The 288,358-nt window shown below is 39.2% G+C and overlaps 1 protein-coding gene and 1 pseudogene across 4 annotated transcripts; both read right to left on the minus strand.

Moving 5' to 3' along the window:
* Nucleotides 1-36,840: 36,840 nt before the first annotated feature.
* On the minus strand, nt 36,841-160,285 carry LOC149174998 (uncharacterized). 4 transcript variants are annotated; one of them, XM_089419480.1, is made up of 11 exons: nt 159,975-160,281; nt 159,427-159,865; nt 105,324-105,416; nt 105,077-105,178; nt 104,358-104,623; nt 103,200-103,331; nt 102,950-103,072; nt 90,712-90,864; nt 38,926-39,179; nt 38,585-38,738; nt 36,841-37,514 (listed from the first exon to the last, which is right to left on the minus strand). In XM_089419480.1, exons 2-11 carry the CDS (start codon nt 159,629-159,631, stop codon nt 37,296-37,298), a joined length of 1,701 nt encoding a protein of 566 aa, XP_089275606.1. In that variant the 5' UTR covers nt 159,632-159,865; nt 159,975-160,281; the 3' UTR covers nt 36,841-37,295. The 4 variants fall into 4 exon arrangements, with proteins under 4 accessions (XP_089275606.1, XP_089275604.1, XP_089275607.1 ...); XM_089419478.1 differs by having other exon boundaries at nt 36,841-37,517; XM_089419481.1 differs by lacking the exon at nt 90,712-90,864 and having other exon boundaries at nt 36,841-37,517; nt 159,975-160,285.
* An 85,881-nt stretch (nt 160,286-246,166) lies between these two features.
* On the minus strand, nt 246,167-279,751 carry LOC149174999 (aspartate aminotransferase, chloroplastic-like; annotated as a pseudogene).
* Nucleotides 279,752-288,358: the final 8,607 nt, after the last annotated feature.

The following is a 288,358-nucleotide window of genomic DNA, read 5'->3' on the forward strand; positions in this document are numbered from 1 at the left end:
TATGCCTTTTAATTTGTTAATATTCAACAGTTTTAACCCTCTTTTCCTTTATACGCAAATTTGATACAAAGCTACAAAACAATTATGACCTTCTTTTGATAAGTTTTTGTTCCTCGGGAATGGTTTTTGTTGTCGGCAGGGTGCCATGTCTCAAGAAGGTTTTTACTTTTGGCAGGTAAATTTTATTAATTACTTTTAGGGAAAATCCCTCAACATTTTTCTTGCAGTTGTTTTCTTATACTTTAGTTGATTTTCTTTGAATTAGGGATTCTAAGGTTTAAACCCTAACGTTCCTCGGTTTTATATAATCGTTGGTCAATCTTGGAATTATTCATTTTCCACACCTATGTTTATAAATACTCTATAAAATCCACTTTCCCTTATGTGGGAATTTTCTTAGCGTATACTTCAGAGTTTTCATCCTATTCAAGTTTGTTATTTGGGTAACCCATTACCATATTTTTAATGGGTTTAACATTTGTTACAAGTATAAATTACAGGTTTTTAGAATGAGGTTTTTTCTTAGGTATAACCCCTTTTATATTAAAAAAAAGAAAGTATTCTCTTGATATTCTGTTTAACAATAATTTCATTGGACAAACCTTTGGCTTACATCCAATTTGTTTGATAATTCACATGTATACTAAACCTAGTCAAATCATTTACAATTTTTTTCGTTTACTCTGGAGATTGTTCAATTTAATTAATGAGTTTGGCATCCTCCCTACAGGTCAGATGCTCTTTGAACCTCTTGTTCATTCTTATGCATGTTGTTGACTCTCTCTTGTTGAAGATAGACACCCCAGATCTATGCTTTAACTTCCAATATGGAAAATTGTTCATATTATTACCCTAAGGGGCATTTATTTTTTGTTTAAGGATATAGTGCCCTAAGTGTATTATTAAAGAGGATTAAGTTTGAAATCCTTCAGTCCAAAATTTTTGTTCTATGTAATTTACGATATGGGTCTTTTCGGCCTTACTTATAAACTACAATTTGTAAACTCATACTTTTTTGTTTAGATAATTCAAAAGAAATTATTATATAACTCGAGCTTCAGGTTCTTCTTGGTTATTTTGTATGTTACGAGCATTTATTATAGTAATATTTCCATGTTTGTATTCTTTAATAGAATTTGTAGAATAATGATTATAAAATTTCTAAATCATTGTTGGGTTTTTCTTCCATTTTTATTCCAAATTAAGTAGTGGACTACTACTAATCCACTTTTGTTCATTTACGTTCACTTAACAATTTTTATTTGAGGTTCCTTATAGAGAATTATGTCATTCTCTCAAGAATTATTTAAATAAAATATTTTTTGTCCATTTCTCTTATAACTAAAAATAGGTTTAACTTAGAACTATGGCTCAAATTCTATTCCTTTTTTTTTAATTTGTCATGTCAATTATGACCTTACCATTCAGTTCCATTGATTCAAAGTTTGCAGTACTTACTTTTACTATATTTATACACAAGAACAAACACTTCCATTATACGCCATATGTTTTTTTTAAATTGTTACTAAAAATATACCATTCACCATTTACTCAAATACTAGATTCTTGTTTATTTAAAGTATCTACTTAATACAGAGCTTTCCAAAGGCATTACATAGTCAACCATTTACCTATTCTACTTCATATGTTTGCACTGTCATGTTCACCATTCTATACATGTATACACACAAAATACTTATATCATTTTGAATGCTAGCTTAATATAATTTCTATTCTAGTTTTCTTTCTCTTTCATTCTCATGCACATTTCAAAGAACTTTGTAAAAATGTATGACTATAGTGCTACATAGAATTTCAACCATAAAAATCATAGTATGTAACAACTATTCTAAGAATATGAGTTAGTGTATTGACTTGTAAATATTTTCTGGAAATTAATGTTGGAGTTGTATTGCTCCACCCAAACTTGGCTCTTTCTCCTGAAAGGGTCCCCCGAAGCTCCAGTGGATTGCAAGCCAACTTATCCTTATGTTCTTTCTTTCTATCACTATACCTCTTACCTAATTTCGAAAATTCTTGAGTCTCATTCCAGTATAAGACAAGAAAATACCATTTTCCAATATTATGTTGGTAGTTTCTAATTACCTCCTCCTTATCCACTAGGTGGTAGGTAGTTACTCGGCTCATTAATGAGCTCCACTCTCCCAAACCTTCTATTGTCATTGCTGCAAGACCCTCCAAAATTTTTCCTACATTCAAATTTTGGAGGCTCCCATCGATCGTGTGAACTGTCTTTTTTGAGTCATTAAATTTGTTTCATGCTTGTTCTCTAAGTTTCTCTAAGTTTTCAAGTTCCTTTCTAAACAAATCCAAAGTGTCATCTTTTGTTAGGGGAAGTGTCGTCCTTTGTGAAAGGTATTTTTGGCACACCTTTAAGAGGTAGATCCAACACATTCTCTTACATTAGTGCATTCTATCTATCATAGGGTCATGCGTTGGACACATTCCTAGGGGATTGCACACTTTCTCTTTGCAGTCGACACTTGTGTCGTAAAGTGTTGTATCTTAAGTGTCACACTTGGAGGTAAGCGTTACTTTCTTGTCGTTTCAATGAATACGTATTGATTTTGGGTACTATGTATCTTCTCATCATGTGGTTGATCATATATGTTTGTGTGATCATGTTAAAGACTTTTTATATGCTTTTACTCTTACCCTTTTGTTTCATTGATCTGACACTTAGTCAATTTTGGAGTTTTCTTTGTCCTCGTAACCTGCACAATCAATGATCAACTTGTATCCTCCATCAATTGTGTAATGTGCATTCCTAAGCCACAGTGATGAAGTTCTTATCTCCTGGAACTGCGCACTGCACAATTCCAAAGGACAACCTCCTTCAACTGTTCATTGAGCAGCTTCATAGCTCAATCACTTAGCCTTGTTGATTACACTTGCCCAATGTGAAATTCTAATTAGCCCTTCCTTACCTTGTGAAATTCACACTTCTAGCGAACAGTGGGTCATTTCTGGACCCTTGTAGAATCCAACTATGTGATGCCCATAGCCTCCTCCTCAGTTGTTGCGTACTATGCAATCACAGTGCCCAACATGCCTCCTTGCCTCCTAAACTTTCCCAATGTGCAATCCTTGACTTACTTCTACCTTGACATTGCTCGCTATGTATTCATAGTGCCCAGTACCTCACTCATTTCCTCCTGATCCTTCACACTACACCCAAGAAGGCCTCTTTCCTCAACCCTTGCATAGTATCCCATCACAGTTAACATGTTGCATGATAAACAAGGTAGACTAGGTGATTTCGGGACTGATATTGCCTTGTCATGAATGAGCTTCATTACAGGTACTATCAACCTAAAATTGTAGTTAACATTTGAAGGGATCATCGAGGATAGGTTGCAAGAAAACACTTGTGGAGACAAAGCACAAAGATATCATCATACAAAGAGATAAAGGAACTCTGAACTACGAAAGATAGATGACAACTCAAGAAGACTTGAAAGACTTTGATACTATAACCTAACCCTTTGAAGGGTAAGATGAATTACAAGAAAGACCTATCATGAAGATTTGAAGACATAGTAGCAAAGAGAAGAACTTGGCATTGATACACTACAATGAAGTCTTATGTCACAGTCAACAAATTATGGCTTCTCAAAGTGTCACCACAAAAGTCCTATGTTGTCCATGTATTTTGTGTTATGCTCTTGACTTGCGAGAAGATGCCAGAATACCAAATATACGAAGAAACACAACCCAGAACATAGAACAAAATGAGAAATAACAGTATGTGTTTTATTATTTAGAGATGAAAGCAATGTTCGCTTGCCTCTTTGAGGAGGCAACCTCCAATAAAGCAGGGCTCAATTACAAAATAAGATACGACACTCCTCAATTGGGAGTCTCTATCCTTTATATAGGTTTCATACATGCAATACCATGGGTCATTACCATGGTTCTCTTAATTCCATCTATCTAATACCATGGCCCATTTGCAACTAACTGTGGTCCCTTTCTTTAAATGCGGTTCAACCACTTACAATTATTAATACGGGCTTTATTGACTCTTTAACTAACTATAACTATGACTCGACCCTATTACATAAATAAGGGGGTTAGGGTTGGACCCTAACGTTTTTCCACAACTGTGGAATGTAAGTTTGTATTTCCAAAAATGAGAAAATGTGAAATGTGTGGAAGCCCAAGGGTCACACATTGAATGTGGAAAGTCACTAGAAAGTCCTAAAGTCATATAGAAGCTCAAAATTCACATGGAAGCTCAAGATCCATGAGGGAGGTCAAGAGTCATATGGGAGGTGAAAGGTCACCTCATTTGTTATAAATACACCCTCATAGCTCAAGCAAGGACTTTTCACGTTAGCTTCTCAAGCTAGGAATAGGAGAGATCATTCTTTTGAGGAACAAGTGGTGACTTAACATTCCATTATTGGAGCTACTAATATATCATTATACTGGTGTATCTTGGAAATTTCACTTAATGATTTGAAGCTTTCAGATCCGACCCACTTTCATGTATATATAGTGAATGTTGTAAGACTATTATTTCATTATTTTCAGTGTATTTTTGTGTTTCTACATACTAATGAAAATGAACTATTTCTTTGGCTTTAGTATGCATATTTCAATTGTGCATCTCTTGCTTTCATGATCATTGTTTCTTTGTGAACTATTTCACAAGATAATTAATGATTCTTTTAGACATATGTGTGTGTCTTTATTAGGATAGTACTATTACTTTTCTTCTAATGACTCACTTTTTCTTTCCCTTTCGTGAAAGAACCTTTATACACATTGCATTTGAGTACTTCACAAGGCTAACTTACTTGCTCATCTCGAAAGTATATGTGTACCTTCTTATGTTGTTTACGACAACCAAGAAAAATCATAAAGATTATGGTAGTTGGGCCTATTTCCTGGATGGGGATCCTATTCCAAACGGTGTGAGGTGTAGTTGGGACTTCATATCGGGGAGACCTCCTATATGTTGGCAGTTTCTAGCAATGTCAACACCTCCTAAGATAGTGTCCCATCTTACTGGGAGATTTATTGATCAATAAATTTTCATAATCTAATAATCTAGTCCTCATATTAGATTCCTAGGTCTTATATCATCAAGGGTAATTAAATTCAACCATTAACATGCAACCCATAGTTTCTCTTTAGCCATTTGCAACCTCAAAATTATTTTTCAGATTTTTATTAATAACTTAACAAAACATATTTACATAAGGTAACTATCAATAACACAATACTAATGAAGTAGTCCCAATTAAGTCTTAAAGTTATAACATCTAGCACACTTGACATATACAATATTCACAAATAAATACTAAGTCAGGGGATATCACATAGAGAGGTTGATGTATTTTACTCCCCTTACTATTTGTAGTCTTAGAAGATTGTCTCTTTGTCTTTCATGCTCTAATTTATTTCTAAGGAAGTCTGCCATAAGAATGTAGAGTAAGGGAGATAAAGGGTAGCCTTCATGCAACCATATTGAATCTCTGAAGAACCATGTGGATCTCAGATATCATTTTGGGATTCAACTGCGTTAAGTAAGTCATTCACGTATGACCATTTCCATGAGAGGTAGTCGTAACTGACTAATTTCTCATGATTTTTGAATAGTTCACTTAGCACTCATTGCATCGGGTGATGCTCACAAGGGTGAAGAAGTGGGATTGAAACTAGTGAAATGAATCACATAGCATCAATCATCACTTCCGGGGCTTGCACCCGGTAACCAGGACTTCCCAGGAGGTCACCCATCCCAGAACTCCTCTGGCTCAAGCGCGCTTGACTGTGGAGTTTTCCCCACAATCAAGCCCACTTAGCTTGCTACCCCATTTGCAAAACCTTAGCAAGTATTGTGCCTCATGAACCATTCAAGTAGAGATCCCTTGACTCTTTTTGAATTGAAGAGTAATGGGGGTTTACGCAGTGCATTATATTAGATATCATTTTGGGATTCAACTACGTTAAGTAAGTCATTCACATGGATCTCGCACTGAATTAAGAAGTGATCCAAGGGTTGTTGATACAGGAAGAGACCTAAGTAATGAATTAAGCCAAAACCTCTATAGGACCTTAAATAAGAAGTTGTGTCTAACTCGATCAAAGGCATTGGCTATCCAACTTGGTGATCATATTTTTTTCTCCTTTGGAATGGATGGAATGGATGGAATGGATTGTTTCATTGACTAAAATGATATTATCAATGATATGGTGTTGTCCCACAAAGTCCATTCGATTGTAAGAAATAGTATTTGGAAGAAGGTGTTTAATTTGATTAGTGACATTTTTTGACAAAATTTTGTAAGAAATCTTGCATAGAGAGATGGATTTAAAATGCACAAATGAAGATAGGTTTACCTCTTTTAGAATAGTGTTATAAAATAAGTTGATGCCAACACTATCCAAGATGATTTATGAACTTACTGGACCATTTGTATTAGATCATATTTGATCATGGGCCAACATTTACTATAAAAATGGATTTTCAATATATCTAGTCCCGGATCCTTATTTGATTCAAAAGATTTAAGGATTGTCCTAATTTACACTTTTGCAATGGGAAGCATGAGACATTCATTCTCAAATTTGTTGATAAGGGTTGGGATATGTTCCAACATCATGTATACATCCTCAATATTATTATTATTTTCCTTAATGTATAGGTCACATAAGTGTCGAAATGCTACTTCTTTGATGATGTCATAAGTATTGAGTTCATTTCCCTATGATGTTGTGATTTCACTAATGGTGTTTCACCAAAGACACATTCTAGCTTGCTTGTGAAAAAATTGGGCGTTTTTGTCCCCTACTCAAAGCTAGAGGCTTCTTGACTTTAGATGCCACTTTTCTTATTCAACCATTAAAATTATCTGAAAGCAATAAAAAGATTCATTTTCCTCAATCAACAGGGCGGCCATGACACGACCCTATTTTATTTGACTTTGAACGCTTTCCAAACAATATTTGAGATTGTCAATCTCCATATCTGAAGATTGAAATTTTTCCTTTTCCCATGTTTTTAAGGTAATATTTGATTTTCTAATTATCTTTTCTCAAATATCCATTGGTGACCCCACAATCCAACAAGTCTAGGCTTTATATACCACCTCAAAAAAGGATGGATCATGGATCCAAAATAGTTTGAAACAAAATGGAAGTGGTCTATAAACTTCCTAGTCACATAGGAGAATATAAATGGGGTGCTATTCAGATATTCTTCGAGCCAAAATGTGTGAGGAGAGGGACATAAAGTCCTCAAGGAGAGAGTTAAGAAGAAGAAATTGGATAATATGCATTACTATGTGTCCCAATATCTTCCTTCCATTTATCCATATGAATATAACTTTGGCAAGGTGAATGCCAATCATATAAAACATGGATTTAGGTCCTCCGTTTATTCTCCAAAGGGGTCATAAACCAATTTACTTCATTTTGCCTCTCAAGGATGAAGAATAGTGTTTAAATTCCTAGTGAAGGAAATACTTGAGCAAAAATTATGTCAAAGCATAGAGAGAGTTTTGACATTCTACTTTCTCCTTGTATTGGCAATGGACATATACACATTAATTATATTGAATTTTTTCCCAGAATTAATGTGGGTTAGACTGATCGCCAAAAAGTGAGGTAAATACCACATCTGGGAGAGGCTAAAGAGAGATGAGTTCCAAAGGGTTCACAATATTGATGAGCACCCATAACAACTGAGTGTTTTTCTTGAGCTATTTCACCATATGTTATTGTACTTTTGAATGGATTCCCAGTCCTCCAATTTAGAGTACTTGAGAAATGGGATTTTGGGATTTTTGCATTTGGTCAGATAATGAACTAAAAATAATTTTTTGAAGCTATCCAATCCCCAACAATCTACAAGATAAAATTCACTATTTACTTGGGTTCTTTGTGTTTCCTCCCTTGGAAGAAAAAAATATGCCTTGATTTTATTTAAACTAGAAATTTTGTTGTGTATACCCCTAAGTGTAGGCTAGTAGATCCTTATCCATGGCTATTTATTCTTCTCTTTTTTCCTAATTTGATTTATGACCCTATTACATGTCTATTTGGGCACATCAGTCCCGACGATCAAATTAGTACAATTAGGGCTCATCAAACCCTAATTCAGTTGCAACATGCACTAGAAAAGTCATCAAATTGAATGATTTCATCCATGAACGTTTCCTAGCTTGAAACCCTACTAAAATGCCTCCTTAGGACACCAATGCAGCCTTGGTCAGGGGCAACTGTACTGCAGAGGAGGTAGGCCCATTAAGACCTGCACTGGAGTGCACTTAGGCCCACTTTGACCTGCGTTGGGCGAGAATGAGCGAAATTGACATAGGATTATGGGAAAATTCCTTGATTCTAGAGAATCCTAGAAGGATGCGCAACTCTTATCCCATCCTATGAGCTCGACTTTGGATAGGCTATGGATCAATTAACCCTCTATCCTCTCATCCCTTTCTCCATCGAAACTGACTCCAATTGTCGAAAACCATTCAATGCCCAATTTATGACAAAACCACTTGGATTTCCCTATAAATTGACCACTCATCATAGTGATCAAAGGGGATTGGAATTTGAATATTGTAGTGAAATATTGTTGGTTTGAGACTTGAAATCATTGTCAAGTAATGTTATGCTGCTGGATTGATGTTTTGTTGGTGTGATGAGGGTTTTCACTAAGTTGGATGAGTGACATGGGATCGAACCGCATTGGGTGTAACTTCTCCTTCTATCAATCAATAAAGTTGCTTGTTCCTTTTCCCATATTATTGTTTATATATATGATGAATGTATGTTAAAATGTTGTCCATTCCATTTGTTTATAGTAGATAGATCATATTCTTTGATTGTTGTTGTCTTCTGTTTCTGTTGACAGGTATCAATTAAGAGAATTCAGTTCGAGCAAAAGCGACAAGAGAAATTCAAAGGAGATCAAAGGAAGCGAAAGATCACAAGTAGGTTATTTCATCTCATCTATCTATTGTAGGAAAAGGTTAAATAAATTTATTTCTATTGTTCTAAGTGTAACCACCCACTTAGGGAAGATGTACTTATCCGTAGGTATAAATTCCATATAACAGACCCACCTTTCTATTTAGATTATTAACTACAAATTCCCTTTTTTTTCCTAGTTTAAATGTTCATCTATAAAAGTAGGGTCCTATAAAGAAGGTTAAATGGATGAATATAGAACTTTGCTAGGGGAGAGTAATACCTCATCTCCTAGATTTGGCTATGGAATAGGATTATAGGAAAAAGGGATACACATATACTATATGGGAGGTCTAATCCAGGTGGATATTGGTGGCCACCCGCCAATTCCACTTGGACCCCCACCATTGTTTCTTTCAATTTTTCAGTTTCCTTAATTGTAGCATAGTTTACTATTTTTAGCAGTTTCTCGGGTCTAGAACTTTCGGAGCCATTTTGAGGCCCTAAACGACGTTTTTTTAAGAAAACTGGGAGCAACATGGGTCCATGAATTGATGTTGCTCATCCCAAAGTTGTAGTCCTCAGATAGATATTTTTAATGAGGTATTTTTCCCGCTAAATAGATATCGTATGCCAAAGTTATGACCCCAGGAATTTGATGTACCAATTTACCCAAACGGAGCCCATAGTTTGGCGCTTCATCTCCTAGGGTTATGCTTTTGGATGTTTAGGGTTTTCCATTTTTTCTCAACAATAAATAGGCCTTCGAGCCTCATTATAAGATAGTTCAAGGCATGTCGTTGCCACATCTCTCCTCATAGATAAGCTACCATCATCCGAGCTAGTTTATTTCCATTTCTGTTTGTAAGCATATTTCAGTATTTTACATTAATGAAATAAAATATTATTTATGTTGCATCTCTCTATTTATGGTTATCTCTATAATTTGTTGCGTGATTCAAGTGGATTTTAGTGGTCACCCGCCTATCCCACTTGGACCCCCACAACTGTCTCTTTCAGTTTTTCAGTTTCCTTATTTGTAGCACAATTTACTATTTTTGGAAGTTTTTTGGGTCCTGAACTTCCGGAGTCGTTTTGAGGCCCTAAACGACGTTTTTTGGGAAAACTGGGAGCAACATGGATTTCTAGACCAATGTTTCTCATCCCAAAGTTGTAGTCCTCAGATAGATCTTTCTAACAAGGTATTGTGCGTGTCAAACGGAGATCGTATGACAAAGTTACGACCCCAAGAAGTTGATGTACCAATTTACCGAAAACGGGGCCCATAGTTTGGTGCTTCATCTCCTAGGGTTAGGGTTTTGGATGTTTATGGTTTTCCATTATTTCTAAACAATAAATAGGCCTTCGAGCCTCATTGTAAGAGTTCAAAATCATGTAGCTGCCACATCTCTCCTCGGAGATAAGCTACCATCGCCCAAGCTAGTTTATTTCCATTTCTGTTTGTAAGCATATTTCAATGTTTTCCTTCAATGAAATGAAGTATTATTGAAACTGCATCTTTGTATTCATGGTTATATATGTAATTTGTTGTGTTCCTATTTAAATTTGGATCAATGGTATCAGAGCGGTCTGCTCTTTCTTTGTTTTTCTTTGCATGTCCCCAACAAGGTTGGGATATAAGGAGTTAGGGCTTGAGCTGGTCGAACCGATGCAAGACCAGCCTCGCAAATCCCGACGGCCTCCCATGGCGGATGAAAATAAAGATGAGGAGGCTGAAGAACCTATCAAAATCTTGCTCGAAGAAGCCCTCGAGCAACAAAGGAACGCGATGATGGAAAACATTGCCCAGATTCTTCAGCGGCTACCCAGGGGCGACGCATCTACTTCCAACAGCTACTCTTGAAATGCCACACCCTTTAAGGTACAAGTTAACTTTTAAATCACCATATTCGAGGGTCAGATAGACGCAGATCCTGTAGATAAATGGTTAAATATGCTAGATGGTTATTTTTTTGTTCATGATTTTTCTAGTTCGGAAAAGATCACTTTTTCACTTCTCAAAGCAGCCCCCCATGCCAAGGACTGGTGGGAAACCTACTGCAAGTAGGAAGATGAAAGTACAGGCTCACTATTTTCAGCCGCACCCACTTGGAATTTATTCTGGGATGCCATCAAGGAGCAGTACTACCCTGTCAAGAGCTATGAGGACAAATACATAAAGTGGACCACGTTGTGGCAGGGAAGGGACCAAGATGTGTCGGAGTTCACAAATATTTTTCATACCCTTCGCACAAAGTTGGGTATCAAGGATTCTTAGCTGCATTTGGTACTCAAATACCGCAGATGCCTACATAGATACATCTAGGTCGAGACATCTCATCGCTCAGCACGGCATACCGATATGTTGTCAAGATCGAGCAGAAGTTTAAATAAAAGAAGTGATACTTTGGATCTGTGAATCTGAAGAACAAAGGACAAAGCCAAGGCGAGATGACCCAAGACAACCCGTCGAAGCCGCAAGAAAAGAACAACACCACGAAGTCAAAAAAGGACACAGGAAAGTGGTGTGAGTTCCATAAGATCTCCACTTATAACACAAGTGATTCTCAGACCAAGCAGTCGTTGGTGGCCGAGTTGAAGACTTCTAAATCAGATGCGTGTTCCAACCCTGAGTCAGAACCCGACAAGGGGAAGGAAAAAGGAAAGCAAATCATTGATTTGGAGCCCAGCACCACTGTTGCCACCACCAAGGTCCATAATATTGAGCTCGAAGATATAGAAGAGGGGGAGCGTCTTTTCCACTCACAAATGTGGGTGAAGGGTTCGCCACTGCAACTCATTGTCGACAGTGGAAGCCAAAAGCACCTCATTTCAATAGAGGTCGTGAAGTGGCTAGGACTACCAACCATACCACACCCGCAACCGTACAGCATCGGGTTGCTTACCAAGGATGAGATCTTTGAGTCCACCAGTAATGCCGCCTTCCCTACAGCATCAGGCCCTTCATAAATGAGGTATTGTGTGATGTTGCACCACTTGATGTTTGTGATGTCTTATTATGCCAACCATACTTATGGAAGCGACATGTTGTGTATGAGTCAAGGCTTCACGTTGTTATTATTTCTTTGTGTAAAACATTATACAGGATACCAGAGGTAGCCCCACCTACCACCACTTCTTTGATCTCTACCAAGAAAGGTAGTAAGATCATCTCCCAGACTACGAAATTTATTTTTTGTCTAGTGCGCCCTCAAAGTAAGGGGAAGATCATAGCCACATCCATGACCCCAGCAAAGGGTTCGTCCACGCAGCAGCAGCAGATATATATGGTCATGAAAGAATATAGGAACATCTTCTCCTCACTCACAGGGGTACCGATGCACTGTCAGGTTAAGCATTCATTCGATCTGGCTCCTAGAGCACCTCTACCAAATGGGTCGATATATCACCGCTCCATTCTAGAAAATGCCAAGTACAAGCAGCGACATGATCAACATTGGGTGCCACACAAGTTTCATGTGGGCGACAAAGTCTGGTTTCATCTGCAGAAAGAATGCCTTACAAGAGCCCATCAGAAGCTCAGACCACTCCGATATGGTCCTTACACCATCACCAAGGTTGTGGGAAACAATGATTTGGAGCACAAAATTCCCCCATTCCTTCGCTTGCACTGAGTGTTCAATGTGGACCGCCCCCGACCATTCTTCCCGCCATTACTGGCCACACCAAAGGTTGCAGAACAGCTCGGGGACCAAGTTCAACAGAAGTTTCCTCATCTCATGGAGGAACTCAATGCAATGGGGACCATTGCTTCCTAAGGGGGGAGGAATGTTCCAGGTGGATTTTGGTGGCCACCTGCCTATCCCACTTGGACCCCCACAGCTGTCTCTTTCAGTTTTTCAGTTTCCTTATTTGTAGCACAATTTACTATTTTTGGCAGTTTTCGGGTCCTAAACTTCCGGAGTCGTTTTGAGGTCCTAAACAACATATTTTGGGAAAACTGGGAGCAACATGGGTCCATGAACTGATATTTCTCATCCCAAAGTTGCATTCCTTGGATAGATCTTTCTAACGAGGTATTGTGTGCGTCAAACGGAGATCGTATGCCAAAGTTATGACCCCGGGAAGTTGATGTACCAATTTACCCAAAACGGGGCCCATAGTTTGGCGCTTCATCTCCTAGGGTTAGGGTTTTGGATGTTTAGGTTTTTCCATTTTTTCTCAACAATAAATAGGCCTTCGAGCCTCATTGTAAGAGTTCAGAGGCATGTAGCCGCCACATCTCTCCTCAGAGATAAGCTACCAGCACCCGAGCTAGTTTATTTCCATTTCTGTTTGTAAGCATATTTCAGTATTTTACATTAATGAAATGAAGTATTATTGATGTTGCATCTCTGTATTTATGGTTAAATCTGTAATTTGTTGCGTTCCTATTTAAATCCAAATCATTGTGTTCCTATTTAAATCTGGATTAGTGATATCAGAGGGGTCTGCTCTTTCTCTGTTTTTCTTTGCATGTCCCCAACGAGGTTGGGATAGAAGGAGTTAGGGCTTGAACTGGTCGAACCTTTGCAAGACCAGCCCCGCAAATCCCAATGGCCTCCCATGGCGAAGGAAAAGAAATATGAAGGGGTGGGAGATCATATCAAAATCTTGCTCGAAGAGGCCCTCGAGCGACAAAGGAACACGATGATGGAAAATTTTGCCCAAATCCTTCAACTACTGCCCAGGGGTGACACATATACTTCCAGCAGCTACTCTGGAAGCGCCACACTCTTCAAGGTACAAGTTAACTTTGACATTCCCATATTTGAGGGTCAAATAGATGCAGACGTTGTAGATAAATGGTTAAATCTGCTAGAAGGGTATTTTTCTGTTCATAATTTTTCCGGCTGGGAAAAGATTACTTTTGCTCTTCTCAAGGCCGCCACCCATAACAAGGACTAGTGGGAAACCTACTGCGAGCAAAAGGACAAAAGTGCAGCCTAATTTTTCTCAGTCACACCCACTTGAAATATTACCCTGTCAGAAGTTATGAGGATAAATACATAAAGTGGACCATGCTGCAACAAGGAAGGGACCTGTTAGAGTCGGTCTTGTTGCCCTCCATCAGCGATCAAAGCTCTTTGCATTTGCATATGTAGGTGTCTCATCAGTGTTAATTTTTGCATCCCATTAGGCATGCCATAACCCTGATGGAGGAGTTGGTGTGTTTATACCCCTCTTGGCATTGCTGGTTCAGGTCATTTCAGTCATTAGGCTCTCTCAAAGCTTGTCTTGTTTTGTCATAAGGTCAAATTCCTAGGTCTAGGGTTTTGGTCAAGATGGAATACAAGGCCATGTCTCTGAAGGTCAAATGGTGCCCAGCAAACCAGAGGGATGATTTTAAAAAAGTGTTTCTTCACAAATTTCAATATTGTACAGTTAATTTTCACCTTGGATTTAAAAACTCTGTTTTTAAAGCCAAGGTCATTTTAAATTTTTGTAAAAAGTGATGAAATTTCAAAAGTGTTCAGCGGACAAAATGCAACCCTGGTCCCCTTGCCTAGATCCCTCAGATGATCTACCTGCAAAAAGAATCAAGTCAAAGCACTAAATGAGTCAATTTTAGGACAAAGGAAGCCAAAAAGTCAGTTTTGTAAAGTGTCAATGAGAAACTTTAGAAAGTGGGTTTGAGCATGAATTTTTTTCAAATGGAGTTTATAAAAACCCAATCTCCCTCCTTTTACTATCATTATGCATCCAAGGCATTAACAAGTGCGAGTGAGCAAGTATCCAAGAGCTTTGGGCGAAATCTGGTCGAATTCGGGCTCAAGACAGGCGCGCGACCCGTCAAGCCAGGCGCGCGACCCGTCAGGTGCACGCGACCCGTCAACAAGCATCTAGCAGTATTGTTTTGTAACGGGCGCAACCCGTCAAGCGCGCACGACCCGTCAACGTTTCCCCTGCAAACTCAATTCAAAATCGCTCAAACTCCCTCCAAATCTTCAAGTTGTTTGAGGTAGGCCCTCTACACTTCAATTTGGTTGTTGGTTATGATTGAAGGCCCTCATGCTTGTGTTTAAGAATCAAATTGTGCAAGTGGAAGAGGCTTCATATGACTGCAATATTAATGGTTAAAATGTGCTAGGGTTTGTGTTGTTTCAAGGTTTTTCCCTTTGTAATTGTTTCCCTCCTTCCCCTTTCCACTCACATTTGTATTTTCCCATACTATTTTATAAATAAAATGCAAACCCTCCCTTCTCCCTAATCACTAAAAATGCAATAAAAATGCAAACCCTACCCCTCTCCCAAAGCATCAAAAACTCAAACCCTAATCTTGCTGCACCATATGCATGTGTAAACACAAGAATTTGTTGGTGAATATGTAAAGAGTTTTGTAAATATGTTTCCCTATCTTCCCCTGTTAGTGCATGTATTCATATTCCCATATGTTCACTTTCTATACATGTATTCCCATATGCAGTGATTTTTGCAAATGATTTCCCAATATTCCTGATTATAAACTGCAATAATTGTTTGCAATGTTTTCCTTAAATTCCCTGTTATATTCATATATTCCCAATTCCTTGTAAAAAGGTCCCTCCCCTAACATTTCCCTCATGTCCTTGTCCCCTTGAAACAGCATAGAAATCAGCATTTGATAAAGCAGAAGCAGCAGTACATTTTGTCCACTTTGCTCTTTTAAACATGTCAGAAACCGAAACCTATGAGCAAAGTGATGACCAGTCATCAGCTTCAGAGATTGAGGTACAGAGGAGGCCTCATAAGGGTGGTAAGGGTGGACATCATAAGAGAGAGGAGCCCACTTCTTTAGCAGAGTTACAGGCCTGTCCTATGGCAGTCACATGTTTTCAGTATATGTCTTGTTATGAGTTCTGTGAGAGGATCTCTCGGATTCAACACCACAGAGAGTTGGCCCGCCTTTTTGTTTTACACTTGCATGATGGACATGTCAACCTTGCAGGGGTGGACTTTACATTGACACCCGAGGTGATCTCACATGCCACAGGGATACCTAATGTTGGGGAGGTGTGGAACAAGCGCAAGGTGCTAGATTATGTTCATTTTGAGCCTTTTGTCCGGCCACCATTCATGAGACATTTGGCAGGTGTGTTTCCGTTCAGGTTTCTCAGGAGCGAGTATGCTCCCATGATGAGGCTCATCATGCACTATTTTACCTGTGAGGGCAGATTTTCACAGGTGTATTCATATCATATTCGCCTCATGATGCACTTCACCCGAGTGAGGATGATGAACATCCCGGTTTTCTTCTATCAGAACATTCAGAGGATGGTGCCCATGTTGCAGAGGAAGAGCCCGGCACAGCAGTACAGGAGCCTTTATCATTATGGTTTGATTCAGCTTGTAGTATTGCATCAGTTGACTCAGCAGGGTATCTCATGGGAGGAGTTCATCTCTCGGGAGTTTTTCACAGCACCACCCTCGCCACATCCCGAGGTTGTTCACGAGGAGGGAGGACCATCTCAGCAGCATGACATCCCTGTCACTAGACATGTCAGCTCCTCACCTCTGGTCACCTATCAGAAAGGCCCGAGGGCCTTATTTGCAGCAGCTAGGCGAGTACTATCTCCACAGCAGGTGGAAGGGGTCTCGCCTTCATCATCAGCTCAGCGAGTGTTATCTCCACATCAGGTGGAAGGGGCCTCGCTCTCTTCAGCAGCACAGGCAGCACAGAGGGGCAAGTAGCCCAAGATTGATGAGGGGCCATCAGGAGTTCCAGATATTGAGCTTGTTGATCTTGAGGCCTTTTCTCCGAGCCAAGAGGCAAAGGAGGTCATTCAGCATCTCAAAGCTGAAAATGATGCCTTACAGAGGATATTAGAGGGTGCACAATGGACCATTACATACCTGGAGCAGCGCAACAAACAGTTGGAGGAGGAGAAGGCACTTGATGAGCTATGGAGGATTCGTAGTGACCGAATCTTGAACCGAAGAAGACCCGGTGACCCATTGCCCACTGACCGAGAGTCCATGCTCATCCAGGTCAATGCACACTTGGAGAGGTTGTTGGCTAAGGCCAACCAAGAGAAGAGATTGCTAAGGAACATGAAGAACCATTACTGGGCAAGAATGCATGTGTGCAAGGCAAAGATGAAAATGTTTCAAAGGCGGTTGACCGAGGCACTAAAAAGGAGAAAGAGGCCAAATCCCCTCCGTATCTTGGCTGAGGCTTCACTCAAGGATCAAGGCACTAAATAGCCCAGCCACAGCACAAATCCCAAGAAATTTTGAGAATTTTGGGTGAATTTTGGCATTTTTTGGCAATTTGCAGGTTTTTCCCATTAACGGGTCTCACCCCCCGCGCGACCCTACATCAGGGCAACTCCTTTTGACCAAAACTCAGTATTTCCAGATTTTTCATGCAAAGTTACATATGCTCATGGATGGACTTGAGATTTGGTGAAGTTTTAGGCCTCCAGAAAGTCAAAATACATGCAAAAATTGACTTTCTGCCACTTTTTTGAATTGCAGAAAACAGTCTTGGGAGATTTGAGTTTTGACAGGGAAAATGAACTCCAAATTCAGAAATTCCAGTTGGGTTGGAAAGTAGACTCACAGACCTTTCCAACAAGCCCACTTTTGCTCAATTTGGCCACCTGCAAGTGCCCCAAACATGGCTCCAAAGGCGCGCGACCTGTCAGGCAGTTTTGTCCAGAAATGCACTGTACAGCCCAGAAAACGCAGATTTGACTCAGTTTGACTTTTTGGGATGAAATGTGATTCTCTTTGATGTAATTATTGTACTTTTTAGACACTTTTACTCTTATGTAACACTTCTAGAACATTCATTCATGAAAAGGGTAAATATTAAGTGAATGAATTGGTTTCCAAGTTTATAGAGGCAAGTTGTTTTGACTGCCTAATTTGTAGTGCTTAGTTTAGAAGTGGTTGAAACAACTCCTAGGATAGTGAGCTCGACCCATGGAGGCAGGGAAAGAGGTTAGATCATCTAGATTATGTACTTTCTTGCTCATTTTCATGGTTGGACTCTTGAGGGAGAAGCTATCATTGTATTATTCACTGTATCTCTGCAATTTTTGGCTAAGGAAGACCAGGGTTTTGCAGTCCTCTTTGGGATTCTTGTGGACTCATGTGTTGATGGTGTGTTTCTCAATGTTCTTGTAAGCTTGTTATGTGATTCATTTCCTTTCTTTTACTTCTGCACATTAAACAAATGAAGTGTTAAAGTAAGAATTCATGCTTGCCATGCTCTGCTTTTAAGTTTGTTTAATTTCAATGTTTTCTTCTGTCTAAAGAGAATTCAAAGTGATTGTTTGCTCTCTTTAGCTCCTCATCTTTCATTCCTGACCATTCATTTCAGTTAAAGGCATCAACGCTGTCTCCTACCTCGCCCCAAGGAACCCCCTGCAGAAACTGTGTCCAATCCCCGCACCCAAAATTGCCATCCCCTCAATTTGCCACCAAAAACCCCAAAAAACCAAAACCAAACTCTTTGATCAGTTTACTAGCCTAATATCAGTGTTACCTTATTGGTCATCTCATCTATTGAAGATTTTACGAGATAGACCGGAGAGAGCCTTCTCCTGCCCCGTAGGGCTAGCTACGAGGCTAAATGGTTTGATGTTGCCTTGAGGTTTACCTTTCTCAGCCTGAGGTGAAATTTCAAGCGCTAACAGGACCAAGATGTGCTGGAGTTTACCAATATTTTTCATACCCTTCGCACAAAGTTGGGTATCAAAGTTTCTGAGCTGCATTTGGTACTCAAATACCGCAGCTCCCTACACAGGTACATCCAAGACGAGATGGATTTCTTGGACATCTCCTCTCTTAGCACGGCATACCGATACGTTGTTAAGATCGAGCAGAAGTTTAAACAGAAGAAGCGAGACTTTGGATCTGCAAATCTGAAGCAAGGGAAAGGCACCCCCAAACCGTTGAACAAAGGACAAAGCCAAGGCGGGGTGGCCCAGGACAACCTACCAAAGCCGCAAGCAAAGAACAACACCGCGAAACCGAAGAAGGACATGGGAAAGTGGTGTGAGTTCCATAAGAGCTCCACTCACAACACAAGTGAGTGTCGGGCCAAACAGTCACTGGTGGCCACACTAAAGTCTTTGGAATCAGATGCATGTTCCGACTATGAGTTAGAACCCGATAAGGGGAATAACAAAGGGAAGCATATTATCGATGCGTAGCCCAATGCCACCGTTGCCACCATAGAGATCCAGAAGGATGCACCCAAAGATCCAGAGGAGGAGGAGTGCCTCTTCCACTCCCAGAAGTGGGTAAAGGGCTCCCCGCTACAGTTCATTGTCGTCAGCGGGAGCCAAAAGAACCTCATTTTAGAAGAGGTCGTGAAGCGGCTCGGCTTACCGACCACAACAAATCCACGACTGTACACCATTAGGTGGCTTCATCAAGGACAGGATCTTCATGTGAACGAGTAGTGTCACCTTCGATACAACATCAAGCCCTTCACAGATGAGGTATTGTGTGATGTTGCTCCCTTTGATGTTTGTGATGTATTACTAGGCCAACCATACTTGTGGAAGTGACATGTTGTGTATGATTCAAGGCCTCGTGCTATTATTGTTACTTTGGGAAATAAGTTGTACGGGATACCGGAGGTAGCACCGCCTACCGCCATCTATTTGGTTACTACAAAACAATGCAGTAAGCTCATTTCCAAAACTGGGAAATTTGTTTTACTAATGATGCGCCCTCAAGGAAAGAAGAAGACAGTGGCCACGACCTCCAAACAAGGCCCCTCCGCACGACAACTACAAATGGACAAGGTTGTAGAGGAGTACGAGGATATATTCATCTCCCCCACAGGGGTTCCTCTGCACTGTCAGGTCAAGCACTCCATCGACCTGACCCCAGGTGCGTCGTTGCCCAATGGAGCAATCTATCGGCGCTTCATTCTGGAGAACGATGAAATCAAGAGACAGATTCAGGAGCTGTTGCAGAAAGGTCACATCCGACCAAGTTCATCGCCCTGTGGGAGCCCGATCATGTTGGTACAGAATAAGGATGGGACTTGGAGACTCTGTATTGACTATCGGGCATTGAACAAGATCACTGTCCGGAATAGGTACCCGATCCCATGGATTGATGACCTTCTGGAACAACCGAAGGGGGCAAAATATTTTAGCAAGATCGATTTGAAGTCAGGATATCACCAGGGACCAATCGAACCCTTTGATGTGTGGAAGACTGCCTTCAAAGCCAAAGAGGGCCTTTTTGAATGGTTGGTTATGTCTTTCGAGTTGACGAATGCTCCTGAAATCTTCATGAGGCTAATGGATGACATCTTGCAACCATTCACCAACTCATTTGTACTAGTATACTTGGATGACATCCTGATCTTCAGCCAGAGTTGGGAAGATCACCTCCACCACATCCAACAGATTCTGCAAACACTGTGGCAACACAAGTTATGTGCCAATTTGGAGAAATGCACTTTTGGCATGACCTGAGTTCAGTATCTGGGATACATTATTGATGAACGGGGGGTTGCATGTGGATCCATCCATGATCCAAGTCATTCAGGATTGGTCATCTCCAACCACTCTGACAGAGCTCCGAAGCTTTCTAGGTCTTGCCAACTTCTACCGCAGGTTCGTGTTGGGATTTTCTCATATCACTTGGCCCTTGAGTCAAGTCACCAAGGGAGGAGCGAAAGCAAAATTCTTTTCATCTGAATCTCAACAGAAGGAATTCACAGAGTTGAAACATCGCCTCTACTTGGCACCAATGCTCACATTACCAAACTTGAAACAACCATTTTAGATCAAGACATATGCCTCTAACTATGCTATTGGGGTAGTCCTTACTCAACACGGGCATCCAGTGGCATATCACAATGAGACACTTTCAAACACAGTCTGGAAGTATCCCACTTATCACAAAGAGATGTATTCCATTGTGTAGGTCTACCGACAATGGAAGCATTACATTTTGGAGAAGGAAACAGTCATCCACACAGACCACCGACCCCTGCAGTTCATACAGACCCAAGGGAAGTTGCAGAATGATCACCATAAAAAGTGGTCCACATACCTGCAATAGTTCCATTTGAATATCAAGTATAAGAAGGGCAACGCTAATAATGTTGCAGATTGCCTCAGTCGACCACCGATCATGGCGTTAACCACCGTGCTCAACTATTGTGGGCACGAGACTTATGATTGGCCACTTCTCTACAAAAGAGACCCAGAATTTAGCCACAAATACCAGACATTCTTGGAGGGTCAGCATGTTCCATATTTTCACCTCTAGGATGCCCTATTATGCCACCTGGGTCACGTTTGTGTTCCTTCAAGCGAGTATGCCAAGATGATTTGGGAAGCACACTATAGTTGGGCTGTTGGGCATTTCAACATCGAGAAAATGGTGGCAATACTGCAAGAGTATTTCTATTTGCCAAATCTTTGACAGGATGTCAGGAAGTACATCAGATCCTGCACTGCCTGCGTCATTTCCAAACCGACCATCAAGAAACAAGGCCTCTATACTTCACTGCCTACCCCTAGTCGACCTTGGGAATCCATATCCATGGATTACATGTCGGGTCTTCCTTCTAATAAGCATGGAAACCATTGTATTTTTGTGGTCGTCAATAGGTTCTCGAAGATGGCCATTATGGCGGCCTGCAAGAAGAATATCATAGTAGAAGCCACTGCTAAACTCTTCTTTGAACGAGTGTGGGTACACTTTGGGATCCCACAGTCTATCATCTCAGATTGGGATAGCAGGTTCCTCAGTACATTCTGGTCCAGGCTCTGGTCGATGTTGGACACCAAACTCACTAAGTCCACAGCCTTCCATCCCCAAACTAATGTCCAAACAGAGGTTTTCAACAGGATGATCGTACACATTATGCACATGTACAACTCAAAGCATCCACACACATGGGATGAGAGCCTCCCCTATGTTCAGCATAGCTATAAACGGGCTCTCCACAGCTCGACTGGCCACAGTCCTTTTCAGGTGTGCTTGGGATTCTAGCCACTATGTCCCATTGATGTGGCCATGCCATTTGCAACTACTCAGGCAGATTCGACTCATGTCCAGTCCAAAATAGATAAGGCAAACCGCTTCATTAAGAACATCCAACATATCCCCCAGCAGGTCCACGACATTCTAGAGAAATCAAATGCCAAGTACAAGCAACAACATGATCAACATCGGGTGCCACACAAGTTTCAGGTGGGCGACAAAGTTTGGTTGCATTTGCAAAAGGAACGCCTTACCGGAGCCTATCGGAAACTCAGACCACTCCAATATGGTCCTTACACCATTACCAAGGCTGTGGGAGACAATGCATTTGAGCTCAACATTCCCCCATTCCTTGGCCTGCACCCAGTATTCAATGTGTACCGCCTTCGGTTATACTTTCCACCATTACTAGACACATCTGACATTGCAAAACAGCTCACACCAACAGAGTTAAATCCAAATTGCATGGAACAAGTTGCAACTAATCAGATCATGGACACACAGATCAAGCACACTCACCAGCAGAAGATCCAACTATATCGAGTTGTCAAAGCAGGCCAACTCCTCCATCAAGGCAAGTGGCTCACCAAGTACCAATTTCAACAGAAGTTTTCTCATCTCGTGGAGGAACTCAACGCAATGGGGACCATTGCTTCCTAACGGGGGAGGAATGATCCAGGTGGATATTGGTGGCCACCCACCAATTCCACTTGGACCCCCACCATTGTTTCTTTCAATTTTTCAGTTTCCTTAATTGTAGCACAGTTTACTGTTTTTAGCAGTTTTTTGGGTCCTGAACTTCCGAAGCCGTTTTGAGGCCCTAAACGATGTTTTATGGGAAACCTGGGAGCAACATGGCCCCATGGATCGATGATGCTCATCCCAAAGTTGTAGTCATCTGATAGATCTTTCTAATGAGGTATTGTGTGCGTCAAAAGGAGATGGTATGCCAAAATTACGACCTCGGGAAGTTGATGTATCAATTTACCCATAGTTTGGCGCTTCATCTCCTAGGGTTAGTTTTTTTGGATGTTTAGGGTTTTCCATTGTTTCTCAACAATAAATAGGTCTTCGAGCCTCATTGTAAGACAGTTCAAAGGCATGTAGCCGCCACATCTCTCTTGAGAGATAAGCTACCATCGCCCAAGCTAGTTTATTTCCATTTCTGTTTGTAAGCATATTTCAGTATTTTACATTAATGAAATGAAGTATTATTTATGATGCATCTCTGTATTTATGGTTATCTATGTAATTTGTTGTGTTCCTGTTTAAATCCGGATCAAGGTCATTTCGAGTGAATTTTCCCCCTCCATGATATTAATATCTAAGGTCATGGTGGGTGCAAGGCTCCCAAATTTAAATGAAGAATAATTTCAAACCAATTTGCAAAGGGTGATTTTTTGTCATGTTTATTGCTAGAATGGGATGGGGAACTCTATGTGGGCTTAGATCCATAGGGATCTTGACGTGAGGGATCAAATGTGATATGGGAGGGGCATTGAGGCACTTCATGATGGGGGATTGTTTTATTATGCTTGGAATATTGCCACTAGTCATCTAGTTCTATTGTTATCTGCGTGGAAGTTCATTTAGGGTAGTTTTTGGCAAAGTGGACATACTCCTAGAAAACTTTGCATTTGAAAAGGATATGTTCATCATCCATAGGTTATATGAAGGTCCAGGTATCAAGGATGAGCTAAACTACCTTTTTCAAGCCCTTATGTAAATCTACCTCAACATGTGTATGTGTGTGTGTGTGTGTGAAAAAGCAAAGAGATCATATTGTGGGTTAGATACATCAAAGCATTTCCCCAATGAGTTCCTTATGCTTTTGATTGTTTCTTCATTCTAGTAGTGTAGAGAAAGGTGTGAGAGCTTCATCCACACATATATGTAGAAGGGATGTCATTTTCAAAATTGTAATTAGGAGTCCAATGATTAAAATATATACTTTAATATCCATAGGGAATAATCTAACTATTGGATGTCTTGGATTTTTTAGCCACTATACGAGGATAAGTTTTTGGTGTGAATGTTATTTTTCATTATTTAAAATATTTTCTTGAATGTTTACTTATTCTTATCATAAAATCTCAAAGTCAAAACATTACAAGTATAATTAATGAATAGTTCTCAAAATTGAGCTTCATTTGCAAACACAACTTAAAATTATCTACAATATCATATAATCCATGTTCATCATCTTCTAGAGCTTCATTATTGTGTTCTTCCATAGTATTTTGTGCTTTAGTTTTGTCATTTTTCTCTTTTGATGGATCTTTGATGTTTGCAAATCTCCTAAAGTATCCCTTTCCAATCATTCCATATGATGGTGGTTGAGGTTCTTTTCCCTTTTTTGCGACATATGATTCATTAAAATCTTATTTCCCAAACCAAATTCTTGCATTGCATGAGAAAGAAAATAAATAACATTAATTCTTTGTTGAATAAAATTGTATTGTAGTGAGTCTTTTTCAATGGCTATGCAAATTATTCCTTTTTGTAGGCAACTTGCTAGTGTTGTACCTAATCATCAAGTACAAAAGAAATATTTAGGTAAATTAGTATAACACATAAAAATTAAAAAAGGAAATATTGAAATTCAATTTTTTTATAATAACACTTACCTGACCCTGAGATAAAATCTAAAACTCAATCTCCTTCATTTGAAAATAAATTTATAAGATAGTTAATTAATGCCTGTTTTCTATAAATGTTAACTAACTCTCCTTTTGCACCTTTATGCTCATATGTTAGTTTTCTTACAACAACATCATGAACGAGTACTTGGTTTTGACTTTCCATCTAATAGATTCATAAGAAAAGGCTTACATCTATCATATTTTATCCAAGATTCACATGAATGAACTCACAATCACTTATAATTGGTTGATCTCCGCCAACCAATAAGATTTGACTTTTCCTTGTAATATGAAATAGTAAAAATTTAATTAACTTGTACATTAATAAAAAAATTAACATTAATCAAACATACAATTTCAATGTTTTTTGGTCTATCAAGCTCAAAATGGTGATAAGCTCATTATCACATTTAGTCTATCAAAACATTCCTCTAGACAATTGTGCAAGTAGTTAAGAATTTGATATCATGTTACGAAATTCTATCTTCCAACAGGTTCATTTCCAAGAGTGTTGTAAAAAAAAATGATTGGGTGAAGTGGCAATTGTTACTATGATTTATAGGATGGCTCACTCAGCAATGGAAATGGTTGCAGAGAATGTCTTTGTTGTAGGTGAATTATACTTGAAAGATCCAGGCTGATTTTTGGGCCATATAAAATTAAAGGAACATGACAACAACATAAAAATATTACTGGAAATAATGTGCAGGTCAAGACAAAAAGAGGCAACATAAAAAAGACTCCAATGTTAGTCCAGATGGTTCACTGAACAAATCAAATCAGTTTATAAGATGATGCTAGAGAAAATATCTCATATTTCAAGGAGAAAATATGAGAAAATATCTCATATTTCAAGGAGAAAAATGAGCAGATTAAGGATTATTTCTAAGAATTCACAGAGCATCTTAAAAAAAAAAATAGGATTCAGGGATTTAGATGGTAGACCTTTGACGGTCTTAAAGGCTCAAGTTGCAACATATTTGTCTTAAAAAACAATTTGACTTACTTCAACACTAATATAAGGAGGTTTTATGCAAACATCGAACTTCAGTTTAATGAATACAGGTTTTATAAAATTGCAAAAAAAAGGTAATTACCAAACAAATGTCATTTTGAAGAATGCAGAGACAATTTTTTTTTGTGTTTGCAAGTGAATCTTGGTCAAAATATTTTTCAATAGATTAAAGATTGAAGATGGAAAAGGTTTTTGTAAATTATATCTTCAACATATGACAAAATTTATTTTTCAAAATTAGACCAAGGATGAACTGATGGATACAGGTAGTGATATAAACCCTAAAGGGAAGAGAACAAATTTACGAGGCAGAGTCTTCAACAACTTCAAATTTCTCAGTAGGAGAATCAACATCTGGAAGATAAAGGATCACATTCCAAATTTTAGGTAAACATTATAGTCAACAGGTGGCAAAGTTGACCAATATTAAATAGACGTGAACAGATTTTCAAGAACAACTTCAAACAACTCGAAATTTCAAGGAGAAAAGTCAGCAGTCAAAGAATCCATTTCCAGAATTGGAGGCAAAGAAATTTCCAGCAGTTCCAAGTTTTTTGCAACAAAGTAGAGATATTATTTATTTTAGTTTCTTATTTAGGATTTTATTCCTAAAAGTTTGTAACTTTTTTCAGATTGATGCTTTCCTATATATTGTTTGATTTTCATTGTAAAAAGGGTTGCCTTTTGAGGCCAAAACCCTGACATTTTTTGTAAATACTTCTATTGCAAAAATTTTAATCAAGGGCTTTTGGCTTCAGTTTTATGAAAAAACTTGTTAACATGTTTGTTCTTTGAGTATTACATATTTTTTCTGCATATTTTTAAGGTTGTATAGGACACTAGGCAAGGATAGGTTGAGTATCATCTTCCCTGACATCCTATCACAATGTTATGATCTTTACTAAGTAGATCATGGTGACAATGTGTCACTATTGATTCCTCTAAATCAATAATTTGTTTTTTCTATACAAATTCTTAAATGTACTATTGTTTGTTGTTGAGATCCTTCTAAACGGCTATGCTCTTGATTAGATGATTAGATATTCAAGGGGTATTTAATCATTTAATTTTTCCTCCTTTCCTTCATCAAACCCTTTCAAGCTATGTTTTTCTTCCATAGCTAAATGTTGGCACTTTGATAAGGTCTCTGCAAAAGAGGGCTTTGTTTGTGAGTAGGGATTTGTGACTCATCAACAACCACATATACAACAATCCTAGATCTTGTCGTTGTGCTTAATAGGTTGTTTTCCGGCGACAGTGAACAACATTAAAAAGCCTCGTAATACTTGAGGGAGCCCCCTCTAGTTCGAGGGACAGCTTGAACCTAAATATTGGTCGAATTGGTTTCTCAGCACAATTTCATGACCAAGAACTTCCTTCAAGAAATAGATACAACATTTGGCACCATTGTCGTGGAGCGAAGTAACGAAGATATTTATCCCCGGAGAACGATAGTTGACTAGTTCTATGCCTTTCTAGTGAACAAGGATTAGACATATGATATTGGTTGCATTGCTTTCACCTGGTGGCTCCACTTTGTTTATATGGTGATTCTACTGTGTTACTATTTCCACTGCTTTGAGATGTCATCTACATTCATTGTTGGGCTTACTCAAAGTATTGTAATGGCAGCATTGAGAAACCTATTTTTCTTCCTCATGGAAATGGTCAATAGTTTCAGATGTATAAAAAGTACACACTCTTCAAAATTCATTTGTAAGTATCAGTTTCCTATGGAGTTTGATTTTTATATTTTAAATATGTTTCAAATTTTCAGTGGGTGGCAAGGTGGTTTATCACTTAATCCAGTGCTCACATGGTTGCACTGGAAGCATGACTACACTTGATAGTGTACAATTTCAGCTCAAATAAGTAGTGGTGTGTGAATATATATGTTTGTTTTCAGAGCATTTGGTGTGCAGTTTATGGATTGTTTCTGCATCTGCAGTTGTTTCAGTTTGGTTTTCAAATTTAATGTGCATATTTCATTTTGTAACAGTGGTAATTTTCATAATTCAGTTTGTTGTGTGGGGCTTTATTTTTTTAAATCCAATAAGTTGCAGGAGTTGGAAAGGAGAAAATTTATCGTTGTTGACCGATTGACTCCATGTCCCAATGGATTAGGCACTTATGTTCTTATTTTCATTTACAATAATTGGTTTTTTGTTGTATGGATTGATGATGAACATAAATGATTTCATATCACAAGAAGTTACAGCTTCATTTCTTCAATGGCAGAGACTTTGGAATCGAACTTTGGGGTTAGTGATCTCAAAATATTTTCAACTGTAGTATCCTTTATTTCGTCACCAATATTTTTCATTGAATTAATAATCTCATCTGCTCTAAGGAAAAGGCCTTCAATGATTTCATCATCATTATTTCCGCTATGTTAGGTTCTTATAAGGATCATATTTTTATTCCTTTGAGGTATGTTACAGCAATCACTCTCGCTTCAGTCGAAGACTATTTATAGGTAGTGTTTTGAACGTGTGTTCGGCCTTGAAGAAAGTAGAATCTCAGCTCTCTTGTAGCAAGATTTCATCTCGGTTGAAGGCTTGTCTGAGGCAGCATTTGAAGTTACATTCGAGATGATTTTCCTTTGATAATTCTCGGTTGTTTGTAGTTTGTTATCGGTCCAATTAAAGAGGCGAAATGTTGTTCTCATCAGGACATCAAATGTGTTGCTAAAGGAGCTCAAATAAGCCCAAGTTGACTTCACGTCAAAGGTCTGCTTAAGCCCTATTACCTGGACCAAATTCTAAGAATGCTCAAGAATTGTTTCTAGCACTGATCTAGATCCACGAAAAGGAGAGTATTAAGGATTGAGTAAAGACCTCCTTAAATGAAATTTCAAGAGCATTTTTGTTGATCAGAGGCACATCATTGGCAACAAGAAAAACGGCAGAAAAGTAGCTTCTCAAAGGACATATCAATGGCAGAAGAAGGTAACTTCAAGGCAAAACAGTTGTTAGGTATAACTTGCCGTTAAAATCCGAAAGTTATTTTACAGGGAGGTGTGAATTGATGGGTCTTAGAGTAGTTCATTGTGGTTCTGATCATTGGTGCTTAAGATGATATTTGAATGTTTCATATTGTTGGAATACATTATATGACAGGAGCAAAGGACATAACTCAACTCTGATGTTGATAATGAGTGATCCTAATGCTTGAACATTTTGTTGCTAACGAAGAAGAATGTGTTGAGGGACAAAACTCCTGTAAAAAATTGTTGTTGCATAGATTAGAGGTTTGATGAACGCGTGATGAGGATCTTATTGCCTTTGTATATCTTTGTTTATAATGTATGTCAAGTTAGTGTATTGATGTATGTGTGAAGGCATTATTATGGCCAGAGGCTTTTAAGACAGTGTATACAAAAGTCGAATGCATGACTACTTTTGTAGCCACTCAAATATTATATATTGATTTTCAGGGTTTATTGTATATGTTAAGAAATGCTAGTTGGTCTTAGGGGTTGAATATAATATGCATCAATGTTATGGTGCAGTGACAGTGCCAGAATATGTCAATTTATTGGAATATACCTTGTTTTTTCTTATTGCTTTGTTAGGGGTTTTAGCACGAGGTATTGTTGAGTGAAGTGGAGAGCACAAATTTATTGGGGTTGAAAGTCCACATGTTGAGAAGACGCAGAGAAGAGTTTCTACGGTTATATGTTGATGCCATGAGTAAGATGATCCTTTTGTTATAGTTTTGTTGCTACATTGATATTGCTAGGGTTTAAGGCATGAGACTTGCATATAGTATTGTTTATGGGACAACACATAGCGAAATGTTCGTAAAACATTGGTATTTCTAGCTTCAGGGGAAGTCTTGAGAATTTTTTATAGTAGCAGTGATCAAAGCAGTGATTGTATTGTACAATGATCAAGTGATCGTTAGTGATCAATATTATTATTTTTCTTCTATCTTAAGGGTGGAAAGGTAGTGTAAGGCGAAGATGGGAGTCCCTTTTAGGATAGATACTGAGAACACTTTAAAGCGATAGGGTGGTAGTGTAGCGGCTACAACCACCCTCCAAAATTTTGCCTATGCTTCAATTTTGGAGCCTTCCTTCCTATCCATAAGAGCTTACCTTGTGTTGTCCTTAAGTATTCATGTTTTGACTAAGACTTATATTTTTCATTTGTGCTTGTGTTTACTCATTTTACACTTAATTGATCTATCTAACTCACAAGCTAATCCCCCGACTTGGTCTTACAGGAGTTTCGGGCTTGCCTCCAGAAACTACGCAATCCTTGAGGGCAAGCAGCCTTGATGATTGGAATTGCACATTTCAAATTAGCAGTCATCCTTGAGCTCAGAAATTGCACATTCATGGAAGGTATCCCATCATTGAGCCTAGAAATTGTGTAATCCCTCACTGGGCTCAGAAACTGCGCAGTGCACTGAGCCAAAAAGTTTCCCAATCTCCTAGAATTGTGTAATATTTCCCGGCAGTGTGCATGGAAAATTTCAACGGAAAAGAAAAAAAGAAAAAAATCTAAAAAGTGAAAAAGCATCCCTAAAAAATAGGGATCCATTATTAGTATCCTGAAGGAAGCATACTCATTATTTTTAGAAACTTCTGCCAAGTGTCACTTTTTCCTTGATTTTAGGCATGCGTGTTATAAACCCTAATTCGCTCAAATCTATTTAATAGATGCCTCTAGAGCTCATTTTCACATTCGATCTTGGAGATAGAGCATTCTTGAGGAGATCAAGCAACCTTCGGTGCGGTCATCGTCGCTTTTCCGAGTGAGTTTCATTTTTATCGTCTTTTGCCGCTTTTTCTGTCGTTTCGCTTGTGTGAGTGTTGTTTTGGTTATTTATCTTCATGGTTGCTGAAGTTTCAACTTAATTTAGCTTGTAGAAGTGTTGTTCTAAGTTGTATTTTCCTTTCACAAGTGTCACATCAGTTTTCTTCTTTTTGCACCGATGGTCGTTGTTGCAGGGACTCTCCTCACATACTTTATTTTCCTTCTACTTGTTGAGTTTATGCACTTGGTTCACATTGATTGTATTCATACTCAAGAGTTTAAACAAACTTGAAGTAGAGATTGGTCAATACAAGGAAGAGGTCTCCTCCCTTAGATCTCAACAAGAAAAAGCAGGCAAACAAGCACAAGGAGTTGAGAAGGTGATAGAAGCCTTGGCACTCATAGAAGGACAAGTCGATGAAGCAAAAAAGGAAATAAACAAAATGACATGCCAACTAGAAGAAAAGGGCAATGACATCACCAAATTAAGATCAGAAATCACCTCACTTAAGGCCCAATCATGTGAAGCAACCAAGACGAAGGAATAAATGGAGATCAATCTATCAAAGAAGGATGAAGAATGCAAGAAAATGAAAGAAGAAATTGATATCCTTAAAAAGGAAGTTGATCATCTGAACAAGAGCCTAAAGAGCTCTCAAATCCTAGATGACATCCTAAGTCATCAAAGATCTCATCTTTATAAATCAAGTCTTGGCTATGTAGGTGAATCCTGAAGCAAGAATGATAATGCTTCAAACAACAAGGACGAGAGGAAGCCAGAAAGAAATGTTGATGCTCCCAATTCCAGCAAAGGCAAGGAGAAGAGTCAAGACAACTATGGAAGAAATCCTACTCCAAGGAGACTTGTAGATGGTGTTAAGAATACAAAAGGCAATGAATAGCATCAAAGAATCCCAAGGCAAAAAGACTTTAGAAATACATCAAGGAAATCTTCATCTCCCAGGTACCAAAGTATATTTCTTGGTTATTGCTATTCTTGTACAAATTTTGGGCACATGGAAAAAGATTGTAGGTCATATCACAAAGACAAATATAATGGTCCCCATCAATCTCCTAGAAGCAATTTTGCAAGAAGAAGTCATGATTACTCATTCATAAACAAGATAGAGTGCTTCAATTGCCATAACATTGGACATATGGCATGTGATTGTAACTTGAATTGGGTTCCTACACAACCTAGAATCATGACAACTGAGCTAGAAAAGAATGTTACACAAATATGGCGAAAGAAGCAAATTGGATCCGAAAATCTCTTGGACACTCTTACCAACAACACATGTTGTTGATTTGATGAAGATATCAAGATGTGATATCTCAAGTTTTGATGGTGAAATTCTGCGAAAAAAGGAGACCATGCATATTGTTAGGGGGAGCTTGTGATTCTTGAATATTCTTGGGAAGCTATCCGTGAAGAGCCCTATGAAACCCTTAATGAGTCACACATGGATAATCATCTCTTGATAGATCATCTATTGGGAGTAACTCCATTGAAGAACATGATCCCTTACTCATCTGATGACTATTGTTGAGAATCTCTTCCATTTGATCACTAAGCAAGTAATCTTTCTTGAGGTAGAGGAGTTCATGCAGATAGGAAGAGTTGGTTCATCACATGAAGAAATGTAAACACGTCTATCATGGACCACATTGCCAGAAGGAAGAGTACCATGATAGGGGGAGTAACATACCTATGAAGAACTATTATTCATGAAGAAAAGAAGTAGCTTGACAGGGGGAGTACTTAGGCACCCCGTTTACCATTGATGTTAAAGGTGAGAGAATGTTGGAAGGGCAAGAATATTGTCATCAATGACAAAGGGGGAGATTGTTAATCAAGGTTGTCATTGATGTCAATATGGCATTGACTGAGATGTCAATATTCTTGAGATGCCTGGTTCCAGACGATGATACCATGACTCTTGGTGGTTGGGTTACTAGGATAACATCAATGAAGATGTCAGGTCACAAAGAAGTCAAACCACTAAGGAAGGAAGCCCTAAGAAGTACTTGAATTAACTATGATGTTGCCAAGTGCTACTCATGTGCCTTGATTGACGATCTAGATCCTAAGTGCCAATATACAACCTCGTGATGTGAAGGATTATACTTGATGAAGCCATACTTTTGATGATGTCATACGCTTGAATGACCACACTTAATAATGGTACTTAATGAAGGTTGGAAGATTAAATGATGACATGGAAGATCTCATTTGATGGTTGGAAGACTATCTTACTATCTTGGAACTTTCCTAATGATGAAGTTGCCTATGTCATATCACTGCAATACATGATGAAACTATGACATATCAAGATGACATGGATGAAGCATATCATGATGACATTATGACCCTATAACAATGAAGAACCCAAATGGCCTTACTCTCCATGAAGCCATTCTGTCCTACCTCCAATTCTGCACTAATTGATGACCAGTCATTAAAAATTGTTTTTTCACTACCTTAGAGCCAACCTCTCAATATGATACATCTACAATCTTTTAGAGCATAATTTTGTCTTTCCAATGAGCTCTTACTTGGCCCGAAACTCCAAATAGTTTGGGAGATATAAATTTTTTAAGTTAAGGATATTATTCTGGACATTGAGCCAACCTATTCTCAATGACACAAGTCACCCTCCAAACAAGGACGTGTCTTTTCATTTTGTTGTGCGAAAATCACTATATATAAGGATTTCATACCTCATTTTAACCATCCAATTTTGGTGAAGAAAACTCAGAACTCGGATCTGAAGCAGAAGGACGAAGTTTGAAGAAAGTTATACTGATATTTTCGGCCTTGGTCACAATTATACTTTAGCAAATTTTTGTGGCACTTTGATACAAGTTTTCTGTGTTGTTTTGTGACACCTTAGAAACAGGTCATCTCAAGATAGTCTTCAAAGAAACAGAACTCAGACGTGATATCATATTCAGTCCTGTAGTGGCACTCATTTGTGGATTTGTGGAGGAATAAGGAGCTTGGACCTAGTGCTTCAGAATTCAGACCAGATTACAGGTGTCTCAGAGTTGTCACTATTTTTCAGATCTTTTGTGGTCCTATTGCAGACCTTGTAAAGATTATTGGTAGACCTGTTCTGGAGCTATATTTAAATATGTTCTAGTCCAACGTACTAGCCTGTAAAGAATTGTTTTGGTATAAATTCAAAGAACAGACTTATTTTGTGTTTTGATCTGTTACAAGCTCCAGTACTATTTGATGATATTCAGACCTTGGAAAGATCTCAGTCCAGTTCATTCTTATTGCAGATCTTGGGGCAGTACAAAATCATAATCTCAACTTCTTGCTAGAACTCAATCATTGATCTTGAGAAGATATTTTGAGAAGTGTCGACATCAAGCTGATCGTTGACACTCCTTGAAGAGTCTCTTTGAAGTCTTTAAAGCAAACCCCTGAAGCAATATTGTTCTAGAAGAGTGAAGACTTGATTGAAGAGTTTTTGAAGACCCCTTTAGAGCATTATTGAAGACCACTTGAAGTCCAGTGTGCATAATTATGAAAGACATATTTGGAGTGTGCATAATTATGAAAGACATATTTGGAGCAGCCTTGTAAAAATATCTTAAGCAACTTTTGAAGACCTCTTGAAGCTAATCCTGAAGACTAATTGAATTTGTTGAAGCTTTGTGAAGACATATCTTGGGGCTAACATTTTGAAGGCACCCTTGGAGATCGTGATGCATTGCTGAAGTCATCATGAGCTGACCTTGGAAATTTTTTGAGTACGATGAAGAGCAGCAGTGACACCTTTTAAGAGATCAAAGTTGTCATTGATGAGCTAAGTGGTTTGGAGATCAAGGGCATTGTTGAAGCTGAAGATTGACAGGGCTCATTGAAGAAGACATTGGGAACCGTGAAGTATAACCAAATATATCTTAATGAAGTAAAGCAAAGGTTGGGGCCCAAGAGGTTGGAGCCCTAGAGGATCAGAGTCCTCAAGAAACCAAGTCGGAGCCTAAACCAGATATAGGGTTGGAGCCCTCCAGGTTGGTGCCTCAAAATTGACAAGGTTGGAGCCTTGGAAGTCGAAGTCAGTGCTTCGCAAATACAAGTTGGAGCCTAGGAGATTGAAGATTAGTGTCTTCATCTAGGGTTGGAGCCCTACATATATTGCATTTGATTTGTTGAAGAAATTAATAAAAGCATTTATTCTTATTATTCATTTTGTGTTCTAAATATAAGTGATCTAACTGGTAAAAGTAACAATTGAAAAGGAATATTGATTCACCCCTGCTCTCACTATTTCCAATAGACACGACTATTTATGTAACCACTCGAATGTTTATGTTGATTGTCATGGTTTATTGTATATGTTAAGCAGTGCTAGTTGGTCTTAGGGGCTAGATGTAATATGAATTGTTGTTATGGTGTAATGACAATCCCAGAGTATGTCAGTTTATTAGAAAAGACCTTGTTTTGTATTGTTGCGTTGCTAGGGTTTTTAGCATGAGGTAATGTTGAGTGAGGTGGAGAGCACAGATTTGTTGGGGTTAAAAGTCCACATCTTGAGTAGACGCAGAGCAAACCTACTAGGGTTATATGCTAATGCCATTAGGGTTTGCAGAGAGTTTATTTATGTCATGAGTAAGATGAGCCTTGTATGTGCTACATTGATGTTGCTAGGGTTTTAGGCATGAGACTTGCATATAGTCTTGTTGATAAGACAACACATAGTGCAGTGTTCGTACAATATTGGTATTGCTAGCTTCAGGGGTAGTGTTGAGAAGTCTTAATAGCCACAATGATCAGAGAAGTGATAATATTGTATAGTCATCAAGGGTTGGGCAGTGATCACTCTTATTATTTATCTTGTATCATAAGGGTCGTGGGGTGGTGAAGGCGGAGATTGGATTTTTCTTCAAGTTGGATCCTCAGAACACTTCGAGGCGACAGGGTGGTGCTAGGGCAAGGTGGAGCCCGTGCAAAGTGTTGAAGCATCCTTCTAATTGGAGTTGGTAAATCAGGGCATTGGAGCGCCCTTCCAGCTAAAGCTAATAAATCAAGGTGTTCGAGCGTCCTTTCAGTTGGAGTTGATAAATCAGAAGGTTGGAGCCTCCTTCCAGTTGTTGTTGAAGAAGCTCGGAAGTTAGAGCTTCCTATTGATGTAATCTTTAAGACCTATATTAAAAGCATTCAGTGGTGTCTCTCCCAGGAGGGTTTCCACCTAAAAAATATTGTGTATTGTCTTGATGTTATGCATTTTTTAATGTTGTTGCTTATTTATGTTTTGATCTAATGCTAATGAAAATTAATGCTCTGTGAAGTTTAAATTAACTAATTGAAGTGAAACATTGACTCGCCCCTCTCAGTGTTTCCAACAATAGTTAATCAAGGGAAAAGTAAGCAAGTGTAGGACCAATCAACTATAAAACAGCTCCAAAGAGAACAAAATCTAATCAACTTAGAACTGAAGTTGTAAATCTGACATGTTTTTGATGTTTTATAAAGAGGTTTTACTTCAAGGAACTTAGGTTAAGATTTACACAAATTGTTTCTTCATGAAGTTAAATGCCCTCCATTCCCCTTTTTTTACCAAGGTAGACAATTACAATAGAAATTTTTTAATGAATTACTTTGAATATATATATATATATATATATATAAACAATTGGGTGTTATATTGATAAAAGACTGCAAAAAAATATGGTAGATAAGTATATTTGTTAAAAGTAATGTTATTAATATTTCTTCATATTAAGTATTGAAAAAATGACACATCTTCCACTGAAAGTAGAAATTCCATATTAATATTGAAGGAATTACACATTTCCCTCATACTCAAAGTAAAAAGCAATTATAATGAATAAGAAAGTCTATATAAAGGTAGAGCTGATATAAAATTATATTACTTCAAGTGAACATTGAAATATTTTATTTATAATTGACATTGAAATATTTTGTGTTATTAAAAATTTTGTTATAAATACATGTCAACTACATAGTGAGGACAGAACAAATTACACATATCCCTCTTACTGAGTTGTAAAAACTGCCTTTCAAGACAATGATTAGAAACCTTAAAGCTATGAATCCTTGATATAACACTTCAACTACGATAGCTCAAAACTCGTATAATAGATTTTCTTATCATATCGAATTTCGAAATGTTCTGGTCATGACTTCTATGATTGTTGCATAACTCGTTACATCAATATTTATATTATTATTTATATTATTGTATATTAAGTTTTCTTGTTTTACTTTTTCTCAGCTCTATTTTATTAATGGCTACATATTTCATATTTATATACATGTGGCATGCAGCCCAAGGAACCTGATTTTCAAAAATCACTTCCCCACACCCACACCCACAAACGTTGAAACCTTGCTGGAACAATTTTACACAGGCAATACACACAAGTCAAATGATAGAACAATTTCAACCATAAGAAAACGAGTAAGAGAGACAAAAACCTGAACTTTGCAATATAGTGGAAGCATAATTTTAGAATTAAAAAATAACAGAACGGAGAAACTGGACCCAGCTGTGCTCAAGTGGCAACATTAGAAAAAACCAATGCCAATGCAAAATAGTTGAAATGGTCTACACTCACTTCAACTCCTAATTATTATGGAGGTGGAACCATTTTGTGAAAAGCCTTTTGATGTGAATCATCTGCTTTTACCACGCCTGACAAGTTCAGATTCAGAAGACATTAAGGATAAGGCCACCCCCATGATATGATGAAATGCATCCCCATTCACGTTACAACTCCAAAGGTTATGCTATTCACAGGATGAAATTTATCTTCGCTGCTTAAAAATTCTATACAGATGATAACACAAATAGCTAATGATACAAACAATCTGCTTATTCTTTTGCTTTAATCTTTTAAACCTTCGCATTATTTCTTGGGAAGAAATAAAGCCTTCTGTATGCCCTCATAAAGGATACAGTCACCATACAATACAGAAGAAGTCTTTGTTTTACAATCTGCAAATTATGCTCCAAGCCATAATTCATATACCTGGCCAGTGTTCTCCCTGTCAACTTGTTTCAAAGCTTCAAAACTCCTTCGGTTTCCAAGGAATTCACTCCTCTTTACTGGGACATAACCAAGATCTAATGCTTCGTTGCTGGCATATAGAAGTCTAAGGCGATCTGCGTGCTTTGAATCTGTATGAATTGCTACTTCTATTTCATCTGGTGACAAGTTTTCCTGCTAAAATTCAACCCAATATCATCAAAAGATTTATCATGGTAATCTCCCCCTACAGGGAAAACAAATCGCAAAGAACACTTCAAAAATACAGCAATATTACAAAGGAAACCTCAACTAGAAAGGTGAAATAGGAAATCAAGAATAACCTGAAAATAAACATCCCATGAAGGCAGGTATTGTCCCAAACAAGAACTAGGTACAAAGTGAGATAGAAAGATAGAAGGAACATAAAGAGGAATGGGAGAGCAGGAAAAGTAGGGAGATCGAACAGCACTTCCTACACCATTGTGAGGTATTTAGTCACGTAAGGAAGGGAACATCACTAGAAATGAGCAGCTGGGAAGCAGCATTCCAGGAGAATCATGTAGATGATAGGACAAAGAGACTAGCAAGGATGACACACAACAGGGACAAGTTGATGAGAGCCAACCCAATTGAAATAGATGACCCACCTTTAAGGGTTAAACTCATATTAGTAACACAACGCATCCTTGTATAGGCCATAATTAATGGAAACTAGAATAATATGAAAAGTCTAAAAGATGCAAACCTGAGGAAGCCACTGAAGCTTTGCTTTGATTTGAGTAGGCTATAAATTAGGATAAATTATAAACACATCAGCATACACAGCACAAAGCAAGGCCTCAAGGGTCATGAAATCCTCATCATCAACGTCAAGCAACAAAATTTCAAGTTCAAAAGTATGCCTGCTGAGGAAGGCATGCTCCACAATTCAAACAATATGTGCCGCGAAATCGATGCTGAAGTTAATGAAGTCAATATGTTGAATATTATAATAAAAAACAAAGAATTAATTAGGATTGAATTCCTTCACTGGGAATATTGCTCTAGTTACGTCATGTCAAGTCAGCTGAATAAAATGAAGATGATAAACATCATCAATCGATGTATGGTGTCAACTGGCTAGTTTTATGGAAATCAACTGTAGTTGGCCAATCTCATGGTGTCCAATACACATTCATTTCATATGTAGTTTATCATGTCAGCATATAAGAAAACATGCTTGTTCTATAGATACGCACATCAATATAGATAACTTTACAGACCTGGTAAAAAGAGTAGATATGGTCTAAAATCTGCAAACGTGTGAAGCCTTTCTCACTGAAGAAAGTCCTCGCTGATGGACCCATCTCTCCAAATCGGTCAATTGGAAATAATATTGTCAAAAATGCACCCTTGTAAATTACCTCTCGTTTCTCACTGCAACAAAGGATATTTTCAGCAGGCATCAGTTACACAAATAGTTTTGCAAAACCAAATGCTTAAACTACACAAACAAACAGCTTTGGAGAAGAATTGTCATAATTAGATCCCTTGAGTAAGGCCAAAGTGAGTATTGGAGAAGATAAAGCATATCATATAATCAAAACATATTTTTAAACCTCACCTCTCTCTCATTGGTTGAGTTAAAACTGCATCCTCTGAAATGCCACTAAGGGCTTCAGAATGTCTTCCATCATCACGTGCATCAAAGAACATGGAAGCCCGTCCATTTGCATCCATGTCTGATCCATTTTCTAGAAGTGTGTTCCCCAAACTATCCATATAAACAGAAGCAGTAGATGTTGGCTCAGATATTGACCAACATATGGAATCCAACAGGCTGCTTGGAGTTAAGGGCCGTGGTATTGTTCGACAAGGCTACAATACAACAAAAACACAAAGCCAATGAAATCCTCTTTTTGCCTATAAGAAAAACGATGCTACTGAAAAAAAGAGTTATGCAGCTTCAAAGAAAAAAAAATTACAATACTTATAAGAAGAAAATACATAAAAAGGAAATGAATATTATAGAAAAGGTCACCCAAAGTTGTACTAATTATTATAATTTGTCAAGAGCATTACAATGAAACAGTAAAGCGTTGTGTTAGAAAGCATGATCCAAAGTACTGATAAGACTGAGAGGTTTAAGACAGCAAAGCTATCAAACAGCATATCTATAGTAACACTTATTCCAATGCAAGTCATAGTCCAAATTTTGGATAACATGGAAATGCACAAGGCATATGATCATACTAATAAGTTGACATTACATTTTAATATGGTTTATGAAAACACGTTTCCTTTTATAAAAAAGAACAAGTCTAAGAATTTTAGGAGGTATTTATAACCATAACTAATATGTTTCTTTACCATCAAGTATTCAAGAAATTACACCTTAAGCAAGTCAAAGCTTGAACTACATAAGACCCATATTAACGATAATCAAAAGGCTGGAATCGCTGGCTTGATTGCAACCCATAATAATGTCATCCACATAATGTTCCCCAAACTTCACTACACAATGCATAGTTTTGATCACAGAATTTTATCAGGCCTGTATACAAAATGGATCAGGACATATACAATTAAAAAGTTATTTGAAAGATAGGTGGTTCAAAATTGGAAGTGACAAGGCAGACATGTGGAATGAGTTGTGGGGTGGCAGCAGGTTTCCCATTAGTGGATGAGCTAGCTGAACTAATGAATGTTTTTATTTCTGGAGTCCCACTATGTCAACATTCCAAATATAAAAGTAGAAAAAGCGCTAACTGGAAATAATAAATTATTTGATTGCAAACTGTTCATTGCATAAGGAAAGCTGCCACCAACTCTGAACCAGTTCTATATCTCTATTATAGGGAAGCCAAACAAAGGAACCTATAGAATGGAGACCATCTGTGGAGTGTGCAGGGTTATATGGGGCACCAAATTACTAAAATTGCTACTTAACGACTTGTGTTGAGAATCAAGATCACTAGAGATAAACAGGGATCAAATGGAACCAACCAGCAAACCCTAAATCAGCATAAACCATAAATACATAAAGAGGAGAAGATGGACACTTGAGCAATAGAAACACAAGATGTAGGTGCCCATAGGCTCAAGAATTAATCACTAATAAATGAATGTGTTATACAAATGAGGGATGGGTTGTGTATTTATACACAACTTATGAGGTGGGGAGCCTCCCCCCCATAAAGGGGTTATTGATCCATATAAATACTAGATCCGCCATAACCACCCACAATATAATAAAATAGTGTTGAATAGGTCAGCTGTTAAACCATAACCTAGTATTACAATAATGAGAGCTCTTAGCCATAACAAGTAACCACAAAAGAAGATTGCACACCACCATTTCAACATCCCCCTTAATCTGAGCATAGGGTCATGGAGAACAACAATGAAGTACAAATGAAGGAGTGGGCATGGTCAACTCAATAGAAAGACAGTTACAGCTGAAATATAGAAGATAATGGATTTGTAATAACCCTACTCAATCTCTCCTTTGGCCTCTTGAGAAACGTTCTTCTACCCTTCTCCTTCATGTCTACCTCCAATAACAGCCAACCAATATCTACACAATGTTATTGTTGCCACAAAATCTAGCAAGCCTTGTAGAGGGAAACCCTACAAGGTATAAACTAGACCTATAAGCAACAATGGGGTAGTGGCCCACTGTCACCACAGCCAAAACCCCCTGCTCTTTATAAACTTTCATCGATGAGAAGACTCCCAGTAGGAAAGAAATCACTTATAATAGGTATTCTAGGGTTAGAGTATTAAATGATCTCGCTAGGAGGTCTTCAAGAAAGACACAATTTTGTTTCAAGGCTTCACAAGGAAACAATTCATGCATTGATTTGACAAGTGTTGGAGTAACTCAAGGTCAAGGCAAGGAGAAAAGGTTTCTTACAATGTATGTTAATTAAGCCAAGACTCATGAAACCTTCAAGAAGTCCTTAAGTTGAGGGAAGAAAAAATAGGGTTTCCCTCTTAAGGCAAACACCTATGGCAAGAGAATTTATGGATGAAATTCAAGTGGATGCCCAACAAAATGATAATTTTTGTGGCAAACCTATCCTCTTGATGTTTAGGTTGTCCAACCACCAAAATACCTCTTCCCTAGAATTTCTCCCTAAGCACTAGTACTTTACCCTAGCCTTGAAAGGACCAAAAAATTTAAAGCAAAGAAAAATGATTAAAGAGATGACCACCAAACAACTTGACCAGTGCCTTGCCCCTGGGGAAAATGGAGTGAATGATGATTTAGGATAGACATACTTGTTCCTAAGGAGATCGAAATTTGATGCCCTTGCAAGAAAATTTCAAGCATTTACCCACTCAATGGAAAAATGGATTTTTATGGGAGAGCTTCAATGAGTTCACCACTAGGACTATTCAATACATGTTATACATGAGTAATGCATGCAATATTCATCTAGATAGCAACATTAATTAATTTTCAATAAATTAGGGCACAATTTTGCATGACCTAGAATCAATAATTCCATATATTAGACATAGAATAATATATCTTCAACAAATTGGGGCACTTACAAGACAACATGCAAGAATTCCTTTCATTATACCAAAGAGTAGCTCCAAAAAATATCCAAGACTAACTCCAAATATCAAAATGCACCCATGGATTCTAGTTCATCCACAAGGGAGAAGTGAGTTCCTCTATGATACCGAAATTCCAAGTGTGATGATGATGAGAGATCAAATGACGTCTCTCCAATATATATGTGTTCTAACATAACCTATTTTAGCCTACAGGCCCTTCTAGTAATAAAATAAAAGGCATAGGTCACAAGTTGACCTAGTAGCTTTTACAAATTTAACTTTATCTCCATAAATGGTAGCCGAAATGTTGACGTCATGCTTGTGTGGGTTGATAGGAAGTTGACGGTCTGGCCTTTTGGTGCCATGACAAGGGCCTCTAAAATCAAGATCTAGTAGGGGTTGGCCCCTGTATCTCAGTGCAAATCATCTTGTGGCCCCCAAATGTGGGTTTGGGGCACAAAACTGGGTCTCATGGGTCTCCAAGTGATAAAATCTCTATCTCTGCTCCAATGTTGAGGGCACTGAAGATGGTGCTAGCCCTCCCATGTCTCAAGGCATGAGACAAACCTCATCTAGGCCCTGGATCAACTGCCACATCCTATATATATATGCTAAGTCGACCGGTGGCAAATTGGTCCAAGTGCATCATCCCATGAATAATATAGGGCAAAGTGCAGAAGCTGTGGGTGTTGAAGGTGCCCATGGCTATGATTGATGCTCTACAATTATTTGAAGTCCCATGGCTCTCAACCAATGTTGCATGAAGTGGGGACGTTTTTTGGAAGCGGGGACGCGGAAGCATCATTTTCCAAAAATCTAGGAAGCGAAGCGTATGCTATATATATATATATATATATATATATATATATATATATATATATATATATATATATATATATATATATATATATATTTGCATTTATACTCAAAACAAACATCCCAAACAGGCGGAAGCGTCCAAAACAAGCGGAAGCGTCCAAAACAGGTGGAAGCGTCCGGGAAGCGTCCAAAACAAGTGGAAGCATCCAGGAAGCGTCCAAAACAGGCGGAAGCGCGCTTCCGAACTTTGGAAGCGTGCTTCCGGGGACGCTTCCTGGACGCATCCGCACGGGACGCGCTTCGGGCCTTGGAACCGGGGGGGGATGCTTCCTGCAACATTGCTCTCAACGCATTCACCTATTGGTGTCAATATGTCCCTCTCGAGGACATGGACCCCATTTAAGTTGTTAAAACCCATAGATAAAACCATCTGCCAATCACATATAATATCCGGTGTTGCGACTTTCATCATTAGGTAAATTAATCATTATTGCGTTTAAGTGAACCAAGCTTGAAAGAAATGGGCATAATAACACTTCATATGTGGCTTCTCTTCCCAAATTGGGGCCTTAGTCTCATAATGGTGTTACCTCGCTAGGTAGGAGTGGTTAATAGACGACCTTATTAGGTGTTCCCATCCCCCAAAAGAGAAGTGACATGTCCTTAGTCCACCCTTTAATTGATAGGTGCCATGTGAATAATAATGGAACGAAGGGGGAAAGAACTCGATGGCCAAGTGCCATGATTAAAGGGACCAACTATGTTGGAATAGCTCATCCTGGGTGTATAGATTTGAGGAGGGAGCAATCGTGGATGCATGAGTTAACTCGGCCTCTGTTTTTCCACCCCTCTATATTGCCTTCTACTTTTTCTTGAATTTTTCTTCTATTACTGCTCGTAGCTCGAGGAATGAGAGCTTGCTTTGTATGATGTATAGTAGTTATTACCCCTTTTAGGATAGGGCAGTTCATCGCATGAAAGAGTTCCTTGTCTTTTGTGAGATACGGCAACAATGACCTAGGAACAGGGTGATGGCCATATGATAGAGGTAGAGCTCATGCTTGGATTTTGCCCACGTGCTAATTTGTAATCTTGACCATCTTTTACATTTTGATTCTTCTTTTGCTATTCTTGTGGCCATCATATGTTCTTTTCTTTTTCTTTTAGCTGCATCAACCTCCTGGGGTGCATTTCCAAGCGCTACCCAAGGTATGAGAATGTTTGAGTGCCAAATCCCAATGAACCAATGGTCAGTTGACCCAAGGAAGGGAGGTAGAATAGGGGCTCATAATGTAAGATGGAAAGTGGTAAGTATGGAATAAGGATATATGGAGCTACGCTATCTCAATCATGGCTTCCCAAGCAGTGCCCCTTCCTAAACCCATAGGCCATTTGAGGAGGTCCCACTGGACTAGGATAGAAAATTAACCCCCCATTTAAGGTGAGGGAACAAAACTATAGTCAAGACCCTTCTTTCTTCCATGCCCAAATACAAACAAGCATAAGCACTTGATTGCATAATGAATAAAGTACCTTTTGATCAGAAGCCCACCTTCCAACACATGCTCTTGACAAATGGGCAAGGAAGTGTTACCACAAAATCTAGCAGGCCCTAGTGAGGGAAAGCCCATAGGAAAAAGAGCTAGACTAAGTGCTAACAATGGGGCAATGACCCACTGTCACCACAACCAAGGTCCCCTGCTATTTACGGACTTTCAACAATGGGAGGATTCCCATTGGGAAAATAATCACGTTTGATAGATATTTTAGGGTTTAAGGTGCAAGGCCATGGATTAGGACCTCTCAAGGAAAGCTCAAGATTATGATACAATGCTTCAAAAGGTACTTTTCTCCCTTTAAGAGACCTAGAGATGAATTGCACAAGACCTAGGATTTTGTGAATAATCGTGGATGGTGGCACTCCCGAGATCAAGGCAACAAGGAGAAAGGGCTTCTTATGATATACTTCACCAAGTACTAAGTGGATACAACCCTCAAAGAAGTCCCCAAGTTGAGGAAAAGCTAGCTAGGGTTTCCCTCTTAGGGCTATAGCTAGGGCTTGAAATTTTATGGATGAAAACTAAGTGGATGCCCACCAAACATGGAGGTCTTGTAGCCAAGACACAAGACTCGATGTTTAGGCTCTCAATTTCCCACAAAACCACTCCTTAAGAATTTCGCTCTAAGCCCTAGTTGGTCGTCCTACATTAAGAGCACTGAATTTTCAGAGAGAGAAATTATGGGGAAGAAAAAGGTTTGACTATCAAGGACTTGGACTAGTGCCTTGTCCTTTGGGCATATGGAATCTTAGGATGTTCAAGATAAACTAAATCGTCTCTAAGGAGGCTCAAAAATGATGCCCTAGGTACCAAGTTTGAGCATTTACCCACTTTATAGAGTTCAAGGAGAGTTCAAAGATTTTCCTCCACTAGGATCATTCATTACACGCCATACACTGAATAACACATGCAATACTCTACTCGAAAGCCTTTCAAAATTAATTTTTAATAATTAAGGCACAATTAGCACATTCTAGAGATAGCAATTCCATACATTAAACAAATTCAAGAGAAAAATTCCAACAAAATTAAGTACTTACAAGATGACATGCAATATATCCATCCAAAACTCAGGAAGTAGCTCCAAAGAAGAAGTGTGAATTAGTTCCATACATTGAAATGCATCCACAAGAGTCTCCAATAGTCAAAGAAACAAGTGTGAAACCACCTCTAGAGATCGAATCCAAGTGTGCTTATAATGAGAAGCTCAAATGAGCTCTCATCTATCTATACATGATCTATCAAGTCTAATTTAGCCTAGAAGCCCCTTATTAGTTGTCAAATAGAGGGAAAACTAATTGTGGTTAGAAGCCAACCATATAGCCAATGAAAAATCATAAAGATAAACCCACAAGAGGGCCAAAATGTTGACGTCATCACTACGTGGGCCTCTTGGAGGCATGTGTTGAGCTCTCTCTGTGCCAGAATGAGTTGAGAGGGCTCCAAAAATGATCTACTAGGATTTGGCCACTAAACATGCATGCAAATCATCAAGTGGACCCTAGTTTTGTGTTTGGCGCACAAAATGGGTTTCATGGGTCTCCTAGAGGAAGAATAGCCTATATCTACTACAACATTGAGGGCTTAGAGGATGGTGCTAACCCTCCCAAGTCTCAATAGCGAGACAAACCTCATCTAGGCCTTAGCTCAGCTGCCAAAACCCGTATATACTGCTAAGCTAGCTAAGGGCATGCTGGTCCAAGTGCGTCATCTTGTGAATAATATGAAGCAAAGTGCAGATTGTTGTGGTGTTGTAGGTGCCCATGGAGTGAAGTAATGATGCTCTGCAAGTATAGGAGTCCCACATCTCTCAGCGCTTCACTTGGAGGGTGTCATATGCTCCTCTAGTAGACTTGGGCCCTAATTAAGTTGCCCAGACCATGATGAAACCACCTGCAAGTCACATATAATGTCCAATGCTGCATACTCACCATTAGGTACAATAATTCATTAGTGCATCTAAGTGAATCAAGCTTGTTAATCAAGGGCACATTGAAACTTCATATGGGGCTTCTCTTCCTAATTTAGGGCTTTAATCTCGTAATAGTGTTACCTCCCTAGGTAGGAGTGGTTAATAAACAACCCTATTAGGTGTAGGTGGCATATGAATGATGATGAAATGGATGGGGAAACAGGGATCTCAAGGTCAAATGCCATGGGTACAAGGATAACAATGATGAGGGATGTCCACATATTGGGTATATACGTAGGAGGGAGCAATTGTGGATACATGAATTACCCCAGCCTTTATTTTTCCACCCCTCATTATTTTCCTTTTGCCTTTTTTTTCTTTGTATTACTGCTCGAGGTTTCAGGAAATGAGAGCATGTTGTGAATGATGTAAAGCAGTTATTACCCCCTTAAGGTGGGGCAGTTCATTGCCCACCAAGGGTTGGGACATACATGGGTTCCTTAATGATGTGGGGGCACTCATGGGCCCTAGGAACCAGGGTGATGACCATGATAAAGGGTAGAGCTCATGTTTGGGTTTTGCCTACGTGCTATATTTAATGTCCCAGACGTCTTTTGCATTTTTATAATATTCTTTTTCTTTTGTTCCGTGCTTGTGGCCATGATGTGCTTTTAACTTTCTTTTCGCTGCATCAACCTTCGAGGCAACATATCTAGGCTCAACCCAGATTTGTGGACAAGGGGAGGAGAGTGTGCCAGTGCCTTGTGGACCCAGTGGTCATGTGGACCCAAACAAGGAAGATGATGAAATAGAGCTTGTAATGTGTGGAGAGGAGTGAAAAATGTGAAACAGGAAAACGGGACCACACTACCAAAATCGAGGTTTCCCAAGTAGTGCCCTTCCTAAAGCCATAGGCCAATATGGGAGATGCCACGATACTAGGATTGAGGATTAAACCCCCATTTAAGGTGAGGGAACAAAACCATGGTCAAATTCTTCCTCCTTCCAAGTTACCCACCAATCCATGCCCAAAGTGACCAATGAAAAACAAGCATAGGCACCTGATTGCACAATGAAAAACATATCTTTTGGGTTGGATTTCCCACCTTCTAACATGTGTTCTCGACAGATGGGTGAGGAAGCATACAATTGATGCAGGGAGCGGAGATAAAGTGGCACATCACATTGGCTATGAGGTAGCTCCCAAGGGTTGCTGGCTGCCCGCTGAAGAAGATGACTAGGAAGGAAGCTCTCCTAGGGGTCCCCACTTTATGGTGGGTAATAGGAAGCATATAATTGATGCATATGGCCGAGATATAAACGGCACATCATATCGGCTATAAAGTGGCTCTCAAGGGTTGTTGGCTGCCGGCTGGAAGAGATGTATAGGAGAAATGTCTCTCCTAGGGAACACCCACTTTTGGTGGATAACAGTTACTAATGTTTCATGGTCAGTTGGAAGACCACTGGCCTCCAACTCTCAACATAACCTCAAACCATTGTATCTTTTATAGGTATTTACAGTCCCAACTAGCACATGATCCCTTGGAGGTTGTTGGGCATGTTCCCCAACTTTTAAGTTTTAACTACCATTTATTAGTTCCACAGCTTCCTCCAACTCAATGTCAATCTCCTTTGTTTTAACTGCCATTTATTAGTTCCACAGCTTCCTCCAACTCATTGTCAATCTCCTTTCAATGGTCTCTCCATATTACATAGGGTTCTGTAGCAATGCTTCTACAACACTGTTCCACGGCAACAGTTCTATAGCAGCATTTTGCATGTTCTGCAACTACACTTATGCAGCAATGTTCCATAGCAACAGTTCCATAACAGCATTTTGTAAGTTTGCCAGCAACCTAGGACTTCTTCAACCTCACCTAGCCATTTCCTTTTATTTTCTCAATGATCCATTCAACAGTTCTACAGCAGCATTTTGTATGTTCTGCAACAACACTTATGCAGCAATGTTCCATAGCAACAGTTTTACAACAGCAATTTGTATGTTTTGCAGTAACCTAAGATGTCTTCAACCTCACCTAGCCACTTCCCTTTATTTTGTCAATGATCCATCCAGATTACTCACATATACCACTAAGCTAATTTCCCTCTTCTTCTCTTATAGACGAAGAAGAGTAATACGTAATTACTAGTGCATTAAACTTAACCATGTCAACCTCAATAAGTGCACCCCCATTATAAGAGAGGGTAATTCCCTTCATTAACGCACCCCACTAGTGCTCATTGATGAAAGGAATCACTCTTCCACTAATTCAGCTAACCAAAAGGACATAACAAACATCATAGATGCACTAAGTCAGTGAAGTAATGTGTGCAGCACCAAGTGTAACCACCATCACTAAAGCACTCTACCATTTTAGCATTAAAGCATCCACCTAGGAAAGTGCACCCATCATGGAAAAGATAACTCCAATGAGATAGAAATGGTCAAGAGGGTTCATAAAACAAGCTACCCTCACGAAAATCACCCTCACAAGTGCAGCCTCTCTCTCCAATTCTGGTATCTTTGTTGTTGCTTGCCCAGGCATAAGGGAGAAGACTTTAGAGAAACCAGGTAAAGTTTAACACCGTTCAGATTGGTCAAGATGATAGATCCCAAGCATTACAAGGTCCCTCATGTTGAAAATATAACTAGTGTCGGTCTTCATAATGTAATAAAGATGTAACTTTTATCATTGACATATTTATTATATTCATTATAATTATTTTATTTTTAGTCAAAGCATGTTCTTCATGATTATAGAGTCAAAAGAATCAACGAGAATTTATTATGAGTCAAAAACATGTATTTAAGTCATGTCCCATTTGGACTTTTGTACGAAAAAGAAAAAGAATTTTTATTTTGAGCCAAAGTGTCAACACAAGACCAAGTCGGCCTATGTGGCAGCTATTTGACCCTCCTGGACAGCTATATATACAAGTCAACTTGACCTCTTGGAGACACACATTCACACATCACATCATCCATCGATTTTTGTGCCTAATCGAGAAGAAAGAGAGCCGAAGTCAAAGGAGAGATAAAATTTGGGTTTTCTATCTTGTTTTCTACTCACATGCAAAGATTTTGTGGCATCTCTCCGAAAGTTACAAAGCCTAGCTTTTAACCATCATACCGAATCTTAGCAATATCTCTATTATGTATTTACCTTGACCCAAATATATCTCTCCGAGTTTTTGCCAGACTTCCAAACCTAAGTAATAGTGCATAAGTCCCAGATCTTTCATTTCGAATTCATCTGCCAGTATCTTCTTGCATTCTTGTATTATGCACTCCACACCTGTAATAAACAAAACATCCACATATAGAAGTATAATAATTGGTTCATTGTTCACCACCTTTGTAGATATTTGGATCTGCAAAACTTTTGACAAACCCAGTTCTTAAGAGATATGCATCCATCCTTGCATACCATGTCCTAGAAATTTACTTCAAGCCGTATAGGGCTTTCTTGAGTCTACAAACATGTGTATCTTTGCTATTTATTTTGAAACCTTCCGGTTGTTCAATGTATACTTCTTCATCAATGGTTCCATTTAGAAATGTTGTTTTGACATCCATTTGATGAATATTCCATCCCATAGTAGCAGCTAGCGAAACCAAAGATCTTATAGTAGTATACCTGGTAGTAGGAGCAAAGGTTTCTTCATAGTCTATGCCTTCCTTTTGTGAGAAACCCCTTGCAATGAATCTAGCTTTATATTTGTCTATGCTTCCATCAATAGCATGTTTGATTTTGTAAATCCATTTTGAAGTGACAACCGATTTGTCACTTGGTCTAGGAACAATTTCCCAAAGCCCATTCTCCAAGATGGATTGATATCCTTCTTGCATTGCCTTCTTCCATTCTTCTTGATGAGCAGCTTCTTCAAATATAGTCGTTTCAACTTCTATCAATTTTGTCATATGTGTTGCATATCCTGAATATCTCTTTGGTCTTTTGCTTTCTCTAAAAGTTCCTTTAGTAGCTCCATGTCCTTAGGCATCTTCAAGAGTAGCTTTTAATCAATTTGGTCTCTTTCTTCTTTCGGATATGATCACGGGTTGAATCGGCTCACTTGGTCCTTCTTCTTCTTCTTCTTGGTTTGTAGTTGTCTTATCATGATGCTCTTTTTCTTCAAATAGTGGAATATCTTCGTCATCAGAATCAATTGAAATGTCTTTGAATCTTCTGTAGGCATGATTCTCATCGAATATAACATCCCTGATTACTTCAATTTGTCTTCCTTCCTTGATGTAGATTCTATATGCTTTTGAAGAAAGATTGTAGCCAACAAAGATCCCCTTAATGTTTGTGGAATCTAGTTTCTTCCGCTTGTCCTATGGAACATGGATGTATGCGGGACACCCAAAGATTCTAAGATGGTCTACACATGCCTTCTTCCCTATGAATGCTTTTTTAGGTGTTATATTCTCAAGGATTCTATGAGGACTTCTATTTTGTATATATATTGTTGTCATTGCTACTTCTCCCAATAGAAACTTTGGTAGATCTTGATCAAATATCATAGTTCATATACATTCTTCAATTGTTCTATTTTTCCTTTCTGCAAATCCATTCTGTTGATTATAGGGAACAATGAGCTCCCTCTTAATACCTGCTTCTTTATAATATGCAATTAGTTCTTCTCAAGTGTATTCCCCACCATTGTCGGATCTCAAAGTCTTTATCTTTCTTTCAGTCAAGGTCTCCGCTTCAGATCTAAATTCTTTAAACTTTTCAAATACCTTGTCCTTTGCCTTGAGAAGGTAGAGCCATGTATTTCTAGAGCAATCATCAATGAAGGCCACATAATAAAGATGGCCTCCAAGAGATTTGTTAGACATAGGCCCACACACATCGGAATGAACGAGGTAATGAATGAGGTCTAATATTTCCTTAGATCTTGTATCACTGCTCATAAAAGGCTTCCTTGTATTCTTTCCTAAAGCACATCCCTTACATACTCCTTCACGATCTTCCTTGATGTTAGGGATGCCATTTACCATTTGATTGAGAGAGGGAATTATTTTGTAATGTATATGACCATATCGATGCCATGGTTCGATAGGATTGATCTCCATGTGAACTAGGGCTTGAGGAGATGGTGTTATAACTCTATATAGTCTTCCTTCACGAACTCCAATAACTTTTGCTTTTTCAATGCTTGAATCCTTTCCCCAAACCAAAACTTTACCATCTACAAAGGCAACCCTATCTCCTTTATCTTCTAAACAAGAAATTGAAAGTAAATTCTTTTTCAAACCTAGAACATAGAGTATATTGTTGAGGTGTAGCTTTGCTCCATTTTCCAGCTTCAATGATGTAGATCCAAGGCCCTTGACTACATAATTGTTGTTGTCTCCTAGCTCCATTGCATGAGATGATTGTTCCTTTGATAGAGTATGAAGTTGTCCACTTTCTCCTGTCATATGTCTTGATGCTCCACTATCAATGATCCATGCATTGTCATCATCAAGAGTACCTGTAAGTACAACCAAGAACCCTTCGCTTTTGACTTTCTTAGATAAGTTGTAGATGATCCTTCCAATCCAACTTCCTGCGATTCTTACAATATTGAATCCCATCTTCAAATAGTTTGCCATAAAGGGAGTAACCTTTTCTTTCAAGCCAACAAAGTGATCTCCAACCTTCTTCAGCCTTAGCTCTGATACCATGTTGAGAAATCAATGCTAGTAGGATTTAGGGTTTGATTCCTCTTTCTTGATAATTACTTGTAAATTATGTTGCCTTCTTTTGCTTCTTATTTAGTTTATCTATCATCAAGCAATTACCAAATTATATGTGAGTGAAGATCACAAGAACAAGAGACATAAGATGTAGGTGCACAGCCAGGGCAAAACCCCTATAAGGGGAAAACCCAATCAAGAACTCTTCCTTCAGCAAATCCAAATCAAGATGAGACACTTCCAGACTTCTAGATCTAAACAAAGACCGCCTCTACCACCACGTCAGCCCTTCCTCCTTGTAGATGTCCTTTTCTTGTCCTTCCAAGTGTCAATGCTTCAAGGTGTAGCTTCAGTTCAGAATTTCGGCCCCAATAGTAGATTTTTTGTCCCCCAGCTTCAAAACTTCGACCCTGCAATAGAAACAAAATTTCAGCCCCAGCTTCAGTGTAGTATCTTCACACGTGTGAGAGAAAGGTGGCCCAAAAACTCAATTTTCTTCTTCCCATCCTCTCCTTCTCCAGCAAATTTGCACTCTTTTGTAACTATTACTTCTTAGAGATCAAACTTGTTGATGATGCTCTCCAAATGAAGTCGAGTTGCTCAACATATAGGCTTCTTGTGAGGTCGAATTGCCCTAATCTAGGCCAACTTGTTGAGGGCAGGGCTGACTTGGTGTGGAGGTGACAAATTATCTTTTTGACTCAAAAATAATTCCTTTTACATGAGACAAAAGCCCAAGAAGGGTCTAATAATAATGACAATGACTCAAGACAAAACCTAGAAGCCCTCAATGGGGGCTTTGACCTAGAAAACATTGACCCAAGCATGAAACCCATCCTTTAATAAGTCATTTTCTTTAATAATAATTTTTCTTTTGCCAAGTACAAATATGAAGACCGAAGCTAGTTACATTCTTGACTTGGATCTTTGTGGCAATTTTTTGGTCTTGGCCTTGTTGAAAATTTAAGGAGGGTACCAAGGAAGTGTTTCCTACGGTCATTGGTCTCTAGGCCTAGGAAGACACTTTAATAACTTTTGTGGTGGACTTGAAGTGTTATAATTAAGTCACCAGGAGAAATGTACTTTTGATGTATTATGTATTTTGTACTTTATTATTAAAATGATTTGTGTTATAAAATCACTTCATGAGTTAAAAGCACATGTCATATTTTTTTAAAATTAAAGTGCCTTTATGTTTTAAAGTTCACTTTATGAGAGAAAAGTGACTAAGGAGAAAAGACATTATAAAGTACTAGGAAGTCACTTAAAGACGAGACCAATGTATGCGGGGTCCAAATCTTGGGAATTAATCTTAGCCCTCCAATCTAAGATCTCAAGATTAAATCTCGGCCCTCTATTCATAGGGTTTTCCCTCAAGCAAACAAAGGGGAAAAGAGACCATCATTTTGCCTATTATCTCATGAGAGTTATTGAGAAGAAAGAGCGAAAGGGAGGAAGGAGACTGAGACATTGCTAGAATAAGGGAAAAAGACATAACAAGCAGGGATTCCAGCTCGAGTTCCTACAGTTGCGTGGCAAAGAATCCAAGCTTTTCGGGCCAGTTTTTCAGGGCAATGCACAGTTGCATGACAGAGGAAGAAAGTGTTGGTTACTAGGCTAAGTAACCAGCGGCTTTTTCTTTTTAGTGAGATACACCAGCACAATATTGTTATGAATTTCACTCTGAGCCAGCGCAAGTTTTGGGATTTTGTTGATTTTTTTAGGCATTATGAGCAGACTGTGTGACCCGACTTTCTGGGAGGAGTTCACTTCTGTTTTGGTCAGAGATTGATGAAGATGTCAGGGTTCAGTTGTGTTACCACTCAAACTAGCAGGGGTCCTAGCAAGGGATCCTATAGAGCAACTACTAGGTCAAGGGCGACAATGGACCAATAGCCCACTGCCACCTCAGTTAAAGCTCCCTGCTCTTTACGGACTTTCACCGATGGGAGGGGACCTAGTATAAAGGGGAATCACTAGATGAAGGGAAAAATGAGAGGGCAAGGAGTGATTCCTAATGCGTATTCATAAGAGAGACTCAATTATATGGTTTTCTTGCTCGGGAAGCAAGGTGATATGCTCTCTAGGAAGGGCTAAGAGGATTCTCAAGGCTAGGGTTTGAGAATATATAGTGCAAAAATGATTCCTAGGCCTAGAAATCCTTATGGAGAATTGGCCTTTGTGTGATCTTTGTGGAATTGGCATCAATAGGTTGTGGGACCACCCAAAATTAGGTCAAGTGTTTGGAGTGGATCACCCAATGAGTGGCTTGACCTAACTAGTGAGGAGAAGAGGACCAAAAGGACAATTTTTCTTTGAGATTTGAATTCAATGATCCTAATGAGGACACTAGCCAAGGGAAACCTAGGGCAAGAAATGGTCTTTGAGCTAGGGCTTGCTATATCTCGAGATCCCACCATCAGAATTGCTTCAAATTTGGAGGGCCTCTAGAGCAAACCTTAGTGCAATTGTGGACCAAAAATTGAAGTGCTTGGATGGCTAGATTTTGAGATAATTGATGTCCTAGGTGCCCTATGTAGGTTAGGCCTAGAAAAATAGGGAGGTGAAAAGAATAATCGTTGAAAATGATCACCAATGGAGGATTAGTGCCTTGTCCTTTGGGAGAGATGGAATCAAGGAGAATTTATGGTTTGGGAAGAATTCACCCAATCAAGGAGGCCTTCAACAACTTCGCATGCCATTGATAGCATGAGAACAGTTGCTGCAAAAAAGTTATACTTCGGTTTGCAATATACATGGCCCATGACATGATGCAACGCTATAAAGAACAAAATTTATCTCGAGATCCCACCATCGGAATTGCTTCAAATTTGGAGGGCCACTAGAGCAAACCTCAATGCAATTGTGAACCAAAAATTGAAGTGTTTGGATGGCTAGATTGTGAGATAATTGATGCCCTAGGTGCCCTTTGTAGGTTAGGCCTAGAAAAATAGGGAGGTGAAAAGAATAATCATTGAAAATGATCACCAATGGAGGATTAGTGCCTTGTCCTTTGGGAGAGATGGAATCAAGGAGAATATATGGTTTGGGAAGAATTCACCCAATCAAGGAGGCCTTCAACAACTTCGCATGCCATTTATAGCATGAGAACAGCTGCTGCAAAGAAATTATACTTCGATTTGCAATAAAAGATGACTTATCGAGATGTATTTAACATAAATTATCACTAGGAACATTCACCCATTTATACATGGCCCATGACATGATGCAACGCTATAAAGAGCAAAATTTTCCACAATTTCATATAGAGCAGTGGTAAATTTCAGACTTGTAAATCCCAACAACATTCATGTGACAAAAGTAAATGACAAGAATAAGCATTAAAAGAGTACTTACATGTATAAAAGAGTATATCCAATCATCAAATTATGCCAATAATGAAGCTCCAAGACGAGAGATATCCAAACATCAAAATTCATCCATAATATCGAAGCTCGTCCTCCAAAAGGGATAGTGAAAATTTCACAAGAGTAAATAACTCAATCCAAGTGATAATGATCAAAATGAATCATCTCAATTCTATTTATACACTCTCTAATGAATTTGATTTAGCTAAATTGGCTTAATTGAACCCCTAAAATAAAATAATGTGCATAATAACAATATTTTTGGTGACGATCCCACCAAATAGCTCCATAATAGGAATAATTAGCCTATTAAGAGGGCAGAATGATCAATATAATGAGTCGTTGGGCCTCTGAGAAGGCCTAATGAAGTCCAAGGGGTGCCATGATGTGAAAATGGACTCCAAACATAGTGGACAAGGGGTTGGCCCCTTGTTTTCCAAGCAAGAACCTGTGGTGCTCCCAACTGGGTGTGGGGGCATAAGGAAATCCTCATGGGTATCCAAGTGAGTCGAAAATGCCTATAGACCATTTGTAAGAGCTAGGATGATGATGTCAACCCTCCCTCTGCAGCAGGAAACATCTTCGAGATCCTGGAACATCTGCCAAGTGTATGGTGCAAGTGAGGACTCGACTGGGCATAGTGAACCAGGTGCATCATCCTCATCCAAAAGGTGGAACACGAGCAATCAATTAGTGGTGTCGGGGATCCATGAAGTACTGTCTGCTATGGTGGAGGCCCACAGCTCTCAACACTCACCCTACAAGTGTCAATGTGGCCCTCTGGAGGGCCAAGACCCCGTATAGGGAGACCAAGCCCCAAATGGAAACCCACCTACAATCCTGCATAAAATCCAATGTGTCCCCTTTCCCTCCAATACAACAAATCATTAGAGTAATCAAGTAAAAGAGCTTACAAGTCATGGGATCAATAGGGCACTTCATGGTGGCATGCCCTTCCATAGTGGTCTTTGGCATGTACAAGTGTCTCCAAGCTCAATAAGGGGTTAATCAAGGACCCTATTAGGTGGTTTCAACCTTTAAAGGGGGTGACATGTCCATGGTACATTCCTCAAGTGGCAGGTGCAGATGATATAGTAATGGAATGGAGTGGTGATGAGGGGAAACATTCGGACCACATGTCATGGAACAAGGGTAGCTATAATAGGGTAAGCCCACACTGGGTATATGAGTGTAAGAGGGAGCAAATCGTGGTACATGAGTTACCCCGACCCTTGTTTTTCATCCCTTCTTCATATGTCTTTTTGCCTTTGATGGATTTTTCTTCATAACTGCTCCGGGCCCTAGGAGATGAGAGCATGATGTGTAATATATAGCAGTGGATACCCCCTTAAGGTGAGGCAGTTCATCGCCCACCAAGGGTTGGGACAATCATGGGTTCCATAATGATGGAGGGGACTCATCTAGGGCCCATAGGAGCCAGGATGATGGCCATGGATAAGGGGTAGAGCTCATGTTTGGCTTTTGCCCACGTGCTAAATTTGTATGTCCCAGCCATCTTTTGCACTTTGTAGTACATTTCCTGTTGAGAGTGGCCAAATTATGCTTTTTCTTTTCTTTTTAGCTGCATCAACCTTCCAGGCATCGTTCCAAGCCCGACCCAAAGTGTGGACAAGGGGAGGGGGAGGCTAACCTTATGTGGACCCAGTGGACACATGTGGACCCGGATGGGGAAAGAGATGAATGGGGCCAAAATGAGTGGAAAGGGATTAATGTAGGTGGTATCAGAAATAGAATCACGCAACCAAAATCGGGATTTTCCATGTAGTGCCATCCGTAAAGCTAATGGTCAGTAAAGGAGATCCCACGGGACTAGGATACAAAGGTAACCACGAAATCAGGGAGAGACAAGAATACAGACCTAACCCACTCTTTCCGCCAAATCCCCTCAACAATCCATGCCTAAAAGTGCCCATGAAAAGTAAACAAAATTACTCAACCAAACCAATGAAAAATCATACCATTGGGGTCGAGAGGCCCACCTTCAAACATACATTCATAACATATGGGCCAGGGACCACATGGATGGCTCAGGTGGTGGAGAAAATGGCACATCGAGCTATCTAGAGGCTGCAAGGGGTTGTTGCCTATTGGTTGAGGACCATCTAGGGGGAAAATATTCTCCTATATACACTACCCACAGGTAACAAGCTGCATATATTTTGAGAATATCAGTCATATTTTTTATTGTGTGAAGACTCTTACCCACAACAACCTGACTGTGACATCATATAAAACAAAGGAGAGATAAGTACTTTGCTTTGTTGTGTAATTAATTCACTTATATGCAATAAAAGCCTTCCTCAAACTGGTTTTCCTCAAGAGGCTATGGGGTTTTTCCAAGGTCGTTTTGATCAAAAATCATAGTGTTGAAGTGTGTGTATGCTTGAAAATCTTCCTAGTATCAGTTGTGTAAAGTCTTTCAGTAGATGCACTCTTTATTGTTTCAAGTGAATGCATGAAAAATTATGTTAGTCTACCAAAACATGTGGGTTGGGTTTCATAAACATATGCAATACTTGTAGACTGGGTAAGGGTGCAGATCATTCACATTTTTCTACATGGTATCAGATACAGGTAGCTCAGAACTAAGATTTTATCACAGCTGATAAAAAGGCCAGCAAGCTTAAACTTCTAATAACAGTGAACAAAATTTATAGACCTTGCCAGAATCCCAAAGACTTCAGTAGTTGAGAGGGAGGAAGGTTCCTAGTTCACAGAGTTGCTCCATTTTGTTGGTTGTGAAGGTCATGGCAACAGGGTTGAGGGTAGAGGACAGATTGACAGGGGCTGATAATTTTGGCCCTTGGAAGGAGAGAATGGCACTTTTGTTTGAGGAGTTGGAGGTATGGGACATTGTGGAGAGTCTTGTACAACCTCCTACATATCTTGTTCAGTTGAGTGAGTTCAACAAGAAGAATGTAAAAGCAAAGAGGATCATCCTTGACGCCATCAAAGATCATATATTCCCTCATGTGATAGGAATGAAGTTTGCCCATGAGATGTGGGAGTCTCTTGTCACATTACACCAAAGTTCTAACGAGAACAAGAAGATGATGTTGAGGCAAAAGCTAAGAAACACCAAGATGACCAAGAGTAACAGTGTGACCTCATACCTCACCAGGATCACACAGGTGAAGGATGAGTTGGTTGTCGTGGGAGAGGTTATCCCAAAGGGCTAGTTGGTTAGGATTGCCTTAGATGGGTTCACCGAGAAATCAAATGGATTCATACATGGCATTTGTGCCAGAGAGTACTTTCTAGACTAGAGGAGGGTGTGGAATCATTTCATCCAGGAGGAGTGCCAAGGCCGGCGACAAGAGTGGTGGGGGAGTTGAGGAGAATGTTGCTCTTGCGGCGAAGGGCAAGAAGAAGAAGGCCATGAAGGGGTCTTCTAGTGGAGAAAACCAGGAGAAGGGGAGGTAGAAAGAAATGTTATCAGAACTGAATCAGTGATCAAACCGAAAAACCTTGTGCAAAACATCGTTGAACCAAAAAACATCGAGCAACAGGCTCTAAAAGGCCTTTATAGTCCAAAACAACATGATAGTATGATACTACAGTCTACAATACTACAACTATAGCCTATAAGTGCTAATTGTCAATGTCATCATCAGAATCATCACCTTGATCATCCTCCTCATCCTTATTTGAAGAATGAGTACCATCCAAGTCTGCGATCATTGCCTATACTAGGATCTTTATCATGATTCATCAATATAGCCCTCTAAGCATTAAAATAAGATTGAAAAAGCGTACGCATGTCAAGTCAAGATTTTGTTTTAGTGATGGGTACATTTTTCGTAGAGTCATGATAGAGGAGTTCGACAACCATTGCCACTAACATCAAAGTACATAGAGGGATTGGTGTTCTTTATTAAATACTAGTTCCTTACCCTCGTACATGACAAAATCCAATGGAAATGTTGCAATCCCCGCAATCCTGATATCCTGAAAAATTGTTAAGTCTGCTGGATTTTGAGTGAAATCTAAAATTCTACTTTCTCCGTATGAAATCCAATGAGGTTGGAACCACTCTCAAACATCTTGAGTCATTTCATGGTAATGTTAAAAATTTAAGTAAAATGATGGAAATGAAAGATTAAGGAGAATGTCACTTTTACTTTAAGAATTTAACATTACCATGAAATGCATAGCAATAATAGGACCATAGGCTTGAATATTAGGTTGGCCTAGGGGAGAATTAGAAGTGGGCCAACCAATTGAAAAAATCAAAAAATCAAAAAAGGCAATTTTTTTGACGTTGACCTGGGAAGGGACAAATAGAACAAAACCAGTCCTGAATTGGTCAGTTCGATACCAAACCAACCAATTCCAGTTCGAACTGGTCTTGGGCCAAAAACGGTCGGACCGGCCAGTTCACTGGTTCCGGTTTGGTTCTAATAACATTGGTAGAAGGTGAAGGAGAAGGATATGAGCAAAGTGAAATACTTTGCTTGTGAGAAGATGGGTCACTATGTTGTTCAGTGTCCCAATAAGTAGAATAAGAAGAAACAGGGAGTTGCAGCTTCAACAGAGGTGGACGAGTTCACCTCCAAATTTGACACTAAGTTTGCCTTGGTGGTGAGTTTAGCTACTCATGTTACATCTTCCCGTGCATGGTTCATTGACAGTGGGGCATCCTGCCATATGACTGGTGTGAGGGAGCACTGTTCGAGTCTCCCAAAGAAGGACATTGACTTAGAGGTTGCACTTGGAGATAACTCCGAGGTCAAAGCAACAAGACTGGGAACAGTATCATTTCATAGGGAATCTTTACCTCGGTGACAGATGTTCTTTATGTTCTAGGGATGAAGAAGAGCTTGATATCAGTCTTTAGCCTGGAGGACAAGGGTTATGAGGTGTTGTTCCAAAAGGGACAAGTGTTGATATATCCCAGGGGATCTAGTGTTGAGCATGCTAGACCTATTGGAGCCCGGAGTGGGAGGCTATACAGGTTTATGTTTCAGCCTATTAGAGCCTTGGTGGCACAAACCAACAGTAGTGAGTTGTGTGAGCTATGGCACAGGAGGATGGCCCACTTGCACCATGGAGCTTTCAGGATGCTGAGGGAGATGGTTACAAGATTACTGGAGTTCAGCACTGATCATCATGATGTGTGCAGGGGGTGTGCTTTGGGAAAGTACACCAAGACACCTTTCCCAAGCAGTGATCGTCGAGTTGCGGTATTCTTGACCTCACCAGGATCACACAGGTATCCAAGGATGAGGTCTTCAAGAGGTTGAGATCAAATAATGGGGGTGAGTATACCTCCATGGAGATGAAGGAGTTTTGTAAGAGTGTGGGCATCAAGAGGGAGTACATTGTGCCTTATAACACCCAACAAAATCGGGTGGCAGATAGGAAGAATAGGGCCATAGTAGGATCATCTAGGGCTATGTTGTATGACCAGAGATTACCTTTCTTCTTATGGGTCGAGGTATGTAACATTGCAGTGTATTTGCATAACAAGAGCCCACACAGAGTCTTGGGAAGCAAGACTCCCAAGAAGGTGTTCACCGAAAAGAAGCCAAAGGTTGGGCACATCAAAATCCTTAGGTGCCTTACATATTCACACGTCCCTGAGGAGAAGAGGACAAGGTTGGAACCCACTGCAGAGAAGGGTATCGTAGTGGGTTACAGTGAGACTAGCAGGGACTATCGTATATACATTCTTGCACAAAGGAAGGTTGTCCAAAGGCAGGATGTGAGATTTGAGGAGGAGAGGGCCTTAAGGAGGTCTCAAGAGGTTGATAAGGTAGAGTAGCAAGCTCCTCAACAAGGGGCCACACAACAAGTTTCAGGAGCATCAAGTGGTACACCAAGATTAGGAGGGTCATCTACTTTTATAGTGACAAGGTCTCAGACTCCAGTATCACCTGATGTAAGATCGTCAGTTGCAGGATCTCTATTGATCATAGCAGATCCTTCCTCGTCGGGAGGTGAGGTCGCAGTTGAGGCTTCTTCAAAACCAACAAAGGAGGCTACTACAGGGAAGAGGAAGCCAAGATGGCTTCGTGAGACCCTGAAGGAGGCTCGAGAGGCTGTGGGGAAACTCAAGTGGTCAATGAGGGAGAGAAGACCACTAGAGAGGTTGGGTGGCTTTGTGGCAAATGTTGTAGAGACAAAGCCAGCTAGTTTTGAGGAGGCCGCCAGTCAGGAGATCTAGGGAGATGCCATGGTGGAGTATGCCTCCATCATGAAGAATGATGTCTGGGAGGTAGTGTCACGACTTGAGGGAAAGTCAGTGGTGACTTCTAGGTGGCTCTACAAGATCAAACATGCTGCAAATGGCAGTGTGGAGAAGTTCAAAGCTCGTTTTGTGGCGTGGGGGTTCTCACAGGTAGAGGGAGTTGACTATGAGGAGACCTTCGCACCAGTTGCTCATTATACTTTCATTAGAGCAATCATATCTATAACAACTGAGATGGGTTGGAGGATTCACCAAAGGGATGTGAAGACCGCCTTTCTCAATGGCATTATATAGGAGGAGGTGTACATTGAACAACCACACAGCTTTGAGGTGCATGGGAGCAAGTCTCATGTGTGCAAGCTTAAAAAAGCCTTGTATGGACTGAAGCAGGCGTCGAGGGCATGGGACGAGAGGATAGATGCCTACTTGCAAGTTGCAGCAGATGGGTTTCCAAAAGAGTGATGTTGATCTGAACCTCTATTTTATTATGGTTGGTGACGATCCACTCATTCTAGGTTTGTATGTGGATGATTTGTTTATTACAGGAGAGGATAGACTCGTCCAACACTGCAAGAGAGATCTTGCTTCAAAGTTTGATATGACCAATATGGGGTTGATGCATTACTTTCTAGGGTTGGAGGTTTGGCAGGAGGATGGGCATATCTTCATTGGCTAGGGCAGGTATGCAGGTGATATCTTGAGGAGATTTTGTATGGAGGGTTGCAGGCCTATGGCTACTCCTATGATCACCAACTAGAAGAAGTTGCATGCTTCAGATTCTGAGTTGGTGAACCCCACCTTGTATTGTCATATAATCGGTTCTTTAATTTCTCTGGTCAACACTAGACCAGATATTTGTTTCCCAGTCAAAAGATTGAGTCAGTTTATGACAGAGCCCAGGAGAGTGCATTGGGTGGCTGCAAAACATGTGTTGAGGTACCTACAGGGCACAATGGATTATGGTCTAGACTATGTCAGGGGAGATGGAGTCAAATTGATTGGTTGCACAGACTCTGATTGGGCTGGCAATGCCAGTGACCAAAAGAGTACTTTTGAGTGTTGTTTCTCGTTGGGCTCAACAATTGTGTCTTGGTTCAGCATGAAACAAAAGTCATTGGCATTGAGCAACGCAGAAGCAGAATATATGGCAGCTAGCCAAGCAGGTTGCGAGGCATTGTGAGTTCACAAGATGCTATTGCTTTATTTGGTCAGAGGCTAACACTAACTACAATATATTGTGATAATCAAAGTTGTATCAAACTCTGAGAATCCAGTATTTCATGACTGGTCAAAGCATATTGAGATCAAATACCACTTCATCAGAGACTTGGTTCAGAGGGAAGCAATGAGACCAAGTCATTGCCAAAGGGCAAGCATGTATTCTTCAAAGACAGCATGGGAGTGGTGAGAAACAACTTCCTCAGTAAGAGGGAGTGTTGAAAAATTAAGGAGGGTACCAAGGAAGTGTTTCCTATGGTCTTTGGTCTCTAGGCCTAGGAAGACACTTTAATAACTTTTGTGGTGGACTTGAGGTGTTATAATTAAGTCATGAGGGGAAATGTACTTTTAATGTATTATGTATCTTGTACTTTATTATTAAAGTGATCTGTGTTATAAAATCACTTTATGAGGAAAAAGTACATGTGACATTTTTTAAAATTAAAGTGACACTATGTTTTATAGTTCACTTTATGAGAGAAAAGTGACCAAGGAGAAAAGACATTATAAAGCACTAGGAAGTCACTTAAAGATGGGGCCAATGTACGAGGGGTCCAAATCTTGGGAATTAATCTTAGCCCTCCAATCTAAGATCTCAAGATAAAATCTCAGCCCTCTATTCGTAGGGTTTTCCCTCAAGCAAACAAACTGGAAAAGAGACCATCATTTTGCCTATTATCTCAAGAGAGTTATTGAGAAGAGAGAGCAAAAGGGAGGAAGGAGACTGAGACATTGCAGAGAATAAAAGAAGAAGACGCAACAAGCAGCCATTCCAGCTCGAGTTCCAACTTCCTACAACTGCATGGCACAGAACCCAAGTTTTTCGGGCCAGTTTTTCAGGTCATCACACAGCTGCTTCACAGAAGAAGAAAGTGCTGGTTACTAGGCTAAGTAACCAGCCTTTTTTTATTTAGTGAGATACACCAGCACAATACTGTTCCAAATTTCACTCAGAGCTAGCGCAAGTTTCGGGATTCTGCTGTTTTTTTAGGCATTCTGAGCAGACTGTGTGACCCGCCTTTCTGGGAGGAGTTCAGTTCTGTTTTGGTCAGAGTTTGATGAAGATGTCAGGCTTCAGCTATTTTGAGGTAAAAATATCAGTCATATCTTTTACTGTGTGAAGACTCTAAGGTACAGCAACCTGACTGTGACATCATATAAAACAAAGGAGAGATAAGTATTTTCCTCCTTGTATAATTAATTCACTTATACATAATAAAAGCCTTCCTCAAACTGGTTTTCCCCAAGGGGCTGTGGGGTTTTTCCAGGGTCATTTTGACCAAAAATCACAATGTTGAAGTGTGTGTATGCTTGAAAATTTTCCTAGTATCAGTTGTATAAAGTCTTTTAGTAGATGGACTCTTTATTGTTTCAAGTGAATGCATGAAAAACTTATGTTAGTCTACCAAAACATGTGGGTTGGGTTTCATAAAGATATGCAATACTTGTAAACTGGGTAAGGGTGCAGATCATTCACATTTTTCTACAGGTCTTGGGTCTTGGATATCTCATTTTGATCTGATTCTATGAGAAGGATTCTTGGGTTTTCCAGTTCCCCCTAGTGGGGTTTTGCGCTGGCAAGGAACCTAATTTCTGGTGTTCTTTGTCTCTTTGTGATCTTCATGTTTTGCACATTTGTATAATTACTTGCAGAAGAAGATAATATAAGTAATAAGAAGCCAACAAACTGTTCAGAAATATATTAGGGCGGTAACTAAGGTTTTTCATTGATTTCTCTTATTATGACATTATCTTGTGACATTTAATTATTGGTTCTTCTTCCTAATTATCTTGTTCTTATCACCAAGACTGATACCAAAACAAAAGAGGACACAAGATGTAGGCGCGCAGCTAGGACAAAACCCCTAGGTATGGGAAAACCCAGTCAAGAACTCTTCATTCAGTAGATTCAAAATAAGTTGAGATGACCAAGACCCTCATAACCTAGACCAAAGACTTCTTCCATCCATCAAGTCAACCTTGTTACATCATGCTTCAGTTCTGAGTCCTGTATTCAGTATTTCGTTCTTCAGTCCTGTACTCGACACTTTGTTCCTGCAAAAATATGATATCACAGTCCTGCAACACTTGACAGGCTTCAGTGCTATGCTTCAGTCCTGCGATTATGTCATGCTTCAGTCCTGTAATGGTATCAAACTTCAATCCTGTAATAGTGTCATAATTCAGTCCTACAATGGTCCTGTAACAATGTCATGCTTCGGTCCTGTAGTGGTCCTGTAATAGTGTCATACTTCGGTCCTGTAGTGGTCATGTAATAGTGTCATACTCCAGTCCTGTAGTGGTCCAGTAAGAGTGTCATACTCTGGTTCTGAAGTGGTCCAGTAAGAGTGGCATACTTCTGTTCTGAAGTAGCTTAATGTCTCGGCCTGCAATCATATAATACTTCAACCTGCTAAATAATCTGAAATTTGAATTATCCTTCTTTGCTATTTCTGTAATCTACCCAAACTTCATTCTTCTTCTCTCTGTTGAGCCAAGTTTACATGTGTATTTATAGTTGTTTCCGACTGTAAAATGAGCCGACATGAGTAATTTGTGAAGCCGACTTGTAGAAGATTAGTTTGGAGGCCTTGCATGGTGACTTGAAGGAGGAGGCTTTTGACATGACAAAAAAGATTTTGTCTTTGACTTAAACAAAAATCCTAAAAGCCTACAATGCAGGCTTGACCTATGACTATTGACCCAAGCATGAAATCCATGCTTTAATAAGTCAAATTAATAATAATAAAGATTTATTTTGACAAATATATTACATTATGACTCAAGTACAATTATGAAGACCGACACTAGTTACATTCTTCAACACTCCCTCTTAACTAGGGAGGTATTCATAATTACATATAGATACAAGTGCATGGAAGATCTCAAAATAACATGAACTACGAAGAGTTTTGGCACACTCAGTGCCTCAGACTAGAAACCTGACTAGGGTATTCTATCCGGGTGAGACTAAGATGGACTCAAGCTTTCAACCACTCTAGGTACCATCAGGCTTACTTGATAACCATCAATCCAGGGATCTAGGTGCATATTCAAGGTAGGAGCTCCATGACCAACGCCACCCCCCTTCTTTGGGATCAGATGATCATCATGGTCGGCCAAATGTTCTCCCAAGCATCCGCCATTAGATGATTCAACTTTCCTAAACTAGATATATCCATTTGTTCAAGCATGCTTCTTCTTGTGGAGAGATTTACCTATACAAACACAACCCCAAACAGTGATAAAACTTTAAATATATATACAAGTAAATACAAACCTCCGAGGTCCTCAAATGCATCTTATTGGAAGCTTTTTCTTTCATTTTTTTCAGCAGCACCAAATACAATCTCAGTATTTTGCAATTCCATCTGTAATACTTTCATTTAATCTTTGGTTTCATTCTATCTTCAAGGTATCTATATGCCCTCCCTCTCAATTGGGGAGATGTATTCATCTTCTATCCAGGCTCCCTCTTCACTTGGAGAGATTTAACAACTTCCTTCTGTAAAGTTTTGTAGATGTTCTATGCTAAGAGCAATTTCACTTTTCTCACAGCAATCATACAAGTAGATAAGCAAAATGCAGATAGAACATATAAGCAGATCTTACAGAAGACAAATCAGAAACAAGAAAAATGTATGTGTTTGTTTCGGCGGTCAACAGGATGCTTCAACCAGCAAAGTCTCCTTTGGTCAGCCAGCCCAGCATGTGTCACAACAACCCTCCAACCAGTAGATGAGTCAACCCAAGTCAGTTCTACAAAAGTCAACGCTGTCCTGAAAAGTCAACGCAGGGGCAGCAAGCTAAAAGTCAACGCAGCAGCAAAACGGTCAACCCTTTGACCTCGATTTTTGTGCCAGGTAGTATGGCCTTCAAAAATCGAACCTCCCACAAGTTTTCAGCTTGTTTGGATCAAGCGTTGACCAAAGTCAACGCTGGTCAAACTTCTGCGAAACCCTAGCAGCAGAAAAATCCTCTTCGTCCTTCCCACGTGTGGCTGAAATTCGTCCTCCAGGTAGCTCGTACTTTTAGGATGAGAGAGGAAGATGTGAGTTGTTTTTGTGTTCTAATTCTCTCCAACTTTTCCTGTATATATATATCCATCAATGAGGGTGTGTGACACATCTGTTGGGCATGTGAGCCTACATTACAAAACTGGCTGACCTTTGCACATATAATTTATTAAGAATAATAAATTCAAAATATAAGTTCTGCTCATCGGATTAAGACTATTTTTATATGGATTTTACACCTCTCAGAAAGAGGAATCCAACAAAAATATTAGCCTCTTAATCTGAGCATCAGAACATGGAGTTTGGACCTAGTTGTCCAAATTTAACACTCCCTCTCAACTAGGGAGAACTCCATCTATTAGTGCAATTAACATCGTGAGTCATCCCGCCGAAACTTGCTTTGCTGGCTTCTTTATTTCAGAACAGAAGTGGGTCAGTCACAAAGACATCATTCCCCGACTGACATAATCAGTCCAGAGGTCCCAGACCTCACAAATCTTGATCCCAGATCAAGTGGTTGGACCATGCCATCCTAGATAGAGAGTACGGCAATCTCTGATGCGTCCATCAGTCTTTGCTAATAGTCTCTAGCTTTTCCACACCTCATTGGCCAAATGAGAGGTACTTCCCATGAGCCCTGAACTCAATGGGTAGGATGCATACGGGGCACAGATTAAATGAGTGGCGAACCAGCTCAATAATCACAAGGGTGGGGCAGAAGCATTATGAGTGCTTATAGCTCCGAGAAGCTATCCCCAAAGCCCCCCAGAGCTCCCAGAGCTCATTGTCCAATAGGACCCACATCATAGGGTCTTTCCACGACACCAAGACTCTCACGGAAGGTTAGGAACTTGACCTTCCCCAGGGGCTTAGTGAGAATATCCGCGACCTGCTCATCAATTCCTATATGATCGAGCCTTACGGCGCCTCGCTGTACCATATCCCGGATAAAGTGGTACCTGATATCAATATGCTTGGATCGGTCGTGGAACACAGGATTCTCGGTCATACGAATCCCACTCTGATTATCACAGAGTATTACAGTGGTATCTAGCACATGTTGGAACAGCTCACTAAAGAGCTTCCTCAACCAAACTGCTTCACAACAGGCCATACTAGCAGCAATGTATTCGGCCTCCGCGGTGCTCAAAGCCACCGACTTCTGCTTCCTGCTCATCCATGAGATCGAAGCAGAGCCAAGATTGAAACAGCATCCAGATGTGCTCTTACGATCCACCACACTGCCAGCCCAATCGGCATCAGTATATCCCCGGAGTATCACACTCCCGGCAGTGTATCTCAGCCCATGGTTTATCGTGCCCCGAAGATATCTCAAAAGATTCTTGGCACCAACCCAGTGAAAATGATGAGGCTCAACCATCTGTTGACTCAAAGTATTCACTGCAAAACATATGTCCGGACGGGTGTTCACTAAGAACATCAAAGCTCCTATGAGTTGACGATACTCAGTAGGATTGGCCAAGATAGGCCCTGCAGCGCTGCCACTCAACTTCTTAAAGTTGAGTTCCATTGGTGTCGACACGGACTTACAGTCCACCATCCGAAATCTTTCCAGAAGCTTCACAATATACTTTCCTTGAGAAAGGAAAATCTCTCCAGGTCTCTGCCAGACCTCCAGGCCTAGGAAATAGTGCATCAATCCTAGGTCTTTCATCTCGAACTCAGCAGCAAGCTCCCTCTTACATTGATGAATGAGAGGGTCATCACCTGTCAGGAAGAGGTCGTCCACATACAGCACTAGAATGAGAGGCTTTCCTTCCTCAACCTTAAAGTAAAGGTTTGGATCAGCATTGCTTCGAGTGAAGCCCAGCTTCATCAAGTAACTATCCATCCTCTCATACCAAGCTCTGGGTGCTTGCTTTAACCCATAGAGGGCTTTCTTCAACCTGCAGACATAAGTGTCTCGATCTTGAACTTCAAATCCCGGAGGTTGTTCTACATACACCTCTTCCTTTATTGCACCATGCAGAAAAGCAGTCTTGACATCCATCTGATGAAGACTCCATCCTTGCGTAGCAGCAAGGGCTATGATGGATCGGATGGTGGTATATCGAGCCACAGGTGCAAATATATCGTCATAGTCAATTCCTTCCTTTTGAGAGAAGCCACGGGCAACAAATCTTGCCTTAAACTTTTCAGCACTCCCATCAGATCCATGTTTAATCTTGTAGAGCCATTTAGCGGTGACAACAGATTTGTCCTTCGGTCTCGGGACCACATCCCAGACATCATTCTTCATAATAGCCTCATATTCTTCATGCATAGCATCCTTCCAGACTTGATGCTTGATGGCTTCTTCAAAAGATCCAGGTTCAGATTGTATAATAGTACTCATGGCAGCTAGATACCCTTGGTATCTACACGGCTTCTTGCTTTCTCGGAATGTTCCCCTTGGGGCAGCATGACCCTCAGCATCTTCGAGGGTGTCCCTGAGCCATGATGGCCTCTTTCCTAGAGAAGGGGAAGGATCAATAGGGTCCATTGGCTCTTCAACATCAGGCATAGTCTCATCCTGGGGTTCTTCCAGATTTCCAGGTCTTTCTTCATGGTTTTCTTCAGATCTAGGAAGATCTACTACTTTCTTCAGGGAAGCATCTTCGTCAAAAGTGACATCATGGCTTATCTCTACTTCCCTTTGACCAAGTACATAGACTCTATATGCCTTAGAAGTCTCACTGTAGCCCACAAACATTCCTTTCTTCCCAGTAGCGTCCAACTTACTTCTCTTTTCTTTCGGCACATGAAAATAGACAGGACATCCAAAAATTCTAAAATGTGAGACATCAGGTTTCTTACCAGAGAAAACCTCTTCGGGAGTTTTGGAGTCCAAAGCAGAATGAGGGCATCGGTTTTGAATGTACACAGCAGTATTTGCAGCTTCTCCCCACAGAAACTTTGGAAGACCCTGGTCACATAGCATGGCACGGGCAGCTTCCACAATAGTCCTATTCTTGCGTTCAGCAACACCATTCTGCTCAGGAGTATATGCAGTGGTAGTCTCCCTCTTAATGCCAACTTCTCTGCAAAAGTCTTTGAACTCATTTGACTCATATTCAGTGCCATTGTCAGTCCTCAAAATCTTGATCTTCTTTCCGGTCATATTTTCCACCAAGGCTTTTGAAGGTACGGAACCACATGAAAGCCTCATCCTTCTTCTTCAAGAAGTATATCCAGGTTTTGCGAGAGAAGTCATCAGTAAATGTCATATAGTAAGAACATCCCCCCAGGGATGTTACAGGCAACATACCGGAAAGATCAGAATGGACCAGTTGCAATATCTCAGATGTCTTTGTGACACTTGAGGGGAAAGGTCCTCTTGTATGTTTTCCTTCAGCACAGCCCTTACATACACCTTTATGATTATTTCCAAAATCAGGCATCCCTGTCACCACCTTCCTTGCTTCGGGAAGAGCCTTGTAATGAAGGTGTCCAAATCTTCGGTGCCATAGTTCGGTTTGACGGATAGTATCACAAGTCATAGCTCCCAACGGACTCCCTCCAACCTGGTAGAGTGTACCAACTCTAAAACCAATTGAGATAGCTTCCTTGAAGCTCTTCTTCCACATGAGTACCTTTCCATCAGAGAAAGTTACATTGAATCCTTTGTCTTCCATGGCAGATACAGACACAAGGTTCTTCTTCAATTTGGGTACATAGAGTACATCTTGTAGATGGAGGACTTGTCCTTGAGACAAGTGGAGGGTCACAGTCCCGGTCCCTTTCACAGGATAAGTGGCATTATCCCCAAGGGTAATTTCTAGATTAGTATCCCTTTCAACCATGTCAGAAAGTGCTTCCTTGAATCCGGTGATGTGTCTTGAGGCACCACTATCGATTAGCCAGACATCCATAGTGTCGGGCGGAGATGCAGCTGAGAGAGCAGATATTAGAATATACTCATTTCTTTTATCAACAACATTAGACTCCTCATACCTGGTATTTCTGGTCCTTTTAGAAGGTGGATGGTTTTCTTCAAAGTGAGCCTTCCTCTTTCCTTTGGATTTGTCATTTCTTTGATTCCCATTCCTTCGGTTGTTGTTGTTGTCGTCACTATCAGGAGAATTCTTCTGGAAGGGGCATTCTCTAGCATAGTGTCCAGTCCTATGGCAGGTGAAACATTTACCCTTCTTCTTTTGAGTCTTAGTCCTTCCTTTGTCCTTGGAACCACCAGAGTTCTTCTTTCGGGAATGAGCAACATAGGCAGCATTTCTTTCATTATCAAATTCCTTCATCCTTGTTTCTTCTTGCATACATCTAGACAGAAGCTCATCAAAGTTAGGGATGGTATTATTGTTGAGAATGGTTGTTGTGAATACTTGCCATTCATATGGAAGTCCTCCAAGTGCGGTGAGAACCATCTCACGATCAGCTATTGTCTCCCCAATAGCTAGCAGATTGTTCCTGGTTTCGGTCAACTTCATAAAGAAAGTTTGAATAGACTCGTCTCGGCCCTTCTTCATATTCTTCAACTTGTTCTTGAGGAATAGCACTTGGTTCACATTGTTTACTCGGAACATAAGTATCAGTTTGTCATACATCTCCTTGGATGTGCCTAGTTCAGATATGTAGGCAACCAGACTCTTATTTATGGATTCCCTGATCAGCAGTTTTGCTGTGATTTCTCCCTTCTTATACTTGTGTTTAACAGCAGCAGAGGCATTTGATGGAGGTTCTTGAATCTTCCCTGTCACATGATCTAGGAGATCATGATCTTCTAATTTGAGATCTAATAACATCTTCCAGGCATGGAAGTCATCACTTCCAGTCAGCTTGTCATTCTCCCTGAATTCAAGCTTAGAGGAATCCATTTCCTTCGATGATGATTGCTATAGATAGAGTTTGTCTTCACCTCAGCTCTGATACCATGTAAAGTTTTGTAGATGTTCTATGCTAAGAGCAATTTCACTTTTCTCACAGCAATCATACAAGTAGATAAGCAAAATGCAGATAGAACATATAAGCAGATCTTACAGAAGACAAATCAGAAACAAGAAAAATGTATGTGTTTGTTTCGGCGGTCAACAGGATGCTTCAACCAGCAAAGTCTCCTTTGGTCAGCCAGCCCAGCATGTGTCACAACAACCCTCCAACCAGTAGATGAGTCAACCCAAGTCAGTTCTACAAAAGTCAACGCTGTCCTGAAAAGTCAACGCAGGGGCAGCAAGCTAAAAGTCAACGCAGCAGCAAAACAGTCAACCCTTTGACCTCGATTTTTGTGCCAGGTAGTATGGCCTTCAAAAATCGAACCTCCCACAAGTTTTCAGCTTGTTTGGATCAAGCGTTGACCAAAGTCAACGCTGGTCAAACTTCTGCGAAACCCTAGCAGCAGAAAAATCCTCTTCGTCCTTCCCACGTGTGGCTGAAATTCGTCCTCCAGGTAGCTCGTACTTTTAGGATGAGAGAGGAAGATGTGAGTTGTTTTTGTGTTCTAATTCTCTCCAACTTTTCCTATATATATATATATCCATCAATGAGGGTGTGTGACACATCTGTTGGGCATGTGAGCCTACATTACAAAACTGGCTGACCTTTGCACATATAATTTATTAAGAATAATAAATTCAAAATATAAGTTCTGCTCATCGGATTAAGACTATTTTTATATGGATTTTACACCTCTCAGAAAGAGGAATCCAACAAAAATATTAGCCTCTTAATCTGAGCATCAGAACATGGAGTTTGGACCTAGTTGTCCAAATTTAACACCTTCTTTATAACAAAGGAGACACATAAGACTTTCAATGCCTCATAGCATCAAGGTAATCTTAATCATCATCATTCTTAAAGCTTCTTTCATCGTGCTCAGCATTATGAACTTTGAACATGTTCAATCTCTTAAAGATCGTGTACCTGTAAAATGTTAATAGCAAGCACATCCAAATATATATATATATATAGAAGCATGAAGTTAACTATACTGAAAATCATATCATTATAATGGAAGCATTGAATCATTCAAACTTTCAACATCAAACACTTAAACCTAGATAGGTTCATAAGAGACACATACTAGATTTCAACCTCTTGCTAGGGTTTTGTTATAAACCCTAGACTACATCAGCAACTTTAGTCAAGATATTAGTCTCATTATGCCTCAATATAACTTTCAGAGATATATGACAGACTCTACTATGATTTATTGTAAATCCTAGATTCTATTTTCAAGTTTTAGATATCAGTAAATAATAAATCTACCATACATCTAATGTTTCAATTCTACTAGGGTTTGTTCAAAACCCTATATTTTATCATCAAAGCTAAATTCATATCAACAATTGAAAACAATATCATTATCTCCTAGAACATCAATTTCTACTAGGGCTTAGTTACAAACCAAACATGAGTATTATTAATAAGATTAGCATACTAGCATATATCTAGGATAACATAATCATATATTAGCACACAACTATATCTACTACGTAAGCCCAGGACACAAACATTAATACATTAGAGTTAGATATACAACCATTTTTCTTTCAGGCTAGGGTTTTGATCGGGGAAATGAATATTCACCTACAGTTTCATTCCTAGGAACTTACTATGACTATTACAATGGATTTGCTTATAAACCCTAAATTATCAAACCCTAAAGGACTAGGGTTTCCATAACAATACCAAATCCCTAAACATCAAAAAGGAATGGGATTTCCAGACTTCATCAACAACCCTAAGTAGACTAAGCTTTCATAAATATACCCTTAGGTTAGGGTTTTACGGTGAACCTTTTTAGGGTTCCACAAGAATGATAATATAATGAGGGTAGCTTCAATTTGATGATTAATCACCCTAGACATAACAATGTTAGTAATGTAAAGTAAATTTTAAAAGAGAATGAACATACATTTTTCTATGAAGAGATCCTTGCAACAAAACTTCTAATCTAAGGCATACCTTGAGTTACTCTTTTGGTAAGTTTCCTTAATGAAAGAGCTCCTCCTTAAATATGATCGCATTTTTATTTGATTTACCAAGTTCCTGCAATATTTCTTGACAAGTACAGCCAAAATATACAAGTACAATAGTGTGATGATTATCTAGAATCTAAAGAGGGTTTCTAGAGTTTTGAGCTACAAAATCTGGACACCTTTAATTTTACTATTGCCAAGAATCATCATATATGGATTATTCCTAAACAATTGAGAAAACAAGTGAGAGAGAGATTTACATATATACTATTCTAGATATTAACAATCTTTAATGAGGATTTGTTATTCCTAGAGATACACTAGCAGTTAACTCTAGAAACAAACCTCAAAACTTACATACCTTTTCATAGAGCTTCTTGCCTCTTCTTGTAAGTTGTATACACATTAGTTAGATGACTAAAGCATGAAGAGCAGCGACAATACTTGAATTTTAATGAAGACTTTGAGTTGATTCCTAAAATATTGGATGCCATTTTCTTGACAGCAGTAGATGCTTCCTAGAGTTGCTTCTTCCAATGATATTGATTCCATAACAAGATGCAATATGCTATTACTTCCTTGCTACGGATATTCTCGGCTTTTAAATTATACGAGATGGTGAATTTTATTATTGACTGTATATAGGTGATGACTGAACATACGTCTTCAGTTCCTTTTATGGAGGCTCTATAACAGGTCTTAAAATAGACCATTAATACTTCTAAACCATTCGGCTTATGTTCCTTTCTTGCTAGCTATCTAGTCCTCAAATAATACTTTATTGAAGATAGACTTTGGACTTCTGAGGTTACAGATTTTCATATTTCTGGAGAGATTTCAGATCATGATATTTATGTCTAGGATTTCGATTCTTTCTTCAAGGGATTCGGTCTTGATATGGCTATTATTCTTGCCTCTTGACTCTACAAAGTGATGCTTCTTTCTTTCTTAAATCTTTCACTCACTTTGCTCAGGTCGGTGGACCTAACCACAAAGATATTGAGTAGTGAATAAGCCCAGAGTTCATAATTTCTTCCCTCTAGGAGCTCAATTCTAGGTGAATGTCTTCCTTACTATTTTTAAGTTCATGTGTCCTTTTTGCCCTTACACAAGTGAACCTCGCTCTGATACCATGTTGAGAAATTCGTTAGGGAAGTAACTAAGGTTTTTCATTGATTTCTCTTATTATGTAATTATCTTGTGACATTTAATTATTAGTTCTTCCTAATTATCTTGTTCGTATCATCAAGACTAATGCCAAAACAAAAGAGGACACAAGATGTAGGCACGCAGCTAGGGAAAAACCTAAGTTGTCGAAAACGGCTACCTTCAACCCCAAAAACGTCGGATCACATTTTAGATCCAGATCCTCGTACAAAATGCTAGAAAAACGGATCAAAAACGTATTTGTGGCATTTTTTTCGGAAATGGGGTGTATGAATTTCAGACGTTTTTCCGGCGTTTTTGTTGAAACACGGCATGTTTCCAGTAAACGTCAAAACATTTTGTGATTTAGTGATCTGTATTCGCCAAAAATAAAATGTACCTGATATCTGCCCGCCAAGAACGGTTCTTTAATTTTGTTTTCATATTTGACAGAACCTAACCTAAAAGGTCCAATACCTTTTGTGACTTGTCCGCCGCTGACCAGAGTGAAAGCTTTTCACTAGAGTGAGTGCCTCAGTGAGTCGTTGACTAGAGTGATTGCTTTTAAGTTTTCACTAGAGTGACTATGAGCCGCCAACTGTGCAGAGTGAGTCGTTGACAAATCCCGACTGTGTACATTATAGAGTAAGCCTCATGTCCTCACTTCACATCCATGGTTTCGTTTCCAGCGTTTGATTACACTCGTGATTATACCAAATGTTTAGTATGAATACATTGAAAGTTACAAGTTTCGAAATGACATCGAGTTAAAGTGCACAAATAAACAATATGTGCCACACGATAAATAAATAAGAGAAAAATATTGAAAAATCCCAATAGTGATGGCATGATAGGAAATGTCATTAAACTTTTAAAGCTTCTATTCAAGTCATAGTCATATGCAATCCACTAAGAGGGAGTTACAGTACATAGCATACAATGATGTTTCCTACACTTGTAATAATAACTCAATACTAGATAGATAATGGAGGGTATAGACAGAGACAACACTACCATTCATCCAACTATTTATACCCGGTTGTCCTTGCGATTATTAATTTAGTTCATGTCCAGACCTGAGATGTGCAATTGTGCTATTCTTGTAACTAGAAAATTCACACTTTTGAGGAAGTGAAGTAGGCATAGCGAGCTCTGTTCATGAGACTTTAATGACTGTTGAAGGCTCTTTTTACGCATGAGGTTGACACCTATAGGGAATGTCCAGATCACTATTAAATGTGACAATGATTACACATCCTATTCATGGTGAAGACGAGCATAGCAGATAGGATTTACGAAAGTTATTTTTGAAAATGGGGGTTGCAATTATGAAAGTAGAATTGCAACTGGCTCACTCACCATGTAAACCAAGTATCCCCTGTCATAGGATATAATGACCAGCAACAAATTTGAAAATTTCTCGAGATTACATTTCCAATCACTAGTTTTAATAATGATTATTCTTTTTTAAGGCTTGTAAGTTTGTAACTTGTTTTGAAATACATATTTGTCAATTTTATTTTGCAGTTTCATTTACATCATCATTATCATTCATGGCAACTTCAAAGTCAGTCATTTGTGAGGCAGAGGAAGTGGAACATGAAATTGAATCTGCCCCTAAAGTTGATCCAAAGTCACCACTTTGGAAATATGTAACTATTGTTGAGAAGATCCAAGGAGGGGGATCATTGGCATGGGTTTGCAGTGAGTGTAAAAAGGAGTATAAGGGATCATACACACGCGTTAAAGCACATTTACTTGGGTTAAAAGGCAATCGGATTCGAATATGAAGTGGCCCACCTAAAGAGAATGGGACAGATGGAAACAGTTTAAGCAAAGCAAAACTTGCAAAATACCAGAAAGAACAAGACGAGGCAGATGCTAACGCAAATGAAGCAAATCCTGCCTCTCAATTAAAACACCCAAGAAGGTTGGGAGCATCTTCATCAAAGCCTCCACTTCATTCTCATGGAATTGTTGGTTCAAAGCGATCTAATTTGGGACCACTTGAAAGAAGTTTTAATAATGATGCTCAAGAGACAGCAATTGCAGCTATAGGTCAAGGGTTCAAGATGTGAAAATTTCTTAATCTGACACATCAGAAACGCCTACTGCATTTTCTGGTTTACTATCTCCTACTTCTTCTTTGCATTAACAAGTTATTTAAATGTGTAAACATCAAAGTAAACACAAATGCAACCTTCACAAATATACAGATCAACAACTGAAATAAACTGATACAACACAAGGGACACCATTATTTTTGGACAATCGTCCCTGGAAAAACCCAATGTGGAAAAACCGGTGCAGCATATATGAGGGTTTTATTATTAAGCAGATTTTGAATACAACTAGGGTGCCAGAAATGGCTCGCCCTTCAGAGAATATCCTTGGCAGCAATACCTCTATCCGGAGACAAATATTTCAGTTGATCAGCAACCGGATGAACAATCCCACAGTGACTCTGGATGTTCCTTGCGCTGGATAGCGAAAGTTGCTCCACACACTCCTTTGGAACTGCGTCCCTCTCTTCGAAACAGCGTCACCCTCTCTGGCTCAATGTCAGCTAATCATCTCTCAGTCTGTCCCACTGAATCACCTTAGCGCAGCCCCAGAAGCTCTTTTTGTCCTCTGCATCAGCCTTTATGGTTTCTGTGTCAACCTTTATGGCCTCTGTGTCAGCTTCTTTGGCCCTCTGCATCCTCTGCGCTGGCCTCCTTAGCATCTGCGTCAACCCTTGTTGCCTCTGCGTCAGCCCTCCTAAGCTCTGCGCTGCCTATTCCGGCACTCTGTTGCCTCTCTGATATGTATTCTTCAGCCTTGGATCGAAATCCTCTTGCTGAACTACCCCTCGTTGCAACTGATCACTAACTCGATTTCCTCAACAAACCTCACCCCAGAATATCGAATTCTTGATCTCCCTTGGTGTATCTCCAACTGACCCTCAAGCGTCCCCTTATACTTTTCCTGTTAACGATTCAACGACCGAGATTAAGTCCCTAATCAATGGCTAAGCTTAGATCTAGCTTGATCCTCGTTATTTAAAACTTTCTCACCCATTTTATATTAATCTACATTAATATTTTAATTTTCCTAAGTTTAGACTTAGGAACTCCATTAAAAATATTAATTATTTTAATATCTCTTCATCCAGGTCGAATTTCTCCAAAAGATTTCTAGGTCTTGGAGATCTTATGTGCCTTAGCCTCTCCACCAATTTTCAGGGCTAGAGCATATCCGATGCTACCAAAAATCAACACTCCCTCTTAGCAAGGAATGTGCTCTGGTAATGCTTCACCATAGAAACATCACATTGATCTTCCACATCGGTACCTGTGTTGATGTTTGGCTTGCTGCCTCAGGTCCCTTGCACTGCTACTTCTTGTACTGCTACTCATGACACTGCCACTGCCACTGCTACATCTGTACTGCAGCTCCCTCTCAACATGCTGCATCATGCTGCCCATAACACTGCCACTGCTAACTGCTGCATTGCAACTCAGTTACCGAGAAGTAAGTAACTGACTTTACCTAACCACTAACATCCCAGTCAGTCTGGAAGGCTCGTGACACTGAAGCTACCTCAGTTGCTATCCTCAACTGCTATCCTGTGCTCCCTCTATTGCCACTGCGTTGTTGCAAACACCTATGTGCCTCTTGCACTATTGCAACCTCTGTTGCACTGCTACAGACTTCTGTACTCTAGCCCTGCCTTGCTGCTCCACCACCACTTTGCTCCACCTGACACATGTCATCATGCTACTATAGTTAAGGGCTCTCGTATCCGTATGTGATCCAAGAGTTTGGGCACCTCAAGGATCTTGCCCCACTTCTATAGCCCTCTCCACTACAACTCTATGTCTCCCCACCTCTTCTCTAGAGGTGCATGAGCACTCATGGCACAATCATCATCAGTCTCGACATCCTTCTCCGCCTTTGCTAGAGTTGCCTTTGAATCGGAAGCTTCTCCCTTGCCTCTCTTCTTGGGGCACTGAGATGCATAATGTCCCAGCTCCCCATAGTTGAAGCACTTGACTTTGGAGATGTCCTTCTTCTTCCTCTTCCCTTGTTGTTCCGTAGATGCTAGAGTTGCATCCTCCTCCTCTCTTTCTTGACTCGAACTCCCTTACCACTACTCCCCGCCTTGGTCAACCTCCTGATCTCTTCCTGTCGAAGAGCTGCCCACATCTCTTCCCAACTAGGGAGAGTCGCTCTGCCCAAAATGCTTTGGACAAATGTCTCCCAATCCTTAGAGACTGCATTCAGAACAGCCCTGACCATAAACTCTGGATCTGGTGTAGACCCCACGGAAGTAAGTTGGTCACAAATTCCTTGCAATCTGAGGAGGAAGTGATCTATCTCCTCTCCTTTTCGGCATCTGATATGACCTCAGCTGATTTTCCAATAACATCTTCCGCTGCACGGAAGAGCCCTGGTATAAGGTGGTTAGCGCCTCCCATATCTCCCTTCTTGTGTTCTTCTCAGCAATATGTCGTATGACATTATCTTTGACCCCGTCTAGGATCATGCAATTTGCCTTTGCCTCGGCCTCCTCATACTTCTCATTAGCATTCAAGTCAATTGGGACAGCTACGGTTTCAAAGCATAGTCCTTGATGCGATGTTTATCCAGGATTGCCAGGATCCTGGCCTTCCAGATGACAAAATTGGAAGCCCCGTCCAATCTAGCATGATCCCTCAATCTGTTCATTGCCATCTCTGCTCCTCTTCTAGACTCCCTCTAAGTCTCGACTTCCCTCCTGGAAATCGACTAACTGTCGAATCACTCCTCTCCAATCCCCCTTTGCTACTGCAACTCGGATCTAGATTTCTTGGCTAGAAATCTGTTGAGGTAGTGCTTCCCTCTACCTTGGTTTTGTCTCCTTAGACATTGTTCTGCACAAACAGAAACAGCGTCCCACCAACTCCTCAAATCACAATTTGCACAGCTCCCTTAGCCTCGGCAACTGAAGAATCTGAGCCCTTATGGCTCTGCGCAATCACAGTGAGAGCTAGATCAACGCCTCTTGGCCTCAACGTCAATCCTTCCTGACTGAGAAAGATGACCGGGCACTGATCTGCCCATCATCTGCCTCTGCACTGGCTCTCCTTCTGGCTCATAATGTTGACGCGGGCTCTGCGTGAGCCTTTGCGTCACCCTCTTTGCTCTGCATCTCTAGCTATGGAATAGCGCTGTCTCTCGGGACAGCTGCTTCTTGTTGAAGTTTCTAAGTTTACTTAGTTAGAAACCCTCCATGCACTTTATCTAATTTATTCCTACCTACTTGTTATTTTCCTTAACAAGTTATTTACAATGTAAACACTGAAAATAAACACTAGTACATGCTCAACATATTACAGATCAGCAACTAAAAAAAACAGAAACAAACACACCATATGACACCATTATTTTTGGACTAATGTCCCCGAAAAAACCCAATGTGGGAAGACTGGTGCAATTATCTGAGGGTTTTCTTATTAAGCAATATCAAAGTACAATCTGGGTGCCGAAACTCGCCTACCCAACAGAGAATTTCCTTGGCAGTAATACCTCAGTTTCTGACAAATCTCCTGGATGACACCTTGGATAATCCTTCTGGCAATTACTCAGCACAAATCAGCCCCACAAACCCCAGCGTCAGCCTCTCTCTGGACTGCGTCAGCCCCTCTTTGTCCCACGCTAGCCCTGCGTCACCACGGATGGGTCTATGTAAGCCCTAGATGCCCTGCATCAGCCCTCTGGCCCTCTGCGTCAACAACACTGGCCTCTCTGAGGCTCTGCGTAGCTCCCAGTTGCCTCTGCGTGAGCCCCGACTGGCTCTACGTCACTCTCCTTGGCTACTACGCTGCACTCCCGGCACTATCTCTACCTCTCTGTCTCTTTGTACTCAAATGCCCTTCAGCTGCATCTTCCGATCACTAATTCTATCTCTCTTAGCAAACCCCGCTCTAGAGAATAGAATGATTGATCACGCTGGTGTATTCTCCAAGTGACCCTCAAGCCTCCTCTTATACCTTTCTTATTGACATATCAACGGCCGAGATTAAGTCCCTAATCAACAACTAAAATTAGATATGGCTTGATCCATGTCTTTTGGACCATTCTAACACAGTTTCATACTAATACACATTAATATTTTATTTTCCCTAAGTTTAGACTTAGGGACTCCATTAAAAATATTAATTATTTTAATATCTCCTGAACTGTTTAGAATCTGCCCAAACCCTTTCTAGGTATTGGAAATCTCATGCGCCCCAACCTCTCCACCAAATTTCATGGCTAGAGCACATCTGATGCTACCCCAAATCAACACTCCCTCTTAGCGAGGGCTTGCTCTAGCAATACTCCTCACTGAGTATTACTCTGATCATTCGCCATCGATACCTATGCTGATGCTAGGCCTTCCTGCGCAACATCCTCTGCACTGTTGCATCCTGTACTACTTTCCATGGGTTCTGCCACTGCCGCTGCTGCATCTGTACAACAGCTCCCTCTGCATCCATGTAGTTGTTGGTCCTTTCTCCCAGCACTACATCCGCACTGCACCTCCTCTCATCATGCAACATCGTGTTGCCCACTGTTGCACTACAACTCAATTACTGAGAAGTAAGTAACTGATCTCCCAATCTGACCTCCTTGTTGGGCTAGAGACACTCACTGATGTTGAAGCTCCCTCTGTCGCTGACAAGTGCTCCCTCTCTGACCTCTGCATTGCTGCAACAACTCCCTACATCTCGCACCGTTGCACACCTCTCTGTGCCATCCTGCATTGGTGCAACACTCTCGTGCCTCTTGCACTGCTGCAGCCTGCTAGCCTCGCGCTGTCTCGGGACTCCTGCACTGTAACTCTCTCTACTGCTACATCTGCATCCATCTCTACTCAACTCAGCCAATCCTACTACTCTTCGGGGCTCCCGTAGCAAGGTCTAATCCAAGAGGTTGGGTACCTCGAGGATCCTGCCCCTCATCGCCTGTAGTCCGCCTAACTACAGCTCGATGTCTCCCCACTTCCGCTCAAGTGGTGCGTGTGCACTCATGGCACAGTCATCGCCTGTCAAAACTTCCTTCTTTGCACGTGCTAGCGCTGCCTTAGTCTCGGAAGACTCTCCCTTACTCTTTTCCTCAGACACTAGGTTGCATAATGACCCAGCTCCCCACAGTGGAAGCACTTGATCTTGGAGAGATCTTTCTTCTTCTGCTTCTCCTGCATTCCCTCAGACGCTAGGCCACGTCTTCCTCCTCCTACTTGACTTTGATCCCCTTGTTGCTGCTACCCGTCTTCGACTTTCATCTGATCTCTTCCTGGCGAAGAGTTGTCCACATCTTGTCCCACCGTGGAAGTGTCCCTCTGCCCAGTATACTCTGGACAAATACTTCCCATTCTTCTGAGGCAGCATTCAGGGTTGCCCTCACCATCAGCTCCTGATCCGGTGTCGCCTCTATAGCAATCAACTGATCTCGGATCTCATTCAGTCCTCCAAGGAAGGTGTCAATCGGTTCTCCCTTCTTCATCTGATACGACCTCAACTGATTCTCAAGTAGCATTCTTCTCTGCACAGAAGTATGCTGGTATAGCTTCTTGAGCGCCTCCCACATCTCAAATGTCATTTCCTTCTCGGATATGTGTGGTACTACATGATCTTTGACCCCGTCAAGGATAATGCTCTTGGCCCTCACCATCGCATCCTCGTACTTGTCATTATCATTGGGGTCGACTAGGATAGCTATTACCTTCAAGGCGAAGTTCTTGACACGATTCCTGTCAAGTATGAATAAGATTATAGCCTTCCAGACTACAAAGTTCAACGCCCTATCCAGTCTATCCTAGTCTCTTACTCCGTGTAGTGCCATGATGCTCCTCTACTTCCCTCATGGAAGTTCCCTGTTTGACTCCTCTGAGTCTCTACTTCCCGTCTGGAAGTTCTCTTATGGACTCCCTCTGAGTCCTGATTTCCCTTCTGGAAATCCTTCTGTTGCTGTCGAGATGCCCCCTACTCTGATCGTCTTGTGCAACCACACCATTGATCCGAGTTCCTCGGCTAGAAACCCTTGGTAGCAACTCCTCTGGCCTTGCTCTGTCAGGTACTATTCCAACTACAGTACCTCACCAGCTCCACTTCGCAATATTCCCGCAACATTCTAAACCCCAGTAACCTGAAGATGAGAGCTCCTAGGCTCTGCGCAATCCCAGCAACAACAACCCGGCCTGCTCAGCCCACTGAGTCAGACCTCCCAGCTATTGTGTGGCTTTGCGTGAGGCTTCTTTTGCCTTCCTTAGCCTATGTGCTGCCTCTTCCCGGCTCACACTTGATGACGCAGGCACTGCGTCACCCTTCCTTGTTGCTGCTTTGCTAAAAACAGCTTCTGTCACCTCAGGGACAGTTGTTTTCTGCTGCTATTGCTCTGCTCGGCTAATGTCCTTTAGTCTTCCTGTGATCTACAATCACGCTCTCATACCATGTTGAAGTTTCTAAGTTTACTTAGAAACCCTCCATGCACTTTATCTGATTTATTCCTACCTACTTGTTATTTTCCTTAAGTTATTTACAATGTAAATACTGAAAATAAACACTAGTGCATGCTCAACATATTACAGATCAGCAACTGAAAGAAACAGAAACAAACACACCATATGACACCATTATTTTTGGACTAATGTCCCCGGAAAAACCCAATGTGGGAAAACCGGTGCAGTTATTTGAGGGTTTTTTTATTAAGCAATATCAGAGTACAATCTGGGTGCCGAAACTGGCCTAGCCAACAGAGGATTTCCTTGGCAGTAATACCTCTCGGTTTCTGACAAATCTCCTGGCTGAAACCCTGGATAATCTTTCCGGCAGTTACTCAACACAAATCTACCCCAAAAACCCCAGCGTCAGCCTCTCTCTGGACTGCGTCAGCCCCTCTCTGTCCCACACTGGCCCTACATCACCATGGATGGGTCTGCGTCAGCCCTGGATGCCCTGCGTCAGTCCTCTGGCCCTCTGCGTCAGCAACACTGGCCTCTTTGAGACTCTGGGAAGCTCTCGGTTGCCTCTACGTGGCCCTACGTGAGCCCTCGCTGGCTCTGCATCACTCTCCTTGTCTACTGCACTGCGCTCCCGGCACTATCTCTGCCTCTCTGTCTCTCTATACTCAAATGCCCCTCAGCTGCATCTCTCGATCACTAATTCTATCTCTTAGCAAACCCCGCTCTAGAGAATAGAATGACTGATCACTCTAGTGTATTCTCCAGGTGACCCTCAAGCCTCCTCTTATACTTTTCCTGTTGACATATCAACGGCCGAGATTAAGTCCCTAATCAACGGTTAAGATTAGATTTGGCTTGATCCATGTCTTTTGGACCATTCTAACACAGTTTCATATTAATACACATTAATATTTTATTTTCCCTAAGTTTAGACTTAGGGACTCCATTAAAAATATTAATTATTTTAATATCTCTTGAACTGTTTAGAATCTGCCCAAACCCTTTCCGGGTATTGGAGATCTCATGTGCCCCAACCTCTCCACCAAATTGCGTGGCTAGAGCACATCCAATGCTACCCCAAATCAACACTTCTCTGCTGCAAACTCTCAAATTTCTTCTGCTGGTGTCTTTAGTCCTTCTTGATCTGCAATCACTCTGATACCATGTGAAAAATTTTGAATCTAACACATCAAAAACCCCTACTGCATTTTCTAGTTTACTATCTCCTACTTGTTCTTTGCATTAACAAGTTATTTAAATGCATAAATATCGAAGTAAACACAAATGCAACCTTCACAAATATACAGATCAATAATTGAAATAAATTGAGACAACACAAGGGACACCATTATTTTTGGACAATCGTCCCCGGAAAAACCCAATGCGGGAAAACCGGTGCAGCGTATATGAGGGTTTTATTATTAAGTAGATTTTGAATACAGCTAGGGTGCCAGAAATGGCTCACCCTTCAGAGAATATCCTTGGAGGCAATACCTCTATCTGGAGACAAATATTCTGGTTGATCAGCAACCGGATGAACAATCCCACAGTGAATCTGATTGTTCCTTGTGTTGGACAGCGAACGCTACTCCACACACCCCTCTAGAACTGTACCACTCTCTTCGGAACTACGTCACCCTCTCTGGCTCAGCGTCAGCCAATCATCTCTCAGTCTGTCCCACTGAATCACCTCAGCGCAGCCCCAGAAGCTCTTTGTGTCCTCTGCGTCAACCTCTATGGCCTCTGTGTCAGCTTCTTTGGCCCTCTACATCCTCTGCGCTGGCCTCCTTAGCCTCTGCGTCAACCCTTGTTGCCTTTGCGTTTGCCCTCCTAGGCTTTGCAATGACTCTTCCGGCACTCTATCGCCTCTCTGATATGTATTCTTCAGCCTTGGATCGAAATCCTCTTATTGAACTATCCCTCGCTGAAACTGATCACTAACTCGATTTCCTCAGCAAACCTCACCCGAGAAAATCGAATTCTTGATCTCTCTTGGTGTATCTCCAACTGACCCTCAAGCCTCCTCTTATAGTTTTTTTGTTGACGATTCAACAACCGAGATTAAATCCCTAATCAATGGCTAAGATTAGATCTGGCTTGATCCTGGTTATTTATAACTTTCTCAGCTATTTTATATTAATATACATTAATATTTTAATTTTTCTAAGTTTAGACTTAAGAACCCCATTAAAAATATTAATTATTTTAATATCTCTTCATCTGAGTGGAATTTCCCCAAACGATTTCTGGGTCATGGAGATCTTATGTGCCTTAGCCTCTCCACCAATTTTCATGGCTAGAGCGCATACAATGCTACCAAAAATCAACACAAGAGCCTTGGATATGAGAAAGTCCGCACCACAATGTTGATTGAGTGCTGAAAAGTTAGATTTGGAGACTAAATTAAGCCCCATTTGAATTCATGGCACATTTCAGGGGTGTCCATCATTTCTGATGGATGGAAAGTTCAAAGGAATAGGCCTTTGATCAATGTGATTGCTCAGAGCCCAAAGGGGGCAATGTTTTTTAAGGCAATGGATTGTGAAGGGCAAATGAAAGATTCTCAATTCATTGCTGACATCTTGATTGAAGTAATTGAATTGGTGGGGCTAGAAAATGTTGTCCAGGGAATAACTGACAATGCAACGATGTGTAGAGAAATAGGCCTACTTATTGAAGGCAAATCAACACATCTTTTGGACCCCTTGTGTTGTACATTCATTGAACCTCATGTTGAGCAAGATGGGGAAGCAAATTGAGTGGATTCGAGTTATTTTTGAAAAAACAAAAGAAATTCAAGCATTCATCACAACCACAACATGTCCCAAGGCATCTACAGGGAATTTGCGAAGTTGGAGCTCCTTAAGGTACCTAAACTTTAAAGTTTATTTCATAAATTCTAATTTCTATGACTCTAAATTCAAATATGTAAATTGGATTCTCAAATGTCATGATTCGTGAATCATAATAGTTATTCAATCAAATTATGATTTTTAATTTATTGAAACATTGGCAATTTGGCACCTGCAGGTTGTCGAGACTCGATTTGCTTCTCACATCATAGTCTTAACAAGGCTTATGCAAGTGAAAGATGCATTACAATCAATGGTATACAGTTCTCTTTGGAACCAATGGAGGCAATCCCAATCTAATAGGGCATAAGCAGTGAAAAATTTGGTTGTCAATGATGAATGGTGGGATAAGGTGGAGTACCTCTTGGCATTTATTAGGCCAATTGTGGATTTGCTCCGTATGTTTGATACAGATATGCCTAATTTGGGAGAAGTGTATGAGGGCATTGATTCCATGATAGAGAAGATAAGGGTGGTTATAAATGCCAATGAGAATGACCCGGATGAATTCTTTTACAGAGAAGTAAAAGATATATTAATCAAAAGGTGGAACAAGATGACCACCCCATTGCACCTTTTGGCCTATGTAGTGAATCCAAAATATTATGCTGCAGAGTTGCTAAGTGATCCAAAAAGAACCTTACCAAACAAAGGACCGAAAGTCTCACAACGATTTAAAAAGGATTTTAGAAAGCTTTTTGTAGATCCTGAAATTGGGCTTCGGATCCATGCAAAGTTTGCTCATTTTGTGGAATCAGAGGGTTGGGGTTCTGATATTGATTGTATGAGAGACAAGAGAGCAATGAGTCCAATTGAATGGTGGAACTACTATGGTGGGGAACTTCCACATATCGAAAATTTGGCTATCAAGATCTTGTCACAGGTTGCTAGTTCCTCTTTAGTGGAAAGGAACTGCAGTACATATGGCTTCATCCATTCGGTGAAGCGAAACAGATTGAGCTCTAAGAAGGCTGAAGAACTAGTGTATGTTCATTCAAACTTTCGTCTTCTGTCACACAAGAGAGACGAATACAAATTTGGGGACACCAAATTATGGGATGTGGAACCAGAGTTGCCTGACTTGGATATGACATTGAATGTCAGGTCTCATATGACTTTGTTTGATGCGGAGTCACCAATAGGTGGATCTTCAAGTGGACATGGCAGCAATGTTCCCACTTCTGGAGAGGATGTGGAACTTCTTAGTGACAGAAATGAAGACATATTTGATGATATGTAAATGTAATTTATGATGGTATTTTAACTTTTGAACAACCATATGATTTATGAATAATGATACTACACTGCCAGTCATAGTTCATTTTGTACTTTGTACTATGTAGTATGCATTATTAATTTTGGTGATGATGTTGTAACTTGTCATGTTGATGATTGAAATTTGAAACAGAAACTTGATGATATGTTGAATCATGAATGTTATAATAATCATTAATGATGATGACAATGTTTATGCTAAATTGATGATGATGATAGATGATAATTGATTATGTATTTTTAGATATAATCTAGATTCTAAAAGATGAATGGTAATATGAAATTCTTATTTTGTATATATAAGTGTGTGCGTGTGTGTCATTTCCTAACGTATCGTATCCAGATTTTTTGAAAATTTGTCGTATCCATTTCAGTGCAACTTAGGGCAAAACCCCTAGGTAGGGGAAAACCCAGTCAAGAACTCTTCCTTCAGTAGATTCAAAATAAGTTGAGATAACCAAGACCCTTATAACCTAGACCAAAGACTTCTTCCATCCATCAAGTCAACCTTGTTACATCATGCTTCAGTTCTGAGTCTTGTATTCAGTGTTTCGTTCTTCAGTCCTGTACTCAACACTTTGTTCCTGCAAAAATATGATATCATAGTCCTGCAACACTTGACAGGCTTCAGTGCTATGCTTCAGTCCTGCAATTATGTCATGCTTCGGTCCTGTAATGGTATCATACTTCAGTCCTGTAATAGTGTCATAATCCGGTCCTGTAATAGTCCTGTGACAGTGTCATACTTCAGTCCTGTAGAGGTCCTGTAATAGTGTCATACTTCGGTCCTGTAGTGGTCCAGTAAGAGTGTCATACTTCGGTCCTGAAGTGATCTAGTAAGAGTGTCATACTTCCGTTCTGAAGTAGCTTAATGTCTCGGCCTCCAACCATATCATACTTCAACCTCCTAAATAATCTGAATTATCCTTCTTCGCTATTTCTGTAATCTACCCGAACTTCATTCTTCTCTCTGTTGAGCCAAGTTTACATGTGTATTTAATAATTTATAGTTGTTTCCAGCTGTAAAATGAGCTGACATGAGTAATTTGTGAAGCCGACTCGTAGAAAATTAGTTTGGAGGCCGACTTGCAAGTTGACTTGATGGAGGAGCCTTTTGACATGACAAAATAGATTTTAACTTTGACTTAAACAAAAATCCTAAAAGCCTACAATTGTGGCTTGACCTATGACTATTGACCCAAGCATGAAATAGATGCTTTAATAAGTCAAATTAATAATAATAAAGATTTATTTTGACAAATATATTACATTATGACTCAAGCACAATTATGAAGACCGATACCAGTTACATTCTTCAACATAAACATTCACAAGTAATTATCAAGATAAGAGAAATCAATCATTATTTTTTAGCACTTGGTTTCTCAACACCTCAAACTGCCAACAAAGAAATCCAGACACTGTCTGTCAAGCCATCAATGCAAAAGTCTTCACATCACATCATTAATAATGTCACAAATCTGAAAAGGACCTTTAATGCCTCTGGAATTGTTGACACACTAAAACTTGCCAACGGGCATCCCCATCCACTTCCCATATCCCCATTTGCTGGCAAGGGCCAGCCCTTGGACTTTACCTCAAGAAGGTCCAAACCCTCTTAAACTCAAGGTAAGGTACATATGTCCCATGCCACCAAAAAGGTCCCCTTTGTCCCTCCCTATTTGCCCAAAGAAATCTCCAAATAAGACACTCAAGAGCTTTGAACACTAACTGAAAGGAAAGAGACATGAGCAGTAATATAAATATCCTGAAATTAAAACTATGTTCTCAAATGTTTTTTTCAAGTGGCAAGTCAAGATAGAGTAAGCAAGAAGCTTCTATTCAAATTTTCCTTGATCCACCTGCATTGATCTATGATAGAAACCCATACACAAAGGGGATGCCCAGATACCAAATGATCATCTCATGTTTGACGCAAATAACAAATTTAAGAGGTATGTCGTCCTGTGGTGCAGTGATGAAGACATTCCATCACCATGATAATCACTCAAGTTCAAGCCCTGTCTAGCATAGAGGTATGATCATGTGTATCAGCTAACTGAGTTTGATAACCCATGCTAAAGTGATCTTTATGGCGATAAAGCCAAGTTGGTATTCATAGCTCCCCATGGATCAAAAAAAACATTATCAACAAAAACAAGTTTGCAAAGTACAAAAGGAATTATTAAATGGAACACATGGAATATATAAAAACATGGAAGACTTATATTTTCCATGAAAACATACTATTACCAAACAGCCTGTGGGAATCAAGCACTCACAAAATTCAACAACTAAAAACCTCAGAAAATAACCGTCTTTTGTAACAAATTGACATTGTATCAGGTAAGGAACAATAATTAAGTCTACTTGTCATATTATAATAATTATTATTAATAATGCAAATATATAAAAACCAAAGATTATATTTAAAATTTATCACCATGAAGAAAGTGAAATTAGAAGATCAGTCTCAGAAAAAGCTTCTCTTTGGGAGCAAATGCTAATTGGGACCTGCAAATAAACAGAACCAAATGGAATTTTTAAGGAGTCGCACGCATATTTAAACAACAATAGAATTAAAGAGAGGATATCTAATAATGGGATGAAATTCTATAGAAGAGAAATAGTAAAAATCTCAGAAAATAATTCTCTGCTAATAAATTGATATGGTCTCAAGCACGAAGCAATGATTAAGTTTACTTGTCAAATTATAATACCTAATATTCATAATGGAAATACACAAAAACCAAAGCTTATATTTAAAATTTAACACCATGAAGAAGGGGCAATAAAAAGATGTGGCCAGAGATCTATACAAAGTTTCTTTCTTTCGACCTCAGATACTAGGAGTATCCCTCGCTCCTACATCCCCCCAGGATCATAGAGCCTGACCCATCGCTGATTCCAGCAGACTTCAACAGCAAGTCAGTGCCCAGTTTGTCTCCCTCACCAGTAGTCATCAGACTCAAGAGCCCTCGACATCCTTAGCTCCATTGCCAGATCTTCCTGTCTCACCCATTCTTTCTTGGCAGATTATTGATTATTTTGTATTGTGCTATGATCTTTTATATGCATGTCGCAGCAGTACTAGCGCTTGTTTCTTCTTTTCTCTATATTATTTTCTCTAGGAGCTACACTTACACTCCCACATTATATTGTACTCTTCTTCAGTCCCATTGGCTTACTTTTGTGAGCATTTGTTGGACATTAACAAAATTATCTTGTTTGTTGGAACAAATGCTATTTGGAGCTTGCAAATAAACAGAACTAAATAGCATGCATACTTCAATAATAATATAATTAACGAGATAATATATAACAACGGGATGAATTTCTATAGAAGATATGTAACAAGACAAATACAAAGCACTTACTTGAAATTGAGGTCCACGTCTTCTTCTAACACAAGTTTTAGCTTCATTCATCTTTTGTTCTCTTTCTTCAATCTCTTTTTGTATACTTTTTTCATCATATGCTCCATCTATTGCCAAGGTATTACCACTGCCGCGTCCATGCCTATTTGTACTCTGAATTTTTCATACAGGACGAGAGATAAACTGCATTACTGAAAAAAATCTAATCAAGGAATTCAAATCATTTAAGCATAACAAACAAAACTCAGCATGACCTAATGGTTGGTAACCCGGTCAGGACAAGTCTCGGAAATATCAACCATATACAATTTAAACTTAAATGAAATCTTATTCAGTTTACTGTACCTGGATTCCAAATAATCGGCACCAAGCCTTAGTTTGGTTACAACATTAGTTAATTAGTTACATTTTAGTTGATATAACAACTTACCTTATCAAATTTTGTTGACAACTAATCCTTGGGATTGGGTGAATATGTGTAAAATAATGTAAATAGAAAATAAGTCGAGTTGCAATATGAAGAGAGACTGGGAGATGAAGCCCAAGAGTCTCTCCCTCCATGTATATATCTATGATCAGCCCCAACGCAAAATCACAATTCATTTTGAGGGGTTACATCCTGGCCTAACATGGTCTTAGAGCACAGGTCCCATTTTAGACGTGTAACTCTTGTCATTGGTTTCCATTATTCTGCTAGTTTTCTGCCCCTCTCCTTTGACAGAAACTTTGTCCTTCATTTCCTGCCATGCATAACCGTGGTGTCCCAAATCTTTGTGTGAAGTTGTGAAGGATTGAACGTCGGTGCGGTGAGCATGGAGCAGAGGCAGGATTGAACACTGGTGCTATGACTGGTATGTCTTCGACTAGTATTATGTGACTTGTAACGCATTGTTGCATTACTGTGTGCCATATTGTAGTGCATTGTTGTTACTGTGCACTTCGATTTCTACTTGGCCCCTCCACCTTCTGGCCCATCCACTGTCATATATACCACTGACAGTCATACCTCCCACTGCCACTGTATACCACCGTTTTCTTATATAATGTTGGCCTAACACTCCGTTGTTACGTTATTTGACTGTTGGCCTCTCCATTGCATAATACATATAACGTTGGGGTAAACATCGGGCTTGTATTGCCCCCATCCATGGCACCAAAACCGCCTGACTCCCAGTTACCAACCCACCATACCCAGTGTGGATGTGTTGCATCCCATATACCACTATACCCATACCATATACCACCCACCTGACTCCGTCCTGTGGCATCCCATAGCTTAGCATATACCACCCACCCAACTTCTTCCTGCAATACCACTATACCACTATACCACGCTCCATCCTGCGGCATCCCATTAACAGTTATACCCATACATTTAATCCTTGGCATTGTGTTTGTCCTCCGTATATTATTACGTAAATGGCAATTGGTATTACATTGGGGAATTACGTTAATACCTCCCCCACATATAACTCTCCTTCCAGTTTTTAATACCCGAATCCACTGCGCACTATGTTGCCAGACCTGAACCCGCCTCCTCATATCACATTGGCCCGTCATATGATATTAAGTTGAATATAACATAACACTTGCTCCGTTGAATAACATTATTGTACCACCGTTATTTGAACAAGGTCTGCTCTTAATACATCTATCCCCCACCGTGGATCTCGGACCCATTACGTGTATAACACCACCCCACCGTGATACCTCCCCACATACCCCCTCCTCCATATACCACCTCCCTCATACATAACCTTCCCCATATAACCCCTCCCTCAATAATACCTTTGTTTTAATATATCAAAGTGCATTTTTTACACACATTACCACCAAAAGTGCAATTTTTTACAATATATTGGTAGCAAAGTACATTTGTTTACACAGTACAGACATTTAAAATGCATTCATTGATATCTATTGTTGGAGTAGTTCTCTCAAGAAAAGAGAACTATCCTAAATGGTCACGGAAGATAAAACACACTCACATTCAATGAGTTGTGGAAAGGAATTTGTGTAGGAGAAGGAGATAATGAACCTGCAAAACGCATCTCAGATAAGGAGATTGCCATTTGGGAAAACAAGAACAGCAAGGCCTATGACTTGATTGTAGCATCTGCAAATAAAGAGGTGAGTCACCATATTTCACCATTTCCAAATGCTTTTGAAGCCTTACAGAAGTTGAAGGAACTCTATGACTCACACTCTTAACTTGAAGTTGTCCAATCAATGATTAAATTGTTCAGTCTTGAAATGAAAAATGAAGACCCTCTTGCTTTAGCATCAAAAGTAAGATCTATTATGCATGATATCAAAACCATTGGTGTTCAAATAGACATTCCTCTCATAGATTATGTCAAGGCATTATATCCCACTTATTCAAATTATCTTGAGTCATTGCAAGCAAGTGGAAACCTCAAGGAGATTACCTTTGACTCCCTTGAGAAGAAGTTTGCTGAGAGAGAGAAGGCTTTTGGGAAAAAAACAGCTCCTCGGTCTTCTGAAGAAGTTGTGTGTCTTGTACATAAAGAGAAGAATTGTGCACAAGATTCTTCTAGAGGAAGAGGTGGCTGAAGAGGTAAAGGAAGAAGGAATTTTAGAGGCAAGGGGGCAGACAGTTCCAAGGAGAAAATTTTGATCTTCATTGCATAAGTTGCAATAGAGATGTACATGATGCATCCACATGAAAGTTGCCTTGGGACAAAATTCAGAAGGAAAGAAATGAAGCCAAAGGTAAAACCAATGACAAAGGGAAAGGTAAAGCACCTGAATCCGCTCACTATGTTGTGCCACATTGTAATATTGTAGTAACTAAAGAATTGTTTAATGCTTCACTTACTTCTTGGAAAAACAATTGGTTGCTTGATTCAAGAGCAACTTGCCACATGACTTTTAGAAGAGATTTTTTCGAATAATTTACGGACAAAGTTGATGGAGCAGTATACTTTGCAGGCAAATCAAAACTCAAGCGATCAGGGCTTGGCACAATCAAGCTCAAACTGCCTAGTCTTCCAGACTTTCTTCTGCATGATGTTTTATATCTCCCAGAGCTGAGGAGAAACTTGTTGTCTTTGGTCCACATCCACCAGCAAGGACACTCTATTCATATGTTTGATGGCAAAGTTGAGGTCAAAAAAGCATCAGATCGCTCACTTGTCATGACGAGGATAGAAGAAGAAAGACTTCTGAAGTTGCAAGGTACCTCTGCTCGTGCATAGAACTTCTCATCTATGTCACATGGTTCGAGTTCGACAACGATTAAGTTCGATTCGAATTCGAATTTTCCGATCAAGTTCGAATGAGGTTCGGCATTAGGTTCGACTATACATATTTTTCAATATATATATATATATATGACAAAATAATAGAAAATTCAAAACCAGATGGCTTGCAACATTACATAGATATCAACCACAGGCCAAATTGACACACAAGGTATGACAAAAACACTATCAGCAATATTATTACAGAAGTGAGGGAAGATGCTATTGCATAAACCCAGGAGCAAACATAGGATATGCCACTGTAGTAGGTGAAAGTGCTGCCCACAAAAGGATGAAAGGTGACCCTTTATTGCTGCCCAGAAAAGGTAGAGTAACTTGTCTAATGACTCACTAACTGGTAGAATGCTGTCATAATAATTGCAGATCAGCTCTGTCAGCTGGTTGCCATATTTCTGCCAAATCCGACAGGATGCCAATGCCTAAAATAGGTAAGTGAAGGGTGAATATAACTCTGGAGGAATGCACCCTCCACTCTAGTCAAGCATAAAGCATTTAACTGTCATCATGAAGGCATGAAGACTACATGAAAACTTGAAAGAAATTACTGCTAGACTGCTATCATACTGACACCCTCCAGGCTGCCACAACCTGTTAAAATCAACACCTCAAATAGATTTTCAAATCAGGTGTCAGATTGTCATATAATTTTGTTAAGATACTGCCCAAAATAGGATTAGAAACTACCAGAAGCTATGCCTTTCTGACTGCTACACGACTGTACCCTAGTGCTATCATAAACGCTGACATACTTATGAAATCCATTTTTAGAATAGGCTGTAGCCATCCGTTTTCAGAATAGGTTGTAGCCTGTAACAACCCTAAAACAAACCTTGTTCCCAAGTCAACTCCAACCACATGATTCAGACTCATCCCATCAACCAATGGTATCCCAAGACACGTGTAAAAGGAAAAACTACATTTTAACAAATATTAACCCGGACCTAACGGTGGACTTACAAGTTACATAATACATTTTAGCACTGATCTAAAAACATATGGAACACAAATCAGAATGTTGTGAACATATAATTAACTGTGTGCAAAGATAATCACGTGCCTAATAAAAAAAACCAGCGAACCCTAAATCGAACCTTAACAAATTCGTTTAAATTCGCGTTCAGGTTCGTTGAAGTTCGTTCAGGTTCGTTGTAGTTCGTTCAGGTTCGAGTTCTTTCAGGTTCGAATTTCAGGTTCGGCGAACCTGAACGAATTTCAAATTTTTTTCAGGTTCGCTGAATTTCGAACCTGAACCTTCAGGTTCGCCGAACCCTGTGACATAGCTTCTCATACAGTTCTCATTATGACGAAGGTACATTTCCATCAAGTCTTTTATGGCATGCTAGATTTGGACACTTGAATTATGACAGCCATCGTATGTTGAAGAAAAGTGGTGTTATTGGTTTGCCTACAATTCCTAGGAAACTTAAGCAATGTGATGCTTGTATCTTAGGATTCATGATTCACATTCCAGAGCACATAAAAAACTCAAACTTATTCATTCAGATTTATGTGGCCCAATGCTTGTTCCTTCTGCAAATGGAAATAAATATATGATGACATTTATTGATGACTACACCAAAATGTGTTGGATTTATTCATTGAAGAACAAATCTGATGTTTTTCAAACATCCAAGAACTTTCATCCATGGATTGAAAATGATGCACAATCTCATATTGGCTTTATTCGCAATGATAATGGAAAAGAATACACTTCAAATGAATTTGAAAACTATCTTGGCGAACATGGGATCAAACATCAAACAACTGTGCCTTATAATCCCCAACAAAAAGGAGTAGCTGAAAGAATGAACAGGACAATCTTAAATATGGTACGTTCCATGATGTTTTTCAAGAATGTAAAATTGATGTTTTGCACTGATGTAGTTCTATGTGTTGTGTATGTAAAGAATAGGTGTCAATCTAATGCTATTAGAAACAAGCCTTCTTATGAAATGGGGTATGGCCGCATTCCTTCGATAAAGTATCTCAGAGCCTTTGGTTCCACCTGTTATGCCTTGATACCTAAGGAACAAAGAAACAAACTTGGTGCAAGGAGTCGTAAGTGTATCTTCTTAGGGTATTCAAATACCTCCAAAGCATATTGTCTCTATGATGAAGTTAATAAGAAGTTTGTAGTGTCTAAAGATGTGATCTTTCTTTAATCTTCCAGGGTTGACAATGTTGTTGAGCGACAGCTTGATCGCTTGGATAGATTTGGACATGCCAAGTCTTTTCAAGAATTTGATAATGAGATTCCACATCTTGAAGGGGTGGTATTTATACTGGATCAATATGTGGAATCTTCTTCTAAAGCACTAACTCCCCCACATGAAGCTCCAGCTATCGATGACACTTTGCATGATGTGATTAACAGAATTTGGAGACTCAATCTCGATTTAGCCCCAACTCAATCAACTGAGCAACTTGGGCCATCTCAAAAAGGTCCTCCAAAATGGTTGACAAAGACACTTGAAAGTGTTCATCCTGATGAGGTTGGAAAGACAGGAACAAGAAATTCAACCAGGAAAAATGGAGGTGATGTAGACGATTCTGATTCACCTGTTGATATGGATGTTTCTTATGATTGTGAACTGAATTTGTCTTCATATTTTGAACCAACTTCCTTCAAAGAAGCCGCTTCTCATGATGAATGGAAAGAAGCAATGCAAAAAGAGTATGATGCCTTGATAAAGAATGGCACTTGGAAGTTGGTTGATCCTCCATTGGGAACCAAACCAATAGGCTGCAAGTGGGTCTACAAGAACAAGTATAAAGTTGATGGCTCACTTGAAAAGCACAAAGCCAGACTTGCAGCAAAAGGTTTTGCACAGAAGGAAGGGGTCGACTATGAGGAGACTTTTGCCCCCACAGCAAAATGGGCTACCATCCGGACACTCTTTGCCTTGGCAACTCAGAATGATTGGAAAGTCCATCAAATGGATGTAAAAACTGCTTTCTTGAATGGAGATCTGAAAGAGAATGTTTTTATGTCCCAACCAAAAGGATTTGTTGTTAAGGTTCAAGAACATAAAGTATGCAAGCTTGTAAAATCCTTGTATGGCCTCAAGCAAGCACCGTGAGCCTGGTATGAGAAGTTAACTGAGCATCTTTTGAAACTCAACTTCAAACATTATGATCTTGATGATGCAACTTTGTTTGTCAAAAAAGTTGGCAAAACAATTGTATATCTTGTGGTGTATGTAGATGATCTTTTGATGATAGGGAACAATGAGAACTATTTTGCATCCATAAAGGAGGAGTTGAGGAAAGGTTTTGAAATGACAGACTTGGGGTATGTTCACTACTATCTTGGTATTGAAGTAACTCTAACATCTGAAGTTTATATTCCTCTCTCAGAAGAAGTACATCAGAGATTTGAGGATGCAACAAAATATAGACAGCTTGTAGGAAGTCTCAACTACCTGACTACTACTAGACTAGACATTTCATTTGTTGTTGGAATCCTCTCCAGGTTTATGCAAAAGCCTTGTGAGGGACATTGGTCTATTGCAAAAAGAGTTCTAAAGTACTTGAAGGGAACTCAATACTTTGGACTTAAGTATACACAGGTGGGCAACTTCAGCTTGATTGGATACTCTGATTCAGACTTTGATGGAGATAAAGAAACAGGGGTATCTACTTCAGGTTATGCTATGAGTCTTGGATCAAGAGTTGTCTCCTAGAGGTCACGCAAACAATCAGTTCCAGCAGATTCCACAACAGAGGCAAAATATGTGGCAGCGGCAAAAGCAACAAAGGAAATTGTGTGGCTCAGGAAAATTGAGGAAGATTGCAAGTGAAACAAGTACATTCAACTCCACTCATGATTGACAACACTTTTGCAATAAAGTTGGCCAAGAACCCAAAGTTCCATGATCGAAAAAAGCACATCAATACAAAATACCATCTTATTTGACATCACATTGAGGCCAAGACAATCCATCTACGCCATTGTTCCACAACTGAGCAGATTACAGACATCTTCACCAAAGCACTTGGAAGAGAAAAGTTCGAAAGATTCAGAATGATGCTTGGACTCACCAACGTCCCTTCAAATTAAGGGGAGGGGATGTTGACACTTGTTCCTTGGGATTGGGTGAATATGTGTAAAATAATGAAAATAGAAAATAAAGAGAGTTGGAATATGAAGAGACACTAGGAGGTGAAGCCCAAGAGTCTCTCCCTCTATGTATATATCTATAATCAGCCCCAATGCAAAATCACAATTCATTTTGAGAAGTTACCTCCTGGCCTAACAAATTTTATACTTTGTATAAAAACATGCACCTGCATTTTACAGATTTTATTGAACGGCCTTTATAAATATAGTATACAATATAATACACCTCTAATATGCTTCACATGAATGGCAGAAATAAGTGCATGGAAAAACAATGCCATGAGGTTTTTATCAAAACATACAAAACAAGTGTAATATGCAATGTTGCCGCTTAGTACCTGCCCTTATGCAAAATAGATTAAATAGATATATTTTTAAATATATAAATAGATTCAAAATTAAAGTATTTTAAAAAAAATTGATTATGTAAATTATATAATTTCAATACATTTTTATTTAATGTTAAACAAAACTTTAAATAATATATTAAAAAATAAAATGAAACAAAACTTAATAACAATATATTAAAAAACAAAACATAAAAAATTTAAACTATATCTAAATTATAAACTTAAACCTCTGTTACACCGGAACCGCTCCCAAGAGGTGGGAAACCAGTTCCAATAGTTCCCGCACTTCCGGGAGCTTTGGAACTGTACGGGAACATTACCTTTTCAACGGGAGCTGCAATGGGTGCTGGGGAAAGTTCCAGGAGCTTTGAGGACTGTTTTTTTGGAGTTATGGCGTTCCCTCGGGTTGGGGAATACAAATCCTATGGAGAAATATGTTAAACTGCCCACAAAACATGAGCCTATGTTGAAACCTTCGCAGGAAGAAAGGCCAAAGACATCTTTAACACCAATATCCTTAATTGAGAAACTGGAGCAATCTCTTGATGGGTTAAGGAAGCGTGTGGCACCTTGACGTAAGGGCGATATCTGGGATGTCATGCTCATGAGTATTTCTTTTGTTGTTTATGTATATATATCGTAGAAGATTGTGTGTGCATATTGTATGTGGCAGTCAATGCTTAAACATTAGAGTTGCTTTGATTTTTCTCTTAAAAATAACTAGAGAAACATATGTAGAACTGTTCCTTTGTATTTTTAAGCCAGATTGTTTCAAAGACTGATCATGTGTCAGAGCACTGATAATGAACTTGACATTTTATATATATAAAAGGGAGAGACTCAGGGAGAGAGACACCCAGAGAATATATTTATATATATAACAGATTATATATTTATTATTTATATATTTAAATTGATTTTAATATTTGAATATTTTGATACAATATTAATTTTGATTTTTATATAAATTATATAATTAACAAAATATTTTTTATTTTTTTATTTTTTATTAGCCGTTTCCTGTAAATTTTAGGGAAACCTCTAGCCGTTCCCGACACCCGTACCCAAGTTCCCAACGTTCCCACATTCCAGAAACTCATGCAACATAGACTTCAACTAATATAAACGCATCTGACCTCAAAACCAAGATTAAAAAGATTTAAAGATAAACCTTTGGCTCCATCCTCAAAGCACAATCAAAACTTAAACAACACCAAAAGCAATTACTTGGGTAATTTATTGAGGTTGAACCTGAAGCTCAATGGTACTGGACAGTAGTACATCATTTTAATAAGAATTGCACCAATAAATCACAACTACTTCAGCACCCAATCCAGGATCTTGCAGAACCATTGTAACTTGTACCAATAGATCTCCAGCAATATGCACATCCAATAAATCACAACTACTTCAGCGCCCAATCCAGGATCTTGCAGAACCATTGTAACTTGTACCAATAGATCTCCAGCAATATGCACATCGCAGATCACCATGCCCGTAATTTTGCTCACTGCCTCCAAGAGTGATATTTATTCTATCCGTAAATCTCAATCAATGCTGTACTGCTATATATTTGTTGTCAAATTATAAGATTTTCTAAAAGATTTGGTAAACGAAACTTGTATTTTATTGAACATTGACGCATTGAAACATAGTAGTCATATTGTAAGAGATTTTTAAAAAATTTAGTACAAGAGGTATATTTTTTTCCTTACATACGAGTTATTTATTTATTTGTTTTTTCTTTTCTAAATTTGGTGAACGATACTCATATTTCATTAAATGCTCTAGTATATAAACACCGGTTGCTGTCAAACTGTAGGTTGTGTTAAAAGATTTGGTGAGCGAGAATCTGAATATGCAATATATTGACTCTGAGATCGGTGTTTAACTGCAATTATATCATCACTCTGAGATCGGTTTATATCATCACTGTCCAAACTGGCCCTCAGTGAATCGCAGTACCATTTTCTGTCCAAATTAGTTGTTAGTTGTTTAGTTAATTGCAGCACCAATTTATTTTATAGTGCATAAATGTTTGAAAGAAAGTTCATAGTTTCTTCTTCTGTGAGTCTGTCAAAATATGTTGTAATATAATTTATTTGGTAGCAAGTAATGGAATTATTTTATGCCTCATTATTAATAAACTTTAAAATAAAAGTTTACCAATTATTAATCATATATTTTTAAAATACAAAAATTATTTGAAAAAAATATAGAGATTCATTTAAAAATTTATCTGATAATTTAACTTAATATTTTTATAATATCAATTTATTAATTTATTCTATAAACTATATTATATTAGAGTAATTGACTATATTACAATGAGTGACTTGGTGGTCATAACCTTCGTATAAAAAAAATTGTACATGCCACTCAATATCTATAAGACTATACATAATATATAAAATAGTCTTACCACTATAATGGAGGATTCATATCAAAACTTTTAATGTAACGATTGACAATTGATTTGAAAAATGACAGCAGTAGCACTCACTCATAAAACTTTTAATTTTATTTTCCACAACATCTTTACTATAGGTGCAATTTAATAATCTCTGACACATTTATTTCCTAAGTTTGTACATCACTCGAAAAAGTTTCAAAAGACTTTGACATAAAGTATCATAAATATATTGGAAATGAGTTGGGCCGAAAAGGTAGTGACAGATTCTTACACGGTGGTTGTCCCATTAATTTAATAAATGATCGACGCTTCTCTGGATTGCGATTGTAATGTGTAATTACATACATACACTGCGATTGTAATGTGTAATTACATACACTGTGTGGCCATAGGACTAGGGGTAATAATTCAACTACTTTCAAGTTTCTTAAATTATGCAACTAATTCATTAAATTAAGGTGGGCAGCTATCCACATAGCACAACTACTTGCTTAAATTATGGTGGGCAGCTATCCACATGGCATTGTGTTGTGCAAAAAGACTAATAACAACCATTATTATGCACTTGGTGAACAGAAACTTTTTTTAGATTTTTTTTTAATATAATTTTTATATCTCAAAATTCAATTTAAAACCACATAAAGTTAGTCATCAACCAATTAGAAAAAAAAAAATTAAAAAAAAAAAAATTAGTTTTCAAAATATTCAGTTTAATATTTAATTTTTTCAAAACTTTAATAAACTTCACAAAATCTGTTTAAAAATTTCAAAATTAATTGAATGTCAGCTTTTTAACCAAAATCAAAAACAATATATCCTGCCTTTGGCAGGTATAATAAGCAGAATTAAATTTCATAAGTAGCATTAATTTTTTACAAGACATGAGAATCTAAAGGCTATACTAATAGTTTCAAACCCAAACTCGGACTATGAATCAGTAGAGGGTCAACTCAACTCTGACTTGGACTCAGATTGACTCAGACTGATCTGATTTCAATGACTTGGTCCACAAAAAAAATATATAAAATAGTTAAATTTTAATGAAAATACGTTATTCTAAGGATTCCAAACCATACAAAATATACAGTCTGCTCACGTATATACCATGTAAGGTGAATATATCAAAATGGCACTGAATGCAATACATATCAGCGACAAAATACATAACCAATGAGGCTGTAAATGGGGTCTACAGTCCAAAAAACATGCTACAAGCTACCGACCTACTACATAATAGTACAAATCATTTATCAGCATGATCAATCATCAAACTCAAGACGATTGCCAAACCAGCTCCAAGCTCAAGCCCCACAACTGCTGTTCAAGATTTCAACACTGCTCCAAAACTCCAAATGCTCACAAATGCTCAATGAGAGAAGTGTGAGGCAAATAGGAGTGAAGGCCGCACAGGGGATTCCTAGATCTACTCAGCCGAGTAGGGCTGGTTTGGTACCAAACTGGTCAAGTCATGGTTTGACTCAGCCGAGTAGGGCTGGTTTAGTACCGAACTGGTCAAGTCACGCTTTGACTCGGATGGTTTGGTGCCAAACTGGCCCACCAAACTGATTTGAAGGCCAAGTCGGTTCGACCAGCAACCAACTCAGAATGATTTTCAAAACTATGATACTACTATAATTATAATTTTAAGCATAAAACAAGGCCAAAACTAAAGCTTCCCAAATTGCATGGAGTTCAGATATTGTTACAAGGTTATATGAACCAAGGCATGCCCATCAATTTATTGCAAACTAGGCTTCCCAAAAAGCTTTTAGGCACTTACTTTCATGACTGGGGAGTTCTAATTATGTGATCACCACAGCTCTATTTTCATACTCCCAATAGTTTTGGACGTTGGTAATCAACATATTGTACAATAATTTGGCAGGTGGTTTTAAAAACCATGGGTCAATTTTATATCTAATAGAATTTTGAATTTTTATTTTATTTGTCACCAACAAAAAAAACACACAGTAGTCACAAAGAAAACATTTGCATTGTGGATGTGCACACAGCCATACATTCAAGTCACAAGCATACAGCCACATAAATAAGCAATGTGTTAAAGATTAACCTTTATCAAATGCTTGCTTTGAGAATCATCCAACGTGATGGCAATTTGTCTAGCCAGGTCTGCAGAAAAATGAACAAGTCGCTGCATGAATCTCTCCCTTGTTGTCTTCAATACCCACAACGGCTGATGATTCATTTAACATACAATCGGATCAGTTTACTAAATAGGATTGAAACCCAAGTTTACAATAAAATCACTGAATATGGCTGTCACAAAAGTTCCCCAACCAAAGGAGTGCAATACCACTTACCGTTACTAAATTCGTCGCATACCCTATATATTTTTGAACTGATGCTCCCTCACATACAACATGTGTTGCACTGCAGCCAATGAACCAATGATCCACACAGGTTGCACCTTCTCTCCTTGCGGCCTCAACTACCTAAGCAAGCATAAAACATGAGTGCTCAAGAATGGCCCTGTATGCAAAGGCAGTAGCATGCCAAAAATAGATCTTCTGAGTGAAAATTGTATGAATACAAATAGACAAGGCAGATTGATTTCCTGAGGGTTGCTATGAACTTCAGAAAAATAAAACGGAAAAGGAGAAAGGAGCAGAATACAACAAGAGAAAAGAAAGAAAATACTAAATGAGAGATGGGTAAAGATGATTCCATCAGGTCTGTTAAAAAAAATGATTCGATCATGAATAAATCCCTTCATAAGTCTTGATATAGTTCTGCAGTAATCCTCCATTAGATGGTCTGGGGACACTTCATTAAGTTCTCTGAATCCTTTCATACGGGGAATCTAGTTTGAGATGCCTTAGGGCAAAGAGAATTCTTTGTCTGCTTGGCATTTGTGCAGCAAATAGACCATCAAGTTAACAGTATAATATTTCAACCCAGACAGTGAAAATATTTAGACCAGCTTGGCAGTGTCATAGAGCAAGTACACTGAGAAGCTATAGCTAAAAAGCACAACACAATGTTTTCAAGGAAGTACAAGCTTAATACTAGGTATTACTATATAGTAAAACAACTAAGATAAATTTAAAATAAGCATTCCAAAAAGAAAGTGCAAAATAACTGGCTACATGTAGCTATGAATCATTCAATATGTCATATATACTTTATGAATTCATTGTCCAGTGGACATTTTAGATGACAGTTGGTATCACTACACCAGAGGAAGAGAACACAATAATAAGCCACACTAGATGAACTGCTTCACACCAAAAGAAAAGGGACAGAAGACATAGATGTAATATGGTCGACAATCATTAAGTGATAATATTCATGTTTTGTCAATGCATGCATAGTGAATCACAAATATGAATATGGGAAAGAAACAATTTTATTAAAGCAACGGGATGTAACCAAAAACTCAGGCCAGGACAAATATCTATCTTAACATATTTTAAGGCAACTACAAGAAGCACAAGCATATGCATGTTTTGTGAATTTACCTTTTTATGCAATTCACTTGACACATCCGTGTCAATGTTCAAGCAATGACCGGAGAGTATAGATCCTGCAGTTTTAGAGACTTCTTTACCAACAGATTGAGAGTGAGATTGCAAAGATATGCTTAGTGACTTGTTATCCTCACGGCTGATAGGAGGCAAATAAGAGTATTCAGCATTGGTTATTGCAACAAGTTGAGAAAATTCTTCTAGAGGCAATCCAGGATGTACAACGCTATTCACACTATAAACTGATTCATCCAACCTTGCTGCAAAAAAGAATGCAAAAAGAAAAATTCAACCATTGACGAGCAAATGTCTCATAGTAATATCACTTTTCTTTGTCAAGAACGTTTCTTACTTACCTACTTCAGCTAGAATCTCCATTTTTATGAAAGGATTTAGTAGCAAAGACCATTGTATTAAGCATAAACTGAGTTCAACAATATAAACTTTATTTTCAACTTAAATTGGAAGTTGGAACTATTAAATAATGCTTTTCCAACCAAATATAAGCCCGTGATGGGAAAAAATGACAGAAGCAGAACATCATGTTCACATACTTTCTTCTTGATATTATGAACTAACACTATGAAGAAGGCAAATGGGATAACATGTTCAAAGCCTAACAAATTATGTAGATTATCTTCCGGATCCATCCCATTCAGTTTGCCAGAAATACTGACTATAAAATCCTAAGGCATAAGAAGAGAAGTACGCACCATTGAGTCTCACACAACTTACAAACCAAGCCAAAGTGACAACAAAAAGGCCCCGTCTCAACCCATGCTTCAAAGCATGCTCAAATTTACGCCCAGCAAAGCTGTTAAATGTGTTAAAGTGCCATACTAAAGGACTTTGGAACAGTTCATTTCAGAATATTCAGGAGAGATTTTGAAAAATAAAAATTAAATTTGACTGATCTAATTTAATTATTTATAGATTAACTTTAACCAAAAGAAGAGGATATCTGAACCACAAGATGTGTACACTGAGGATGCAGATCAGGGCTATATTGGCCCCCCATCCTCTCTGTAGCCGCCTGTACCTGTTTCCGTGCCTCTGCAACATATCAAATACAACAATATGAATCTGCAAGATTATGGTATGGCATAACTTGCCAGTATCTGGAATATATAGTGCAAAAACACAGGCACGTGTGCCAAAGAGGGGTGGTTGAAAATCTTTATAGCAGAAATCTAGTTAGCCCACACATGTACCATGACTATGGTAATAGACTAAAAAATTTAAACATACAATTCTTTGAAGCCAGTCATGCCAACAACATTTTCTCAACAACACTCATGCAGCTGCTTAAAAAGATAATTTAGTTAATCCAGAAAGATTAAATGTTATCTTAGAACCAGCTAATTGCTGACTTTGTAAAATACCATTGAAACAAAAGGATGGCCAAAAAACAAACCACTTCAGTCTCATGTATATTTTGTTAGCCTAAGTTTTGTCACAGAATTATATTCTGTGTCTATTTGCCACGTAATTGATGTTCTAAATGCTCAAATGTTGTAAGTACTATGATTTTTATGAAGGAGACTTAAAGTTAAGAGGCCATCATAAAGTCTTCAGTAGGAAGTCCCAGTTCATTGGTGATGGATAGTTTTTTCCCCAAGCATTGTTCGCATACAACCTCGATGTAGATAAGAGGCTTTCTTTTTCCAATAGAGTTATAATGTCAAGTGGATGCACTATTGAGTGTTGTAATTCCTGGCCCCATTCTGTTGAACACTCATGGAGAAAAACTTTTGTGTTGAAGAAAATAATAGTGCTGTTATTTGTGTTATTATAGAAATTGCAATTTCTGCCCTCTTATATGTTTAAATCATGTGTACACACACGCACACACTCTATTTACTCCTCCTTCATTGCCATTACGCAAAACTCATAACAACCTTTGGAAATCGACATTCAACATATTTGGAATTTTATTTTTTTGTATACCACAAAATAATTACTGATAAACATCAGAGCTTCAACGAACACTGCATTGGCAACCTTAAAAGCCAGTGCCCATAGGACCAGATCTAATAACCTAAACTTATGCATTTAATATGACACTAACAATAAATAACTTTAGCTCAAAAAAAAATTATACCTTCACTTCTGCCTAGATCTAGACTCTAGATAACTGACAGAAATAATCTTGAGAAGGGGCAAGCTCCACAAAGACAGACACGAAGTGCTTTTGAATGTCAAGCATTACTGGCACCTAAATTATAGCATAGCTTTGAACGGTCTTAACCAATAAAATACATCTCAGGAGATATTTCACTTTTGAACTACCCGAACTAAGTTGAAAAACATCTAGGTGACATAATTTATATAAAATTCACCTCCCTGCTCCTTTGGCAATGCCAACAAAATCATAATCAGTGTTAGTTCTTACAATTATTTCTTAATCTGATTTTTGTCTGATGATTCTGACTGGCTGTGACAATCTTGAATGTTAGACTGTCTCTTCCTGTCTTCATCACTATTTGTGTTTAGGCATGTTCATGTTCAAGTTCATCATTCTTCACTCTTTCACAACTGCGTTCAGCACATCATTTTCTTTTCTGTTTGCTAATTTTGTTTTTCTTCAAGATTTAGCCTGCTCTTAACTCTGCTTCTTGATCAAAGGCTGCTATCATGGCATGCACGTCCCTTGCCTCATAGGGCAGAGGATATCCTTTACTGTTTGCATAGATCAACATTCATGTATGTTGTTTGTAGAGTTAATAATATGGAATGTAGCCAGTGTGACATGTGCAGAAATTTCAAGAAACTGACTTTTATAGCACATTTCAGAAATTTCACCTCAACCTTGAGGTTTATATTTCCTAAGAACTTCCAGTCTTAGAAATGGACATAGTTTTAAAAACCAGAACCGGGTTTTGAACCGGCCGCCTATCTAACCAGGATTCGAACCGGAACCGGATCAAACTGAATTCAATATACCAGAATTGGAAACTTATTTTTAATATTACAAACCATGATCCCAAACCATTAGAGAGAAAATATGGAAAGTCTTCTCAGGGTGCATATATCAAAACGGCACTGAGTGCAATACATGTCAATGATATCATCAAAAAAATACATAACCAATGAGGCTCTAAATGGCCTCTAGAGTCCAAAAACAATGCTACAACTCAAGCTACTAGGCCACTAGCCTACTACAAATCACTGATCAACATGATCACTCATCAAACTCATCACCACTACTACACATGAGATCATCACCAGAAGCTACATAAACATCATTTGGTTCAGAGTCTGAGGACTCCTCGAACTCCACTCCAGCCTCCGTAGTAGTACTGGTAGTAGCATGAGCAACAACACTGGGCCTAGCAGAACTAGAAGCACATGTTCGCTGAGCTACACGTCTATTGCTTCCCTCACCATAAGTCATGCTTGATCTTGGTGGTTTGCTTCCTTTAGCTCTTGGTTCAACTACCAAATCTGCTTTGGGATCAACACCCCCTAAATCCATGGCATCAATGTCAAAATCAGGATCAAACTCAGTTGGTTGAGTCTCCTCCAACCATTCTGAAGTTGGATGAATATCATCCAACACAATGGGCTATGTATCTGGTCTTTTGTTCATCAACTGGTTGCGCCTTAGTCAAAGGTCGTACTGCACGAAGACAAGTTCATATAATTGTTTTTGTTCCAAACAATTCCTCTTCTTCTTGTGAATCTGTTCAAAAACAAACCTATTGCGCTCACACCCAGAAGCACTACAAGTTTGGTTGAGAACACTAACTGCAAACTTTTGCAATTGATGACATTGGCTGCCAAATGACTCCCACTAATGTGCTACAAGGACAAAGATTAGAGTTCATTGTTCAACAATTTAGATGGTAAGTTTGAACAATTTACATATTACAGCTTGAATTTTAAACAGTTGAAATTAGAACCAAAAAAAATGGAATTGCTTAGTTTGTTGATCCATGGCTCTTGCAATCTTTCCCAGATTTTTGCCAAAGTTGTCTGTGGCCCTAGAGAAAGTAGTGAGTTTTCGATGTATTTCCAACTGCTGCGACTCTTCAAGTACCATGCGCTTCAAACACTCCTACAACCCATCTCTGACCTCCCCAGTCTGACCTTCTCCTAGCTTAGATTTATTATGATACTTTGGGTTCCAGAAATACCTAGTTGCATGTATAGGACGATGAAGTTGATTGTTCCATCTGTTATCAATGATCTCCTAAATACGCCCATATTTACCTACTATATCCTTGTAAGTTGCCCGTATCCACTCCTTTGCCTCATTCATAGCCTCAAAGATGTAGCCCATGGCCAATTTTTCCCCATCCACCAAACTGTAACACCTTAACAAGGGACTCACCAATTTTCACAAGCTCTCTTGCATTTTTCCAAAAATGTTGCCAAAAATTTTCTTTTTGGAGTCCTTTCCAACTACTATGCAAGCCCCCTATTGGAAAATGTAACTATGTTCGGTCTTCAATAATGTACTTTGAGTCATTATGTAATGTACTTGTCAAAAGAATAAAGAAAAGAAATTTTATTATTATTATTGTGACTTATTAAAGCATGGGTTTCATGCTTGGGTCACCGTGTTTTAGGTCAAAGTCCCCATTGGGGACTTCTAGGATTTATTCTAAGTCTATAGAGTTATTGTATATTTAAAGAGACCCTTCTTGGGCTTTTGAATCATGTAAAAAGGTTAAGTATTGAGTCAAATATGAATTATGTAACCTCCACACCATGTCGGCCTAAGGACCCTATTCGACCCCACAAGAAGCCTATAAAAGGAAGCACATCGAATTCATTTGGAGCATCATTCTCTCATCAAGTTTGAATTCTCTTGTAGCTAGGGAGAAGTGCGAAAATCTCATGTTGCTAAGCAGAAGTGCGAAGTTCTCTTGTAGCTGGGAAAAGCTCTGAAATCTGTTGCAGGAAGCCGAAGTGAATGCAAGTTTGGGGAAGTCTAAGAATAAAGGAAAAATTGAAATTTTGGTGCCTCTCTCTCTCTGTTTCGTGTTCTGGATTGGGAGAACGAAGTCTCCTAAGTTTCGCTATTGCCAGAAACTGCCAGTTGCCATAAGTTGTTGCCCTAGTCGAAGTTACTGGAAAGAGGTCGAAATTCTGGGAGGCTGACTTGGTGTGGAGGGAAGGTGTTGTCTTGGTCTAGGGTGAAGAGTCTCAAAGAATAATATTGAAAGGAAGAATTATCTTGACTGGGTTTTCCCCTCGAGGGGGGTTTTGTCCTGGCATGTGCCTACATCTTGTGTCTATTGTTTTATGTGTTGTTGCTTTTGGTAATTGCTTGATGAACTAAAGAAAGAAGATATAAAGAATCGTAATAATAAGAAACATCACAAGTAATTATCAAGATCAAGAAAATCTTTACTGCCTTTCTAATTTTCTAACATCCCCGACCATGACGCATTCCAATCATCACTCACTGGAAAACATTTTCTACAAGTTTTTTTGTTGGGAAGTGAGAGATTGTAATGTGAGAAAGTGAGTTGCAAATCTCATGATGGTAGGTCTAACAAGCTCCTTGCCCGCAGTGTTTTTCCTCATTAGGCTCAATATCCATGAGTGGTTGTAGTTATATTTTGTGATACACGTGGCATGCTCTACAGTGTTCCTATGTCCTCAAGCATGACTTCTATGTAATGTGCAACATATGGGGTCCAAAATATGGTCCTTATTGGACTTTAGCATCTTTCTAGCAAGAACATAGTTTAAGGCATTATCTGTGATGACTTGTCCAACATTTTGCTCCCCCACTATTGTAACTGTTGGAAATGCTGAGAGGGAGGTGAACCAGTGTTTCACTTCAATTAGTTAATTTTAATCTTCAAAGCATTAAATATCATTAGCATCATATCACATGAACAATTAATAACACCATTCAACAATGCACAACATCAAAGACAGTACACAAGAGATTTTTAGGTGGAAACCCTTCCAGGAGAAAAACCACTAAATGCCTTTTAATATAGGTCTTAAAAGATTACATCAACGGGAAGCTCCAACTTCCAAAGTTCTCCAACAACAACTAGAAGGAGGCTCCAGCCTCCTAATTTATCAACTTCAACACCCTGATTCACCAACTCCAATCCCCTAGTTTTATCAGCTCCAACTGAAAGGATGCTCCAACTCCCTGATTTACCAGCTCCAACCCCCTGGCCTTATCAGCTTCAACTGAAAGGATGCTCCAACACCCTGCAAGCTCTAACTTGCCCTAGCACCACCCTTGTTGATTTTCTTAGTGCAATAGAGACGAGCACAGTATTTCTGAAAAAATGATAATTACTTTTGATGTTGATCGTCCTTTAAGTTATTTCAATATATCATTCAGTAATTATACTTCAAAAATTCAACCATACAAGAACAGTAGAATAGTAGAGATCACAATGCACAAAAAGGAGAGAATATTTACCCTAGGAAAACCCACCAATGGGAAAATCCATCAATCGTTTTCAATAGAGGAATTCTTTTGTTCAACAAGAGACACGCCTAGACCTATGGTCAAACCTGGTCAACCCCTCCAAGTCAAGCCTCCCAATCTAATGCAGAATTTCAACCCCCTGCAAATCGTGCGAACCTCCTATGACTCACGTGCACTTCCTGTTACTCATGCACACTTCCTATTACATATGTGCACTTCACGTTCATTGCGTGGACTTCCTGTTACACATGCACACTTTATGTTCCCCGCACAGAATTCCCATTACATATGTGCATTTCCTATTCCTCACGTGGAAGCTAGAAGAGAGAGAGAAGAGATGAATTTGTGCTTTTTCGTCCTCCTTGTCCTTCGTTTGCTTGCCCGAAATATTCTTATGAGATGAGATGCAAATTTTCCCTTATAGAGGAGGTCGAGTTGCCTTATATAGTGTCTTGTTGAGTTGAATGTGTGTCCTTTGCCTTGGGTCGACTTGAGTTGGAAGGGAGCCAACTTGACAACTTTTGGAGTCAAAAATTATAATTTCAAACTTCCAATTTTATTCTTTTAAAAGTCACAATGGAACTTTGACTCAAAATAAATTTTCTTTTGACTCTAGCATTTAAAATATGCTTTGCAATAATTAATACAATTACATCAAGTGGCCAAATATACATTATGAAGACCGACCATAGTTAAAAATTCAACACTCCCTCTTAACTAGGGAGGTATTCATAATTATTGTCATAGATGTTCTCAAGTTGACAAATTTCTCTAAAGAAAATGGTTATATCAAATCATCATCAGCATCATCATCTATACCTTTAGCATCCACTAGTGGCCATATCTGAGGAGGTACCAAACCCATGGCATTGTCATCAGCATGTCAGGACTCGCTCTTCCAAAGTGATCGGTCCTCAAATCCCAAGGCCTCTCCCTAGGCCAAAATGTTGAGAACCTCAACTAGCAAGCACTCACTCACCCTTCACTATGAGCACTCTAGGCCAAGACCTCACTCAACCCCTTCTTGGTTGGTGATTGGGTCTAGATGTTGAAAGACCTCACTACACCCTCCCTGGTGTGTGATCAGGTCTAAATGTTGAAAGACCTCACTACACCCTCCTTGATGTGTGATCGGGTCCAAGACCTCATTACACCCTTCTTGGTGTGTGATCAGGTCCAAATACTGACAACCTCACTACACCCTTTCCTGGTCTGTGATCGAGTCTCCTCCGAGAGGCACTCACTCAACCCTACCTGATGAGCACTCTAGGCCTCTCAGGAGAATGTCCATCCATGTTGCAAATATGTTAGCACTCCCTCTCAACAAAAGGGGTAATCTCCACAAGCCCCAACTTGTCTCTGAAGTACACAAACTTCTCTCTGGGCAATGGCTTCGTCAAAATATTAGTTATCTACTCATTAGTGGAGATGTACTCGAGCCTTATTGCTCTCCTCTACACCATGTCACATATATAGTGGTACTTAATCTCAATATGCTTTAACCTATCATGGAACATGGGATTCTTTGAAAGCGTCACACAGCTTTGATTATCACAGTGTATCATCGTAGGTTCCAACTCTTGGTCAAACAATCTTGAAAAAAACTTCTGAAGCCACATTGCTTTTGTGCATGCTTCATTTGCTACAATATATTTTGCTTCTGAAGTACTGAGTGCAACCGACCTTTGCTTCCAACTCATCCAAGATATCATAGCGAAGCCCAAGCTAAAGCATACCCTCAAGGTACTCTTCCTGTCATCGGCACTTCCAGCGCAATCCACATTTGTATATCCCTAAATTTGTACATCCTTGTTTGCAACATATTTCAAGCCATAGTTCATAGTACCACGTAGATATCTCAGAATGTGCTTTGCTGCAATCCAATGCTCATGCCTCGGTTCAACCTAGAACTGGCTCAAGGTGTTCACAGCAAAGCAGATATTCAGCTTGGTGTTAACCAAATACATCAACAAGCCAATCAATCGTCAGCACGTCAATGGATCTACCAAACTAGATTCAGAGCCTTTTAACTTCTTCAAGTTCGACATCATGGGAGTAGCCATGGATTTACAATCCATCATACCAAACTTTTGAAGGATCTCAATAACATACTTTCCTTGACCAAGGAAGACTTTGCCAGGTTTCTACCATACCTCTAGTCCTAAGTAGTAATGCATCAACCCAAGATCCTTCATATCAAATTCAAAAGCCAATTGCTTCTTGCATTGAATAATAAGAGGCTCAGCATGTCAGTTTTTGGTAGCATCGAAGAGGTATTCTAGTCTCTATGGTGTCTAAGAGGCTCGGGAACACAAGATCTCCAAAACCCATAATAGGTTTCACAAGAGAAGCCTTAGAAACAGCTCAATTAGATTAATTGACCAATTATTAAAATTTCCCTAAGTCTAATTGGTTAATTAAATTAGATTAATTGAGGGAAACCGATTTTGCTCTAGAGACTTCCGAAAACGTGAGTTGATGGAGTCAAGATGATCTAAGCCATCGATTAAGAGGTGACCATGGTCGTTGGTTACTCAACAAAAGATTATAAGAGCAAGTCAATGGGGTTTGAAGAACACATCGAAAACATTTAAGTAATTCGACTACCCAATTGCAATGATTCAGCAAGGGCGCAGTTGAAGCTAGGGAGACATCGAGCAGCAGGGTTTAAACAGAGATTTGAGAGGAAATTTTCCAGAGAAAATTTCTACAGTGATTTCCAATTTCCAGAAGCATGAAGGAGGTTAATTTATCTACAGAAGAGGAGGCAATATTTAGCTAGTGCGAGTAGCCAATTTGAAAGTGTGAGTGGCAGACAGGAACTCGTTTCAGAGTACCAGTGTTAGATCTATCACCCGAAGGCAGAGCGAGTGGGCCAAGCAAAGTATTGGAGGCAGATTTACTTGCAAGGATGAATTCCTAGAGGTTGTGTGAATTTCCCAAAACAGACAAAGTGCATTTCTGACAGGCAGAGCGCATTTCTAACAGGTAGAGCGCATTTCTGACACGCAATGCGAGTATCCAAAGGGAGTGTGAGTTTGCTAGAGGAGGCTAGATCGAGTTGCAGAGGAGACATTGAGTCTCCAGTTTATTTTTGATAGTGGAGATTAGTATTTGTCAGAGTTTTTCCAATGAGGCAAGCAGAATAATTGTACTCCTAAATTGTTGAAGATTAATAATAATAAAACCCTCATATGTTGCACTAGTTTTCCCTTCGAGGTTTTACAGGGACAATTGTCCAAAAGTAACAGTGTCAAAATTATCGTGTGCATGCATTATTTTCTTAGTTCCAGTATTTTATTTTCCGCAGCATTTTTATTTATGAAGAAGTACAATGTGAGTTATTCGATATTTGTCATTAATAATTAGCAAAAGACAAATAAACTACATAAATAGGAGAATAATTTCCAGTTGTTGCAGTTCGTGGAAATTTCACATAAAACCTATCAAAAACAAATCATCAGCATAAAGTAATAGGATCACAGGTCCATTCTTCACAACCTTATAATAAAGGTTTAGATTAGCATCTCTTTTGGTTAATCCCAATCTCATCAAATTGTTGTCAATACGAGCATACCAAACTCTTGGAGCTTGTTGAAGTCCATACAAGGCCTTCTTTAACCTGCAAAATGAGATTCCCTTGAGGGTCACTTGAGAATACGCCAGAGTGATCATCCATTCTATTCTCTAGAGCGGGGTTTGCTAAGAGAGATAGAATTAGTGATCGGGAGATGCAGCTAAGGGGCATACAGAGAGACAGAGAGGCAGAGATAGTGCTGGGAGAGCAGCAGAGAAGCGAGAGAGAGTGACGCAAGAACAGCCAGTGCTCAAGCAGGGCCACGCAAAGGCGGCTAAGTGTTGTGCAGAGCACCAGAGAGGCCAGCATAGCTGACGCAGAGGCTCAGAGAGCTGACGCAGGGCCTCTTGGGGCTGACGCAAGCCAAGATAGGCTGGCGAAGGGCTAGCGCCGGGCTAGGAGAGGCTGACGCAGTCCAGATTGGGTAGACGCTGGGGTTTCTAAGCAGTTTTCTGTTGAGGAGCTACCGGAAGGATTATCCGGGGTTTCAGCCAGGAGATTTGTCAGAAACCAAGAGGTATTACTACCAAGGAAATTCTCTGTTGGGTAGGCCAGTTTCGGCAACCAGACTCAGATAGTTGCACCGATTTTCCCACATTGGGTTTTTCCAGGGACATTGGTCCAAAAATAATGGTGTCATATGGTGTGTTTGTTTTTGTTTCTTTTTAGTTGCTGATCTGTAATATGTTGAGCATGCACTAGTGTTTATTTTCAGTATCTACATTGTAAATAACTTGTTAAGGAAAATAACAAGTAGGTAGGAATAAATCAGATAAAGTGCATGGAGGGTTTCCAACTAAGTAAACTTAGAAACTTCAACATGGTATCAGAGCGTGATTGTACATCACAGGAGGACTAAGAGACATCAGCCAAGCAGAGCAATAGCAACAGAAAACAGTTGTTCCGAGGTGACAGAAGCTGTATCTAACAGCGCAGAAGCCAAGGAGTGTGATTCAGAGCCACCCAAGGCTCACGCAAAGGCAACCAAGAGCTGCGCAGAGCCTCAAAGAGGCCAGCGTTGCTGACGCAAAGGGCCATAGGGTTGACGCAGGGCCTCCCAAGGTTGACACAGGGCCATCCGGGGTGACGCAGGGCCAGCATAAGACAGTTGACGCAGTCCACAGATAGGCAGTTGCTGGGGTTTAGAAGGTTGTAGGAATATTGTAGAGTAGAGTTGGTGAGGTACTGTAGTCAAAACAGTACCTGACAGAGCAAGGCTAGAGGAGTTTCTACCAAGGGTTTCCAGCCGAGGAACCCGGATCAGTGGTGTTGTTGCACAAGACGATCAGAGTAGGGGGCATCTCGACAAGCGGTAGAAGGATTTCTAGGAGAGAAATCAGGACTCAAAGGGAGTCCAGAAGAGAACTTCCAGATGGGAAGTAGAGACTCAGAGGAGTCGAACAGAGAAATGCTAGGAGGGAAGTAGAGGAGCATCATGGCACTACACGAAGTAAGATACCAAGATAGACTGGACGGAGCATCGAACTTCGCAGTTTGGAAGGCCAGAATCTTATCCGTACTTGACAGGAATCGTGTCAAGAACTTCGCCTTGAAGGAATCGTGTCAAGTACGAGGAGACGATGGCGAGGGCCAAGAGCATTATCCTTGACGGGGTCAAGGATCATGTAGTACCACACATAGCCGAGAAGGAAACGGCATTTGAGATGTGGGAGGCTCTCAAGAAGCTGCACCAGAATACTTCTATGCAGAGAAGAATGCTGCTTGAGAATCAGATGAGGTCGTATCAGATGAAGAAGGGACAATCGATTGACACCTTCCTCAGAGGACTGAATGAGATCCGAGATCAGTTGACTGCTATAGGGGCAACACCGGATCAGGAGCTAATGGTGAGGACAGCCCTGAATGCTGTCTCAAAAGACTGGGAAGTATTTGTCCAGAGTATACTGGGCAGAGGGACACTTCCACCTTGGGACGAGATGTGGGTAGCTCTTCGCCAGGAAGAGATCAGACAACAGTCGAAGACGGGTAGCAACAGCAAGGGGATCAAAGTCAAGCAGGAGGAGGAAGATGTGGCCCTAGCATCTGAGGGAAAGCAGGAAAAGCGGAAGAAGAAAGATCTCTCCAAGATCAAGTGCTTCCACTGTGGGGAGCTGGGTCATTATGCGACCCAGTGTCCAAGGAAGAAGAGTAAGGGAGAGTCTTCTGAGACTAAGGCAGCGCCAGCACGGGCAGAGAAGGAAGTTTTGACAAATGATGACTGTGCCATGAGTGCACACGCACCACTTGAGCGGAAGTGGGGAGACATCGAGCTATAGTCAGGCGGACTACAGGCGATGAGGAGTAGGATCCTTGTGGTACCCAGCCTCTTGGATAAGACCTTGCTACAGGAGCCCCGACGAGGAGTAGACTGGCTGGGTGGGTAGAGACAGACGCAGATGGAGCGGCAGAGAGAGCTACAGTGCAGGAGTCTCGAGACAACGCAAGGTTAGCAAGCTATGGCAGTGCGAAAGGCACAAGAGTGTTGCACCAGTGTAGGATGGCACAGAGAGGTGTGCAACGGTGCGAGAGGCAGGGAGTTGTTGCAGTAGCGTAGAGGTCAGAGAGGGAGCACTTATCAGCGGCAGAGGGAACTTCAGCATCAGTGGGTGTCTCTAGCCCAACAGGGAGGTCAGATGGGGGATCAGTTACTTACTTCTCAGTAACTGAGTTACAGTGCAGCAGTGAGCAGCACGATGCAGCATGATGAGAGGAGGTGCAGTGCGGATGCAGTGCTGGGAGAAAGGACCAGAAGCAGCATGGATGCAGAGGGAGTTGTCGTATAGATGCAGCAGTGGCAGTGGCAGAACCATGGGCAGCAGTACAAGAGGCAGAAGTGCAGAAGATGTTGGGCAGGAAGGCCTAACATCAGCACAGGTACCGATGCCGGATGATCAGAGTAATACTCAGTGAGGAGTATTGCTAGAGCACAGTCCTCGCTAAGAGGGAGTGTTGATTTGGGGTAGCATCGAATGTGCACTAGCTACGAAATTTTGGGCAGATTCTAAACAGGTCAGGAGATATTAAAATAATTAATATTTTTAATGGAGTCCCTAAGTCTAAACTTAGGGAAAATAAAATATTAATGTGTATTAATATGAATCTGTGTTAGAATGGTCCAAAAGACATGGATCAAGCCAGATCTAATCTTAACCGTTGATTAGGGACTTAATCTCGGTCGTTGAGATGTCAACAGGAAAAGTATAAGAGGAGGCTTGAGGGTCACTTGGAGAATACACCAGAGTGATCAGTCATTCTATTCTCTAGAGTGGGGTTTGCTAAGAGAGATAGAATTAGTGATTGGGAGATGCAGCTGAGGGGCATTGAGTACAGAGAGACAGAGAGGCAAAGATAGTGTCGGGAGAGCAGCAGAGCAACCAGAGAGAGTGACGCAGGAGCAGCTAGTGCTCACGAAGGGCCACGCAAAGGCAGCTAAGTGCTACGCAGAGCACCAAAGAGGCCACCGTAGCTGACGCAGAGGCTCAGAGAGCTGACGCAAGGCCTCCTGGGGCTAACGCAGGCCAAGATAGGCTGACGCAGGGCCAGCGTCGGGCTAGGAGAGGCTGACATAGTCCAGATTGGGAAGACACTGGGGTTTCTGAGCAGTTTTGTGCTGAACAACTGCTGGAAGGATTATCTGGGGTTTCAGCTAGGAGATTTGTCAGAAACCAAGAGGTATTACTGCCAAGGAAATTCTCTGTTGGGTAGGCCAGTTTCAGCACTCAAATTGTACTCTGATATTGCTTAATAAAAAGCCCTCAGATAGCTGCACCGGTTTTCCCACATTAGGTTTTTCCGAGGACATTGATCCAAAAATAATGGTGTCATATGGTGTGTTTGGTTCTGTTTCTTATTAGTTGTTGATCTATAATATGTTGAGCATGCACTAGTGTTTATTTTCAGTATTTACATTGTAAATAACTTGTTAAGGAAAATAACAAATAGGTAGGAATAAATCAGATAAAGTGCATGGAGGGTTTCTAACTAAGTAAACTTAGAAACTTCAACATCCCTTTCCTCGATCTATTTTTATCACCCCTCTGGTGTGCCTTTTACTTCAATGATATTTCTTTTCTTGCATATCTTGGGTGACCAACTTGCTTAATGCCTTTTTGACATCCCTTAAAGATATAGCAATTTACCACTAATCAAGGTTAGGACATTCATAAGTTCCTTTAATTTAGAGAGAGCATGAAATGCTTAGGATTTTGGTGGGGGCTAATGAGGGGGTAGAGCTTAGGCTAGGATTTTTCCCACGTGCTTATTATTAGTCCCAGCCATCTTTGGCATTTTTCATTTTCTTATGGCTTCATATGTTTATATCTTTCTTTCTGCTGCATCAACCACTTAGGGCAGAGTTTCAGGGCCCTAACTCAAAGATGAGAATAAAGGGTGCCAGCGCCAGTGACAAATGACCATCAACCCAAAGGATGGAAATGGGTATCAAGGACGAATGGAAAGTGACAAGTATGGATTACCTTGGGCACACTATATCAATTAGTGCCTCCTATTTGTGCCCCTCCTGAACAGTGGAAAGAAAGGCCTCAAGGGAGGTCACACTAGACTAGGGGCAAAGGATAATGTCCCAAGTAAAGCATGGGAACAAGGCTACAATCAAAAGCTGCCAATCATCCAACTTAACATGTGATCCATATTAGTATGCCCTTAACGTTAAATGAAAGCACATGATTAAAAAAAAGGTTGGTGTACCGTCTCATTGATGACCCACCTTCCTTCAAGAATATGTTAGATGGGAGAGAGCATTGACTGGAGCATAAGTGGAGAGCTCTAGAGTAAAGCTATTTGTGGGTCATCATAGGGTTGCGGGCTAGCTCGCTCATCAAAGGGAGAAAAAATTTCTCCTGTGGGTAACAGTGTTCATCATTGTTTGTATGGTTTCATATAGAACTAGTTGATTCACTACAATAATGGTTAGTTAGGACATGGAACCAACCTTTATCAATTCAGAGCAATCAATTATACCAATTCAGCCCCAAAACTAGTTGGACGATGGGCCAATCGATTTTGCAAGAGTCAGCCTCTTTCTGAAAACATTTATATATGCTAACAAGATTTGAAACATTACATTGGGAAAAATGAGTTTGAGATATTGTTGATCATAAAGCTCTAATTTCTTTGCCACCCAAAGGAGAGATATGGGATCCAACTTCCAAACTACCAACAAGACATGCCCTTGAGGATTTTTTACTAAAATTAACATGTAGGGGAATGAAAAAGAATTGGTAGTACAACAAGCTATCAAGGCCATGGCAAGCATACAACGTCATGATCGCATCGATCTAATATCACTTCGTGGAGAGATAAAAGAACAACAAAAACAAGGCACTTGGTCTCAAGCCATAACACAGTGATTGGAAGGAAAGTAAATTCAATGCTTTGAAATCGAAGCTCTTTTACAAGCTGCAAGAGAATACTTTAGCAAATTAATTATGTAAATAGAAAGTTAATTATGTCAATACACACACAAGGCAAATGAATAAAGAAAAAAGAGATCAACCAATAAGTTTGTCATTACCAAAACAAAAAGTGTTTCCATGATTTTGTTTTACATCATCAAAGACCAGAAAATGATGTTATCAAATCATGATAGTTAGCAAGCATCTTACACAAATAGGAAATTCTTCGTTGAGGAACTATTCTCCACACTTAAAATGGAAGCATTAGAGAGCAAATGGTTAAAGCATAGTGTTCCACGAGGACAAATACCCTCGCTTATCACACTTCAGGGACTTGGGAGCACCTAGGGAAACATTTCCCCATGCCCCCCTTTTGGAAAGCACACAATGAAATATTCCTCCAATGTGTGGAGCCAATTTTCCATAAAGGGCTTCTAAGCATCCCCCCTAATTTTTTCCTATAACACTTAAAATTAAAAAGGCATTAAGCCTTCTAAAGCCTAAAAAATAACTCTATCTCACATTTCAAATGCAAAGTTCAAACTTCGTCCAGTGGATGGAACTAGAGGACCAATCAATGGGAATGACTCCTTGATGCTCGTTTTATTTTTAATGTTCATTGTCCAATGTTAATTTTCAGTTTTAACTTTTGAATCTTGATTCTAAATACTAATGACCTCAAATCAAGTGTTTGACTTGGCACTCTATTATTTTTGAGTAATTCAAACTATTATTTCTGACTTCAATATCTACTATTTTGCTTAGTACTATTTATATTCTAGAATGATGAATGTTGATTCTCAATCAAGTATAGTATTTCATCTATGAATGAATGTATTTCATTTCTGAATCTGAATCTAAAACTTGTTTTTATCATTTACAAATTTAAATTTAGTATTTACATTGCAAATTAGTGAATTTGAATGGGATGAATGGTTATTGTTGGGACTTTATCATTTTTATAAAATTAGACACAAGGCCCCTTATGCTAGGGACCTCAACATCCCCACTTTACCCATGGATTTCCATAAAACTTGATGGTGTCTCTTCACATCCCCCATGTGTGTTTTGGATTTCCATAAAACTTGATGGTGTCTCTTCACATCCCCCATGTGTGTTTCCTTGCTCCTGCGTCCCAAAAACTTGGTGGAACATTGTTAAAGCATTAGTGTGGAGCATGCCTACTCATTAATCAAATTAATGTGATCATCCAACACAAACCTATGAAGTATAGTCATCCCATATATAGAGAAAGTTCTATAGCCAGCTCAAACCTTTCACAGAGTGCCCTCTACAATGAATATATGTGTAGCCAAGTCCGTAGCCTTAGCATGTGAAGGATGCCACCTAAAAAATCCCAAAGGGGACACATTTCACATCTGGATTTAAGTCTCCACACTCTCGAAGATGTCCATCCATGAATCAAATAGATGAACACCACCACACAAATGAGCTCCAAAGCACCCAATGTCTCATAACACTCTCGATGGGACATCTCGAAGAACTTCATGAGGTTCCGATAAGTGACCCCCAAAACATTATTAATGAACAAAAAGGAAAAAAGGGTAACACATACTTACCTAACCCATAAATAATCCCACCCATAAATGAAAAAGGAACCTTTTGTGCAAAGTGCACTTTCTAGCAAGGGTGATTTTACTTTTCATGAGCAAAGACTTTCAATCAAGGTTTTTCTGTTACGAGCCTAATTACATATACAAATATGCAATTAATAATATCCATGGTTATGTTTACTATTAAGGATACAACCCTTCTCATTACATGTATATATGTAGTTGTTATTCCATAAAGATTGCATTGTATTTTGCCTTGTCTTATTCAGTATATCGATATTTATTATACAATCTTTAGTGTGTGTTATCAAGTGGTGTGATAAGGAATAACAATATAATATCATTGTTGGTAAATTCCAAATGGACTACAGATAAGACAAAATCATAAACATAAGCCATGAAGCCTTATTTGAGAGGTCCTTGACCATGGATGTGTTTCATTAAGCCAATGATACATACCATGTACAATGTACTATACAAATTAACAAACATGATTCTCTTATTTTCCACTCTCTCTTGCTTTTTTTTATTTCACACAAAATTTCTCTTCATGTGCATTTTCCGCATCTATTGGTATTGGAGTTAATTGTCAATTATACCTTTTCCTCCTTTATGACTCAATTCAGACTATTTTTCTCATTGCAAACCCTATAGTTGTAGGAGGCACAATTCTTCTCAATGGAAATTCCTATATGATTGTTCTCTAGATAGAAACAATTCAAAATTATCTCAATGTCTTGGAAGCAACATATCTTCTAAAATGATGAGAACTTAAAATGTTTTTCTCATCCCCCTGACTTTCCCTATATTGCACAGATCCATCAAAAAGATTGATAGTTATCCCTTCCTAGGCTCTATTTAATAAATTCAATGAAATACTAGTGATCTTATCTGTCATATTCTTAATAAATCATCTCATCTCATATTTTCAATAATTCATTATCTCATATTCTTAATAAATCAAATAGGCCCCTAGGGTGACATATAGTACTTAATATTGGACTACCTCAAAATTTAGCAAGTCTTGGGAGAGGACTCACTAGACAAGAGCCAAACCAAGGGACAACACTATGAGGTGGTAGCCCACTATCACCACATCTCACCACCTCCTGCTCTTTAATGGACTTTCACCACAAGGGTGGCTTCATTGTAGGTCACCTAATAGATATTCAAAGTTTAAGGCTTAAAGGTGACAAGCATAGGCCTAGGAATGACACTCGGTTTAAGGACAAGGCTTAAATCAACAAATACAAGGCAAAACCAATGTTTTAAAACTCCGACTCCGACTCCGACTAGGTATCGACTCGGCCGGCTCGATTTCAATGACTCGGTCGTGCTAAAAAATACATTAAATATTTATTTTTTATAAAAAACACATAATTTTAAAGATTTTCATTCATGTTTCCAAACACACAGCATTAGAATATAGATAGAAGACAACATATGATCAAAGTAGGCTCATGAATATATCCATTATATCAAAATGGCACCCAGTGCACTGTCCAATACATACACGATGATGATATAGAGATCAAAACAAAAACACATAACCAAGGAGGCTATAAATGGCCTCTACAACAAAAGTCTGTGACCAGTACTACTGGCTACTGCTAGAGTTGCCAACATCATCTGGCTCAGTGTTACTTGGGAGCGGGAGCGAAAGTGGGGAGCGAGAGCAAAAACGGGAGCGGGAGCGACATTTTCAAAAGCTCTTGGTTTGGGAGCGAATCCCAGAGGAGTTCGACAACCAATGTCACTAACATCAAGGTACATAGAGGGATTGGTGCTCTTGATTAAATACGAGTTCCATACCTTAATACATGACAAAATTCAATGGAAACATTGCAATCCTCCAATCCTGAAATCCTGAAAAACTGATAAGTCTGCTGGATTTTGAATGAAATCTAAAATTCTACTTTCTCCATATGAAATCCAATGAGGTCGGAACCACTCTCAAACATCCTAAGTCATTTCATGGTAATGTTAAAAATTTAAGTAAAAGGATGAAAATGAAGATTAAGGAGAATGTCACTTTTACTTTAAGAATTTAACATTACCATGAAATTTGAATAGCATATCAATACTAGGAGAGGGGAATGGACCCCAAATAGCATTTAACTAATTTAGAAAACACCTTGGAGTCCAAACCAATCAGCAAACACTTCAAAATTTCATTAAAAAAATGACAAATCGTTGTTTTGATGGGGTTACGGGCCGCAGGTTATGACTCGGCCGAGTCAATACGGAAACGGCCGAGTTGGTCGATTCATTCAATGACTCGGCCGAGTTAGCCATGACTCAGCCTCCCGAACCGTTTCCTCCACCGAGTCACAATTCTGGGCATTGAAACGGATCAACTCAGCCGTTTCCGTTTCGAATCGGCCAAATTTTAAAACTATGCCGCAAAACGTGCCCTCCAAAAAGCCTATCTAGGGCGCATGTGACCTAGGGTGAGTATGTAAGGAGAAAGGCTTACCAAGGTACACAAGGCTAAGAAAAGGCTTGATAAGATCAATATAATCAAGAATTAGAGCAACAAGCCTTCAATAAGCCCCAAGTTGAAGCCTAGGGTTAGGTTAGGGTTTACCCTAAGAAAAATTAACTAGGGCTTGTGACGTCGACCCTAAAATGGATTATTTTACTATGGAAAAGAGTTGATTATGAAGCAATGAGGCACAAACCACATGTATAACACTTCTACAAGCCAACACACCCAACTAGTTTAATTCGGCCCTAGCCCTAACTCAACAACTTGTCTTGAAGAGCTGAAAATTAAAGAAGACGAAGAAAAATTAAGTTTTTAAAAAGGTTTTTATGGTGTGATCACCTATGTGGGAAGGTCAGTGCTTGATCCTTGGGTGATGGAGTCTAAAGGAAGACCTATTAATGGAAACATCAAACCCTAGTATGTATCAAGGGCAAGAAAAACCCTAGTTTTTAAAACCCTAGCACTATTTTATGAGGGGATAAAGTCATTGAAGAAAGCTTAACATGAAGATTCATTCAAGGGATTGTTACGCGTTCTTTTAGGGTAATGCATACAATACTTTGCCAAGATTTCATACAAAAATATTCAACAAACTAGCACATAGAACCCTAACAATAACCATTCCATGCAATAGCCATAATAAGATATTCAAGAACATAGAATACTTACAAGAAATGCATTAACCAATCATTTATTATCCCAAAATGATGCCTCTAGAACAAGAGGATGTCTCCAAAAGCAAAATCTCCATAAAAGATCACATCTCCACAAGTATACAAGACTATTTCAGCTAGGTCAAAATCCTTCAAAGACGCTCAATTGGTCCACGAGTGATGATCTAAATTGAAAGTGAGGTGACATCTATTTATATGAGGTCTACCTCAATAATTTCTAACTAATGAAGCCCCTAAAACAAGTTTGGCATAAGATAACCTTGAGTTACAAGCCAAACCAGTAGCTAAGTGACAAAATGAGCCATTTTGAGCCATAATTTCCCACACGTGTGGGCCATAGCCTCAAGAAACATTGACGTTGTGCCCTTTTAAGGCTCTGAATGCCATGTCATGGTGTGATGAGGTGTGAAAAAGTGTCATAATGCCATGTTCATCCAAAATTTGAGGAATATCCCTCAAATCCTCCTCTAGGGTCCCAAATCCAGCTAGGGTGTCTTCATACCATCTCCATGGGTCTCCAACTATCAAAACAGGGCCTTCTCTCTAAAGCGTTAGGGCTTCTCCAAGTGCAACAAACCCTCCATAGTCTCTGAATGGAAGACCATCCTCATCTAGGCTCTGAATCAAGTCTTTCCCATCAGGTTGTGTGTTAGGTCCCTATAATACTAGTGATTCCCCCATTACTATTGCCATTGTATCCCTTATTGTTATTATTGTGCCCCATAGAATCTCACTATTGTTATTTTTGTGCCTTTATAATATTATTGTTAGGTTGGTTTGGTTATATTGTGACCCCTTAGACTCTTATATATAAAAAGGAGGTTTTGTCATTTGTATCATCCAAGAATTGTTTATTTGTGTAATGTAAAGGAGGTTGCCCCCTCGAAGAGGTTGAATTCTAAGGCATTGATCTATCTTTTCTATCTTTTTGTGAGCTGGTTTCATAACATTTGGTATCAGAGGTTTGGATTCTAGGATTCGCTGCTCCAAATAGGTCATCATGGAATTTTCGCTATAACTTTTTTTTGCGACGTTTCAGAAGCGAAAAAAATAAACCCATTTGAGACAAAATCTTGTTAAACCTCGGGTCTGAATTTCATATCTTGTCTCGCTATATTTTCAGAGATATGATCTGAGGAAGTTAGGGTTTTTGCAAGCTCCAAAATTTCATCTAAAACAAGTCATCGTGGAATGTTCGCTATAACGCTTTCTCTATGAAGTTTCAGAAGCTAAAAAAAACCCATTTGAGAAGAAATCGGTCTGAACCTCGGCTCCGAATTTCAAATCCTGTCTCGCTATATTTTCGGAGATATAATCTGAGGAAGTTAGGGTTTTTGCAGACCCCCAAATTACATTCCAAACAGGTCACCTTGGGAAAATCGTCATAACTCTCTCTGAGCATCAGATTGAATTTTCGTAAGAAGTTGCAAAAAGAGGACGAAGTGTAGTTTTTTTGGTATCATTTTCAGAACCTAAGGTTGAAACAGTGACCCGCGGCACGTCGTACAAGTTCGGTCGACTGAACAAGTTAAAAATCAGGTCATCGTGGGAGATTTGGCATAACTCTTCATTAGAGAATCCAATCTTGATTAGATTTGCGGAGTTAGAAATATTACTCAGAGGGTTACCGCAGGAAGAAATTTCAAACCTTGGAGATCCAAAATTACTGAAATACATCAGATTCAATATCAAGCTCCTACAAAGTGAAAAAAAAAAAGGTGTGTAGTTTTTTTTTAAATTTTTGCATAAGCTTGGTTTGAAAAATTAGTTTGAAGGAATTCAGAGGGCATAGTGAAGCATTATTATCGGTAATTTATGCCCCGCAGAAAGAAAATGGAAACACCTAGTAAGCAACCTGAAAGCTCTAGCATGAATCATGAAGAAGAGGAAGAAATGCAACATGATATATCAAAATTAGGAGACCAAGTGCAACAATTGTCACTCGCACAAAAAGTAACATAATCTAAGATGGATGGTTTAAAGAAAGACGTAAAAGCTAAGCTGTATAGCGTGGAAGCTAAGATGGATGGTTTAAAGAAAGGTGTGGAAGCTAAGATGGATGGTTTAAAAAAAGGCATAGAAGCTAAGATGAATGACGTGGAAGCTAAGATGGACAGCGTGGAAGCTAAGATGGACGATTTGAAGACAAGCATGGAAGATTTGAAGACAGATTTGAAGATAGATTTGACAAAGTTTCTACAAGAAATGCTTACTAATAGCAAAAGGGTAGTAAAGGAAACTCATGATGAGAACAAAATAAATGTTAATCATGATTTCATAGACTCTAACGTTGGATCAAAGAACCACCATGCTCTAAAGATCGATATGAGGAAGTTTGATGGCAAGGATCCCGGAACATGGATACTACAGATGGAGCAATTTTTCGATCTCCATAATGTGCAAAACACACAAAAGGTACGCATTGCAACTTTATATTTGGAACCAAATCAGTTTGTATGGTGTCGATGGTTTTGCTCTCGTAAACAAATTGCCACTTGGGCTATTTTTATGAATGAAATGATAGCACATTATGAGGATACAAAAAGCAACATTTTTTTTAGCCAATTGATAAATCTCAAACAAATGGGTTCAATGATGGAGTACATTGAGGACTTCCAAAAATTGAATATAAGGGTACAAGAAATTCCAAAGGAGCATAGGATTGATGTGTTTATAGGGACTTTAAAAGATATCATCCAACATGACGTTTGCGTTTGAGAACCAGATTCATTAGAGAAGATATTCAGGTTGGCAAGAAAAATGGAAAGCAAAATTATGGCAACAAAGAAGCCTACCACTCACAATCATAAAGATGGGAGTGTTATTGCCCCTAGCCATCCATGACCTACAAGGTTGACACCACAACAATTGGAAGAAAAAAGAGAAAAAGGGATTTGTTAGAGTTGTGATAGCAAATACATTAAAGGTCATAAGTGTGCTGAGAAGAAATTATTTTACATAGATTGTGAAGAGGAGGAAGAAAAGGAACAAGAAACATCAAAAGAAGAGGATATACACCAGGAACAAACCCTAGAAAAAGAAGAAATGAATCCGACCATATCTTGTAATGCATTCGCTGGAATTACCACTCCTCAAACTATCAAGATAGAAGGGCATATCAAGAAGAAAAAGGTAATAGTGTTGATTGATTCTGGAAGTACCCATAATTTTATTCATTGTAAGATAGCCAAGGAATTGAATTGCTTCCTATATCCAGCACCAGAGTGTCAAGTGATGGTTGCAAGTGGAGGAACCATAAATTGCTCAAGAAAGTGCCATAATATCAAGCTTTCCATTCTAATGGGTGGTGTTAATGTTGTACTAGGATTCCAATGGCTACAATCCTTGGGTACAATAGCTTTCAATTTTCAAGAACTTTTCATGAAATTCTCTGCAGAAGAAAAGGAAGTTGAATTAAGGGGTAACGCAGGGAAACCGGGAAAGATAATCAACTCTAACAGAATGATAAAGCTTCTAAAGAAAGAACAACGAGGCATAATTGCACAATTATGTTCACTAGAGGTTCCCACATCGAAATCATCCATTTCTCCAGATCTCCAAAAAGTCTTGGACAATCATTCCAAGGTATTTGAGACTCTCAAAGGCCTCCCACCTATTCGTGATCATGATCATGCTATCAATTTGATTCCAGGAAGTGTTCCTCCAAACATCAGGCCTTAGAGATATCCCTATGTCCAAAAGAGTGAAATTGAATGTATGGTTGCATAAATGCTAGAGGTTGGTATAATTCAACCTCGTCCAAGTTATTTCTCTGCTCCAGTAGTATTGGTTCACAAGGAGGATGGATCATGGCGCATGTGTCCAGATTATAGGGAGCTCAACAAGCTCAGTATTATAAATAATTTTCCCATTCCTGTCATTGATGAATTATTGGATGAATTGCATGGATCAATTTACTTCACCAAGTTGGATCTTCATTCAAGTTATCATCAAATCAGAATGAAGACTTAATACATTCCAAAAACAGCATTTAGAACTCATGAGGGTGATTATGAATTTTTTGTCATGCCTTTTGGCCTTACTAATGCACCTTCTACATTTCAAGGTTTGATGAATTTTATTTTCAAACCCTTCCTTAGAAAATTTGTGTTAGTATTTTTGATGATATACTAATCTACAGCAAGTCTTGGAAGGATCATGTCCAGCATGTTAAGCACGTGCTCAAACTATTGGAGGAGAAACAATTATATGCAAAAATCTCCAAATGTTTATTTGGAGTACAAAAGGTGGAATATCTGGGTCATATCGTATCTCATGAAGGTGTTAAGGTCAGTGTTGCACACATCGCGATAAAATCGCGATAAAATCGTAAAATCGCGATTTTTTAATTTTGCCGATTCAAAGCGCGATTTTTATCGAAAAAATCGCCCCTTTTTTTTATAGCGATTTTTATCGAAAAAATCGTGATTTTTTGAAAAAATCGGGAAAAAATCGGAAAAATCGGGAAAAAATCGGAAAAATCGGGAAAAAAATCGGAAAAAAGCGGGAAAAAATCGTTTGGCACAAAAATATTCATTTTTTTTCAATTTTTTTTCAATTTGTGCCAAACGATTTTTTCCCGCTTTTTTCCGATTTTTTCCCGATTTTAACGATTTTTTCCGCTTTTTTCCCGGCGCCGATTAAATCCCGATCGCGATGTGTGCAACACTGGTTAAGGTAGACCCTAGCAAAATTAAAACCATTAAGGAATGGAAAATCCCCACATCCATAAAGCATCTATGAGGATTTCTCAGGTTGACAGGGTATTATCGCAAGTTTGTTAAGAATTATGGGAGAATAGCAGCACCTCTAACAACATTATTGAAGAAAGATGTATTCTCATGGACTCCAGAAGCAACAAAGGCCTTTGAACATCTTAAAGAGGCAATGTACTAAGCACCAGCCTTAGCTACACCGGACTTCACAAAAACCTTTATTGTGGAATGTGATGCCTCAGGAAATGGAATTGGTGCTATTTTAATGCAAGAAGAAAGACCCATTGCTTTCGAAAGTCGTCCAATCAAAGGAAAGTATTCACACAAAGCTATTTATGCGAAGGAAATGCTAGCAATACTACATGCACTTAAGAAATGGCAACCCTACCTAATGGGAAGACACTTCAAGGTAAAAACAAATCATGATAGTCTTAAATACTTTTTAGAACAAAGATTATTTTCAAAAGAGCAGCAAAAATGGGTCACAAAGATGTTGGGCTATGACTTTGAAATCATCTACAAAAAAGGGAAGCAAAATGTTGTGGTAGATGCACTCTCAAGAAAGGATGAGGATGTGGAAGCATTTCTTTGCACCATTTCTATTATCCAACCAGATTGGATAAACGAGCAAGGGATGGATGGAAGAATGACAAGGAAGTGTGGGCACTCATTCAAAAGATACAACAAGATCCCAGTACATCTGATACATTTAGCTGGAAAAATGATTCGTTATGGTACAAGGATCGGTTATACCTATGTAAGAATTCCCAACTCAAACAAAAGATTCTTAGGGAATTTCACACCTCTCCCTTAGGAGGGCACTCAAGATTTCTAAAAACCTACCACAGGGTTAAGAAGGATTTTTTTTGGGATGGCCTTAAATCAGATATTCAAAAGTTTGTGGCGGAATGTTTGGTTTGCCAACAAAACAAAGTTGAAATAATTAAGACCCCATGACTATTACAACCTTTATCAATTCCAAGCCAACACTAGGAGCAAGTTTCAATGGATTTTATCACAGGTTTACCCAAGTCCGAAGGAAAGAGTGTTATCATGGTGGTAGTTGACAGACTTACCAAGTATGCACACTTTTGTGCATTATCTCATCCATTTAAAGCGAATACAGTTTCTACTGCATTTATGGAAACAATTCAAAAGCTACATGGAAACCCAAAGATTATTGTAAACGACAGAGATCCCATTTTCACTAGAAATTTTTGGACAAAATTATTCTCTTGTCTTTGTACTCAGTTAGCTCATAGCTCATCTTATCATCCTCAATATGATGGGCAAACTGAGATAGTAAACAAATGTTTGGAAGGATATCTTCGTTGCTTTGTATCTGATAAACAGACACAATGGGTCAAATGGTTGCCTCAGGCTGAATGGTGGTATAACACTTCCTTCCATACTGCAACAAAAATGACCGCATTTATGGCACTTTATGGATATCATCAACCATCCATCACATCATATTTAAGAGAAAATTCAAAGGTTCAAACAGTGGAAGATCACATCGAGCATCAGCAACAAGTTCTCCAACTCTTAAAGGATAACCTCACCTTGGCGCAAATAGAATGAAACAGCAGGCAGATCAACATCGCAACGAAAGAAGTTTTGATGTAGGTGATTGGGTATTCTTGCGGCTACAACCATATAAACAAATGTCCCTCAAGCAAGCTAAGAAGGATAATAAATTATCACCAAAGTGTTATGGTTCGTACAACGTGTTGCAAAAGATAGATACTATGGCATACAAATTGGAGTTGCCTACAGCTTCCCGAGTGCACCCATTTTTCCATGTTTCAAGCTTAAAGAAGGTTATAGGTGACAAGATTCCAGTTCAAACAATATTGCCAAAACTTGATGAAGAAGGAAAAATCATATTGGAACCTGAAGCAGTCAAAGAAACAAGAACTCGACAACTACGAAATCGATCAATTTCAGAGTATCTCATCAAGTGGAAGAACTTACCCGTTGAAGATTCCACATGGGAGGATGAGAATTTTATATAGAAGCATCCAGAACTACTCAAGCGTTGAGGACAACACTTTTTTGAAGGAGAGGGGCATGTTAGGTCCCTATAATACTAGTGATTCCCCCATTACTATTGTCATTGTATCCCTTATTGTTATTATTGTGCCCCATAGAATCCCACTATTGTTATTTTTGTGTCTTTATATTATTATTGTTAGGTCGGCTTGGTTATATTGTGACCCCTTAGACTCCTATATATAGAAAGGAGGTTTTTCCATTTGTATCATCCAAGAATTGTTCATTTGTGTAATGTAAAGGAGGTTGCCCCCTCGAAGAGGCTGAATTCTAAGGCGTTGATCTATCTTTTCTATCTTTTTGTGAGCTGGTTTCGTAACATTGTGTCAAGGCCAACCTAGGGGCATGTTGGGTCCAGTGTTGCCATCATCAATAATCCTCCTATGTTGGATCAAAGTAGGACCAACATCCTGGGTCCTGAGGGTGCTCTGAGACATGTGACATCAGTTCAAGTCATCATGAGGCCCAACTCTCTCAATGTTGAATCTGTTAAGCCATCTATCTCTCTCAAAAGGCCTGGCTACCTGTGGAGTGGATGCCCTCAAGGCCATTCATCCAAAACTAAGATCACATGAGCATCCAAGTGGACCAAACTTGAATGTTAAGCACATAATAATACTTCAAACAAGGATCACCTTTTGATATCTAACTATAGTAAGTCCCGTAAAGGTGTTCCCTACCTTGATAGATGTGGCTAATGGTCACCTCTATTAGGTGCTTCCAATCCTCAAGGGAGATGGCATTTCCAAGGTCAATCCCTCAATCAATAGGTGTTAGTGCAAATATATGATAATGGAGGGGAAAGACATTGTGGCCAAGTGCAATGGTCAAAGGGACCAACTGATGGGGATGTCCACATCTTGAGTGTATGAATGTAAGGAAAGAGCAATCATGGAGGCATGAGTTAACTTGCTCGGCCTGCGTTTTCCAACCCTCTAGTGCACCTTTTACTTTTTCTTGATAACACTTTGTATTATCATGCATAGCTCAAGAGTTAGAGCTTGCTCTTTATGATGTAGCATTTTATATTACCCCTTAAGATGAAGCAGTTTATTGTTCATCACTGTTAGGACATGCAAGGGTTCCTTTTGATGTAAAGGAGCATCATGTACTCAAGAACCGAGCGATGGCTAATGAGGAGGGTAGAGCGATTTTGCCCCCGTGCTAACTTATGTCCCGACCATCTTTTGCATTTTGATTTTCTTCATCTTTTGTTGTGGTCATGATATGTTTTTCCATTCTTTTAGCTACATCAACCTCCAAGGCAACGTTTTATGGCCCTACTGAAGGAGTGTGGACATGGAGGTGTCAAATCTCAAAGAACCAATGACAAGTTGGACACGAAAAATGGATGTGGTATATGGGGTTTGTAATGTAGCATGGAAAGTGTCAAGTATGGTGTAGGGGATAATGAACATGTTATCTCAATTTGAGTTTCCCAAGTAGTGCTCCTCCTAGAACCCTCAAGAGAGGTCCCACTGGACTAGGGCTAGATATTAACCCCCTAGTAAGGTGAGAGAACAGATTTACAGTCAAGATCGATCAATCTTCCATATCACCCCTTTATCCATACTAAATGCCCAAAACAAGCAAGTATAAGCACTCGATTGCAAAATCATCAAAGTACCTTTTGAATAGCTACCCACCTTCATCCAAGTGGTGATATCGAATGGGGCAAGGCATATGGCTAGTGCAGATGTCGGAGGCACATGGCATATCAAATAGTGGCTATCAGGGGCTATTGGTTGGTTAGTTAACAAGTTGGCTATCAAATGTAGTAGAAAAGTTCTCTCTTGTGGAGTTACCCATTTTGGTGGGTAACATTTGGCTCCAACTTGAGGACATGAACTCACCGTAGAGCGCATGATCCATATGATCGGACAAGGAGTTCACGAAAATTCCAACAATCCCTGGGCTCGTAGACTTGTTACCGACACATCGAAGTCAACTTGTTTAGGAGCATGTGCATTAGGTGTTGGTTATCACCCTGGTATATATAAAGATAAAAATCCATACTGAAAATAAATCTATCTAAATGCAATCTAATCTAAAATGAAACAAAACAACATGAAAATGCAAGATTTAGAATGCTCACACAATATGTAGTGCAACTAACTATCATGCATAGTTAAATTAGTTTCCATCAAATAAAGTAAGGTGGATCCCTCTTACCGATGAGGGTAAGAGTTCACCATCAAGTATAGCAATGTAAAAGTATCCAACCCCTACTTTATCGTGGATCCTAATTGGGAGTATGTCCTTATCTACCAAAACAAGATCACCTACTTCATATTCTCTTTTTGGGTTTTTGACCCATTGCCTATTGGCAATCCTTTGTTTCTTGTTGGCGCCTTTGAGGTTACAAATATTGTGAAAAGGATTTGCCTCTTTCAACTTTGGAGGCCCGTTAGACTGATTTTGTCCTACACCCTTATGATGATTGCTAACCCCTAGCTTTTAAATAGGCTTGTGGAATGGGAAAGGCTCAATATCTTCTACATGATCAGGCATTTCCAGTTCCCTATACAAGACAAATGGTATTCTATCAAAGGTGGAAACGGTGGCACAGCACAAGTCCATTTGTAATTGTCCTCGAAATGAGCCATACCATTTTCTTGACAATAACATTCCCCAAGCATCGGGCACATCAATGCCTACAATATCCATTAGCACAGATATATCATTATTGGTTGCTAGAGATACCTTAGCATCTTTTATAAGGCCATGTATAGGTAAAGATTTTGATTCAAAGCCACATACATTTTTATAGGGCTTGGTAATATCCATTTCTAATTGTTGTGTGACTCTCAAAGGCATTACATTTGCAAAGGCACCAAAATCAAGCATACAATTATGCAAAATGAGATTATTTATCACTAAAGACAACAGAAATGGCTCATGTCCTCCATTCTTTTTATCAATATACATGTTTGTAAAATGATTAGAGGATCCTCGGGCTCTTCTTCAAAGTTGAAAGCCTTCCTAAATTGCCCTCTTTGGGGCCCTAGTTTAGCTCTCTCCAAAAGAGGAACTTGTACATTTACTTTGGCCAAAACATTTGTCAAATCAACATCCAAAGCAACATCAGAGTTTTGAGGTTTTGGCTTGGGCACATTTTCAATTTGTACATGAGCTTTGCCCTTCTTTTGGGAAGTAATTTCAGAACTTGAACTTGCTTGGCCTTGGTTAGCATTTCTTCTAGAGTATTGCAATCCCTTAAACCTTCCATTGCTTTCCAGCCATGATATATTCATCTTGATCATGTGTATCATCAGCATGGATTTGATTGAGCTCTAGATGGAAGTAAGAGTCACAAAACAAGATACTAAAGGGGGCACCATCATTGTCATCATTGACGACAATGAGGTGCTAGGGGACTTCCTCTTCCTCCACTTGATTGTATGGACACTCTTCCTGCGTATAATAATCATCACAAGGTCAGCACCAAGGAGACTTCTCATGTCCCACCAAGTTGGTCGAGGCAAGGGTATTTGGAACATTTTGTTGAGTAGCATGGTCTCCTTCATGTGCTTTCTTCTTGAGAGGTCTTCCCTTATTAAATTGTGGCTTAGGAGGGAATTTTTGGCGAGGTCACCTTTCTCTTTCCAACATAGCCAATTTGTTCATCATTGCCATTTGTCCTTGCATCAGTTCGTTAGTAACTTCATCAAACTTTTGGGCAAATGCTTGCAAGGCAAGATCCACCTAAGCATTAGGCTTAGCAATCCTTGTTGCATTCATTTTTTGCTCAATTTCAGCAGCCAAAGCTTTGGCTTCATCCAAGGATTGAGGCTTCTTATCTCTAAGGGCATATGTCATATGCCCAATGAAAGCTCGCACATATTGATCAAGAATAGTATCATCGGTTGGCTTATACCGATCAAGGAGTTCCTTGAGTAAATTTTCAAAACGTTGAGTAAATTCCTTAACAATTTCATTCTTAGTCATTTTGGCTTCAAGGAATTTTCAAGGAGAATGACACCCTCCTTGACTAAGGCCCATATTTTGTTGAAGGCTTGGTGAAAGGTATCCCAATTTATGATGCTACCTTGGGATAAACTAAGATACCAATCCCTAGCGCTTCCTTCCAGAGTCAAGACAAAAAGCATCATGACAACATCCCCGTCCATGATTAATTTAGCACTCACTGCCCAATAAAACTCACGCATGTGCTTTTCTGCAGTGATGGCATTTGTGCCATTGAACTTAGGCAGCCATTCGTAATACTTCTCAAGTAAGGGATGCAAAGCATCAAGGAATTTGATAACATCCAATGACCTAAATGTAGCTATAAGCCATGGCTTTTCCATGGTGTTAGGGTTGGTATTTTCTACAAATAGACTTCTAACCATGGGAGTCTTTGAGATCACAGGGGATGTAGCCACATTGATAGTCTTTTGGGTAGTCTTCTTCTTTCTTGGAGCTATGGTATTGTCAGAACTTAGAAGAACTAAAAAGGATTTTAATAGGATTCTTATCAGGAGTTGCTAGAAGAAAAGCTATTTTGTCTTCTTAAATATTCTCTTCAAAGGGAATGAAGCTTCATCTTGAAATATCAAAGGGTTGACTCAAATCTTGCCCAGCAACAGAACCTAAAGATGTTGCCTGAAAATCTAGTAGATCTTGTGAGAGGACTCACTAGACAGAAGCAAGACTAAGGGACAACACTATGAGGTGGTAGCCCATTGTCACCACAGCTCACCACCTCTTGGTCTTTAGTGGACTTTCACCACAAGGGAGGCTTCCCTATGTAGGTCACGTAATAAATATTCAAAGTATAAGGCTTAAAGGTGACAAGGACAAACCTAGGAATGACACTTGGTTTAAGGACAAGGCTCAAACCAACAAATACAAGGCAAAGTTTGCCCTCCAAAAGGCCTATCTGGGGCACATGTGACCTGGGGTTTAATGAGTAGTCAAGGAGAAAGGCCTACCAAGGTACATAAGGCCTAGAAAAGGCTTGATAAGATAGATATGATCAATAACTAGAGCAACAAGCCTTTAGTAAGCCCCAAGTTGAAGCCTAGGGTTAGGTTAGGTTTACCCTAGGGCAAAATTACCTAGGGCTTGTGATGTTAAACCTAAAATGGAATATTTCACTGTGGAAAAGAGTTGATTTTGAGGAAATAAAGCACAAACCACTCAAAGAACCCTTACACAAGCCAACGCACTCCTCCTACTTGAATTCGACCTTAGCCCTAGCCTAACTACTTGCCTTGAAAGGTCGAAAATTAAAGAAGAGGGAGAAGAATTGAGTTTTTAAAAAGGATTTTATGGTGTGATCACCTATGTGGGAAGGTCAATGCTTAATCATTGGGTGATGGAGTCTAAAGGAAGACCTACTAATGGAAACATCAAACCCTAGTATGGAGTAAAGGCAATAAAAAACCTAGTTTTCAAAACCCTAGCTATAATTTTATGTGGGGATAAAGTCATTGAAGAGAGTTTAACATGAAGTTTCATTCAAGGGATTGTTGCACGTTCTTTTTAGATAATGCATACAATACTTTGCCAAGATTTCATAGAAAAATATTCAACAAAACTAGCACATAGAAACCCTAACAATAACCATTCCATGCAATAGCCATAAAAATATATTCAACAATATAAAATACTTACAAGAAATGCATGAACCAATCCTTTATTATCCCAAAATGATGTCTCCACAATAAGAGAATGTCTCCAAAAGCAAAATCTCCACAAAAGATCACATCTCCACAAGTATACAAGACTATTTCAGCTAGGTCAAAATCTTTCAAAGAGGTCGAATTGATCCACAAGTGATGATCTAAAATGAAAGTGAGGTGACCTCCATTTATATGAGGTCTACCTCAATAATTTCTAACTAATGAATCCCCTAAAATAAGTTTGACATAATATAACCTTGGGTTACAAGCCAACCCACTAGCTAAGTGACAAAATGAGCCATTTTAAGCCATAATTGCCCACACGTGTGAGTCGCAGCCTCAAGAAATACTGATTTTGTGCACTTTTAAGGCTCTGAATGCCATTTCGTGGTGTGATGAGGTGTGAAAAAGTGTCACAGTGCCATGTTCATCCAAAATTTGAGGAATATCCCTCAAATCCACTTCAAATCCTCCTCTGGGGTCCCAAATCTAGTTGGGTTGTCTCCATGTCATCGCCATGGATCTCCAACCGTTAAAACAGGGCCTCCTTTCCCCAGCATTAGGGCTTCTCCAAGTGCAACAATCCCTCCCTAGTCTCTTAATGGGAAGCCATCCTCATCTGGGCTCTTAATCAAATCCTGCCCATCGCGTTGTGTCAAAGCCAACCTGGGGGCATGTTAAGTCCAATGGTACCATCATTACGAATGCTCTTATGCTGGGTGAAAGTAGACCAATGTCATGGGTCTTAAGGGTGCTCTAGGATATGTAACATATGTTCAAGTCATCAAGGGTCCCAACTCTCTCAATGCTACATTTGTTAAGCCATCTATCTCTCTGAAAAGGCCTGGGTACCTGTGGATTGGGTGCCCTCAAGGCCTAAGCTGTTGTGGACCACCTGACGAAACCAACATGAACTCAAGTGAAAGCAACCATCCATCAGAGACTAAGATCGTATGAGCATCTAAGTGGACCAAACATAAATGTTAAAGGGCATATTAATACTTCAAAAAAGGATCACCTTCTGACATCTAACTAAACCAAGTCCCATAAAGGTGTTTCCTACCTTGATAGAGGTGGCGAATGGTCAACCCTATTAGGTGCTTCCAACTCTCAAGGGGATGTGGCATTTCCAAGGTCAACCCCTCAATCAATAGGTGTTAATGCAAATATATGGTAATGGAGGTGAAAAAGCTTCATGGCCAAGTGCCATGGTCAAAAGAACCAACTAATGACTTGCCCTACATGGCTTGCTTTTTCCACTCCTCTAGTGCACCTTTTACTTTTTCTTGATAATGATTTGTATTACGGTGCATATCTTGAGCGTTAGAGCTTGCTCTTCATGATGTAACATTTTATATTACCCCTTAAAATGAAGCAGTTTATCGTTCATTAGGGTCGGGACATGAAAAGATTCTTTTTAGTGTACAAGATCACCATGTGCTCAGGACTCAGGTGATGGCTAATGAGGAGGGTATAGCTCATGCTAGTCTTTTGCCCATGTGCTAACTTAGGTTCCGACCATCTTTTGCATTTTGATTTTCTTCTTTTTCTTTTGTTGTGGTTATGATATGCTTTTCCATTCTTTTAGCTACATCAATCTCCAGGGCAATGTCTTTCGGTCCTACTTAATGAGCGTGGACATAAGAGTGTGAAATCCCAAAGAACCAATGACAAGTTGGACCCGAAGAATGGATGTTGTATATGCGGTTTGTAATGTGGCATGGAAAGTGTCAAGTATGGGATAGAGGAAAGTGTCAAGCATGAAAACGCCTTTATAAAGTTTTCAGGTATAAATGTTTCATAACCATATCATAATTCCAATCCTGTAAACATAAATTAGAATACAATATGAACCTTCTTTAATAAGATAAGAAACAATTATCACAAATAATAATTGATCCCTATAATTAACATTAAGAAGCAAAGAAAAATTCATAGCCCTGAAATATCGATGTAAAAATTGCTTGGGTCATTCTTCTTTCACCCTTGTGACCTGTTGACCTTCGCTATCCCTTTCAATGACCCTCAACACCCAGTGTAAATGGTCTTTGAACACTGCATGGGTGGTTGGTAATGTTGTATTTAAACATTAACTCAATGTTGCCCCTTATCTTTTGAGTGGAAATACTTTGCATAAGTTAATGGCAACCTTTCCCTTCAAAACCCTTGTATATTCATCTTAACATTTCTACGTAACCATTTGCACACCTTGCATGTGCTTTGGTGTGGTCAGCGTTGCAACATAGCCTTACTCGCAATGTTACCACACCTGTGCACGTGGAGTTTCAACACATTACAATATGTTTTCCAGCACATTGTAACCTTTGCAAATTATGCAATCATGCACATTACACATTGTATGAGCCCTTTGATATGCTTCTTCATCATAGTCTTGTATTATTTTATAACGCACTTAATTTTGGGTTCAACACTTGTGTGTTTTCTACTCCAATGTATGCATTGGACCCTGTGCAAAGGTCATACCCTTTACATGTCGATTGAGTAATCCTTCATGTGTGCACTAAATACTAGACATATATTAACATACCCTTTAGACTTTGCAATGCCAAGGTATAACCTTTCATGGCATCACTTTGATATATCCTTCATCACTTTCTTAATATAATCTCTTTGTAAATGATGCACCTCTACTTTACCACTATATTTAGTAGATTGATTTCAATGCGTTATTTAATACATTTCCCAATAAAACTTGTATTACGTTACATGATATAGTCTTACATCACATGGTGTCTACTTCTAGTTTAAGGATAGTTTGATCACATATTTTATATAATGTGGTTTCAATAATTGACATTCCAAGAAAAACCTTTAGAAATCCTAGAGTGATACTAGGTGTAGTGAATAATATTGGCCACTTATTCCTTTTAATTCACACTCCGACACATTCTTTCACCTTAACTTAATAGAGTTCCATATGTATCTTGTACAAATGAAAAGGTTATAAGTTGTGAACTTTGGCTAGAATATCCCTTGCTAAAGAGAAATTACTAATGCTTCTGCCAATATTTCTCGAATCTCTAAAGGCCATATGACACACCCTCCACAAAATAGTCCTATAGAAGAATCCACATATTATTAATTATCAAACCTTATAAGCTTTTCAATATTCTTTACAGGGAACACATAATTAAACATGCATATAGGGGATAAATCATATAAGTGTCAAGTATGGGATAGAGGATAATGAACATGTTATCTCAATCTAGGTTTTCCAAGTAGTGCCCCTCCTATGGCTATAACCCTAAGGCCTCAAGGAAGGTCCCACTAGACTAGGGCTAAATATTAAACCCCCTGGTAAAGTGAGAGAACAGATTTACAGTCAAGATCAGTCAATCTTCCAAATCACCCCTTTATCCATACTAAATGCCCAAAACAAACAAGTATAAGCACCTAATTGCAAAATGATCAAAGTACCTTTTGAATAGCAGCCCAACTTCATCCAAGTGGTAAGGCCAGATGGAGAGAGGCATATGGCTAGTGCAAATGGCGAAATCACGTGGCATATCATATAGTTGGTTGTCACGAGCTCCTGGATGATTGGCTATCCAGCTAGTTGTCAAATGTAGGAGAAAAATTCTCTCCTATGGGGTTACCCATTTTGGTGGGTAATAGTAACAACACCAAAATACAAATCACATCGAAAATGAGAGAAGAATACCCTAAATTGTGTAATTTCTATAACATGATATGCTATAACAGACATTCTATGCAATCAAAGCTCTCTTCCAATAATCAAAACCAAATAAATTAATGTCTCAAGTGATACAGCAAGCTGCGGATCTATCCTGAGTTGTTAAATTTGGCAACTAGGGCCAAACTCCACCTTGGACAGCTCATATGATGGAGATGATATTTTTGTTGGATTCCTCTTTCTGAGAGGTGTAGGATTGATCTAAAGATTGTCTCATCCTGACATGTATAAATGGAATTATGAATTTATTTCTTCTATGGACAAATTGTCAAGGTCGGCCAACAATCTAATGTAGGCTCAAAAGCCCAAAAGTCACGTCTCCTCAACCTCAACGTTGCATATAAATAGAAGGAGCATCTACCTCATTTGGACATTCATTCATCTCACACACATCTCTCTCTCTCTCCTCATCTGATTGGGTCGTAGGAATTTCAAGCAGCCTTCTCCTCCACATGTGCGAAAGTTTGACTAGGGTTTTTTGATTTTTGTGTTGACCAAGTTGCAGTCATCTTTGACCAGTGTTGACCAGGTAGTGTTTGACTTTGTTTGACTGCGATTTTTGTGGGAATATATCTGTTTAGGCAAGCTGCATATTTGGGCACAGAAACCAAGATTTTTTGTGTTGTTTGACCAGTGTTGACTGCAACAAGTTTGACCGCAGGTTTGACTGTGCATTGACAAAGTTTGACTGATTTCTTCATAACTGTTTGGCGCTGATTTGGACTGTTTTTGGAGGTCGAATTGACTAGGTTTGACCAAGCTGATTTGGAGGAATAATTTTGCTAATTTGACCAACATTGACTTTCTGGTTAGGGCATCCTGTTGACTGCAGTTTGACTAGACAGATTTGACTGTATTTGGGCAAGTGAATTTTGTATATTGTACTCTCTCTCTGTTGAACTTTTGAAGAATAATAAGATTTGATCAAAGGGTTTTCCCCGCATTAGGGTTTTTCCCTAGCATCCGCCAAATATTGTGTCCTCTTGTCTTCTGTTTATTACTTATGTTCTATCTACATTTACTATCATGTTAATGTGATTGCTAATTTGGAAATTGATATTGGGCTAATAAGAAAAATTGAAGTAAATTTCTCTAAAGCATGATAGAACATACCATTGTTATCTAAAATTAACATGGTATCATTGAGATTTGTTAGACAAGGACAAGATTCAATGGCCTTGGCATCTTACTTCAAACCTGACGACAAGCTCAATGATAAGTTTGATTATCATGCATGGAAGATGTCTCTTGATTTGACTTTGGAAGAGCATGATGTTATGGACTATGTATAGGGAAAGATTACTGTACCTCCTTCAAATGCATCGGCTGCCACTAAGACAAACTACAAGAAAGGTGAAGTCAAAGTTAAGAAGATCATCAAGGATTCTATTAATAAACATTTGGTTGCATACATCTCTTATTTGAACACATCAAAGGAAATGTATGACAGGTTGGTTGGCATGTTCAAAGTTAGCAATGCAAACCAAGTCCTCTTTCTCAAAAACAAGTTGAAGGACATAACGAAGGGAAGAGGTGAAGATATCCAATCCTACTTCATGAGGATTATCAAGATCAAAAATGATCTTCTTTCAATTGGAGAAGTTATTGTTGACAGGAGCTCACTCCCATTGCCCTTGGAGGTCTCCCTCGTGAATGGCATGTGTTCAACACTATTATCCTCAACAATGATAGGATTCCATGTTTTGATGAATTGTTGACTAAATGTACTCAAGAAGAGACAATGATGATGGAGAGAGACATGCCTTCAAATAGGAATGATCCTACTACATTCTCCGCTCACGCTAAAAAGAAGAACAATGCAGGTTCAAAGAAGCAATGTCAAGGAAGATTGGGATTCAAAGATGGAAGAAAGGGAAGATGCTTCAGTTGTAAGTTGTAACAGGTTTGGCCACTATGCTAAGGAGTGTCCCAATAGAAGGGATACACCTCGGGATGATGACAACAACAACCACAACAATTTTAGGGGCAACAACAATCAAAGGAATGGCAGATTCAACAACAAAGGAAAAAGGAATGCTCCCGCTACTCAACATGGAAATGGTCGACATCCCAAAAGATCAAGAAACTCCAGGTATGATGAATCTAATGTTGTAGATAACAAACAAAAAGAATTTTATCTTATATCTGCCATCTCTACTACACCTCTCCTCCAGATACCTTGGGAAATTGGTTGATTAATACTGGTGCCTCAAGCCACTTCACTGGGTATAAGGATTCTCTTTCAAATCTGATAGAAAAAGATACAAATTTGGAAATCATTCTTGGAGACAATGACATCTCCCGTGAAAGGAGTTGAGAATGTTACTATTCAATTGAATCAAGGTAACACCATTCATCTACAAGAAGTACTATATGTACCCGATTTAAAGAAGAACCTGATATCTATATTGGTAATGGAAGACAAAGGATTCAAGGTGGCATTCATCGATGGAAAGGTACGTGTTTGGAAAAGAAATTTCAAAGAAGCATTTACTCTTGGATTCAGGGTTGATATCCTATATCAAGTTGGAGGAAGCCCATTAGGAGCTATGTCTTGCGACACATCTCTTCAATGTAAATTATGGCACCAGAGGTTTGCTCATCTACATTATAAGGCTCTACCCGATACAAGGAAGATGGTGACAAGTATGCCCGAATTTAAAGTAGAACATGAAGGTGTTTGTTAGGGATGTACCGAAGGAAAACATATAAGAGGAAAATTCCCCTAGAGTGTTAGCAAGACTACCTATATTTTGCAATTGGTTCATTCTGATCTATCTGGTATGTTGCCTGTGACATCTTTGGGAGGATATTTATATTATGATATCTTTGAGGATAACTTCTCTCGCAAAACTTGGATTTATTTCTTCAAAAAGAAAGACAAAGTGTTCACATGGTTTCGTTCTTTCAAAGCCTTGGTAAAAAATCAAATACGGAAGAAGATCAAAATATTGAGGATCGATAATGGAACCGAATATGAATCAAATGAGTTCAATGACTATTGTAGAGAAGCTGGCATTAAGAGGGAGACTACTACCGCATATACTCCTGAGCAAAATGGTGTTGCTGAAAGGAAGAATCGTTCTATTATAGAAGCCACTCATGCCATGCTTCATGATCAAAGCCTTCCGAAGTTCCTCTGGGCAGAAGCTGCCAACACCGTTGTATATGCTCAAAATAGATGCCCTCATCAAGCATTGGACTCCAAAACTCTCGAAAAAGTTTTCACCCGTAAGAAACCTGATGTTTCTCACGTTATAATTTTTGGTAGCTTTGTGTATTTTCATGCGCTGAAAGAAAAGAGAAGCAAATTGGATGCATCTGGGAAGAAAGGAATATTTGTGGGCTACAATGAAACTTCTAAGGCATATAGAATCTATGTGCCTGGTCAAAGAGAAGTGGAGATAAGTCATGATGTCACCTTCGATGAAGATGTTTCCCTTGGGAAGATTAGTAACCTTCCTATTCCAAGGAAGGACAAAGAAGCAGATACAAGAAAGCAAGGAGAACCACAAGATGAGCCGATGCCTGATGTTGAAGGACTAATGGATCTCATTGATCCACCTCCTCATGAGCCCTCCTCCTCAAAAAGGAGACCCTCATGGCTTAGGGAAACTCTCGAAGATGCCAAGAGACATATTGCACCAAGGGGGACATTTCGTAAAAGTAAGAAACCAAATAGGTACCAAGGGTACTTAGCTGCCATGAGCACCATTGTTCAAACTGAGCCTTGCACATTCGAAGAAGTTGTGAAGCACCAAGTTTGGAAGGATGCTATGAACGAAGAGTATGAGTCGATTATGAAGAATGATGTCTGGGATGTGGTCCCTAGACCCAAGGACAAATCCGTTGTCACCTCGAAATGGCTCTACAAGATCAAGCATGGAGCTAATGGAAGTGTTGAAAAGTTCAAGGCCAAGTTTGTTGCTCGAGGCTTCTCTCAAAAGGAAGGTGTGGACTATGATGAGATATTTGCACCAGTTGCCCGATATACCACCATCTGTTCGATTATAGCCCTTGCTACCTCGCAAGGATGGAACCTACACCAAATGGATGTCAAAACCGCCTTCTTGCATGGTTCAATTAAGGAGGAAGTCTACATAGAACAACCAGAGGGGTTCGAAGTTCAAGATCATAAGTCAAATGTATGCAGGTTGAAGAAAGCCCTCTATGGGTTGAAGCAAGCTCCCCAGGCTTGGTATGAGAGGATCGATAGCTATCTGATGAAGCTAGGATTTACAAGAAGTGAAGTTGATCTGAACCTTTACTTTAAGGTTGAGAATGATATACCTCTCATCTGGTACTTTATGTGGACAATCTCTTTCTGACAGGTGCAGACCCTCTCATTCATCAATGTAAGAGGGAGTTGGCTTCTGAGTTCGAGATGGACCTGGGACTAATGCATTATTTTCTACGGTTGGAGGTCTGGCAAAAGTCAGGTGATATTTTCCGTTCCCAAGGAAAATACATTGTGAAGCTACTTGAAAGATTTGGGATGGTGGATTGTAAGTTCGTGACTACTTCAATGGAACTGAACTTCAAGAAGTTACGCGGAAGGAAAGCTGGGCTCGATTTAGGAAATCCTTTTGAGTATCGTCAACTCGTGGGGGCCCTGATGTTCTTGGTGAACTCCCATCCGGACATATGCTTTGCAGTGAATACATTGAATCAATTTATGGTCGAGCCTCATCACATACATTGGATTGGTGCCAAGAATCTTCTGAGATTTCTTTGGGGCACAATCACCTATGGACTGAGATACACTATCGAGAATGTGAGGCTCCCATGGTTATTCTGATGTTGACTGGGTTGGCAGTATGGTGGATCGTAAGAGCACATTGATATGTTGCTTCTCACTAGGTTTTGCTTCGATATCCTGGATGAGTAGGAAGCAAAAATCAATTGCTTTGAGCACCGTCGAGGACGAATATATTGTTGCTAGTATGGCCTCCTGTGAAGCTGTTTGGTTGAAGAAGCTCTTTAGTGAGTTGTTTGGACATGTGTTGGATCAATGTTTTAAGACTCCGACTCCGACTCCGACTCGGCCGAGGATCGACTCCGACTCCGACTCCGAAACGGTAATGACTCGGCCGGCTCAATTTCAGTGACTCGGTCGTTGTAAAAAATACATTAAATATTTATTTTTTTTATAAAAAAACATAATTTTAAAGATTTTAAACATAATTTTAAAGATTTTCATTCATTTTTCCAAACACATAGCATTATAATATAGATGGAAGACAACATATGATCAAAGTAGGCTCATGAACCAATCCATTATATCAAAATGGTACCCAATGGCAATACATAATCAACTGTCATACATGATCAAAGACTCAAAACAAAAAACACATAACCAAGGAGGCTAGAAATGGACTCTACAACAAAAGTAAACTGTGACGGTGACCAGACTCCAGTACTAGTACTACAGTACTACTAGGCCACTGGCTAGTAGCTATTGTCAGAGGAGCCAAGATCACGTCGATCAATCTCTGGATCATCATCATCAAAGTCAGACAGGGGGCCCCATGGATCCTCCTCATCATCATCATCCCCAACTGCAACTGTAGAAGTGGTACCACTAGCAGGCTGTGCAACTGCAGCAGATGCAAGCTGAGATAGAGTAGATATGTGGCTGCGCTTCTGTCGTGGCTGAGCAGAGGAAGCACCTACAACTGGAGTCCCTGCTGGCTGTGAGACTGAGGCTGGTGGATTGGGATCTGCGTTCAACTGAATAGGCTGAAGTTGAACAGCATGTTCAAGTTCAACTGATGTCTCCAGATCTAAATCTAAATCAAGATCCTCATCAGGATCAAACTCTGCTGGACAACTCTCCACTACCCAATCTGATGTTAGATCAATGGGATCTGAATCCGGTCTTTTGTTCAGCAAATGGTTTCGTCTGAGCCAGAGGTTGTATTGGACAAAAACTAGATCATTTAACCGTTTTTGACCCAAACGGTTTCTCTTCTTTGTGTGAATCCTCTCAAAGACAACCCAATTGCGCTCACACCCAGATGCACTGCAAGTTTGACTCAAAATACGAATTGCAAACCTTTGCAATTCAAGACAATGGCCACCAAAGGCCTCCCACCATTGTGCTGCAAAAAACATAGGAGTGTAATGAGTTAGCTCAACAAAATTACAAATTATATCTAACTTTCAAATTATAAACGATTTAACAAACTTTAAAAAAAAGTAAAACTATTAAGAATTTGAAAATTGAAATTTTTGTTTACCTGGCTCATCTGCTTCTCTTGCAATCTTTGCTAGGTTCTTCCCAAAGGTACCTGCTGCATTGCTGAAGACATTGGCCTGTCGGTGTATCTCCAGCTGATCAGACTCCAATGGGATCATGCGTTCAATGCAATCAACCAGTCCATCTCTGACCTCCCCCGTCAAAGCTCCTGACTCCTTAGCTTTATAATGATACCGTGGGTTCAAAAAATACCCAGTTGCATGTATAGGGCGATGGAGTTGATTGTTCCATCTTTCATCAATGATTGCCCAAATGGGCCCATACTTTGCCACTCTATCCTTGTATACCGTCTTTATTTGCTCCTTTGCTTGATCCATAGCCTCATAAATGAAGCCCATAGCCAACCTTTCACCATCCACCAACCGCAACACCTTAACTAGTGGCTCAGCAAGCTTCACAATCTCTGCTGCCTTTCTCCAAAAAGTTTCTTCATGGACTTTCCTTTTCAATTCTTTGCCTTCCGGTTTGTTAGACCAATTGCTTTGATTCCATTCATCACTGGAAAACATCTTTTGCAAGTTTCTATGTTGGGAAAGCATAGATTGCAATGTCAAAAAATGTGTAACAAATCTAGTGATGGCAGGCCTAATAATATCCTTGCCCCCAGTGTGTTTCCTCATGAGGCTCAAAACCAATGTATGATTGTAGATAAATTTTGTTATGCTTTTGGCATGATCTATAGTGTTTTTGACCCAATCTAGTTTTCCAATATCCTCAAGCATGAGGTCTATGCAATGTGCAGCGCATGGGGTCCAAAAGATGGTCTTGTGTTTTTCCTCTAACAGTTTACCAGCAAGAACATAGTTAGAGGCATTATCTATGATGATTTGAACAACATTAGCCACCCCCACCTCCTCAACAACCTGATCCAATAGCTGAAACAACAAGTGGCCATCTTTTATCTTATTAGATGCATCAACTGATTTTAAAAACATGGTTCCCTGTGGGCAGAAGACAAGAAAGTTTATGATGATACGGTTTCTTTGATCAGTCCATCCATCTGACATGATGGTACACCCTATTCTTGCCCATGAGTCCCTGAACTCTTGCAAATACTCATTAATGGATTGAATTTATTTCTGCAAACGAAACCCCCTTAGCTCATGCATAGTAGGGCCTTTGAAGCCTTTTCCAGCAGCATGTATGCATCAAACATAGGCTCATAATATGGTGAACGAGCAGCATTAAAGGGGATATCAGCATCATACCACCATCTAGCTATGTAATCACAAGCAGTCTCCCTCAATTCTTTCTTCCAATGGTCATCTAAAGTGGGCTGCATTTGAGTTTTACTAACTTCATGACCATGTGCATCTGATGGAGAGGAGGGAGTGAAATAACTTTTGATAGTCACATCACCCTTTTTCAAATTCATTCTACCCTTTCCCTTATCTTGAACAGAAGCAAAAGAGGGAGGAACATATCGGAAAGGGTTGGATGCCTCAGTTTGAGGGATAGAGGAAGAACCCTCAAAATCATAGTGGGGGTTGGTAGCCATCATTTTTTGTATCTCCCTCTTCCTCCCAATTTCAGCCTGTATGTCTTTTTGCCTAGCCTTATCTTCTTTAAATTTCTCAAAGCTGGCCAACAAATTCTTTCTAATCTCCCCAATTTCTGGTGAGGTACATGGGGTAATTTGGCCTCTAATCCCTGCCAAGTGTTGTTTCAGCCTATTAATGCCCCCAGGACCTTCCTTAATTTTCCTATGGCAAAATTTGCATTGCATTTGACTATCAACCATTTCAACATATGCCCAAGCAAGATCTCTTGCTCTAGGTGCCATTTTTTGACTAGGAAATGAAAGCAAACAATCTGAAAATGACAAAAAAAAAAAAACATTGATTCAATGTTCATTTATTTGACAAAAAACACTCTCTAAGCTTTCTAGATATGCACCTAAAATTTACTAAGCAAAAACAGATTTATAGAGGTGAAAAAAAATACCTCCAGGCACAAACTGCCTCCTCAAGCTTGCTCCAAGAATCAGCTCCTCAATGCTGCTCCAAATGGCTGCCCAAGAAGCTCCTCACTCCAGCTACAATGCTCCTCCAAGACTCCTCACTGCTGCTCCAAAACAAGCTCAAGAACTGCTCACTAACTCTCAAAGAAGACTCTCACTCAAATGCATAAGATTGCTGTGAGTGAATGAGAGCACTTGGGTGTGTTAAATAGGGTTTGGGGGGGGGGAATGGACCCCAAAAATCATTTAGCAAATTCATATACCTATTTGGAGTCCAAACCAACCCAAAAACCATTTAAAAATCCATTAAACTTTTAAAAAATCGCTGTAATACGCGTTGCTGGGGCGGTTTCTTGTGACTCGGCCGACTCATATCGGAAACGGCCGAGTTGGCCGAGTCATGGCTGACTCGGCCTCCCGGTCCGTTTCAAAGGCCGTTTCAATATTTTGGTTGCTGGCTCGGATCAACCTGGCCGTTTCGGTTTCGAAACGGCCGTTTCTTAAAACAGAGTGTTGGATACCAACGTGATCTTCTGCGACAACCAAAGTGGGATTTGTCTTTCTGAGAATTCCATGTTTCATGACCGCTCCAAGCATATTGATATTAGGTACCACTTTATCCGGGATATGGTACAACAGGGAGCAATAAGGCTCTGTCACGTTGGGACTAATGATTAGGTCGCATGTTGAAGTTTCTAAGTTTACTTAGTTTAGAGACCCTTCATGCACTTTTTCTGATTTATTCCTACCTACTTGTTATTTTTCTTTAACAAGTTATTTACAAAGTAAATACTGAAAATAAACACCAGTGCATGCTCAACATATTACAGATCAGCGACTAAAAGAAACAAGAACAAACACACCACATGACACCATTATTTTTGGACCAATTCCCCGGAAAAACCCAATGCCAGAAAACCGGTGCATCTATCTAAGGGTTTTCTTATTAAGCAATATCATAGTACAATCTGGGTGCCGAAACTAGCCTACCCAACAGAGAATTTCCTTAGCAGCTATACCTCACAGTTTGAGAGAAATCTCCAGGCTGAAACCCCGAAAAATCCTTCCGGCAGTTCCTTCGCACAAAACTGCTTCTGCAACCCCGGCGTCTGCCTAATCTGGACTGCGTCAGCCCCTCTCTGTCCCACGCTGGCCCTGCGTCAACCTTAGGAGTCCCTGCGTCAACTCTAGGAGCCTCTGCGTTGGCCCCTCTAGTGCTCTGCGCAGCACTTGGTTGCCTCTGCGTGGCCCTGCGTGAGCCCTTGCTAGCTCTGTGTCACCCTCCTTGGCTGCTGCGCTGCTCTCCCGGCACAATCTCTGCCTTCTTTGTTTCTCTATACTCAATGCCCCTCAACTGCTCTCCCAATCACTGATTCTATCTCTCTTAGCAAACCCCACTCTAGAGAATAGAATGACTGATCATCTGGTGTATCCTCCAAGTGACACTCAAGCCTCCTCTTATACTTTTCCTGTTGACATCTCAACGGCCGAGATTAAGTCCCTAATCAACAGCTAAGATTAGATCTCGCTTGATCCATGTCTTTTGGACCATTCTAACACAGATTCATATTAATACACATTAATATTTTATTTTCCCTAAGTTTAGACTTAAGGACTCCATTAAAAATATTAATTATTTTAATATCTCCTAATCTGTTTAGAATCTGCCCAAACCCTTTCTGGGTATTAGAGATCTCATGTGCCCCAACCTCTCCACCAAATTTCGTGGCTGGAGCACATCCGATGCTACCCCAAATAAACATCGCAGATATTCTTACAAAGCCCCCGAGGAAGATCAAATTCTTAACCTTCCATGAACGACTTGGAGTCATGGAGAGACCCTCTTATGAGGGTCCCGTTTGAGTTGGATATTGAGCTCTGGGAGCTCCGGGGGGCTTGGGGTACTTCTTGGAGCGATGAGAGACCATAGGGTGAGTGGTTCACCTTCCCCTAGTGGTGCGTTGTGTACAGGGTGAGTGGTTTACCTTTCCCTATGATACCCCATGATGGTTGAGATATGCATAGGGCGAGTGGTTCACCTTCTCCTATGGCATATGAGCAAGATGAGTGGTTCGCCTTCTCTAGCCGATACATCCTACCCATGCAGTCTGGGACTCATGGGAAGTACCTCTCATCTGGCGAATGAGTTGGGAAATGAGGATAGGGACCATAGTACTACCAATGGATGCATTGTATACTATCGTACTCTCTATGCTAGGATGTTTGATATTGATCTGGGATCAATGGAGACAGACTTCGAGTCAGTGGAGAGTGCTATGATACACTCTTGATCATTTCTTCTTCATTGTTGCGCAGGGATGACAAGGATGGTACAGATTGTTAGATGGTTTGGCAGGTGGAGTTCTCCCTAGTTGAGAGGGAATGTTAAATTTGGTAACTAGGGCCAAACTCCACCTTGGACAGTTCATATGATGGAGATGATATTTTTGTTGGATTCCTCTTTCCGAGAGATGTAAGATTGATCTAAAGATCATCTCATTCTGAGATATATAAATGGAATTATGAATTTATTTCTTCTATGGACAAATTGTCAAGGTCGGCGAGCAATTTAATGTAGGCTCAAAAGCCCAAAAGTCACGTCTCTTCACCCTCAACGTTGCATATAAATAGAAGGAGCATCTACCTCATTTGAACATTCATTCATCACACATACATCTCTCTCTCTCCTCATCTGATTGGGTCTTAGGAATTTTAGGCAGCCTTCTTCTCCTCCACACGGTGCGAAAGGTTGACTAGGGTTTTCTGATTTCTGCATTGACCAAGTTGCAGTCAGCTTTGACCAGCGTTGACCATTGTTTTAAGATCCGGCCGGCTCGGAACCGACTCGGCCGAGTTGGTCCGAGCCGGAAAAAAAAAATTCAACCCGGCAGAAAAAATGGCTCGGTCGGCCGAGTTATGACTGACCCGGCCAAGTTATAGCATGACTCGGCCGAGTTAGTCATAACTCGGCCGACTCGGCCGGATCCGTAACTACTCGGCCGGGTCAATCATTGCGGCCAGTAAACCCCTTAAACTGCGTTTTTTATATATTTTTTTTTAATTTTTAAGATTTTGCTGAGTGTTGGGGACTCCAAGTTGTTTTAAAAATTGGTTAAGTGCTATTTGGGGTCCATTCCCCTCTCCCAAACCCTATTTAACCCACTCAAATGCTCTCATTCTCTGCTAGTGAGAACTTCAGTGAGAGTTTGTGAGCAGTTGTTGAGTTTGTTTTTGGAACAACAGTGAGGAGTCTTGGGCCAGCATTGTAGCTAGAGTGAGGAGCTTCTTGGGCAACCATTTGGAGCAGCATTGACGAGTTGATTTCTTGGAGAAAGCTTGAGGAGGCAGTTTGTGCCTGGAGGTAATTTTTTCACTTGTACAAATCTGTTTCTGCTTATTAAATTTTAGGTGCATATCTAGAAATCCTAAAGAGTGTTTTTTGTGAAAGAAATGAACATTGAATCAATGTTTTTTTTTTTTCATTTTCAGATTGTTTGCTTTCATTTCCTAGTCAAAAAATGGCACCTAGAGTGAAAGATGTTGCTTGGGCATATGTTGAAATGGTTGATAGTCAAATGCATTGCAAATTTTGCCAAAGGAAAATTAAGGAAGGTCCTGGGGGCATTAATAGGCTGAAACAACACTTGGCGGGGATTAGAGGCCAAATTACTCCATGTACCTCACCAGAAATTGGGGAGATTAGGAAGGAATTGTTAGCCAACTTTGAGAAGTTTAAAGAAGATAAGGCTAGGCAAAAAGAGTTAGAGGCTGAAATTGGGAGAAAGAGGGAGATACAAAAAATGATGGCTACCAACCCCCATTATGATTTTGAGGGTTCTTCCTCTATCCTTCATATTGATGCATCCAACCATTTCCGATATGTTCCTCCGTCTTTTGGTTATGTTCAAGATAAGGGAAAGGGTAGAATGAAAAAGGGTGATATGACTATCAAAAGTTATTTCACTCGCTCCTCTCCATCAGATGCACATGGTCCTCAAGCTAGTAAAAGTCAAATGCAACCCACTTTAGATGACCATTGGAAGAAAGAATTGAGGGAGACTGCTTGTGATTACATAGCTAAATGGTGGTATGATGCTGATATCCCCTTCAATGCTTCCCGTTCACCATATTATGAGCCTATGTTTGATGCCATACATGTTGCTAGAAAAGGCTTCAAAGGCCCTACTATGCATGAGCTAAGGGGGTATCATTTGCAGAAAGAAATTGCCTCCATTAATGAGTATTTGAAAGATTTCAAGGACTCATGGGCAAGAACAGGATGTACCATCATGTCAAATAGATGGACTAACCAAAGAAATTGTACCATCATAAACTTTCTTATCTTTTGCCCACGGGGAACCATGTTTTTAAAATCAGTTGATGCATCTGATAAGGTAAAAGATGGGCAATTGTTGTTTCAGCTATTGGATCAGGTTGTTAAGGAGGTGGGGGTGGCTAATGTTGTTCAAGTCATCACAGATAATGCCTCTAACTATGTTCTTGCTAGTAAACTGTTAGAGGAAAAACATAAGACCATCTTTTGGACCCCATGTGCTGCACATTGCATAGACCTCATCCTTGAGGATATTGGAAAATTAGATTGGGTCAAAAACACAGTAGATCATGCCAAAAGCATAACAAAATTATCTACAATCATTCATGGATTTTGAGCCTCATGAGGAAACACACTGGGGGCAGGGATATTATTAGGCCTGCCATCACTAGATTTGGTACTCATTTTTTGACATTGCAATCTATGCTTTCCCAAAATAGAAACTTGCAAAAGATGTTTTCCAGTGATGAATGGAATCAAAGCAATTGGTCTCACAAACTGGAAGGCAAAGAATTGAAAAAGAAAGTTAATGAAAAATCTTTTTGGAGAAAGGCAGCAGAGATTGTGAAGCTTGCTGAGTCACTGGTTAAGGTGTTGCTGTTGGTGTATGGGGAAAGATTGGCTATGGGCTTCATTTATGAGGCTATGGATCAAGCAAAGGAGCAAATAAAGAGGGCATACAGGGATAGAGCTAAGTTGCACTGAAACGGATACGGGAACGGATACGGATACGGGGTTTGAAACGGATACGACAAATTTTCAAAATATGAGGATACGATACGGCAAGGAAACGGCATGCATATATATATATATATATATATATATATATATATATATATATTTCATATTACCATTCATCTTTTAGAATCTAGAATCTATATCTAAAAATGCATAGTCATCGTCATGAATTCAACATAAACAAATCATCATCATCAATTCAGCATAAACATTGTCATCATCATTAGTGATTATTATAACATTCAACATATTATCATCATCATTAATAATGTAATCAGAAATGCTACGGCCTTTGTGCTTTCGGGTCCAACTCCTTCAAAGAACGTGTCATGCGTGGCAGATGATATCTATCTTCCTTGCATGACAATTAAAAGGCCCATGGGATCATTGGGATATTCCATCAAGACCTATCTGAACATTTAAATCTTCTCAATGTCAGCTTGGTCTCATGACTATATGCGGGCACAAGATTGGCTAGAGAAGATTTGTTATATTGGAGGGATTTCTGAAATCAAGAGCAAAATCAATGACAATTAACAAAGCCTTAACCAAAATGAAAATTAATTGCTCAAATAAATCTCTTTACGAAGACATTCATCAAACACTTTTATTTGCATTTTTGAACATCTATCTTTTTCTTAGTAAGAATCTTTGATAAATATATGGAGTGTCATTGTTTCTAAAGATTCAGAAAAGATGTCCACATGGAGTAGCTCAAGCGGCAAGGGCCGTGGAAATGAAGTCTCACCGAACCGGAAGTCTTGGGTTCAAATCTTGGGCTACCCTGCCCCCGTAGAGGGGTACATAATGGACATGTAAATCGGAGAGTCCCACCCCAGCCTTACAAAAAAAAAAAAAGATTCAGAAAAGATTTTATGAGATTGTGTTTATAGTGAGTTTATTTGCAAATCTGATTTCTTCATTTTTATTAATTATTTATGGCTATACAAATTTTCAAGCGTTTTAACATTTTAAGGGTGGATTTTGATCACAATTTTCGTGGATCCATTTCCGGATTTCCAGAAACGGATCCAAAAAAGTTTAAATCCCTTGAAAACGTATCCAATTCCAAATCTAAAGTTTCTGATTTTTTGAAACGGCACAAAAACGTTTTTACAGTGTTTCGGACAAGAATCGTATCCGTTTATGTATCGGAAACGGGGATCCGCGTTTCCAGAAAATTCTTCAGGAGTTTCCGGTAACTTAGGGATAGAGTGGCTCAGTATGGGCCCATTTGGGCAATCATTGATGAAAGATGAAACAATCAACTCCATCACCTTATACATGCAGCTGGGTATTTTTTGAACCCACGGTATCATTATAAAGCTAAGGAGTCAGGAGCTTTGAGGGCGGAGGTCAGAGATAGACTGACTGACTGCATTGATCGCATGATCCCATTAGAGTCTGATCAACTGGAGATACACCGACACGTCACGACCTTCAGCAATGCCTCAAGTACCTTTGGGAAGAACCTAGCAAAGATTGCAAGAGAAGCAGATGAGCCAGGTAAACAAAAATTTCAATTTTCAATTTCTTAATAGTTTTACCTTTTTTTTAAATTTTGTTAAATCATTTATAATTTGAAAGTTGGATATAATTTGTAATATTGTTGAGCTAACTCATTCCACTCCTATGTTTTTTGCAGCACAATGGTGGGAGGCTTTTGGTGGCCATTGTCCTGAATTGCAGAAGTTTGCAATTCGTATTTTGAGTCAAACTTGCAGTGCTACTGGGTGTGAGCGCAATTGATCTGTCTTTAAGAGGATTCACACAAAGAAGAGAAAACGTTTGGATCAAAAACGGTTAAATGATCCAGTCTATGTCCAATACAACCTCCCGTTCAGACGAAACCAATTGCTGAACAAAAGACCTGATTCAAATCCCATTGTGTTGGAAGAGATTGAACCAACATCATATTGGGTAGTGGAGAGTCATCCAGCAGAGTTTGATCCTGATGAGGATCTTGATTTAGATTTAGATAGGGAGGCATCACTCAGACATGATGTTCAGTTGAATGCAAATCCCGATCCACCTGTACTACCAGCCTCAGCCTCACAGCCAGCAAGGACTCCAGTTGCAGGTGCTTCCTCTGCTCAGCCACGACAGAAGCGCAGCCGCATATCTTCTCTATCTCAGCTTGCATCTGCTGCACAGCCTGCTAGTGCTACCACTTCTACAGTTGCAGTTGGAGATGATGAGGAGGAGGAGGAGCCATGGGGCCCCCTGTCTGACTCTGATGATGATCCAGAGATTGATCCACATGATCTTCGCTCCTCTGGCAGTAGCTACTAGCCAGTAGTACTGGAGTCTGGTCACAGTTTACTTTTGTTGTAGAGGCCATTTCTAGCCTCCTTGGTTATGTGTTTTTTGTTTTGAATCTTTGATCATGTATGTATTGCCATTGGACAGTGCACTGGGTGCCATTTTGATATAATGGATATATTCATGAGGCTAGTTTGATCATATGTTGTCTTCCATCTATATTATAACGCTGTGTGTTTGGAAACATGAACGAAAATCTTTAAAATTATGTTTTTTTATAAAAAAAATAAATATTTAATGTATTTTTTACAACGACCGAATCATTGAAATCGAGCCGGCCGAGTCGATACCGAGTCGGAGTCGAAGTCGGAGTCGACCCTCGGCCGAGTCGGAGTCCGAGCCGGAGTTTTAAAACATTGGCGTTGACCGGTCAATGTTTGACTTCGTTTGGCTGTGATTTTTCTGGGAATGTCTCTGTTTGGGCAGGCCACATATTTGGGCACAGAAACCGAGATTTTCTGTGCTGTTTGACCAGCATTGACTGCAGCAAGTTTGACTACAGGTTTGACTGTGCGTAGACCAAGTTTGACCGATCTCTTTAGGGCTGTTTTGGGCTGATTTGGACTGTTTTTGGAGGCCAAATTGACTGGGTTTGACCGAGCTGATTTGACCAGCGTTGACTTTCTGGTTAGGGCATCCCATTGACTGCAGTTTGACTTGACAGATTTCACTGTATTTGGGCAAGTGAATTTTGTATATTGTACTCTCTCTCTCTGCTGAATTTTTGAAGAATAATAAGAAGATTTGATCAAAGGGTTTTCCCTGCATTGGGGTTTTTCCCTGGCATCCGCCAAATATTGTGTCCTCTTGTCTTGGATTGTCTTCTGTTTATTACTTATGTTCTATCTGCATTTACAATCATGTTAATGTGATTGCTAATCTGGAAATTGATATTGGGCTAATAAGAAAAATTGAAGTAAATTGCTCTAAAGCATAAGAACATACCGTTGTTATCTAAAATTAACATGACTGCTAAAAATTCCTTCTAATGGAATTTGTTTTAATCTTTGAAAAGTACCTGATATTGTCAATTTGGTGTAGCTTGGGTGGTTGTGAAGAAAAGGCGTTACGCTCCCCACCCAGGTTCAAATCCCAGTTTGCAACATGTTTGAACTTCGCTCTTTGTGAGACAATTGTTGACAAGCTATATATGATCTATTCATAAGTTGCTGACATGCCCTTGTGCCCTGAAGAATCTAGGGTTAACAGAAAAGGTTTCCCCTGGATTTGTTACCTGAAAAACTTACTAGGCGTGGTCTTTCTCCATAAGTCAGAAAAGTTAGAGTGGGAAAATTTATGCCAAATAAATGTCTGATTCCAACTATAGTCCCAATCCAACCATTGTCTAAAAACAACTTTTCAGGCCATTATGTAGAAGGAGGAGAACAAGAATGTTATTTGAACATTTGCTGAGGATCAACTATTGTTTCATTGCAATATAGCAATAACAACTTATCATGGGAAGAAACATGGTACAGTCCACGTTCACAGTCAGCTGCCTTTAAAAGGTCAACTGTCCAGCATAGTAACAACACATGGTCATTTTACTTGCTGGCGCTGTTTTTTCAACTTTTTTCTGCTTATGGAAGAAAAATGACGGGGAAACGGCCAAATCAGTCAACAATTCCATTGACCAGACCAGACTTCCAACGAGGGTTAAGAATAGTTGATTTTACTCATTTAACCCTAAACCAGGACTTTATGTCTTTTTGTTACACTTTCTCCCCTACAATGGTAGATTTGCACTTTGGCTAGATATCCACAATATACATTTCTTATGATAGTACTAAAATTATGGTTGGAATTATTATTGATTTTAGATTTTTTTCTTACGTGTAATTTACCCCTTTTTCTAGTATTTCTTGTACTTGTTCAGATATTTTTTTTCATATTTGAGGTGCCATGTATTGATTGTGTCATACTGAAGTTGTGGCTATGCTGCCCAGAAGAGGTCAAACTTACTTTTAGCTATGATGTCATGACAGCAGGGTAACTATTCTGCTAAGGTTGCCAAGGACTTGGGCTTGGCCTCACCCATGCCACTGGAGTCTGGAAGTTGGGGTCCTGTGTTAGCAAAAATGGAAAAATGGAACTAGGAATTCAACAGGAAATTGTAACAAAACAAGAAACAAAGCTAGAGGATTTTGGGGGGTAAGAAAGAGGAATTCACCCCCCTCCCAGCATACATTATGTATATAGGATCGATTAGTAATGTACTAATGTAATGTCAAGACAGGAATGGGAACAGAACAAGAACAGATCTCCTGTTCAGGTTTCTGATAACATAGGGAGGTGGGGGTAGGGGTAAAGGTAGGGGACCTGTTATCAACCTCCGAGGAGTAACAAAGATAGAATATGACCGTAACGTCCAGACTAACACCAACATAGTGACCAAAATACAGGCACTAGGCAAAGGTTTAGGGACTACGAAGATTAATACTGTTAAGAGAATCCAATGCTGAGTGGATTTAAAATTGACCACAGGCATACAGTACAATGTTTCGTTGCCTAGCTCAATAATTTGAAAAGATTGAGATCTTGGATAGATGGTAAGGCAAAATCTATCGCAGTGATTACCTTCACTGACATCAAAAGAACCTTCAATGAGAAGGCTGACGTGTTAGCATACAATGGTGATGAATTTGAATTTACCATAAGGGCTCTGAATCTGAAGATGACAGAAGTGATTGAGGGTCTGTAATTTGTCTTCTCTAGCCATTCCTGCATGGTTACTTCTGGGGTTTAGTCAGTCTCAAATTGCCTAGCAGTACAGGGTCGCAAATCACAAGTGTACATGCCCCCTTCACTTTTAAATTATCAGCATCTGCCCAGACATATGGGCATTTTGATCTGAGCCCAGGAAGGTGTCCAGCAATCAGACACATCAGACATATTAAACAAGTGTCATTGGTTTGTTTGCAAGTCTGTATCGCAGAATTACGAAAGTATGAAAGCAGAATACAATGAAGTCAGGGTAGCAGTCCTCAACCTGGAACAACCAGCTATCATGGTTCCCAGCTATTTTATTTCGTGAATCATGATATAAGTATATTTTGATGATATAAGTATATTTTGTTACAGTTAAGCAAAAGAAACACATGATTCTCTGGGCCATAAGCACCCAAAATTTAAGTCTGAGGATCTGTCACTCCACCTTGAACCATATGAAAGGGAATTTGAAAACAAAAGAACAAAAACAAACATACCTTTGGAGAGCCCTGTGACACAAATGATCAACCCCGCAAAGGGTCCGGGAGACTGCTGCATTTGACCATCAGCAGAGGCGGTAGCCGGTGACATATGCACTGTGGATTTATGACCTCCACCAAATATCGATATCGTGGGAAGTGCAAGACCTAGCTTTGAGCAACCCATGCTGTAAACAATCTGCTGGGATCTCCTCTCCCCCATATCCAATTCTTCCTCCTAATCTCCAGCTCTTGTGAACGATTACCGATCGAAATAACTGTAGCATGTTTAAACCCACCATTACCCAATCCCTTCCCACTGTGTTTAAATCATGGTTTCATCTGTCAGCCCACATTTCTGAACCAAAGGCATTATATATGGGGTCTTCTGTCCCATACCCTGACACCAATTCAAGGATTCTTTTTTTGGGTGGTTTTAATCATTCCTGTTAATGTGCTGAATCATCAATCATGGATTAGATTCTGTACTAAGATGCACTACAAAAGAGTCAAATTTCATCACCTTGAATGGTGGGAGAAAGTTGGGTGAGAGCATGTGAGGGTACCTTGCAAAGTGCGCTTGAATTTTTAAAAGGTGAAGATTTCATGATAGCCTGTCTCTGGTTGTAATCATGTCCTCGAGCGAGTCCACTCCGTCGTATAGTGGAATCCGGGGAACGAATTTTTCATCTTCTCCTTATCATCCTGATTTTCCAAAAAGTGTTGCTTCACCTGGAGGTTCCTGGCCTCTCATTTCATGTGTTAGTTCGGGCATTTATTGCATGATAAACGCTACAAGTGTTCAAATTTGAAAACGTATCTGGAACTATTAGAGCGGTTAGGGATGTGTATGTTTTTCCTGCGGTCAGTTGGAACTGTGTGGTTCATCTTATTCACTGGTAAATTGGCAAATTAATCCTCTTTCCATCGAACAATACAAATAATATTGATGTGAGATAAAAATTAGACACGGGTGAACTATTCTGAAGAGGTTATCGGCCATTTAATCGTGCAATAAAGCGTAATTTTTTAATTAAATTCATTCCAACGCCTTTCGTTTTGAGGAGTAGAAATGATATATTTTAAAGGTTGTATTTTAATAATTAAATATACAAAAAAAAATATATGTATATATATATATTTTAATCATAAGGTTAAAAATAGTTTATAGGACAGATTGTTTCTTCATCTCTTTGATGTATTTGGTCTTTTTTCTGTGAAGCTTTATCCACAAACCTCTTGCTAAATAGATTATCCCAAGAGCTAGCTTCTAGCTGCATAACTTTCCCTGTTGTCTTTGAAGGCCTCACATTTTAAAATGAAATGTTACGTAAAAACAAAAAAAGCATAATAATAATAAAATTTTATATATGTGTGTTTGGGTAAGAGTTTGTTTTGGAAAGCCATAGATGGTTGTCCTCACTGCTTGTTTGACGACTGAGTTATGATAGGTTTTCTACCTGTCTAAAAAAAGAGTTTGTTTTGGTTAATTGTATCTAGCAAAGTGAGCCTGCATCCTTACTAAGTGGGTAATTTCAAGTGGCATGGTTTTCCTTGAATAACAGTGATGAGTGAGCTTATATACCCTAATAGGAACAAGTGATGGTGGTTGTCATTTGACAACTGAGTTATGATAGATTTTCCCACTAAAAAGTGGATTTAGTTGGTCGGGAGCCCAATATGGTAGAAACATTGCCAAGTTTAAGAGTTTGACTTCGTCAAAATATATATATATATATATATAATTTAAATTTAAATTAAATTAAGCTAAAAAATAAGAATAAAACATAAAATTTCACTGGATAAAAATGAAATAAAATAGTAATTATAATTATAATTAATAATTAAACTACTCTAGATCTATATTAATTTTGGATCTATCAAGAGGGATCAAATCCCTTGAAATGCAAACCTCTTTTAAAGTGAAAAGAGATTTGATCCCTTTTGGCACTTAGTAGATCCAGAGTTAAAATGGATTTAGGCTAGTTGTTCTTCTAGCTAGAGTTCACTTATGACATATAACATGTTGAGTTTTGACTTAATATAACATTTTGTGATGGCTTCTTACCTTTATTTATAGGTTCAAGGATAGAGTACTCAATTCGGAGATAGAAATTAAAATATATTTTAAGTTGTTTATGTATAGAGAACATTAGAATTTATAAATAATAATTACCTTATTTTTCTTAGTAAGTATGTTTCCATGGTTATTCATCATATTGATTGTCAATCTTGTAGAAATTAATTGTGTATAGATTTTTGGATTTTTTGAAATTAATCTATATACAATTAATTTCCATAAAATTGGCATGGGTGGTGAGTCCACTCGAAAAGTTGGACAATCCAAAAATCCATACACAATTAATTTCCAAAAAAATAACAACCAATATTTTTCGATTAAGATAATTACAATAATTTTATAGTTTTGCTTCCAAAGTTAAGGTAGGGTGTTGGAGAAAAACACACACTCAATACCCTTTTTATTTAATTGAGATTAAGAGGTACCATTTTTTATTTTTTATTTTCCTTCATGAATATAATGGTTAGTGATGATATCAATGTGTAGTATAATTCTATATCAACAACCAAAGCTACAGCTATAGTTTATTGATCTATGCTTTATGCTTTTTGTTATTGACAGTGATGTATAATCCAAATTTTCTCAATATAAACCATTTCCAAAAATATAATAATTCAAATTGGCATTAGATCTCCTATGTGTCTATTAAATAGACTATATCTCTCAAAGTACAATATGGATCCTTAATGGTTCTATTGAGGGCATCCATACAAATGTCAATTTTCTATGCACTAAAAACTCTCTTGACACATATCACATACTCTAACTTATTGACAAATTAGCAAGTACAAACATTTTTTGCAACCACAAGAAGCTACATACATTTTCTACAACAACACCTGCAGGTCTAATAAATAGTTTACATCTCTCAAAGTACAATCTAGGTATTTAAGATTTTTAGTGAATGTATTCATTTCAACAGAGTATCTATACTCCAAAAATCACCTAACCTAGATTACAAATTTGGACTTACAAGCAATTCAACAGCTACAGGTGTTTTCTACAACAACAACTCAGTGATTTTGTATTAAAGACATCATTTCATCTTGTTCATTTAGATAATAAATACCAAATTTGACAAGTTCATACAAACTAAAGATACTTTTCTTCAATCTTAAAATATCGCATTTAGATTTAGAACTAATACAAGGGATCAAAAAATTCCTTACATAACAACATAACATAATTCAAGTGTCGTATCTTCTTTATGAACTTAATGCAAAGACACATATAATAGTACATCTAATGTAGTCATCTTTTTCCAGAGAGAAAAGGCCCGTAATTTTATTCATCGTGAAACAAAGAACAAAATTACATTATGCATATGCTAAAAAGCATCCTGAAAAACTATGCCTCTTAGCTTATGAGCTAAAAATAAAAAACTAAGAAAAGATACAAATGAAACATTGAAGTTAAGTGTGATAATAATCACTTAACTTCTCTTTCGTTCCTTTCTTTTTCTGCACTTTTTTCCATCCCCCTGCGTTCAGACCAACTAGAACCATTGTTAGTTCACAACTTGTCGTCTTTGGAGGGACTTCTTTGTCTGAGTCTGAACTCTCTAAAACATGAGTTCTCTTTGTACTCCTCATCTTGTTGAAGAATCTAGGGCATCTAGGTTATGATGAGATTCTTATGACGATGATAACTATTGTGAGGTACTTTTTACTTTTTTCTTATTAGCACGGTCTTCTCTTATTATTATTGGAGTGGGTACTCTTACTTCATCAAATTGTTACCAAAACAAAAGAGACAAGAACACAATATGTTGGATCTCAGCCACGACAAAACCTCTCTTTCCTAGAGAGGAAAACCCTTCTGCAAATTTCTCTTATTGAAGCTTCAATTGACAAATGTCAAACACTAGACCCTTGACAAGTAGATCCTCCAAGCATAAGACACAGACTCTGTTTCTTTTTTCCTTTAACTAATGCCTCCTTCTACACTACACCCTGGTATCTTCCTTCGCTTTTCTTTCGACAACTGATGCAGGAGCATTGGCTTAGAAACATCATTGTATTTTAGTAGACATAGGGGGTCTTGTATTTTCAAGGAAGTTGGATTCCTATGTATGTAATTATTAATGTTTTGAGTGGTTAAAGTAGGAATTAATTAGATAAGTGTGAGGATAATTGTAAATGCTCTCAAGTGTAGGAGAACATGAGTAATTAATGATGATGAGAGAGTTGGAAATCAATTGTAACTCTTATAGGTCTCATGATTCAAGGAACTAGAGAGGATTCCTAGGGATAAGTAGGAGTTATAAGTGGACTTAGAGGATATTCAGGAGTTAGTTCAGCAGATTAAGGATCTAAACCAAAATTAGTTCAACAGAACCTTTTGTATAAATGTAAGCCTAAAAGGCATAACGAGTTAGTAGTTAGAGAGTATTTAAGGAAGTCAATCAATCAGATTGTAAGCCTACGGGCAGGAACAAAGGCCACTCATACAGAAGATCGGGCCAAGGAAAGAGTTCTTGTGTAAATACATGTTTATTAAATAGACAACTCAATTCTGAGTTCATGTGTGTGTATTGAGTAATTGAGATGTATATTGTATATGATCTTGAGTTATTCTGTGTAACATAGGTTGCAAGTGCAGATCCAGAAGGGAGGCAAAATACCGAGAAGAGTAACAGAGAGGTGTTATGGATTTGTACACGTCGACATTACAGGAGGAAGCCTTTAGTGTTACAGTGAATGTGGAGGAGCATAAAGGCAATAGTGGAGTTAAGTTAAGGAGAGAGTTGTGGCAGAACAGCGAAGGACCAAAACCCTGAAGGAAGCCGAAATCACAGAAAAACATTGAAGGAACGACACAAATCCAAAGTAAAGAGCAGGGGGGGTAGGAGAGAACAAATTCCCTTGATCATGGTTGAAGTCCCATAGTAAATCCTAACCATCGATCTAGATTTCAACTGCTTACGTCATAATCAACTACGGGGGTTGAGCGTTTGGTAAGCAACGTGCTAGTTGAAGGGCCGCAGGCCATAGGAATTGATGGCCTTCGTCATCCAATGGATATCGGGCCGTAAAGAGATCAAACTTTAACTGCAAGGCGGACCCGAACATTTATAGATCGAGGACTGATAATTCTCATCGGCTTCGTGAGGGCGGATAATCGTCGTGCAAGTGGTCTGTGCGATATCAATTGGATCATTGGATCAAAAGGGTTTCGATCTACGGCGCAAGATCATCGAGCAGCTCTGTTGATTGGAAAAGACATCAATCGTAAGATTCAAGACAAGACCGACGGTGGAGATTGGGCAATAAGAACTGAGCAGAGCGAACCCGAGAAGGTTATAAGTGCGGTTTTATGTTATTGAAGTCTGACTGTGTTATTGCACATCGCATGCCAGAGGTGATGAAGTCACAGGTTGGTATGATGCGATATTGCGACAATCGTTGATCTCGTAGAAGAAATCAACGGTGGAAAGGGAAATTGCATATCACAAGTCGGGAATCCTTAGTGCATGTTCTATTAAATCCTTTGAACTCTGCGATTGCGATAAAGGATGAGCTGGCACGTAGAGTAGGGTCTGGTTAACATGTGGGGTTATAGAATTAACCAAAGTTGCCATAAAGGATGAAGGATTTAGTTATAAGAGTTTGCAACAAAGGATTACCAAAGGGCCAGACTAGGGTTAGTTATTAACTCGTTCCGCATGAGGGTTTGATTAAAGGGCCTTAAACCTTAACTTATGAAGGTTTGACCATACAAGTCATTGTAATTCCTAGGCAAAACAAATTTTGCATTCTATATGCATACTGTGGGTAATATGCGGGTTTTCCTGCGTTAGAGTGGTATCAGAGCAGAATTGTGATTGAAACGTTTGGTATAAAGGCAACACAAAGAAATTTTGTGTGAACATTTCTTTGAAAAGAATTTAGAACAGAGTTATGTTCTGAAGGTGTGTACACTGGCCAATGGTGATGAAAGCAGGCAAGAGGAGATCAGATTTTAATCTGACAAACAATAATCACATAGAGGTAAGGTATAGCAAAATATTGGAAGAATTGCAGATGCAAGAGACAAAGGACAATCCATTTGAAGTACAGGAAATGGTGGAACAAGATCATGCAGAGATCTTGAAGGTGAGGTGATATGTTTTGTTTTGATTTGATTTGAAGACTGGAGAATGTGTGGTTTTTATAATGATGCACAGGTAGCAGCATAAGAAGGTGAGAAGGTTGCAACAATCTAGAGCGAGGAGTGCTCAATTGGTTCCAGAGGAAAGAACCAAAGAAATGCTAAAAGATTGAGCTCAGAGGAGAGAAGCTTAGTGAAGCATATGTAGCAAGAAGGAGACTTGTTACTGCAGAGGTATTGTTGCAACTCACAAAGGAAATTCCACAGAGGATGTGGGTAGAATTGCTAAGCAATGAAGGAAGCTGGTGAGAGTTTCTAAGTGAAAGAAGAGGTGGTCAGAACCTAGTATCTCATTTGTGATTGAAGTACAAGAGGACAATTGTGTTCTTAAAAGGTGCAGTTGAGTTGAAGCCTAGAAGGAGCAGAGATAAGTGCTCAAAGAGGTTCCAGAGAATAGGGAACCAAGTGCTTGCCAAAAGACCAAGTACAAAGGAAAGCTTGGTGAGATAAGTGGCAACAGGGAGGACTTGTCGTTGCATAGGTTTTAATGCAGCTCATAGTGAATGAGTGAGAAACTCATGAAGATAGAAGATGACTACTGATAGTCATAACAGAGATAACAGAGGTTCTGAGGAAGACCACAGCAGAAGGAAAGTGAAGAAAGAGAATGCCAAGGCAAATGGCAAGAGAATGAGTCAAGAGGAAATTGACAAAGAGATTGCAGAGATGAAATAACAACTCAATGTATTAATGATGATACTTGAGGAAAGCCAAAGACTAGGTTGGGTCTTGAAGAAAAAGCCAGTGAAGTGGCATAAGTTACAGAGAAGGCTACGGCAGAGGCAAGTGAAGAGCCTGGTGGAAGAACTCAGAGAGGTTGAGTTGGAAATGGAAGTGTCCATTTGTGAACCAGAGCAAGGTGAAGTTCCGGGTAAAGATGAAAACTTGAAGATTGAAACTTCGAGTGAGACTGAAGGGTCACATGATTTTAAATTTGATAATTTGGGTATGTTTGCAGGTGAAGCATGTGAAGAAGGACAATTTGTTGATATTGTCGTAAAGAAAGAGGAAGAAGACAGGAAGAATCTAAATTTTGTTCTGAAAGGAGATGAGATAGATAGGTCTCATGAAAATACTTGTACACAGTTGGGAAAAGGTTTTATTTTTCAGCATATTGCAAGGACTGAAAGCAGAGGAAGTTGGACTCATGAGGATGGCCAAAAGCAAGAAGAAGTAGAGAAGGATATCAAGCAATCAAGGGAAGGACTTGATGAGATTAAAGGGAAGACCATTGAAATATTTTTGAGTCATGTAAAGAACTTGGAACAGCAAGAGGACTTGGTGATTGAATCATCAAATGATATCATGAGGTCTTGTGGTTTTACAACTGACAAGTTGTGTGTGAATGCAGGTATTGCAGAAGACAAACCATTTTATGGAACTGTCTTGAATGATGCTAAAAATTTCCAAGTAAGGTATGATGATGATTGTCTTTCAAATGAAGATCGAGTTGAGTTATTACAGCAGAAGGAGTTCATAAATTCCTTGCTTAGTGGAGGAACTATCTTCAGTGGAGATCAGATAGTTATGTCTTATGATAAGGAATTTTCTATTGATGAGGACAAAGAGGAATTGATTTTCTTAAATGGGCAAAGGGGGGGTGATGGATAGACATCTAAAACTATCACAGAAATGAAGGATGAAAATGAGGAAGTAGTGTCAACAAGAAGTTATACTTGTGACAAAGAAGAAGATAGTGAATATTGTATAGAGATTTTGGGAGAAATTCCAAGTGAGATGGCAAATTTATGGCATGAGTTAAGTCTTTTGGAGGAAAGGCTAGAAAACCAAAAAGTAAGTGTTCAGGTTGTAAAATCAAAACTGAATGAGAATGAAGAAGTTCACTACAGTGGACAAGGACATGAAGACATCATTGAAACAGATGGTGTAGAGGAGAGACTAGCTGACAATCTCATGAATTCTTTTGAGAATTCAAATCAGCATACTGATGTGCTGATAGAGGAGGAGAAATCAGAGCAGCATACTGATGTGTTGCCAAAGGAAGAAAAGGCACAGAAGCCTTATGATTTTTATTTTAATAATTGTTTGGTGAGTGCAGGTTTAGTTGCAGATGCTGGAGGAAATTTGGCACAGATGAGCAACCAAGTAAAGATGGAAGAAAAGGATTCTGTGGAAAAGTTTAATCCATGGAACAGAGATGTTAAATTGCTAGAAAGAATGTTGGAAAGACAGGATTCAATGCAGAAAGAGATAATCATGAAAGAGGGTAAGGATGAAAGGGTGGCAATAAGAATCTGACAACTTCAAAGAGAAGATAGAAACAACAGTTTGAAGAACTAGTGGACAACAGCAACAAACTGAAGCAAGGAGAAAGAGATAGTAGTAAGTGGCAGAGTATGGAATAGCCCAAGGATGCGTTGGAGATGGAGATTGAAGAGTTATGGAAAATAATGATGAAGCAGTCTATATGGAGGAAATTGATAGCAGCAGGAAGTATGATCAATCAGAACTTGAACCTGATTGACAAGGAGAGGGAGATGAAACAAAAGACAGCAGACATACAACAACAGCAAAGGTACAAGGCATTTGGGCAGTTACAAACTAAATTTTGGGACCCTAGAGGTTTTTCTATCAACATATGAAGACACATGATCAGGAGATCATGAATGTTTTCTACTTTGGGAGTCTGATGCAGGAGCATTGGCTCAGAAACATCATTGTATTTTAGTAGACATAGGGAGTCTTGTATTTTCAAGGAAGTTGGATTCCTATGTATGTAATTATTAATGTTTTGAGTGGTTAAAGTAGGAATTAATTAGATAAGTGTGAGGATAATTGTAAATGCTTTCAAGTGTAGGAGAACATGAGTGATTAATGATGATGAGAGAGTTGGAAATCAATTGTAACTCTCATAGGTCTCATGATTCAAGGAACTAGAGAGGATTCTTAGGGATAAGTAGGAGTTAAAAGTGGACTTAGAGGATATTCAGGAGTTAGTTTAGCAGATTAAGGATCTGAACCAGAATTAGTTCAATAGAACCTTTTGTATAAATGTAAGCCTAAAAGGCATAGAGAGTCAGTAGTTAGAGAGTAGTTAGGGAAGTCAATCAATCAGATTGTAAGCCTACGGGCAAGAACAAAGGCCACTGATACAGAAGATCAGGCCAAGGAAAGAGTACATGTGTAAATACATGTTTATTAAATAGACAACTCGATTTTGAGTTCATGTGTGTGTATTGAGTAATTGAGATGTATATTGTATATGATCTTGAGTTATTCTGTGTAACATAAGTTACAGGTGCAGATCTAGAAGGGAGGCGAAATACCGAGAAGAGTAACAGAGAGGTGTTATGACTTTGTACACATCGACAGTACAAGAGGAAGCCTTTAGTGTTACAGTGAAGGTGGAGGAGCATAAAGGCACAAGTGGAGTTAAGTTAAGGAGAGAGTTGTGGCAGAACAACGAAGGACCAGAACCCTGAAGGAAGCCAAAATCACAAAAAAACATTGAAGGAACAACACAAATCCAAAGTAAAGAGAAGCGGGGGTGATGCAGGAGCATCTAGGCCTAGCGAGCAATGTGATGGTGTGGTCACATGTTGTGGCTAATGAGAGTTTGGAGGAAGAATTGGTTGTTTAATTTTATTAATTGTAAAGTATGTAAGTAGTTAATTGTTGCCTAATTCTGAACAGAATTGGGAATAAGTGGCAAGTGATCCTCCCTGCGTGGAGATCAAGCCAATTAGTTATATTGATTAGTTAAGGTAGGATATGATTTCTAAGTATACAGTGAATTCCTTCATTTGTGGAAGGAGATGGTTAGACAGAACATATATGTATTTCCCTTCTTTTCTGAAGACAGAGGGAGAGGGGATTCGAGAGGATTCACGATGGACTTGTAAGCCTATGGGCAGGTTAGGAACAAAGGCCACTAATTTGAAGAATCAAGCCAGAGAGGAAAGATTTAGGAGAGGATTGAGTAGAGCGAGAGCAAGAATAGTGTGTGGATTGTATTTTGAAAACAAAGATCTTTCATTTGTGTAATCGGGTCAAGGCAAGACTCTGTAATTATTTTATTGTGAATGAATGATGTTGTGTTTATGATTGGTTATCGAGCCTGCAAAAACCTTTGTATGCTTTTAGATTCTTTGTATTCGGTCGAGTGATTATCCCTTTGTTTTGTTATGTTTAACGTCTAAATCGTATGATTGATAGAAGTCGGGGATTTATTTGAAATATCCTTGTTTGATGCCGGGTCGGCGAAGTTTATTACATAGTTTTAGTTCCGCGAGCGAAAATCCCATTTACACTAAGAATCGTCACATAACACAGAATCGGATCCGAAATCCGGATTTGAAATCTTATAAAGGGTGGCTTATATCCATATCGGGTCCGTAAGAATATCGGATCGGTGCTTTAGAGCGAACAGAGCCTGGCTTGGAGGATTGCGACTATGCGATATGCGATTAAATCGTAGTCGTTAGATCACGATCAACCGTGACCGTTGGATCATGAAAGTAGTTTGCTACAGTGCATGGTATTTCAGGTGGTTGAAGAACTGTAAGCGGTATTGAATGGTGATCATCCGATCCCATTCACCATTCGACACATAGCACGAGGGTGAACAGGGAAACCACTTTATCGGGCGGTTAATCCCCATATTAATTGTCCGCCCGAAATAGATGTGGGTCGTCGGATCCACTACGTGCAGATCGACGGTGGAGGATTGATGCGCCAGTTGGATAGTCAGAGTAAATGTGGACCGTTGGATCGAAGGATGTATTGAACGGTGGAGATCAGCCGATCGGGGATCGGTGATCAGAGAGTGTGGAGGTAGCTTGGAGTAGGTGGACTCGACGATTTAATAGATGCGAGTGAATAAGTTTTGAAGTCCGGCTATATGTTTGGGGCGGGGTTTTCCCTTTGCCCCTGTGTATTTCAATAAAAAGTGTTGTCTGGGTTTTTTAGGCTAAAGCGATAATAAAACACTTCCGATAGTGTAATGGCCCCGATAGCTTAAGTGGTTCTGTTTTTGAAGGAAAAGCACCAAACTACGCTTCTGATATGTATATGTGGGTATGGAGCTTTAAAGGCTTATAAGGGTGAACTAGTCCCGAAGGTGTTTAGGGTGTCGCAGCCATATGGTTGCATCAGGGGGTAGGATATAACAAATTCCCTTGATCGTTGTTGAAGTCCCATAGTAAATCCTAACCGTCGATCTAGATTTCAACTGCTTACCTCATAACTATGGGGGTTGAGCGTTTGGTAAGCAGTGTGCTAGTTGAAGGGTCGCAGGCCGTAGGAATTAATGCCCTCCGTCATCCAACGGGTATCCGACCGTAAAGAGATTGAACTTTAACTGAAAGGCGGACCCGAACATTTATAGATCGAGGACTGGTAATTCTCATCGGCTCCGCGAGGGCGGATAATTGTCGTGCAAGTGGTCTGTGCGATATCAATTGGACCGTCGGATCAAACGGGTTTTGATCTATGGCATAGGATCATCGAGCAGCTTTTTTGATCAGAAAAGACATCAACCATCGGATTCAAGGCAAGATCGACGGTGGAGATTGGGCAATAAGAACTGAGCAGAGTGGACCCGAGAAGGTTATAGGTGCAGTTTTATGTTATTGAAGTCCGGTTGTGTTATTGCACATCACATGCGAGAGGCGATGAAGTCACAAGTTGGTATGATGCAAGATTGCGATAGTCATTGATCTCGTGGATGAAATCAACGGTGGAAAGGGAAATCGTATATCGCATGTTGGGAATCCTGAGTGCATGTTCTATTAAATCCTTTGAGCTTCGCGATCGCTATAAAGGATGAGCTGGCACGTAGAGTAGGGTTTGGTTAACATGCGGGGTTATAGAATTAACCAAAGTTGCCATAAAGGATGAAGGGTTGAGTTATAAGAGTTCGCAACAAAGGATTACTAAAGGGCCAGACTGGGGTTAGTTATTAACTCGTTCCGTATGAGGGTTTGATTAAGGGGCCTTAAACCTTAACTTATGAAGGTTTGACCAGACAAGTCATTGTAATTCCTGGGCAAAACAGATTTTGCATTCTATATGCATATTGTGGGTAATACGCGGGTTTTCCTGCATCAACAACTGATGGCACTTTTGGCAGAAACCCTAGGTCTCCTTAGGTACCTCTATTTTTGTGTCTTCCTTTCCTTCTCAACCTTGCTTGGCAGTCTTCTATCTCCTTGATACTTAAACTAGAGAATGAGGCTTTTCTTGAGATATATCTTCAAGTTAGAGGTTGATCCTCTTAACCCTACTGCAGCTCTAATTTCTTCGCACATGTGCCTGATCTAGGGCTTGAAATAGACTATTTTACTTGCTCTTTTTCTTCGCTTTAGGTGGGACCTACTTCGCTTGAGATGGAGGCCTATTAGGATCCTCTTCTTAGCCCAATCGAACTCTATTATGTTGATGCACTTTTGGATCTGATGTGACCGCAAAAATAACCTTTTTTCTTCGCACGTGTGACAAAATTTGGCCCCAAAACAGTCCTCCAAAACTCGAATTCCTTTCTCTCCTTCTTCGCTGGCCTAGAAGCACATTCTTGCTCTTTTTCGCACCTCTTTCTTGATTCTCTTTTTCGTTGATTTCAATGATCACTTGGTGGTTCATTTGTGAGGTCGAAGTTCCCTATATATAGGAGTCTATCTCTCCTATTTGGGCCGACTTGAGCTAGTGGGGTCGACTTGACTTTAAGTGCACCAAAAATTCGTTCTTTGAGCCAACATGAAGAGGAGACTTGTCTTTGCTTTGGAGGATCACCTTTGACATATTTCTTTGACTCTGGTACATAGATTTACACAGTGTAACATGCCCACATGGGTCTTTAACAATTACATTAACTCTTTGACTTTCCTAGAAGAACTTAAACATATGCTTGACCTATGCAATGAGCAGGAAACTCATTTCTATATTTGACAAAAATAATAATTCTTTTTCTTTACAAGTACAGAGATCAAAATTATATTTATGAAGACCGAACCTAGTTACACTTTCTTCAACACTCCCTCTTAACAAGGGAGGTATTCATAAATCATTTTACAAGGTGTTTGGACATTTTCAATCTGAAGAATTCACATAAGAGAAATCAGATTGGTAATCCATCTGTTATAGCATCATAGTAACCAACATTGTCTTCATAGGAAGTCCTTGACTAATAGATCTATCTCTAATTAGATCAGAGCACAATGTTGATGCGACCAATGACTATAGACACCTTCATCATTGTCTCTCAAGGTACATACCCACCCAGGTGTTCACTGAGTATGAATTTCTAGGATTATTCCTATCTTGGGTTCCCAACCCTCAAAGAATATTTTTCCTCTTGCTTACTCTTATCTTGGATGCCCTACACATCCTCAAAGAGCATTGGATATCAGATGATTACCCAATCCTCCATTCTTTATTCCCAAGTGAAGACAAGAATGTTGTGTCTATCTCTTCCTCTCAATTAGGGAAGATATGTTCATTCCTATAAAGGAATGTACCCAAGCTCCATCTGGCTAGGGACTGCCCAAGCTCCCTCTTAATTGGGGACTTGTCAGAGTTCCCTTTCAACTAGGGACTCTTCTTTTTCATCAGCAACTTTTTCTTGTGGGTCCTTCAACTGCTTGATCAATTTATCTTCTTGATGTCATGAAATCTAGTCGAGCTTCTTCCTTGTAGGGCATCAACCATTGATCACTTTCCTTCTTGGTTTGTCATGTCATTCCTTTCTTCATGGAAAGTGGCCTTCATGGTACATATCTGGAACCTTCTCCATATGGCTATTTCTTTCTCATCATGCTTCTTTCAGGAATTTCCATCCACCACATGAATGCTAGTTGTACTTGCACTTACAACTCTTGATTCAATAGCCCTGCATGACCCCATCCAGATATTACTCAAGAAAAATCAAAATATAACATTAAGTCAAATAGTACCTTTTGAGATGGCTCTTCATCATGACATATTTTGTTGGCTTGAACCATCAACATCTTGCATGTTTCACATCTCCAAGGCCTTTTCAGGTGTCAAGGGTCCTTTGATATTTTTCTTTCTTTGTCAGAGTTCTTGTGCCTTCTTCCAGGAGATGTCTTAACAAATCTATTGGGTGTTGATTCCTAGTGTCCATGGTGTCCTTTTATCCCTGATCTCTTTTCCCATATGCTTCTTTATAGGTTTCTTGGTCAATCACCTCATACTCCTTATAAGGTCATTTCTTATGTTGACCTTTCTCAATGTGTGAACCATGTCTTCATGCATATCTTAATGAAAGAAATATTATCTTATTCTTGACTATGCTTATAGAGCAATTCCCCATGCTCATTAATACAAATTATGACATGACTTAACTGAAAAACATAGATGCATACCTCATCTTAGTTCTTTCCTTGATCATTACAACTTCCTTTTGACAGCTTCCTTGATTGAGATTACCTTTAATCTTCTTTGTTATGCTACATCTTTCTTTGCCTACATATCATCCGTTCTAGAATCCCCATAAGTGGAATTTCTATCGAGACATTTGCTTTTCCTGAAAGTCATGAACCCTCTATTGAAGTTTTTAACGGAGGATCCTTGTAGTCCTCATCCTGCAAATGTTCCTTCTTGTTGATGATAGTGGCCCTCTAAGATGATTATTCATGATCATGATCATTCCTTTATGCATTGATGAGGTCATTCAATGGCTACATCCTTCCTACATGAATATCTTTATCTAAGCTATTTTTTCATAATGCTCCTATATTCCTGAAGATGCCACTCTCATAAATCATGCATTCTATCCTGCTTCTACATGTTCCTACGATACTCAAAACTTTAAAGAAGACTTATGTGAAGAATTTGATCTTAGTCATTGTCAGGACAAGGTCCCCTAAGATTAATTTTGGGGTTAAAAGCCCAAGTTTTGGGGCAGAAGGCCAAGTTTTTGTATGTAAAGTGTAAAGTCTCCGCAATTTGTGGTTGCAGAGCGCGTAGATGTAAAGTGCCATAAAGGGTTTTTGCCCTTCTTTTATGTAAGTTGTGTCGGCTTTAGAAGATCTACCCATGATCCGCGGACCATGGGATTGTATAAAAAGGAGAGCCTTAGAAGATTCATAAAATAAGTTCTAAGTTTTGAAGAAGTTGTAATGGGTCAATAAGAGCTAAGAGTCTTAAGTAGAAGAAAGGCTCTGCAACTGTGTGCGCAGAGGCCTGGGGTAGAAGTCCGCGGCTGAGTGCGCGGACCCCTACAGTTGAGTGCGCAGGGTAGTTTGAGTCTAAAAGAAGATCTGAAGCATTAATAAAGAAGATTAATCTGGAAATACCTATGTTTGATCTATTTACTTCTGTTATGAATGAATACGATTATGATATGATGAATACTGGGTTTATGATTTAATGATGTATTGATGCGCGAATCTATATGTTTACATTGTTGTATGAACGTAAGTAATACTATCTGTTTACATGAAGAATATCTTAATGCATGCTAAAGATATCAGACACTTAAGCTGATCTGGATAATAACAGATTTAGGAGTGATTATAGAGGTGCATAAGTGGTTGAGTTGCCTATTTAGAGTCCGCGAAAGACAGTTTTAGACCTTCACGAAGGTCTAGAGGCTAGTAAGAGGAAGTTATATCGATAAGCCTCGAGGACTTATCGATATGTGCGAAGATAGATGAAGGGTAACAAAATGACATAATAACCATCTCTGGGTGTGAAAAATTGGTTCTAGCATCCCCCATACTGCTTCGGGTGAGACTTCAGTCTGCGCTTCGCAGATAGATGCCGAAAGGTCCGGTAGTGTAGGGATTTGCTTGTCCAACTTAACGTTGAATTTGGGTTAGGGCCTACTAAGCCAACAAATGCTTCCATTGTCGGGACCGAGATCTGCATAAAGAGATGTGTGATGTCGCATAATTGGAATCCAACTAAGAAGGAAATTGAAGATTGGTTGGATAGGAAGATCCACGAATTCGCGGTGTAAGAAAATAGGAACCCGCGATTAACGAAAGAATAGTGGTTGGACAGGTATTTGTGCACATAGATACACAAAATTTCCTTTTGTTCCTTCCCGATTAAATTGTACGAATGGATCACTAAATTGGCAAATGACCAAGGAAGGTGGAGGCTTGACGGTCCAATAGCGTGGACCCCAGAGTTAGTGTGGATATTGGAAGCTTCTGAAGATAAGATCGCAAGCACTTTCAATCACTGGCTTGATCGTATCATAGGAGGATTTATGACAGAGTTCGTGGTCGATACTTTGGTTAGTTACAACGAAGCAAAACGACGCTTCTTCAAAGGACCGCGAGGTAAGTATTTAAGGTCTTTAAGTACTTTGATTAAGATTCTCTTGTGTGAAAAGTGGGTTATGCAGTTACCTTGATGTTTGGAGCTACGTGAAGTGGAAATATCTTCAAAGATAGAGGGAGAACAGGCCCTGAATATAGCCCGTTGATCGAACCTCCTCTGAGTGAGGACAAGGAAATATCACGAGCTTCACCACAGAGCGTTGTTCAGTTAATAAGACGAGGGTCTTGCGAATACCCCATCCACCCACCCCACCTCCGCATTCACCTCCCCAGCATACACCGTTGCCCACACAGCCACCACCTCCACCACTGTTCAATATGGCGAATGCAATAAAGCTGCCCATTTTCAAGGGTTTGGGAATGAGGACCCATACTAGTTTTGGTTCATCGCGAAGGTCGTATGGGAAGCTCAGGGTATTACGGATGATCAGATGAAGAAAGCAACGTTGGTCACTGCTTTACAGGAGCACGCACTGACATGGTACATTAAGTACTGCGCTAATAACCCAATGGCTTCATTAGCAGATATTTAGACCGCACTGAATAAGGAATTCATTAGGCCTAAGGTTGAAGCAAAATCAATTGTGGGATTCAAGGAGATCATGATGAAGCCTGGCGACACACCCTAGGATCTAGACCAGAGATTGAAGTGCACAATCCGCGAAGCTAACATGAATCTTACAAATGGGAAACACCACGAATGGTTTGTGGCTTCACTCTTACCTCATCTGAGGGTTGCTTTATCACAATGAAAGATTGGGACCCAGGCGGAAGGCCTGGACATTGCGACGGGATTACATGAGACACCGATTCAAGATGCTAATTTGGGAGTTCAGTAGATTCACGCGCAGTTGCAGAACCTTTGCCTAGAGTTTCAAAGTTTGAAGAAGGATAGAGGAGTTCGGCCAGAGGTGTGCGAAGAAGTTTGGTGCTTGAAATGCAAAAGTTAGGGCCATGAAAAAGATCATTGTCCAGTCTTCGTGAATTATGTTGCAGCAGGAGGGCCGATGCCTCTGAGTCCGGAAGCTCAAGAAGGGCCAAGTACAGGGCCCGCGCTATGGTGTGTTGTCTGTCAGGTAGCTGGAAAACATGTGATAGGAAATTGTCACTTGCTGGAGAAATTTGTACAGACACTACAACAACTCTTCTGCAACTTCTGTCAATCAGTGGGTCATGATGAGCGCAACTGCTGTAGCTATGAGCTAATGATGGATAGAACACTCGCATATAGAGTGCAGGCAGAAACTCGGCCTCCGGATCAAGGCGTTGGGGGAGCGCGAGGAGGATATCAGGGGCGCGGACAAGGCTGAGGTGGAGGAAGACCTGGTAGAGGTCGAGGACAGGTGATTTGTAACAACTGTGGGGGACCAGGACATTACGCACGAGAATGTACAAGCCCGATGTGTCTGTCATGCCGATATTGTACTCAGTTTGACCACGCGACAAAAGATTACCCTATATTACTAGCTAAGATACGTGAAAAAGGGGTGCAGCCTCAACAGGCTACCCAGAACCTACAGATGATGAGGGCTGAACCCCACGAAGAGGATCCTAATGTGAACATCGTGCTGCGAAGTAGAATGACAACTGACAAAGACAAGGGAAATCAACCTGAAGAAAGTGAATGGGTCCACAAAGCTCCATAAAAGGAGATCGGGTTTGATCTGGAGTGCACAAGGGAAACATTTATGGAAGCAAAGAAAAGCTTCGCTGAGGCCTTTACCTCAGGAAGTCAAGATAAGCCAGCTGAAGGGATGGACCCTATTAGCACTTGAGATTTCACCCTAGGCTGAGGAAGGTAAACCTTCAAGGCCACATCAAACCATTTCACCTCGTAGCTAGCCCTACGGGGTATGAGAAGGCTCTCTCTGGTCTATCTCGGCAAATATTCAATGAGGTAAGATGACCAATCAAAGTTAACACTGATATTAGGCTAGTAAATAGATAAGGAGGGTTGATTTAAAGTTTTTGGTGGCAATTGGAGGGAGTGCAATTCAGGGTGCGGGGATTGAGCTCAATTTTTGCAGGTGGGTCTTTGGGGCAAGGTAGGAGTTTGTGCTGATGCCTTTAGCTGAGATGGATGATCAAAGAAGAAAAAAGAGAAGCTAAAGAGGGCAAACAATGACTTTGAATCCTCTCTAGACAATGGAAAACATAAACATTAAACAAATTTGAAAGCTGAGCATGGCAAGCATGAATTCAAACTTTATCACTTCATTTGTTTAATAAGATGCAGTAAAGAAAGAGATGGAACACATAAACACACTTACAATTAAAATAAGATAACACACCATCAACACAAGAGTCCACAAGAATCCCAATGATGTTTGCAAAACCCTGGTCTTCCCTTTACTCAAATTGCAGAGATACAAGTAAAATATACAATAGGAGCTTCTCCCTCAAGAGTCCAACCATGAAAATGAGCAAGAGAAGGCATAATATAGATGATCTAACTCCTTTCCCCACCTCTAGGGGTCGAGCTCAGCTTCCTAGGAGCTGTTTCAACTAATTCCAAACTAAGCACTAGATAATAGGCAGTCAAAACAACTTGCCTCTAAAACTTAGGAAACCTATCCATGCATTAAATATTTATCATTTACATTCAAGAAACTTCTAGAAGTGATCAAGGAGAGTAAAATTATCTTAGAGCCATGAAAGTTACATAAAAATCCATGATTTACATGCCCAAAACATTAAACCAAGTGAAAACAGTGTTTTTCTGGCCGAACTGGTCAAAATAGGCAAAATTCCTTGACATGCAGCGCACATGTGCCTGACGGGTAGCGCACATTGAGAAGCCTGTTTGAGGGCCTTCCCGGTGTCCAAATCAGGTGCAAGCTAGCTCATTGGAAAGGTCTGCGAGTCTTCTTTCCAACCCCACCGGAATTTTTGAATTTGGAGTTCATTTGACCCCTCAAAACTCAATTCTCCCAAGACAGCTTTCTGCAACTCAAAATAGGGGCAGAAAGTCAAAATTTGCGTGTGTTTTGACCTTTTGGAGGCCCAAATCTCCATAAAAACTGAAGTCCATCCATAGGTAGGTGTAACTTTGCATGACAATTCCAAAAATGCTGAGTTTTTCCCGTTCTGAGTTGCCCCCATGTAGTGTAGCGCACGGGGCGCTACCTGTTAAAAGGACAAAACCTGTCAATTTCCCAAAAATGCCAAAAATGCCTCAAAACTTTCAAAATTTCTTGTGCTAGCTGCTAGGAAGAGGCTAATGAGTATCATGGTGAGTGAGAGAAGCCTCGGCCAAGATATGGAGTGGGTTGGCCTTCTTCTTCTTCCCAAGAACTTCGGTCAACCTTCTTTGGAATATTTTCATCTTCGCCTTGCAAACATGCATCCTTGCCCAATAATGATTTTTCATGTTTCTCAGCAGCTTCTTCTCTTGGTTGGACTTAGCCAACAGCCTCTCCAAGTGTGCATTGACCCGGATGAGCATGGATTCTCTGTCAGCAGGCAATAGATCACCGGGTCGTCTTCGGTTCAGGACTCGGTTAGTACGAATCCTCCATAACTCATCAAGTACTTTCTCCTCCTCTAACTGTTTGTTCCGCTGCTCCAGGTAGGTGATGGTCCATTGGGCACCCTCAAGTCTCCTCTGTAAAACATCATTTTCAGCCCTAAGATGCTGAATGATCTCCTTCGCCTCTTGGCTAGGAGAACTGGCCTCGAGATCAATCACTGGATCCTCATGAATCATGGGCTCTTTTCCCCTCTGCAGTTCCTGTGCTGATGAAGAAAGCGAGGCCCCTTCCACCTGATGTGGAGATAACACTCGCTGATCTGAAGATGAAGGCGAGACCCCTTCCACCTGCTGTGGAGAAAGTACTCGCCGAGCTGCTGCAAACAAGGCCCTTGGGCCTTTCTGATAGGTGACCCGAGGTGAGGAAGCTACATGTCTCGGAACAGTGATCTCTGGCTGGTGAGATGGACCTCCCTCCTCATAAATGACCTCTGGCTCAGGCTGTGGCTGTGGTGGCACTGTGAAGAATTCATGAGAGATGAACTCTTCCCATGGAATTCCCTGCTGGCTCATCTGATGGGAAACAATGAGCTGGATGAGACCAAAGTGATATAAACTCGTAAACTGCTGGACTGGGGTCTTCCTCTGTAATATAGGCACCATCCTCTAAATATTCTGGAAGAAGAAAACTGGGATGTTCATCATCCTCACTAGGGTGAAGTGCATCAACAGACGGATGTGATAAGAGTACACCAGTGAAAACCTGCCCTCACATGTAAAGTAACGCATGATGAGTCTCAAGATCGGAGCATACTCCCTCCGGAGAAATTTGAAAGGAAAAACCCCCGACAAGTGTCTCATGAAGGCTGGCATGACATATGGCTCAAAATGAACATAATCCAACACTTTGCGCTTGGGCCACACCTCACCCACATTTGGTATCCCAGTAGCCTCTGAAATCACTTCCGAAGACAACACAAAGTTCACACCTGCCAGAGTGACCTGCCCATCATGAAGGTGCAAAACAAATAATCGGGCCAACTCCCTATGGTGCTGGATTTGAGCAAGCCTCTCGCAAAACTGAAAACATGACATATACCGAAAGCAACTCACTGCCAAAGGACAGGCCTGCAATTCTGCCAATGAGGTGGGTTCCTCTCTCTTAGGACGACCACCTTTGCCCCCCCTACGAGGCCTCCGCTGTACCTCAACCTCTGTAGAAGAAGACTGGTCATCACCTTGCTCATAGTTCTCGGTGGTTGACATGGTGCTTTTGAGCAAAGTGGAGAAAATAGACAAAGTAAACTGCTGCCCTTGCCTGCAAAAATGCTGAGTTGTATGCTGTTTTCAAGGGGAAAAAATCATGAAGGAAATGTTAGGGGAGGGGATTTTTTTTAACAAGGAAAGGGAAACATATGAAAACAAGGAATTTTCAAGGGACAATTCACAAACTGTCAAACATATAATCTCATCTTAATCAGCGGGAAATCATTTGCAAAGAAATGTTTTTATTAGGGTAACATGGATAATAATAACCAAAGGAAATGACATGTATGCTCAACAGGGGAATGGGATAGCATAGATAACTCGCTCATTTGATTTCTGTCTTTCAATGTACATCATAAGGCACACTCTGTTTTTTCAAAGGGGTTCATGTACATTTGAGGCTAGGGGAAAAGGGCTTCATTGACATTTTGTCAAAAGGGAAAAGGGGTTTTATTGACAAGGATATTAGGGGATAAAAGGGAAAACATGGTTTTTACCTTTTAGGACCACAGCAACATTAGTTTTGATCAAATATACATAGCAATATTTCCTTTGCTTTTGTTTATATACACAGCCACATTTTCTTTATTTTTTGTTTTGGCATTTTATCATCATATTGCTTTCTTTTTTTTTACATAATCATTTTGTTTTTCTTTCATAGCATTTTGTTCTTTTTGCTGTGTGTATTTTTACATCACAATGGAGGGTATTTAGGGTTTTGGGAATGTGTTTAGGGAGGGGTAGGGTTTGATACTTGGAAGGAGGAAAATTTCATATTCTTTGCAAATAAGATAAGATAGAGACATATGATGACAATTGTGAAATCAATGGGGAAACATGGAGGGAGCATAAATGGGAAATTAAAACCTTGAAAAGAAAACACCAAACCCTAGCATTATGCCTACATTGACAAGCAATCACCAAAATCTATTTTCTTTGCATTCTTAGTGATAAAACATATAAATGAAAGCTCACCATTCACCATTCATCAATTCATCAAGTGTATAGACCCTACCTCGGTCGATTTTGCAACTTAGAGGGCGATTAGACAAAATTTGGGGCGGTTTTGGTGTTAACAGCTTGACGAGTAGCGCAGGGCACTCAACGGGTAGCGCACAGCCTGACACGTAGCGCCCGTTACAAATTACCACTGCTGGGAGGCGCCTGACGGGTAGCGCACAGCCCAACACGTAGCGCACAACCTCTGACGGGTAGCGCACCTGAAATTGGTCCAATTTCTCTGCACTTTGCCTCCTTTCGCCTCTTCGCCCTCTCACTTCTTCTTGAAAGCTCTTTGGATGCACAATGAGGGTATTGAGAGGGAATTTTACTCTTTATAAGCTCAATTTAAAAAAAATTTACTTACCAAACCCACTTTCTAATGTTTTGCCTTGACACTTTCTTTTAACACTGTTTTGAGTTTTCCTTTGTTCTGAATTTGATCTTTTGGGTGTTTTAGCTCCGTTCTTTTTGCAGGTAGACCATCTGATGGATTCTAGGGAGGAGACCAAGGTTATTGCCGGCATTTTGAAGAATTTTTGAAATTTCCTTATTGCTTTACAAAATTGACATGACCTTGGCTTTAAAAACAAGGTTTTTAAATCCAAGGTATAAAAAAGCTGTACATGATGAAAAATATCAATGAAATATATTTACATACCTCCTTTTGGCTTGCTGGGGACTCATGGACCTCTGATTCATGATCTTGCAATGACATTTGACTGAAACCCTAGACCTAAGGCTTTGGACTTCAAGACAAAACAAAACAAGTGTGACACAAGTTCATTAACGGATATGACCTGATCCAGCAAAGCCAAGAAGGGAACAAGGACCAGCTCCTCCATCAGTTTTATGGCATGCCTAATGGAATGCAAAACTGACATTGATGAGACACCTACTTATGCATATGCAAAGAGATTTTTTGATCACTGATGGAGGGCATCATGACCGACACTAACATTGGCTCCAATGGGGATGGTGGCTCCTTGGAGGTGCCAAGAACCTTAGACCTCTGGGAGAGCAAACAAGTGCCTTATTTATTGGGCAATGGAGTCAACTTGTACACACGTGACCAAACTTGAAATGACTATATTGGACTTGACTATGAGCTGAAATTTCAAAGGACTTCGACACAAACAAACTAACTTTTGCAGAAGATAAACAATCTGAAAACTTCACACCAACTAATCACCATCCTTAGAATTATAGCCTTCACCGCGGGCCCCAAACTAAGGATGAGAGATCAGTTTCACACTTGCTGTAGAAAGAAAATGACATGGTATTTACAATGAGGATGATTGGAGCAGAAATTTCTCAAGTATGATACCTTTTCAGAAGCCGGCCATTCACCGACCCACCGGGACATTCATCACCATTCATCTCTTTGAGAAGGAAAGCATTGGGACCACGATATGCAGCAATTTTATAAGGACCTTTCCACAAATTATCGAATTTACCGTGCTTCCCTTTGTCCTCATTGCGGGCATCCCATCTCAAAACGACATCTTCCAGCTGAAAATTTTCCGACTTTGCCTTCTTGTCATAGATTTTCTTGATGCGCTCTTGCAGCCTCAAAGAATTTTGGAGAGCCTCTTCCCTTGTTTGCTGCAAGTGAATCATTTGATTGATTCGTCTTTATATTGGATCCGGATCTTCACCCACCTCTTGAAGCAATCTCGCAACCGGTACACTAAGTGATGTTGGAAAAACGGCATCAATTCCATAAACGATTTCAAATGGCGACATGCCAATTGACTTCTTTTGACTTACCCGATCAGCCCACAGTGCATTTATCAATTTCTTATGCCAACTTTTCTTGTTAATTTCTAGCATCTTCTTGATAATGTTCACTAGTGACTTATTTGACGATTCGGCCAGCCCATTACCTTGCGGGTGATAAGCCGTGGAGTGCCCCAAGCTGATGTTATACTTATAGCAAAAATCAACCATCTTCTTGGACTTAAATGCCGCTGCATTATCTGTGATCAATTTGAATGGACAACCAAAACGCGACAAGATATTATTCTCAAGAAAAGAAATGATTACCGAATCCGTGGCCTGCCGAGTGGGAATTGCATCTATCCACTTTGTGAAGTAATCAGTGGAAGTTAAGATCCATCGATGCTGCTCGGATGATGTTGGGTGGATTTCGCCAATAAAGTCTAAGCCCCACTGCTGAAATGGTGCGCTGATTTCCACCGGCTTGAGAGGCAATGGCTGCAACCTTTGCTTCGTCTTCAACCAAACAATTCAGCAAGATGCCACCGGGATCTTTCCAATAAAGTGCAGATTTCATAATACAAAACTTGGCAGCCTTTAGCTTCAATGTTCTTGCTTTGTTTCTTGACATTCCAGGAGGTGCGGATACATTTTTCAGCACATAAATTATATCAGCATACCAAGGAGAAGTAATAAAAATATCCGATACCTGAACCGCTGAATTTTCTTCATCACCATCGGATAAGGCAGCAATCAAGTTGATGTCAAGGGCATGAAGGTTTGTTTCAGCCATCAACTTTGCGAGACCTTGGCCTTTAATCAGCTTGGTAGGCTTGATTTCAACATCATATTCCAAAAGAGCGGCAATCCACTTACCCCTCCTTCCTTCCGGCTCCGTTTGTACCAAAACATCTTTTACGGTTGCACTAGGAACATATGCCAATACATGAGAGTTGAGTATGTATACCCGGAAATCTTTCAGAGCCTTAATCAGTGCCAACGCTTGCTTCTCAATGATATTATAATTCAGCGCCCCGTCTCTTATGATTCGGCTGAAAAATGCAATTGGCCTCTCAACTCCTTCTCTCTTTTGCATCAATACGGCTGCCAATGTATGCACAGAAGCGAAAGAAAACAAAATAAAATCCTGAGTATAATCGGGGCTGATCAAGGTTGGGGCTGAAGACAAGATTACCTTGATTAAATTGAAAGATTTGACCGCCTCCTCGGTCCATTTGATCTCGCTGTCCTTCTGAAGCATATTAGTTATCTCTCTATGGTGCTCTGCAAGGTTAGGAATGAAGCGGCGCAGAAAATTTAATTTGCCATTAAACGATTGTATTTCCTTCTTGTTTCGGGGCTGCTCTAGCTGCTGAATTGCTTCCACCCGTGCAAGATCGATTCGAATACCATCTTTGGAAATGATATGTCCCAGCAACTTGCCTTCACTCATGGCAAAAAGACTCTTTTTCGGATTCAAGGAAATGCCATATTTTCTGCATTTTTGGAACACTTTAGTCAAATGAAACAAATGCTCTTCATCTGATTTGGAAAACACGGTTAGATCATCAAGATAAACAACTAAGAATACATCCTTTTCATTGGCAAAGGCCATGTCCATTGCCCGCTGAAATGTAGCACCGGCATTCTTCAATCCAAACGGCATTTTGGCATAGTGAAATGTTCCCCAAGGTGTAGTGAAGGTTGTCTTATCACGATCATCTTCGTGCACTAAAATCTGATTGTAGCCGGAGTATCCATCTAGCAATGACATCCTTGAAGCGCCCACTACCCGCTGCAATATGAGGTCCATTTTGGGTAGCGGATAGTTGTCCTTGAGAGATACTTTGTTCAAATTTCTGAAGTCTATGCACAAGCGTATTTCACCGGTCTTCTTTCTCATAGGCACTAGATTGGAGATCCAATCAGAAAAGCGAATAGGGACTATAATTCCAGACTTGTAGAGCCTATTGAATTCCTTCTCGATCAATGGCAGCAACTTAGGATTAATTCTCTGCAACTTTTGTCGAAAAGGCTTTTGATTTGGCTTTATGGGAATTGTGTTGAATAATGCTTGTATCATAGGTCTTTAAATCTGAATAATCCCAAGCAAACACATTAGAAAACGATGACAATAATCTAATGTATTGATTCTTTACCTTGGGCGGCAATGCTTTTGTTAACTTCACCATCTTTGGATTGTCGGCTGTCCCAAGATTCACATCTTCCACACCTGCGTCTGTTGGCATCAAAGTTGGCTTGCGGGCCACATCATCTTGATCAAAAAGTTCCTCTAAAGGAATTAACCCCTTAGGAATATAATTGTCTTTCAGCTGCAAAACATCCATTTGATTCACTCCTTCAGGCTCCAGATCTATTGAGATTTCTTCAAATTTACCTTCTCCATGTAAAAAGTCTTTGATTTCTTCGTCATCTTGGAAGACTTGCCAACACCTTTGATTATCCGGGATTGTAGGACGATGCTTCACATAGATTTCGAACTTGTTGCTTGAATTCATTGGTATTTTCAGATTACTTGCCGCCTTAGCCAATGCATCCGCAACACCATTTTGAATCTGGGGCACACATGTCAAAGTATGTTCAGAAAATCTTTTCAGGATATCTAAAACAACATTTCTATAAGCTCTCATGCGAGGGTGTTTGGCCTGAAATTCACCTTTCACTTGTTTGATAACTAGTTCGGAGTCGCCATATACTGCTATTTTCTTTGCCTTTAACTTCAGAAGGATTTTCAAACCAGCAATAAGAGCTTCATATTCTGCCTCATTATTCGAGCAATCAAATGCTAATTTATAAGAACATACATGTACCTTGCTTGGAACTCGATCTTGGGCTGAGAATGGACTTCGAATCCACACACCGATACCAGCGCCATCGCTGCCCACTGCACCATCAAAATCCATAGTCCAAAGACCCTCTTCATCATCTTCAAGGTGCTGAAAATCTGATGTTGTTGAAGTCATGATTTGCTGCCCATTTGTTTCAGCGATTGACCTTATGACAGCAGTCCTTTCTTCACTTTCCGTTCTCAATACTTCTCTGAAATTTTCTGCAATGCCTAGGATATCTTCTACCTGAACTAACTGACTATCTATCTCATTGAAATTTTCCGCAAACAAAACAAAAGATTCTAAATCTGTTTGTACATAATTTACAGGATGATTCACGGGCTTTTCCTTACTAGTGATCATGTATTTCATCTTCTGTTCCTAATATAGCTTCCTCATTTGACCGAAAACTGGAATTGAAGCATATGAAAAATCAAGCTGAATCGTACCTTTGAGTTTGGCTCCCCATGACCTCGACAACAACATGCCAAATCGTGGAGGAATGTCCGCCACTACCACATCCATCAAAACATTCTTTGCTGGAATTTGATCTAGACTCACCACCAAGTCTTTGATCAAGCCAATACATCTTACCCGGCTGGAATCAAATGAATACAAATCATGATATTTCCTAGTGATATCAAGCCCCAGCTTCTCCATGATGGTTTTCGGCATCAAATTATGTGAAGCTCCCGAGTCAAACATGGCATTATGCAACACAAACTCATGCAGACGCAAACTGATATAAAAGGGAGGAATATCACTCTCAGGAGACTCACCATTCAAAGCTGGCCCAAAGATTAACTCCGGTTGATCATCTTGTACATTTACCATGTCTAGCATTGGGTCAAAATTCAGCAACTTGGAGATTTGGCTTCGATAAGTGGTGTTCCTCATGACCTCTGTCAAAGGAATGGATATTTTCAACTTTGCAATCTCATTTTCCAAACTGAAAACTGGAAGCTTCTCACCTTCTTTTGCCGGATTATCTCTTTTTTCAGTTTTATCCTTTGGTGCATTTGATGGCTGATCCATCTTTGCTGCTGATGATGATGGATTTGTTGAAGAACCGACTATGTCTTTTCCTTTTGATGAAACAGAGTCATTCTTTGCTGCAATATCTTTCTTTTTCTGCAAAGGATTTATAGGAATAGTCCGACCTCTCAATTGCCTTTGCTGTCCTTGCTGAGCTGATAATGCATTCAAGTACCCTCTTTGATATTCTTCAGTTTCTTCTTCAAGCATTGTATCACTTGACAAAATATAATGCTCATCTTGGGGAAAGACGGAATTACTCACCAACTCATCTTCTTCCGTGATATATGTAGGCATATCATCAGGGGTGAAAAAATGATTTTCCTCACCAACATTGTCACCCTCATCTTCAGAGTCTTGACTAACAAAATTCTGCTGAAAAGGTGGCTTGATTTGCTGCTGAACTGCCGTGTCTTGTGCCTTTGTTTCACGCTGCTTGATCCTATATTGTTGCTGCTGACCTCTGAAATTTGGGTTACGAATCTGAGGTTCCGGCTTGTCAATTGTGACCCTTTCAAGTAACCTCTTCACCTGTTCAACTGACTGAAGAACCTGATTTGATGTGGATGCTTCCTCCTTGATTGTAACTCGCTTTTCTGCCTTCATCCTTGCTCTCTTGTCATTCAAATTTGCCTCAACACTGACTGCAATTTTCTGCATATCCTCCAAGGTAGGGGGATCTCGGTCCCTTAGTGAATAAGCCATCTCCGGATCAAAACCATCCGGGAATTTGAGAAGTGCTTATTTTCTAGATGGCCTCAAATCATCGGGAATAGCATTATACACTGAATTGAATCTGATTATATAATCTTGAACTGACTCACCCGGATTGCGCTTGAGGTTATTGTATTCGGCATTGATTTGCAGCGGGTCTTTTCTTATTTCCCATCGATCCAAGAATTGATTCTCAAGTGCTTCCAAGGTGGTGATGCTGTTAGCTGCCAACCCTCTGAACCATTTTCTTACTTCTCCGGCAAATGTTTGCACGAACAACCGCATGGTAACATCTTCTTCATCTAACTCATATAGATCAAAGAAAGTGGACATTTTATCGATATGTTGTTGTGCTGTAATACTTTGTGGAGTGCCATCAAACATGGGAATTTTACTTTGGTAATCAGCAGGCATATCATGAAGATTAGCAGGCAATACAAGTGGGGCAAACCGGGCTGCCATTTTTCTTGGTAATGTAGGTCTTGGAGTAGCAGGCGGAGTAGGTGTGGCAGTATGAGGAGTAGGCGGAGGAGAAGCAGTGTGTGAAGCCGAAGGTGAAACAACTGTAGATGGGGGATGAGTAACTATGGGAGTGATAGCAATATAAGGGGGATTTGCCTGTTCATGCGCCGTGATAGAAGATCCAATATGACCAGAGATATTTTCAAGGAAATCAGCAAGAGTTGTAGCTTGTACACGTGTCTGGAGATTCCTCAAAATGAAATTTTCAACTAATTTATTATGCCTCTCAAATTCAATAGCAGCTGCAAAATCAGGATTAGGAACTAGAGTAGCAAGTGCACTTTCAGATTTAGTCTTGAACAAGGACAACTCGAAGCTTTCGTCGAAATCAAGATCTTCAAGATACTCAAAAATAGCTGGGCATGAATGAGATTTCAATATGCGGCTAGAATTAGAAGCCAGTTTGGAAATCAAGGAACGAAAAACCAATCAGCCTATAAAACTCTCAACTCAATCACCCGAAAGTTCAGAGTTTATAAACACACTGGGTTAAAAGCGCAGATTTCCATGTTACCTTCACTAGCTCACGGAGATTGACTGAAGCAGCGTTTATCTACTAACGCTGATGTAAAACAAGAGCGTTTTCGAAGGCTACCTAGCGTATCTTCAGGCTCCGTCTAAGCTTATGAATTAAACACGCCAATAAGCAAACAATCAATTTGTTCTCCCCAGTATGGTCGCCAGTATGTTAGCACTTGATATTTCACCCTAGGCTGAGGAAGGTAAACCTTCAAGGCCACATCAAACCATTTCACCTCGTAGCTAGCCCTACGGGGTATGAGAAGGCTCTCTCTGGTCTATCTCGGCAAATTTTCAATGAGGTAAGATGACCAATCAAAGTTAACACTGATATTAGGCTAGTAAACAGATAAGGAGGGTTGATTTAAAGTTTTTGGTGTTTTTGGTGGCAATTGGAGGGAGTGCAATTCAGGGTGCGGGGATTGAGCTCAGTTTTTGCAGGTGGGTCTTTGGGGCAAGGTAGGAGTTTGTGCTGATGCCTTTAGCTGAGATGGATGATCAAAGAAGAAAAAAGAGAAGCTAAAGAGGGCAAACAATGACTTTGAATCCTCTCTAGACAGTGGAAAACATAAACATTAAACAAATTTGAAAGCTGAGCATGGCAAGCATGAATTCAAACTTTATCACTTCATTTGTTTAATAAGATGCAGTAAAGAAAGAGATGGAACACATAAACACACTTACAATTACAATAAGAGAACACACCATCAACACAAGAGTCCACAAGAATCCCAATGATGTCTGCAAAACCCTGGTCTTCCCTTTACTCAAATTGCAGAGATACAAGTAAAATATACAATAGGAGCTTCTCCCTCAAGAGTCCAACCATGAAAATGAGCAAGAGAAGGCATAATATAGATGATCTAACTCCTTTCCCCACCTCTAGGGGTCGAGCTCAGCTTCCTAGGAGCTGTTTCAACTAATTCCAAACTAAGCACTAGATAATAGGCAGTCAAAACAACTTGCCTCTAAAACTTAGGAAACCTATCCATGCATTAAATATTTACCATTTACATTCAAGAAACTTCTAGAAGTGATCAAGGAGAGTAAAAGTATCTTAGAGCCATGAAAGTTACATAAAAATCCATGATTTACATGCCCAAAACATTAAACCAAGTGAAAACAGTGTTTTTCTAGCCGAACTGGTCAAAATAGGCAAAATTCCTTGACATGTAGCGCACATGTGCCTGATGGGTAGCGCACATTGAGAAGCCTGTTTGAGGGCCTTCCCGGTGTCCAAATCAGGTGCAAGCTAGCTCATTGGAAAGGTCTGCGAGTCTTCTTTCCAACCCCACCGGAATTTTTGCATTTGGAGTTCATTTGACCCCTCAAAACTCAATTCTCCCAAGACAGCTTTCTGCAACTCAAAATAGGGGCAGAAAGTCAAAATTTGCCTGTGTTTTGACCTTTTGGAGGCCCAAATCTCCATAAAAACTGAAGTCCATCCATAGGTAGGTGTAATTTTGCATGAAAATTCCAAAAATGCTGAGTTTTTCCCGTTCTGAGTTGCCCCCATGTAGTGTAGCGCACGGGGCGCTACCCGTTAAAAGGCCAAAACCTGTCAATTTCCCAAAAATGCCTCAAAACTTTCAAAATTTCTTGTGCTAGCTGCTAGGAAGAGGCTAATGAGTATCATGGTGAGTGAGAGAAGCCTCGGCCAAGATATGGAGTGGGTTGTCCTTCTTCTTCTTCCCAAGAACTTAGGTCAACCTTCTTTGGAATATTTTCATCTTCGCCTTGCAAACATGCATCCTTGCCCAATAATGATTTTTCATGTTTCTCAGCAGCTTCTTCTCTTGGTTGGCCTTAGCCAACAGCCTCTCCAAGTGTGCATTGACCCAGATGAGCATGGATTCTCTCTCAGCAGGCAATAGATCACTGGGTCGTCTTCAGTTCAGGACTCGGTCAGTACGAATCCTCCATAACTCATCAAGTACTTTCTCCTCCTCTAACTGTTTGTTCCGCTGCTCCATGTAGGTGATGGTCCATTGGGAACCCTCAAGTCTCCTCTGTAAAACATCATTTTCATCCCTAAGATGCTGAATGATCTCCTTCGCCTCTTGGCTAGGAGAACTGGCCTCGAGATCAATCACTGGATCCTCATGAATCATGGGCTCTTTGCCCCTCTGCAGTTCCTGTGCTGATGAATAAAGCGAGGCCCCTTCCACCTGATGTGGAGATAACACTCGCTGATCTGAAGATGAAGGCGAGACCCCTTCCACCTGCTGTGGAGAAAGTACTCGCCGAGCTGCTGCAAACAAGGCCCTTGGGCCTTTCTGATAGGTGACCCGAGGTGAGGAAGCTACATGTCTCGGAACAGTGATCTCTGGCTGGTGAGATGGACCTCCCTCCTCATAAATTACCTCTGGCTCAGGCTGTGGCCGTGGTGGCGCTGTGAAGAATTCATGAGAGATGAAATCTTCCCATGGAATGCCCTGCTGGCTCAGCTGATGGGAAACAATGAGCTGGATGAGACCAAAGTGATATAAACTCGTAAACTGCTGGGCTGGGGTCTTCCTCTGTAATATAGGCACCATCCTCTGAATATTCTGGAAGAAGAAAACTGGGATGTTCATCATCCTCACTCGGGTGAAGTGAATCAACAGACGCATGTGATAAGAGTACACCAGTGAAAGCCTGCCCTCACATGTAAAGTAACGCATGATGAGTCTCAAGATTGGAGCATACTCCCTCCGGAGAAATCTGAAAGGAAAAACCCCCGACAAGTGTCTCATGAAGGCTGGCATGACATATGGCTCAAAATGAACATAATCCAACACTTTGCGCTTGGGCCACACCTCACCCACATTTGGTATCCCAGTAGCCTCTGAAATCACTTCCGGAGACAACACAAAGTTCACACCTGCCAGAGTGACCTGCCCATCATGAAGGTGCAAAACAAATAATCGGGCCAACTCCCTGTGGTGCTGGATCTGAGCAAGCCTCTCGCAAAACTGAAAACATGACATATACCGAAAGCAACTCACTGCCAAAGGACTGGCCTGCAATTCTGCCAATGAGGTGGGTTCTTCTCTCTTAGGACGACCACCTTTGCCCCCCCTACGAGGCCTCCGCTGTACCTCAACCTCTGTAGAAGAAGACTGGTCATCACCTTGCTCATAGGTCTCGGTGGTTGACATGGTTCTTTTGAGCAAAGTGGAGAAAATAGACAAAGTAAACTGCTGCCCTTGCCTGCAAAAATGCTGAGTTGTATGCTGTTTTCAAGGGGAAAAAATCATGAAGGAAATGTTAGGGGAGGGGATTTTTTTTAACAAGGAAAGGGAAACATATGAAAACAAGGAATTTTCAAGGGACAATTCACAAACTGTCAAACATATAATCTCATCTTAATCAGCGGGAAATCATTTGCAAAGAAATGTTTTTATTAGGGTAACATGGATAATAATAACCAAGGGAAATGACATGTATGCTCAACAGGGGAATGGGACAGCATAGATAACTCGCTCATTTGATTTCTGTCTTTCAATGTACATCATAAGGCACACTCTGTTTTTTCAAAGGGGTTCATGTACATTTGAGGCTAGGGGAAAAGGGCTTCATTGACATTTTGTCAAAAGGGAAAAGGGGTTTTATTGACAAGGATATTAGGGGATAAAAGGGAAAACATGGTTTTTGCTTTTTAGGACCACAACAACATTAGTTTTGATCAAATATACATAGCAATATTTCCTTTGCTTTTGTTTATATACACAGCCACATTTTCTTTATTTTTTGTTTTGGCATTTTATCATCATATTGCTTTCTTTTTTTACATAATCATTTTGTTTTTCTTTCATAGCATTTTGTTCTTTTTGCTGTGTGTGTTTTTACATCACAATGGAGGGTATTTAGGGTTTTGGGAATGTGTTTAGGGAGGGGTAGGGTTTGATACTTGGAAGGAGGAAAATTTCATATTCTTTGCAAATAAGATAAGATAGAGACATATGATGACAATTGTGAAATCAATGGGGAAACATGGAGGGAGCATAAATGGGAAATTAAAACCTTGAAAAGAAAACACCAAACCCTAGCATTATGCCTACATTGACAAGAAATCACCAAAATCTATTTTCTTTGCATTCTTAGTGATAAAACATATAAATGAAAGCTCACCATTCACCATTCATCAATTCATCAAGTGTATAGACCCTACCTCGGTCGATTTTGCAACTTAGAGGGCGATTAGACAAAATTTGGGGCGGTTTTGGTGTTAACAGCTTGACGAGTAGCGCAGGGCACTCAACGGGTAGCGCACAGCCTGACACGTAGCGCCCGTTACAAATTACCACTGCTGGGAGGCGCCTGACGGGTAGCGCACAGCCCAACACGTAGCGCACAACCTCTGACGGGTAGCGCACCTGAAATTGGTTCAATTTCTCTGCACTTTGCCTCCTTTTGCCTCTTCGCCCTCTCACTTCTTCTTGCAAGCTCTTTGGATGCACAATGAGGGTATTGAGAGGGAATTTGACTCTTTATAAGCTCAATTTAAAAAATTTTTACTTACCAAACCCACTTTCTAATGTTTTGCCTTGACACTTTCTTTTAACACTGTTTTGAGTTTTCCTTTGTTATGAATTTGATCTTTTGGGTGTTTTAGCTCCGTTCTTCTTGCAGGTAGACCATCTGATGGATTCTAGGGAGGAGACCAGGGTTATTGCCGTCATTTTGAAGAATTTTTGAAATTTCCTTATTGCTTTACAAAATTGACATGACCTTGGCTTTAAAAACAGGGTTTTTAAATCCAAGGTATAAAAAAGCTGTACATGATGAAAAATATCAATGAAACATATTTACATACCTCATTCTGGCTTGCTGGGGACTCATGGACCTCTGACTCATGATCTTGCAATGACATTTGACTGAAACCGTAGACCTAAGGCTTTGGACTTCAAGACAAAACAAAACAAGTGTGACACAAGTTCATTAACGGATATGACCTGATCCAACAAAGCCAAGAAGGGAACAAGGACCAGCTCCTCCATCAGTTTTATGGCATGCCTAATGGAATGCAAAACTGACATTGATGAGACACCTACTTATGCATATGCAAAGAGATTTTTTGATCACTGATGGAGGGCATCATGACCGACACTAACAGACCCTTCTATGCTTACTACTTTCTTAGAGACTTGTATGAAGTTGTTGCGCAATAGCAAGGTTGTGAAAGGGTTACAAGAGCTGATAAGTAAGTGTGTCGGAAACGAAAACGCTCCTAACGAACCGTGTGTAGTCAGGAAGATTGGTAAGCATAAGTCAAGAACAGGGAATGAGATGAGGCTCACTGCGCAGATAGAAGAGTACGAAATGGATCAAGCTATTCTAGATCTAGGGTTAGATGCGAATGTTTTCCCTAAACAGATGTAGGATAGAATGGGGAGACCTGCACTGCAGTGGTCTCCGATTCAATTATAGATGGAAAATCAATGGAATATCATCCCCATGGGAAGGTTGGAGGGAGTGACAGTAGATATTGAAGGTGCAAGCGCGTTGCCTGATTTTGAAGTGATTGAAATTGTGGATGACAACAATCCCTACCCTGCACTCCTTGGGATCGATTGGGCCACTGATATGAAAGGGGTGATCAATTTGAAGAAGCAGACGATGACCTTTGAGAAGAAATCTCTCCGCGTAGTAGTACCTATGGACCTTGCAGAAGGACCGCGCTATACATAACCGGTCCGCGATTATGAAAGCGACGATGATTTGGACTAGATTTATAAGATAACGACACGAGATCAAGATTGGGTGAATCTGACAGCTGATGGACGTATTGCTTGGGACCGCGAAAGTTCCTGCAGATCAGATTCAGATGAGGAGTTGGAACATTGGCATAATCGATTACATGAAGTATCTACGTTGCACTGTAATATGATGACTAAATCGTTACGTTGTGTATCATTGGAGGTAAGAAGTTTGCCCTATTATGATGGTTTAACTGATGTTGATAAATTTTTGGATGCATTTGAAAGGGAAGTGCCAAAGAAGCATTGCTTCCAGGCCCTGGATTTGGCGCTGCATGCTATGCCCGCAAGATGGAAGGGCACGCACAAAGATAGTTTTGATGACTGGCACGTGTATAGAAAGATGATGAGGTTACGGTTTTGTCGCCTGAAAGTTTGATTAACAGAGAAATATGATGGAAGGAATGATCCGCGCGATCACCTGGCAAAATGGACTGAAGTTTATGGAGCGAAGCCTTAGCCTGAGTGGGTGCATTTGTTCTGTCATACTTTGGATGTAATACCGATGAATTGGTACTTGGAAACAGAGCTCTGCCATGGCACTGAAGAATGGGATGTTTTGCGACAAGGATTCCTTATGACATTCAATTTTGAGGATAGATTTGAATGTATTGATGAGGTGTTGCAAGAGGTCAAGGCAACGATCTTCAGAATACCACATGATCCTTTAGATTTGATTCAACCAGATTGGACCACCCAGTTGCGCCATGCATTGGAGTGCTACATTGTGACTGCTGAAGAACAAGACGAGGATCCAAGGAACATTAATATCCCAGAGAGAAGGTCACCACAAAGTAGAGGGACCACAGATTGAGAATCTAGATATCGTTGTGCCGTTGAAGATGCGACAAGTGAACATTGGCACAGACGTAGAGCTGAAATTTGCAAAGATTGGAGACTATTGGGATGATGCCACAGAAGATAAGGTCACTAAGTTGCTCCGTGAATATCAAGACTTGTTCCCTACGAAGTTTTCAAACTTAAAAGGGATAATAGGGGACCTGGGAGTTATGAAAATTACGTTGAAACCGAACGCGAAGCCGATCAAGCAAAGGCCTTATCACCTCAATCCAAAGTATAAAGAAAAGGTCCGCTTAGAGTTGGATAAAATGCTTGCAGCAGGTATTATTGAACCAGTGGAAGAATCTGATTGGGTGAGCCCAATAGTAGTTCAAGAAAAGAAGTAGAAGGATGAAATAAGGATATGCGTAGATCTCAGAAAGTTGAATGACGCCTGCGTGCATGATCCCTTTCCAGCTCCGTTCACCGATGAAGTGATGGATAATGTAGAAGGAAACAAAGCATATTCATTCACTGATGGGTTCTCTGGGTACCATCATATCAAGATCGCGTCGGAGGATAGAAGTAAGACGACCTTCTCACCGGATTGGGGATGCTTTCAATATACTGTAATGCCTTTTGGACTGAAGAACATGTCGATGATCTTTTCGCGCGTAGCCATCGCGACATTCAAGGACTTCATTCACAAGTTTTTGGAGGTATACTTTGATGATTGGACGGTGTTTGGGCTGATGAAGCGCCATTTAGCTAGCCTACGTTTGATGCTGGATACATGCTGGAGGTATCAGACTGTGCTCAATTTGAAGAAATGTTTGTTCTGTGTTCCTTTCAGAATCTTGCTAGGCCATGTGGTATGCAGACAAGGATTAATGGTGGACCTAGCTAAGATAACAGTTATAATTAATTTGGAGGTGCCAATAAGTGTGAAATAGCTGCGCACAACGCTAGGGAATACGTGATACTATAGAAAGTTCATCAAGAGTTATGCCCAGATTACCACACCGATGGAGAAGATGCTAAAGAAGGATGCTACATTCTGTTGGAATGAAGAATGTCAGCGGAGCCTGGATGTGTTAAAGGAAAAGATGGTCACCGCGCCGATCCTAGTCTTCCCGGATTGGAAGAAGGAATTTCATGTGCATGTGGATGTGTCATGTATTGTGCTTGGAGCAGTACTGACACAGGCTGGTGAGGGAGAGTTGGATCACCCTATAACGTTTTCAAGTAGGAAGTTGTCTAAATCTAAGGATAACTATTCAACAACAGAGCGCGAAGGTTTGGCTATGGTGTACATGCTCCAGAAGTTCAGACACTACTTGCTAGGTGGACACTTTAAGATGTATACAGACCATTTTGCATTGAAGTACCTAGTTAACAAGCCTGTGTTGGGGGGGAAGATATGCAAATGGCTGCTGTTGTTTCAGGAATATGATTTCGAAGTCATTGTGAAGCCAGGACGATTGAATGCAGGACCAGATCATCTGTCGTGCATTGAAACAGGAGAGGAGCCTACTAATTTGGAGGAAGGACTGCCTGACACGTAACTCTTTGCGTTGTGCATAGCTAACAATCACTTTGTAGATATCATACACTTCTTGATGATGGGAACGACTCCATAAGGGTATACTAGTCAACAAAAGAAGGAATTGGTGGTGCACGTGGCAGACTTTTCTGCCATTGCAAGACATTTATATAAAATGGGCTCAGATGAAATTCTGCGACATTATGTGCCTGAGTTTGAACAAAACAAAATCCTCGCTGAAGCTCATGGAGGAGCTACGGGAGGACATTATGCAGGAAAAGCAACAACGCAGAAGATTTTACGCGTTGGGTTGTGGTGGCCGACATTGCATAACGATTCCAAATCTTATTGTAGGGCATGTGATGCATGTCAAAGAATTGGCAAGCCATCACGGAGAGATTAGCTGCCTCTGAATCCGCAAATGTCGCTACATCCATTTGAGAAATGGGCGATTCATTTTGTAGGACCAATTCACCCTCTAGGAAAGAAGACAGGTGCGCGATATATCATCACTGCAACTGAGTATTTGACCAGATGAGCAGAGGCGTAGCCTGTAAAGGATTATACAGGGGCAACAACAGTGAAGTTCCTATTTGAATATGTGCTGACCAGGTTTGGTTGCCCGAAGATTTCGATGAGCGATCACGGTACACATTTCCTTAATGAAATGATTAGTGCGCTAATAGAGGAATTCCAATTTTATCATCAGAAGAGTATGCCATATCACCCACAAGCTAATGTGACAGTTGAAGCATTTATTAAGGTATTGGAGAACACACTCCAATGTGCATACCCGCGTTGTTATGGGCTTACTGAACTACTTGCAAGAAGTTGATTGGAGAGACGCCTTTCAGATTGGTCTCTGCAATAGAAGCTGTGATGCTGATGGAGTATATTGTACCTAGTCTATGCATAGTGGTGTTCACAGGAATGGCGGATCGATGAGATCTGGAAGAGAGGCTCACACAGATGACAGAGCTTGAAGAAGATAGATTTTTGGCTGGATTCCATCAACAAGTTCAGAAGGAGTGCAAAAAGGCATGGCATGATCGACACATAAAATTGTGCACCTTCAAGGTAGACAATTTAGTTTTATTGTTTGACAAAAAGTTTGATAAGTTTCCAGGGAAATTTCGAATGCATTGGCTATGGCCATATGTCATCAAGGAGATTACTAATGGTGGAGCAGTTCAACTTGTGAAATTGAATGGAGATTCATTTTTGGGGAAGGTAAATGGCAGTCGATTGAAGCCATACACCGGGGATCCGGCTAGATGACTATATGATGGAAGTACAGTCTTAACGCTCCAGGCAGCTAAAAGGAGGCGCGGGACTATAAACTACACTGCCTGGGTTGTAGAGTTGCGCAACTGGGGGACAACGCAGAATGAACGAATGTCACGGCATCAACAAAATAGAGATGGGAGCTGCGCTATAGGAGAAGAGACCACGCAGGGTAGCCAAAAAGTGATCGTTGCTGTCACTGTTCATGATTTGATAGTGAGAAAGCAACTAAGAGGAGCGGGGGGGGGGACATTTAAGGTTGAAGTTAAGAGCGAGATCTTTGAAAATATACCGCCAATCTAGCATTTATGAGCAGATTTTAGGGGCAACGGTTGGATTTGAAATTGAAAATGCCTATAAATTACAGATGGCCACCCAACGAAAAACACTTTGCATTTTGAGAGCTTATGTGTCGTGCTATCAATTGCGCATGAACCCTGCATTTTTTGAGGATTTGGTGGCCAGTTCAGTGTTTGAAAAGTTACCTAAGGAAACCCAGGAGCTCCTTAATATCCTCATGTCTGCACCCGTAGAATCCGCAAGTGTGGAAGGCACTATCACCTCTGAAGGAGCTGCCCCTGAGGTCGTAAGTATGGAGGTGCTCGCAGTAGTACCGAAATCACCGAGGTCGCCTAGGCCGAAGCTCATGTCGGCATGAGAGGCTTCCAAGACGAAGAAGGGAATTACAACAGTGGTACGACGAGGCAAGAGCGACAATGCTTACCGTCGCTATCACGCAAAGATTGGAAAAGTTGCAAGAGGCAAAGGAACTAAAAGAACAGGCGGAAGCATCATAGCGAAGAGAGGCAGTCCTCAAGGCCAGTTTGGGGCCTTAGCTAGATGAGGCCTATGTGATCTCCACCACCATTGGGGAGAAGTTGGTCAGCCTACAGACAACTCAGCAGAAGATCCAGGCAGATAGCGCAAGACCAGTAACGGAGCAGCTAGTGGAGCAGGTCAAGCAGGCAGCTACGCAGTGTATAGCCGAAGTTGTAGTGGTGCAAGTGGAGCTGGGAGGTCTTTGCAGTAAGATCTCCGCGCCAGAAGAGTTACTCGGGGACGAGTCCTGATATTTGTATTTGGGGCCTGTTGGGACAGGGTCCCCTACGGTTAATTTTGGGGTTAAAAGCCCAAGTTTTGGGGCAGAAAGCCAAGTTTTTGTATGTAAAGTGTAAAGTCTCTACAATTTGTGGTTGCAGAGCACGTAGATGTAAAGTGTCATAAAGGGTTTCCGCCCTTATTTTATGTAAGTTGTGTCGGCTTTAGAAGATCTACCCATGGTCTGTGAACCATGGGATTGTATAAAAAGGAGAGTCTTAGAAGAGTCTAAATAAGTTCTAAGTTTTGAATAAGTTGTAATGGGTTAGTAAGAGCTAAGAGTATTAGAGTAGAAGAAAGGCTCTGCAACTGTGTGTGCAGAGGCCTAGGGTAGAAGCCCGCAGTTGACTGCGTGGACCCCTGCAGCTGAGTGCGCAGGGTAGTTTGAGTCTGTAAGAAGATCTGAAGCATTAATAAAGAAGATTACTCTGGAAATACCTATGTTTGATCTATTTACTTCTGTTATGAATGAATACGATTATGATATGATGAATACTGGGTTTATGATTTAATGTTATATTGGTGCACAAATATAAATGTTGACATTGTTGTATGAATGCAAGTAATAATATTTGTTTACGCGAAGAATATCTTAATGCATGCTAAAGATATCAGACACTTAAGCTGATCTCGATAATAATAGATTTAGGAGTGAGGCGCGTAAGTGGTTGAGTCACCTGTTTAGGGTCTGCGAAAGATAGTCATAGACCTTCGCGAAGGTCTATAGGCTGGTAAGAGGAAGTTATATCGATAATCCTCGAGGGCTTATCGATCTGTGCGAAGATAGATAAATGGGTACAAAACGACATCATAACCATCTCTGGGTGCGGAAACTTGGTTCTAGCATCCCCCTATACTGCTTCGGGTGAGACTTCAGTCCGCGCTCCGTGGATTGATGCCGAAAGGGCCAGTAGTGTAGGGATTTGCTTGGATAACTTAACGTTGAATCTGGGTCAAGGCCCACTAAGCCAACATTCATAGTAGAGATACGGAGGAGCTTCCTTCTTCTGCATCTTATCTTCTTTTTCACTTCTTGGGTAATATGGGCTTCTTCTCATTTCCGCTTATTGTTGTCCTTCTTGAACTTAGGACAATCCCTCTTATAACGTCCATACTCTTGACAACCAAAGAATTGGACTGTGGAAATATCTCTTTTACCCTTTCTCTATGGACCAACCTTGCCAAATTTCCCTTTTCTCTTGGCCATAGCAACAAATGCTTGCTCCTTTGATCCCACATAATCCTTGGTTTTGAGTCTAGTCTTCTTAATTTTGCATAGAGACCAAAGTTCATTCGTCGGGGTAGCTTCCTTATTAGCATATATACTTGATGTGAAGTTGTCCCATTCCTTAGGTAATGCATTGAGCACCATAGTTGTCATCTCTCTATCTGACATGCCTTCTCCCAGTTCTTGTAGTTGGTCTCTCATCTCAGATATCTTCATGAAGTAGAGAGTTATTCCTTCTTCTTTGGATGTCTTCATTTTATATAATTCATTACGCAATGATATCAAGTCCCCAACTGTGCTAACTGAGAATAGCTTCACCAACTTATCATCGTTTTCTTTAGATGTTTCAAGTGTGGAAACATAAGGAATGAGAGGGTCCTTGATGGATTCTATCAGAATCCTTTGAGCCCTTGTTTCATCCTTATTATATTTTGCTAGGGATTGAGTTTGTTCCTTTGCAGGAACATTGACATTCCCCTTGATGTAGTCCATAACTTAATTTTCTTGAAGAAGTAGATCAATCCTCTTTTTTCCATGCAAGGAAATTAGGAGTCCCAACCAATTTGTTGCTCTCCTTGCAAAAAGACATTTTGATATGTTCAAAAGAGGACATAAAAATACTTACTTGAGAGAGTTGTTGTGAAGAGATCTTGTTGCTTCCTTGAAGATTTGATGATTTGACTTCTTAGATCTTGGAGTTCTTCAAGATTATTCCTTCAAAGTGCCTTATGAGAGATTTGCTTGGTGATGAAAACTTCTCACTGTATAGATCTAGAGATCTTTAATGATGAGCCTAGATCATTGGGTGCCTTTATTTGATGATGAAGGATATTTGATGGAGACTCTTTTTGGATGTACCTTCTTGTAGATGCCTTTAGATGGAAGGCTTTCTTATTTCCTTGTTCCCAAGATGGTAGTCCTTCTTGATGGATCTAGGAGAGGAGATGGTAATCCTTCTTATCTTTGATGGATCTGGAACCCTTGCTTGTAGATATAATGCTTCAACCTTTGTGTTCTTGAGATGCCCTTCCTTGATGTGTCACCTTAGCTCCAATACCATGTTGAAGAATCTAGGGCATCTAGGTTATGATGAGATTCTTCTGACGATGATAACTATTTGTGAGGTACTTTTTACTTTTTCTTATTAGCACAATCTTCTCTTATTATTATTAGAGTGGGTTCTCTTACTTCATCAAATAGTTATCAAAACAAAAGAGACAAGAACACAAGATGTTGGATCTTAGCCAAGGCAAAACCTCTCTTTCCTAGAGAGGAAAACCCTTTTGCAAATTTCTCTTATTGAAGCCTCAATTGACAAATTCCAAACACTAGACCTTTGACAAGTAGATCCTCCAAGCACAAGACACAAACTATCTTTCTTTTGTCCTTTAACTGATGCCTCCTTCTACACTACAGCCTCGTATCTTCCTTCGCTCTTCTTTCAGCAAGTGATGGGTCTTTTGACATAAACCCTAGGTCTTCTTAGAGACCTCTATTTTTGTGTCTTCCTTTCCTTCTCAACCGTGCTTGGCAGTATACTATCTCCTTGATACTTAAACTAGAGAATGAGCTTTTCTTGAGATATATATTCAAGTTAAAGGTTGATCCTCTTAACCCTACTGCAGCTCTGATTTCTTCGCACATGTGCTTGATCTAGGGCTTGAAATATACTATTTTACTTGCTATTTTTCTTCCCTTTAGGTGGGTCCTACTTCGCTTGATATGGAGGCCTATTAGGAGCCTCTTCTTAGCCCAATCGAACTCTATTATGTTGCTGCACTTGTGGATCTAATGTGACCGTAGAAATAACCTTTTTTCTTCGCACGTGTGACATAATTTGGCCCCAAAACAGTCCTCCAAAACTCAGATTCCTTTCTCTCCTTCTTCGCTAGCCTAAAAGCACCTTCTTGCTCTTTTTCGCTGATTTTAGTGATCACTTGGTGGTTCATTTGTGAGGTCGAACTTCCCTATATATAGGAGTTTATCTCTCATATTTGGGCTGACTTGAGCTAGTGAGGTCGACTTGACTTTAAGTGCACCAAAAATTCATTCTTTGAGCCGACATGAAGAGGAGAGTTGTCTTTTCTTTGGAGGGTCGCCTTTGACATATTTATTTGACTCAAATACATAGATTTACATAGTGTAACATGCCCACATGGATATTTAACATTTACATTGACTCTTTTTCTTTTCTAGAAGCACTTAAACATGTGCTTGACCTATGCAATGAGCAAGAAACTCATTTCTATATTTGATAGAAATAATAATTCTTTTTCTTTATAAGTACAAAGATCAAAATTACATTCATGAAGACCGAACCTAGTTACACTTTCTTCAACACATCCCATTTTCTATAAGGGCCTCACTTTCCCATTGTTCTGGTGCATGGGTCTTCTATGGTTCAATGTCATTATGCATGTGGGATACAGTACTAGGCTGGACCGATGCATCCACTTATGCTTGGTTTGGTTGGTTCTCCATGGTTTCTTATTCTTCTTCTTCTAAGAGGTGGGGATCAAAGGATTGCCATTCTCTTGGTTTATGGGCCAACCTCTTTTTCTTTTTTGGATACTTTTTTTCCTGTGGACATGCGTTTTGCAAATGTCATGTCTAAAATCATATTGGAAATTTGAATGTCATGTTCCCATAATCTATTACTTGGGTCCACAAAAAGTTTTTGTGTTTCAGTTGAATGTGATCAAATATATCTTTGTTGAGGTCTATCTCTGCACATATTATGGAAAACAGAAAAATTCCTTTCGCTAATCTTTCATGGTCCATGTTTTTGAATTTTCATAGGGTATTTCCAATTTCCTCTAGAATTTTGTGGTGCCAGAAGGGGAAGGGGAGATTTGGTATCTCACCCATACCAATATTATTGATACCACCATGTTTGTGGCATCAAACTCTGGGAAACATGGGGCAATGAAGAGCCCAAATCTTCCCCAAAACTAAGGCCCGTCAATTAGGACGTTCTCCATATCTCTATGTGTATCAAATTGAACAATAAAATAACATTTGTAACATAAATAGATGTCATAGTTTGGGGTATAGGATATAAAGACCCACTGGTGTAAAGCATTTGATCTAGGTCAACAACCATTGAAGCTACATATTACAACCTTGGATTGGAGAGTAGAAAAAAGAGAGTTCACCTCTAGAAGATTAACCTTTGTGGGCGGTGCTTGTTCCATTTTTTCTATGATGTAAGGACTTGGGTTGAAATGAAATTGATATATAGGTTTGTTAAATCTTCCCTTTCACTGCATCCTTGAAAGAGGCAGATCTACTAGGATTTATGGGACCCAGAGCTCCTCCACGCAAGCTTGGGTCCAATATAATGGAAGTTTTCCGCAAGATACAATAGTCCCTCATTTGGAAGGGATATTTGAGTATCTTCCCTTCGAAAGATAAGCATTGAGATTTTGTAGAGATGCCCAACATATTCTTTATGCGTTGCTTCAAATTTTCCATCAAGTTCGAGCCCCCGATCCAGAAGAGGGTGGATTTCCCATTAATATTTTTGATGAAAATCTAAAATATTTCCTAAACTAACTCTGACCATCGTTTGTCTGATTTAGAAATAGGAGTGAGAGAGGGATCCCATTGTGAGTTCCAATCATACTTGAGTACATGTGACTTCAACTCCTGAGACCCCAAATTCAACAAGGCAGAGAAAGCAAAAGAGCTTAGAGCATAAAGAAAGCATAGTTCGTGCCACAACCCAAATGGACTTTCCCACCGCAAACGCCCCAAGTATGCTAGGTGCCCACCCGAATAGTTCTCGTCTTCATCGCCAGTTGAAGATGAATAAAGAGAAGAAGTCTTGGTCGATTCCTGCTACTTAAAAACCAAAGAAAGGAACCTCACCACATCGTTTATTATGGGACTAAGGGATTTCAAAAACTAGTTGTCACCTCCATTATAGTTAGAGTTTTTTTAGCTTGGTAGGGGCATGGTGCCCCGTGAATGGGTGGTCATATGGGGCCCTCAAAAAAATGACTCACCTCTAGGGCCAAAGTCTTTTTCCCCCATGCCACCCACCGCATCCATAACTACCTTCCTAGGGTTTTCCATCCCTTGGTTATCACTTCCCATATCCTCCAAAACTAGTCCAAAGTGGCCTTATTAATGAATATGTAGTCATAATATAACTATGTAATCATTATTATAATAGTAGGTTATTAACTTTCCCTTAAGGTGATGGGGTTTGTAACATTCCCACCTCTCCATGTTTTTGTAAAATTAATTATGACTATTATGGCGGGGTGAAAGCCATAGATGGTTGAGTTGAATTCCTATGAACACTTAAAAATATTTTTAAAATATAAAATTTTGATCTTGGTTTGAAGGAAGGGACACATGAATCCACAATCTAAGGTGGGGGGGGGGTGTGAGCTTGTGTGCCTTGAAAGGCCATGAACCCAACAAAATTAAATACTAAAGTCAACATAATTAATTTTAAAATTCAGTGTCAGGCCAAGTGAAGCCACTCGCTGGCATATTTTGTATATGATGTGATTTGGGAAGAGATGACGGTTTGTTAGTCAGTTATGTGATTGAATTAGGGCAGTGGAAGCATAAGGTGGTGCCCATTTCCCTAGCAAGCAAAATAGCCAAGTGAGCGCTCTCTCAAACACGTGGAGGGATGCAAAGGAAAAATATAAATACACAGAACAAAAGAGAGATGGGGTTGGTGTTTTTCTGAAAATAGTTAGTCTTTTATCATAGGTCGTATGAGAGAGTTGTCTCTCTCCCTCTCCCTCTCTCTCATTGAGTTTTGGTGTGGGAGTTTTCTTTCATCCTATCGGGGAACAAAAGTCATTCAAGATCACTTATGGACTACATGGAGTTATGGAGCAGTCATAGTAGTAGATATAATAGTTGTGGAATTGATTATTGAACTGTGTGACTAATTTGAATTGCTATGAAATGGGGTGGTATTCCCTATGAATTGATTGAGGCCACTAGATTGTGTTTCCAAGCTTGAGTGGTCAATGAGAGGCCCAATGGATGACTAAATCACTGTGGTACTTGTAGTATAGTTGATAAACCTCCTGAACATGGCAATTTAAGTCGGTGTGGTGCTTGCTAGATATTTAATAAACCACTTTGACAGTGGACTGCAAACATTGTGGTGTTTGTTATGAAAAGATAGTTAATAAACCACCTAAACAGAGGATTTAGCTGCCTGTACTGAGAAATACCCCATATGACCTTGGGTGAAGCCTTGGAATGGTCTCAGAGGAGTGAGCGAGTCATTGTGGCGCTTACTGTCAAAGCGTAGTTCATAAACGACCTAGAAAGTGGACTCCATCTCCTGAGTGTTTACCAAGCATTGGTTTGAAATATCCCTGAGCAAACATCACTTAGACCTTGGATCTAAATCAGGGGTGGTCAATTGCAAGAGAGTTGCAATGTAGCTAACCTATGGTTGGGTGGAGAGTGGAAGTCCCTCCTCTAGTTTCAAACCATCTTAACATACACAATGTTGTGTTCATGATTAATTCTTAATTTCGTATGTTCATGAGTGAATGCTTGAAACTCATTGTTATGTTAGCAATTGACAATCTATCTTATCTATTTATGAATATAGGTTGTATGCTTGAACTAAGTAGTTCACTATTAGATGGATGACTACAAGATACCTTAAATGTTTATAATTGATTGCCTAAATTTCATTGTTAAACTTGAGATTGACAAGTTACCTTATAGGCTTGTAGTTTCATTGAATGCATGAATTATGAAGATTTATTCCATACTCGTGATTTGCAAATTATATTATCTATTTATAGTGGAAATAAAGTTTTAGGTCATGGTGGTTAATTGTTCATGATGGAAGTAATAAACTATGTGTTCATGCTCCTTTTTCCTTTCCTTGACAATACTGATTTATAAATAATAAACCAACCAACTCAAGAGGGTATGTGATGCTTGATAGTTAGGTTGTAGTTTTCTTTCACAACCATATCACTTGTGAGTTTCATGTTTAGACAAACTAGTAATTCACACCTCCTCAAATGAATTTAAATAGCCAGTACAAGAGGCCAGTAGAACTTGATTGATTGGTGCACTACTCCATGCACAACATTAAAAATTCTATAAAATTGGTATTTGGGGTCTTCCCCTTCTATTTCAAGATCAGTTCCTTTTGGTGTTATGGGCCTTTCCCCCCTCGTTATGGTCATACTTAGAATTTTGGCATTTTCCATCACCCTCCTGGGCTATGATGTTGGATTATTATGTTTCCTAGCCATTAGACCCTGGACCATGGAAATTTTTAGTTGAGGTACACTTTGCGAGGAAGGTATAATACCGATGGGTCGATGTTGAAATGTGCGAAGACGAGGTATGTGGAACCTTGAGTATGGGAACATTGACATCAGCCATCAGGTCTAAGAGCTCAAATCTCGACACTTTTAATAGAGGGAGGCAAGGAGGAAACCCTCGATGTCAAGACCCCCAGATGACATGGGCTAGTGGGCTCCACCTCGGGCACTGGTTGCACTGAATTAACGTTGCATACCTCAGACCTTAGTGTTTTCCAAACTGAGGTTGGAGTAGTGGGAAGGTCGAGAAACCAATGTCGATATGACATGGCACGTCAAGATGGCGTGGCTTGGGGTGACGTGGCATGCTGAGATGATGTGGCTTGGGATGACGTGGCTTGGGGGTGGACGTTATTGGGCTCTTGGGTACCCAGGTCACTGGGATTTTCAAGGAACTAAATGTAAGGCAAGCCTATAATCTCAGTGGTTTTGCCCCACACTCGAAGCAGGTTAGAAAATTTTCTAAATGGGGTGAAATCACCCTAACTAGCCTAAGTACATGGAGAGTGGTATCACCTTTTTTTCTCATGGAGTTTGTGTTAAACTATGTGGAAGTTAACTAGGAGAAATCTATGCACGGCCGAGATTGATAGTCGAGATCAATCTAGGGGCGCCCAACTCGTGGTCGAAGTTTAATGAGTAGGGGGGCAGTTGGGATTAGCACCAACCAGCTATTGTCGGAAAGCTCTCGATGAGTTGATCACAACACTGGTATCATAATTAAATTATGCAAAGATCACGAAAATAGAGTTTTTGCCCCACCTTCATAATAGATCTTGGAGATTAGGTCAAAATTAACATGAAACACCTCTCACAACCAAGGGGGTGGGAGGGAGTGTTATAGAACATACAATCTTCCATGAAAACGAGAGAGAGAGAGAGAGAGAGAGAAGATTAGGTCAAAATTAACATGAAACACCTCTCACAACCAAGGGGGTGGGAGGGAGTGTTATAGATATATAAACATACAATCTTCCATGAAAACTAGATATATAAACATACAATCTTCCATGAAAACTAGAGAGAGAGAGAGAGAGAGAGAGAGAGAGAGAGAGAGAGAGAGAGAGACATACAATCTTCCATGAAAACTAGAGAGAGAGAGAGAGAGAGAGAGAGAGAGAGAGAATTGGATAAGAAGAATTCCATTAAGATGAATGATTACATGAGAGAGAGAGAGAGAATTGGATAAGAAGAATTCCATGAAGATGAATGATTACATGCAATGAGGCCAATTTTGGGACCACTCCTCTAGAACTTCAATCTCTTCATGTTGCTTGTTGATGGAGTCGACTTTAATTAGGATTTTCTCCATTTGTACATGCCTATAAAGTTATGTTTTGCATAAAAATACAACTTTATGACTTAAACATATGAACTTAGATCATAAACCCCCTAAGATTCCGATCATAAACTAATGGTTTTCCCATCCGAGTCCTAGTTTGAATTTTATGGCGAGTTGCAACTTACTTCCAAAAGCCATTTAGGGACATATATGAATTTTTTCTAAGGGTATAAAAAACAAGCCTCGTACTAGAAAAGAGTTTCATAAGCTCTAACATTTGTCTATTTCTAAGGCCCATGTGAGCACACTACCCATGATTGCTTGAGTCATGCTATTGCATAATGCAACCCCTTACGCAAAATTTGATTTGATCTTTACTGAACAAATCCCTAGCTTTAAAGATTCTCAAATAAATCAATTTTCAACTTATGGAGTCTCAGGACGGGGTTGTCCCTAGTTGTAACCTAATTCCAAGAGTCCAACAGAATCAATGGTTTTCCCATTTGATCCCGGATCCGGGTGTCATTACGGCTCCCACAGTTCTCCATGCATGAGTTTAATGCCAAGTACTGCCAACTGCAGAGCAGCGTGGCCTCCCGGGACGTAACCTCATGCGAGCAAGGAATGGATATTAATGCAAACTCGGGTGGTGGTTTTGCAATTAAGATCTGCGTTGATCGATGCATTATGCCTCTGGTTATAATCATGCCGATCTAAGACTTATTCATCAAGCTTTGGGCTCTTTCGCGCGGTGATAGAACTGGGTTTGCGGGAGCTGTGGGTGCCGGTTTAAATCTGGTGCATCGCTGCGGGCTCAAAGCCATCCTTCTCAAAGGTAATCTTGCCCCTGTTCTTGATTCTCGCTCTCTGTTATTGTCTGCAATTCTCGTAGCGGTCCATACGCTCTGTTATACTGTGCTATCGGTAGCTAGCTCTAGCGAACAACCCTCCTGCCTTACCCAACCCCGTCCTGGTAGTCATCCCACCCATAACCCTTTTGAGTCCCACCTTCATACTGTCATCATGGTGCATTCATGCAAGCGGCAATGCTCTGAGGGACGTCGTGACACCCGTCTACAACCTCCAGTTGGTTTTTCCATGGAAACAGAGTCAGATTCATTCAATCCCTCCCCTGTCCATGATGCTGGACCTTCTGTTGGCTCTGGCAGGAAACCCATTCCGAACAATGCTTTTCAAACAACGCACTTCAAATTTCAGAGCAATCTGCACAGACCCCTGGTCACCGCCCACATTACCCTTATACTCTCGGAAGAGGAAAACCTTGTCTCCCCCTTGGCCTGCATCACCCCTGTCCCCTCTCCAGGCAGTGAGAACTCCTCGGGCAAAGACGGCATGAAGAATTGGGAAAAAGAGATAAATGAGCAGGAGGCTTTTCTTAAAAATCCTCCTCCAACCGAAGACACAGGACTTGCAGCCGAGGACCGAACTCAGGGCTAGGCGGAGCACGCCATAGCTATCACTGACAGTGATTTAAGCAGAAGTGAAGGTCTGAAGACTGGAGACACTGATCGGGCTGAGAAGAAGAACAATGCACCAGCAGAGGAGAAGTAATGCCACTTGGGACTGTTCCTTTTTGTATCGGCTTCGGTTTCAGTCTTATGGTCAGGTTTCTATGCAAATGTCCTCTCGTTTTTTTGGCTCACAGGTGGAACTTGATGACTCTTTATATACTAGGTTGCAAAATCTTTTGTATCTCTGTGTTGGCTCAGTTCTCCTTCACGGCAAAGCATGTCACTCTCTTTGTCTGATTTCTGGTCTCCTGCACTTTGTAACTGGTTTCCCCAGCTCATGTCTGTAATGGGGATGTTCTGTTTTGACGAGTGTTGTTACGCCTCGATCATATGTAAAAATATTTTGCCTTTCAGTTAATAGAAGTTAGTATTTACAGAGAAAAAAAAATGGCTTTCCCATTTGAGTCCTAGTTTGAATTTTATGGTGAGTTGCAACTCGCTTCCAAGAACCATTTAAGGACATATTGTGAATTTTTTCCAGGGGTATAAAATGAAGCCCAACAATTGAAACGAGTTTCGTAAGATGAAAATTTGTGTTTCGCCAAGGACAATTAGAGCACACTACCCATAATCACTTGAGTGAGAATTTTGCAAAATCTATCCCCTTGTGCAAATTTTTCACTAATCTTTATTGAACAAAACCCTAGGCCTGAAGATCCTCAAATAAATTAATTTTCGACATATGGAGTCCTAGGAGGGGAGTGTTCCTAGTTGTAACATAGTGTTAGGACTCCAACGAAATAAAAAATATTCCAATTTGAGTCCCAGTTTGAATTTTATGGTGATTTGCAACACAATTCCAAGAGCCATTTAGGGACATTTTGTGAATTTTGTCTGGGGTTGTAAAAACCAAGATGCATCATTTCTCTTCAAGCCTCTCTTGTTTATTTTGCTTCTAACAAATAATTTTTATTCTTTATTTGGATTATAACATCCAATGCTTTATTCAAAAAGAGATAGAAAAGCAATGAAAACAATAAGGTCAAAACCTTGTATGTATATATGAATTTTAGTTAACTTTTTGTAGTAGTAATTTTTAATTTAACCTTGCATGGGGCTAGTTTTGGGAATCAAAGTTAAAATAAGTGTGGGTATTTTGCATAAAGGTGGAAATCTCATTATGCAATTTGAAAACATTATTTTTATGCAATTTGAAACCCTAGTTTTGTGGAATTTGAAAACCCTAGTAATGTGAAATGTGGAAACTCCAACATAGTGAGTTCATATTTGAATACATAATTAGACATTGTAAGTAAACACAACATATTGACCTTGCATTGCAAAATGGAAATGTTAGTCAATATATATTGAAATGGAATTTTAAAACCCTAGTTTTGTGGAATTTGAAAACCCAAATAATGTGGAATTTGATGGAATGGAATAATATGGATGGAATTGTAGTTTATACATTTGTAACTAATTTATACCCAACACACCATAAGAGATACCCATAAGTGACATAATTAAGTGATGCCCCATAAGAAATGTACATAAGTGATACTCTTCAAAGTGAGACACATAGTCAACATGCCACAAGATACCTACCATAAATGACATAAATAATCATCAATGCACTTAAGTAATGCACAAAATCCATGATATATCATATTAAGTGTCACATATAAGTGAAGCACCTTAACTAACAATACAAAAGGTATGCGCATAAGCATTGAACCATGAACATAAACACATATGCATCGATGCACATAATTGAGGCACCATAAGTGACACATAATTAATGTTCTTACATGACACACATAATTGACACACAATAAGAAACACACGTTCTAAATTGACCAATGCACATAGTGGCTACAATATATTCAAAAAGATAAGAAAGGAAGGTTTTCCTTCTATCAACCAATCCCCAATGTTAATAAGAGGTTGATGCCTCTCTTTCTGAAAAAATGCAGTGTACTTGCATAAATATGAGAAGGTGGAGAGAACATAATTAAAAATGCCAAGAGTTGGGCACAAAAAATCCAACACAGTGAGTTCAAATTTGAGTGCATAATTAGAAAATGTAAGAAACAAATGATATTGACCTTGCATCACAAGTTGGAAATGGTCATCTATGTATATTGAAGTGGAATTTGGCAAACACTGTTTTGTGGAATTTAAAAACCCTAGTTCTTTTGGAATTTTGTCCCAAGTGGTCAACATAAGCTTTCTCATGAAGCACATTCCCTCGGATGTTATATTTTATCATTACATTTATGAATGCTTTGACATAATGCCACATTATATGGATGGAATTGTTGTTTCTACCATTGTGACTAATTTATACCGAACACACCATAAGAGACTCCCATAAGTGAGGCGCTTAAGCGACACACATAAGTGACGTAATCAAGTGATGAACCATAAGTAATATATATAAGTGATACTCTTTAAAGTGAGATACATAGTCAACATGCCACAAGGTACCTACCATGAGTGACATAGTTAAGCATCAATGAAATGAAGCAATGAATACAAACCATGCTACAACATATTAGGTGTCACATATAAATGATGCACCTTAAAAAACAAGAGATAGACTAACACATATGAGTAATAAATCATTACCATCAACAGATATGCATCAATGGACATAATTGATTCGCCATAAGTGACAAATAATTAATGTCCTTACATAACAAACATAATTGACACAACATAAGAAACACACATAACATAAATTGACCAATGTACATAGTGGCTACAATGTACACAAGAATATATGTAAGGAACTTGTTATAGCTGCTACAATAACACCCAAAATTTTTAGTCTAACCCCCAAATTTTGGGTCCCCCTCTACTTTTCAAGATCCCAAACAAGTATGTCTACATCTCAATTGATCAAATCTTTTATTGACCTGGCTTCCATCAAACCTTATGATTGCTCATGTTTACAAGGCACATTAAATATGCTCAACATTTGTCTGATTCTAGTTCTCGTTCTATTGAATGCATTAGGGTTTGGGAAATTGTTGCTTTACTCATGCACCCTCAAGTTTTATACTCCTTGTGTTATGCTTTGCAAATGTAGGTTTTAACCCCGTACAGAAATTACCTGCATACGAATTCTAAAAAAAGAAAATAAACAATGGCGAGAGCATAAAACAAAACAGATATACACAGAGATTTTCCCCTAGATCCCAAAACCGGGACTACCAGATTGATTTTTCATTATGTTGCTTGTAATGTTATAATACATATATATACATGCCGAAGCATCTATAAACCCTGGATTAGAACATAACCGTAGTTCCCTTGACTAGATCTACAAAATACCGTGAACAAAAAACCATCATGCACAAAACCATGTGCGAAATCCATGCAGAAAATCATAGGTAGGTCCGCCCACCTAATATAGGGTCAATTTTTTTTTCCTGGGGCGTTACCTCAGAGCCCATACAGGGGGGGCAACGACCCCCCCTGCTGTGCCCGGTGCAACGTATAGGGAGGACAACGCCCCCCTGTTGCGCTCGACGCAACGTATAGGGGGGCCTACAACCCCCCTTGTGACCCCCTTGCATGTGGGGTAATCGTGGAAAGAATATAACACACACCCAACATTCTCCTACTTGTTGATTTCTTTCCACAAAGGGCCACATGAGAGCTTAGTCATTGATCCAGCCCCCTGAAATGCCCATTGTTTCTTTACACCAAGTGAACTTCTCAGTGCTCACAGACTTTGTGAATGCATCTGCAGTATTCTTCAAAGTGTCCACCTTTATCAACAACAACTTTTTGTCTTCAACCATATCCCTCACAAAGTGATACTGAACATCAATGTGCTTTGTCTTTGAATGATAAGCAAGGTTCTTTGCCAATAAAATTTCACTTTGGCTACCACAGTCTATCCTTATAGCTCGTTGTACTAACCCCATCCTTGAACATAATCTCTGCAACCAAACTGCTTCCTTGCTTGCATGAGTGGCTGCCATGTATTTTGCCTCTGTAGTTGAAAGTGCCACTACAGACTGCCTCTTGCTCATCCAACTGACTGCACCTCCACATAGGTTAAACACATACCCACTTGTAGATATTCTCTGATTTAGATCTCCAGCCCAGTCTGCATCAACTAAGCCACGGATGTCCAAAACTCTGTCCAATCCTGGTCTTCCTTGACAGCACAAACCATAATCACCAGTGCCACACAAATACCTGAAAACTCGCTTCACTACTGACCAATGCTCCTTTCATGGTTTTGACATAAACCTGCTCAATACTCCCACTGCATGTGCAATGTCTGGTATAGTACAGACTATTGCATACATCATGCTACCAACTACACTTGCATATGGAACATGGGAAATGTCCTATTCCTCTTCTTGTGTCTTGGGACACTGTTCAATAGATAACTTTACACCTACAGGAATAAGAACCTTCATTGGTTTACTATCCTACATATTAAACCTCTGCAGTATTGTCTCGACATACTTCCTATGGTTTAACTAGAGCTTCCTCTTTGCTCGATCTCATTTGATTTCCATGCCCAAAATAAAGTTTGCAGCACCAAGATATTTCATGTCGAATTTGGAGGACAATTGAGTCTTCAAATCTTGGATAATTTCTTTTTCATTTCCAACCAACAACATATCATCCACATAAAAGACCAAATAAATAACACGGTCACCAATTAATTTAAAATACACACAGTGATCTGCTTTGCTTCTGGTGAAGGCATGTCCTCAAATATATGTATCAAATTTCTGATACCACACCCTTGGTGATTGTTTTAACCCATACAAAGACTTTTTTAACCTGCATACCAGTTCTTTCTTACCCTTCACCGCAAATCCTTCATGTTGCTTCGTGTAGATCTCTTCTTCCAGATTCCCGTGAAGAAAAGTTGTCTTCACATCCATCTGTTCTGCCTCAAAATCAAAAGCATCAGCAACAGATAAAAGTAATCTAATAGAAGTTAGCTTGGCAACAGGAGAAAAATATCACCAAAATCAATTCTCGGCACATGGGAATAACCTTTTGTTACCAACTGAGTTTTTTATTTCTTCACCTTGCCTTCTGCATTCAACTCTTCTTAAACACCCATTTTCTACCAATGGGTTTCCTTCCAACCGACAACTCCACCAGATCCCAAGGCTCATTTTTGTCCAAAGATGCCATTTCATCAAACATGGCCTCTTTCCAGAGCTTGCCATCCTCTGAATCTACTGCTTCTCTCACATTTCTGGGATCATCATCAGTAATAGATGAAGCAAAATTTGAACAAAAAGCATATAGACTATACCTTTATGGTTGCCTTCTTTCTTGAATTGATCTTCTCACAACTGGAGTTTGTGGCTCTTTATCTTCTAATTTCTCTTTTGTTGTAGACTTTGATTCTTCCTCCTTTAGCTCAAACTTTATCTTCTCAGGTTCCTTTGGTGGGACTTCATGTTAATAACCTCTTTCACCTCTCTAAACACCACATCTCGGTTGTACACAACCTTTATTGTTTCTGGGTTCCAAAGCTTATAACCTTTTAAACCATCCTTATACCCAATAAAGATGCACCTTTCAGATTTAGTATCCAACTTTGTTATTTTCTCCTTTGGAACATGTACATATGCATCACATCCAAATACCCTCAGATGTGAAAGAGAAGGTTTCTTACCAGTCCATACCTCTTGTGGAGTCTTATCCTCCAACGTTGATGAAGGTGATCTATTGATGAGGTAACATGCAGTCTCCACTGCCTCTGCCCATAATTCCCGTCCTAACCTGACACCATTGAGCATGCTTCTTGCCTTTTCCGTCAACGTCATGTTCATTCTTTCTGCAACTCCATTTTGTTGAGGTGTGTATGAAGTAGTCTTCTGTCATGCTATACCACACTTCTTACATAACTCTTCAAATTCTTTCTTGCAAAATTCTCCACTATTATCTGTCCTCAACACCTTTATCTTCTTCTCTGTTTGGTTTTCCACCAAAGCCTTAAATTATTTAAACCTGTCAAAGACTTTAGATTTCTTCCTGAGGAAATATATCTTTGTATTCCTTGAGAAGTCATATATAAATGATACATAGTACACAAACTTACCCAGTGATTGAATCGACACAGGTCAAACACATCATTGTGCAAAAGCTCTAATATCCCTTTCGCCCTCTTAGCACCAAAGGGGAAACTCATTCGATTCTTCTTCCCATATACACAATTTTCACACAAATCAAAATCCAGAGAGCAATTAGACATACCTTCTACCATACCATTACCATGAAGTATTTGAATAACCTTCTCTCCAATATGTCCAAGCCTTTCATGCCATAGCATGGTCTTTTCTCCAGAGACCATTAGATGCTTTGCTCCACTTTCAGGAACCAAAGAACTTTTACACTCATCAATAACAGTGCTACCCTGAAGCTTGTGCAGAGTTCCAATTCGAACTCCCCGCATCAATATCAGTGCTCCCCGAACCATCTTGTAAGTATCTTTCTCGAACACTATTTTTACACCTGCATCATTTAGCTTGCTTACAAAAATCAGATTTCTAGCAAATGCAGAAATATGAAGAACACTCGGAAGTGTTATAATCCTTCCACCTTGCAACTTTAACTTGACTTTTCCGCGACCGACGATTCTAGCCTACTTGTCATCCCCTAAGAAGACATCACCACCATCATATTTCTCACACTCGCAGAACCACTCCCTATGGGGAGTGAAGTGAAAGGATGCACCTGAGTCAACCAACCATGCCTCATGATCTAGATGTGTACTTGAAGAAGAAGCCAAGTACACATCCTGACCTTCATTTTAGGTGGTTTTTGCCTCTGCAGAAGGAGAGCCATTAGATCTCTTTCCTTTCTCAGGAGATTTAGATTTGCAGCCCCTTTTGAAGTGCCCTTCCTTTCCGCATTTCCAACACACCTTTACAGGTTTTCTTGGAGATTTAGATCTCCCTCTAGATTTAGATCTCCCACTCAAGGAATTATTTTTGGTTTCATTCTGGGACCATCCTTGTACAGACAAGGCATCACCATTCTGACCCTCCATATTTTTCTGCCTCATCTCCTCCGACAACAAGGATGAGACTATTTCATCAAACTGCAAGGCAGTTACATTGCTACCTATTGCAACAACCAAATTATCTCACGAATCTGGTAGAGAACACAACAAATTGATGCAATTATCTTCATCTGAAATTTTAATATCAACAGATAATAACTCGCTTACCACGGTATTAAAGGCGTTCAGATGCTCTATCACTGAGTATCCATCTTTCATCCTCATGTTATACAACTTTTTCCGTAGGAACAATTTATTCAACGGAGACTTAGATTGGTACAAAGTCCCTAACTTGTCCCACAAAGCCTTCATCGAAGATTCCCTTGATACATTCAACAATACTGAATCTGAGACACATAATTGTATTGTGATCTTTGCCTTTCGATCCAACTTCACCCAATCTTCAGTTGACATTGTTGTTGGTTTAGTACCCCAGATCTACCGCGATCCACTGATCATTATCCACCAGCAAATCCTCCATCTTGAGTTTCCACAACTCAAAACTCCGACCATTAAATTTCTCGATCTCTATCTTTCCATTGCTCGCCATCTTCTTTCACCACAAGAATTGATCTGCAGATCTCCCATTGAACAAGGTCTACCACAGGCTTGAGAAAAACCCCTTAGTAGCAAAGGCATCCCCTTAAAGCCGAAACAACTCTGATACGAAATGTAGGTTTTAACCCCATACAAAAATTACCTGCATACGAATTCTAAAAACATAAAATAAACGATGGCGAGAGCATAAAGCATAAAACATATATACACAAATATTTTCCCCTACATCCAAAAACCGGGACTACTAGATTGAATTTTTATTATGTTCCTTTCAATGTTACAATACATACATATATATATATATATATATATATATATATATATATATATATAGATATGTCGAAGCATCCATAAACCCCAATCCATTAACCCTAGATTAGAACATAACCGTAGTTCCCTTGACCAGATGTAGAAAATACCATGGACAGAAAACCATCATGCTCAAAACCATGTGTGAAATCCATGCACAAAATCATAGGTAGGTCCGCCCACCTAATATAGGGTCCAAAAAAAATTCCCTAGGCGCTACCCCAGACCATGTGCAGGGGGACTACCGCCCCCCTGCATACCCCTTGACCGAGGGGCATCCGCCCCCTCTGCTTCACGTGGGGTAGTTGTGGAAAGAACACAAGACTCACCCAACAACAAATTATAGGCACGCGCCTTGTGTTGTTGGCCATACTTCACTTGGTCCTCATTCTTTGATTTGCATCTTCAAGCTTGAGTTTTCATGGATTTTCCAATCACATTATTACATTATCAATAATAGGAATCACATTACATATCAATGTCATTCTTAGTCATATGCTTGAGAGTTGGATTGGTTGGAGGGAAAGAATCTCCTAATGGTCTCTATAGGAGTTTTACAAATGCATTTGGTTGAAACAAGATCACTCAAATAATTTTGAAGTTCAACATTCAAGTTGTAAAACTCATTGTTGTATTGTTCATATAAGGATTTTTCTTTGGCCAAAGCTTTGGGTGCAAGGATGCAATGTAAAAATGCACTACGATGAAGAGTTATCATAACGCGATGCCATGAAGCTTTAATGTTAGAGGCATGCATGGAGCTTATGTCAAAGTTCCAAGGATAAGACTATGTTAGAGCGCTAAGGTTGCACAAGAGATGAAGAGCATATGGAAACACGTGCTTTGACAATTATCTTGGCAACTGCCAACAATGAAAGCTTGTGTTTTGTGACTGCATCAAAGGATCAAGCTTCTAAAATATTCTTGCATCCTGTCTAATCATAGTCGCAATTTCTAAATGTTGGGTAATTTAATTGTTAGTTAAATTACGTTATTAAATTGTTAAACTTAGGGTTCATGTACGTGTGAAATGTATGTGCACAATATATGCTAGGAGCTCTATTTTTTATCAAGAAATTAAAATTCAAATGTAAATTATAATTCTAATCTATGTAAATTTTAAATCTACTCAAGACTAATTCTCATCAAGTGTACGCGCATGTTCTTTCTATCGGACTTGTTAAAGTTGAAATGAATTGAAAATTGATTCGAAAGTGGAAACCTTATTCTATTGAGCAAAATAAAAAGCTTATGCTATTGAATTGAATTTTAGGCTATTCTAATTGACAAAATTGAAAACTGATTTTAGTAAACATAATTGAAAGTCTATGCTAATTAACTTGAAATAAATCTATTATACTTTTAGTCAGAATAAAACAATTATACGTTCTTTGAAATCAATCTTATTCTAAGAGTGCAATAAGGAAATGTAACTAACAAGCAAAATTGAAAACAACTTGAAAATGAATGATTAAACCTAAAATACAAGTCTTGCAGATTACTAATGTGTGCATCTATGACTAGAACCAATTTGAATCATTACTTAAATATGAGACTAAGCAAGAAATGAAAAGAAACAAACTAATTAGAGATTTTTTTGGGGGTTTTGATTTTAATGGTGAGCGCTCATCCTTCGACAATCAAGACAATCTTGAGTAAGTTGAATGTAAAAAAAGAGCATTTATGAACCATGAAATGTCTAACTAATTGCAAACCAAATTGAAACAATTGAAGCAACTTCTAAGAAAGAAATAAAATTAAATGACTATGCTAGCTTACAACTCTTAAGGGGACCCCCTTGTTGAGCGCAAGGGAGTGTAAAATCAGATCAAATTAATCACCAATGTATTCGTAATTCAAGTGTGGAACTTAATGATTGTATTTACTAAAAATATAGTCTTGGATCACCATAATTATAGACCTAAAGCTCTTAATAATCATACTTGTCTTCCAAATTGAGGCAGCATTTATAATTTCTCTAATCTTTAACAACTAAAGAAATAAACACCAAAAGACAAGTTCGTTGATTGACAGCTAAGTATCTGAACTGGAATAGGAAATCAACTTCTTATGATTTGCTACGAGAAGAGAAAATCATGAGAAGGTTCTTTACCAACACATTAACCATTTGAAATCAGATTCTCCCTCGCTTGATTTGTTATGAAACCAGCTCAAGAAAAGATAGAAAAGATAGATCAACGCCTTAGAATTCAGCCTCTTCGAGGGGGCAACCTCCTTTACATTACATAAATGAACAATTCTTGGATGATACAAATGACAAAACCTCCTTTCTATATATAGGAGTCTAAGGAGTCACAATATAATCCAGCCGACCTAACAATAATAATATAAAGCCACAAAAATAACAATAGAGGGATTCTATGGGGCACAGAAATAACAATATGGGGGTAATAGGGGCACAACAATATAAATAAGGGGTATAACTACAATAGTAATGGGGTAATCACTAGTATTATAGGGACCCAACATGCCCCTCTCCTTCAAAAAAGTGTTGTCCTCAACGCTTGAGTAGTTCTGGATACTTCTGCATAAAATTCTCATCCTCCCATGTGGAATCTTCAGCGGATAAGTTCTTCCACTTGATAAGATACTCTGAAATTGATCGATTTCGTAGCTGTCGAGTTCTTGTTTCTGTGACTGCTTCCGGTTCCAATATAATTTTTCCTTCCTCGTCAAGTTCTGGCAATATTGTTTGAATTGGGAGCTTGTCACCTATAACCTTCTTTAAACATGAAACATGGAAAACTGGGTGCAATCGAGAAGCTGCAGGAAGCTCCAATTTGTATGCCATAGTACCAATCTTTTGCAACACCTTGTACGGACCATAATACTTTGGTGATAATTTATTATCCTTCTTAGCTTGCTTTAGGGACATTTGCTTATATGGTTGTAGCCGTAGGAATACCCAATCACCTACATCAAAACTTCTTTCACTGCGATGTTGATCTGCCTGTTGTTTCATTCTATTTTGTGCCAACACGAGGTTATCCTTTAAGAGTTGGAGGACTTGTTGTTGATGTTCGATGTGATGTTCCACTGCCTGAACCTTAGAATTTTCTCTTAAATATGATGTGATGGATGGTGGTTGATACCCATAAAGTGCCATAAATGGGGTCATTTTTGTTGCTGTATGGAAGGAAGTGTTATACCACCATTCAGCCAGAGGCAACCATTTGACCCATTGTGTCTGTTTATCAGATACAAAGCAACGAAGATATCCTTCCAAACATTTGTTTACTATCTCAGTTTGCCCATCAGATTGAGGATGATAAGATGAGCTATGAGCTAACTGAGTACCAAGACAAGAAAATAATTCTGTCCAAAAATTTCCAGTGAAAATGGGATCTCTGTCACTTACAATAATCTTTGGGTTTCCATGTAGCTTTTGAACTGTTTCCATAAATGCAGTAGAAACTGTACTGGCTTTAAATGGATGTGATAATGCACAAAAGTGTGCATACTTGGTAAGTCTGTCAACTACCACCATGATGACACTCTTTCCCTCAGACTTGGGTAAACCTGTGATAAAATCCATTGAAACCTCCTCCCAACGTTGGCTTGGAATGGATAAAGGTTGTAATAGACCCGGTGTCTTAATTGTTTCAACTTTATTTTGTTGGCAAACCAAACATTCCGCCACAAACTTTTGAATATCTGATTTAAGGCCATCCCAAAAAAATTCCTTCTTAACCCTGTGGTAAGTTTTTAAAAATCCTGAGTGCCCTCCTAAGGGAGAAGTGTGCAATTCCATAAGAATCTTTTGTTTTAGCTGGGAATTCAGAGGTATAAGCGATCTTTGTACCATAACGAATCATTTTGCCAGCTAAATGTATCAGAAGTACTGGAATCTTGTTGTAGCTTTCGAATAAGTGCCCACACTTCTTCGTCATTCTTCCATTCCTCCCTTGCTTCGTTTATCCAATCTGGTTGGATAATAGAAATGGCACACAACAATGCTTCCACATCCTCATCCTTTCTTGAGAGTGCATCTGCCACCACATTTTGCTTCCCTTTTTTGTAGATGATTTCAAAGTCATAACCCAACATCTTTGTGACCCACTTTTGTTGCTCTTCAGAGGATAATCTTTGTTCTAAAAAGTATTTAAGGCTATCATGATCCGTTTTTACCTTGAAGTGTCTTCCCATTAGGTAGGGTCGCCATTTCTTAAGTGCATGGAGTATTGCCAACATTTCCTTCTCATAAATAGCTTTGCTTAAAAACTTTCCCTTGATTGGACGACTTTCAAAAGCAATGGGTCTTTCATCTTGCATTAGAACAGCACCAATTCCATTTCCTGAAGCATCACATTCCACAATAAAGGTTTTTGTGAAGTCCGGTGTAGCTAAGACCGGTGCTTGGCACATTGCCTCTTTAAGATGTTCAAAGGCCTTTGTTGCTTCCGGAGTCCATGAAAATGAATCTTTCTTCAATAATGTTGTTAGAGGTGCTGCTATTCTCCCATAATTCTTAACAAACTTGCGATAATACCCTGTCAACCCAAGAAATCCTCGCAGATGCTTTATGGATGTGGGGATTTTCCATTCCTTAATGGCTTTAATTTTGCTAGGGTCTACCTTAACTCCTTCATGAGATACAATATGACCCAAATATTCCACCTCCTGGACTCCAAAGAAACATTTGGATCTTTTTGCATATAATTGTTTCTCCTCCAATAGTTGTAGCACCCTGTCAACATGTTCAACATGATCCTTCCAAGACTTGTTGTAGATTAGTATATCATCAAAAAATACTAACACAAATTTTCTAAGGAATGGTTTGAAAATTGAATTCATCAAACCTTGAAATGTTGAAGGTGCATTGGTAAGGCCAAAAGGCATGACCAAAAATTCATAATGACCCTCATGAGTTCTAAATGTCGTTTTTGGAATGTCTTCAATCTTCATTCTGATTTGATGATATCCCGAACGAAGATCCAACTTGGTGAAGTAAATTGATCCATGCAATTCATCCAGTAATTCATCAATGACAGGAATGGGGAACTTATCTTTAATAGTGAGCTTGTTGAGCTCCCTATAATCCTGACACATGCGCCATGATCCATCCTTCTTGTGCACCAATACTACTGGAGCTGAGAAAGAACTTTGACTCGGTTGAATTATACCAGCCTCTAGCATTTCTGCAACCATACGTTCAATTTCACTTTTTTGGACATAGGGATATCTGTACGGCCTGATGTTTGGAGGAACACTTCCTGGAATCAGATGAATAGCATGATCATGATCACGCATAGGTGGGAGACCTTTGGGAGTCTCAAATACCTTGGAATGATTGTCCAGGACTTTTTGGAGATCTGGAGAAATAGATGATTCCAATGTGGAAACATCTAGCGAACATAATTGTGCAATTACACCTCTTTGCTCCTTTTTTAGAAGCTTTGTCATGCCATTAGAGCTGATTATCTTTCCTGGTTTCCCTGCAATACCCCTTAATTCAACTTCCTTTCCTTCCGTAGAAAATTTGATGAAAAGTTCTTGAAAATTAAAAGCTATTGTACCCAAGGATTGTAGCCATTGGACTCCTAGTACAACATCAGCACCTCCCATTGGAATGGAAAGCATTGGGCTAGTCAATACATATTCTCCCATGGATAGCTTGATATTATGGCACTTTCCAGAGCAATTTATTGTTCCTCCATTTGCAATCATCACTTGACACTCTGGTGCTGGATATAGGAAGCAATTCAATTCTTTTGCTACCCTACAATGAATAAAATTGTGGGTGCTTCCTGAATCAATCAACACTATTACCTTTTTCTTCTTGATTTGTCCTTCTATCTTGATGGTTTGAGGAGTGGTAATTCCCGCCAATGCATTACAAGATATGGTCGGATTTATTTGTTCTTCATCTAGGCTTTGTTCCTGGAGTATATCTTCTTCTTTTGACCTTTCTTGCTCCTTTTCTTCTTCCTCTTCACAATCTATGTAGAATAATTTCTTCTCAGCACACTTATGACCTTTAGTGTATTTGCTATCACAACTGTAACAAAGCCCTTTTGCTCTTTTTTCTTCCAATTGTTGTGGTGTCAACCTTATAGGTTGTGGAAGACTATGGGCAACAACACTTCCGTCTTTATAGTTGTGAGTGGTATGCTTCCTGGTTGCCATAATTTTGCTTTCCATTTTTCTTGCTAACCTGAATGCCTTCTCTAATGAATCAGGTTCCCAAAGGCGAACATCATGTTGGATATTATCCTTTAAAGACCCTATGAACACATCAATCCTATGCTCCTCTGGAATATCTTTTACCCTTATGTTCAATTTTTGGAACTCCTCAATGTGCTCCATTATTGAACCCTTTTGTTTGAGACTTATCAATTGGCTAAAAAAAGTGTTGCTTTTTGTATCCTCATAATGTGCTATCAATTCTTCCGTAAAAATTGCCCAAGTGATAAATTGTTTACGAGAGCAAAGCCATTGATACCATACAAACTGATTTGGTTCCAAATATACAGTTGCCATACGTACCTTTTGTGTGTTTTGCACATTATTGAGATCGAAGAATTGCTCCATCTGTAATATCCATGTGGCGGGATCCTTGCCATCAAACTTCCTCATATCGATTTTTGGAATATGGTGATTCTTCGATCCAACATTAGCGTCTATGGAATCATGATTAACATTTCTTTTGTTCTCATCATGAGTTTCCTTTACTACCTTTTCACCATTAGTGACATTTTCTTGTAGCAACTTCTTCAATTCTTCCATATCTGTCTTCAAATCTATCTTCAAATCTGCCATCGAATCCTCCATCTTAGCTTCCATGCCCTTTATCTTAGATTCCACGCCATTTATCTTAGATTCCACACAACTTATCTTAGCTTCTGTTAGCTTTTGTGAGCGTGACATTTGTTGCACTTGTTCTTGTAATTTTGATATATCATGTAGCATTTCTTCCTCTTCTTCATGAGTCATGCTAGAGCTTTCAGGTTCCTTACTAGGTGTTTGCATTTTCTTTCCTCGGGGCATCAGTTACCGATAATAATGCTTTACTATGCCCTTTGAATTCCATTAAACCAAGCTTACACAAAAATTAAAAAAAAAACTACACACCTTTTTTCACTTTATAGAAGCCTGATATTGAATCTGATGTATCTCTGTAATTTCGGATCATCTAGTTCTGAAATTGCTACCTGTAGTAGCCTTCTGCGTCCTCTTTCCAATGCCACAAGTCTGAGCCAAATTGGATTCTCCAAGGAAGAGTTATGTGAAATCTCCCACAGTGACTGGTTCAGTAGAGCGAACTTGTACGACGTGCCACGAGTCACTGTTTCAACCTTTGAATCTGAAACACACACACAAGAAACTACAGTCCGTCCTCTTTCTGTACCTTCTTACGAAATTTCAATCCGATCCCCAGAGAGAAAGTTATGACGATTTCCCCAGGTCACCTGTTTTGAATGTAATTCAGGAGTCTGCAAAAAGACCAACTTCCTCAGATCATATCTCCGCAAATATCGCGTGAAAAACTCTGAAATTCGGACCCAAGGTTCAGCACGATTTCTTCTCAAATGGGTTTTTTTTGCGACTTCTGAAACGTCACAGAAAAAAGTTATAGCGAAAATGCCACGATGACCTGTTTGGAGCAGCGAAACCCTAGAATCCAAAGCTCTGATACCAAATGTTATGAAACCAACTCAAAAAAAGATAGATCAACACCTTAGAATTCAGCCTCTTCGAGGGGGCAACCTCCTTTACATTACATAAATGAACAATTCTTGGATGATACAAATGACAAAACCTCCTTTCTATATATAGGAGTCTAAGGAGTCACAATATAATCCAGCCGACCTAACAATAATAATATAAAGCCACAAAAATAACAATAGAGGGATTCTATGGGGCACATAAATAACATAATGTGGGTAATAGGGGCACAACAATATAAATAAGGGGTATAACTACAATAGTAATGGGGTAATCACTAGTATTATAGGGACCCAACATGATTCCACATTTGCTTGGTGATGAAATTATCTGCCTTCAAATTCTTCACAAGGATAGATTATCATAACCAAAGTTGACTTCTATTTTGGCCATCAAAATTCTTGAGCCCTGCACTAGTACAAAATGTCTAATTAGTTACTAAAAAAATGACTAAAATTTGCATATAAACGACTATTTTTCAGTCGGTGACCAATAATAGCTAATTTACAGTATCTTTTAACGCGACCAACTTTTAGTCATTTTTAGCTTAACCATTAATTGGTTGTCTCAATTTTATTATCTAATAGTATATTTAGTCATAAATTTGATCATTAATTTAGTCATTAATTGCCATAATTAATAATCAAATATACAACAAAACATATTACTAAATGATCGCCCGAAAAAATCAATTAATGACTAAAAAGACATGACCAAAATGTTGGTCGTGTTATAATATACTGTAAATTAGCTACTAATAGTCATATATATGCAAATTTTAGTCATCGTTTGAAACCAATTAATGACCAAAGAAATATGACTAAATTTTGATCGTGTTATATGATAATATAGATTCGCTGCTAATAGTCGTATATATGCAAAATTTAGTCATCATTTGTAATTAAAAAAATTATTGTTTTGCAATAATCATTTATCTTTTTTTGGTAATTTCATATTCATTATATAAATGACTACTTTAGTAGTTTATATTTATTTCATTTACTTTCATTAACAACCATTATAAGCAACTAATTTAGTCATATATTCGTTTTATTTGTGTTCATCACTAATAAACATAAACTACTAATTTATTAGTTTTAGATTGATTTTATGTGTTCATTATTAATCAACATAAATTAATTAGTATGATTTTGCAACTATATATATATATATATTATGTCGTACAATGTACATGTTCATCTAATATGAAAACGTAAAGTTACAATGTTAATTATAATACTAAATAATATCAAGTGAAACTATAAATAATTTCAACCACAAAAATTATATTATATAAATGTCAAGTATTACAATATGAGTTTCCAACTTAATATTGGTTGGAGTACAATTTACACATGAAATATTGTTTCATCACTTAAAAACATTATCATTGTATTGCCAAGGCATTGTAGGTGAATTCACCAACTCTAAAGACTTTACCATCAGTGTCTGTCTTATGTGGGATATTGGCTCTACGGGTACCACTAGACCAATTCTCTTCTCTCTCTCTTTAATTTGCATTTTGTCGCTTCAGTGTTATTGTTATCCTCTTTCTTCAATTTCTGCTTCTTACCATCAATACCGAGTTCTTTTCCCGAAAAAGAAAGAAAATACAATGCAGAGTATAAGACATGAAAGACGATGAACACTGAAATATAAAATAGAAAATACTATAAAGGATTTATACGATATATACCTCAACATCACCAATATTGTCAATGCCATTTTTCCCCATAAAAATAAGAAACTCGAACAAGTTTTCTTCAGTTGGGCAATAGTGGCCACTATGTGGCCAGATGACCTACATAAACACAACAAATAAAATGTCACCATAGAAAATAACACCTAATTCGTAAACTTAGTATTCAACCTTCAAGGAAAGCTTAGGCACAATCATGCCAACTAAATTACATGCTAAAAAACTCAAGTTGTAGATTACTTATATAATGTGGGAGTGCAAACAAAACTCCTAGAAAATGTCAAATCTAAGTCTAAAATAAAATGAAATGAAGTAAAAAAGGATACAATAATACAATAGCCTTATATACATGTATATAACCGAATAATGTAGAAGGCAAGTGAATAAGTCCAAAGCTAGAGGTCGATGATGTCAAGAATGCCAAGTCTGATGAGCATTTCTTCAAATAAAAACTATTATTTAGGTCCATTATCACATATGAATAAGCCAACTAGTCTATATCAAATTCTTAATGTTTTGCTTATATTTATGGATCACTACAGTATAAGTAGATAAATTGCAAAGACAATTCCTTTCCTATTGTGTTCCTAACTTGTGGTACAATATATTAGCTGTGATTTGGAGCAAATTTCCAATATCGAAAATATGTAGCAATCACCACTAGTAATCCCCCAAATAGGATTATTTTGGAATGTAACTTTCATATTCCAGTTGCTATATGATTCTTGAATGGAAAATCCACACTAAATTCCAACACCAAACTTCCAATTTGAGGGAACACCTGTGGCCATCCTCAATCACTCAAACTCAAAACATCAGTGATCATTGTAATGAAAAGATAAAATAGGAGTAGTTTTGATATGTTTTGTAGATTTACATGCAAAGCACCAATAGTTTTCCCATATTTACCATGCTTGTAATTTCCAAGATATAACACATCGATTGATATTTTACAGCAAATACTTGATTCAATACAAACAATAATTTAACATATTACAACAATACCACCAATGTTTGATCCTTAATTAGTTCAAACTAGTTAGCACAAAAACTTCAAGAAAGAGCAACAAGTAGAAATAACAAATCCATCAATTAATAATCAATAAAAAAATGATAAGTTTTTTGTTGAAGCTTGATAAACAACTATAAATTATATTGGCAATCCACTGCAACTAGTGGTCTTGTTTAAAGAGAAATACTACCTGGAGAACTCATCTTCCAAATTCTTTGCTCTATCCATGAAGCTTTTTGCTATCCTCAAAACAAAATTCGCATTTAATCTTTTAGGTTTCTGAAGCTGCCCAAAGGCCTTGCCAAATGAAGCTGCAAATTTCATTGATTTTCATAAATGCTTCTGGTACTGAAAAAATATGGTTTGACCATGTAATAGACAATTCAAACAAGTAAAAAATTGTGTACACTATTTCTTAGATGACTTCATGTTAAAAGGAAAACTTGCATATTTCAGATAGAAAAAACATCTTAATAGAGATGGTCAATATTGCAAAAAAATAGACTAGATATAAAACTACAGGTAGAACTTAAAAAATCCTAATTGTAATACAGAAACAAGGCTTCATCGCTAAGTTCCACAAGCCTAACTCAGAACATCAGAGTTGTGTTGCATTGAAAGATATAAAGCAGATAAATGGGGAGAGCCCCTGGGAGTATTAGAACCCTTTTTGGGGCGTTATGAGCCACCTTTTCTACCTGATCCGCAACATGCCCACCTTAGGAAGCTTATTATCCATTATACCATTTTGAGCTCCGTCCACCACTTGCTTCTTGCTAGGGCAACAAATTAAGTCACAAACGATGATGAAAGAGGAAGGTTTATACCTATAAGTTTCTACTATTACCTATCCTAGCTTCCCTTAATGAGGAGTAGGTTTATGAGTGGGATAGGCTTATTTTCCAATTGCTAATAGTTTAGCTTGTAGTAGAGCTTGTAAGTAGAAGAGTTGTGACAACATGGAAACAACTCATAGTTATGACTTTAGGACTTAAGCTAATAAAGTAGTACTTAGAGCTAGGGCTTGAACTAAGCACCTATAGATTAATAAGGTGCACCTCCTTAAGGTAGTCTTCAAAAAAGACAGATTGATTCTCCCGACCGATGGGATTGACAGAACTATACCCCCCAACAACTTTGGTTTTAGCTAAACGCACCTTGCCCTCCTACCTCGGTCTCGTCATGACTATTCTAATTGAATCCAACTAGATACATACAAGTTTTCATTTTCAGCTTTCTTTCCCATATCTTTATTGGAGGTGGAAGCTAACTTGCAAGCATCTCGCAAGGCTATTTTAGCAAGAGTATATGTTGCATTCTCATATTCCACACTTGTTTTTCCATGAACAATGACAACAAGAATTGGAGGAATTAGTTGCTACATCAGCTGAGTTGTCAGTTTTAACCTTATCTTTACTCGAGGTACTAATCCTTCCCCTTCTTCTTGGTTATCAATCTCATCTTTCTCTTGTAGCCAACATAGGGATAATTTGGGTTCAGTGAGAATAAATATATTCATATGATGTCTTCAAATTTGAAAGGATGCATTTTTATTATTTAACTACTAGTAAAATAGTGACAGGAAGACCTTAAATATAACCATACATTTTCTGTGAAGTGGTTTGTTGCAGATGCCCATGCTAGCACATCGTCATTGAAAATAAATGGTCAACAATAATTAAAACCTTTTCCCATAGCATGAACATTGGCGTAGTCTTCATAAAGAAACATAAACCATTTCAAACTACAAGGAATAAACAAAAAGAACGTCATTGATATAATTCACAGAATACTGACAACCAAAAAAGAAGAAGTGAATTTGCTAAGTAGTAGCTCAAAACCTTGTCATGGGAAGATGCCCTCAAGCTCGAGTAATATCTACATATCAGGGAATGAGTTGTGACACTTGTTTCTTACGTTTACTAGGAAGAATTGCAATTAGAGCTCAAATGTTTACTTTAGATAAATAGTATTGGTGTTGATATGCAATGTGGCCCTCCATCATTAGCAATGACACAACTATTGGGGTTCGCACAATTACTGCAAATTCAACGTCTTTCATGTCTGACTGACTAATGTGGCTAGTAATTATTGGTGCTAATCCTGAGCTAGGGAACAAATTCTCAAGATTTCTCCCCGAAGGAACTTGTTAAGAGTTTAAAGTTCCATACCTTCCAAATTCACTCAAACTCTTATATATGCTAGCAACTTGCAAGGCTAAGAATATCTCACTAGTATGAGGCAAAAACTACATTAATCTGGAATTCAATTTATTTTTTATTGAAATGATTTCTATCACCCACTCCTGAAGACAACTAAAGCATTTTGATAATTGATTCGACTAAAAGGTCAAGTTGAGCGGGTGAGAGATCCCTGTGTCTTAGTTTCCCTTTCTATAGTAGAATTTAAGGAAGAAACTGTAAATAGTGTCGTTGAATGGAAACTTAGCATTATTTTCCCTACAATAGCTACATCCTATGAGCCTTGAACTTGATGAGTGTTGATCATGTTACCCTACATGTTGGCCTGTCTTTGGGTGACTACACATGGAACTGTTGATTGGGGAATTGATATAAGTTGTCCAGTGGCATTTGGGTGTTGAATATATTCTAACTGATTTGAAGGATGAATATCAGAGGCTGCGAAATATGGAGGTTTGTCCATCTTTACAACAATTCTCTTTTACACATTTTAGTGATGATATAGAGGGAAAACTTAATGGAATTGTTGAGGTGGTCACTTGCAAGCTTTTTACTTCAGATGTGGCAGCATCACCTACCTTTGATAAAGAATATTGATGAGTTTCTAAAGCTACACCCTTGTGGGCACTTTATCCTTTTGATGGATGGATCTGCCTATCCAATATTACATTTGTAGTTTACATAGATGCACTTGTTTGTAAAGATCAATTTTTCATCCTTTGCAATAGTTGGGCTAGTGAACCCAGTCTAAATCCAAATCCATGAGACGAGAGAGCGCTTGATGACTAGTTATGACCAAAATGAGCAACTGAAACATCAGGTTAAGAAGATTAGTTGGGATCAACGGATGCATTCTTCTCACTAAATATAGTGTGCTTTAATGTGTCTCTTTCATTTGGATTATTTGACTTGCTTAAAAGGTCAAGAACGTTTTGGTTGTACAAAAACAATTTATAAGTTAAAATTGAACATCTTAGTATATTATATTATGGAAAACTAGTAAAATTTGGTGGAACAACAAATAGACAAATTACTTAATAACAAAACATGAACAAAAACCTTACTTTGATAAAGATGTTGGTTTGTTTGAACCATATATGTTTGTGTGGTTGTCAAATAAAGATGAGTTTGCATAAGCATAACCTATAAAAAAAATTATTTAGGATGTCCTTCTCCCAATAGTTATCTTAAATTAGTTTGTAAATATGAATTCAGAACATCCTGCAAAAGAAACAATTGCTTACTACAAAAGGGCTACAAACAAATCAAGCATATGATATCAATCTAAGCATGAAGTATTTTCAATTGGGATAAAAGGATGCACAATACTGAAAAATTGAACTTCTTACAAGGTTCCACAATATTCATAGATTAGATATTTCATTCGATTCCAAATACATCGAATAAATTTAATACCTCTCTTGTGTTCGTAGTGTTATTTTGTGAGCTTGTGCTAACCACCTTTGATTGCGCTAAGTCTGCCTGTTCAAGAGCCTTTTTCCCTTCAGAATTCATGTGCACTATTCTCTCAAAGATGAGTATTGTCTAACACTTTATGCATGCTACTATTTCATTGAATTCATGCCTACTGCCTGCTGGAGCATGTGCCTAGGGGGCATTCTCAAGATATCATTTCCAAAACTTTCACCTGAACCAGTACTCATTTTAATCAACTGGCTATATCCCCAGTGATTCATATTACTTAAAGATTATAAATCATCTTCCCTTTGAGGAATTTTCCCATTGTAATCACTTCCATCTTTTGCACTCTGATTAGGATCGCCCTTGCTTGCTATCTAACCAGCAATTGTGCAATCATTTTGACTATATTGTGACCTATTTATATCAATTGTATATCTCTAAGAACTGTCATAGACATTGGGAAATGGATTTAAGGCTAGTGAACTATTGCCCTGCTGATAGAACAAAGTGTTTCCAACACGTCTTTTTTTGGCATAAGAGTCCAAAATAATATTGTTAGAATTGAACTCCTTGTATATACATATTAGTAGAATTGGCATGAAGTGTTTTTAGCTTTCTCCAATCCATGTCCTTATGGAGTTCTAGCCTAAAAGTGACATGGAAAAGATCAAAACCATAAAAAATCCAGTAATGGTTAATTCATAATAAGATGGGCATACATGAAATGCACAAGAACACTGGGAATTCTAATTAAACAATTCCCAAAAGTAGAGTTCAAATGGAAACAACAATCATGGTAGATTGAGGTTTTTGGTGAGATTTTCTTTCTCATGTAGACCTCTCCCAAAAGGTGGTTCTCCCCATACTTTCCTTTCGATTTGTACATTAGATAAATGACTTTTGTAATTAGTAGCAAGCAATTTACAATCAAGGAACAAATTATTATTTGCAAATTACAAAATCTCAAATGCATAGATTGACCAAGTCAAAGAAGCAAGTCCAACAGTTAGAACACTAAGATCATTTCATATGTCTTACTTGCTGCTCTAACTGTTAGGCTTGCTGCTGTTAGAATATGACAAATTTGTAGTTATACATGTGATAGTTTGCACCCTAATTTAGTTCCCAACTACATACCACAAAAGTAGACTAGCACATCTAGGTAGCCCTGTCCATGTCACACATGAAGATACTACCCTTCATAACATAGGTTGTGCCATACTCAAAAGAGTTAAGATACAGTTGTCACCTTGGAAATTTTAGTAACTAAGATACATCCTCAAAACATAGGATCTGTGAGAAAGTTTATGTTCCATTCCCTGCATTTTTCTGAATGGCACGTGTCAAAGTCAATTCTAAAATCAAACCATCTTTTCCATCTCAAAACCTACATGCATCACTGCTCAACATCTCTTAGATGGTAATTTTTTAAGTCTTTTTGGCAAGGTAGCCTTGTTTCTCAAGCAACAGTTGAACCATGAATTTTTGTCACAGGTTCTTGTTCCATGAGGACAAATCAACAAATTTTTATGAAGAATTGTGAAGGAATAGATAATCCACTGATGATAATTTGTAGTGAAAAAAATTAAGAATTTCTTGAAGGGTCCAAAATGAAGCAATAATAGGAAAACAAATCCAAATAGTCCTCAAGGGAAATTGGGTACAAGAACAAACCTATTATTGTGTATATATGTACCTGATAGCATGAAGGAGGAGGTTGGCAAGGTGTTTACACAACCCCTATCAAAAGGAAATGCTTTGTTCTTATAGCTTATTGAACAAACAACATGACAATAGGAAGTTCCACATATCATTTTGTTACAATCAAATCATCTTTTCCATATCCAAACCTCTGTGCTTCACTACCCAACATCTCTTAGATGGTAGCTTTTTAAGTCTTCTGGCAAGGTAGCCTCATTTCTCAAGCAAAAGTTGAACCATGAAACCTCATCACAGGTTCTCTATCCACGAGGACAAATAAACATGTTTTTATGAAGAATTGTAAAGGAATAGATGACCCACTAATGAAACTTTGTGGTTAAAAAAATGAACAATTGCTTAAAGGGTTAAAAAAGAAGCAACAATAGTAGATTATATCCAAATAATCCTAAAGAGAAGTTGGGTACAAGAACAAACTTGTTATTTTGTATATATGTGCTTGATAGCACAAAGAAAGAGGTTGGCAATGTGATTACAATACCCCTATCACAATAGGAAATGCTTTGTTCTTCTACCCTGATGAACAATCAACATGACATTAGAAAGTTCCATGGATTATTTTCCTGAAATACTTATAAAACGAGACAAAACATTAGACCAGAACATGCATATCAATTAAACACTAAAAAAATTAAGGATACACCATGTTTAACTAATGAAAAGAAAGGAGATTTCACCCATTAAATTAGTAGAAATAGATATTCATTTTTCTGCCTTTGCAAGTATTATTAGTGTGTGTTTTGGAACAATGATTACCTATAGAAGTTTTGTTTTCTATCCATAAGGTCTGTTTCAGCAACAAAGCTCTTGGAAATGTAGGATTCAACTCTGTCTGCCTTAGAAACAAATTCAGAACTAGTAGGTATATGCTCTCAAATTTTCACTATTCATGGATAGGCATGCATAATTTTAGGTGCATGTTCCTGAACACCTTTACTTGAGACAATAAATTTTCAGCTTACTGATTTGTACTAGGCAACAAAATACATCCATAAGACATGTAACAAAAATATTCTATACAAGGACACATCAACAAAATTAGGAGAGTATCTGGTTTAAGGGTAGATAAATAGAAACAAAGGGTAGCTCAGTACAAAATTCAAGCCATTTTTCAAGGAAAAAGAACAATCTAACCCTATCAACGTGGCATTGGCTTCCAACTTGCACACAAGAATATTTAGGTTGCTACCAATGGTGTGTCATCCAGGAGTTGTAAGGCAGAGGTGGCCATCATCCCACTATGAAGAACATGGGAGGACATTTAAAGATGATGGACCTGAAATGCTTTCCAGAGTATTTCTTTTACAGGATCCTTATCTACCATACATAGGATGATTTGCATGTCCATTTTTGTTCTCTAGCATACATCTAGCCACACTGCTACAAGCAAAGGTCACTTGTTCAGATTCTGATCCAACCAATTGAGTTGGGTGAGGACAACAACTTAAATCCATGAATGGTTTCCCTTCATTTGCAATTGTTGTCTGATTGGAGCTAAAGTTATAATTATTACCATCAGAAGTAGTTCCATAGTTACAACTTGAAAAGATATGTAGACAATCATCCATGACCTGGTTATTGAGGGCATCCACAGACACTTTCAGAATGAAGGACATGTGAGTCCACCACTTCCTTTCAAACCTTGAAATTGACTGCACATTTGAAACTGGATTCTAGCCAATAACCATTTTATCTTCAAAAGTCTTCAAAAGTGCATCACTGATCAACTGAACTATTAGAATTTGTTGCATTATTAGTGGCCCAACCCATTGAAAAAAGAACTACTGCCACTAGATTGACTTCCTATGTTTCTGAAACTAAAGCTTGGGGGTTGCTCCCTATAGCTTGATAATTGGGCAAACATGGAGCACCCATGAGATTCAGACGCTAACTAGGATAAATATGTGATTCAATATCCACATTATGTTCGTCAAACATATTTTTCAAATCAAAAGTTTCTGGTATACGGTGCAAGGTGCTCTTTTGGGCTTACATTATAGCTTAAAAACTAAACCCTAGATAGCTTAAAAACTGAAACCTACCAAAATTGCAATCTCTGAATTACTAGAATACACAAACACATGCTGCTGGAAACACTAACATAAAATATGCATCATTGTTTTGTATAATATGAAAACAGTAAACTCTAATGATATAGCTCAAAACAAAAACTTGCTATCCATCTCAACAGTGTACCCTGTATCTCCTTTAAACAATAAGAAACACGGCTAGGGTTTATACTGATAAGCCCTCCAAGAAATTCTTCAAAGTTCTTGATACTAAAAATGTCTATGAGTAAATAATTGTTATTTAAAGAGAAAGGTCCAACCATGATAGATACTGAAATTGTGTAAGATTTTATGCATCAAAATAAAGAGTTGATACACCATAAGGAGGTGATAGACACTCAATGACAGGAAACTCACACCTGCACATGTTACCCAATGTGACTTGCTACTTGGAGGAAATTATAGAAGTTCTAAAAGTTGTGTGGGCAGGGGAAGCATCCCCAGTCCTGTGTCTTCCCTTCCCAAGGATGCGTCTCCTATCATGGGTGCAAAATGGTGTCCTTGAGTAAACTCTATGGACGTCCCCACAAAACAATTAAAATTTAGATTTGTAGGTCTATGATCATTATTCTCATTTTTGCAGTCTAATCTATGTCTTCCATTCCTAACAATCTGGTTTATAAGGTCTGATTTCCATTTCCATGGTGTATGATCTGCTACATGAATCTATCCCTGAAGCTATCCTCAATGTCCGACCTGCATATTTCATGTCCATCTAGCTGATTAGAGTTTCAATCTCTATAATTCATTTCCAGTAGTGATTCAAAGGTTGGCTGTGTGTTTTGAGTTTTCTATTGCATGGAAACCTGCTACAGAGATCCAACCTATGTGTCTTGTGCCAAAACATAGACTGCACACTTACTAACTTTCCTCAAGAGTTGTACCTTGTTGTGAGACCTTGCCAAGACCTGTAATTCTTGCAGAATCTTGGCATATTAATCTTGAAGTGAGTAAACCAGTGTGAACACCTGGAAATGAGACTTGCCAAAACTCATGGAGCCCAGCTTGAACTCGTCAGACTTGCAGAAGCTCACGATGAACTCACCCGAAATTTGCCATACGGAGTCAACATGGACTTCACTTGGTGAAAAGACTGGAATGCATTTTTTGGAGGGAGAAAACAGAGTGGAAACACATCAACAAAACCCTAAAGGAAATAACCCAAAAACAAGACTCATTTCACTCTCATTTGGTCATTTTATGTTTCAGTTTTTGAGACAAATTTCAAATGGCCGAATTTTATATTATCTTATTTGATGAGATGAATTGATGGATAAACTGTTGCTTTATAGATTTTATGGATGAAATATCATTATTATTTTTTGTGCACAAAATTTTATTTTTTATTTTTATTTTTTATATTTGCGATGTTTCATCAAAGTCTTGAATTAAGTTTTTCCGAGCCCGAAGCTAGTCAATTTTTTGCAGTGTCCGAGTCTCACAACCTTAGTGAAAGTTGACAGTAATTATGATTTCAAGATAAATCTGTTCATTTTCTAGATTCACATTTTTTTAAGTAGCCATAATCAGTTGATGTTTAATATGGATAGTGTTGTACATGAATGATTTTTTTGGCAATGATCTTTGTATAATCTGGTTAATTATTAGTCTGGATGTGCGTGTATATATACTTGAGAACTCTTCTGTTTTTATTTGTTTGTTTGCCTCCTATTGTAATCATAGGATTTATACCTTCTTTAGCAGTTGTAATTTATATGTCTATTTTAGTTATGTTCTTTCTTGTGTGTTTTTGGATGTTTAGCCGTGGAGATCAACAATTCATGCAATATCTCTAACTATGTTAGATGGTTATCCATGAGCTCAATATGTGAAGGTCGTTATAATGTCCATTGGTTTCAGTTCAACGTTCATTACTTATATTTCACTCTTTTTAGCTTTGAAATCCTGTTTTTTCTGAAGTGGATTTTCCCTACAGTGGGGATGCATTATATGTATAATATAGCAATCTAATTTTGAAATACAATTTTGTTAGATATCAAATCAAAGGGAATTTTGTTTGCCTAATAGAATTAATTTCAAGGATAGGGAAGATAATGCTTGGTAATCTACGCAGATATTCTTAACAATACTATTGAAAATGGCAATAAGAAATGCTAAAAATAGCATTGCTATAAATAGAAGTTCGGGTACCAGTGTTGGACATAGCAACAAGGAATGAAAAATGGAAGTGCTAAAAATAGCATTGCTATAAATAGAATTTCGGGATGGATTCCAATTTTAGTTAGTCCCTGAACTAAAATTGAGAAGTAAAATTCGAATTTGATCTTAGCACCTGTTTGTAAAATAATTAATTAATTCATCTTGAGTTAATTAGTTGTAGAAAATCAAACATGAAGTCTATGTGGGGACATGTAACAGTTTCTCCATTAATTGAGGAATTTATCCATCAGTTAAAGAAATAAGGATGAGTTGTAATATTGAGTTGTAATTAGTTGGCTCAGTTAATTGAGTCAAGTCCAGTTAGATTAATTCAAACAGTTTGTTGAATTAATTGTGAGTTCAGTTAGTTAATGCATGCATGCATGTAACTGCTGCACTTCAGATAACTGAATATTCTCTCATAAATAACTCATGCATGTTAGTTCAGTCAGAGACCCAGTTGAGATCAGAGGAAGGGACAATGTACTATCAATTGGAGGATTTTTCCTATATAGAAAACTCATCCATGCAGAAGGAATTATCTCCTTCAGGATTGCGCAGTTAGATCAAAGGTTAATGAGTGTGTGAAGAGGCCAATTCACAGGTGGCAGCACTAGACCCCAAGGAAAACTGCGCAAGGAAATAGGAGGCTTGGAGGGATTGAGGAGGACATATATAGTGTCTATTCAGTCTGTGAGCTGAATTGTTTGATTGCAGAGAGAGCAGGATAGCTTGAGAGCTGATTCTTTTTGTAACTTGAACAAGAGTTCCACTTGTATGATAATACAAATATTGGGGTTTTACGTTGATGCTTTCCCCGGGTTATTCTTCTATGTTCATGTGTGATTTATTTCTCATTCTCAGTTATATGTGTTCTATTTGATCTTGCTCATATTCGATTAAGCTTCCACAAGTTTGTTGTAGAAGTAGATCTTGTATTTTGCTTTAGTATATTGCATAATCCGTTGATCTACAGTGGGAATTTCTACATGGTATCAGAACAAAGGTGATCAAGGAGAAGAACATGTTATCACAAAATATGACCTTGATAGGCTGTTGATCAAGTAGACTCTGAATAACTCTTTCAAACCAATCTTTTGGTTGAGGCTTAGCCTCCTCAACCTGAGAGGGCTCTCTCAATAGGTTTAAGATTTTTGATTAATGATTAGATGGCTAACTCTAGGAACAAATGGATAGATGTATAACTGGTTGACTAGTTGAATCAAAGATTAGCAAATATCTATTGGGCTATGGAGTCAACATGATATTTAACAAAACAACATGATCAACAAAACATGGAATTCAAGGCACTTAGAGTTTAGGTTTATAAATAAAACAATAACACAATGAAACAACACAGTTTACAAGCATGTGAAGGAAGTTAGAGCATTTTCCAATGAATTCTATGTATCACAAGCTCATACCACTGCAAATAAGTAATTAAATGTTGGACACCTAATCCTCAATGGGTTAGTGTGGAAGCCGAATGGACAAAAGGAGTCCAAGAGACCTTGGGATGTGAAACCCAACGGTCACATAATGTACTATAAATGTATATCTCTTGTTAATAAAAATTGTACTCTCATGGTTTATCATTCATATTGTTCTTGCTCCCATGTGTGTCTAACATGGTATCAGAGCAGGCGTATTCCTGCCTTGCATAATTAATTTGAGCCATTTGTTTTATGGCCTTTCTGTGCAATGTATTTCTGCCATGAAATTCATGAATATTTCCTCATGAATATTTCTTCAGCTCAATTTTAGCTGCAACCTGATTATACTGCTGCTGGTGTCTGCTCTCCATATAGAAGCGCCTCCATACCCCTGACAATGCCTGCGCTGCTCCTCCATATAATTAGCTGCTCCTGACACTGCATGTGCTCTGTCTTGAGATAACCTGCCTCTGCCAGCGCTGCACATCCATCCCATAACATTTGAATGTGTTATTGAATGGCTATTGAAATGCTGTGTGCTGTGGAATATTAACGCTGTGCGTTAGAATGGTATATGCGTTGAAACTGACATGGTATGCGTTGAAACTGACTTTGGTATATGCGTTGTTCAAATGTCATGTTGAATGCGTTTGAATTGTTGTGTGGTATCAACATTTTAACACAACGTTTGAATATGTTGAATGCGGTATGTATAGAATGGTATTAACGCTGCGTTTCCTACCATGGTAACTGTTGAATGTGGTATGGAAGTGGTATCGACATTTGAATGGTGTTGAACTATACAACGCATGCGTTGAACTATACAACGCTCTGTTGGTGTTGAATAATATTAACGTTGTGCGTTATATCAGAGTTTGTCTTTGCGTTGAACTACAATGGTATATGCGTTGAATGGTCCAGCGTATATATTGAATGGTATATATTGAATGGTTTCCATTTGAATGTGTTGAATGATCCAACATATATAGTGAATATGAACTGAGTTTGTAGAATGGTCCAGCGTATATATTGAATGGTGTCTCTGCGTCTGATTGGTATATGGTACTTAAATCATATTTAAATCTCAATTTTAAATTGATCCTACAGCAGCTCTGCGGTTTTATTTTGGTATACACCGCTTTTGTATATGCGTTGAACTGACATGGCGCCCACTTGATATATGGTATTGGGTAGCATATTTCTCAAACTGAAGCTGGAAAACCCCTCCAAATATGTTATCTCATATGTATATGCAATCTTTGTTAGCTGCCATCTAAATACCAGGAGGAAGGACCGCTCATCGTGCACCAGTCTACAGTCCTCCTCAGCCAGTTGTGCATGCTCCTCCTCCAGCACTCGCTTGATGTGAAATATCTCGAATATGAAACATAAGCATTGAATGTCATGTGGTCTTTATGTGCATTCGCTTACTTTTGTTCGAGTATTGGGTTCCTACGCTAGTTTGAAAAATGGTCGAAGGGAAAATAGTTGGTGTTGTATTAAACTAATGCTGGAACGTGTGTTTGAAATCACGTTTTCAATGCAACGCAGAAGAATTGAAAGCAAATGTGTTGTTTTGGTCTCCGTTCACAGAGGAAGGTACCTTTCCTTGTTCATTTGATTCTTTGATTTTGGCGGTGTTCTGCCTCTGAAGAGTGAAGCAATTATGTCCAACTGATCAGGACTCCATTTGAGTTACAAATCAAAGTTGCATATTTTTTCTCCGACTTTAAGACTTCAGCTTCTTGTTCTATTTCTGCCAAGCAGAGGAAACCGTGATATTTTGCGGCATTTGCATCGGTTAAATTCTCCGAAACCCAATTTGTTTTTGAAAAAAATTCATCTGGGCATTCAAGGTCGCATGGTCTAGAATATGTGAAAGATGCCCAACGTGCAGAAAATATGCAAATCATTCCTTTTTCCAACTATTATTCAGCTTTCTGAAGAAATTTAAAACACCGAGCTGCCTGCAATTTTTTGTTTGTATTTTAAATATGATTTAAAACATCCATGCCCTATAAGAAGGTGTGTGAATCTTCAGCAGTTCGTTTGTCTCCTGACTTGGATATATCTGAAGAAGTGTTGGTGTAGGTACTTAAAATAATTATTTTATTAATTTTGATACTTGCATTCGAAAGGAATATAATCCACAAGGGTATTGCCTTTTGATAGCCATCATTTCTGCTTTGAAAGTGATTATGCTGGGGGATTTTTGGGAATGACAGAGTTCAATGTTCATAAGAATTGGGGACTGTTTATATTCTTTAAAGTTGCAGCAATTTGGCATTATTTAGGAGTTCAGTGGAAATTGTTTCAAGCCAAGACTATCCTTTGTAGATCGAATTGGTGTATTTTCTTAAAGGTTGTTCATATCAGAGATTGTTATTGAACTAGATTGAAGTTGTTGCCAGGACAAGTTCCCTTGGATTCAAGGCTGGTACAGGAAAATATCTTTTTGAGGCCTAAATTGCTTGTAGCTTTGTTGGAAGTTAAATTCTCAGGTGAATTGAAGAAAATTCATTTTTTGAATGAGGAGTCTGTTTTTCGGATATCACCATTCTTTGTGTGTTGAATCTATTGCAAGCTGATTGATTTGAAGTTGTTGCCATAAGTTTATATAAAAGAGCAATTGGTGTCCATCTTTTCCTCATTGTTTTACTATTTTTTGAGGTTAAAAATGGCTCCAATTGGTGCAATATTAGAGTTAGTGGAAAATATAATACTCTCTACTATGGATAATACAGTCAAAATCAGTAAGGATTTTCTCTCAGAAATTTAGACATGTCTACAAAATGCACAGGAAAAGATTGATTTTTTGCAGCTTGAATCTCAGCTACAACAAGAAGAATTACAACAGTGGATTCATCATTCTGAATCTGTTTCTGTTCAGAACATTGAGACAACCACGCATCAACAGCAAGTCAATAATGTTAATGTTCATTCAAATAAAGCAGCAGTTGTACATGCAGATGCAGAAACTCAGTCTGCTCTTCCCAAGCCCAGCATCAAACCTTGGGAACAGCTTGTCCACAACAAGCACAGAACTGGTCTTCGATATGACAAGGACTTTTCCTTTCATATTCCAGACTACTCCAAGCCCATTCAGTTTCAGAGTGTTGGATTTATTCATGACAGTTCACCTGCTCCTCATGAAAGTTCACCTCCAGCTATTCCAGACTCTGCCTCTCTTCCACAACAAAAACAACAACAGATTGTGAAATGCCAACACTGTGACCGAGTTGGCCATTTGAAAGATCACTGTTTTGATCTTCATCCATGTAAGCATTGTCATAAAACTAGCCATTCTTCACACAGATGCTTCAGAAACAAACGTCCTGCAAGAACAAAGATTCATCTTGGATGGATCGCTTCTTGGCAATGGGCATGAACAGCCAAGAAGATATTCCAAACACATGTCAGAACTGGTTCCAAAGTATTGAACAGTCTTGCAGTTAAATTTTCTCCATCATCTCACCTTGTATCTGACAGGGGGGGAAATGATGGTCATCTACAAGCTTCAAAGTCACATCAAGCGAGCCTGCGCCACAACCTGCCACGCTAGTTTCAGAGTTGTAGCCAGAGACAAAGATGCTCGTGAACATGCCTTCAGTTGGTAATATGGGACACTTCCTCTAGCATAAGACTTTAGCTTCTTGCCAGTTTCGGAAGAATTCCAGGAACAAAATTGAGAACACTTCCTGTAGCAGAAGACTCCAGCTTCTTGTCAGTTTTGGAAGAGTTCTAGGAATTGCATTAAGCATTCCAAAGTTGTTGGTCATCCTTAAACCATCACAGGTTGAGACTTCCCTTTTCAGGTTGAAGTTCTCCCTTTTATGCGAGGTGAGGCCTCCCTTTCATGGTTGAAGGTTTCCCTCTTTAAAAAAATAGGATCACTTCCTCTAGCAGAAGACTTTAGCTTCTTGCCAGTTTTGGAAGAGTTTCGGGAACTGCACTAAGCGTTCCAGTGTTGGTGGTTATCCTTAAACCACCGCCCTTTATACCAACATTTCATAGAGCACATTTAGGCTAGTGCTGCCATGCATATTTGCACATTTTGTATTACAACTCTCTTCTTGGACTCATACATAACCCTTCGGATTAAGGGGGGGAATGTTGGACACTTAATCCTCAATGGGTTAGTGTGGAAGCCGAATGGACAAAAGGAGTCCACCTTGGGATGTGAAACCCAATGGTCACATAATGTACTATAAATGTATATCTCTTGTTAATAAAAATTGTACTCTCATGGTTTATCATTCATATTGCTCTTTATACCATGTGTGTCTAACATTAAACAAGGCCATAAGAGCATCAAACACATAAACTCCTTGTGAATCTTGAGTAGTCAAATTGATCTCTGTATTAAGTATAAAAACCACAGTTACTTATAATAACACAACTTTCCCTTTGCTAATGAAATTACCAACCCCGAGGAATTCGATTCTCAAGCTTTATATAGAGTTTTACATCCTTGGATACTATGATCCACCTTTAGAGGAATTCAAATTCCTAACTTAGACACCTATCTATTCACAAAACAAACTATTTAATTACAACTTGACAACTAGCTATCTGTAAGAGTCCTAATACAAATAGGAGTAAAACTCCTAAAACATGCTTTCAACAACCTTATCTGGGTCTTCAATACATTCTTTAATCAGCTTCCAACCATGTCTTCGAGTTTGATGATGTCCATAGTGTTGTTGCAAAACCTATTGAGTTATGCCCTAACTGTCCTGAAAACTAGGAGACAAAGTTCCTCCTTTTAAGGCCCTCAACCTTTGTGCTTATCTTCAAACAGTTTTTTGCTGGTGTATATGTGGCATGCATTAATAATCTGTTGAAACATCATTTTCCACCTGTGCAAAAAGGAAACTCGAGCATATGGTGTAAAGGATGAAACATGACTGTGCTACGAAAATACTCTGTTTTCATAGCACAACCTTCATATTACCTATGAAATACTCCTTGAAGCTTTGCTATCTACACCACTGTTATTTGAGAGTTCATACATGATCCCATGTCTACCAGCAACCTCAAAATTTGGAACTAATCCAACCTTATCTCCAGAAAGCATCCATAAGTGCTAAATGATCATCTTCAGCAGTTTTGTAGCGTGCTATGAAACTACTGTGTATGTTCTTTTTTCAACAAGGCCTTCAAAAATCTGTAGTTTGGGAGTTTTTTCAAAATTCCAAGAAGACTGATATGATCAACCAAAAATCAAAATCACTTACCCTTATAGATGTTCTTCTTCACAGCTGTTCTTCCTTTATATGCCAAAATTCTTTTTGTGTGCCAAAACTATTTTAATATATCTCCTTCATTGCCTCTTTACAACACCCTGTTTCATTATTGTTGTAGACCCTTTTCCAGATTTGGTTAGTTGTATTTCCAGATCTTCAATTTGCCTCTTCAATCCCCTGTTTGTAGCTATGAGCTGAGTATTAATTTTCCTTACAAATATGGCTTCTTTGATTGCAGGAACAATCCAGGTAAAGTATTGATTTTCACTGCTAATTAATTCTGGTTTGGACACCTTTTTAGCCTCCCAGAGAGCCTTCATCCTTTTGAAATTTGTCCTTTCAGTAGCATGCTCTCTTGCTCTCACTCTTAGTTTAGTAATTTCATTGTTGGCAGCTTTTAACCTTTCTTCCATAACTTCATAACTGGCTTTTTCTGTTTGAGTGGCAGGAACTGTGTTTTTGTCTCCTTCAGGTCTTGGAGATGGTAAGTCTATCAACTCTTCTTGAACAACAAAGGCTTCTTTTGTTCTCTCCAATTCAACATTGGACTCCTGAATCTTCTTGGATTGCCTGGTTAAGGGCTTTCTAGGTTTAAAAACAAAAGCTATAACATCATCCTCAAATTCCAGTTTCTTGGAGGGTTTCACTTTCTTCGACTTCCTTTGATCAAATTTTGTCACATTTGCCTGCACCAAAGGGAATTTTGTAATGTCAATGGCCTTTAAGATATCATTTAAATCACCCTTCAAGCTTGAACCTTCTCCCAAGATCACTGTTTTTCTTTTCTCCTTTCCAATTTGGCTTCTAGTTAATCTCTTTTGAACTAGTTTGCTAGTTGACTGCTCTTGTGTCTTTCCTTTAACCTCAGATATCTTTTCCTTGGCAGATTTAGGAGTTTCAAGAATGACTGCTGGGGTTTTGCTTTCTTGCTCTTTCACCTGCTTCCTAGGCTTTAACTTAACATACCTTTTTGCCCTGGACATTGCAGACTTGCTGGTTTCTGCTGATGGAATTTCTTTAACCCTAGGGCTAGTGTCTTCACCTTGTTTTTCTGTTCCAAAGTCACATACAAACAAAAACGAAGACCAATCTTTGTTGACCCTTTTGAGCTCATGTAGAACTATCAATTTAATTAGACCATGATGAAATAGGGAAGTCTCACATCCTTGGGATTTTAACTGTACTTTATCTGCCATCTTAGCTATACTTTGAAATAAGAAGTAAGGCAAATCTAAAGAAATCATACCAGTAAAATGTAAAAGGAGTTTAAAATGGTATGAATAAACCTTTTGATATCTGCCTTCACAGGTGAAATAACGCTGAATGTTGAAGAGCAAGTTGGTATAGCTGTCCTTGATGTAGTCTTTGGGAACTGCCTTGGTTAGGTAAGTTTCTGAAAATTGTGGCTTTAGGAACACCTTACATGGTTCCATGTCGAATCTGAAGTTTTTGAACCATGTCTCTTTCCCCTAGGAATTTCTGTCACCAACGTTATGACCACTGGAGAAATTTGCAAATTAAGCATTCCGACCTTTGTACTTAAGCCACTAAAATGGAGTGCAAACTCCTTTGTCACCTGGGTATGCCCTCCCTGGAATTTCTTACAAAACTTCCAGCACCCTGCTTTCTTGAAGGCTTCTACAACTGCTTTGTCTCTGATTAGGACCTTAGTGCTTTCAGGCTATGTTCTCAAGCAATGACTAGACCTGTGACGTTTCTTCTCCTCTGTCGTATTTTCTTCTAAATTCCTGTGACAAAACTGACCTCTTTTGAAACTCAATTGATCAACCTCGCTTGCTAATGGTGGTCATCCTCGTCTAAATGATGGATGAGTTGGTGAACGATTACCAATGTTTATTGTTCGAAAACACTGTGTTTTTGTCTCCTTCAGTTCTTGGAGATGGTAAGTCTATCAACTCTTCTTGAACATCAAAGGCTTCTTTTGTTCTCTCCGATTCAACATTGGACTCCTGAATCTTCTTGGATTGCCTGGTTAAGGGCTTTCTAGGTTTAAAAACAAAAGCTATAACATCATCCTCAAATTCCAGTTTCTTGGAGGGTTTCACTTTCTTCGACTTCCTTTGATCAAATTTTGTCACATTTGCCTGCACCAAAGGGAATTTTGTAATGTTAATGGCCTTTAAGATATCATTTAAATCACCCTTCAAGCTTGAACCTTCTCCCAAGATCACTGTTTTTCTTTTCTCCTTTCCAATTTGGCTTCTAGTTAATCTCTTTTGAACTAGTTTGCTAGTTGACTGCTCTTGTGTCTTTCCTTTAACCTCAGATATCTTTTCCTTGGCAGATTTAGGAGTTTCAAGAATGACTGTTGGGGTTTTGCTTGGTTGCTCTTTCACCTGCTTCCTAGACTTTAACTTAACATACCTTTTTGCCCTGGACATTGCAGACTTGCTGGTTTCTGCTGATGGAATTTCTTTAAACTTCACCTTGTTTTTCTGTTCCAAAGTCACATACAAACAAAAACGAAGACCAATCTTTGTTTACCCTTTTGAGCTCATGTAGAACTATCAATTTAATTAGACCATGATGAAATAGGGAAGTCTCACATCCTTGGATTTTAACTGTACTTTATCTGCCATCTTAGCTATACTTTGAAATAAGAAGTAAGGCAAATCTAAAGAAATCATACTAGTAAAATGTAAAAGGAGTTTAAAATGGTATGAATAAACCTTTTGATATCTGCCTTCACAGGTGAAATAACGCTGAATGTTGAAGAGCAAGTTGGTATAGCTGTCCTTGATGTAGTCTTTGGGAACTGCCTTGGTTAGGTAAGTTTCTAAAAATTGTGGCTTCAGGAACACCTTACATGGTTCCATGTCGAATCTGAAGTTTTTGAACCATGTCTCTTTCCCCTAGGAATTTCTGTCACCAACGCTATGACCTCTGGAGAAATTTGCAAATTAAGCATTCCGACCTTTGTACTTAAGCCACTAAAATGGAGTGCAAACTCCTTTGTCACCTGGGTATGCCCTCCCTGGAATTTCTTACAAAACTTCCAGCACCCTGCTTTCTTGAAGGCTTCTACAACTGCTTTGTCTTTGATTAGGACCTCAGTGCTTTCAGGCTCTGTTCTCAAGCAATGACTAGACCTGTGACGTTTCTTCTCCTCTGTCATCTTTTCTTCTAAATTCTTGTGACAAAACCGACCTCTTTTGAAACTCAATTGATCAGCCTCGCTTGCTAATGGTGGTCATCCTCGTCTAAATGATGGATGAGTTGGTGAACAATTACCAATGTTTATTGTTCGAAAACAATTCTATTTCAAGGGTTTGCATGCAAACTAAAACGATGAGACTAGCCAGCCTTTTCAAATTTTGAAATTATCTTTCATAATGAACCCTAAATTCGAAATTATGAGTTTGGAGCAATGGCATGCTTGAGGACTGACTCCTAGTTGACACCTAATAATGAAAATTTTAACGGATTGATGTTTGACAAGACTGTTTTTACGAATCCGTGCTTTCGTAGCACGTAGGGAAAAGCGCTACGAAAAGAGCAGTATTTTCGTAGCGCAAAACAGACAATTTACACTGTTTGCGCTACGAAAACATGGTTTTGGGGCTAATTCCAAAAATTTTCAAATTGGCCTTAAGCTATGAGTTTCTAACAAGACTGTAGGACTCATGAAACATAGAAAAGGATGTTAGACTTTATTTGGACATAAAAAGAAAATTAAACCTTTGAGACTCCTAACCTACCACCTACCCATTGAAACATAGGGTGACTTGACACTTACCTAAGACCACGACTAAGAAAAAATGTAAACCTTTGTTTTTTTGGTGATAACAGAACAATATACAAGAAGTTCGAAGTTCGAAGTTTGAGGTTCCTGAATGTAGAAATCGAGTTGTTATCACATCTCAATTTCACTAGTGGTGTTCAGCGGTTGATCTGAAAATGGGGCTCTTAGGCTTCTTGTCTAACTTACAAGAACCTCTCCCACTTCCAAAGCTTTAAATTTTCCCAAGTCTTAATGATTAACCAATGCAGAATTAAGAAATGCTTGCAAATATGGGTGTATGCTTGTATTTGTTTTCAGCTGATTATTTACATTAAAATATGTTGTTCGTGTTGATATGGGAAGGTACTTAAACTGATATATAAATGCATATAACAGTAGTTAAAGCAACAGTAAAAACAAACAAATAAGACAACAATATAATATGGAGTTCACCCTGATATCTTGGGCTACGTCTCCTTGAGCTCTAATCAACTCGATTAGGCTCTCTGGGATTATGGCTTCAATTCTTTTATCAGTGCTACACTTAACTCCAATGTTTTATATAGGAACATTGGGCTCAGAACACCATCTTATCCCTTGGCTCTTGGAGCTGTTCGGCTTTCTAGCTCTGGCTCTTTGGCTTGGGCTTTGGTTCTGGCTCTCAGCTCTCGCTTCTGGTGCTCGCTCTGGCTCTTGCTTTGGCTATGGCTCTGACTCTAGCTTTGGCTCTTTGGCTCGAGCTCTGGTTCTGGCTCTCAGCTCTCGCTTCTGGCGCTTTCTCTGGCTCTTGCTTTGGTTGTGGCTCTTTCTCTCTGCCTTTACATGCCTCTAGGAGTCGCTCGACCTCCAAGCAACTCCAACAACAATATGCTGTTGTCAATTGAGCTCTCTGGCTTTTCACTCGACCTCCGAGTGGCTCCAAAGACTCTCTGCGCATTCAGCGTTTTCTCACTGTTCACTCTCCTCTCTTCTTCTGTCCCCCCTTTTACTCTCTATCTGTGCGTCTCCGCTTTTAGCTCTCTCGTTCCTTGCCTCTGTCTGTTTGAATCCCTTCTCTCAGCTGTTACAGTCACTGCATCACAACTCACAGGGAAATGGCCACCTATTCCATAACAGAAAAGTGTCAGGTTCACCGGAAACACTCAATATTTTGAAACGACCGTTATTTTCGTTTACTCCAAGAATGCTTGTGACACGAATCTCTACCAACTCATCGTCCACGTCGGACTTCAAACCTTTATGTGTAGTAGCTTAATTCTCCCTCGGGTCTGGTCTTCCATTGGGTGCAATCTCCGCCGTTAGATCTGGAGCCTCCAGATCCTACGGTTATCGCTCTTATCGCGCGGTTGAATTGCTCGAATGTTAGCCTGCGATGAGAGTGGTTTTCTCTCTCATCCACCGGACACGCATCATTCAACATATGGAATCGCTCGTTCTCCTGACAAACCCGCTTACCGCCCAAAACGCCTCCGATATTCCGTCGGTTTTTGAGTGCGAGACCCGCCTTTGGTTTTAGCGCTTTTCCCACGGTTTCATGGTTCCCCTTGTGACCGAGCACTCAAGGCTTTTCCTTCTTCAGGGGTTTTTTCTAGCGATGTGCGCTAATCGTGCATCAGAAACAACCTCTGTTTCTCGATTTGAGCTTCCTAACTGCCATTTTTGTGCCATGCACAGTCCCCATTGGGCCAACGGTCAGCGTGCTTTGACTGAAGGTCCTCGTTGCTCCATGCTAGTTGCAATTGTCATTGTTCAGAGGTTGTTTCTGATAGGCTTCGACATCCACAAGAATTTAAACTCCGGTATGGGTTGTTACAGAGTTCGGGTAGCTTTAAGAGAGTTTAGGGATCCAATTCGGATCACGCCTTCCCATTAAAAGAACTTTTGGTCCACCAAAAGACTGAGATACTGATCTGAGCAGTAAATGAGAGTAACAACACCCTCTTCTTTCAACCTCCCTACACTTTCCTTTCCATAGTTCCTCTGAACCAAAATCTCTGACCACTTCCCATCTTGGATGGGTTGGTCGTCTCAGGAAGAATTGTTTTCCTCCTTGACTTCATGCAGAACTTCTGCTGTGAAGTTTTCAGAAGGTAGTTTTAAATTCTTTACCTTGATCCAAGGTGGCTCAAACAAATGTGAAGTACATATGCTCCACAAAACTTTCATTTGTACCTGTTTGAAAAGCTTCCAACAACAACTGTTAACAACAGCAGGGATACAGACAACAATTGCGTGGGCTAACTCCTGCTTCAAAAAAGAAACAGATTTCACATCTTGTGAACCCTTCCATGTCTTATATTTGCATACAAATGATTAACTAGATAACAAGCCAATAAAACACGCCTTTACAGCAAATGACCCTTCATGTCAAGCATGTAGGAAAAATACCTTTAGGACTCTTTTCCAAAAGATGAAACACTTCATCCTTATCTCCATTTTAGAAACCAAGTTAACTTCTCCCAAGCCAGCATCACATGCATCTCATGCTCATGCATACATTCCATCTTTCAACTTTCGCTTAAGTACACTGTACTTTCGAAACTGAAATGAACATACTGTTGCAGCAATAAAGTGAGTTTCCTACATAGTTTCATTATGTTTAACATTTTGGTAAGATCCTGCAACTTGCATTTATTCCACAAAGAAATGCAAACAGATGCATCACTAGACATGCAACCTTAATTGGATAAGAATTCTAACCATTTCTTACCAATCCATTTCAAAGGTCCCTCCTTTGTTTGCACATCAGCATCAATATGTGAATCATCCTGAACCACATCAATCATGGAATCTTTATTTCCATCCCTGCCATTTTCTTTTTCCACCTTCTCCTTCAGCTTTGGTGGAAGCAGTGTTGGATTCAAAGTCCAACACCTTTCAGTAAGATGCCCTTGCTTATGGCAGTAAGTGCAACACATGTGCATTCTTTTGACATCATGATTTGCCTTGTTCTGTGGACCTTTGCCTGCTTGCTTCTTTTCCTTCAAAAGTTTCCTATATGTGGCCATCCTCTTCCAACATCTAGAAACATAATGGTTATCCAAACCACAAAAGGAACATGCAATTCTTTTTCCATGCTTTACAAAATCAAAAGGAATGTGTTTAGAACCAGATTTATACCTGCCTCTTTCACCTTTATTGCCTTCCTAAGGAGGTGAGACAAATGAAGAAGTAGCTCCCTTTGGAACACTATCACTTTCTTCAAGGCTTTCAGAGTTTCCATAACCCTCTGGTTCAAGTATGTGCTTCTGAACACCTGCATCATGTGAATTATGTTTCGAGCTATTGCATTACTCCTGAATACAATCCTCACACTTCTGAGGTAGAGGACCTACAATGAAAATCCTTTTGGGAACTGTTTTAATGGACTTCATGGTAGCTTTGGAACTCTCTCCATAAGACTGTCCATAGCCAAGACCCAGATACTTAGGCCTTTCCTCAACCATTATTGGTTCAACAATACCTTGTGCATGTTTGCCCAATCCTTTTCCTTCATAGCCCATCTTGGACATTAGCTTGGGACCTATGCCTCTGGTATGTTTTTCAAAAGAACCAATATAAGCATTCTTAGAAGAATTTGAAGACAAACAAGAATGGTTTACCTCTTCTTCAGGCTGATACTTGGCCAAGGCTTCTTTTGCAACAAATATTTGTGACTCCAACTCATGCATACTTTTCAGGTTCATACTTGCAATGTGAAGTTGCCTCTCCATTTCATGCAATTTTCCAGAAAGCGTCTGCTTCTCTTCCTCCACGGAATTCAACTGCTCTCTAATTATGTTGCTCTTCCTTCCATCCTCATATATTTCTCTCACCATATCCATCATGGTGGACAAGTCTTGCTTCATGTCTCCATCAAAGACTCTTGTGAAGAAAGAAGAATTTGAGGACTCACTTGTAGAATTTGTCATTATGCTAATGAACAAAAGAACTTCAAACAAGATTAATAAAGAGCTTACCTAGTAACCTCTTGTAACAACCTTTTGTGCTTCAAGGATTGCCTTGAGGTCCTTTGGGATAGAAGAATGCCTTCAGCCCTTCTTCCTTCTTGTCCTTCCTGGATTGAGCTATCAATAGCTTTCCCTTCACCTCTGCAAACTCAAACAATAGTCAGTCTGCAACCAAGCATACAATCGATGAGGCAATCAATCCTTGACTGTCCAAACACCTTTTAGACAAGCAATCTTTGCCCTGTCAATCAAGCATTCTGATACAACCTTCTTTGAAGGTGGGGTTAATCAATCTTAAGCTCTGATACCACCTGATATGAAAATGGGGCTCTTAGGCTTCTTGTCTAACTTACAAGAACCTCTCCCACTTCCAAAGCTTTAAATTTTCCCAAGTCTTAATGATTAACCAATGCGGAATTAAGAAATGCTTGAAAATATGGGTGTATGCTTGTATTTGTTTTCAGCTGATTATTTACTTTAAAATCTGTTGTTTGTGCTGATATGGGAAGGTACTTAAACTGATATATAAATGCATATAATAGTAGTTAAAGCAGCAGTAAAAACAAACACATAAGACAACAATATAATATGGAGTTCACCCTGATATCTTGGTTACGTCTCCTTGAGCTCTAATCAACTCGATTAGGCTCTTTGGGATTATGGCTTCAATTCTTTTACAAGTGCTACACTTAACTCCAATGTTTTATAGAGGAAAATTGGGCTTAGAACACCATCTTATCCCTTGGCTCTTGGAGCTCTTCGGCTTTCTAGCTCTGGCTCTTGGCTCTGGCTCTGGCTCTTGCTCTGGCTCTTGGCTCTGACTCTAGCTCTAGCTCTTTAGCTCGGGCTCTGGTTCTGGCTCTCAGCTCTCACTTCTGGCACTCGCTCTGGCTCTCGCTTTGGCCGTGGCTCTGACTCTAGCTCTGGCTCTTTGGCTCGGGCTCTGGTTCTGGCTCTTAGCTCTCGCTTCTGGCACTCGCTCTGGCTCTTGCTTTGGCTATGGCTGTGGCTCTTTCTCTCTGCCTTTGCATGCGTCTTTGAGTCACTCGACCTCCAAGAAACTCCAACAACAATATGCTGTTGTCAATTGAGCTCTCTGGCTTTTCACTCGACCTGCTAGTGGCTCCAAAGATTCTCTGCGCATTCAACGTTTTCTCGCTATTCACTCTCCTCTCTTCTTCTATCCCCACTTTTACTCTCTGTTTGTTCGTCTCCGCTTTCAGCTCTCTCATTCACTACCTCTGTCTGTTTGAATCCCTTCTTTCGGCTATTACAGTTGTTAGCACTTGAGATTTCACCCTAGGCTGAGGAAGGTAAACCTTCAAGGCAACATCAAACCATTTCACCTCGTAGCTAGCCCTATGGGGTATGAGAAGGCTCTCTCCGGTCAAACTCGGTAGATCTTTCAATAGGATGAGCTGACCCAATTAGGAACACTGGTATTAGGCTAGTAAACTGATAAGGAGGGTTGATTTAAAGTTTTTGGGGTTTTTTGGTGGCAAATTGAGGATCTGCAATTTTAGGGTGTGGGGATTTGACACAGTTTCTGCATGTGGGTCTTTGGGGCAAGGTAGAAGTTTGTGTTGATGCCTTTAGCTGAGATGGATGATCAAGGAATAAAAAGAGAAGCTAAAGAGGGCAAACAATGACTTTGAATCCTCTCTAGACAGTGGAAAACATAAACATTAAACAAATTTGAAAGCTGAGCATGGCAAGCATGAATTCAAACTTTATCACTTCATTTGTTTAATAAGCTGCAGTAAAGAAAGAGATGGAACACCTAAACACACTTACAATTACAATAAGAGAACACACCATCAACACAATAGTCCACAAGAATCCCAATGATGTCTGCAAAACCCTGGTCTTCCTTTTCCTCAAATTGCAGAGATACAAGTAAAATATACAATAGGAGCTTCTCCCTCAAGAGTCCAACCTCTCCAACCCTGAAAATGATTGAGAAAATACATAATATAGGCAAGCCAACCTCTTCCCTTGCCTCTAGGGGTCGAGCTCATCCTTCTAGGAGCTGTTTCAACCCATTCTAAACTGAGCCCTAAAACCTAGGCAGTCAAAACAAATTGCCTCTAAAACTTAGGAAACCTATCCATGCATTAAATTTTTACCATTTACATTCAAGAATCTTCTAGAAGTGATCAAGGAGAGTAAAAGTATCTTAGAGCCATGAAAGTTACATAAAAATCCATGATTTACATGCCCAAAAAGGTAACCCAAGTCAAAACCGTACTTTTCTGGCCGAACTGGTCAAAACAGGCAAGTTTCCTTGACGGGTAGCGCACATCTGCTTGACGGGTAGCGCACATTGAGAGGCCTGTTTGAGGGCCTTCCCGGTGTCCAAATTAGGTGCAAGCTATCTCGTTGGAAAGGTCTGCGAGTCTTCTTTCCAACCCCACCAGAATTTTTGAATTTGGAGTTCATTTGACCCCTCAAAACTCAATTCTCCCAAGACAGCTTTCTACAACTCAAAATAGGGGCAGAAAGTCAAAATTTGCATGTGTTTTGACCTTTTTGAGGCCCAAATCTCCATAAAAACTGAAGTCCATCCATAGGTAGGTGTAACTTTGCATGAAAATTCCAAAATGCTGAGTTTTTCCCGTTCTGAGTTGCCCCCATGTAGGGTAGCGCACGGGGCGCTACCCGTTAAAAGGCCAAAACCTGTCAATTTCCCAAAAATGCCTCAAAACTCTCAAAATTTCTTGTGCTAGCTGCTAGGAAGAGGCTAATGAGTATCATGGTGAGTGAGAGAAGCCTCAGCCAAGATACGGAGTGGGTTGGCCTTCTTCTTCTTCCCAAGAACTTCGGTCAACCTTCTTTGGAATATTTTCATCTTCGCCTTGCAAACATGCATCCTTGCCCAATAATGATTTTTCATGTTTCTCAGCAGCTTCTTCTCTTGGTTGGCCTTAGCCAACAACCTCTCCAAGTGTGCATTGACCCGGATGAGCATGGATTCTCTCTCAGCAGGCAATAGATCACCGGGTCGTCTTCGGTTCAGGACTCGGTCAGTACGAATCCTCCATAACTCATCAAGTACTTTCTCCTCCTCTAACTATTTGTTCCGCTGCTCCAGGTAGGTGATGGTCCATTGGGCACCCTCAAGTCTCCTCTGTAAAACATCATTTTCAGCCCTAAGATGCTGAATGATCTCCTTCACCTCTTGGCTAGGAGAACTGGCCTCGAGATCAATCACTGGATCCTCATGAATCATGGGCTCTTTGCCCCTCTGCAGTTCCTGTGCTGATGAAGAAAATGAGGCCCCTTCCACCTGATGTGGAGATAACACTCGCTGATCTGAAGATGAAGGCGAGACCCCTTCCACCTGCTGTGGAGAAAGTACTCGCCGAGCTGCTGCAAACAAGGCCCTTGGGCCTTTCTGATAGGTGACCCGAGGTGAGGAAGCTACATGTCTCGGAACAGTGATCTCTGGCTGGTGAGATGGACCTCCCCCCTCATAAATGACCTCTGGCTCAGGCTGTGGCTGTGGTGGCGCTGTGAAGAATTCATGAGAGATGAACTCTTCCCATGGAATGCCCTACTGGCTCAGCTGATGGGAAACAATGAGCTGGATGAGACCAAAGTGATATAAACTCGTAAACTGCTGGGCTGGGGTCTTCCTCTGTAATATAGGCACCATCCTCTGAATATTCTGGAAGAAGAAAACTGGGATGTTCATCATCCTCACTCGGGTGAAGTGCATCAACAGACGGATGTGATAAGAGTACACCAGTGAAAACCTGCCCTCACATGTAAAGTAACACATGATGAGTCTCAAGATCGGAGCATACTCCCTCCGGAGAAATCTGAAAGGAAAAACCCCCGACAAGTGTCTCATGAAGGCTGGCATGACATATGGCTCAAAATGAACATAATCCAACACTTTGCGCTTGGGCCACACCTCACCCACATTTGGTATCCCAGTAGCCTCTGAAATCACTTCCGGAGACAACACAAAGTTCACACCTGCCAGAGTGACCTGCCCATCATGAAGGTGCAAAACAAATAAGCGGGTCAACTCCTTGTGGTGCTAGATCTGAGCAAGCCTCTCGCAAAACTGAAAACATGACATATACCGAAAGCAACTCACTGCCAAAGGACAGGCCTGCAATTCTGCCAATGAGGTGGGTTCCTCTCTCTTAGGACGACCACCTTTGCCCCCCCTATGAGGCCTCCGCTGTACCTCAACCTCTGTAGAAGAAGACTGGTCATCACCTTGCTCATAGGTCTCGGTGGTTGACATGGTGCTTTTGAGAAAAGTGGAGAAAATAGACAAAGTAAACTGCTGCCCTTGCCTGCAAAAATGCTGAGTTGTATGCTGTTTTCAAGGGGAAAAAATCATGAAGGAAATGTTAGGGGAGGGGATTTTTTTAACAAGGAAAGGGAAACATATGAAAACAAGGAATTTTCAAGGGACAATTCACAAACTTTCAAACATATAATCTCATCTTAATCAGCGGGAAATCATTTGCAAAGAAATGTTTTTATTAGGGTAACATGGATAATAATAACCAAGGGAAATGACATGTATGCTCAACAGGGGAATGGGACAGCATAGATAACTCGCTCATTTGATTTCTGTCTTTCAATGTACATCATAAGGCACACTCTGTTTTTTCAAAGGGGTTCATGTACATTTGAGGCTAGGGGAAAAGGGCTTCATTGACATTTTGTCAAAAGGGAAAAGGGGTTTTATTGACAAGGATATTAGGGGATAAAAGGGAAAACATGGTTTTTGCTTTTTAGGACCACAACAACATTAGTTTTGATCAAATATACATAGCAATATTTCCTTTGCTTTTGTTTATATACACAGCCACATTTTCTTTATTTTTTGTTTTGGCATTTTATCATCATATTGCTTTCTTTTTTTTTACATAATCATTTTGTTTTTCTTTCATAGCATTTTGTTCTTTTTGCTGTGTGTGTTTTTACATCACAATGGAGGGCATTTAGGGTTTTGGGAATGTGTTTAGGGAGGGGTAGGGTTTGATACTTGGAAGGAGGAAAATTTCATATTCTTTGCAAATAAGATAAGATAGAGACATATGATGACAATTGTGAAATCAATGGGGAAACATGGAGGGAGCATAAATGGGAAATTAAAACCTTGAAAAGAAAACACCAAACCCTAGCATTATGCCTACATTGACAAGCAATCACCAAAATCTATTTTCTTTGCATTCTTAGTGATAAAACATATAAATGAAAGCTCATCATTCACCATTCATCAATTCATCAAGTGTATAGACCCTACCTCGGCCGATTTTGCAACTTAGAGGGCGATTGGACAAAATTTGGGGCGGTTTTGGTGTTAACAACTTGACGAGTAGCGCATAGCACTCAACGGGTAGTGCACAGCTTGACACGTAGCGTCCGTTACAAATTACCACTGCTGGGAGGCGCTTGACGGGTAGCGCACAGCCCAACACGTAGCGCACAACCTCTGACGGGTAGCGCACCTGAAATTGGTTCAATTTCTCTGCACTTTGCCTCCTTTCGCCTCTTCGCCCTCTCACTTCTTCTTGCAAGCTCTTTGGATGCACAATGAGGGTATTGAGAGGGAATTTGACTCTTTATAAGCTCAATTTAAAAAAAAATTACTTACCAAACCCACTTTCTAATGTTTTGCCTTGACACTTTCTTTTAACACTGTTTTGAGTTTTCCTTTGTTCTGAATTTGATCTTTTGGGTGTTTTAGCTCCGTTCTTTTTGCAGGTAGACCATCTGATGGACTCTAGGGAGGAGACCAGGGTTATTGCCCGCATTTTGAAGATTTTTTTGGAAATTTCTTTATTGCTTTATAAAATTGACATGACCTTGGCTTTAAAAACAGGGTTTTTAAATCCAAGGTATAAAAAAGTTGTACATGATGAAAAATATCAATGAAACATATTTACATACCTCCTTCTGGCTTGCTGGGGACTCATGGACCTCTGACTCATGATCTTGCAATGACATTTGACTGAAACCCTAGACCTAAGGCTTTGGACTTCAAGACAAAACAAAACAAGTGTGACACAAGTTCATTAACGGATATGACCTGATCCAGCAAAGCCAAGAAGGGAACAAGGACCAGCTCCTCCATCAGTTTTATGGCATGCCTAATGGAATGCAAAACTGACATTGATGAGACACCTACTTATGCATATGCAAAGAGATTTTTTGATCACTGATGGAGGGCATCATGACCGACACTAACAACAGTCACTGCATCACACCTCATAGGGAAATGGCCACCTATTCTGTAATCAATGTGTTAGGTTCACCGGAAACACTCGATCGTTTGAAACGACCATTATTTCTATTTACTCCAAGAATTCCCGCGACACGAATCTCTGCCAACTCATTGTCCATGTCAGACTTCAAACCTTTATGTGCCGTAGCTTAATTCTCCCTCGGGTCCGGTCTTCCATCGGGTGCAATATCCACCGTTAGATATGGAGCCTCCAAATCCTACGCTTATCGCTCTTATCACGCGGTTGACTTGCTCGAACATTAACCCGCGATGAGAGCGATTTTCTCTCTCATCCGCCGGACACATGTCATTCAACGTATGGAATTGCTCGTTCTCCTGACAAACCCGCTTACCGCCCGAAACGCCTCCGATATTCCGTCGGTTTTGGAGCGCGAGACCCGCCTTCAGTTTTAGCGCTTTTCCTATGGCTTCATGGTTCCCCTTGTGACCGAGTGCTTGGGGCTTTTCCTTCTTGAGGGGTTTATTGCGCATCAGAAACAACCTTCGTTTCTCGATCTGAGCTTCCTAACTGCCATTTTTGCGCCATGCACAGTCCCCATTAGGCCAATGGTCAAAGCGCTTTGACTGAAGGTCCTCGTTGCTCCATGCTGGCTGCAATTTTCATTGTTCAGAGGTTATTCCTGATAGGCTTCGACATCCACAAGACTTTAAACTCTGGTATGGGTTTTTACAGAGTTCGGGTAGCTTTAAGAGAGTTTAAGGATCCAATTCGGATCAGCAGTTTAAGACTCAAGTATGCCCTTGATGGCAGCTCGAATTATAGCCTGGAAGGATCACATGGAAGCAGTATTAGAGGATAACGGTCTAAAATAATTCATTGATCACGAAGTCCCCAAGCCGACTGATGCTACAGAATTGGCGGAATGGAAGAAATGTGTGGCTAGAGCAAGGAGAATCCTTCTAGAGGGAGTTCAAGACCACATAGTCTCGAGTTTCCATGGGAAGGAGACATCGTTTTCGATGTGGAAAAAATTAAAATATCTATATCAGAACAACAACGATCAGAGGAAGTTGGCGCTGAAAGACAAGCTTCAGAAAATCAAGTGTGAAAAGGGCCACATGATCTCTACATATCTGAACAAGTTCACCACCTGCAGGGATGAGATTGGAAGTGTAGGGATCACGACAACTGATGATGACATGGTGAGTCTTGCTCTCCTCGGTCTTCCTAAGAGCTGGCATAGCTACCAAGACTCAGTAAATGGAAGAGAAAAACTACCAGATTGGGAACGACTTTGGTCTGATCTGATGCAGGAGGAGATAAGAAGAAGAAACAGAGATGGTTCTTCATCCAAGGAGGATGTAGAAAATTGCGCCTTAGCGAGTAAGACGAAGAAAGGGAAGGAGAAGGATTCTCATCCCAAATCGAGTTCTTCCCATGGTGGGAAGAAGTTTGACAAATCGAAAGTGCGATGCTTTCATTGTCATGAGGTGGGCCATTTTGCTACAAATTGTCCACTGAAGAAATCCAAGATGGGATCCAAGGAAGGATCTGAAGGTGAGGCATTGGCCTCACAGTTCAAGTTGGATTTCACCCTCTTCGCATGCATGGTTTCATCCATGGTGGGATGTGGTTGGTTTCTTGATAGTGGAGCTTCTTTCCACATGACCGATGACAAGAGTTTGTTCAGTACCTTGGAGGAGAAAGATCTCCAAATACTCATAGCAATGGGTAATGATGAAAAGTATAGTGTCTTAGGTGTAGGCATAGTTGTTTTTAAGAGGGAGCATGGAGCTCGCATTACCTTGATCGATGTCAAGTATGTACTAGGACTGAGAAAAAATTTGGTGTCGATCGCAATGTTGGAATACAAAGGCTATGATGTAGTCTTCAGTAAGGGAAAGGTTTTCCTTCGACACATCACCACGAGATAGGTGAAGCAGATCGGTTCACGAGTCAAGAACCTGTATGCTCTTGAGGTTCAAGATGCATGCAAAGCCTTGAAGAACAAGGAAATTGATGGAGACTTGGTCGTTGAGAGGGAGAGTACATTACCTCTCAACATGCAGCGCCAGAAGATGTCTTAGACAATTGTGGAGGAGCCACAATTGGTGAAGGAGCTTCAGGAGGTTGTGGAGCAGCCACAACTAGAGAAGTCGAGAGGAGACTGAGTGGAGGCATCCACTCATGCATATACCTCCAGTAGGGGGGAATTTCGAGCCAAGTGGGCAGAGGGAGAACATGCATCCATACATCCAGGTAGGAGGTTGGGCGATGTGGAGTGACAGTCCCAAGAAGATTGGAATAGGGGTAGGATAATTGAGGTACCCAACCTCTTTGATTAAACCTTGCTACGGGAGCCCTGATGACGAGTAGCAGGATTGGCTGAGTGGGTAGAGACAGATGCGGATCGAGTGGCAGAGAGAGCTACAGTGCTGGAGTCCCAAGACTGTGCAGAGCTAGCAAGCTACAACAATGCGAGAGGTACAGGAGTGTTGCACCAGTGCAGGGTGGCACAGAGATGTGTGCAACGTTGCGAGGTGCATGCGTGTTGTAGCAGCTCAGAGGTCAGAGAGGGAGCACTTGTCAGCGGCAGATGGAGCTTCCGCACTAGAGGATGTTTCTAGCCCAATAGGGAGGTCAGTTGGGAGTTTTTTTTTTGTTTCTAGAGTTGCTGGAGTAATAACACTTGGGAGAAGTGTTGCATACAAAACATTCCAAAGGTTCAGGATCGGGGTCGAGTTGAATGCCTTTGTTGTTGAGAGGGAGTGTTGAAAATGGCAACAAGAAATGCTAAAAAGAGCATTGCTATAAATAGCAGTTCAGAACCAGTGTTGGACATAGCAATAAGGAATGAAAAATGGAAGTGCTAAAAATAGCATTTCGAGATGGATTCCAATTTTAGTTAGTCCCTGAACTAAAATTGAGAAGTAAAATTCGAATTTGATCTTAGCACCTGTTTGTAAAATAACTAAATTAATTCATCTTGAGTTAATTAGTTGTAGAAAATCAAACATGAATTCTATGTGGGGACATGCAACAGTTTCTCCATTAATTGAGGAATCTATCCATTAGTTAAAGAGATAAGGATGAGTTGTAATATTGAGTTGTAATTAGTTGGCTGAGTTAACTGAGTCAAGTCTAGTTAGGTTAATTCAAACAGTTTGTTGAATTAATTGTGAGTTCAGTTAGTTAATGCATGCATTCATGTAACTGCTGCACTTCATATAACTGAATATTCTCTCATAAATAACTCATGCATGTCAGTTCAATCAGAGATCCAGTTGAGATCAGAGGAAGGGACAGTGTACTATCAGTTGGAGGATTTTTCCTATATAGGAAAATCATCCATGCAGAAGGAATTATCTCCTTCAAGATTGCGCAGTTAGATCAGAGGTTAGTGAGTGCGTGAAGAGGCCAATTCACACAGGTGGCAACACTGGACCCCAAGGAAAACTGCGCAAGGAAATAGGAGGCTTGGTGGGCTTGAGGAGGACATATACAGTGTCTATTTAATCTGTGAGCTGTATTGTTTGATTGCAGAGAGAGCATGATAGCTTGAGAGATGATTCTTTTTGTAAGTTGAACAAGATTTCCACTTGTATGATAATACAAAGATTGGGGTTTTAGGCTAAGTCTTTCCCCGGGTTATTCTTCTGTGTTCATGTGTGATTGCTTTCTCATTCTCAGTTATATGTGTTCTATTTGATCTTGCTCATATTCGATTAAGCTTCCGCAAGTTTGTTGTAGAAGTAAATCTTGTATTTTGCTTTAGTATATTGCATAATTTGTTGATCTACAGTGGGAATTTCTACAAGTACATCAACAATATTCTCCCACTGCTCAGGAGTTAGAAAAATTCCAGTTGGATTGTGACCACAACCATGAAGCAGCACAAAACAACCAATTGGTGCAGGTTGAAGGAAGTTGAGCAACTATCAGTCTCCTCTACTAACAAAAAATTAACAGTGCATTTACCTCCACTATTTCTTTTGCATGTGCTTCACTCCTCTTTTTACCCTACCATGCTCAGAAAATTCACAAGTAACACTCTTGCAATGGTCGTGAGCCATTGCCACAATCCTAGCAATTTGAACAAACAGGAAACCACCATTCTATGTCCATTTCTCATGCCAAAGGTCAAAGCCTAAAGCAGAGACAAATAAGTCAAACAAAATCCCAATTCCCTATTGAACAAGCCCACACACCCATTGCTTGCACTTGGAGAGGGGGTCAAAGCCCAAATCAAGGGAGCATAATGTAGTCCACATCCCAATTCCTAGCCAAATAAACCCACGAGTGGCACTTGACTCCTCCATTGTAGCCTCCATAAACACCTATGCAAAAGCTGTGAGGAAGAACCGCAAGGGGCGATATTGGTGTATTAACTTGCTATCATGTCAAACTTTACATGAGTTTATGTGTTTAAATGAGGGCTCGCCCTAAGATTCAAATGCATTCATGGGGATAGATGGATAGTAGGGCCCCATTTGAATCACACACCTGTCAACAACCTAGTTCCCTTGTTAGTCTACTTGTCCACGACCTTGTTTTGCTTTCATGGGACATCATAAAACTCAAATCTTTTCAAAGTATTTAACCTTTACTAGAATTATTTGTGCTAGCCTATATAGACTGAAATTCTTCGAAATCCTTTTGATACATTGATGTTTGAATTATTGAAGGGTCCCCACCATTGTAGTTGTATGGACCCCTTTATATTTTAAGATTAAGAGACCTTTGTATAATTCCAAGGCTTCCACCTCATTATTAGTTGATATCCTTTAAGGTTAAAGATACCCTCCCCACACCTACCTCCCTAACAGTAATCAAATTATAACATGTAACAATAGACCTCATGTATGGACAACAACATGAACAAGTTTTATTTTTCAGCACGTAAGCCAACATACCACCCCTTTGTTGTTTCACTGCAGTTGGTTTTTTCCTTTTCTTATCTCTGTTGGGTGGTTGAAGTTGCTTGGCTAATGCTGGTTGTGGGTTTGAGCTTATCCTCTACTAAGATTTTGACTCACCCTCCCACATCCATGGACAGGCACATCCCAATCCTTATCTAAAAGAGGCCAGAGCTAATGTGATGAAGAAGTGGGGTCTACCCCCATTGTCCATGGCAAGATATTTGCAAGTTGCAGGACTGTAGGTTACCCTAGAGAAAGAAGGGTTCCCCCAGGCTCAAACAATGGAGAAGATATTGATGAAGACATTGAGAAGTAAGTCTTTGGGAAAGGAAATCCTCCTTATTTCAAAGTGGGCAATAGACACCCACATTCATCCTTCAACTGCAATCACTCAAGAAGCCTACACGAGGTTGCTAGGCTGGATGAGGAGGCACGACAGGATGACAAAGGAAAGGGTTTGGAAGGCATCCCTCCCTCAAATGTTTTGCTGAATGATCCTAGGAACATGAGACACTTACCTAATGGCAGAACACTTTGGACATGATGTGGCACATTAGATCTTTTGTGGCCTCCTGTCTTGATGCAAGAAGTTCAGAGACCTGCTTAAAGATCTATTGTCATATCTGGAGCTGACATTCACAACTCTTTCCAAGGGGATCTCCAAGAAAACCTGCAACCTGCGTACTCTCTCAAGTGAAAGTGCTCCTTGCTCAGTTGCATGACAAGGGCAAGGTTGGAGAATAGTTGGACCAACAGTAATCCAACCCATATGAACCCCTTATTTCCACTGGCTAGTGTCATAGTATGTTATGACAACCTAGATTACTATCAAATGCATGTCAATAACAGTACAATTTATAGTGTTTCCTATGTTACTGGTTCCAATGTCACCCTACAATTTAGTATGGTACACAGTCTTGATAGACTCTTGCATCTTGGAAATCATACAAAGTCCTGGTAGACTCTTGCATCATGGAATCATATAGGTTGATGATATTTTGGTTATTCTCAGATTGATAATCAAATTTTGAGGGAAATTGCAATGCAATCATAAAGATTTGAAAATGAAGAACCAGTAAAAACTAAAAAATTATTTTCAAAAAACAAAATAAGACTTGTCAATATAGAAAAATGTAAACAAATGAAAGAACAAAGTAATATGCAATGAGTGATTCACAATATAAAGGTTGTAAACATAACCCCCATATCATTGTTGAAATATGACAACAATAATATTCCAATTTAATTTGTCCTTGAATTAAATTGTGACTTAGAATCGAATTTAGTCTTAACAATGACTTGGAAATAATTAATTATTTTATTTTAAATTAATTAGTTGGAGAAATTCAAGTTAGAAGTCTTTTTGAAGTCATGCAAGAGTTATCCCTTAAATTAAGGAGATAAGATTGAGTTATATTTGAGTTGTAATTAGTTAACTCAGTTTACTGAGTTAACTCCAGCTAAATTAGTTCCAAACTGTTTGAGGAACTATTAGTGAGTTAACAGTTAGTTGAGGCATTAATGCACTCAACTAGTGCTACTCCAGTTAACTGAAGATTCCCTCAACAGAAACTCATGCATGTCTATTCTGAGAAAGACCCAGTTGAGATAAATGTTCAAGGACAATATACTATCAGTTGCATGTTGAGGATTGTACAGTTTTGAAGGATGAGTTTTCCGCTAGGTAAGAGAGAATCATCCACAAGGAACAAGGCAAGGAAATAGGAGCTTGGAGGGCAGAGAGGAAGGTTGGAGAGAAGCCAAGATTTCTTGTGAGCATCTATGAGGATTGTACTGAGAACTGGCTAGCTGTGAGAGCTAAGGCTTTGTATAATTCCTATGGTACATAGTCTTGATAGACTCTTGCATCTTGGTAATCATACAAAGTCCTAGTAGAATCTTGCATCCTGGAATCATACAGGTTGTGATGATATTTTGATTATTCTCAGGTTGATAATCAAATTCTGAGGGAACTTGTAATGCAAGCATAAAGATTTGAAAATGAAGAACTGGTAAAAACTAAAACATTATTTTCAAAAAACAAAATAAGACTTGTTAATATAGAAAAATGTAAACAAATGAAAGAACAAAGTAATATGCAATGAGTGATTCACAATATAAAGGCTGTAAACATAACCCCCATATCATCAATAACCTGATAAGAAACATCAAGGAAAGTAGTAAGATTCTTTTCCTGAATGACATCAACAATCTTCTCCCACTGCTCAGGAGTTAGAAAAATTCCAGTTGGATTGTGAGCACAACCATTTAGCAGCACAAAACAACCAATTGGTGCAGGCTGAAGGAAGTTGAGAAACTATCAGTCTCCTCTACTAACAAAAAATTAACAGTGCATTTACCAATCATCTCTCTGTGAAAAGATCCAGGAACAAAAATGTTTCTTACCTTGATGTTTGCAATCATCCCTTCCAAATCTAGTCCTATAGTTTTAGGATCATAGTATCAGTATTCCGACCATGGAACCCCAACATCATTGAAAATGTTCTTGTGATTCCTTGTGTTGAGCCCTGAAACTACCTCTCTTCGACATACTTTCCTAGACCATTTTCCCCTCACCAGTGCCTCATAAGCTATCAAAGGTCATTACATATTGATTCTAAGAGTGCATTTAAGTGGTTTTCCAACTATATTTTTGTGTTTGCTATTTGACTTAGACTTTGCTCATCAGCTGCGAAATGCAGCCACTTTACGCAGCTAACTCGAGATTCCATAGTTGTTTTTATTGATCTATAGGTTACAGGTGTCAGCAAGTAAAACGAGGCACATGGGCAGTTCAGGAATGATCTGGACATGGACTAGGTCCTATCGGTTTAGCCAAATTCGTAAAGGAAAGCCTTGGTCAAACGGTGGTCAAACAAGGAGTTCTACACCAAACAGGTCTTTGTTTTCGGCACGAGAAAGGTTCGAGACTGTTCCTAGATCTGTGGATCCATTTTGATAGCTATAGACTACCTCCACGATGCAAATCCAACATCCACCTTTTGTAGATTGAATGATCATGGAAACCAAGACGCTAAGCTCACGGGTTTTTTCTTTTTACGTGTCCCCTGCTGAAGGTGTTTCATAGGAAAAACAGTTATGTAATTTCTTCTATAAATAACACGATTGCAAACGCATGTAGCTAGTTTTTGGAGGTAGTCTTGCTATAGTTTATATACTGTTGTCATAACATTAGTTCTGCTGTTGTAACGAGAGGATACTTCCTTTGTTTTTCAATATAAAAGACTCTGTTTCTTATGACTATGTGAGCGTAATTTCGGATTGACAATGTGTTAACCAAGGCTGTGCAGAGGGCCCCTGCTGGCTGAGGTTTTGTTTTTTTTTTTATTTCTGTAGAGTTTTCATGTATTGTTTTCTTATTTTCATTGTAGATATTTCATAGCTTGTTCACCTGTGTATATTTCATAATTCAGTTATGGTGTTAGTGTTTCATTCCTGTACATGATTTTCTAGCATTGTATATTTTTGCTAGCACTGATCAATGTGTTTCAGGATAGGCTATGCTCGAGCGTTTTCATATAATTTTTGCAATAAATAGTGACATGAGATTGGCCTCTCTGCCGACTTTTTTTTTTTTTTTTTTAGCTTCTCAATTTCAGTTATGCTTTGATTTCAGTCTTATTTATTTGTTGTTGTTAGTTAGTTTAGATATCAAATTCTTCATGACATTTGACGTTATCTCCAGAGCCATGGCTTAACCCCAAAAAGCTACTTGGCGAGCTATCGGATTATGAGTGAAGTGATTTGATTTTACTTTCATTTCTGCAATTAGATATCAGGTTCTTCATGACATTTGACGTTATCTCTAGAGCCATGGCTTAACCCCAAAAAGCTACTTGGCGAGCTATCGGATTATGAGTGAAGTGATTTGATTTTACTTTCATTTTTGCAATTAGATATCAGGTTCTTCATGTTATTGACGTTATCTCCAGAGCCATGGCTTAACCCCAAAAAGCTACTTGGCGAGCTATCGGACTATAAGTGAAGTGACTTGATTTTACTTTCACTTGCAAGTAGGTAATTTAGAAATCAATTCTTCATGTTATTGATGTTATCTTCAGAGCCATGGCTTAACCTCGAAAAGCTACTTGGCGAGCTATCAGACTATAAGTGAAGTGAATTGATCTTACTTTCATTAGTCTGCAATTTTTGGTTTGTTTGAGTGCAATAATTTAACTTTTATTTCTGTATTTAGATGAGTAGCAGAGACAATGATTTCATGATCAGTATTTCATCATTTGTTTGATTTGAATAGCTGCACATTTACATTCTTGTTCAAGTACTAATTTTATCACTAGTATGTTTTGAGATCCTTTGAAGTGTTAAGCTTTGGAAATTATCATAAGGGACATAAAACCTTGTCTTAAATCTATATCCATACTTGCCTTCTAAAGTATTCTTAAAACTTAGGAATAGGATTTCCATTCGCATTAGGAGATAAACAAAGACAAAACCCCAAAACAAAATAAAATTGAAAACAATAAAAAGTAAGAAAGAGGTTGTCTTACACATATAGTGCGCCACACTTCATCAGTTTACGACTCCCAGATTGATAATTAATGTAGCAATTTAGGACATACTAAATTGACTAAACATTTTGGCGCCGTTGCTGGGGAATTGTAACTAGGTAGCCGATCTCTTAAAAAAAAAAGGGGAAAAATTGATAACTTCTTGAAGTATGCTCTCCTCTTGCACCTAGTGTGATCTGGAGGATCAGAAAAGAGAGTTATTAGTTCAATAATTTCTTGATTATGATCTCTTCTTGCACCTAGTGTGACCTGGAAGATCAAAAATAGAATTATTAGCCCGATTTAAAAAAACAAAAAAATAAAAAATGACATGCATAGAGCAAGAGATTCTAGGGGAAGGTTTATAGCTAGGGCTAAAAGTTCAATTTTCATAACTCCAGCTACTTCAAGGCATAGACAAGATACACCTCCATCCCCGACTCATACTCCCAGCCTTAGGATTCCCAGAATTCAAGGAGCAACAGCTGAATTAGAAGATTCTCCCACACTATCTACTAAATCTGATCTAGGAGAAGAACCTTTCTTCACTTCTATAGGGGAACATGTTGTAATCAAAGAAGTAGAATCACCTGAAGAAGAAGGAAAGGGAGAAACTCTCTCTCATCCGCCATTAATAGAAGAACCAGAAGACTCTGAGGAAACTATCATAATAGAGGAAGTAGTAGATGGATTTGGAGGAGGGGGTAGAGGTAGAGGAAGAGGAAATAATGGAGGTAACAATGGAGGAGGTAGAGGTAATAATGGGGGAAATAGGGAAGGAGATAACTCATTTGGATTCCCTATAGCCGATGAGGAAACTCATACAACAATGAAAAACATTTCACCATCTGTCCTCCCAAACTTTTATGGATTGCGAAGTGAGGATCCTGAAACATTTCTATTTGAGTTTGAAGTCTTGTGCCGAACCTATGACTATATGGAAGACTCTCAAAAGCTCAAACTGTTTCCCTCAACATTGAAAGGAGCTGCTTTGAAATGGTTCATGGGATTAGTCACTCAATCTATTAGGACTTGGAATGATATGAAACAAACATTTTTGGATAGATACCTGGATTATTGTATGCCCACCAATCATAAGGATGAGGTATTCAAAATCATGCAAAAAGAAGATGAAAACTTGGAGGATTTACTTGAAAGATTTCAATACAACTTAAAGAGAGCGAAAATGAGTAATCTAGACGAGGGAACCTTGAAAGCCCTTCTATTGAAAGCAATTAGAGATGAATGGATAGATATTTTAAGCATGATGGGGAAGGGAGACATTTCTCAACTTCCACTTTGTGACATAGCAGAACTATGTGTCCATCTCTCAAGGGGAAAATATAAAACTGGAAATGGGCCGAGAGATCCTTCTCTTATTAGAGCAAACAAATCTGCAACTAGATCAGTAAGTAGGGCAGAGATTGGCAATATTTTTGATGAGTTCAAAACTGATATTCTAGGGAGCCTTAGTGAACAACTGGACACCCTTAAAATTCAAAACAAGCAGAAAGCAGAAGCTGATGCCTTGGCCATCTTTTGCCCAAAATGTAGAAAGAAACATGCTCTAAGGGAATGCCCCTTGGATGCAAAAGTTGTAGAAACATGTACGATTTGCTCAGAAAGTCATGAGACCAAGGATTGTCCTTCAATTCCTGGGCTCAAAGCTGTCTTTCAGGAATATCCAAATTCAGTAGAGTCCCTTTTTTTTGTTTCAAGAAGACCTTGGCAAGTGCAACAAAATCAAGGATTTAACAATCCTATGAATTTCAGCTCCCGCCAAATTGGAATTCTTGGCAATAACCTTCGCCCCAACCTCAAAATCCATACCAATCATGGGCACAAGGGATGCAAAATCCTTATGGGAGATTTGCTCAATTTTATCAATATCCTCCATCTTTTCAAAATCAAGAAAATCCACAACTTCCAAATCAAAACCCACAACTTTCCTTGCCATTTCCACAACAACAACCTTCTCAACAAAATCCAAACTCTCAACTCTTGCTTCCATTTCAACAGAAGACAAATCAACTACCAACCCGACCATTACCAAATCCCAACAACAAAAATCCTCAGAATGCTTACATGGTAGAAGGACAACAATTTCCTACCTATATGATTGTTCCTCTTAATGATGTTCAACTCAGATTTGGTAGAGTTTTAGAAAAACCTTCTATAGATGTTCAAGAGCAAGATGCCTCTGAGGAGGATTATCTTAAAGTCAATAAAGGTTCAGAGGAAGCATCTCTTCAAAACCCAATCATTCAAAAAGAAAAAGAAAAAGAGTCAACCCCCACAACTCCTATAGTTGAGCAACCTGCATCTTCATCCACGCCTCCTTTCCCTGAAAGATTACAAATTGATAAAGGGGTGGAAAAACAAATCTTGTTGCCTGACTATGATTTTCTAGATGAATTAAAGAATGTCTATCAAGATTCCCTTGCTACGAGCCATTAGAGAGATTCCTATTCTAACAAAAACAATAAAGGAGTTGAGTCTCAAAAGACCAAGTAGGAAACCAAGAGATACAAAAAGAATCCACCTGGTAGGAAAAATTGCAGATATCATGATGGGAAAAATTACCATGCAAAAATATGTGGATCCAGGTAGTCCAATTGTCAAGACACATATAAATGGGATAGAAATTCCAAATACTTTGATTGACCTAGGGGTTGCTATAAACATTATGAGTAGACAGACTATGGAACAGCTTAAAATTCCTAATCTTCTTTTTACACCCACCTTACTGCAACTTACAGATAGATCAATAATCAAACCAGATGGTATATTAGAAGATATTTCAGTTTCCTTAGATTCTTGGGAATATCCAGTAGACTTCATGATTTTGACTCCCAAAAGTAATCTAGGAGGGCACTCACTCATCTTAGGAAGACCTTTGCTACCCACAACTGATGCTTTCATTAGTTGTAGATCTAGGGATATGTACATTTCTGATGGTAGTTCAACAAAGAAATTCAATTTGTATCCTCCAGCAAAAGCAATTACAGAAGTAGGAGACAATGAATGGGTCAATGATGAAGATATTATACAACCTGTCTTTACTATCTCTGAAATTAGTGAAGATAGTCAAATTTTGAACACATTAGAAAATTTTGAAACATCTTTAGAATATGACCACACATAATTTCAGTTAGATTCTGATATTGAATATTTATCATCAAGACAAATGTCTCTTTACTCTATGGAAGAGTTTGGTAGTTCTACCATTGAAATTTTTCCAGGTAAAACACTGAATATCAACAAAAATTTGGAAAAGTCACAACATGAAGAGCTAACCAAAATCTTGCAAAAGCACTCTGCTACATTTGCATGGGAGTATACTGATATGAAAGGTATTGACCCTAAGACTTGCATCCATCATATCTATATCGAGGAAAGCAGTAGACCAATCAGACAACCTCAGAGAAGGATGAATCCAAATCTTAGGGAGATAGTGAAAGAAGAGCTCCAAAAACTACTCAATTTAAACTTCATTTACCTAATTTCAGATAGCGGATGGGTTTCTCCTTTGGTTATAGTACCCAAAAAGAATGGTAAATAGAGGGTATGAATTGATTACAGGGAATTGAATAAAGCAACTTTGAAGAATCATTTTCCTTTGCCCTTTATCGATCAAGTATTAGATACATTAGCAGGCAAAAAGTACTTTTCATTTCTGGATGGTTTTAGTGGTTATAATCAAATTTAGGTAGCACCTGAGGATCAGGATAGGACCACATTTACCTGTCCATGGGGAACTTTTGCTTATCGCGTGCTTCCTTTTGGATTATGTAATGCACCCGAAACATTCCAAAGAGCAGTACTAGGAATTTTTTCTGATCTAATCCATGATTGTGTAGAGGTATATATGGATGATTTTACAGTTTATGGTGATTCGTTTGAAGAGGCATTAGAAAATTTGGAAAAAGTCCTTATAAGATGTAAAGAAACAAACCTTTCATTAAGCCATGAAAAATTCTTTATGATGTTTACTGAAGGTATTGTTTTAGGACATCATATTTCAGGGGATGGGATTAAAGTTGATAGAACAAAAGTTGAAGTCATCTCCAAGTTACCTATTCCAAATTATCAAAAAGATGTTAGAAGTTTTCTGGGATTTACTGGATATTATAGAATATTTATAGAAAACTTCACCAAAATAGAATCTCCACTCTTTAAACTGCTTACAAAAGAATGTGAATTCAAATGGGGTCCTGATTGCCAATCAACATTTGAAACTTTGAAAACAAGAATATCTGAAGCGCCTATCTCGAGAGGACCAAATTGGAAATTTCTTTTCCATATTTCTATAGATGCTTCAGATACAAATCTAGGGGCTGTGTTGGGACAAAAAAATTTAGTTCCTTATGCCATTGACTATACCAGTAAAAATTTAACTCCCACTGAGTTGAATTATACTGTGACTGAAAAAGAGTTCTTAGCTGTTGTCCATGCAATCAATAAGTTTAGATATTATATAACAGGCTATGAAACTTTTATTCATACTGATCATTCTGCAATTATATATCTAATGAACAAACCCATTACTAATGGCAGAGTTACAAGATGGCTCTTACTTTTACAGGAATTCAATATTACTATGTTAGATAGACCAGGGAAACAAAACACAATCGCTGATTTCTTGTCTAGGATTCAGAATACTAAAGAAGATTCTCCTGTAGAGAAAAAGTTTCCTGATGAATATTTATTTGCAGTAACTACTAAGACTCCTTGGTATGCAGATATAGCTAACTATTTGGTTACAGGGAAACTACCTCCACATTTATTTCCTGGTGAAAGAAGAAAGATTATTCAGGAGAGTTCAAAATATTCATGGATTTCTAACGAATTGTTTAAAACAGGGCTAGATCTTGTGATCAGAAGATGTGTTAGGGAAGATGAGATGCCTGATATTCTCAAAGCATGTCATGATGAACCATGCGACAGACACTTTGCTGACAAAAGGACAACCTATAAAATCCTCTCTATAGGATATTATTGGCCGTCCCTCTTCAAAGATGCAAAACAATATGTCAAAAGATGTGACAGCTGCCAAAGAGTAGGGAAACCTACCCTCTGAAATGAAATTCCATTACAACCACAGGTACTCATCGAACCCTTTGAAAAATGGGCTTTAGACTTCATTGGACCTATTAATCCACCATCTAAACAGAGAAAGTATATATTGGTATGTACTGATTATGTCACTAAATGGGTAGAAGCCAAAGCATTATTTTCTGCTACTAAGCATTCAGTTGTTAGTTTTCTTTATGAGGATATTTTTACTCGCTTTGGTGTTCCAAGAGAAATTGTGACAGATCAGGGAGGTCAATTCACATCCAAACTGGTGGAGAAGCTGATGGAAGAGTACAAGGTCAAGCACAAAAAATTTACTCCTTACCATCCGCAAGCAAATGGTCAAGTGGAGTCCACAAACAAAGTTATTGAAGGCATCATTACCAAGACTGTTCATCTACACAGAAGAGATTGGGCAGAAAGGATTCCTGAAGCTTTATGGGCCTACAGAACTACATGGAGGAATACAACAGGACATTCTCCCTATGAACTTGTTTATGGGAAAGAAGTTCTGCTCCCCATTGAGTTCCAAGTTAGAAACTTCAAGATGGCAGTACAATTGGGAATGTATCTATCAGAAAAGCATAGAATGGAGCAGTGGAATGAACTAGATGAGATCAGACAAGAAGCAATCCTAAGAACTGATCTAGTTCAATATCAAAGAGCTAAGTGGCATGACAAATACATCAAGGAGAAAAAGTTTCAAGAAGGAGATTGGGCATTGCTATTTGATTCCAAGTTCAAAGATTTCAAAGGTAAATTTCAGACTCATTGGCTTGGGCCATATGAGATTGACAAAGTCTTTAGCAATGGAGCGGTAAGAATCAAAACAATTGATGAGTATCAAACTCCTCTTATTGTGAATGGTCACAGATTAAGGATCTATCATAAGCCACTTTCAAAGGAGGAATTTGTCAAAATATTTCAAGATAATTCTGCAATAAGGTTGGTGAAGAAGAATCCTTCTTCTCCACCAGCCTAGTCTTTGTTCTTTTCATTGTTTCTTAAACAAAAAATTAATAAATAAAAAAATAAAATAAAAAAGCTGTATAAGCCTGAAAACCAATCACTGATTGGCAGTCTTATACAGAAAATACATGATGAAAATCAGAAACTTCTGACGCCCTATATTTTCCAAAAAAAATCCTTCTTCCATTTCATGTCACTTAACTTCACTTCATTTCATTCCATTTCATCATCACATTCCGCCAATAAAAGCCCTTTCATGACCAATTTTCATATATCATTCACTCAGTCATTATTCATTTCCATCCATCTCCATTCAGTCATATGTTCACTGTGTCAGTTCCCGCAACTGAATTCTATTTCCGCAGTTGAATTCTATTTCCGCAGCTGATTGTTGATTCCGCAGCTAACACTATGTTACTCAGCACTGACAGTCAGACGTTAGCCAAATAATGATGAGCACCAAATGCAGGTATGGCAAAGGAAAATATTTTGAAGATATTAAGCACCTAAAGCACCAACAGGAAGCATCCAATCAAAGGTCAGTGGACGGAAGTGGTAAGATTCTAAGGTATGAGCAAAATTCATTTCAAATAGCATTTTAAAGCACATTCTATATAGTTGTGAAACCACCGGCTCCATTATGTGTAATGATTCACCTTGATAGCTTTCATAACTTCTCCATGACTTTTGCATAATTCCACCACGAACTCTACATTAATTTTTAACGGCCTCATGATCCGCCTCCGAATTTAACTTGTGCTTAATTGTACGTTGGAATTCCACCTGTTGAACCGAGTAATTATGAGGACGTAATCTATTTTACCACAACTCTTTCTCACTGCACAAATCCGCAGTCATTTTGTGAGCATGCTAACGTCTATTCCGCAGCCTTTTAATTTAAAGTTCTGCCAGACTCACTCTATTCCCATACTATCCCATTGAAGTTGCGTTTGTTATTACTAACCTGTTTACATAAGCCTCCGATCTTTGAACTCATTTTCTCTACATGTTCTGTGTTCTTTCGTTCACAACTACTGGTTTTTCTCCACAATCCTTCTCCATCTTCCGCTCACACAACCGTTTCACCTCCGTCAATCCATTACTTACAGTCCATCACTCACAGACGTATTTTTAAGGCAGGAGGAAGGAATGGGATTTCTGGTAAGAACAGAGTAAATTCATGGAGGGTTATCCACAATTGAAAAGCATATTAAGGAAGGCACGGTGGCTGCAATTCATCCAGAAATTCGGAGGTCACAATAAAGAAGTCACGAAGACATTTGCAAGGTCTTTTAATGGCATGGAAGTTGAGGTTGGAGATCTTAAATTTTCAGTCACAGAGGCATCCATTGCAGCGGAAACGGAGCTCCAACAGGAGGGGGAACAGTGGTTAAAAAAAAAAGACTTTGATGAGAGGGCCTGGAGGATTATTTTGCGTAATCCAGGTATGGATATAACTTTTTTCAAACGTGGAATCCCTGTTTCTGCTCTAGAGGAAAAGTGGACTAGTTTATTATTGATAATCCAGAAGTTTATTACATGTGAAGGACGGTTCGGGTCCATGTACATGTACCACATCAAGTTAGTAATGAATTTTCTAGAAAATCAAACCATCAATTTTCCTTATTTCCTGTTGAGTAGCCTGAAAAAGATGTCCATAACTGTACAAAAGAATCTGGATGATGTAGAGACTCACCTTTACCATCACGGCCTTGTTAAAATTCTGATTGAAAAACAGTTGAAGGAAAGAAAGGACACTTGGGAACAGTTCTTGATTAGAAACTTCTTTCAGGACCCACCTGAAACACCTGAAAGTAGCTCAACAAGGAAAAGTAGGAGAAGGAAAACAAGTGTGAACATTCAGGATACTCCTACTAACATAGCTAAAGAAACTAGTAAGGAAGAGAAGCTGTCTGAAAGTAGGAAAGAAAGAACTGAGGTTAGGAAGCAAGGGAGACTAAAGAGGAAAAGAAATATTGAAGTTGCCTATCAAACCCCAGAACCTTCCTTAGAAGAGGATCAAATACTTTCTGAAAGACTAATCTACCTTAAGGAACAATTAGCTACAACCAGGAGAAAAGGGAAAGAAAAACAGAGTGTAGAGAAAGGAGACACCACCTCACAGAATCTAAGGAGGAGCTCCAGAATTAAAGGTAAACTGAAGGAAGTAAAAACTAAAGGGGCTCACTTCATAGAACAGTCTCCAACAACCCCTCCTGGCCGTAGCCCACAACATTCTCCTTTTTCTCAACCAGATATTGAGATCAGTCCTTCTCAACCAGATTTTGGGGTCAGCCCAAGAAAGGCTACACCTGAGATATATCCAACCCAGCAAGAAATGTATGATTTTATTGAATCGTTGGAGAATATTGCAACAGATCAAGGCACTTCATCTACCCAGCCTAATTCAACCCAGGAAGCTTTAATCCAATCACTAAAACAGGAAGTATTTGAACTAGAAGTTCTGAATAGACACATCAAAAGAGAAAATGAAACATTGAAAGAACAGAGTAGGTTGGATAAAATTATCCACGACAACACCATGTTGCATCTTGGGTTGTGGTATAGGAAAAATAGGAAATTGAAGAAAAAGAGTAGGAGGTTGAGTAGATCTCTTATCAACCTCAAATACAGGTGCCTAATGAGGGAGCCTAGGATGACAGTGGTACCAAGGAAGAAGAAAAGAAGGCTGGATGTATTAGCAGAGGTCTCAGAACACATGAACTGAAGGGAGGATGGTCACAGTTTTGGTTGTATGAGGACAAGCAACACCTTCACAGTGGGGGTAGGTTGAGCCCTGAAACTACCTCTCTTCTACATACTTTCCTAGACCTTTTTCCTCTCACCAGTGCCTCATAAGCTATCAAAGATCATTACATATTGATTCTAAGAGTGCATTTAAGTGGTTTTCTAACTATATTTTTGTGTTTGCTATTTGACTTAGACTTTGCTCATCAGCTGTGGAATGTAGCCACTTTCCGTAGCTGACTCGAGATTCCGCAGCTGTTTTTATTGATCTATAGGTTACAGGTGTCAGCAAGTAAAACGAGGCACGTGGGTAGTTCAAGAATGATCTGGACATGGACTAGGTCCTATCGGTTCAGCCAAATTCGTAAAGGAAGCCTTGGTCAAACGGTGGTCAAACGAGGAGTTCTACAACAAACAGGCCTCTATTTTTGGCACGAGAAAGGTCCGAGACCGTTCCTAGATCTATGGATCCATTTTGACAGCTGTAGACTGCCTCCACGATGCAAATACAACATCCACCTTTTGTAGATTGAATGATCATGGCAACCAAGACGCTAAGCTCACGGGTTCTGTCTTTTTACGTGTCCTCTGCTGAAGGTGTTTCATAGGAAAAATAGTTATGTAATTTCTTCTATAAATAACGCATTTGCAAATGCATGTAGCTAGTTTTTGGAGATAGTCTTGCTGTAGTTTATATGCTGTTGCTGTAACATTAGTTCTGCTGTTGTAACGAGAGGATGCTTCCTCTGTTTTGCAATATAAAAGACTCTGTTTCTTATGACTGTGTGAGCTAATTTCGGATTGACAATGTGTTAACCAAGGCCGTGCAGAGGGCCCCTGCTGGCTGAGGTTTTGTTTTTTATTTCTGTAGAGTTTTCATGTATTGTTTTCTTATTTTCATTGTAGATATTTCATAGCTTGTTCACTTGTGTATATTTCATAATTCAGTTATGGTGTTAGTGTTTCATTCCTGTACATGATTTTCCAGCATTGTATATTTTTGCTAACACTGATCAGTGTGTTTCAGGATAGGCTATGCTCGAGCGTTTTCATATAATTTTTGCAATAAATAGTGACATGAGATTGGCCTCTCTGCTGACTTTGTTTTTTTTTTTTAGCTTTTCAATTTCAGTTATGCTTTGATTTCAGTCTTATTTATTTGCTGTTGTTAGTTAGTTTAGATATCAAATTCTTCATGACATTTGACGTTATCTCCAGAGCCATGGCTTAACCCCGAAAATATACTTGGCGAGCTATCAGATTATGAATGAAGTGATTTGATTTTACTTTCATTTCTGCAATTAGATATCAGGTTCTTCATGACATTTGATGTTATCTCCAGAGCCATGGCTTAACCCCGAAAAGCTACTTGGCGAGCTATCGGATTATGAGTGAAGTGATTTGATTTTACTTTCATTTTTGCAATTAGATATCAAGTTCTTCATGTTATTGACATTATCTCCAGAGCCATGGCTTAACCCCGAAAAGCTACTTGGCGAGCTATCGGACTATAAGTGAAGTGACTTGATTTTACTTTCATTTGCAAGTAGGTAATTTAGATATCAATTCTTCATGTTATTGACGTTATCTCCAGAGCCATGGCTTAACCTCGAAAAGCTACTTGGCGAGCTATCGGACTATAAGTGAAGTGAATTGATCTTACTTTCATTAGTCTACAATTTTTGGTTTGTTTGAGTGCAATAGTTTAACTTTTGTTTTTGTATTTAGATGAGGAGAAGAGACAGTGATTTCATGATCAATAGTTCATCATTTGTTTGATTTGAATAGTTGCACATTTACATTCTTGTTCAAGTACTAATTTTATCACTAGTATGTTAAGCTTTGGAAATTATCATAAGGGACATAAAACCTTGTCTTAAATCTATATCCATACTTGCCTTCTAAAGTATTTTTAAAACTTAGGAATAGGATTTCCATTCGCATTAGGAGATAACCAAAGACAAAACCCCAAAACAAAATAAAATTGAAAACAATAAAAAAAGTAAGAAAGAGATTGTCTTGCACATATAGTGCGCCACACTTCATCAGTTTACAACTCCCGGATTGATAATTAATGTAGCAATTTAGGACATACTAAATTGACTAAACACCTTGGTCAAAATCAAACTAGAATCAAATAGCGTCAAATAGATCAAATATTAGTTTGCATAAAAATGATTAAAAATGTTAAATTGTAAGATGGGCATGACAACTCTAAATACATAACTTAGAGTTCAGTATCACAACTCTAAATACATTACTTAGAGCTCAGAATAAAAAATCTATAATTGCCCCATGTTGGAGAAGAAATCAAGACTTGTGCTCCAGGGAAATATCTTTGAATAAAGGTAGCAACAAGGTGAAGAGAACAAGTTCCTGAAAGGCCTTGGACAATAGCCACCTAGATAAGTGTCAACAGGGTATTATGTAAATTTAATTCCACATACACAAGCACAAAATATCATCATCCTAACATGCACATCACAGAAGCACTGTAATGCCAGTTTGAAAAAAGGGATCTATGATACGACCTTCGCTACCATCTCTTAGGTGATCTACATAGATACAAATATCCTTTTCCTAGCATAGTTTGCATAAGGGAAAATATTGTGCGACCTAAAAGTTAAAAAGAACTCGCCCTATTCTACCACCCATCTCACCTTGTCACCCCCACCCTACTATGTCCAGAAGTAATTCAGAGACAACATACAGTCCTTGCTTGGTTGCATTATTGTTACCTCCCACCAACAATTCCACAGTAGCCTTATTAAAAGCAGCCAAACCTTCAATAGGGAGGTACTGTAGACAAAGAATAACAAGATAATGTCAAATATGTAAAAACTTAAAATGATTCCCATGGAAAGGGTGCAATAGTTTCTTCACAAAAACCACATGCATACCTCTTCATTGTCTCCCTTCTCCAACATCAGATTCTCTGCCTGCAAAATAGAAGCAGTGATAAGAAGGATTCCAATTGATAATATAAATCTAAAAGAGCCCTCAAAATGTTATAAACTAAGATAAAGACCTTAAAACCTTTATATTATTCAATGTAGATTAGCTAAAAGAAAAAAGAATTCAATGACACCTTTTTCACCACATTGAGCACACAGGGTTGAAGATCTTCTGTTCTATAAGCTCCAACACCAAGATTAAGCTTCAAATCACTTATTTGTTTTAAATGATTCTAAAACACCCAGAATTGGATCTGGAGGTGCCATTGTCACTCCTTCAGAGCGAGAGACATCTATTGCAATAACCATGTTAATGCTGCTCACAATCTGTACAGAAAATCATTCTGTTAGGAAAAAAACTCCACCCATGGGAACAAATTTCAATTAAACTTGCTTTATATCAATATACTACAGAAAATATAGTTGGTGGAAGCAATGAATTCAAATCAATAGATATGGAAATACAATTACACATTTGAGAAACTCATTCAAGAACCTCAGATACATTGCAGGTCTTATATTTCTTTCTTAACTAAGAATAATTTTAAAAATACTGCAAATTTGAAATAACATAACTCAGAAACCAGCAACGATAAATTTCGAATATCACTTCCAAGCAAAAGTATTTCCTATCACTGATCAGTTTGACTTTGATCACCTCAACAAATGTCTTCACTGACAACTGATTTTATCATGATAGAATAATCTTTTTAATCGCAAGTATCTTAAATCCACTTTTTCATTCATGACAAAGATTTGCATTCTTTAAGAGATCATCTTGCTCAAGATACCTTACATAAATTTCATGATATTCTTTTGCCGTGAGAAAATACATTTACTTAATTATGGAATTATTTTATCATAAGAACATAAGAATTAATTCATTCAAACTTTTAAACACAATCATAATTGCAATTGTGGTTGTTTTCCAAGGGTTTAAACATCTCAAAAGCAAGCTTTGGCACACATGATGAAACATTAGTCAAATGTTAGATAAACTTGACCCGGTGGTGGAGTTGAGGTTGTGTCAACATTTGTGGTTAAAAATTATGGTTTTGGGCACTGTTACCACTCAAACCAGCAGGGGACCTAAAGGGGGTTCTTAAGAGGGCAACTGTTAGGTCAAGGGCAATGATGGAGGCTTAGCCCACTGTCACCACAACTAAGTCTCCTTGCTCTTTACAAAATTTCACCAATGGGAGGAGTCCTGATAGTGTATGGATTACTTTGTAAGATAGACGTCAATGGATAGGTGAGGAGTGACCCTCAAAACCCTTTCCCAAGGATGGGGTGAAAAATGGAACTTGCTTGCTCTTTAAGCAAGGGACTTGATCCACCAGGGGTAAGGGGTGAGGATTGGAGGGTTGAGGGAGAAAGAATAGGCTTATAAAGGAGTTTCTCAATCCCTATAATCCTTGGAAACTTGGATTCCCAAGTGGCTTTTGACAAATAGTCTTTCTTGAGAAGTGGGACCACATGGGGCCAAGTGGACCCAAACCAAGTTCGGGGATGGATGGAATATAGCAACCAATGATGTTCCTAGCCTGGACAAGGTGAGGGGAAAGGAACAAACAAGAATATTCACTTCAATAGGTTGAATTGATCCTACTAAGGTCTAGCCTTGGGGATACCTAGGCAAAATTTGGTCCTAGAGCTAGGGCTTGGGATTCCTGGAGATTCCACCATTAGAATGGCCTCAAATTTGGAGGAGAGGGAGGGGACCCACCAACGTAGTAGCCTAGGGAAGATCAAAAATTTTCCTTGGCTCAATTGTTGGGAAATTGATTCCCTAGGTGACCTAATGGGGCTAGACTTGGGAAAAAGGGGAAAAGTGGTAAAATGATGGTTGATATGATCACCCTTTTTATGGAACTAGTGCCTAATCCACTTGGGGATATGTAGTCAAGGATGTTAATGAGTAAGGACTTGGATTCTTGATCAAGGAGGCCTAGAAAGTCAACTTCATCCAATGTAGATAGTAAGAAAAGAAAAGCGATTTTCAAGAATTTATACTTTAAAGTAAATAATGCAAGATTCTCAAGATAAAATAATCTCTAGGACATTTCATTCATATAACATTGGCCCATACATTTAATAACTAAAACATAGCTCAATTCCACATTACAATAATGCAGCAATTAGCCCTAGTTTTAGCTGTATGCGGTAACAAGAATGACAATGATAAAAAGAACTTACAACGTTATAGAGTATATCCAACCAGAAATTAGTTTGCATAACAAAGATCCAAGATAAGAAATATAACCCAAATCCATACATCAAAATTCATCCATCTCCGGCAAATATCCTCCATGGAAAAAGTGCAAAAATTCTCTAAGGCTAGAGATTTCCCAAATCAAGTGATGATACAAATGAATGTATTGATGTATAGCCTCTTAATGTAATTCGAATTACCCTATGGGCCCCTAAAGATAGAACAATGTGCAAATAATAACTCCTAATGGTGACAAACCCACCACATTAGCTCATAATGTAGAAATAAGCCTCATAAGGGGCCAAATAATGATGGATGCATGTCATAGGGCCCTCCAAAGGCTCAATAACATCATGAAGTACCATATTGAGGAATAAATTCCTCGGAATATGATGGACAATGGGGTGGCCCCTTGTTCTCCAAGTAGTAGATCTGTGGTGCTCTCAGTGGGTCTGAGGGCGCATCAATGACCCCATGGGTCTCCATATGAATCAGAGATGTCTGTAAATCCTCTGCAATGGTCCAAGTGGTGGAATGAATGTTGCCATGACATCGTACAAGTGTTGGGACACCTGCCAAGAGTGTGGGGCTCCTATGGGGGCCTACCTGGCATAGTGTACCAATTGTGTCACCATCGTCCCAAAAGTGGATCGCTAGTAGTCTTTAAACATCCATGAAGATCTGTGGAGTGTTGTCTGCAGCTGCGGAGGCCCATGGCTCTCTATGCACACCCTACATGTGCCAATTTGGACCTTTGGAGGTTAGGATCCTGTATAGGGAGACTAAACTCAAATGGAAACCACCTGCAATCCTACATAAGATCTAATGCGTCCCTTAGGCTTCTAGTACAATCAGTCATTAAAATAATCAAGTAAAGGAACTTGCAGACCATGGATAACAAAGTGGGAATTTCATAATGGCATGACCTTCCGTAGTGGGCTTTGACATGTGCTAGTGTCTCCAAACACCAAAGGGGGTTAGCCAAGGACCTTATTAGGTAGTTTCAGCTCCTAGAGAGGATAATATGTCCAAGGTACATCTTTCTAATGGGGGTGGCAAGTGACAAATAGGTGAGATGGAATAGGGAATGAGAGTGACAGCCCTGGGCCACATAATGGAGCATAGATGTAGCTAGATAAGGGGAAGCCCATACCTGGGTATATAATCTATAGGAGGCAGTAGTCGTGGTACATGAGGTGCCCGAACTTGATTTTTCCACCCTTCATTATATGTCTTTTGCCTTTTATGAATTTTTCTTTAGTTAACTGCTTGAGGCTCAAAGGACAAGAGCATGATGTGTATAATAAAGCAATGATTACCCCTTTTGAGGTAGGGCGGTTCATTTCCCTCCAGGGGTTGGGACAATCATGGGTTACTGAATGATAGAGGAGGCTCATCTAGGGCCTATGGAACTAGGGTGATGGCCATGGATAGGGTAGAGCTCATGTGTCGGCTTTTGCCCACGTGCTAATTAATTTGTCCCGACCATCTTTTGCATTTTGTGGTACAATTTCCTGTTAAATGTGGCCATTTATGCTTTTCACTTTTTTTTAATTGCTTTGACCTCCGGGGCATCATTTTAGGCCTGACACAAGGGGGGGTCAAGGGGATAGGGAGGCTAGCCCTATGTGGACCCAGAATGGGAATGTGGACCCAGGTGAAAGAAAAGATGAATGGGGGTAGAGCAGCCACTATCTATAAGAATGCTAAAATGTCCATTTAGATAGTTTATGGTCCATGATATGGAACCAAGAGAAAACATAAGAAAATAGAAATAAAGCAAACTCCCATGTTCAGAGATGTATTTGTTTTAGTAACAAGAAAGGATAATTTCAATGGAACAGAGGATTTGATGAAAGAATAAGTAGATTCCTTTGTGTTTATGGGACATCTACTTCTTGCATTCACATGAGATAAATAGTTTCCACAATAGTTGTTTAATGATCTTGAGGTTTCTTTGAAGAATATCACAAGTGCTATACAAGCAATTCATGGGTTTAAAAAAAAAATTGTTGATCAAGGTCTTGAAGGCAAGTATGTTCTTTTGGGCAAATATGACAAATATTTGACCAAGATGGCTAGGCAATAACCTAATTTTGGCGCTAGTTTATGTCTATGGAGCGTCGAAGGGTGCTCCATGGAAGGAACCTCATTCTAGAATTCTAAGCAAGTTAAGAGAATTTCAATAATGGATTCCTAATAACTCTCCTGTAGTGATTCTATCTCAGGCATATTTCTCCATTGGGAGCAAAAAACCCCAGTGAATTATCTATTAACACAATTTACATAGATTTAATTGAATCTTGGTCAAACACTTACTCCATTTAATGGGTTGAGCTTATCAACTTTTCTTTTAGCTTTCAATATTCCATTTTCATTTGATCTATGATGCCATTTTTCAATCTATATATGCCATTCAACTTGAGATCATCAATCACAAAAACAACATCAACTATAGTCACCTTCAATCAATACATGTCATTCAACTTGAGATCATCAATCACAAAAACAACATCAACTATAGCCAATTCAATCCTCTATCAACTTTTCCCATGCCATGCAAGGCACAAAGTTTAGGGCACAAGTCATTATATTGCTTGTTTCCCACTTGTTTCCTATTAGGAGAAAATTTACATCTAAAAAGAAAATTGTGTTTACAACATCCTAAATTAATGACACCACAAGAAAAAATACACTCTTTTGGTAATCATAAAATTTTAATAGGGCCGCAACGAATTACAATTATGGGAAAAGGCTAGGAAAGAAGGATTGAAAACAAAGCAATAGTTAAAATACTGAACAAATGAGAATGATATGAAACCCAATTGATTGACCTCGGAAACCCAAGTTAACATTGGTTCACTATTGTGGTCAGCAAAGTTTAACCCAACCAATAGGTTGCATTGTCACTATGGTCCGTGCCACCTAGATGGCATAACATGAAAGCCCCAGGCGATTTTGGCAAAATATTTACCATTCAGACTCGACAACTAAGCCAACAGAAGTTCCTCATGGGCAAGAAACAATAATTATTATAATTAAAAAATAAAGATAAAATGCAATTAGCTACCTTTTGAGTGGGTTTGGCCTTTGGAAGCTTCTCCTCTGGCACAAAGCCTCAATCTTGCTTGTCTAATTCCATGTCCATTTACTCAGCATCTGATTTCTTTGCTTTGGGACTCTCAAAAGCCTGGGTATAGGTGAATCCAAGGTCCTTTTTGGGTCTCTGTCATTTTTAGGGATGATTGGATCATCAAAATCCATATGTGCTAGAGCATCTGCCTTGTGACCATCTATGATCTTAGGATATTTTATTTCCTTGTCGTAATCAATGCATTCTTGCTCTCTAATTTGCTTATTTTCATGGTTGATTTTTGTGTCAGAAAGGCACCGTCGTATTCTTTGATGAAGCCATTATCGCTTATGCCTTTGGGTTCATCTTCCTCCATGAAATCCTGGACATATAGCCTCGTAATACAAGTCAGGGAGGACAAGAGAGAAAAATAAACATATAGTTGATTTAGCTTACATTGACAGAGAAATGATTCCTAAGTAGTGTGAGGTGCACCAACCAAACAACGTCTCCATCCAACCTATTTGAAGATGGAAATAGCCTAATGAAACATGGGATTTAACCTTCGAACCCTCATTTTAGGCACATGTTTGTGCCTTCCCAACCCCAACAGTAGCTGGGATTCCCTCCATGCTCCAATACATAATTCGGTTGGAAAGCTGATTAATGGATGGTAGTACCCCTGATACAACTATCTTTATTAGGGGTGAGGCCTGTTTCCATAGCCTAGTTTCTTGACGTTTTTGACCCGCCCAGATAGATCTCCTTTGCTTGAGCGCCTCTTTGTGCTTGTCTAGAAGTATTTTGAAGTTGCTCAAAGAGATGGAGGGCTTGGGTATGGGCCATCGCCCAGTAGTGTGGACAATTGTGTGCACATTCCCGCGGTAGAACCAAATCACCACGATTGGAGGCACAAAGTATCCAATCTGATGAATTTAACCAAATGAATTAGATCATACGTGCGACCAGGGGGTAAATTTGACGGGTCCCCTTACTCATCATGAAATTTTTTTATGACGGTTTTATTTTTAAACTGCCCTTCACAGAAATTTTCATATTTACTTTTACCCTGCACAATATTTTTCATATAAAAACACAATCAATGAAAATTCATAATTTTTTATTCATTATCAATGAGATAAACTTTTTTATGAAAAAGATAAGGATTGTCAATTTGTTAGCCAACTAGTGCCTTTAAAAATGAAGGAGTCTAAAATAACAAAATCACAAAAACTATGTTAATTCCTTTCTTCATAAACATATTTTGAGATAAAAGAATTAAACCCTTGCAAATCAAAAACATATTTAGGAGAAATATAATTAAACACTTGAAAACACTGAAGTATCAAACATAACTTTATGAGAGTTGAACTTACAGTTGGAAAAGTATTGCTCATATATGAGATGAGCATATAGGTCTTCCCTACACCTCTATTCTCTACAGTCACACATTGTATGAAAATTTGTTGTATTGATAGTCTAGGTACTAAGATTTGACTTGAAAGATTTAAAGATATACATCCCATAAAAACAAAACAGAAAATTTAAAAATAAATATAAATATACAATGGCGAAGATATGGGCCCACATCTCTGGACGTGCCTCTTGCAAAAAGCTCTGCCATTTACACGTTTTTAGAAGCCATTTCTTCTAAAACCATTTCTTATGTCGTGTTTATTTCTTCTTCCTCCTCTCATCCTACTTCTAGCTCTAATGAGACATCCAATGAGCTTCTAATGTCTGCATCTTATGTTTGACATGAGTTTTGTTTTGTATCTATATTATTTTGGAGTATTAAGGATTAGATTTTGGTTGTTTTTTCTTTTTTGTAGATTAGGATTAGGAGTTGCTTTTGCACTCCCATTATGTACTTGCACTAATTGCACTAATTCTACTTTTGAATCCCACTAAGTAACTCTTGTGGTCATTAGTTGGACATTAAACATAATCTTCTCTTATCTTATCTACAGCTGCATTGCATTGATCTCAGTCTCTATCACTTTAACAAATACTTTAGCACTTAGATTCCTTCATGTACTTATAATTATTTCTATTTTTGTTCTAGGAAATGTCTTTCACACTCCCACATTGTCCTTTTGTTTGTTGGATGTACTGTTCAGTCCCATTGAGCTACTCTTGTGATCATTTATTGAAAATAAATAAAACCACCTTATCTAATCTTATAATCTTATCTAGTATTGAACTGTGTGTTAGTGAGCCTAATAGATTCAATTTAGTTTCTGGAAATTCAATGTTAAAATAAAGAGTATATTTTCAATTTTGTCTACTATTAAAGAGGAATCAAGATCTACTTGAGATAACCAGTTTGCAAAAATACATTCTTCCAATAGAATGGTGCTTTATCGAGTAAACAATATCACAAATATGGTTTGGAGAGCAACCAAGAAACAAACAAAATCCTTAAAAAAGAAAATTTATAAAATTTAATTGACAATTGATAAAATTTAAAAGGGAAAATACTTTATAGGAAAGACAATAATGAATGGCGAGGCTAGTTGCCTAGGACATTTCCATTTTTAGTTTTGGTAAGGAAAATTGTATGTAAAGGTAGTCTTCTGACTTCATCTAAATACAGATTCATGTTCTGTATGTTTTTGGACTGTCACTTTATTAAAAAAAATGTAACACCAATCTGAAAACAAAGCAACACCACTCACGCTTTATAGAAAGGAATGGAGACACTCCTTTTGAAAAAATTAACTATGAAAGGAAATATCATGAAATAATGTCCACGAGAAGCATTTATTATCCATGCATAAGAAAAAGGCACTAGAATGGTTGGCTAAATTGATCGGTGAAACCATAGTTGAAACTGTCTATTTTGAGGTTAATGGCCTTATATTTATGAAATCCTATTCACTGTAATAGTAGGTGCCGATTGGATAGTGTTGGGATAACACCCACTAGTGCCTAACAATAAATAAATGTTAACTTCGAAACAATTCACCGTTGAAGAAGTTGCAACTGAAAAGTAAAAAATAAGTGTGAGGATGGTCAAGTTAAAACCCGCTACATGCAGTTCAGGATGCAATTTTGATTCCTTCACTCTTTGTAGGTTCCTTGCCATCGCTCATGGGTGGATCTGCATTAACATCTGCAAACACTGCTTCACGACTGGCGGTCGTCCTCAACGTAGACTGAGACTACACTTGTATACAATCATTCCCCCTGTGCATGTATTCTACCATGGTCATGTTCTCTTGCCCCTTCTTTGCCCTTCCCATCGTCTATTTCAATCATTTCTTGATTTGTCCTACTTTCATCCAAATTAAGAAAGTCATAAGCATCCATTGGCTTTGTCTTTATGCATTTTTCTTTCTGAGTCTGTTGCGAATTTTTCTTCGTTTGTCTCGGTCTGCTGGGCTCGAGTGAGGTCTGGAACCAACCTGATTGAATTCCATGTTGTTTAATGGATTGCTAGTGGAGTGCCTGTTGATGCAGACCTTGTTGTTGGAGGGCCTATTGGTGGGCACTTCCAGGAGAGGGAACTAGGCTCTGAAAATCATTCACAAGCAACACTACCCTATCTGCATCCCTGTGACTGCTATAGTTGTTACTATTATTATTGTTACTATGGGTCTTTGCCATATGTTGTGCTACACCATGAGAAGGTGACTTACTTGAATTT

This window comes from Pinus tabuliformis, chromosome 4_1 (assembly GCF_031772625.1).
Source record: "Pinus tabuliformis cultivar Carrire ecotype Pingquan chromosome 4_1, CPIR1, whole genome shotgun sequence".
NCBI lineage: Eukaryota > Viridiplantae > Streptophyta > Pinopsida > Pinales > Pinaceae > Pinus > Pinus tabuliformis.

Excerpts from the sequence above, each read along its gene's own strand:
- LOC149174998 (XM_089419479.1), bottom strand. The coding sequence starts at position 159,631 with ATGGGGGAGAGGAGATCCCAGCAGATTGTTTACAGCATGGGTTGCTCA. Across the intron at positions 105,179-105,323 it reads TACACATCTTGTGGTTCAGA|GCTTTGCTGGGCGTAAATTT; the intron begins TATCCTCTTCTT and ends ACACATTTAACA. Across the intron at positions 37,518-38,584 it reads ATATCTACTCTTTTTACCAG|CAGGAAAACTTGTCACCAGA; the intron begins GTCTGTAAAGTT and ends GTTGAATTTTAG.